Source organism: Solanum lycopersicum, chromosome 8 (assembly GCF_036512215.1).
Source record: "Solanum lycopersicum chromosome 8, SLM_r2.1".
NCBI lineage: Eukaryota > Viridiplantae > Streptophyta > Magnoliopsida > Solanales > Solanaceae > Solanum > Solanum lycopersicum.
Genome location: NC_090807.1, coordinates 946,424 through 1,229,212, shown reverse-complemented (window position 1 = coordinate 1,229,212; position 282,789 = coordinate 946,424). Strand labels below are relative to the sequence as shown.

The 282,789-nt window shown below is 32.5% G+C and overlaps 32 protein-coding genes, 2 long non-coding RNA genes and 4 other non-coding genes across 106 annotated transcripts; 12 read left to right on the top strand and 26 right to left on the bottom strand.

Annotated features, from left to right (window-relative positions):
• Positions 1-23,609: 23,609 nt before the first annotated feature.
• Positions 23,610-25,601, bottom strand: LOC101246846 (glycine-rich protein A3-like). 3 transcript variants are annotated; one of them, XM_010326356.4, is made up of 4 exons: positions 25,397-25,601; positions 24,559-24,824; positions 23,961-24,231; positions 23,610-23,707 (listed from the first exon to the last, which is right to left on the bottom strand). In XM_010326356.4, the coding sequence occupies exons 2-3, from the start codon at positions 24,809-24,811 to the stop codon at positions 23,993-23,995; spliced, it is 492 nt and encodes a 163-aa protein (XP_010324658.1). In that variant the 5' UTR covers positions 24,812-24,824; positions 25,397-25,601; the 3' UTR covers positions 23,610-23,707; positions 23,961-23,992. The 3 variants fall into 3 exon arrangements, with proteins under 3 accessions (XP_010324658.1, XP_019070756.1, XP_019070757.1); XM_019215211.3 differs by having other exon boundaries at positions 23,610-24,231; positions 25,397-25,600; XM_019215212.3 differs by lacking the exon at positions 25,397-25,601 and adding an exon at positions 25,302-25,388 and having other exon boundaries at positions 23,610-24,231.
• Positions 25,602-27,706: 2,105 nt separating this feature from the next.
• On the bottom strand, positions 27,707-30,464 carry LOC101249284 (upstream activation factor subunit UAF30). The gene is made up of 2 exons (XM_004244387.5): positions 29,946-30,464; positions 27,707-28,075 (listed from the first exon to the last, which is right to left on the bottom strand). The coding sequence occupies exons 1-2, from the start codon at positions 30,186-30,188 to the stop codon at positions 27,950-27,952; spliced, it is 369 nt and encodes a 122-aa protein (XP_004244435.1). The 5' UTR covers positions 30,189-30,464; the 3' UTR covers positions 27,707-27,949.
• A 494-nt stretch (positions 30,465-30,958) lies between these two features.
• ABCG21 (ABC transporter G family member 21) lies at positions 30,959-34,074 on the bottom strand. 5 transcript variants are annotated; one of them, XM_069287732.1, is made up of 6 exons: positions 33,752-34,060; positions 33,575-33,626; positions 32,578-33,370; positions 32,280-32,444; positions 31,946-32,181; positions 30,959-31,811 (listed from the first exon to the last, which is right to left on the bottom strand). In XM_069287732.1, the coding sequence occupies exons 3-6, from the start codon at positions 33,326-33,328 to the stop codon at positions 31,167-31,169; spliced, it is 1,797 nt and encodes a 598-aa protein (XP_069143833.1). In that variant the 5' UTR covers positions 33,329-33,370; positions 33,575-33,626; positions 33,752-34,060; the 3' UTR covers positions 30,959-31,166. The 5 variants fall into 5 exon arrangements, with proteins under 5 accessions (XP_069143833.1, XP_069143835.1, XP_010324495.1 ...); XM_069287734.1 differs by having other exon boundaries at positions 33,589-33,626; XM_010326193.4 differs by lacking the exon at positions 33,575-33,626 and having other exon boundaries at positions 33,752-34,074.
• A 7,773-nt stretch (positions 34,075-41,847) lies between these two features.
• On the bottom strand, positions 41,848-48,042 carry LOC101248696 (protein root UVB sensitive 1-like). The gene is made up of 7 exons (XM_004244385.5): positions 47,259-48,042; positions 45,681-45,956; positions 45,326-45,382; positions 44,945-45,143; positions 44,313-44,425; positions 43,458-43,634; positions 41,848-42,622 (listed from the first exon to the last, which is right to left on the bottom strand). The coding sequence occupies exons 1-7, from the start codon at positions 47,964-47,966 to the stop codon at positions 42,332-42,334; spliced, it is 1,821 nt and encodes a 606-aa protein (XP_004244433.1). The 5' UTR covers positions 47,967-48,042; the 3' UTR covers positions 41,848-42,331.
• A 694-nt stretch (positions 48,043-48,736) lies between these two features.
• LOC101248222 (transglutaminase-like and tetratricopeptide repeat-containing protein) lies at positions 48,737-57,241 on the bottom strand. 8 transcript variants are annotated; one of them, XR_011210951.1, is made up of 10 exons: positions 55,906-56,345; positions 54,638-54,818; positions 54,168-54,245; positions 53,481-53,844; positions 53,236-53,348; positions 52,935-53,099; positions 52,503-52,642; positions 51,667-52,414; positions 51,453-51,592; positions 48,737-48,971 (listed from the first exon to the last, which is right to left on the bottom strand). XR_011210951.1 is itself a non-coding variant. In XM_069287613.1 (10 exons), the coding sequence occupies exons 1-10, from the start codon at positions 55,965-55,967 to the stop codon at positions 48,961-48,963; spliced, it is 1,347 nt and encodes a 448-aa protein (XP_069143714.1). In that variant the 5' UTR covers positions 55,968-56,345; the 3' UTR covers positions 48,737-48,960. The 8 variants fall into 8 exon arrangements, 5 of the variants coding, with proteins under 5 accessions (XP_069143714.1, XP_069143713.1, XP_069143712.1 ...); XR_011210949.1 differs by having other exon boundaries at positions 54,638-54,976; positions 55,906-56,289; XM_069287613.1 differs by having other exon boundaries at positions 51,667-51,759.
• A 4,064-nt stretch (positions 57,242-61,305) lies between these two features.
• On the bottom strand, positions 61,306-64,167 carry LOC101247941 (ubiquinol oxidase 2, mitochondrial). Its single transcript, XM_004244382.5, has 4 exons — positions 63,322-64,167; positions 63,041-63,169; positions 61,859-62,347; positions 61,306-61,606 (listed from the first exon to the last, which is right to left on the bottom strand). Exons 1-4 carry the CDS (start codon positions 63,742-63,744, stop codon positions 61,547-61,549), a joined length of 1,101 nt encoding a protein of 366 aa, XP_004244430.1. The 5' UTR covers positions 63,745-64,167; the 3' UTR covers positions 61,306-61,546.
• A 5,293-nt stretch (positions 64,168-69,460) lies between these two features.
• Positions 69,461-74,861, top strand: LOC101247639 (probable polyamine transporter At1g31830). Of its 2 annotated transcripts, none has more exons than XM_004244381.5 (2): positions 69,461-69,897; positions 73,280-74,861. In XM_004244381.5, exons 1-2 carry the CDS (start codon positions 69,754-69,756, stop codon positions 74,726-74,728), a joined length of 1,593 nt encoding a protein of 530 aa, XP_004244429.1. In that variant the 5' UTR covers positions 69,461-69,753; the 3' UTR covers positions 74,729-74,861. The 2 variants fall into 2 exon arrangements, with proteins under 2 accessions (XP_004244429.1, XP_025888279.1); XM_026032494.2 differs by lacking the exon at positions 69,461-69,897 and adding an exon at positions 72,255-72,455.
• Positions 74,862-75,506: 645 nt separating this feature from the next.
• Positions 75,507-79,535, bottom strand: LOC104648595 (uncharacterized). Of its 6 annotated transcripts, none has more exons than XR_011210968.1 (7): positions 79,300-79,437; positions 79,156-79,231; positions 78,994-79,081; positions 78,734-78,801; positions 77,834-77,898; positions 77,547-77,577; positions 75,507-75,800 (listed from the first exon to the last, which is right to left on the bottom strand). It is a non-coding gene; the product is annotated as an uncharacterized lncRNA (long non-coding RNA). The 6 variants fall into 6 exon arrangements; XR_011210970.1 differs by having other exon boundaries at positions 75,691-75,800; positions 77,516-77,587; XR_011210966.1 differs by having other exon boundaries at positions 75,691-75,800; positions 77,516-77,577.
• Positions 76,044-76,279, bottom strand: MIR10537 (microRNA MIR10537). The gene has a single exon (NR_161774.1). It is a non-coding gene; the product is annotated as a microRNA MIR10537 (primary transcript).
• MIR9470 (microRNA MIR9470) lies at positions 78,195-78,681 on the bottom strand. Its single transcript, NR_130082.1, is given in 1 exon segment — positions 78,195-78,681. It is a non-coding gene; the product is annotated as a microRNA MIR9470 (primary transcript).
• A 2,180-nt stretch (positions 79,536-81,715) lies between the features above and the next one.
• Positions 81,716-86,052, top strand: LOC101246844 (uncharacterized). The gene is made up of 2 exons (XM_004244378.5): positions 81,716-82,012; positions 85,224-86,052. The coding sequence occupies exons 1-2, from the start codon at positions 81,870-81,872 to the stop codon at positions 85,831-85,833; spliced, it is 753 nt and encodes a 250-aa protein (XP_004244426.1). The 5' UTR covers positions 81,716-81,869; the 3' UTR covers positions 85,834-86,052.
• Positions 86,053-86,924: 872 nt separating this feature from the next.
• Positions 86,925-87,020, bottom strand: LOC112942094 (small nucleolar RNA SNORD96 family). The gene has a single exon (XR_003247972.1). It is a non-coding gene; the product is annotated as a small nucleolar RNA SNORD96 family (small nucleolar RNA).
• A 1,283-nt stretch (positions 87,021-88,303) lies between these two features.
• On the top strand, positions 88,304-97,959 carry LOC101246552 (TMV resistance protein N-like). Its single transcript, XM_010326190.4, has 5 exons — positions 88,304-89,163; positions 89,244-90,333; positions 90,695-90,967; positions 91,497-93,202; positions 93,511-97,959. Exons 1-4 carry the CDS (start codon positions 88,670-88,672, stop codon positions 93,147-93,149), a joined length of 3,510 nt encoding a protein of 1,169 aa, XP_010324492.1. The 5' UTR covers positions 88,304-88,669; the 3' UTR covers positions 93,150-93,202; positions 93,511-97,959.
• Positions 94,730-97,959, top strand: LOC101246269 (putative late blight resistance protein homolog R1A-3). The gene is made up of 2 exons (XM_010326189.4): positions 94,730-97,358; positions 97,439-97,959. Exon 1 carries the CDS (start codon positions 94,730-94,732, stop codon positions 97,355-97,357), a length of 2,628 nt encoding a protein of 875 aa, XP_010324491.1. The 3' UTR covers position 97,358; positions 97,439-97,959.
• A 7,240-nt stretch (positions 97,960-105,199) lies between these two features.
• On the top strand, positions 105,200-110,659 carry LOC101246361 (probable methyltransferase PMT20). Of its 6 annotated transcripts, XM_069287668.1 has the most exons (9): positions 105,280-105,554; positions 105,648-105,709; positions 107,199-107,491; positions 107,603-107,751; positions 107,835-108,030; positions 108,386-108,596; positions 108,773-109,448; positions 109,540-109,617; positions 110,004-110,659. In XM_069287668.1, exons 3-9 carry the CDS (start codon positions 107,225-107,227, stop codon positions 110,218-110,220), a joined length of 1,794 nt encoding a protein of 597 aa, XP_069143769.1. In that variant the 5' UTR covers positions 105,280-105,554; positions 105,648-105,709; positions 107,199-107,224; the 3' UTR covers positions 110,221-110,659. The 6 variants fall into 6 exon arrangements, with proteins under 6 accessions (XP_004244425.1, XP_069143769.1, XP_004244424.1 ...); XM_004244377.5 differs by having other exon boundaries at positions 105,200-105,709; XM_004244376.5 differs by lacking the exons at positions 105,280-105,554; positions 105,648-105,709 and adding an exon at positions 106,191-106,565.
• Positions 110,660-117,969: 7,310 nt separating this feature from the next.
• LOC101245779 (cyclin-dependent kinase F-4) lies at positions 117,970-124,144 on the top strand. Of its 2 annotated transcripts, none has more exons than XM_010326186.4 (18): positions 117,970-118,207; positions 119,443-119,822; positions 119,915-120,482; positions 120,562-120,640; positions 120,721-120,789; positions 120,871-120,960; positions 121,042-121,180; positions 121,508-121,610; positions 121,710-121,762; positions 121,871-121,937; positions 122,235-122,343; positions 122,533-122,598; positions 122,782-122,850; positions 122,946-123,009; positions 123,097-123,207; positions 123,384-123,415; positions 123,527-123,614; positions 123,722-124,144. In XM_010326186.4, the coding sequence occupies exons 3-18, from the start codon at positions 120,475-120,477 to the stop codon at positions 123,925-123,927; spliced, it is 1,353 nt and encodes a 450-aa protein (XP_010324488.1). In that variant the 5' UTR covers positions 117,970-118,207; positions 119,443-119,822; positions 119,915-120,474; the 3' UTR covers positions 123,928-124,144. The 2 variants fall into 2 exon arrangements, with proteins under 2 accessions (XP_010324488.1, XP_010324487.1); XM_010326185.4 differs by having other exon boundaries at positions 117,975-118,207; positions 123,381-123,415.
• A 476-nt stretch (positions 124,145-124,620) lies between these two features.
• On the bottom strand, positions 124,621-134,090 carry LOC101245972 (protein Brevis radix-like 1). Its single transcript, XM_010326183.4, has 6 exons — positions 133,580-134,090; positions 131,495-131,645; positions 127,492-127,886; positions 126,676-126,805; positions 125,862-126,175; positions 124,621-125,364 (listed from the first exon to the last, which is right to left on the bottom strand). The coding sequence occupies exons 2-6, from the start codon at positions 131,600-131,602 to the stop codon at positions 125,286-125,288; spliced, it is 1,026 nt and encodes a 341-aa protein (XP_010324485.1). The 5' UTR covers positions 131,603-131,645; positions 133,580-134,090; the 3' UTR covers positions 124,621-125,285.
• Positions 134,091-139,177: 5,087 nt separating this feature from the next.
• Positions 139,178-142,727, bottom strand: LOC101055533 (Hop-interacting protein THI119). Of its 3 annotated transcripts, XM_010326157.4 has the most exons (3): positions 142,384-142,727; positions 140,691-140,748; positions 139,178-140,460 (listed from the first exon to the last, which is right to left on the bottom strand). In XM_010326157.4, exon 3 carries the CDS (start codon positions 140,435-140,437, stop codon positions 139,454-139,456), a length of 984 nt encoding a protein of 327 aa, XP_010324459.1. In that variant the 5' UTR covers positions 140,438-140,460; positions 140,691-140,748; positions 142,384-142,727; the 3' UTR covers positions 139,178-139,453. The 3 variants fall into 3 exon arrangements, with proteins under 3 accessions (XP_010324459.1, XP_010324458.1, NP_001265998.1); XM_010326156.4 differs by lacking the exon at positions 140,691-140,748 and having other exon boundaries at positions 142,384-142,658; NM_001279069.1 differs by lacking the exons at positions 140,691-140,748; positions 142,384-142,727 and having other exon boundaries at positions 139,454-140,437.
• Positions 142,728-144,130: 1,403 nt separating this feature from the next.
• Positions 144,131-147,965, bottom strand: LOC101245185 (disease resistance protein RPM1-like). Its single transcript, XM_004244372.5, has 2 exons — positions 144,509-147,965; positions 144,131-144,404 (listed from the first exon to the last, which is right to left on the bottom strand). The coding sequence occupies exon 1, from the start codon at positions 147,307-147,309 to the stop codon at positions 144,526-144,528; it is 2,784 nt and encodes a 927-aa protein (XP_004244420.1). The 5' UTR covers positions 147,310-147,965; the 3' UTR covers positions 144,131-144,404; positions 144,509-144,525.
• Positions 147,966-151,562: 3,597 nt separating this feature from the next.
• On the bottom strand, positions 151,563-155,515 carry LOC101245679 (growth-regulating factor 4-like). 6 transcript variants are annotated; one of them, XM_010326181.4, is made up of 5 exons: positions 155,212-155,515; positions 154,733-155,046; positions 153,363-153,741; positions 151,982-152,419; positions 151,563-151,884 (listed from the first exon to the last, which is right to left on the bottom strand). In XM_010326181.4, exons 2-5 carry the CDS (start codon positions 154,971-154,973, stop codon positions 151,872-151,874), a joined length of 1,071 nt encoding a protein of 356 aa, XP_010324483.1. In that variant the 5' UTR covers positions 154,974-155,046; positions 155,212-155,515; the 3' UTR covers positions 151,563-151,871. The 6 variants fall into 6 exon arrangements, with proteins under 6 accessions (XP_010324483.1, XP_069143767.1, XP_019070922.1 ...); XM_069287666.1 differs by having other exon boundaries at positions 155,247-155,515; XM_019215377.3 differs by having other exon boundaries at positions 155,305-155,515.
• A 620-nt stretch (positions 155,516-156,135) lies between these two features.
• Positions 156,136-159,116, bottom strand: LOC101244602 (cell division cycle 20.2, cofactor of APC complex). Its single transcript, XM_004244370.5, has 5 exons — positions 158,843-159,116; positions 157,686-157,955; positions 157,263-157,538; positions 156,552-157,130; positions 156,136-156,452 (listed from the first exon to the last, which is right to left on the bottom strand). Exons 1-5 carry the CDS (start codon positions 158,921-158,923, stop codon positions 156,312-156,314), a joined length of 1,347 nt encoding a protein of 448 aa, XP_004244418.1. The 5' UTR covers positions 158,924-159,116; the 3' UTR covers positions 156,136-156,311.
• An 813-nt stretch (positions 159,117-159,929) lies between these two features.
• LOC101244305 (protein ENHANCED DISEASE RESISTANCE 2-like) lies at positions 159,930-167,381 on the top strand. 6 transcript variants are annotated; one of them, XM_019215098.3, is made up of 23 exons: positions 159,932-160,087; positions 160,556-160,767; positions 161,123-161,197; positions 161,321-161,374; positions 161,825-161,890; positions 161,978-162,072; positions 162,349-162,410; positions 162,480-162,575; positions 162,714-162,754; positions 162,991-163,091; positions 163,240-163,335; positions 163,753-163,817; positions 163,902-163,973; positions 164,053-164,208; positions 164,310-164,533; positions 164,614-164,653; positions 164,734-164,888; positions 165,105-165,206; positions 165,402-165,446; positions 165,827-165,967; positions 166,495-166,590; positions 166,841-166,942; positions 167,068-167,381. In XM_019215098.3, exons 2-23 carry the CDS (start codon positions 160,630-160,632, stop codon positions 167,167-167,169), a joined length of 2,124 nt encoding a protein of 707 aa, XP_019070643.1. In that variant the 5' UTR covers positions 159,932-160,087; positions 160,556-160,629; the 3' UTR covers positions 167,170-167,381. The 6 variants fall into 6 exon arrangements, with proteins under 6 accessions (XP_019070644.1, XP_019070643.1, XP_019070641.1 ...); XM_019215096.3 differs by having other exon boundaries at positions 162,343-162,410; XM_019215097.3 differs by having other exon boundaries at positions 159,933-160,087; positions 160,561-160,767; positions 162,343-162,410.
• Positions 167,382-167,502: 121 nt separating this feature from the next.
• Positions 167,503-179,628, bottom strand: CMT4 (DNA (cytosine-5)-methyltransferase). 2 transcript variants are annotated; one of them, XM_010326180.4, is made up of 21 exons: positions 178,595-179,628; positions 176,306-176,340; positions 176,087-176,189; positions 174,228-174,332; positions 174,000-174,119; positions 173,775-173,868; positions 172,804-172,994; positions 172,656-172,721; positions 172,332-172,580; positions 170,584-170,642; positions 170,235-170,301; positions 169,828-170,157; positions 169,638-169,706; positions 169,445-169,531; positions 169,254-169,341; positions 169,007-169,128; positions 168,828-168,929; positions 168,680-168,723; positions 168,512-168,581; positions 168,328-168,431; positions 167,503-167,880 (listed from the first exon to the last, which is right to left on the bottom strand). In XM_010326180.4, the coding sequence occupies exons 1-21, from the start codon at positions 179,546-179,548 to the stop codon at positions 167,712-167,714; spliced, it is 3,228 nt and encodes a 1,075-aa protein (XP_010324482.1). In that variant the 5' UTR covers positions 179,549-179,628; the 3' UTR covers positions 167,503-167,711. The 2 variants fall into 2 exon arrangements, with proteins under 2 accessions (XP_010324482.1, XP_069143812.1); XM_069287711.1 differs by lacking the exons at positions 167,503-167,880; positions 168,328-168,431; positions 168,512-168,581; positions 168,680-168,723; positions 168,828-168,929 and having other exon boundaries at positions 169,002-169,128; positions 169,440-169,531.
• A 2,015-nt stretch (positions 179,629-181,643) lies between these two features.
• LOC101245384 (pentatricopeptide repeat-containing protein At2g22410, mitochondrial-like) lies at positions 181,644-184,478 on the top strand. The gene is made up of 2 exons (XM_004244623.5): positions 181,644-184,091; positions 184,177-184,478. Exon 1 carries the CDS (start codon positions 181,987-181,989, stop codon positions 183,964-183,966), a length of 1,980 nt encoding a protein of 659 aa, XP_004244671.2. The 5' UTR covers positions 181,644-181,986; the 3' UTR covers positions 183,967-184,091; positions 184,177-184,478.
• A 564-nt stretch (positions 184,479-185,042) lies between these two features.
• Positions 185,043-186,177, bottom strand: LOC109120971 (uncharacterized). The gene is made up of 2 exons (XR_002028431.2): positions 185,931-186,177; positions 185,043-185,739 (listed from the first exon to the last, which is right to left on the bottom strand). It is a non-coding gene; the product is annotated as an uncharacterized lncRNA (long non-coding RNA).
• Positions 186,178-191,072: 4,895 nt separating this feature from the next.
• LOC101245080 (F-box/LRR-repeat protein 25-like) lies at positions 191,073-192,904 on the bottom strand. The gene is made up of 3 exons (XM_004244622.4): positions 191,969-192,904; positions 191,709-191,870; positions 191,073-191,523 (listed from the first exon to the last, which is right to left on the bottom strand). The coding sequence occupies exons 1-3, from the start codon at positions 192,857-192,859 to the stop codon at positions 191,284-191,286; spliced, it is 1,293 nt and encodes a 430-aa protein (XP_004244670.1). The 5' UTR covers positions 192,860-192,904; the 3' UTR covers positions 191,073-191,283.
• A 1,723-nt stretch (positions 192,905-194,627) lies between these two features.
• On the top strand, positions 194,628-197,255 carry LOC104648594 (F-box protein At5g03100-like). The gene is made up of 3 exons (XM_010326179.4): positions 194,628-195,614; positions 195,704-195,871; positions 196,799-197,255. Exons 1-3 carry the CDS (start codon positions 194,715-194,717, stop codon positions 197,078-197,080), a joined length of 1,350 nt encoding a protein of 449 aa, XP_010324481.3. The 5' UTR covers positions 194,628-194,714; the 3' UTR covers positions 197,081-197,255.
• LOC101268124 (F-box/LRR-repeat protein 25-like) lies at positions 195,866-208,539 on the bottom strand. Of its 25 annotated transcripts, XM_069288106.1 has the most exons (9): positions 207,555-208,539; positions 206,961-207,131; positions 205,726-206,036; positions 202,330-202,456; positions 199,653-199,977; positions 198,930-199,552; positions 197,265-198,122; positions 196,695-197,110; positions 195,866-196,533 (listed from the first exon to the last, which is right to left on the bottom strand). In XM_069288106.1, the coding sequence occupies exons 1-4, from the start codon at positions 208,482-208,484 to the stop codon at positions 202,435-202,437; spliced, it is 1,434 nt and encodes a 477-aa protein (XP_069144207.1). In that variant the 5' UTR covers positions 208,485-208,539; the 3' UTR covers positions 195,866-196,533; positions 196,695-197,110; positions 197,265-198,122; positions 198,930-199,552; positions 199,653-199,977; positions 202,330-202,434. The 25 variants fall into 25 exon arrangements, with proteins under 25 accessions (XP_069144207.1, XP_069144204.1, XP_069144206.1 ...); XM_069288103.1 differs by having other exon boundaries at positions 198,930-199,977; positions 207,555-208,538; XM_069288105.1 differs by having other exon boundaries at positions 196,695-198,122; positions 198,930-199,781; positions 199,906-199,977; positions 207,555-208,538.
• A 6,054-nt stretch (positions 208,540-214,593) lies between these two features.
• On the bottom strand, positions 214,594-215,202 carry LOC138337695 (uncharacterized). Its single transcript, XM_069287948.1, has one exon. It carries the CDS (start codon positions 215,200-215,202, stop codon positions 214,594-214,596), a length of 609 nt encoding a protein of 202 aa, XP_069144049.1.
• A 738-nt stretch (positions 215,203-215,940) lies between these two features.
• On the bottom strand, positions 215,941-218,679 carry LOC101244508 (F-box protein At5g03100-like). The gene is made up of 3 exons (XM_010326171.4): positions 217,562-218,679; positions 216,616-216,786; positions 215,941-216,432 (listed from the first exon to the last, which is right to left on the bottom strand). The coding sequence occupies exons 1-3, from the start codon at positions 218,489-218,491 to the stop codon at positions 216,214-216,216; spliced, it is 1,320 nt and encodes a 439-aa protein (XP_010324473.1). The 5' UTR covers positions 218,492-218,679; the 3' UTR covers positions 215,941-216,213.
• A 4,900-nt stretch (positions 218,680-223,579) lies between these two features.
• LOC101267828 (F-box protein At5g03100) lies at positions 223,580-227,539 on the bottom strand. The gene is made up of 3 exons (XM_004244366.5): positions 226,508-227,539; positions 224,319-224,489; positions 223,580-224,057 (listed from the first exon to the last, which is right to left on the bottom strand). The coding sequence occupies exons 1-3, from the start codon at positions 227,411-227,413 to the stop codon at positions 223,779-223,781; spliced, it is 1,356 nt and encodes a 451-aa protein (XP_004244414.1). The 5' UTR covers positions 227,414-227,539; the 3' UTR covers positions 223,580-223,778.
• Positions 227,540-228,989: 1,450 nt separating this feature from the next.
• On the bottom strand, positions 228,990-230,752 carry LOC101244209 (F-box/LRR-repeat protein 25-like). Its single transcript, XM_004244619.3, has 3 exons — positions 229,843-230,752; positions 229,569-229,739; positions 228,990-229,495 (listed from the first exon to the last, which is right to left on the bottom strand). Exons 1-3 carry the CDS (start codon positions 230,746-230,748, stop codon positions 229,274-229,276), a joined length of 1,299 nt encoding a protein of 432 aa, XP_004244667.2. The 5' UTR covers positions 230,749-230,752; the 3' UTR covers positions 228,990-229,273.
• A 438-nt stretch (positions 230,753-231,190) lies between these two features.
• LOC101267543 (extra-large guanine nucleotide-binding protein 3-like) lies at positions 231,191-239,193 on the bottom strand. Of its 2 annotated transcripts, none has more exons than XM_004244365.5 (9): positions 238,776-239,193; positions 237,010-238,305; positions 236,778-236,915; positions 235,546-235,650; positions 235,282-235,461; positions 233,754-233,904; positions 232,913-233,160; positions 232,134-232,306; positions 231,191-231,984 (listed from the first exon to the last, which is right to left on the bottom strand). In XM_004244365.5, exons 2-9 carry the CDS (start codon positions 237,961-237,963, stop codon positions 231,381-231,383), a joined length of 2,553 nt encoding a protein of 850 aa, XP_004244413.2. In that variant the 5' UTR covers positions 237,964-238,305; positions 238,776-239,193; the 3' UTR covers positions 231,191-231,380. The 2 variants fall into 2 exon arrangements, with proteins under 2 accessions (XP_004244413.2, XP_010324472.2); XM_010326170.4 differs by having other exon boundaries at positions 238,433-239,107.
• A 1,104-nt stretch (positions 239,194-240,297) lies between these two features.
• Positions 240,298-244,541, bottom strand: LOC101266958 (uncharacterized). Its single transcript, XM_004244364.5, has 2 exons — positions 241,315-244,541; positions 240,298-240,641 (listed from the first exon to the last, which is right to left on the bottom strand). Exon 1 carries the CDS (start codon positions 244,199-244,201, stop codon positions 241,382-241,384), a length of 2,820 nt encoding a protein of 939 aa, XP_004244412.3. The 5' UTR covers positions 244,202-244,541; the 3' UTR covers positions 240,298-240,641; positions 241,315-241,381.
• Positions 244,542-245,557: 1,016 nt separating this feature from the next.
• On the top strand, positions 245,558-257,211 carry LOC101266435 (bZIP transcription factor 16). Its single transcript, XM_004244362.4, has 13 exons — positions 245,558-245,984; positions 247,072-247,184; positions 247,441-247,497; positions 247,593-247,667; positions 248,883-248,972; positions 249,064-249,123; positions 249,223-249,392; positions 250,763-250,817; positions 253,229-253,265; positions 253,357-253,634; positions 254,390-254,467; positions 254,542-254,667; positions 256,775-257,211. Exons 2-13 carry the CDS (start codon positions 247,110-247,112, stop codon positions 256,865-256,867), a joined length of 1,194 nt encoding a protein of 397 aa, XP_004244410.2. The 5' UTR covers positions 245,558-245,984; positions 247,072-247,109; the 3' UTR covers positions 256,868-257,211.
• A 1,007-nt stretch (positions 257,212-258,218) lies between these two features.
• Positions 258,219-264,773, bottom strand: LOC101243911 (cellulose synthase-like protein D3). 2 transcript variants are annotated; one of them, XM_019215050.3, is made up of 4 exons: positions 264,486-264,773; positions 262,128-263,020; positions 260,359-261,166; positions 258,219-260,220 (listed from the first exon to the last, which is right to left on the bottom strand). In XM_019215050.3, the coding sequence occupies exons 2-4, from the start codon at positions 262,982-262,984 to the stop codon at positions 258,472-258,474; spliced, it is 3,414 nt and encodes a 1,137-aa protein (XP_019070595.1). In that variant the 5' UTR covers positions 262,985-263,020; positions 264,486-264,773; the 3' UTR covers positions 258,219-258,471. The 2 variants fall into 2 exon arrangements, with proteins under 2 accessions (XP_019070595.1, XP_004244666.1); XM_004244618.5 differs by lacking the exon at positions 264,486-264,773 and adding an exon at positions 263,652-263,869.
• A 1,520-nt stretch (positions 264,774-266,293) lies between these two features.
• On the top strand, positions 266,294-266,367 carry TRNAT-AGU (transfer RNA threonine (anticodon AGU)). Its single transcript has one exon. It is a non-coding gene; the product is annotated as a tRNA-Thr (tRNA).
• A 5,082-nt stretch (positions 266,368-271,449) lies between these two features.
• On the top strand, positions 271,450-281,019 carry LOC101265942 (inactive poly [ADP-ribose] polymerase RCD1). Of its 5 annotated transcripts, none has more exons than XM_019215236.3 (9): positions 271,590-271,962; positions 272,419-272,522; positions 275,017-275,113; positions 275,400-276,668; positions 277,643-277,884; positions 278,751-278,848; positions 279,833-279,994; positions 280,130-280,225; positions 280,634-281,019. In XM_019215236.3, the coding sequence occupies exons 4-9, from the start codon at positions 275,530-275,532 to the stop codon at positions 280,697-280,699; spliced, it is 1,803 nt and encodes a 600-aa protein (XP_019070781.2). In that variant the 5' UTR covers positions 271,590-271,962; positions 272,419-272,522; positions 275,017-275,113; positions 275,400-275,529; the 3' UTR covers positions 280,700-281,019. The 5 variants fall into 5 exon arrangements, with proteins under 5 accessions (XP_004244408.2, XP_010324471.2, XP_019070781.2 ...); XM_069287653.1 differs by having other exon boundaries at positions 271,712-271,962; positions 275,017-275,138; XM_004244360.5 differs by lacking the exon at positions 272,419-272,522 and having other exon boundaries at positions 271,450-271,962; positions 275,017-275,138.
• Positions 281,020-282,789: the final 1,770 nt, after the last annotated feature.

Below are 282,789 nucleotides of genomic sequence, written 5' to 3'. Positions count from 1 at the left end.
TTTTTGTTAGTATGTGTGGGTTCATTCATTCACTTCTATATTGCTTTTCAATTTTAATGAATTTTGCTGACCAAATCTTTTTTGGAGGTTATTTAATTAGTTGAGATATACATGGATCATTATCTTTTTGGTTGTTGAATGAAGTAAAGACCCCTATGATCATCAAAATAGTTAAAACCTCTTACAAGAATACAACTAGTACAACGATAAACACCAACAAACCTCAACTCTTGAAAAGTAAGACAAACTTTATTACCTAACCTTCTACTTTAATACATGACTTCCACGCTCTCTCATCTAATGTTATGTCCTTGTTGGATTCAAAAGAATTAGGACATCATCCAAAAACTTATAAAATCACATCTCATCTTAAATATACCGCATCAATTAATTCATTACTAAGGCAAATAAAAATGCTTTGCGAACTAAGCTCCGATGTAGCTCCATCTCAAATGCAGAGTGACTGAGAGAGATTAAAAGACAAGAAGAAAGAAGAACTAGAGTTGAGTTTTCTTTCTAAAGGTTATTTGCATTGTTTTGTCTTAGAAGTAGTGCTTAGGAACTAGCGTTCCAAGAGAGTCTCAACAGAATTGTAACAAGAAATAGGTTTGACTTCTTAGGAGTATAATATTCAGTTATAGTTAATCGATAGAGAGTAAAGGTACTAGAGTTAGTTTCTTGATTATTGAGTTGTAATCTTGAGTTGTCTTGAAGGTAATAAAATTGTTGTGTGATTTTTCCATTCCTTGAGAGAGGAAGGTTTTCATGACAAAATCTCTATTTTATTATGTTGCTCATTTATCTAGGCAAACTAACAAAAACTTGGTTCTTGTATAGGGGGTAAGGTTTCTTCGACCTCTAGCCTCTATGCATCTCTAGTGGACTTCCATCACCACTTCGTTATAGGTCTATCCAAGGTCAATGAACATTATATATCAGTCCCTTTTGATTCTTATACTCTAGATTGATCTATTTGCATGGTTGATAACTTCTATAGTTGATCGTTCTGACATTAATCTAAACTGATTCTAAAAAATGGATTGATTTTAAAAACTGAACAGACCTATTCTGAACCGTATCTCCACCACCTCTCAAACTTTTATTGAGTAACTTAGAAGCTTTTATACACATGTAATTGTTACTGTTTGAATATTACTCTTATTCTTGTACAACAAAATCATTATACTTAGCACTTATTCTTCAGGTACTTTTACCGTCTAAAAAATGACATCAAACAATCTAACAAACAACAAGTTATTTTATCTCACATGTAGTTTGGATCCCGACTACTTCTCAAATCCTCCATCGCCATAACTTCCCAAGCTCATGTACTGAGTTGTAGTTTACTATATTTATTGAGTCGTTTATTGGTCAAATCATTACTTAATACATCATCATTTACATATTCATGAACATTTCATTACTCCTCTCGTATTTTCACAAAAAAAAATAGATATAATATGATGACTTTTTTTTTGTTGTTGGGAAAATGCATAAGTAGCCCCAATTATGCCAGAAATTTCACATTAAGACACACTTATACTATACTAAAGTCCTATTATTCCCCCTCCTCCCGAACTTATTTTATAAATAATTTTATACTCTTTTTCAGCCTATGTGGCACTATCATCCGGGTCCAGTGTGTGTTATCATTTTTTTCAATGACAGTGCCATGTAGGACGAAAAGGGGTAGAAAATTATTCATAAAATAAGTTCGAGGGAGAGGGGTAATAAGACCTTACTATAGTATAAATGTGTCTCTAAAATTTTGGACATACGTTGGGAAGGGAGAGAGGGGTACTTATGCATTTTCTCCTGTTTTTACAAAATATAAACTTGTAACTCAATTTTTATATTCAAAAATTTTGAAATGGCGATTTGAAGTTCTCAAATCAAGCTTTTTGAAGAATTTAATTTTAAAACATCAAATAAAATCACATATCTAAACATTAATTTAATCTCATAAGTTCAAATCATGAAATAAAATCACATATTCAATTTTCTAACTTGAACTTTAAAAGAAGTCACTATATACCACTATTTCCACACGGCTAAAAGTGGAGTTTCTGGCCCTTAACACAAAAAAACAACAAAACCCCATAATTCATTTCCCAATATATCAGCAACTTGAGGGTCATAAGTGGTTCTAGGAAGTTAAAGAAAATAGGACCAATAAAAAAAATACACTAAAAGAACTCATAAAAGTTTTGATGTGAGAAAGATACGTATCACCAAACCAATTTGTTTTATTAATTATTTGTCATAAATACACACGTCTAGGACACATATTCGATTACATCAAATATATCAAATTCCACAATTTATATAAATTCTAACTAGCTTTGATCTAACACATTGATCTGTGAAATATTCAATTACCTTTAATTTGAATATCTAAATGAACATAATATGATGCGTTTCGAAATCAAACTCAAAAAATATTTAATCTGATACATTATTCATAGCCTAATTCGTTTAGAAATTTGGAGTAGCTAACTTTTGAAGTTAATTAGATTACGTATGGTTTGTTTGAAACTTTAATTTATTGTTAGTTTTGAATTTGACTTGGTCCTAGAGCTCTTTTTAGAACTTAAAAGAATTTGTCATATTGAAGTCAACAACAACAAATATTAATTAATATTCTATTGGAAAAAGTCAATGATAATAAAATCAAGGGGCCTACATAACCATATTGTTTAAAATTTGATTCATATAAATGTATAGATAGATTTATATGAAGTCAAACTATTGAAAAGTTACAAAGATGGTCCATGATACAATACATCTCAATCAAAATTAAAGTTCATAAATTGTTGTAAGAGTCAACTAACAACTTTCTAGTTTTCAATTGCGCCCCCACAAATCCTTTAGAAAGGTATTTGCATGCATCAAACAATTCAAATATTAGTAGTATTAATTAAATTATACAACCGTCAATTGATGAATAGTAATTCAATGCAAATTTTATTTGAATGTAAAAATCATTAGATCTATTGTTGGGGTTACATTTGCTATCAATAATTTGGTGCGATCCAAAATGTGATTAGATATGCTATGACGTAATTTCAGTTGATTAAGGATAAAATTGGAAAAAAGTAATTAAATTGAATATTATATAACACAACTTCAGCTAATTGTAGACATAATAATAAAAAAAAACGGACATGATATAACTTTAGCTGACTGAGGATAAAATTTTAAAAAAGATATTAGACATGACAAGAAATAATTATAAATTGATCGAAGACATGACTTTAAATAGAAAAATATATGTGAAGGTCGAACAACAAGATAAAATAAATTAGTAGGTCGCACTTTACGTAGAGATAGATAACTAGCCTCCTTCTACCCTCTTTTCCTATTTAGTACTTTCTTTGTCCATAATTAGTTGTCCACTTTTTTTTTAGTTGTCCTTAATTACTTGTTCATTTGACAAATCAAGAAAAAATAATTTTTTAGCCTATTATACCCTCAATTAATTACTTTAAAAATTGTAGAACTTCTTAAACATCTTAAGTTTTTAATTCATTCATTTCACAATTAATAGAGGGTAATATGACAAACTCACTACTTCAATAATTATGTTCTTAATAGATGTGTCTATTTAAAAGTAGATAAATAATTAGAGACAAAAGAAGTAATATTATTTAGTTATTTAGTAAAATTTTTATTTATGGAGGACCCCATTATTTTAGTTCAATAATATAAATTTGACAATAGCTATAATAATAAAATAAACTCCTTCAGTACAAAACCATATCCTTTTTATCACAAAAGTCATACTATAAATAATAATTAAAAAAATTGAAACAGTTAGCTTGCTACAACTTGAAAATATAAGTGCATGCATGTTAATTCTATAGTTAAACTTTATTTGTTTTATTCAATCACGCGTGAAGACCCTACACATAAAAGTAGCTTTTGTTTTTCAATATAATGCTAGATGTGAGAGGTCTTGTTTTTGAACATTTTCTCCTAGGGGTCATTTATAAAGTTCACCAATGAATTAATAGGTTTTTTTTAATAATTTATCGCTAATTTTTATTCTTATAAAATATCATAGAAGGCTAAAGATGTACACATAGATTATAATATCATACTTTCGAGTTCTAGGTCCCCCTCTGACTTAATACTTTAGTTTATAATATCATAGCAAGTTGGTTAGTTGTTAGCAACTAAAGTATATACTTTAATTAGATGTCTATTAATTCCAGCTTTATGCAATAGTAATTATTTTTTAAATTAGTAGCTAATAGAGTATAAGAGATGCAACAAGGATGAAAACAATGAACATATATTGTAGTACTAGTGAAGTAGAGTCTAGTGGAGCCAAATGTTTCAACCACCTTTTCATTAAATTATTGTAAAAAGCAATATATTTAGAGCGATTATTTTTTTTGTTTTTCTCGATGTTTAGTATTCATGTGAGAGTCTGATTATTTTGAATTTGCATCGCGTGAGGTTCCATTTAGAGGAAAGCGCTCCTTACCAAAAACTTTTTCATATTCAGATTCAAACCCAAGAGTTCTAATTAAGAAAATAATCTTATCTGATGCACTACTTCTATCTGTGTTAATTTATGTAGAGTGATGTTGAAAGGCACATTGCCAATTTGCAAAGTATACTATATAGTATTTTTTGGAACTAAATGGAGTGAATGGTTTTTTGTGATAGAAACAAACAAGATCCTTCCTATTCCATATTATTTAGTAAAATATTATTTCAAGATTCTTTCTTTTCAAACAACAAAAAGGCAATTCCTTTTATTGGAACAAGACACTTGGTCACTTTTATGTCTTATAAAACAAAATAAACAATATAATTGTCCTCATATGCAATTTCTATTTTTTTTTTTTTGATAGGGATGGCTTTATAGTATATTCAATCATATAGTATATGTATATTTTTTTGGACAAAATTTCAAAGCCCATAGCCCCATACCCCATAGTTATTAATGAACAACAAAGTTTCCTAGAAGATGAGGCACATAGATATAATATAATCATTGCTTTCTAATTAAAGAATGTCAATTTGATAGTGTACCAATTTGACTACATCTTTATGAGTCTTGCCTTTTTCTATGACCAAAAAAAGTTCTTTTTTCATTTTTGTAAATTCTAGTGCATTCTTGCCCGTCCCTTATAAATAAATATAGCATATAAATAATAAATCATAAAAGAGAACATACTCAAGTTTAATGCATATATATTATTACATTACACTTTTTAGTAGATTTGTGTTTCAAACTATTGTGACTAATGTTATCACATAATTGAACTAAGACATCATGCTTAGGTATAAAAATGACAATTAACGAAATTAGATCTTATTTTTTTGTCATTTTAGGTAAAAAAAAATGAGCTCATTGGTGATAATCGATTGAGGTGATGACCTTTAACATACCGGGGAAAATAATTATTGATTTTAGTGTATTTTCAATCATAGAAATATAATATTTGAATGCTTAGGAATTTGACCTAGCAAATAAATTCAAAATCAATACTTGATTATAGAATCGATATTATAAGCTTATGGGTTATCTTTATTTTGAGATTTGACTAGTTTAATTAGGATATGACTCTATATTGATTTGATCTAGGCTCGACTTAAAAATGTGATTTTTATCATGACTAGTATAATTGACATTGTTTAGTAATGATTTTAAATTGAGGTTGTTGGATATTGTTTTAGAGGAGATAACTCTGTTCTGAAAAGATTTCTTATCAGTTAAGTTTCGCTTTAGTTAGTGTGTAATGAGGATTGTCACCCTATAGTTGATTATTTTTAATTTGGTTTTGAGTCGAGCGATGGAGTTCACGATTCTGTCAAGCAGATGGAGTGCTCGTTATTGATAGAGTGCTTGTTATGATCACTTTTATCTTTATTGGGACCCTCCCATTGCTATATATACCGTAAGCCATGACAAATTCAGCTCGCAACCACAAGATCACGCACCCAAAGCCATCATGGGCTCAACATTTAGCCTCCATTAGAATTATGTTATGGGATTTTTAGCTTTTGTCAGATTTAGAGAAATAGTACAAGTCCTCTTTCTAGATTTCATCCCTCCGGCCATCTGATTTTTTCGTACTAAAAAATTTCCTCATACGTATGTTGTTATTATTGATGGTTTGTTGGGTTAGACTGATAAAAAGAAAGGACGGGGGGCAACCATGCATGGTACTTCTCGACCCTATCTTCGAGGAACAGTTGAACTAGCGGCTCATCAATCCTGCCGGATTGGACGAGCCAATAACTCAAAGTCGAGTAACAAAAGCCCAAGCTTATGGAATTTTTGATTTTGTAGCGGTTCAAGGAATATTACATGGATTTCGTGCAAATTTGTGATTTGACATTTTATCTTCGAATTAAATATTTTATTAAATATAAGTGATTCACCATCATTCAGTTATGATTACTCCAAACCAACCCATCATATAATGTATACGATTCAACATGCCAACTATTAAACAACTTATTAGAAATACAAGACAACCAAGCAGAAATGTCATCCATGAGGATCCAGTTGTGCTTCTGATTTCCATTCCAATCATCATATTGATGATGAACCTCTATGTGCTCTACCATAAAAAGTTGGTGTCCTATCAAGGTGAAGGTAACGTATCAGGTTGTGACGCTTGTTCAAGCAACAGACTGAACGCCTTTGAGTTATTAACTCGTCCAACTCGATAATATTCTTGAGTTGCTAGTCAACTATTCCTTGAAGACAGGGTCAAGAAATACCATGCATGATTGTCTCCCACCATTTCCTTCTATCATTCTCACTCAACAAGTCACTCTATCCTACCGTCAAAAAAAGTAAACATGTGAGACAAGAGCCTCATTTATTAGTTTAGTAAACTCTTGCACATTTCGAGTTTAGGAAGTTTGTTAATTTCAATGTAATGAAGACTTTAACCTTCATAAAACTTGCCTATATTTTTTTAGAAGCATGATTTGAAAAGTTGATAATATCTTTGAAACTACCTTATGATATATTTTATCATGACTATAACATGGTATTATTGAGTTATAAGAATATTATCTAATCCTGTTTTATGATACATTGAGCATACCAAGTTAGTAAGTTGATTACAAAAGCTTATATAAAATAATGAGGATAGAATTTTATGTGTAGTCAAATCCATTTTGCTTTAATAAGTTAAATGCAAAAGCTTATACAAACTTATTCAATTTGGTATTATAAAATGGGAGAACCTATGGATGAATGTGGCAAATCAAATTGTTTTGATGCATGTTGAGATGATTAATTAATTAATTAATTAATCAATTCAGATGTACTTAACCCTATTATTAAGAAAGATCAAGAATAGAATTCAATTCCATGTATATGCATATGTAGAATTAGGAATATGCCCCCTCAAAACTATGTATATTTTAATCAATGTGCTAGAAACAAAACCAGGGTTGTGTCCTTGTTTTCTTAGAAAACCATCCTAATATTAATTATTTGCAAGTTGATTAAAAGTTATGATGCAACATTTTTTTCCTTTCTTTTTGTTGTTTTTCATATAGTATATGGGTCCATAAAATAATTTTTGAACCAAATGAAAATAAAATAAAATAAAATAGGAGGATGATGGTCCTCTATGGTTTCCTCACTTTGCCACAACTTAGTCACCTCACACGCAACTACTTAACAATCATTCACCCCACCCCCCACCCCCCAAACCCCCATATACACCCCAAAAATAAAATAAAAGTGATTTTATTAAATATTCCACAATTAAAATTGTATTTTTTTTAAAGATGATAATTATATTAAGAGAATATGGATTTGAGGTGTAAATAAGGTTAATTTTGTGAAAAAAACTAAATTAATAATACCTTCTTGATCAGGTAAACATTTTTTGTTTTTGAACTAAATTTTTTTTTAAATCAAATAATATGAAGTGAAAGAAATATTTTAGTGAAGGTAATATTCAGAAATTTACACGAGTTTAGATAATTTTTAATGATTATTTAATATCCATCGATATAAATATCATATAACTTTGTCCCAATAGAGAAAGAACAAATAACCTACTATTTATTGATTTTATATTAGAATTTTATATTTTTAAACCATTGAAAATCAGACAATGAAAGATGGGATGTGATTTAAAAAATTCCATGCACCATGCACAATATATATATATATATATATAAAGAAAATAAATAAAAGCAAAAGGAACCAAATAAAACTTTATTTTATCCTAGAGGTCCCACATTGACATAATTAGTATATACTTTTTTGTACTATTTTTTTCTTCATACAACTTGTGAAGTGGAAACCACTAGTTATTAATATGATGTTTATCAAATCCAATTAAACAGAGTTATTTTTATATTCTTTCATAATTGAGTTTACTAAGAACTTGTCCATAAGTGACTCTCAAGAGTCCACTTCTCTATACTTTTGACTCTAGCTATTAGCATAATTAATTAATCATTCATATATATATATATATATATATATATATATATATATATATATATATATATATATATATATATTGGTGGTGGTTGGTTTGTTGGGGGGGGGGGGGGGGGGAGGGGTTAAGTAAGGAGTAGGAAGTTAGGGTCATATATTTATGGCCATCACTTTCAAAACAAGTCATTTTTATACTTTACAGATAAGGTGTGGCTGTTTTATAGTGTCTCATTGAACTCTACAATGTGTAATTTATCTAATTTATGTTAATCAATTAACAATAATTAAAAAAATATATATATAATTAAGGGAACCACAAATTACACAACAGGTTTAAATTGCACTAATCAAGCTAGCTAGCGGGTATATATAGTTGAGGAGTGTCGATCGATTATGTAGTTAGAATAAAAATATTTTTTTAGTGTGTGTATATTACATATTGACATTTCTAAGCTTCTACAAGAATTACTTCTTTATATTTCGACACATCTTACTTGATATTCTGGCTCTGCCACTGACACAAGCCTCGTACAACCAAAAGAGGATTCAAAAATCGAATTTAATGAGTTTATGTTGTAAAATTCTTAACATTTAACTTGTTGTAAAGTTAAATTATGCGTTCTGTAGCCAAAAGACTACATGTGCCTTTGTATACGACCACCTCAATCGAAAAATGCATTGTAGGTAATAATGAATTGAATAACTCCCTATTAAAAGATCTCATGTTTAATCAACTCGATCATCAAAAAATTAATTAATTAATATTCATGTTTAATCAACTCGATCACCACACAATTAGTTAATTAAAATTAATGTGACTTTTATGTATATAATATATCTTTCACTAATTTTCAGAGTCATACCTCAGCTGTCATGTTTGAGGTTGTTTATATTTTAAAATATATGATTAGTCAATCTAATTATTTAATTAGGCTGCTGAATTAATTCACTCGTGGACACGTGCTCGTGTTTCGAATACTCATGCATGTACGTAATACGTACATACGTATACGATTAATCAATTTATGCCAACTATCTTATTTGTAATTTAAGTAAACATTATAATATAATATCATACTTAATACAATATTGTGTGTTAGTAGTAATTTCCTTAACTAGATTTATATATTCTTGAAAAGTCAAAACAAAAAAAAAGGGTGGGGTGGGGGGGGGGGGAGGGGTAGCTTAAATATATTGATTAATAATGCATACTAAAGAACCTTAAGGTCAAACTTTTAATTTAATCAAAAAAGCCACTTATACACTTCTAGAACATAGTATAATAAAACAAAATAATAATAATTATATTATATTATTATTATTATGATTATTATTATTATATAAGTTGCCAATAAACAACAAATAAGTTAGTAAATTATTATTGGAGATGAGTCAAAGCCAACAAATGCCACCGTAGCTAACCATACTTATTAATTTAATTAATAATTAATATTCAATAATTTTCAATTTATCACTAAACATTAATTAATTCTAAACATGCTCAGTGTTCAATTTGACTCAATTAAAGTCAATTAGAGATCTAATGTGGCTATAGAGGAGTTGAGAAGTTAGAGTGTTTTTTTAATAATTAATTTGATGATTCAAATGTATTAAAATGTAGAAATTATTTATAAAATACTTGATTCATGAGGTTATTAATGCGATTGCTTAACAACTAAATTTATGTTACCTATTTGGTAGCCAATGAAGAGTTTAATGGGATCAGGTGCTTCTCCATGAGTATATGCATAAAATTTTTATGGGACTTTATAAAATATATTAATTTTAATAAAAATTATAAAACACGTTTAACTTCAATCGGGGTTCTACAATATTTGTTCAATTTCAGTAAAGATTTTTGGGGGTTACTTATAAAAGATAATATACTACTTTGAAGAGCATCTAGAAATTTTGAATTCATATATCAAATATATAAAATTAATGATAAATTTTTTGGATGAATATGATTTCTATATTTTTTGACTAGAGGTTTTCTCGGATACAAGTTCTAAAAATATAAAAAAACTTCTGATATAAATTATGAAATGAATATAATTTCTCTATTTTTTACTACATATTTCATATTTAAATCTTGAGCATGGAAAAAAATTATTAAAATATAATCTTCCTCAATTTTTACGTATCATAAATTTGACTTATTAACGCCCTAATATAAATACCAAACATTCATTAAAAAAACGTATTAAAAAATAAAAATAACGTCAGACATCAAACACAACATCAAAAAATAATTCATAAATTTACAACCCCCCACCCCCCAATTTTATTTTATTTTTAATTATACACAAGTATAAGAACTATTTTCCTACAATAATAAGACAGTAAGGCCATTTTTTCATTGTTCATAATTAAAATTGAAATCAGAAGTTTAAGCCTTCTTTGATATTGGCCCAAATTTGAATTTTTCAAAATCAACCTTGGCCCAACAAGCAATTGTAAAACAAAAACTTATTGTGATAAAAAAAAAAACAAAAAACAAAATTGATTATGTAAATATACTCATCATCGTCTAGTTTATCAATGTGATCAAAGTATATACTATATATACACTTTGAATGTATATGTATATAGCTTATATGTATATTTATTAGAAAGTATACATCATAAATACATTGTGCATACATTTTGTATATTAGAGGACCAAAAATATTGAGTTGTAATTTTTCCTAAAATACAAAGCGGATAAATTCGTTTTGTTCACAATCTAAATATTCTTTGGAAATGTAGAGGGTGTTACTAACCATAGCCATCATCTAATGCAGAAAAACTCTATTTTCCTATGCTCATAATTGTGTAAAAATTAAGATTTTTGTTAAAAAAAAAAGAAAGATATAAAAGTACTATTTATTTTGGAAAAAATTAGAAAATCAATTCTCCCTCGCAAGAATAAGGTTTTCCGAGTTAGCTTTTCATGGAGACTCGTCTAATCTCGATAAATTTTGTTCATTTCTTTTACTTTGTGTGGGGGTAATGAATAGAATGTCCATATCGATGAATGAAGGAAATCTTGAACTTATTTTATAAGATTTGAGCAACCTCACTTCTTTGAATTAGCTTTTAAAATGCGAATAATTAAGGCCCATAACTTGATTTTACATGGGGAACAAGTATACTATAAAATAAATTACTTCTTATATATAAAGATGTAATCAACAAAGAAATGTAATACATCTTTTGTTTTTTTACAACCAAGGATAGAGAAAATGAAAGTCACTAGGTGAAGGATTAGGCCCAAGAGCCAAGTAAATACCAGAATCCTTCATTAACCACGTGCAATAGATATTCTTGAAAAGCTTACGACCATAACAATAGGATCTTTTTTGATTAAAGACTTCAAAATGATTATGCTTTGAACCCCATACTAAGTTACAATGAAAAAGAGTGGTTCCAAAGATATTCATACGGAATGAGAAACTAAATTGGTCGCCTGGATTAAGTGTACGAACTCCGATATCATCATCTTTAGATTGACAGTGAACTTTGAGCAAATTTGAATCTTTTGGGAGGTCACTCCTAAAAGTAAGGATGACTTTTGGACTTAAAACGAAGGCATTCGTTATTTGCATCATGTTGATGAGTGATAAAATAAGTAACAAAAACTGAATTTTGGTGTAAGAATCATAAGCCATTTTGAGAAAGTATAATATTTCACAAGAGAACAAATATGACAATTTATAAGATGATAATTTTCTTTGCCATTGAATTCATTTTGGATCCTTTCGAAGGTTGAGTTAATTTGATCCTTCCAACCATACAGAAAGATAAGTATAATCTAATGCTATACTTTGACTAGCTAGTATATTTATTTTAAAGTATACGTTATCAATATATTGTGTATACATTTTGTATATTAGTGGATAAAAAATATTGAGTTGTAATTTTTCCTAAAAAAACAAAATAATATAGTGGATTGAAAAGTTTATAACCGATTAAAAAATTGAGAAATTAACATAAATAGTCACCATAAAAATAATATAGAAACATTATATATTGGTTTATCGGTTATTGATTTATAGCTTTGATAGTCAACCGTTAAGATTTGATACAAAAGAATAAGCATTGAAAATCACTTAGAAACAAGGTGACAAACCAAATAGACCATGCACATGAGTTAACAAGTTACATCTTTCTCAAAAGCAAATACTTTTACATTGTAGATAACAATGTGTTTGAGACAACCAAAAATAGTAGGAAATCAAACTCAAAGTCGAGAAATTTATATACAAAATGGTATAAATATAATTATTTAATTTACTATCGGGTTATCGGTTAACTTGCTAAGAAAAAAAACTTCAAACCGTTAAGAACTGATAACGCGATAACAAAAAAAAACCTTTATTAAAACCGCTAACTCAATAATTCAATACTATAAATCAATAACTTCTTAACCGATTTCGATTCGATTTTGAACAGTCCATATATGTGTATCATTTTATTGATGTATATTATACCTACTTAGTCTACATTATTTCTTCTTAATCATAGTGAAAAATTAAACTCTCTCTGCCTCTATCCTAATAGGGGTGGCTTGACAGTGTTAAAAAAAAAAGTCATGTGCCTTAGGTCCTCAAATTTAAGGGGCCTCATTTTTTTTTATAATAATAGGTCATAAATTATTATTTTTTTATCAAATATTGAATACTATTTATAGAAAAAGTAAACATTTCATGAAAAATAAAGGGATTATTAGAAGAAAATTGATATATTTTGAGTACTATATCTTATGAAAATTTATTTAAAATAAAAAATAGTTATATTATGAGGTGAAAACTAGAAGAAATAAATTATATAAAAGTTATTAACAATTTAAATTTAATATCCCATTTGATTTTTACTTAGACCACTAATACGCTTGAGCCAGTTCTGCCCAACAATTAGACTTAGTCGAAACTCATTGAATTATTCCATTATTTTTCTTCTCTAATTTAATTTGTGTGTAATTGTATACTCTTCAAAATCATTTTTTCCTTTCATGGAAATAACCGAGTTCTAATGTCGATTCCATTTTTTTAAAATATTGTAAAAGATATCCAAAAATTGTTTTTTTTTTTTTGGAATATTATTTTAGACAACAATAATTTTTAACTGTTTTTTAGTAGTGTTTTCAAAAATAAAATTGTTGACCAAACCACTTGATTAGCCACCTTGATATTAATTCTATCATTAATCTTTCAAAAATAAAATTGGTCTTTTCACCTATTAATATTTGCAATAAGGTGAAAAGACCAATTCATCAATCTCAAATTGATTACATTAAATAATAATATAAATTTTTCCTTCGAATACTAATATAAAATGAGGCACAAATATAACTAGTAATACAAGACTTATAGTTTATGAAGGTATTAAAATTTAAGACTTAAATTTATTAAATTTTTATCGTTTACAACCATGGATAGACAAATCTAAAGTTACTAGGTGAAGGATTTGGACTTTTAGTACGAGCAAAATATATACCAGAATCCTTCATCAACCAATAACAATAGATATCAGACTTGACAAACGTAAATCTACAAGGGCTTTTACCTTTATAGAAAACATCAAAATCATTATGTTTTGGACCCCATGTAAAGTTACAAACAAAATGAGTATTGCCCCAGAAATTCTGATGGAATGAGAAATCAAATCTTTCGTCCACTTTAAGTGTGTGAACTCCAAGATCGTCATCTTTAGATTTACAAGCAACATCGAGTAGAACAGTATTATCTGGTAGACCATTGATAAAAGTTTCAGTAATAATTGGATTGAAATCCACAGCATGTGTCATCATCACAATGTTGATGACAAATGAAATTAGTAATGAAAATTGAACTTTGGTATAAGGATAATAAACCATTTTGAGAATTAAAAAAAAAATCTGGTATTTTTTTTCACCTTATAAAGATGATATATATAGTTGGCATTGAAGTATGAAATTAATTTGGATAAGTGTTGTAATGCTAAACTATTAAGATATTAATTAATCAAATTTTTGTTATTAAATAAAATTGACTACTTTCTTGACCTTTTTGGGTTAATTTCATGATCATTTATAATTTTTTTGTTTTATTGCATCAAAGTCATGCATTATTTTCTTTGACACAAAAGTTAATTAATTTGTCTTTTAAGTGTCACAAAAAAATGGTTAAACTATTTTATATAGTAAAAACACATAATTTAATTTTGTCTAAGAATCACAAAAAGTCACTAAGCAAATTTATTTGAAACAAAAAAAGTCCGTCAACTTTTCATGAGTATCACAAATATAATGTCTTTTTTTGCTTTCTTATGATGATTTTCTGTAATATTTATGCAAAATTAATTCTCTTTCTTTTTTAATAATAGAAGTACGATACTATTTGTAACGGTTCAACCTGTCAATGATATTATCTGCTTCGGGCTTGGTGCTGCGCGATTTTAAAACATGTCACTAATTGATAAGCTCTATTTACTTATCTACCCAATATCTCTCCTATATTTTATCAATATGAATCTTCTAATCTTAAGCAGATCTTCGATCTTCATGGCAATTGACTTACCAAAAACATTATTTTCCCATACTTTAATATTGTAACTCCACTATTGCTAACAATATTTTTTTTCCTATTTTTTTTCATATTCATAAATCCAACAAAGGATTGGTGTTCAATTATTGCTAGAGTTGTAAGTCTCAAAAGTTTGACAATTAAATTCATGCAAATAAGCTTTATTATAAGTGAATGATTTGCTGTCTTGAGGTATTCTGGGATGAATTTGGTGTTTGGATTCAAGAAAAAGATGATATCAGATTTTTATATAATAGTATAGAAGATTCTAAATTATTGTATATGAGTGTATTAATATCTCTTGTAATTTTGTATAATACTTTATATTGAGCATATCATATTGTATATCTAATTTTAAAATATTTTCATAAAAATAACATATGAAATTTTGTGCGTTATTGAATATTGGATGTATATTATTATATATTAAATTAAGTTTTAAGTTAAAGATTGGTAAAGTTAGTCTTGGACTATATATTTGAAATGTAAGTCAGAAATTTATAATTTACTGATAATATTCCAAAAGAATCATAAACTTTTTCTTAAAAAACAACACTAAGCAAATCTTTGTGAAACAAAAAAAGTCAATCGAACTTTAGTAACCAAAAATATTTAGTGACTTCATGATACCTAGGAAAGTTGGCCATTCATGTATTCGACCCTTTTTTTAATATATCAGCGCTTATATTATTGTATATGTTTGAGAGATTTCTATAATTATAAACTTTTAAGAAATAAATTATAATCTTACCTTAAAAATATGTGATTTTGATAATTTGCGCAAATTTATCAATCTCACATTAATTAACTTTATCACAGACGAACATGTCTTTCTTGACAAGAGAAACATGTATAACAAAAATTACTTCTAATAATTTATAGAGACATTGAAATTGATTTGTAATAGATCTCCAATAAAATTGATTTGAGATACAAGAGGATGATCCATCTACCAAGTATAGGCAAATACAAAGTCTTTAGGTGAAGGATTCTTAACCTTTGCAAGATATATAGCATAATCCTCCACCAACCAAGTACAATAAAGATCTGTCAACTTAAAAAATTTATAGTAACAAAGACTTTTTTTTTTATAATAAACATCAAAAGTAGAAGAATTTCGACCCCACTTTACCATGCAATAAAAGTGAGTGGTGCTCATGAAATTCTCATGAAATGAGAAATCAAATTTGTCACCAGGTTTAAGTGTACGTACTCCAAGATCATCATCTCTAGATAAACAATGAACATTGAGCGGAGGAGTACTTCGAGTGATATTATTGACAAAAATTTCATTAATAACTGGATTGTAAAAAGAAGCATTTGCCATCATAGCAACATTGATGACAAAGAAAATAAGTGATGAAAGTTGAACTTTGGTGTTAGGGTAATTAGCCATTTTCAAAGTAAAAAATAAAGTTGGCTTCCTCACTTTATATAGATAGAGTAACTTCAATGCTCAAAAAAAATTACATTAAATCATATTTAGTTATTAAAGTTGACCACTTTCTTGACCCTTTTGTAATATTCATTCAAAGTTGAATATTGATAGCTGACTTATTAGCTAAAATCTATTTGAAATAATTTAAAATATATAGCTGACTTATTAGCTAAAATTTATTACAACCACAATTAACAAATATCAAAAAGGACTTTATCAACCTCGGAGTTGTTTGGTGTTAGGCATAGTACTTTGTTAGACATATTTCACTTTGCCCTTTATATTTACTAGGGCTTTTATTATTATTATTAATAATAGACAATGTTGATGACAAATGAGATTAGTAAGTAATAAGCCATTTTAAGAGTAAAAATAAAGTTGATTTCTTAGTTTAATTTATAAAGGAAAAAAAAAAGAATGAGTAATTTAATGCTAAACTAACAAGAATACATTAATTTGATTTTGTTATTAAGAGCAGACTACTTTCTTGACCATTTTGGGTTGATTTTATGGCATCAAAGTCCATAAAGAAATTTCTAACACAACAATTAATTTCACAGAGAAGTCATTAATTAAACTATTTTTATAGCAAAAATTAAATAAATAAATCTTGTCGAAAAATCATAAAAAATATTTTTGAAACAAATTAAATAAAGTCAAATCAACTTCACCTCATATTGTATTATGTAGAGAAATCCTTAATGTTTACAACCAAGTATAGACAAATCTGAATTCACTGGGTGAAGGATTTTTCATACTTGAAAAATATATAGCAGAAGAATTTACCAACCAATTAATATAAATATCAGTCTTAAAATACTTATGAAATCTACAAGGACTCCTACGTTTATAAAAGAACATCAAATTGAGTATACATTTGATCCCATGTAAGCCTACATAAAAATGATTAGTGCTCCAAAAATTCTTATGAAATGAGAAATTATATTCGTCACCTGGATTAAGAGTCTGTACTCCAAGATCGTCATCTCTAGAGTGACAATAAATATTGAATAGATGAGTATTTTGAAAAAAGATACTGATAATAAAACGTTTAGTAATAGATGGAGTTAAACTCGAAGCATTTGTCATCACCATGATGTTGATGACAAATGGAATAAAAAATGAAAATTGGACTTTGGTGTGAGGATAATAAGTCATTTTAAGAGTGAACATGAAGTTGATTTCTTCACTCTATGTAGTGTTGAAAAACATAATTGTTGACCAATAACTTGAAAACAATTAATGCCCTTTTTTTCCCTTTACATTTATTTTATTTTAAAAATTCTAAATTCACATTAATTAAATTATACATAACTGAATTAATTTACAAGGGCTCTTATTTTTAAAATAAACATTAAAAGTATTATCAACCAAACCCCATGAAAAAGCACAATAAAAATGAGTATCACCCCAAAATTAAACTCACATGAAATGAGAAATTATATATTTCATTCGTGTGAATGACCTGAACTCCTAAATCGTTATCAGTAGATTTACAATGAATGTTAACCGGCTTAGTATCTTCCCAAGGTTACTGATAAAAATTTCAGTAACTTTTGGTTCAAAACTTTTAGTAACATTTGATTCAAAACTAGAAGCATTTGTCATCATCATAGCATTGATGATAAATGAAATGAGCAATAAAAGTTGAACTTTGGTGTAAGGATAATAAGCCATTTCAAGAGAGAAAAAAATGAAATTGGTTTCTTTCACTTTATTATAAAGATAATATATGTAGAGAGAGAAATATTTTACTTTGAAGCATTGATTTAAATTTGGATTATTCAACTCTATTAATCTTAATCTAATTATTAAGAAAATGTCATTTTTGACTTATATTTTGACCGGTCAATTTCATAAATGATCGCTAATTTTTCAATTATCCAAAATAACTAAATTAATTTGTGATATAAAAATTACTCAATTTTGCTCAAATATTGTAAAAATTCTTTTACTATTTCAGTAATTAAATAAATCACTTAATTTTGCAATCAGAATGAGTATAGACCCCTATACCATATTATAACCATAAAATAAATTGTGGGGAGATAAATATCAATATCATTAATAAAGGATGATTTGGTAAAAGTCTTATATTATTAATTGTTTTTTAAGTGAGTGTATCTACTCAAAGTATGATAAGTAAAAGTATCTCAAGAAATAATAAATAATAGGAGTAATATAATTATATTATTTTTTATTTTATTAAATTTAATGCTTTAAAAAATGTGTTAATATTTTAATAGTAAAGATAAAATAAATATATAAAATGAATTATCATTTGATTTTTTAAATTAGACAATTATTTTTAATATAGTAAAGAAATACCAATAATTTGGTCAACTTTTTTTTTACTTTCTTTAACCATACCCCGTTGTATTTTGAAAATTTTAGATTCACAATAAATTATTGATATTTCTTGATTTATTATAAGACTTTTTTTATTAGCATTAATACTATGTTATTGTTTGCAGTTCTCTTCAAAATTATTATTATTATTATCATTATTATTATTATCATTATTATTATTATTATTATTATTATAAAAAATCAATCTCCAAAGGTTGATTTCTTTTATCTTTTTTGGACATAATCTTTTTCTTTACTATATATACATTCTTTTAGCAATATTTTTTATGTCACCGTGAAAATATATATACCTTAAAATACATTATTAAAGGGTAAAAAATCATTTCCAAAGTTTGATACCATAACAACAATTACAATCAAAGTTAAAATATATTTCAAAACCCTTTTCTTTTTCTGTCTTGTTAAATCTTTACTCATATCCGATATTTTGTTAAATACATACTATATTATTTGTTTATCACTCATCTATTAATTGAGAAGAGATCAATTAGCATTTTTGTGACTGCTATGATTTGAACTCATACTATCCACCTTGACATGATGCTTCTTTTGCAGCCATTGTCTGGAAAATATGGTGAGGAAACATAAAAGTATCAATTTCAGCCAAGAGATCCAGGGACAATAGTATAGTCGGTCCACAATATATCTAAAGAAGAGATAAATAATTATGAAATGATTAGTTTAGCAAAGTTGATTACACTATAACAAAAACAACTTTTAGCGTATACTGGTATTATTAAGTGCTATTAGAACCAATGACGCTAAAGGTTTTGGGGACATATACCAAGAGTGACAATTGCCGCTAAAAATAGTGTTAAGAGCAACTAAAAGAACAACTATATTGCTTTGCTATTTTGAGCCAATAATAATATTTATTTGTATTCTTGATTATGTTCATTTATAAATTAAAATTGAAAATCTTAAAAAATATATCCTCCAACATACATTATATTTAGAGAAATGTTGTAAAGGTGGTTGTTGATGATATAAACAAAGTGGAAAAAAGCTTGTGTATGTATGATTTTAATGCTTGTGCCAACTTTTAAATATTGCTATATATGATAAAGAAGTGATCAAGTCATCACTTACTTAATTCTAAGGTAAGTTAGAGTCATATTTATGAGCTATACAATGTAAGCGTAGTTCACAAAGCACTGCAAGTGTGGATATATTGAGACATGCAAATTACCATTTGTACATGAGTTTGGTCCTAACTCGAGTTCATGGCCAACAATGATTCACATCATATAGGTTTAGTGTTTACAAATTTATAGGGAGGAATCAAGGGTTGGCAATAGTCTTGCTCTTTACATATATACCTGGCTTTTGTTGGTGGCTGCACCCACACATCACGCGCTACGCTCTTACCGTTGGACCAAAGCCTTGTGGGATTTCTATTATGTATATTCCAATGGCTTGACCACTCTATTTGTTTTTCCCCTTCCTAATTGCTATGTAGGAGAATAGAGATGTAGTTTTGTAGGTTGCTTGTCCTTCTTGGGAGATACTTGTAAATTTATCCAATTTAATGAATATTTGGATTTCAAATCCATACTATGTTCCCGTTTATCTTTCTGATCAATTTTCCCTTTTGTATATGATTTATCTATGATGTTAATAAAGAATATATTGATTAAATGTCAGTTGATTACAGGAACAATGATATAAATTTTAATTAAGGTCATAAATATTGCCGCTAAAATTTATGAATATCGTCGCTAAAGGTCACTTTAATGGCAACAAAAACCGCTGCTAAAAGAAAGTATTAATATTGATAAAAGTGACTTTTACTGGCGACAAAAACAGAAGTTGTCGCTAACAGTTACTTTTAGCGGCGAAAAAAATTGCCGCTAAAGGTCATTAAAATCGTCGCTAAAAGTTTTGAATATCGTCGCTAAAGGTTATGAAGGTCGTCGCAAAAAGTTATTAATCGTCGCTAAAAGTAATGAAGGTCGTCGCTAAAAGTTATGAAGGTCGTCGCTAAAAGTTATGAATGTCGTCGCTAAAAGTTATGAAGGTCGTCGCTAAAAGCTATGAAGGTCGTCGCTACAAGTTATGAAGGTCGTCGCTAAAAGTTATGAAGATCGTCGCTAAAAGTGATAAATGTCGTCGCTAAAAGTGATAAATGTCGTCGGTAAAAGTTATGAAGGTCGTCGCTAAAAGTTATGAATGTCGCCGCTAAAAATGTCTTTAGCGACGACTAGTACCGTCGCTAAACATGAACGTCGTCGCTAAAAGGGCTTTTTGTCGCAACAGAACTGCTGCTAAAAAAAGAATGTCGTCGCTAAAACTGACTTTTAGTGGCGACTTATTCCGTCGCTAAAAGTTATGAATCTCGTCGCTAAAAGTTCCTTTAGTACTGACTTTTATGAGCATTACGAGCGACTAGAGTTGCCACTGAAACCTAATTTAGTGGTGACCTTTAAAGCCTTATGGTGACTATAACATACTATTCGTGGCAATTAAGTTTAGGCATTAGCAGAGACTATAACAATATTTTAGCGGCAAGTCTTATACTTATTCTTAGTTGCTAATGTTGCCTCTAAAATTTTTATTTAGTGGCTATTAATGTAGGTATTAGCAGCGTTTAATGTTGCTACTAAAACATTCTTTTAGTGGCCACTACTATACTTATTCACAACGACTAAAAGCTATGAAACTCGACGCTAAAATTTAGTTTTTGCGGCAACTAAAACCGCCAGTAAAAGCTAAGAATGTCGTCATGCATCTTTTAGTGGCGATTTTTACCGTCGCTAAAAGTTATGAATGTCGTTTTTTATGGCGTCTAAAACCACCGCTAAAAGTAATAAATATCGTCTCCAAAAGTAATGAATATGTTTTAATATTTGTTTTTTAGTTTTATATATATTTCGACAATTAAAATAAATGATCTAATTTTAATTTCTTTTAATATTTAGTCAGGTAACTAATGCTTACTAAACTTATTTTACCATGATTTAGTACTTTAAATTATAATTGATCAATTCCATTATGACTTATTAATTTGCAGCATTTATTTTATTTAATTTTTTTAATTTTCGATTATTATCATCAAAGGCATTACAGATCGGCGGCATCTCCAGAGCTCCGTAGAACTAACCGTGATGCACCCGCTTTGAAACGACGGGACCCTTTAGGTACAACTAATCGAATTCGCAAAGCGATATCTGAAAATCACGACAAAAAAAAATATTTTATTTAAAAACCTTAAATCTGCAAGGAGTACTCTTTTCTCTTAAAGAAAATATCAAAATCAGTATTCTTCCATACCCATGCAAATGCACAATAAAAAATGAGTAGTGCCCCAAATTTTTTTATGAAATGAGAAATCAAATTTTTCATTCACTTTAAGTGTGTGAATTCCAAAATTGTCATCTTCATATTGATAATAAAGTTTGAGTCAATCAAGATTAATTAAAATATCTTGAACGTGCTGATTTTTTTTCAATCAAGATTAATTAAAATATCTTCTAAATAGTTTCAAAATTTAGATTTATGCTCTCACGATTTAAAATATTACACTAAAAACAATTCACATTTACCTTCACTGGGAAGAATGTTGACCAACCACATTTTATATAATAAATGATGATTGCTTCATTTTAAATAAAGAGGTTTGACTCAATGAATAGTTTTAAAAATAAAACTCCTTTTAAATGATAAAAGTTAATTCTGGTAATTGACTCAATTTTTCAGAAGAATCCAGATACAAATACAAAGTCAAACAAATTTTAATATTGGTCGAATCAATTATTATATCAATATTTTATAAATAATACAATCAATTTCATTTGCATTATGCAACACCATGTCTCTCAAAATGGATTCTTACTCCTACTCAAAAATTCTACTTGTATTATTTTTTTTATCACTCATCAACATCAATGCTAAGCCACTAACAAATTCTCCCATTCGTTTAAATCCAACAATTTATCAACGTTTTACGAGTGATCTTCCTCAAAATACATCTTTACTCAACATTCATTGCAAATCTAAAAACGATGATCTTGGAATTCAAACACTTAAACCGGGTGATCTATATCATTTCAAATTCCATATGAATTTTTGGGGCACTACTCTTTTTTATTGTTACTTTTCATGGGGTTCAAAGCATAATATTTTTGATGTCTTTAAACAACGTGGTGGCATTTGCTCAGATCATGGTGAACTTCTCAAAGATTACTATTGCAATTGGATGATGAGGGATTCTGGTATTTTTTTGGCTTATGGTCCTAGTCCTACACATGACGAATACCAATTTGTCCGTCCTTGGTTATTGTAAAGAAAATATTTCTTTTTTAAGTACATCTTTTATATATGAAATATTTTTTTTAAATATACTTGTGCAACCCCTCCTAATCTCATCACCGAAAATTAAAAGAAATGACAAATTTTATAGAGATTAAATGAGTCTCCAAGAAAGAATAAGAAGATCTTGCATCGGATTAATAAACCGATACGATTTTAATTATCTCATAAAAAACATTTTTAGCTTCAGATGTATCAAATGCTTAATAAATATCTGATTAACTATGTGTAGATTGTGATTTGTGAATATGATATAGATGTTTATTTGAGATTAAATTAGCATCAATTACAAATTAAAGTTGAAACTTCAGATTGAAATTAGGCAAAAAGAAACATCTATATTTCATAGTATGCAAGTAAAATTATAACTTTTTGGATTTTACAGTAGCAAATAATTTAGAGAACAATAAAATATTTGCGTAGAAAGATCATTGGCCAATTAACTAGCACATATGATATAGAAAACAAATTATAGTAGAAATTTAACAGAGATTTAATAAGGTTGGACTAAGCATAATTCTAAACAGAAATCAATTTAATTTTTTCATGATGACAAAAAAAAGGGGGTACAAAATAATGAATCCCCTAACTATACATCAAGAAGTCACAAACCTACAAAAGAAAGGTTTTCACAATCAAATTCAACACATAATTAACAATTTTTTTCTACTAACAACATGTAAAATACAATATGCAATCTTACTATAAATTTCTATATGAGGTTGTTTTCATAGCTAGGCTGAGCTTAAATATGTAAGACCTTTTGGTCACACGCGTAAAACTATGGGGTTGTTTGGGTGTGAACAAGTTATTTCAGGATCAATTATCTCGAGATCATATGCGATAACTTATCTCTATCACTTACTTGCATGCCTATCATGAAGTTGAATTAGTTAGTTACTTCCACTTCTTGAATTTGCCTCCATGATTCTTGCCTTTTTTGTGTTTTCCTTTCCCCTTTCCTTGCTTAAACTTGCCATGCCCCTTGCCATGCTTTCCATGATCATAATGTCCATAATGAGCAGTACCTTGTGCAGGGTGATGACCTCCACCGTGTCCCATATGATGAGCACCATACGCGGCTGCTCCAGCCGTTGCTACGCCAGCAACTGCTAATCCCGCCATCATTCCATGTCCTACGTACATATACAGATTCAGAATTTAAACTTTGAGTGAAAAAGAAGCTAATAACACTATGCTAGTTGGATAAAAAAACAATTTTCTACCACACATATGGTCAAAAAGTGTTTTATACCACAATTTTCAAAATCTTTCCTTTTTTTCCCTTTGTACCAAATCAAAGATTCACTTAAATTGAGACGAAGGAAAGTAATTGTGAGCACGTGTTATCTTTATATTCCATCTTTTACATTTTATTTTTTGTCATTTTTTTGTCTTTTAAAAGTGTTTTGTTACAATAATTGTATATCAAGCCACATCTAAAAGTAATTAAGCAATGATACCTCCATGGTGTGGAGCGGGTTGACCAGGATAACCCGCCTGTGGATATCCTTGTGGAGGATATCCTGTAGGCGGATATCCTTGTGCTGGAGGATACCCTTGTTGAGGAGGGTAACCCCCTTGCTGAGGAGGGTATCCTTCGAGTGCTGGAGTATACTGTCCCGGAGGATATTGACCTCCGAGAGGAAATTGACCTCCCGGAGGATACTGTCCTCCAGGAGGATATTGTGCATGCTTATCCTTTCCACCTCCCATCCTTCTCAAATACCTAGAAATGATTTAAAAAGGCAAAAATGGAATTAAGTTTCAAAATCATAGAATTGATCAAGAACCACATGAAATCAAATTGTTACACTTGCAATACTAATAATAAGCAGGACAACAAATAAGTGGAAATTAAAAGATAGCATGAAGTAATGTATATATGTGACCTCTTTTCATGTGACAAAGTTCTACTTTAGCTAGAAATTGTTAGAACTAATATGTTACATATGTTTAAGCAAGTGAATTGGGAAAAAATTGAAACAAGACAAATGAATATTAATTACTCTTATTATGACAATATTCTAAAAGGTCAAATTCAGGACGAAAAGATCCCTCAATTCTCAGAGATTACATAATAAATTCCTAAATAAGAAAAGTTTCAAACATGATCAAAAACCAGAAATTGTACATAAAATCGAGAACATTATATTTCTTACTGTATAAAAAAAAATACCAACATTGAAAATTCATATACACTAACCACAACAACAACAAAATCAATGTAATTTCACCGACAAAGTCCGAGGAAAATTCAAATAAATTAAGAAAAGTTCATGAAATGGAGAGGTTCCTTACAGATTTCCTTATGAAGATACAAAGTAAATAAAAAGTATATATTAATTAATTGAATGAAGAATTTGACAAGAGTGTATATAGATGAGTATTTATAGGCCCTTTTTACTATTTTAAATACTGTCCAACTCCACGTGTTAATTACATTATATATGACGTGATTAATTAATTACTACTAATTGAGGTGTTCAATATTTTTCTCCTCTAGAATTTCTAGTTTTTCAAAAAATTTTTTTATAAATATTCAAAAGTGAAACTCAAAAGCTTAACATCGTACACAAGTATTTACGTGGTGGAGCAATTGATAACCATAGTAAATGCAAAAGAGTATTTATGGTCAACCTTTTTCCACGACAAATTGACTTATTTTCTTGTTTTCCTCACTAATTGTAATGTTAATTACATATCATAGGCTTTTGACTTATTCCCCAAATAAATCTTTTTTATTTTCAACCTTTGAGTTTTGAACACCTCTCCATAATTCAAGCCAAATATCTTAATTATATACTAAATAGAAATTAAACTTTTATAATTTTTTCTCTAATGATAGGTCATTAGAGATGCAGGATAATATTAAGTGCAAAACTGTATAAGCCTCATAACAACTTAAATTAAGTAATCTATACTACATTAAATTATATAATCTATAATTACATGATAGACTAAAATGTAAAATACCAAAAAGACCCGAGCCCATGAATGGTTCTGCTTCGTCTGTCATACAAGCTTGTTGTTGGTACTATATTTCAACAAACAAAAGGGAAACATTTATCTTAAGTTTACTATAATGATTTACATATTATAGGAACAAGTATTCAAATCTCTATTTTGTCGATTTTTGTGTATTATCATTCATGTATTTTTAGTGATTTGAAATTTCAATTTTCTTTTTTGTCGAAAATTTTCATAAATGTCTGTTAAGACCTTAGCAATGGATCCAGTTGGACACGACAGACAAACCGATCCATTTTCAAGTTCCAACGAGTCCTAGAGCAGGTAAACTGTCATTTTACCTATTTTCGTGTGTTATAGTCCATGAATTTTGGGCGATTCGAAATTCCGAATTTGTTTTGCCAAAATTTTTCATTGACGTCCGTTAAAACCTTAGCAATGGATTCAGTTGGTCGCGGCGAGAAAACCAACACATTTCAAGGTCGAACGAGCCCAGAGCAAGTAAACACCCATTTTGCCGATTTTCATGTGCTATAGTCTATTGATTTTTTACGATCCGTTTTTGTTTTGCTGATACTTTTCATGGACGCATGCTAAGACTTTAACAATGGAGTCAGTTGGTCCCGACGGGAGATCCAACCCATTTTCAATGTCAAAAACGAGCCCCAAAGAAGGTAAACATCCATTTTGCCAATTTTCGTATGCTATAGTCTATTGATTTTTGGCGATTCAAAAATTCAGATTTTCTTCGCCAAATTTTTTCATGGACGTTCCTTAAGACCTTAACAATAGAGCCAGTTAGTCCTGATGGCCAAACGAGCTCCAGAGCAGGTAAACATTCATTTTAACGATTTTCGTGTGCGTTCATGAATTTTTGGTGATCCAGAATTTCAATTTTTTCTTTTCTGAAATTTTTCATGGACGTCTATTAAAACCTTGACAAGGAGCCAACAGGTACCGACTTGCGAACCGGCCCATTTAAGATGTCAAACGAGCCCAGAGCACGTAACTTTCCATTTTGTCGATTTTTGTGTGCTATAGTCCATGAATTTTTGGTGATCCGAAATTTTAAATTTGTTTTTGTCAAAAATTTTCATGAAAGTCCATTAAAAACTTAGGAATAGAACCAGTTAATCTCGACGGGCAAACCGAGCCATTAACAAGGTCAAGAAAATCTCAGAATAGATAAACTCTCATTTTACCGATTTTATTTGCTAGTCCATAAAATTTTGATGATCCAGAATTCCAGATTTCTGGATCCAATATTTGTGTTTTCATATCGTATGTACACAGCGTTGGCCATCTGTATAAGGGTACGTAAAGTGCGAGAAGATAGCGATCTCTGGCTTCGCAACCTCGATTTTTCAACGGCCTAGGTTTTTTAGTTACACATGTGTATAAGTGTAATTATGCAATAAAATTACCTAATTAAGAACCTAAATACATGTCCTTCAATCTTATCTTCTACATCAACACTAACAATTCATCCTTCCTCTCCACTGGAGGGTTTTAGAAAATAACCAAATAGGCCAAGAAGTTCTACTGATAATGTATTTGATTTAACAGCAAAATAAATATAAAAAAAAAACTACTAATAATTAAGAAAACTATAACTATTACCACACATCAATCCTGAGAAAGTTAGAATCATGAACTGTGGATGTCACTTGATTAAATCCAGCTCAGTCGAAAGTGAAGAACAGGAAAAAGAAAATGTGGATAGTAGCAGGCATAAAACACTGCAAAAGCTTACCGATTTCAAATCTATGCACCACAACTCACTACCAGAGTGAAGGGTTACAAAAAGGAGAAGTTACTAACTACAATGTTCAGTAGTACCAAGAAAAGCCCCTAATGTTTTACAGGAACTGCAAATTGGGGAATTTAAGAAGCCTTTTGAAAATGATTGGAAAGCAGTTTTGCGATCTCTAGAAACCCAACTTTGTCCTTGCCAGCAAATATTGTCTTCAACATGTCATCGCAATTTATCTCCTTCTTGTTTGCAGGGTTCTGCAGATCATGAATTTTACTTGTCAAAGGAAACTAAAGGGGGTATATATTGAATGTGTATACAACCTACTTCACACATTTGTTCAACTGTGGATTAAACATGTAGCCAATCAGATTAGATACTATTAACTAAAGAGAACTTTTTTTCTCAAACATCAGAAGGATGTGGATTGTCCTCAACCTGATAAAAAACTAAAAAAACCAATAATTATGATAGTTTTAGAAATCAATGACAATCATCTTGTTACAACAACACTCAAAATAAATCTATGCCTCGAACAACTAATAGAACGAATGCTAAATGATTATAAAACATCATCTCAAAGGCCATAGTGTAATATTTTTCCTAAAACCCCAAGTGTTGGTGATTGTTGATCAGTCACATGCTAACTACATTATTGTATTTTGATGAAGCAATACCAAATTTCAATATCAACACGCAAACAAAACTCTGCCCTAAAAATTGTTGCTGTTCTTTGCATCTAATAGTATCTCAAACAAATGAACTACCATGAAAAGGCATCTTTTACGAGAAAAATAACATAGAAAAAAAGTAGCAGGGCAAGTTACCGATCTCCAAAAAAGAAAATAGTAGGAGGGGAAGCAAATGGGCAATATAGAGAATCATGCTTGGCTACATTGTATTCTGCTTTTCCATCAAATACACTTTAAGAAGTATCTCATCAATATATCCACAACGAAATTATGCTTTTTAAGTTTGAGTATTGCATAGGTTGTTAAACATGCTTAAACTGCTGGCTTGTTATATCAGCAATTATTTTCAGCTTGGCCTTACAGAGGATGCCCCAGCTGGTAATACAAAGTGTTGACATAGATTGAGAATAAAAGCTCATGTATTATTCAGCATATGGCAACCAAATCGAACATCACAGTATTCCAGGGCCTCAAAGGCTCAAACCATGAGCATCCTACCTCTTCAGATAAAGTGCCGCAAAGTAAATAACAGAGAGGGAAGAGAGAATTGATCATTGGATGTCACATGCCTATCAGTAGCCTAACTCGTTACAGAGATTGTAACAACCTCAATGCCAAAATGTCAAGAGCCCTTCAAATCCCCACCGTCTAGTAGTCTACTCTCACAGGGTCCTTTGTTCCATTATCAGCCGGTATACTACTAGATAGGAAAAAAACCAATATCTTTTAATCTGGTGCACATTCTCAAATCATTGGTAAGACTTCCTAATCTCGCCGAAACAACTAGACTTTCCAAGAATGTTAAAATTTCCATCTAATATGTGATTGAGCAGAAAGATTCAACTATCTTATAACGAACAAAGCTAAAAGGATCAGACAACACTGATTGTTAATTGCATCTGACATTCTATAGCAGTCATTACTATATTGTTAATTATTGATACATCTTCCAGAAGCACAAGGAAAAACAATCATCCCTGTGCAAACTGTTTCATTAAAAGAAAACGCAATATCTTCCCATACCATGCTAACTATACACGTCACTTTTAGCACTTCGAATGTAATACTGTCACCCCTACAAACCTCTGGATTTGGATTTCTGCTAGGATATGGTAAACCAGCTAAAATAAGTACTTCTATTTTATCATCTAATAGGCTAGTTACTATACATCTACACTAACATTTGCATTTTACGACATTGTAGTTGATATAGCTGATACAAACAAAAAAATCCTCATTTTAGCAAAGAGTCTATTTTCACAGCTCAAATCCTTCAAAATGTTTCCAAATTAGTAATTTCATAGTACTATAGTCTATATCTAACAACTTCAAACATACATTTCTTCAAAAAAGGCTACTGCATAGAGCAATACTATCAACATGTGAAGGTTTATTCTCTATCATAAGTAACATAAAGAGGAAATGGAAAGTAGACCTGAAGATTATTGGTTTTGATGTAATCCCAGATTTTCTTAACAGCATCAGTACGTGAGATTTCAGAAGTACCGACAAATTTTTGTAGAGCAGGTGAAATCGGTTGAGGTTTCAGTATGCCTTTAGAACGACCTTTTCCAGCCGCGGTTGTTGTGGTGGCCGGAGGTGTCTTTCCAGCGGAGTTCTTTGCAGCAGCCATTAGAGTTCGGCAATAGTTTCCGAAAACCCTAGAAGATGATGCCATGGTTTTCCTTGGATTCTGCAAAACCCTAGAAGCTAACAATGGAGAAATGGTGAACTCAAGGTTTTTGGTACGTAGGAATGGCAAATTCGTAGTTTAAAGTGGAAAATTTTGCTTTTTCGGGTTTTACTGTGTTTTTTGAAAAACGGCCTTCGGGTCGGGTCACTCAAAATTTAATTGGGCTCTTCCCCTTTTACTTGTTGATAAATTGACTCAAATGTACTTTATAATGATATCGTTGAAGACTCGAAATATATGGTATTTGTTATATTATTTTATGTGTTTAGTTTATATATATTGTGTATAGTATATATATTATAACGGTGATGGTCAAAAACATATTTGAATGTCCATTTTTTATACTTGAACTATTAGCTGTTCGTATTTTCTATCTAAATTCAAGGCCTACTCGAGTATAAAGCTACTAGAGCATTATTTTGGGCGCTAATTTTTTGGGATCTCTCATGGTTAAGTTTGAAATGAAAGTTTTGAGTAGAAATATAATAATTTTTTTTACCTTATTTAATGTAAGGATTGTTATAATTTATCATGAAATAGTCTGTATGCAACGACAATATCTTTATTGTAATTTAGTTTGTTTTTTCATTTATATCATGACGATTAACATGAACTTACATTATTATTCCTATATTTACATTATTCATTCTCCTTTTGACTATTCTTATCCTCTTATAGTTGAATATTCTAAACCCTCTCAAACGATCAAATATTCTATATCATACAAAATCTATTATTTAGCGTATACCCAAATATACTCAAAATAGTGGCAAAGATTTATTCTCAAAGCATTTCAATTTTCCCAAGTTAGTTGTAACTTGTATGCAAAAATATTGCCAATAGTGGTAATCATAGCACATCAAAAATATAAATTTAACATCCTTACTTCCTATGTTGCAGAAAATTGAACTCTTTCAGCTTTGCTCCTAAATTATGTAATCTCCCTCTTCGATTTTCGAATCATCATCGTACACGAGTGAGTGCTAGATAGGCCACAACTCTGTAGCCTACTAACATCACAGCCATGACCGAGACATCGATCCACATATTGTTTAAGCCAACTGATTCAATGGCAGGTAAGTTTGCAACTTGGCAATAGACTCCTTTTGAACATTCATAGTAGTCATTGTCATTGTATTGAACCCCTAGAAGCAACTTGTAGCTATAGTAACTATAACTCAAGTATTTTAACCAAACGATGAACGTGGGAATCTGTTGAATGTAGTATCCTCCAGCAATTAGGAATACTAATGTTGTTACTGATGCTAATGTAGTGGCTTGTTTAACATCCATGAGTAAGGCACCAAAAGCTAGCCCGAGGCTTTGTGAAACGAGGACGTTGTAGAGGACTACTAGGAGAGATAGGATGAAAGTAGTTGGATCAGGTTTGAGCCCTCCCATCCAGTAAAGGATGAACGTAAATGCTGTTGGTAATGCTAGTTCTAAAGGCAAATCTCCTACAGTTTTGGCTAGGAAGTATGACGAGAGACGATACATTCCTGATGATCTCTCTTTGATGAGCATTCTTCTTTCTTGTGGAAATGTGAAAACTGCATTATAGAGTGGATAGAACCCCCAAAATACCGCGAAAAAGAACAACATTGCAATCTGCAAAACAGTAAATCAAGTGTCATTGTTATTATTAGGACATCGTTAAATATAAACAAGGCCTGATTGTTGAAATGGCAAAAGATTAGCTCTGTTTACTTGACCAACCTAGTGTAAAGATTATAGGTAATTACATGTTTTCGTATGTGCAAATGACTTAAGGTGAACGGATAATATCTGACTCGATCTTCAATGTGGGATGTTGGAGTATGCCACCACAATAGTCCTGCAAGAAATGCTACACTTATAACTTGGAAGATCCTAAGCCTATTGAAGGTCTCGTGTCTTCGCTCCCTTAACCCTCTCATAAGTAGTACTTTGAATTGATGCATCCAACTCGTGCACCATTGCTCTAATTTCACGCCATTTCCTGCATCAATAGACACCACGATAGCTATTGTTAGGCACTGAATAAAGGCAATGAACGGTTTGTAGTTGCTTTTTTTTCATTGTAAATTGGAAACTTACTTGTAGAGACATCATTTGTGCAACTGTAGTTACCGCATACTTCAGTTTTCAACCTTGTAGAAATGTTCATTTCATACGCGGAGATGAGAGCTTCTCTCACCAACTTCTTTTCCTGTTCAGTACTGTCACCTTGATCGTTGCCATTCTTGGTATCAGATCCAATCCCTGAAAGATTTTAAGAAGTAAAAAATACCGTAATGAAAGGAACATAAGAGTTTGTCCAAATTGGATCATCCAGAATTTTGTTATGTGGAAACATGTTCATTTCAAGTGTGTTGAAGTGAAATGTCTTAATTACCATTCGCGAGATCGAGCAAGAGATCAGCTGGATTGATAGTGATAGATATGGAAAAACCAATAGAAGAGAAGTACTCCAAGGCAGTTGATGCAGGACCATAGTAGATAGGACATCCCTCAGAGAGCAAAACTACCTTATCAAACATATAATAAAGTCGATTAGACGGCTGATGGATCGTTGTGATCACAGTACGACCACCACTTGCTAGTCGTTTAACAGTGTTAAGGATCCGGAGTGCTGTTGTCGAATCAAGTCCTGAAGTTGGCTCGTCTAAAAGTAGCAAACTCGGGTTGATCAACATTTCTTGACCTATACTAACTCTTTTTTTCTCTCCACCTGATATCCCTCTAAACAATGGCCCCCCAATCATACTGTTTCTACACTTGTTTAATCCAAGTTCTGCAATAACATGCTCCACATGTCTCACTTTTTCGTCCCTTTCGAGGTTTTGTGGCAGCCTAAGCAGAGCTGTGAACAGAAGTGTTTCAATTACTGTAAGATGAGGATACAGGACATCATCTTGTGACACGAATCCTGTTCTACGTTTGATTGAACCCGAGAATGGCTGGCTGTTGTATGTAATCTTCCCAGATAATTTGCCCGAAAGGCGCCCTCCTAGTGCTGTTAGAAGGGTGGTTTTGCCACTACCTGATGGACCTAACATAGCTAGCATTTCTCCTGGATATACAGTGCCTGTCACTCCATTTAGTATAGTCTTTTCTTTTGTGTTTGATGATCCTCCACAACACATTCCTTTGTTTTCTTGACTAATCTTGTAAACAATCTCTTCAAACTGCACATTCAAAATGAAAACATAAGGAAACATTACATTCAACCTATGTTATTCGGACCTTTCAACAATCTAGCCAGACGCCAGTGTCAGGATTTTCACGTTTCAAAATATGTAAAAGTAAACTCTAGTATAGATAGATAAAAAGTAATTTAAACCATGTGTAAACACGGTAATTTTCCATCAAAGAGGGTGCCTTGAAACCACCTCTTCAGTCCTACCTAGCTCCACCCCTAGATCATGCACGGGGCCTACAACTCTTTTGGGAGGGTTCGAGCAACATAACATGAAACCATTAAAAAATTACGATAAGAGCAGAGTCAGAAAACTTCTACTATACTCAATTTATACAGTATAATTTTCCGACAAAGAATGTTCAGTTACCTTCAAAGTTATAGGATACATGGCCTTTTGTAAATAAGATTGTTGTGACTTGATCTGGACAGGTAAAGCCAGACATGACTTGTCATATTGTTTCGACGAATTAGGCGAATTCGTCGAAGCTTCCATCAAGTCTGTGCCACCATTTTCTGGTTTTGGTGTTACACCATGAAGATGCATATTGCCAATTATAGTTGAAACAACTTGAACTATATATGTTTGGTGTTTTTTTTAGTATTTGTGTTTTGGCTAGAAAAAAGATAGCTTAAGAAGAAGAAGTTAAAAGAGTTGGTTTTTTAACTTGAGTTTATTAAGTTGAATTGGACAAGCATATAAATATATAAAGAAAGATCTCTCTTGTTTGTGTTAAAATAAAGTAGACTATTTCACTTTCTTTTTCTTGTGGGCACTCACCTCTTTCTCTTAAAGTATTGTAACACAATCAAATATTACACTAGTCTTCTTCATGTTTACTTCGAATATTACACTAAATTTCTGGCATCATTGATTATGGCACTATTATAGTTTACCTTTAAAATAAACTTTGTCATTAGATATTTCTACCTGTGACATTTTTTATTTTGTTCAATTTTAATTTTCACTTGTCATTTTTATTGTAATAAAATTAAAAAAAAAATTATTTTCTTATCTATTATATTCTCAATTTATTTAGAATTTTAATATTTATGAAAAAAGTAAAACCTTTTTGACAAGTAAATTGATTTTGTAATTTTATTAATTAATAGAAGTAAAATATTAAATTTACTATGTTAATTATTTTTTTAATAAATATATAAATAAATAAGTAAATAGAAATCGAGGAAATAATTAACTATGATTATGAGTTCAACGTTGGATATAAGAAAATTAAAACCAAATTAATTGGTGGCAATTATTGTGGGGCTTTTTCTTTTTCCAATTTGCATTCATTTATACTTTATTGAGATATAGAACAATTATTCAAATTGAATATGTAATAAAATATTCGTATTACATATGACTTACAATTCAAACTTTGCAAAAAAGTTTATGTACTTGTTTTTAAACGTCTATTATTTAGATAATTGACTTAACTATATAAATTATATTATATTTATTAACCTTAATTGGGATAAGACATCATTTTTTATGATTTATTAAGGATAATCTTTATAATTGAAGTTGATCATGGCATATTTTAAATTTAACTTATCTACGTAATAAACATTTAAAAATATATGCAAATATTTTTCACTAAATTTTAAATCAAAAATATTTAATATGAATCTTTATCATAATTCAAAATAATAATAATAACAATAATAATAATAATAATATATTATTCATGCCACCCATGGGAAGCATTTTAAATTTATGCTTCTCACAAGTTGCTTCGCAATATATATGTAGCGAATAATAAGGTTCTTTTTCGACTATAAAGTAACGTAATGGGATGGACGTGATTTTTTTATTTATCAACATATATTTTTTATTTGAGCTCCGAAATTTTTTTTATTTAGCTTTTTCTTATTACTAAGGAAAATGTATTGTAGGAATCACGTCTACCTTGATATGCCTTGCATAACATTAAAAATTTAAATTAGTCAGACTATTAAATTTTGAATATCGCATGATAAATTTTAAAAAATAGAGAAATATATCTATTATATCGCAATTTATAGTAGGAGAAGTAAGTAATTTATTCTTTGTATATAATTAGGCAAAAGAATAAAAAAAAAGGTTCTTTTCCTTGTATTTGAAAATTGATTCTAATTCTAAATATATTCCCAAACCACCACCACCCTCCGTTAATATTCTTTAAACTTAAATATCAACATTTGTATCATCTTGTTGGTATACTTTTTTTTTTCTAATATTCATTAGAAAGTTGATGAAGTTAAATAGATTCTAAACAAATTGTTCTGATTCTTCTTATTATTTTTTTTAAAAAAATATATATATACTAATGATATATATAATTTGTTATTGTTATTGTTCTTTCATCGGATCTTTTATATAACTTTTTGATTACTATACTTAATTTACATATATATTTGTATTTTGATATATTTTACGCAAGACGATGGTCTGTTGAATTTCTACCACCAGAAGACAAGGATAGGAGTCAAGACTGTGATCTGCATACATTTTATTTATTATATCTCACTGATGAAATTACGATGGTTCTAATTTATCTCACTACTAGATAATTGCATTTTAGAATCTACTATTTTTCAACATAATGAATATTCTTAGATGCTTAAAAAATCCTATTATAATTCAAAATTCTGGATAAGTCGATTGACTTGTGTGAAAACAACCACAAGAACAAAAAAAAAAAAACCTTTACATTGTTTGGATATTTTTATCAAGCAATTTTGAAAAAATCATTTCTGAATTTGTTTTTCAATTAATGTATTTTTATATTTGGTTGGTCATTATTCTGAAAAATATCTTTGGTGAGAAAAATAATATAAATGGCTAAGTTATATACAAAAAAAATTAAATAATATTTTTCTTTACTCGTAAAAAAATATTTTCATTTTTTACCAAACACACCCTTCAATAATATTTCTTTTTTTTAAAAAAAAAAGAGCTCACCTCTTGGTTCTTTCCCTTTTTTATTTTTTAAGAAATGAATCATAAGTAATTATATTAAAAAACTAGTTCATGAGAAAGAAAATATTAACCATATAAAGAGGAGATCATTACTCATATTAAACATCAATGTATGACTACATCACACCCTCCTTCACAATCAAGACGAGACATTTGATATTCATGTTATTTCAATAAGATACTTTATTATCGAGTGAAATAAACTCTGTTACGATATTATATGAAAAATTAATCTTAAATATAGCTCAACATCAAAAATTAAATTATTGTATTCAAGATCATAAGACGGACCACTCATATACACTTTTTCTCTTCATTTTGTTATTATATATTCATTTAAATATATTTTTATAATCACTTAGACTAGATGAGAGAGGAAATGATTAAAAGAAGAACACATCAATCCAATTATTTGTGTCTATAAAAATATAATTTTCTGTATAGCACTTACCATGGGATATCTTTAATTGTGGAGCCATGCATTTCTTAGGTGTTTTAGTCTTTTGAAGAAGTGGATGGCTAGGGTTGTGGCATACCCCCACCCCAAAGTAAACATTTTTAATAGTTGAAAAAGTTTCTTCTTTTTAATTATCTAGAAAACTTTTACTTTGTTTATTTTAACGTTAATTACAAAAAAAAAATGATTGGATGATATGGTGGGATAACTAAATTATTAAAGGTAGATGATCATGTTTTGAAATTTATGAATATTTTTAATAATTTTATGTAAACTCAGAATATTACTAATTAAGTTCATAATCAATTGAATATAAATATATTATATATTTTTTAATATAAGTGCAAAGTATGAATAAAAATTATTGAATTTCTACGAATCATATATCTTTAAAGGGCTACATTTGTGTGTCCTTATTGAAATAATACTACTTTTTATATGTAACAACTCATTCTAAAGATTATTCATTTTGATCTTAGGTCCTTTACTACTATAAAAATATGTTACTAAATCTACAAATTATTAATTTCTTTGTACACACCATATAATTTTTGTGTTTTGCCGCTATTTCATGCACACTTGCAGCCGCAGATCGTCTTCTTCTCCTTTCTTTTGAAGTTTAATGTCGGAAATCGTATTTTCAGTCTTTTGTTGAATCTTTTTCACGGCTTGATAGATAATTTGATAAGCTAATAATTTTTTTTCGTGTTTCAGAGTACGATTAACCAACTTGTTAACTAATCGATTACGATAAATTGGATTGAATTTTGCTGGGTTTTTTTTCTGCAGTACCTCGATATGGAGTTTGTTATTAAAATATCACATCATTCTCAAATGACTCAAAATCAAAATTTAAAAATGTATTCTTTTTAATCAAGCAATGGTACTTTACTAGGTGCAAATTTAAATTAGTATATTCAAATTTAAATTAGTCAAATCTAATTTTTTTTTTTACACAAAGAAAATATAGAATACTTAAATAAAGAAAAAAACAAAGGAACTTTTTTGCACTTGCTTTTTTGACATAATTTTTACATATAATATATTCTCTCTTGCTTTACTTGGAAATCTTTTATCTATATATATAGCCCCATGTGGAAGATATTCTTTGCTCCCTACTCTTCCTAGCATCCATAAACACTAAATTAATTTGAGCTTTAGTAATAAATTTTTAAAAAAGTATATTAAATGTTAAATGTAATTAGCTGTTTTAAGTTTGAGTTTCACATTTAATTATCATCAACTAATTTTTTCATGTGCTTAAACTATGAAAAAGAAAAGAAATTCCACGTAAAGAAACGTATTGACAATATAATTAAAATAACAAAAATGTGTTTTATTAAACACAATTTAAATTTTTAGATGAAATAAATCCACACTTCAATATGATATAAGCAGATACAAATTAATTTTGAATTAGAATCGCATAATTTATCATTATCGAACAAAATAATAACAGGTTGACACGTGAAGAGATGTGTTTGACAATAGCATATTATATAACTTTCATTGGATGAGAATATTAACCAAAAGTTTGTTCATGTATTAGAGGAGTCAATAGAAGCATTTCCACAAATTCTTTTTTTTTCTCTCTAATTTAATTCTCAAAATACCTTTTACATAAATAAAATTCATAACTTATAAATTGGTGCTTCTTTTTTTTTTTTGGTAGAACATCGAAGACAATTTATTTATTGTACCAAAAGTACAACTTATCTCCATACTATTTATTTATTCATAAAACCAGTTTTAACACTTTATAATATCACCAGGTGTTTATTGGTTTGTATTATCATGAGTTCAATATTATGAAATTATTTGATGATAGGGTGTACATAGTCGATTTAAGATTAATTTATTTACATGATAAATATTTAACAATATATATTAAAAAAGATTCACAATTTTAATTAAAAGTGTGTGAAGAGAATATTTTCTTATTTGCTCAATTAAAATAAATATATATATCGGAATATTTATTATCTACTCAATTATTATATACTCTTTCATTTGAATTTATTCATTCTATTTTTATATTAATTTATGTGATAATATTAGTTGGATACGAAATTTAAATAAATAAAATTTATAGTTACCTCTCATCTCCTTTATACATACATACATACATACATATATATATAATCAAAAATTTCAAAAGTCTATAATATCCTTTTTATTTTAAATAATCTGATTTTTATTTTATTTTTTGATTAATTAAGTGTATAAGTTAAAAGGATAAATGTTAACAAAATAAAATAATATAGTATAAAATATATTATTTTATTGTTCTTTCCCAAATTTTCCGGGCAAAAAGATTTTTCCAAAGATATATATCCTAATTAGGTGGCACTTAGAGATATAGTGGCTTTCTTTGAATAGAGAATTAATTAATTAGGGGTCAACAATCAATTAAGGTTGTTAAAGTGGCAATGATTAAGACAAATTAGCTAAGGTTGGAAAAGCTAATATGCACAAAGTCTAAAAAGGGGCTTAATTACATCATTACTCAATATAAACCATTTTTTTTTTTGCTTTATACTAAAAAAAAAAGAATGTTATGTTCTTTTATCCATAATTAATTTAACGGTAAAGTTTTCAACTTTATCTTAAATATAATGAGATTTTCTATAATCATATGAATATTTTAAAAAAAAAAAAGAGATGAGAAGTATATATAGTGTTAATTTCTAAAAAAAAAAAAAGAAGAGAGATGGGTATTGCATTATATTATGCATATAATCGAAGTAATTATTCCAACAGAAATAAGGATCTATGTTAAAAAAAAATCACATTGATCATTCAAACATGTATCTAATATTATAACTTAGAGCTTATGTGACGCAAAACTAAATAGTTAATTGAGGTGGTAAATTTCAGATATCAATTTATATTCATTAATAAAAAGAAAGATAATTGAGGATTAAGGCGCAATCAAATTAAATTTAATTCTTGAGATCATATATTTATATTTAAAAAGTTACTCAATATATACAACTCTCTATCTCAAAATCCAATTTGTTGATTCAATTATTATAAAAAATTCATAAATTTAAAATTTTAAATACAAGTGCAGTGACATGGAGAAGAAATACATAGTGATATTTAGGTACATTTAAGACGTGAAAACAACAAAAACCCACAAAACCACGCATGAGCCCATATGCTTATAAATCATTGAACACTTGAAAATCCCACTTCAATTTTAGTAAAAAGAAAAATCATTATTTTGGTAGCCAAATATAATACATTATTACGTATAAAATGTTTATAATATATACTAAATATATATGTATGTATCGATTAATATTTTAGTGAAAATCATATTATATATGAATTATTATTTTGATAAATGACTATACAATGTAAAATTTTCGAATATATCCTTTAAGACTTAGCCTTAGTCTTGACCATCTATCATATTATTTTGGGCTATATTATTAAAACTTGATATGCACAATTAATTGATGATTTGAGGCTATTGTTTATAATATATTTCGTCCTAATTTATAGAAAGAATCGTAAAGCTATACATTCGGAATATAACTTGGTATTATCTTTATTCTATATATATTTTGTATAAACTTTGGCATTTGCACAATTAGACGCTGAATTTGCGAAAAAAGCTTTTATGGCCATAATATAAATGATGTCCCAACAATATGGTGAGCTAAAATTTTCTAAAAAAGAAATATCATCCACAATTTTTACTAAGAAAATGAGTGTGTTTGGATTTGATTGGAAATATGACAAGTTGGTGCTATTTCATTTTATATTTATTTTTTAAAAAAATTAATAAGTTTTGTTATTATTTGCATTTTTATCTGTTTTGCTCAATTTCATACAAAATTTTTGAACGGCTAAATTTTGTGATTCGTATTGTTCAATTGATCACAAATTTTGTTGAACAAACTAAAATTGATATTATCTTTATTGGATCTATATATAGTAAATTATTTACAAAATTTTCTTGTTGGGTGCCATTGTGTATAGCATTCTAATATTTTATCATCACTATTATTGAGAATTTATAGTGATCTGTTATTTTGTTTTTAGGTGTTACTATCAAAATAAGTTTTATCAAAAGCGTTTTACATTTATATTTATGGGAAATTATGTTTGAAAAAATGATATGCTACTTAGAAAAACTATTATATCGTCAAGTTTGAAATATAACATAAAGTGAATGCCTTAACTTTTTTTTATTTATTTAATTTAGATTACCAATAAAAAGTACAATAAACATATTGTTTAGAAAATTAAATGTAGATATACAATATGAAAAAATCTAATTAATTAGTAAATATTAAATAATTATAAAATAATCTTATGTCTTCATGAAAATTTGAGACAATTTTAGACATCGTTGTCTTTTTCCTTGCACATTATACATTAATCAAACATGTAGTATTTTAGCTTCCTCTCATTTGAATATTGTATCCGGTAAGTTATTTTTACTTTATCACTTTTAGTCAACTTTATAATTAAGGTTATATTCTTTTTACTTAGAACTGTACTTTCTATCATAAAAGATGATGATCTTTTAATTTCTTTTTTAATAAATACCAATAGATTCGAACGGAATAAAATATATCATTTGCAATAGTATTTTGGGAAAAATATGCGATGCACGTTCGCAGAACTAGTTGAAGAATCAACAAAAAACAATCGAACAAAGGTTAGTACAAATTAGAATAGTGTGAAGAGAAATTAACTTCAATTTTTTAAATGAAGATTAGAAGAATCATATTCGAATTTGGTAGGGTTAACTTTAAAATTGGTCACAAAATAACATCATCTGAGCTATACAATCACCAAACTGAGATACAGATCTTCACCATCTATCTCACCAAATTATAATCCAAATGCAAAAGTTCAATAACACTACAAGTCGTTAACACGAACATGCTCGTTCATTAGCACAAAAAATTGAAGGTAACAGTGCAAAAATGGCGACCAAACTCGACTACTTCATCCATCTCCCATTATGCTGAAGGGAAACAGAATATCCTACCAAATCTCACCCCCGACACCAACTTGATGGAGATTCTAGAGTGAAGTTTTTTGTTTTTGTTTTTTCGATAGAGTTGAGTGTTTGCTCTGGCCTCTAGATGTAAACTTACTTACAGGAAAATAGGTGTAAGAAGAAAACTAAATCATAAATGAATGAAGGAGGAGAAGCTCCACATGTTGCAGTGTAGACTCAAGATCAATGGAACTTCAAAGCTATTGTCAGGATAGCAAACAATGAGCAGCAATGAAATCAAGCATTCAGAAACAGATTTCGGATACTCACCCCATTCAAAACCAGCGTACTGCATCGTCCAATTATTGATCCAAGACACCATTTGAAGCTCATTGTACAGTCACTGAAATGGGTTTTACCAATTGTTTTAAAGCACTTCTGCCTGCAGATGCAAATCCAAAGGGAACCCATCATGATGGTTTGGCAGCTATACAGGGTATGAAGGGTTAGACTTAAGCTGGAAAATAAGAGCTTGTTCAGAGGAACTGTGTCTTGTGATATATGATCAACCTTCTGCAACAGAAGATTCAGCTGCATAATCCAAGCGAATCCGAACTGGCAAAGGCCTCGCGATGAGACTGTCAGTTACCCAACCTGCTACTTCACCATCAGTTTTGACATGGTTAAACTCTCTCTCAACATACTCCAAAGACATCTGCAGCCTTCCCCCAGGCCTGCAGTCATTAGCTACACTGCTTGACTTGATTCCTGCATTTGTCTCTAACCAATACAGGTAATTGACATGAAACAATGACTTCAACATATCTTGTGGTGATGAACTTTCTTTCAGTACAATCTGCTCCAACAAGTGCAGAGTAAATGTAAAAATGTTAGTTAAGCATAAGGTCGAACCACCACCCTCCATCCATTTCAATGAAGAAATGGAAAGCAGAAGTGAGATAAAGATGGGAATTGAATCAAGAAAATTTCCACGTAAAACAAGCCTACTAACGATCTACTCATGCTCAACTCCCTCTCACTCTCTGATATTTGTCACTCAATGGAGTATTCACTTTTCCTGCTAAGTGAATGATATTATATGAGTCACTAATTTTCCCTTGGATTGCTTTTAACTCAAACAGTGACCATCATAACTCAATAGCGGTGATTACAAGTTACAAAATGGATTCTGCAGAACCATCATATTTACTTCTCTTTTTTATATATTCAAAAAAAAATGTAGTTGGGTTGCATCTGAAGTCTAGTTCCACATAACATGAAATAAAACACTCTTTAAGAAACATGGGAAGGGCAATGTTACTTTTTCCACTCAAAGCCTAATACTTGTTATGACCTAGTTTAGCTTTGTTTGAATACCCAACATTCATAGTGAATGTCCCGGTGGGAGAGGGAAGGTGGGAGATTAATCTTTCTTTAGTTATAGTAACTACAATCACCCTCTGGAAAGGCCAAAATATGATCAACTGTTCCTGATAAAAAAAAAGGTTCCTTAAGAATATAAATCAGAAATTTGAGCTCTAACACTTTATTCACCAGTTTTTAGGAAGTTGACGCCTCTTGCAGAAGGTAGATCAAATAAAATCTTTAGCTGGAATTTACAGGTTAGTCTAAACAAGTGATGTCTCAACAATGAAGATAATGAGGGGGAGGAAAGAGACTGGATGACTTACACAAAATCTTCCTTCATGCTCAGTCAAAATATAACCTTCATTCTTGTACAGTTCAAACAGAGCAAGCACATCTTCTTGGCTTGTAGCAACATCAGAAAGTTTAGAACCCAGCTGCAACCGTCGCACAATCCCTGCAGCTGCTTGCTTAGCATGAACAGAAAGCACTTCTGTTTGTGTCTGAAAAGACCAATAATCAGAGAAGATGGTCTATTTTCATCGTTTGCAAGTCAAAACCAAATTATACCTTCAACTGGAAGATGGCATCAACAGAGAAAATTTTCTCCCATTCCCAACAAGGAACAAGGGTTATAGTAAGGGCCATCCCTAGTCACTGGTCATCCTTGGTACTCATTATCACTCAAGTTATGCCTATCTTGTAAGTTGTTAGTTATTATTATTTTTCTGTCCATTTGTATTTGAATGAGCATATTTTTTCTTAATTTCTTCAACTATTCTAAGATTTTTCAAATCTCATTTGATGTTCGTAGTTGCACATGAGAACACCTCATTTGTCCTCTATGACTTGATAAAACAGTTAAGCTGGGCAAAAGTTCTTTCTGAGATATCCATATATTATGTCATCAATTTATAGAATGATATAAGAGAATACCTAGCTCCCCTGCTGCCCCCCGCCTCCCCAACCCACACACACACAGACACAAAAGAAACACGTTTATTGCATAAACATCGAGCAGAAATCCCTGCAGTGTATTTCATATATTTGGAGGATAAATGAAAATTTGTTTACATAGTAAAACATCAACACAGATGCAAAAGAACTTTACAGGTTCTGAGGTTTGCATAGATATGAGGGAAGATGTCTTATGAAACTAGTAAATGTGGAAGCAAACTCACCTCATATGCTGCCTTCAGATTTAAAATAGCAGCTGGAAAAAGGGGCTCCTCATCATTGACCTCTTTAACAGAAGGAACTAGACCACTGAGCAGATATTCACTGAAGACTAGACCTATCAAAAAAGAGCCGCTAACATAAGATTAAACAAGGATAGATTACGTGACAAGTTTCAGCCACCTCTTATAACTTAGTAAGATTTCTATTAAATTAAAGCAACACTTCTCCAGCAGTTAATAAATAAAGTTAATATATAAAATCCTTATCCAAATTGTAATGATAATGTGATCTATGCTGCAAGTTACATGTCATATAAGTTGTCAATGCATATGCACATGTTCCACAATTAATCGCTATAACATCTTCTCCTTCACTTATGTTACATCATTCAGGACAGTAACTTAGAACTAGATCCGAGATGTACTTTCCAACAGTAAAAGTGATTGTGTAATTGGTCCTCTTGAACACTCATTCTATCAATGGAAGCGAGAAGAATAGGCCACTCTCATGTAAAAGAATCCACAAAACAGTTTAACACAAAATACAGAATACAAAGTAAACTTCCTTGTACTTTTCAAATTAATTGCTTGTATCTTATGATATAAGAAATAAAAATGCAAGAGAAGAGAAGTACTTGCGCGATAAGGATTTAAAGTCCTCAGTTGAATTGACTGATATGACTTCAGATTACAGAACATGTGGATCCAAGTTACCACTCCAAAAGAGGCAAGAGCAAGAGATGTAGAGGAGCGGGTGTAGTTAGCCAATGCAATGCCAAGCATGATTCCAATAGCTTTGCTCACCATTCCTTGAGCTTCACCCTTTGCAATCACCTGCTAATAGTTACTGATTCAGAATGGAATTCTTGTGGTAACTCCTCGGTCTCCACAAGGCATATGTGCACAAATATATGAGTGGTTCTTGTAGGTAATCAAGAGAGGCTGGAACATTAGAAGTTTCATGATCCCAACATATTTTGACAACCAAAGTAAGAATATAGAAGTAAAGAAATTACCTCAGCAAAATTCCTCTGAGCGGCAAAACCCGCATAGAAGCAGCTCCTTGTAGCAGCCTGTAAGACAAAGGATTTGTTTATCGTTGTTTACTGTATGAACCTTAATCTCTTTTTTTTTCTTTTTTTTCCTTCAGGGATGGGGGTGAGAAGATTGTGTTTGGGCATAACATCTAATTCTTCTCTGTAATGAAGATAAAAATTACATAAATTTAATGAAACACCAGAGAGAAACTTGCAGCACATGTTTGAGACACAATACCAGCAAAACATTGGATTTGCAGTAAGACATGCAGATCAGAACCTTTCCCTTTCTTTAATCATGATCAGATTCACACTTGGATTCAAAAAATATTACCTGGATTAAGGAAGCAGCTGATCTCCCTGCTCCAGCAACAGCTCCGATAGGAACAAACAGATGTGGGAATGCAGGGGTCAAAATCTCCAGGCCATAAGCAGCATTTTCCAAAAGATCGGCAAAAAGCCTCCAGCTCTTAGGATTGACATCAAAATGCCTGCCATAGTTCGACAAAAGAATCTTGCTTAGATAACCAATGCCATCCTTAAGCACCCAATTGATAGCAGCAGCAGTAGGAATAGCCCCTTTCCCTAATCCAACAGCATAAAGCAAGGCCTAGACATAACAAAGTATGAAAAATCAATCAGCATTGTTCACTCTTATGACTTTCTTCCTAAGATGATTCAAGACAACAAAGGTGAAAAAGGAAAATACAAAACAAAAGTATATATAATCTATTAAACTTTCAATGATCCACGAGCTCTGTTGCTAGCTGTTAATCGTTATGAATCTTGGTATCTTTTTTGAGTTATGAGGAATCCTGTTAATAGTGGTGGAAGAGAAAAGAATTGCAATGAGAACAAACTCTTTTCCTTTGACCTTTGATTTGCTTGGTTGACTTGAATCGCCCGACCAATAAGATTGAAATAGTGAAAACTGACAAATCACTTTTTTGTTGATAAGGTAAATATTTTATTTATAATTGTGGGAACCTTGTATACAACCAACCAATACACCAAAAAAGAGAACCTACACCATAATATGGTTCTCAACATATAGGAACCTCGAAAATACACCGAACGGAAAGCCGAGACAAAAAAATTGACAAGGCATTTGATTGGACAAAACATGTTACTTGTACACATGACATATTTTTATTTTGACAAGGTATGTCACGTCATTTGGCATGTGGAATCATTTTCTCTCCTTAAATTATTTGGCATTCTAGGCTTGAAAGGGTGCTTGTAACATTAAATTTACACTGGTTAAGAGTCTTGAGGAGACCACATTTTAGATGATCAATCAGAATTCTAGTTTATGTTCTAAAGTCCAATCGACCATTTGAGAGAATTCCTCTAAAATAGCCACAAACTCGCATATCAACCAATTAGCGGAGTATGAGTCGACAACTTGGTTAACATCCCACTATCTTCAACTTCAATTAGGAGCTACGTGTGTTTGAAAGACCGGTGCATACTCCCTGTAGTAAATCATTTCATAAAATTGCATGACTAAAATAAGCTTGGTTAATCGTTGGCTGAAGCTAATCAAGTGCCCATGAGTTTGATCTAGAACATGATGTATTTTTAATCCAAAGGTTTGAAGTTTGATTTTGATTTAATTCTTGATCTTTGAATGCTAGACACATGAATGCTTGCATGTAGAGAAATTCATTTATTTGACTAGGTATGTCACATCACTTAGCATGTGACATAATCCTATTTGACTCTTTCACTCGATTCAGTGTGTCGCTGACATGCTCTAGGATAAGATGACAGCTTAAACAAACAAAGTGATTCATCATTTTAAGTCCAAATCAACAGAATATCCCAACAAAATTAGACCTTTTTAATCAAATCCAAATTCATCAAACTCTTATTTGGGCTAATATATCTTTAATCAACACAAGAGTAGTACCTGAGTTGCAAGAACACCACTAATTTGTGCAGCAATACCTTGAACCCCTCTCCAAAGAGCATACTCCAAGTAATCACTTGTAACACTCTCCGGAAATCCCTCAGGAAGAAACAAAGTCGTTGTTAATTCCTTGCATTGCATCCACAAATTGGAAACAAAACTCCCCGATGTCGAATCAGGCCATAACTGTGACCACATTGTCTTAGTAAGAACAAATTCATCCTTTGAATAATCTGGCACAAGTTCAAACCGTTTTCCTCCTCTAATTTCATACACAATTTCTCCATTATTAGTTTTTGCTTGTACAAATGAAGCTAACAGTAAGCAGCAAGTAATTGAAGAAGAAGCTGATACAAGGAACAATAACAATGGTTTACACGATAATACGGAATCGATAAAAGTATCTTCATCTCTAAAAATAGGAAGGAGGAGAATCTTATCAAAATTGAAGAAATTGTTCCACCAATCGCCGCCGCCACTACCTCCGTTGTTTTTACCGTTTCCACCAGCACCGCCACCGCCGTTTCCGATGTAGTTATCTCGGCTGGATGAACGCCGAAGAAGAGACAGCCTTTGGAATTTAACCGGAGTGAAAGGAGGAGTGTAACCGGTGGCGGCGGAGAACACGGCGGTGGTCGGCGGAGGAAGGAGGGGAAACGGCGGTGAAGTCAAACGGGAAAGAGAGAGAGGGTGGCCGGCGTAGCGCATGACTAGTGAGGACTCTTCGAAGAAGTTGTTAGGTCGCGCTTTTTTTTAATTTATTATTACTATTATTAATTTTCCTCATTTATATTATCTTTTTTTCAATTTGATATTTATATTAAGGATTATTGAATCGAAATTGCGTATTGTAAGATTTATTTTTTAAAATAACGTTCAAAAAGTATTGCCCCTTTTTTAAATCATTTCAAATGTTCATGATTTAATATAAGTTGATTTTTCTCTAAAAAGATGATCAAATTAATTTATGGAATAATTAATTTTTTAAATATCAGAATCAAATAAAATCAATTAAGTTGATGTTTTTATTTCATTTTTTGTAATATATTCAATATATTACCGATTTTTTATTTAAATATATGATAGGAGTAATATAGTTTCAAACGCATAACATGCACTATATTCTCACATAACATTAATCAAAAATAATTAATATAAGAAAAAAGAGGAAATATATACGTAATCAAGTTAAAAAAGAGGAAATATATACGTAATCAAGTTATATATATATGACTTTCTCATAAAAAAAAAATTGTATGCATTTTTAAGCATTTTACCATTTCTAAGGAACATAAAAAAAATCTTACACTATGCAAAAATTAAAAATTTTTATATAATATATCAATATATTTTAACGATAATTGAACAGAACGGTGATAAATAACTAAATAATTAAAAGATTAAATTATTTTAAACATGAAGTAAATTTTTGAATTTCATCAAATAAAAACTATAAACCATATTAAACAATAAAGTGATTACTATAAAGACAAACACATTTATTTTTGGTTATAGGTTTTTAAATTTTGCCAAATTGTTACAATCCATACGATTAAATTTTCCAATATAATAGCAATTGTCTTTTGTCTTTGCTCCAAATTTTAAAAAAAAAATTGTACTCATCTATTATTGTTAGTAATAAAATAATAATATATACTCATTTTGTGATCTTCTCCAAAGCTATGAGAATTCTCTGATTTCCTCATAGAGTACCTACATTCAAAGATTTTTATTAGTAAACAACAATTATCATCGAAAACTCTTATTATATTATCGATAGAAAATTGATTATAACAAGTACTATTAAAATTAAATCTACGTCATTTGATAGTAATATCGAACTTGTTATAATTGTAACTGAGATAAATTGAAAGTGTATATATACTCGAGAAACTTGATAGGTAGTTATCTATTAAAAAGATAAACTAATGTAATTTAAAATTAAACTATTATTCAAATTAGTCTTCTTATATTAGTAAAAAATATGGGAAAGATATGAGTTCTTTCAATTCAACAACTAGGAAGTACTTAAATATATGATTTTATAATCATGTAAATATTTATAATTAATTTAAAAATTAAATTAAATATATATATTTTTTAAATTCTAGCTCCAATCAAATATCATCATCTAAATGACGCAGAAGAAGTATCATTTTATGGTAATAACACACAAAACAAAATATCGCTTGTGTTTATCAAGAAGGAAAATGATTTTCATGAAAAATATTATGATAAATTAGTAGAAAAAAAATATGGATCTAAATTTATTATCCACCATTATTCTCTAGTTGACATTGAGACTTCAAAAAAAATGTAGAGAGTTGGTAATTTTCGATTCTATTTTTAAAAAATAACTTAAATCACGAAGTTTTAAATTTTACTAGAAGAATTTTTAAACTATTATCCTGATGTTTTATTTGTGAAATCTAAAATATGATAACAATGAAGTTTCACCTTAATGAGTGCATGCATATTAATAATCTAGGAATCTTTTTCTCGTGTCGAGAATAGAACCAAATCAAGAAAATAAATCTCGTCTATTTCAATTAGGGTTTTGTTTATACGGTCTTTTGACCCCTTCTTGATCGTTTTTTTTTATTTGATAAATATAAACAGACGATTGCGATAGATCGATAATTTAATTAAAAAAATTAAAAGGTCCTTCATTGATTAATCCATCAAGATATGGAGTTAATTAACATGTTTAAAAATGTATCTCTAACATCCAACCAACTTGGTAAATTAACCTAGCTAAGTGACACCAAATTCTATTTGGCCTTTTTCTTTGATAAAAATTGAAAAGGTCTTCTAACTATTAAATTAAAACCATTATTGCTATCTAACTATTTATATTTGTATGTAGTTTGAAAATAAATTCTTGTAATCTAAAAGTTGTTAAAGGTATACGTATCTTCATTCAATTATTCATATTTCACAAGTAAAATTGAAAGAGAACAGCGTGTACGACTTTATCCATCTAGAATCTAGACTGTTACCGCTACACCCCTAACCTCAAAATAACCAAAGAAGAGGCATCTTCTTCCCTTTTTTTTCCCCTAATAGAATATAAAATTTAGCCTCCTAAGTTTGCATTCACTTCACTAACCACTAAATCACACCCTTTTCTCCGGGAGAGTGAAGGGGGTCAGAGGATCACAAGACTTGTAAATCTTTTATCTCTTACTAATAATATAAATAAATAAACCAAATTAAGTAAACAACTTCAATGTCCACATCAATAAAGTCAATATCAACCCAATTACCTAACCCATTAGTTCAAAGCATAATCAAAAGATTCAAGAATGATGACACACCATGGATTAGGACATTAGTAGAAGAAATTCTAAACAATTAAAATGATTCTATATGGTGGAAAATCACAATAATTGGTACCTATTATTAATTTTAAAAATTAATAATACATCATTATTGATCTGTTAAATTATTATCAGATTATTTTAATATATGATTCTTGGTAACAAACTTATCAACTTTTTTATAGCTTAGATAAGCAAAGCTACAATTAGCTTATGTGCTTACTTAAACAACAAATTATTTTTCTATCTATAATCCTCAAAATCAGCCATAAGCTTTGTTTAATTAGCTGCATTAAATAGTTAAATAGCTAATTAAATAACAATAAACATGTTATGATTTATCCTGAATTTTCTACCTTATATATTTGAATTTTACTATGATTATGTTTTACATTGAAAAGGAAAACTAACCGTTTTCTTGGAGGAAAAAGTTTGAACTTCTATAATTAAAGTTTATACGAGGATCTAACAACACAGATACAAAAAGTTCTGAAGAGGATCCGAGCAATATAGACCATGAGTCCTAGACTAAGCACTATACTCAGATTGAAGATACAGCAATAGTGTCAATAGTCCTCTTTTAGCATGAGAAATGACCAAATGAACAACAGTAGGCAGTGGCGGATCAAGAATTAGATACTACGAGTATTGAGTGGGTTCTAAAAGTGTATATCTAACACCACTTGTACTCGTTTTTTCGCTCATACATATAGCGTTGAGCTGCTCAAGTTATGTCATTCATCTGATTTTCGAAACAAGTAATATATTTACACAAGTCAAAAAAAGGAGGTTATTACAGCTAAAGCTGTGTAGTTATAACAAGCTAGAAAGGGCACAACTTTTGTACAAACAAGTCAAGTAACTCTTAACGGACCTTTACGTTCCAGATTCTTCCACGATGACTCGAGCTGCAGTAGGTGTAACTTCTCAACAAATGCCTCTAGAACTTGAGCCTCTTCTTCTGGTGCAAAGACCATGCAAATGCTAAGCTCCTGGACCGCCTCCTCGTATTCCCTGGATATTTGTTCATTTGTTCATAGTTTCACAGCAAAAACTAAGAAAAGAACAGAAAAAGTGTCACTGTTTACCTGCTATAGTACAACATCATGCCGTGGTCTCTCCTCAGAACCCAATTGTGTGGCTGCAGAATCAGCAATCTTTGCGAAGCCATAATAGCCAGCCTAGAAAGTCGGTACCATCCCAGACATATAGTCATTACAGGCGAGAAGTATATTGCACACAAAACTTCTACTGAAAAAAAGAAGTTCTTACTAGCCTAAAGGCGCCTAAACTAATAAAACGAACACCTGAGAAACATTGTCAAGCATGTTTCTACATTTCGGATAAAAAAGATAATGCATTTAATCAAATGTCAAGTCGAGGTAATCCCATGTTTGATGAAAACAAACTATTGAAACCGAGGATGCAGAAATGGACATGGATGTAACATTGATGAGAACTCGAAAGGTTTCATTCTTAACAATCATATCTAAAGATTAGTGCAAGTTAGACATATTAGGCAGACCAAAGAAATATCAACGGGTAGTGCAGTTTTGGAGAATCAGACACAGATGTGACAACATTTTTGGAGAGTTCGAGCAACACAGATATTAGGATAGACCACCGAGTTTAGATATGGAAAGCACTTTGTGAAACCAAATATTTGGGAACCTGATTATGCTTGACTAACTAAAAAACCAGATGGAGGAATTAAAACTCATGCAATATTGCAGCATAGGAAGTAATTAGAATCAATAAGAATAATAATGTATGTAGCCAAAATTATTCGCGGTTCTCCTTTTCTCATGGCAAATGGTGCATATTTGCATCTTGAACCTGTAGGGACAACACAAAGTGGCCTACTTAATCAGGAACGGGAACCAGCGGTTGTAACAAAGACACTATTAGAGTATATGATCTTTACCTCAAATCTTGAGGCCGCAGCAAAGGTACAGTTGAAGCATCGGTCTTCTTAAACTTCTCGTCAGACTTATCCACAGACCTAAGTGGAGAAGCCAGCATCAAACCATGAATTGCTCTTGACGCACGTTTCCAATGAATCCTCTGCGTAGGAACCTCCGATAAAGTCAGGAAAGGATAATACATATAATAGAAGGGGTTCTGTATATTTGTCCAATTCATCTCGTTCTTCTTTTCTTCATAGTAATAGTACGAGTACACTATTTCAGTAAACTTCACTTCATTTAGTTCAGTTTAGTTTAGGAAAAAGAACTATTTTGCCAAATCTACGAATGGCAATTAGCGACATTAATATTCATAAATAACACCATGAGATGTATAAATACAAGCTTAAAACGTCCAAAAAGACTCTACCTTTTAGAAGAACAAAACTCACCATGAGATTAGCCAAAGCGATTCCGATAATATCTCGGTTTGTTGCAATCTCAAGCTCTGACAGTGAATTGCTATTGATGTCCGAGGCCATTGATCTAGGGTCATCAACGCACTTCCCGTTAACAATACCAAACAAGCTGTGACCGGAAGTAACCTTGAATAGCTCCTACAACAGTTGCAAATGTAGACATACCAACTCAATGAGACTAGAGATCAACTTAAATTCTGAAGGATTATACCAGAAGTAGTATATGGACATGCCAACGAAAAGATCAAAACATCCATTTTCTCGATCAACATACCTCAGGGTTTCCTGTTTGGGGCCATATCAGGAATTCTTCTCCAATTCGAGATCCCACAATGGTTAGATTAAGTCTTCGACAAACTTCAATGTAAATGACGCTAAGCAAAATTGCTGTACATAAGTTAAACACATGTCAGATTACATTAATATAAATGAAGCAATCAGGAAAGAATTTTGAATTTCATGAGCCTTAAGAAATACGCAAAATAACGAGGATATTGGTGAGACAAATTTGAGATGTACCGCTACAATGTCCAGAGCTTAACACTGAATGCAGGTATGAACATTTTGAGTCCACTGTCACAGATGACCTTTTGAAACCCCTCGACTTAAAAAGAACAACGTTCACTGCATCCAAAACTTCAACCAAATGGCATCCTATATCTCTCGGAACTAGCTCTGCCTCAACTTCTCTTGCAATGGAATCTAACTCGGCCATCCATTCACTCATATTCTTTCCAGCCAGAGGCATGGCATCCACGCATTTCCAGTCTAGTGTATCAGATGGCAGTGAAGTAGATGTTCGTTCATTTTGGAGTGAATAAAAATCCAGTTCCCGGTTGAAATCCATAAATGCCTCATCTTCAGAAGCAACGTAGAGCAAAGCCTAACCCGGATAATAGAAAACGACAAAACAACCAATGAAGAAAGCAATTACTACAAGTAAAAGAACGAAAAACATGCACGTTACTCGCAAAATGATGGTTTAACTCGAATGCTGAACGCCTCCATTCATACACAAACATTTTTTTACTTATTTTTGCATTTATCTAAAGGAAAAACGACAAAGCCGGAAATTATCTATGGACAGAACATTCCAAAAACAAACAGCCACTTCATTTCTGTCCCTCGAAACCAAAAAAGTGGTTATATTCAAACCAACTGATCAACTGCATTGCACGAAAAGAGCTTAGCAAGACAAATTACTACCTTTGCCAGGGATATATCTTTGTCCTTGGACTGAAACGATATCTCCTGTGTAAACTTTTCCCTAGCATCTTTCAAAACCTGCCAAATCGCAAAATCTCAATCAATGATCAAAATTTAGACCGAGATACTTCAATAAAACAAAAATAGGCATATTATATACTCGCTCCATTTCATTCTTATATGGTCGTGTTTGACTGGGCACAACGCTTAAGCCCAGAAAGATCTTAAAATTTGTGCTCTTTAACATGTAATGACATTTATATGGCGAAAAGAACACATTGCTAAAAGTAAGGTGTCCAAATACAGAAAGGTGTCATTCATCTTTTAACAGGCTAAGACGGAAAGGGTGTCCCATAAAATAGAACAAAAGAAAGTATCTCTATTCACTGATTAAACAAGTGTGAAATCACCATCTTGACAGCAAGAATTGATCTATAAAGCAGCATATAACAAGAAATGTAGTCCCAAACCTCCTTATAGAATTTGGCTTGCGAGGACCATCGGGTTTCTGCTAGAGCAGCAGAGGAAGCCAAAGGCGAAATGCACATTCCCAATTTAGGTGCCTTTGTACTTGCAGAAGCAGCAGCCAATTTGTTCCATTTTCCTTTCTCGTTCCCAATCCAACATCCAACGCGACCATCAAAATTACACCTGATGATCCCACAGAATAAAGGGTTTGGGAATTTTCGCCTAGTACTAGCATAAATTCTTCTCCAATCCATAAATAACTTTACATAAACAAAGTACAATCAACAACAAAAAAGAAAAAAAACAGCCCATCAAACACCCTTCTAAAGCTCACATTTTTCCTGATAAATCAAAACAAGAATCAAAATTCAACAAACATCATTCTAAAGAAACCAAAAAGAAAAGCAATAAAACTCACATTTTTCTTGATAAATCAAAACAAGAATCAAATTTCAACAGATAACTTTCTAAAGAAACCAAAAATAGAAGAATAAAGCTCACATTTTTTCCTGATAAATCAAAATTCATCAAACACCCTTCTAAAGAAACCAAATTTACCAAACAGAAGAGAAAAAAAAGCTCACATTTTTCCTGATAAGTCAAAACAAGAATCAAAATTTAACAAAGACCCTTCTAAAGAAAGAAAAAAGAAAAGAAAAAAAAAGTTCACATTTTTCTTCATAAATCAAAACAAGAACCAAAATTCCGTAGACACCCTTCTAAAGAAACCAAATACAGAAGAAAAAAAAACTTGCATTTTTTCCTAGATAGATCAAAACAAGAATCAAAACTCATCAAATACCCTTCTAAAAGCTCACATTTTTCTTGAGAAATCAAAACATGAACCAGAATTCATCAAACACCCTTCTAAAGAAACCATAAACATAAGAAAAAAAGATTGCTTTATTTTTTTCCAGACAAATCAAATTTTATCAAACACCCTTCTAAAGAACACAAAAAAAGCTCACATTTTTCTTGATAAATCAAAACAAGAACCAAAGCTCATCAAACACCCTTCTAAAGAAACCATAAAGAAAACAAACAAAAAAAAGATTGCATTTTTTCCTGATCAATCAAATTTCATCAAACACCCTTCTAAACAAAACAAAAAATGTTCACATTTTTCTTGATAAATCAAAACAAGAAGCAAAATTCATCAAACAGAAACCATAAACAAAACAACAACAAAAAAAGATTGCTTTTTTTTTCCTGATAAATGAAAACAAGAACCAAAATCCATTAAAACCCAAATGCAACTCTTAAATTTTACCTGCTGCAAATGTCTAAAGAAACCATAGCTACTGAAGATGCTTTCACACCACTGATAACCATTCCTCTAGTCCAAGAAAACTAAAAGAGGGGAAAACAAACAAGAAGAAGAAAAGTTGAAATCTTTGATCAATTTAGTTGTTCCACTAGTTCAAGAATCAAAATTGGAGTTTTTATGTGTGTGTGTGTTTTTTTTTGTATGAGTCCATTTTGAGTAGTGAAATTGAACAAAGAAACTGACAAATTGAAGTAACTGAAATAATTATGACAAGTAAAAGAACAAATGTGGAAGCTGACAATACAACTAGGATTACACAGCATTCCAAGACCCATGGTATTGGAGGATACTTTTAAAATCTTCTCTTTTCACACTAATAGATTTCATGAGCCTGAAAAAACTATTATCACAAATAATTAGTACTTTTTTCTTGTTTTTTTTTTTTTATATAATAAATTGAATCTATAATCAAATGTTGTTTTATTTAGAAAAAAAAATCCATATGCAAACGGGTCTTTAATTAATCTTATCATCAATGGTCAATAATATTATCTTTTAGAGCTAAAGTAGACAAATTCTTTTTAAGAAAAAAAAATTAATTTGTGTGAAACATAAACATTAACATAGACAATAGAGGATCTTTAATAATTTATCTAAAAAATCAATAAGTGTTACATTCGATAAGATTTAAAATTCGTAAACTTTAAATTTTATTACATCTTCATCTACTTTATATTTGTGAAAAATGTGAATGTAAGTTATAATTCTGCTTATTAGGTTATCACATATGAAATTATATTTTTACTTGTTATCACATATTAAGTTATAATTCCTTTTATGTAGCTAATAAAGACGAATTACAATTCTATAAAGAAAAAGGTGATAAAATTTATTAATTTTAATTATATCTTAAAAATATTTTATATAAAACTTAGTAAGTTTATCTTTAATAGAACTTAAAATTTTAAATTCACCTCGATGGCCATAACAAATATACATACCGGGCTACAATAACAATAAGAACCAATCTAATGAAACTCTATAAAGTAAGGTCCTATTATCCCTAGATTATAATCGAAATTTCAAACACATTTTAGCTAAATTAAGGTCCTATTATCTCCTAAACTTATTTTTTTATAAATTTTTTTGTAATTTCGTACACCTTTTTAGCCTACATGGCATTCAAATATCTTCCACACGTCTCAATTGTGTGGAATCACGAAGTGTGCCACGTAAGACAAAAAAAATATAAAATTACAAAAGAAATAAGTTCAGAAAAATAATAAGACCTTAGTTTAATCTAAGAGAAGTAACACAGACCTTACGGCTAACTCTCAAAAATAAGAAAGACTAGTATTTATGAATATTTTGAGCCTTGTAGATTAGCATTATGAAGAAAACAAGGTAAGAGAAGTGAAGTGAGTGCTAAGGATAAGGTTGTTAATGTTTAGTTAAAAGAAAGAAAGAGTGTGAGACATAATTCATCACAAAAGCAACATCACTTCCCACCAAGAAAGGGTGGAGAACAAAATATTAGTATAATATATGGTTTCTTCTTTTTAGTGATATTATATTTGATAAGTGAAATCTTTGTAATGTAGTTGATTTATTATTTTGAACTTTTATTTTATCAATGAAAATTTATTGTTTTTCCTAGTATTTTTAGGGAAATTATCTTATTAGACCATAATATTTCCACTATATACTAAACATACCTATACATTTAAATAATTACGTATTTTATCATTACCTAAAAGTTTTCTATCATATATTAAAGAAAATATGCCTACCTTGATACATGTATTTTATCATATACATTAAAATAAGAAGAGAAGGGATGAGAAGAGGACAGAGGCGAGTGAGATGGGGAGGAGATAGTGATGTATTTGTCTGTATGTACCTGAATACTAGATAATAGTAGATTAGTGGTGAGTGAGATTTGTTTATATATCCCAAATACATGCGAATCTACTTGAATACGTTAAATCTAGAACAAAAAAATTATACCTAATTTTGACTTCATATATTCAAAAATACATATATTTGAATGTATCTAGACGCACCAAAATTCGATAACATTCGTGATATTATAAGTTAGAAAGTATCCAAATAATAAAATTTTAAACTAATAAGATTTCTGCAATTTTCTTTTTTCCCCCAATACACAGCCTTTATTTATTTTTTATAAAAAAAGGAAACATATTATTCAACACAAAACGGAACAAAAATATACTGTTGCTATCAATACTGTGGAATAATTCATAATTGGATCTAAGTTCGACAAATTACATTATCAATAACATCTCATTTCCCGTCTTAAATACTTTATTCATTTTCTTTTAATTGTCATGATATATAAATTACAAATTTTTATATATTAATATGAAATTCAACATAAACTTCTTGTATCATATTAAAAAAAAATGTGTCACATCAACTTAATTAATAAAGTAATTAGTGATATGATTAAGTGTTAAAAGTTGATGTAAGAACAAGTGTTATATTATGCATATATTGATTAATTTGGTGTTCATTGAGTGCGTATAAAAAAACAAAGTTAAAGTAGCTAGCTAGCAGAGTTCGACATATTTGTTTTTTTTTATTCAAATATAAATACTTAATTAGAATAAAAGTATAGAGATATTATAAATAATTAAAAATATAGCACTTGACTTTCTAAATAACAAAACAGTCATTTTCATTTGTTTAAAAAGAATATACAACTCCCAATTATTAGATTCAATAATTTAATGAATTATCATCACCACCCAAAATTTAAAATAATGTTTTAATTGACTCAGCATATCTACTTCAAGACATATCCACAAAATATAGCATACAAACAAGTTGTTTAAGAATTTTTAGGTTATATATTTATATATAAAAAAATTATTTTTTTCCTTTTTTATTTTATATATTTTAATTTCAATCCCTAATAGTTTTGAACATTTGACTTCTTAAGGGTTCTCTAAGTTAGTTTGACTTTTTTTTTTTTGGAACTTCTATTCTATTCAAAATTTTAATTAATAAAGACTCAATAATTGAGAAAACATATCCTAGCCTCAGTAGAATAAAATTGAAGACTCAATAATTGAGAAAACATGTTTTCACTCTATTGGATAGAATTATATGATTTTTATAAAAATAATATATATTTCGTAAAATTAATTAAGCGAAGTGGTGTATTAGGGTGGAAAAGCTGAGACGCTTAATATATCATATATATATATATATATATTATGTTATTTATTTATTTTACTTTATTATTTTAAAATTTTAAAATAGTAATTATTTTAAACTAAATAATATTTAAAATAAAACGATAATTAAAATGAAACGATGGAAGTAATTAACTGAAGTGAGGCTTGAAGCAAAGATTTCATCATCATTACAACTTAAAATGTAAAACAAATAAGACCAAAGAAAACTACTATACTATATTTTGTGAAAAAGAAAGATATGACTCATAATTAGAACCCTTAAAAGCAAATAAATATTTTTTGGTAAATCATATTTTTCATTAGAAGCAAAGTTATCCAACACTATTTTTTTATTTAAAGATGCATTAATGCCCTTTTGTTCTGAGCCATTTGAGTATTAAAAATCCAAAAAATAGATTTACAATAAAATTAACTTCATCACAACCTTTCTTAAACCCCAAAAATTGATGAGTTTAACTAATATCCATTAATCCTGATTTTAATATTTTTCACATCATTTATTAGCTCGTGAAGATATAGAGAATGTTTTTAAAAACTATCTGTACGTGTATATAACTTAAATTCTAAATTTGTTCTTTTTTTTTCTTTTTAGTTTGTATATATGGCCAAAGGGCCTTCTCCATTGATCCCTCTTCTCCTTGTACTAACTTTAGTGTTACTTCTTTATGGTCATAGTCTTGTAATAAACACTATTTCACTAGTAGAAGATTTAAATTTCACTTTTTTCATTTTAATCCCTCTTTTAGCTATCTTTTTACTTTACAATTCAACTCAATCAATCATACTACCTCTTTCTTTCATACTATTATCATATACATTTTCAAAAATCCTTATTGTCCCTCTTGTGTTGGTCATTATAATATATTTAACGAGTTTCTATTCATCTTTTTTTCAAGGGAATCGTTATAAACAGAGTCGTGTTTATGAATATGAAGATGAGTTTGGAGGATGGGGATGGTTGCTTCTTGTTTTAATCTTTTTTGTTTGTCAAGTTATGTCTTTCAAGGTAGAAGGAAATGCATGGGGGTTTGTAGTGGTAGTTGTGATTTTCTTCTTCTTATACAATTGTTTTAGTGACTAAATATTAAAGTCACTACATTTAATACAATATAAAAAAAATTTACACGATTTTTACTTGTTTTAATTTATCGTATGATAGATAATCTATTGTATTGTATAGGCTATTAATACATTTTATATATGCATGAATACTTGTAGTTATGACCATGTAAAACTTCATCATGATATTGCATATTGTATAGGCTATTAATACATTTTATATATGTATGAATACTTGTAGTTATGACCATGTAAAACTTCATCATGATATTGCATTAATCGAAGGGATTAAGTGAGTTATCCCGTTATAAAATTTGAATAAATTTATCATGTATTTAATTAAATATATTATTTAAGTTGGAAGTGAAAATAGTTAGAAAAATAAATAGATGTTGCATATAAAAGGAACAAAAATTAATGAAAAATTAAGTTAGCATTGGTCCAAATAAGGATCGATGAGTTAGCTTCGCTTAAAATGAAATCAATATTGTTTTGTCATTTAAAATATAATTCTATAAAAAAAATAAAATTTATGTAATAATTGTCAATTTAATAAAATAAAAAGTATTTTACTCCTTTTGTAGACATATTAAGAAGTTTCAGATACAATTTCTCAAATCCTTTGATTTATGGAAAAATTTTAATTATTTTTTTAGAATAGCATAAAAATGTATTGAAGTTATATTTTTCGAGTTTTTTTTCTTCTGTTAATTATAACTCCCTATGCTATTAGTCAATCATTTTTTTAAAACTAATTGTCTCGTTTATTAAATCAAGAAGCATTAATTAATTTTTTTCAATATTATTTTTATAATTAATTCTTTTTTGAAAATGTTCTCAAATAAAATATCTAAGAAATTTTTTTAAAGGATGATTAGTAAAAATAAAATGATCAAATAATATAAAATCGACATGATTAACATTTTTACATGAAATCTCGGGTGATCGGTGGACATCTAACATCTATATTAGTTCTTCATGAAAGTTTGTATCACTTTTTTAAAGTTTTTTTTTTTAATTTCAATTTCTCGAGTTTTGGTAGAAATATTTTAAAATTTTAAATTAAATTATGATAATTTAAGAAATATAACCCATTTTACATTGAATCATTGATCCTCTTATATAATAAACAACATCCTTACTTTATTAATATTTCAATAATTACACTGGTTAATATTTTATTTATTAATAATACTACATAAAAGACTAATAAGTTTTATTAAGTATAAAAGACAAAAGGAAAAAATAAAATCACACAAGATAGTGTACATCAATACTCAAAAATATTAGTAAATTGTGATCTTTTTCACTATTTTGTGTTCTTTAATTGTTTCAAAACATTTATTAGATCAAAATTGTTGTTATCAGTGATACCCAAGTGGAGCTGGACAGTCCTTCAGTTCTTGCCCATGGTAATAAATATCCTGCCATCAATTTTCACAAAAATTCACTTAATTCATCCCTAAAAAAAAACAATTTAATTTCTGCAAGAATTATACTATAATAAACAAATATTGTTAAGAATTTTTCTATGATACAACTATTGTATATCTTTAGGTTACTAGGTCCACTACGTTAGGCTCTTTTACCTATTTATTAAATTTGATCCAAGTCATTCTCAGAATACGTCTATCTTTTCAAGAATCAGATAAAATTATACACATGCTAATTCTTACCGATGCAAAGTGGTTAACATCGCGATGATGAGCCTCGTCCGCCCTAACCACCATGACAACATCTTTAAGAGTCGCGTCTTGCGTCAAACGCCAATAATCAATAGCGATAGCCGGAGCAGCTACGTTTTCAATATTTCCCTCATCTAATTCTTTAAGAAATTGTGTGTAGGAATGAATAGCTTCTTCTTCTAAGTAACCAACAATTCGATGTGCCAATTTTGGTGACAAAATATAAGTCATAAAATAGACATTGAAGAATATGCCTTGTACCATTAAGACAAGTCCACGTTCGTACCATTTTGGTTTTGATACTTCCATAAATGTCATTAAGTGCATTCTTTCATTTTCTGCTTCTTCTAATAGTGCTTTGATCCATCCACCACTGTGCTCGAATCGCCTTAAAGATTTACAGTGTAATAACATTCCTCCTACCATACCGGGGACTGCCGCCACGGTTTCCAACATCATTGCTCGACAACCGTACCTCTTCTGCATCACATTATAATTGTAAGTCGATCGAAATTTATTGATATGATATAATTTTTTATTTGTTCAAATTCGTGCTATTGACTTTTGGTGCCAATAGGGTCAGGCCGACTCAACCCATTGAAGTGCGGCTCTACTAATAGGTTAGGGGCTGGACTAGATAAAAGTTTAGTGGGCTGGGCTAGGGACGAAAAACTAGTGTCTGACCCGGCCCAAAACCCATTAAGAGATTAACAAGTTTATTTGTTGTTTTTTTTTTTTTTTCTTGTTCTTACTAAATTACTAAAATTAACATCGACATAAGTTACGTGAAACTATTTAATATTGGAATTTTAGTTAATTTTCATTAAATTTATAAATCGAAGGATTAAAGTCATACTATTTTTTTGGGAGGGTGTAAATTGTAAGTGATAAAAGATAGCTTTTTATCATAATTTGGTTAGGCAATCCACATAGATCTTGAAAAATACGCAAAATCACAAAAATAAAAATAACATAAATTAGACGAATTAGTATATTGTTATGATCGTTTAAAATTTGTCAAAGACAACCTCTTACACCAGATATATTATTATTATTATTGTTATAACTAATAATATTGAATTTTCATGTCATAAATGAAAGATTCTCAGAAAATACGTCAATTACTGCTTAGGATCGTTCTTTCTTATTATATGATAAAATAAAATAAAATACCTGAAAGAATAAGTCTGTGGGTACCCTAAGGGCCTTGACAGTCCAATAAGCCAATTTATCCAACAACGTTATAGGCTCATGGTGTTTTTTCATATCAATTGATAAATCTGCCTTGTATGTCTCCCATGGCTATATTCAAAATTTATAAAAGTAAATAAATAAAATAATCAATATATTAAGAGTATCAAATTTTAACATAATTAAATAACATTAAAAATCAAATATACATAGGTCAATTGTTCACATATTACATATATACAATAAAAATAATACTTACGTACCATAAAACAATTCCACTTCCATGGAGTACCATCTTCTTTTGTAACCTTAGGGGGTTGAATACCCCAATAGCTAACATTATTAATATTATTATTATTTCCACCACTAGTAAGAACGGTGACTTTGAATTCTGCGTCGCCGTTCTGATCAATTTTTTCTTGACTAGTTTGTTCATTTTTTTCCTTGTCGCTCAAGTTTATTATACTTGTGTTACACGAATTCGTAGTTGAAAAATACCTAACGCGTGTCATCATAATCTTTTCGAAACCCTTGATAGAATTTTCATGCAAGAAATTGAACGATGCACGAGTAATAACCCCGTTTTTGGCTTCATTTCCGGCCACCGGACGTATAGTTGAATAGTAACGTGGACCAATGTGAGACATCATAGAACGCGCCAACCTCAATGCGCCACGTATAATCATCTTTGTTATTTGAACTAATTTGAATTAAAGTGAAATTAATTGAAGAATTGCAAGAAGTTTGGATAGTAACTTAGAGGAAAAGGCAAAGTTTGAGACACTTGTTTATAAACAAAAAGGGTATAAGACACTTGTTTATATAGGGTTCGTAATTACTTCACGTGTTTCAATCTATTTGACCTATTTTTTTAGTTCTTTATAAAAAGAATGAATACTTTCTTTAGAAAGTAATTACTTGATTTTAATTTTTCAGATGACATAATACAACAAGAATAAATGATCAATTTTTTACATAACATATTTGTAATTATAAAATTAAAAATTATTTTGATACTATATTTTTAATTCAAAATCATAAAATTTAAATATATTTCAAACTTTATAAAATATTATTTGGTACTAAAATAAAACAAATAAATTAAAATAAAAAAATAATATTATTTATATTACAAAAATATTATAAGGTGCATTTAAGTTTCAAATTAAGGCGGTAGAAAACGATGTCTTATTTAATTGTGATTTCTAGACATAACTAGAGAAATCTTGACTAAACTTTTTTGCTCTTAGAATTAAATGGCAAAAATTAAAGTCAACTTTTTTTTTCTTCTTTTGTTTTTGTTTGGTAGGGGCAAGTAATTGAGAGTTTAATTATTTGTATTCTGGTTTGAATTTGATTATTTTAAAATTGTATTGCGTAAGAGTTTTATTTGAAAGAAATTTTTTATATATGATATTTCATATATAAAATTCAAATTTAAAATTTTTAATTAAAAAATTAAATTTCATCGATTACATCGTAATCATGGATAAAAAAGAACTTTTATTCTTACAAGTGTGGCAATAATTTAGCCACAAAGTAATAGTAGAGTCCACCACTAGAAACTTCCCCTCGATTGATCTACTTTCTAGAGTAACGAAAAATCAATATGGACATGATATCATTTATAGCTTTAAGTGAGTTGTTTATTATTTATACTACGTATTTAATTAATATGTAAAAACATAAATTTTTTGAAACATTTATATATTATAGCTTTAAGTGAGTTGTTTATTATTTATACTATGTATTTAATTAATATGTAAAAACATAAATTTTTTGAAACATTTATATATAATTTAGATGAAGATTATAAAAAGGAAAAAGGGAGTAGGTTTTGAGTGGTGAAAATAGGCTATATGCGAAAATAACGTAAAAATTAATTGTGCTGAAGAATGGGAGGATATAGTTAACGATAGAATGTCACTTGTCTAGAAAGTAATCATTTTTCTCATTTTTAAAAAACATATTTTTCAAAGGAACACAATTTCAACTAGCTTATCGAGACCATAACTTTGTAGATCGTTATGAATGACATAAATTATAGTAAAAGAATTTCTAGGTAGGAATGTATCATCTAGTATTCTTGTTCTCTCACCATATTAGTAGTTGTATTATTATTTTAATAATTTCTTGTTTTTCGACATCATTATTATTTGTTGTTTTTTACTTCAATTATAATATTATTTTGTTATATTATTATTCTAGTATTATCTATTTATTTTTTATATTTCCATTAATTCTTTTTTGAATTATCTTCTTTAAGGATCTATTTATTTCTTGTATCTTTATTAATTCTTCTTTGAATTATCTTCTTTAGCAGATCAAGGGTCAATCAAATATAACTTCTATCTCTAAAATAACAATAACGATAACAATAAAATCTTCGTATAGTTTACCCTTCTCAAACTAAACACACCTAATAAGTGTACTCTTAAAGGTTTTCTATGTCCTTACATACTTTAAAAATAGAGGCTAAAAAAATCAGCCTTAAACATGAATTAATTAAGGCCCAATTTTGTTTGGGTTAAATTATAAAGTTGGGCTTCACTTGATCTAGTAGTAGGCTAGCCATACATGATAAGCTTTTATATATGCTCGATCAGTCAAAATAATTATAATTAATAGTTAAAATATATAAAAATTATATATTAAGTGTGCATAATATTTATATTATAAATTAATTATATGTATATATCTTTTTTATATGTTATTTTAATGTATGACTATACGATACTTGCACTATATCAGGAGTTTTATACAAGCCTTTCAATTACCGCATTATAATTATAATCGCTAGTGAAATATACAAAAAATTATACATTCAATATAAATTTATACACAATTAAAAATTAAATCTAATCATAAAATTCAATTACTTTTTACTTTAGCTAATTGGTTGAGCATATACACATGGCTTTAATTTGTTCTTCATGCAATTTAGTCATCAGATTTAAGTTAGTAGTTTAAGCACAAAAATCATATGATATTCAAATTAAAATATTTAAGCATGTAGATTTGAATTTGCACATCCACTTTATCACTTAATCATGATTAACTAATGCATGTTTCATTTTATTAAATTACTTAATCACGATAAAATTAATTTTTTTTTAAAATATAACAGTTGTAGCTTTCACCTAATAAAAAAAAAAGAGGAACAAATAAGTGCTAAAACTAATAAGTAATAATAATAATGCATGATCCAGGAGGCTCTTTTCTTTTGTTCATTGTTCATATTAAAGTCTGACTAAATCTAAATTTTCGTTGAAAGTCCCATATTGATGGAAAAAGTGCTTCATAATAAAGTGACTCGCGAATCTGAAACCTTTAATTAAAGATAAAAGGACTATTTAGCACTCCAGATGAAGGCTCTTAGCACTCAACAATTGAATTTCCTTTTTTTACATCAATTAAATCTTCTTTAATTTCTTCTAATTCTTCTTATGTTGTCCTCTAACTTTTTGACAAAATTATGAAAGCTTTTTCTAATTATGTTTTGGCTTTATGGATATATGAAGTGCTAATAATCTTCAAAAAGCTTTATATAAAGTCACGCGTGGGATCAATGAATTAACACTAAAATAAAAGTTGTTGCCCTACCACCCCTACCCCCACCCCCACCCCCAACCCCCAAAAAAGAAAAAAAAATGGAAATTTGGAAAAGTGTTAATTTTTTTTGTTCACTAATATTTTGATGAGTGTCATTTCTCTAAAATATATACAATGTTTAGACATTAATACTAAAGTATCTTGGAATAAAATACAATGTGTAGGTTTGGTTGACTATTTCAAACGTTAATTCGTGATTCGAAGTTTATGAATTTTATAACTAAAAATTCTAAGTTAACATATAATAATAATAATTGGATTGACGGTTAAAAAATAGATATTCAGTGAATTCTTTGATTATATATATAATTTGGGTAAAGCAATTTTGAGTTCCTGTGAACATATAGATTAGATGGTAAATTTGCTTTGGTGGATATACATGTAAATTTAATTAAGTTTGTGTAATTTTTTAAGAAATATTTATGAAGTATTAATTAGTATGTTAGGGTGCACTAAACATTTATAAATTGATAATACTTAATATCAAATACAGAAATATTATTAATGGTCATGTTTCTAATTTATAAGACATATCTATTAGAAGTAATTTTGATTTATATATACAATACATTTCTTATCCACATAATTTTCGAACAAAGAACATTTAAGTCACATCAATAGTTATTCTTCAAAACTATTCCTACAAAATAAAAATATCTTTAAAGTACGTCGCATCGAAGCAAATTAGAAAAGGAAATGTAAAAATAAAAAAGTAACTAACACAGAAAAGAACTATAACAATAATAGATATATGATAATCGATAAATATATATATATATTGGACCTTGGAAAAAATGTGTTTAATAGCATGCATTTTTAGTGCATATGCAAAAGCAAAAAGTTGGTCAATATTATGCAATTTTTGTTTGACTAATCACAAAAATATAGAACAAAGTACTCTAGGTGCTTGCATTTCATATGGGTCATATCTATTTGTGTTCTTCAACATGTGCACAAATATTTAATTACAAATATTAATAATTCTTATTTTATAAGGGAAAAAAAACATGTAAATATAGGTATATATGACTAGACTTTTTGTGGTGGGTTTTGAATATTTAAAAGATTTAATTAATAATTAAAGGAAGAAAGTAGTAGCCATTCTCTTAACACATGTTTACAAAATGTATAGGTATTATTTTTTAATATGACTTTGGATCATTCAAATCATATAAGCTAATTTTTCGAGTTGAATTGAGCATAATATTTTTTGTTTATTTCATTATGATATTTATTTCTATTTCTGATCTTTTCAATATTAAGCTCATATTATAAGATATAAAATAAAAATATAATTTTAAATTAAATCAAATATACCTTTAATTATAGGCGAAATTTGAATTTTTAAATTACGATTTTAAATAAGAATAACAGAGTTGTAGATTTTAATATATGAATAAATTAATAAATTCCTTTTATGATTTCCAGATTACTTCAAAATAAAGCATCATTTCCCACTTATTAATTAATTAATTATTAATTAAATTAATTCCCAAAAACACACCCCACCCACCACCCCCACAATTAGAGAATATAATAGACAACCATACAGCTGAATCATATGATGGGATTGGTTCAATTTCAGTTCACATATAACATATATTATTTAAATTATTATAAAAATAAAAAGAGAAACATCAAATTAATTAATTTATTATTGAATTTTGGAATCCCCAATACATGAATAGATCTGAGTATGACCATTGTGCCTTTGACTTCTTGCCTCTATTTGGAACACAAGAAATCAAGAATGACACACCTTCCTAATTTTGTTAATATAATATAAAAATAATAATATTATAATTCTGGTATAAATAATTACTAGATTCCTTACTTCAAAACTGAAAGTTCAATCAAATATAGATAAAATAGTCATTTTTATAATTAGCTTAACATATACTAGTTAATTAACTAACATAGCTATAATTTAAATTAATTTTGATCCCCATCGTGGTTTTTAGTTGAATTATGTGTTCCTCTCTCCTCTTTTCCTCTCTCTCGCTTCTTTTCTCGACGTATACATATATACATACAAATTATTCATATATATATATATAAACAAATGCAATTGCCTCACTCTACTCTCTTCTCCCTCTCTCAATCTAGCTCGTATACAAATATATATATATATATATATATATATATATATATATATATATATATATATATACAATTATCTGATATATATACATATACATTTTGATAGATATACATATATAAATCGTCTTTCTCTTCTCTCTAACATGTAGCTACGAATCTTAACTAGCAAACTATAACTATGAAACCTAATTAAAAATATTTTAGTAGCTATTTGTGATAATTGCCCATAATTTTAGGTCAAAGCTTATATTATCTTAAAGAAATTTAATATGTATAAATTATTGATATAAAAATCAGTAATTAAAAAAAAATCAATTTATTAAATATATAAGCTTCAAATCCTATTTCCTCTTTACCTTTAATAACACTTTTTTAGTAATTCATAAGGACTAAATAACTAAATTCATAAGCTTTAAATACCGTTTCATCTTGTCTTTAACAACTTGAAATAATTAAAATTTTAAATTTATAAACTTTAAATTTTATTTTATATTTATTTTTTTTTAAATCTTATTTTATCTCTATTTTAAATAAACATATCGTTAATTAATAACTCAAAAAATTAATATATACTGAGGTCGTAAATTTCGAATTTTAATTCCACGGCTGTCTTTAATAATCATGTCTATTTAGCCACATCAATTTCATAATATATTTAACAGTGGACAAATTCCATCAATTAAAATCTTTAAACAACACTCACTTTCTTCCTAATCACTCACTCTATATAAGTCTCACCTTCTTACCATCACCCACAACTCTCTCCAATTTTCTTCTTTTAAGTCTTATTATTATTATTACTATTAGTATTGTTGTTGTTATTATTATTATTATTATTATTATTATTAATCCATCAAACATGAAAATATCACAAAATTCCCCACCTTTCTCTCTATTATAATTTTAATTTCCTTCAATTCTTAATTAAGAAATTAATATATATTTTCTCCTTCTCTTATTTTTTTGTGTTTTTTTTAAAAAATATGACAGTAAAATCAGAAACAAAATCCTCCATTGAAGTTCCTAATGCTCAACAACAAGTAGCAGTAGCTGAAAAAAAAACATCTGCTCTTTCTTCCCCTACAACAGCACAAAATGATAAATTTGTGCAGAATGGTGATGATCAGGTAATTAATTTTATATATATACTGATAGCGTAAAAAATAATTTTCTTTTTTCACTATCGATATTATTCAACATGTGCCAATAAATAACTGTCTTATTTTTCAAGTTACTAATCTCACTGACGGTTACGAATCGTTACCCTAAAAAATGCCTAATTCTTTACTTTTCTTTGTTCATTTTTTTCATGTGACGAGTGAGGTGGAGTCAGAATATAAGAGTTCAAAATTTGATTTTTTTTTTTATCAAAAGGTTATCTTAGTCCTTTTAGTTTACTTTTATATGTTTACGATATAAAAGAGAAGTATTTATTTTTACTAATTCAACTTAAAATTAAGACTTTGTATTCCTATAAACTTAGGTGAGATAAGTTGCATTCCTCTTTTATTTTGATATATTCCTATGCATGCTTCACATTTTTTTTTATTCAGTGATTCGATATTTATATTAAAATGTTTAAATAATTAAATTCATGTTTATATATATACTTATACTAATAACTAACGGTGGTATAGTATGTGTTTTTAGTTGTACTTTATATATATGAGATTTATTTATTTTAAATTTTGAGGTTAATTAAATGAAGACGTGTTGTTGATATCATAAAGATAAAAGAGTGATTCATTTGAGTAAATTTGACTGTCACTTTAGCTATTTTTATCTCTATTAAAAAATAATAAATACAACACATAACTTAAATAAAATTGATGATTTTATCCTAAATTTTACGCACTCTATTTTTAATGTAAGAATATACTTGAAAATAATTGTTCATTTTAACTTAGTCATGAATTTCAAAGATGATTATCAATTTGGAACAAATTTTTACAAAATTTAACCAATATGTAACGTATAATTAATGCGATAGCAAAATCATAATTATTAATAAAAATGTTTAGAGTTCGAATAAATCTGTTTACCCTGAATCAATATGTGAATAATCAATATATATATATATATATATATATATATATATATATATATATATATATATATATGCACAAATTAGACATTGTTTAGACACTTATTAAATATTTTATTTATTCATAAAGAGTTTTTCTAATTTAACTTAACATTATTATGTTGTTTTTTGTTGTATGTTTTTGTTGAATGTTATGGGATTTGGTGGGGTTTATATGTTGGTTGGAAAATAAAAAAGAGTATTTTCTGCACGCCACAATGAGTGCACTAATTTTAAATAATAGTAATTATTTTTGAATTTTGATGAAAAAAGAAAAGAAAAAAAAACACACATGCAAAGACATAAATTATTATAACAAATAATTGACGCATGCTTGACTTAGTTTAACTTTATATAATAATCATGACAACAAATATAACTACTCTCCGTATTTTAATAAAAAGATTCTTTTCCTAAAATAAATATGGCTTTAAATAGTATTACTTGTTTTAAACTACAATGTTATATTAAATAACCAGTTCTTCTTAACTATATGATCACTAATTAAAATATATCTAATTTATGGGCTACGAAAATAGTGTTTATTGTTGCTTTGTTACAAAATACTTTTGAAAAAGATTATTAAAATTGTTTTACTAAATTAAGCTACAAAAGCACTTGAGAATAATTATTAAACATGTTTCTTTTCTGAGTTACAATGTAAAAACTTGGTGTCTTATTGTCTTAATTATACATAAATAGCTTTAGGGAGATAATGATGAAATTTTATGATGTTGAGAACAATAGGGGCCTCTAATGTCTCTTTAAAGTAAGTTGGAGTGAAAAAATTTAAGTATCTAAATTGTGCTATAATATATATTAACATAATATATATAAAGAAACATCTAAATTTAATCTCATGCATATTTAACAAGTAAATACTTCGGTATAAAGAGTACACATTTAAATACTTCAATTTATCAGATACTTCAATTAATTAGTCTAGATTATAAACTAAACACTTTATAACTTGTTCCATTGTGTCTCGTGAACGCTCGATGCTGAGGTGTCTAGATGATCATGTTATAAGTTAGGGTGTTCAACTAACAGTCTAACACAGTGAAAGTGAGTTGAAGTCTAAATATGTTTTTATTTGTATTTTCAAAATTGAAGTGCTTACAAATCAATTAAATCAAATATATATGAATATTTGTTTATGTATTATGTCAAGTTAATGATAACCTAAGCTCGAAACTTACAAATAAAATATTTTTAATAATTCCATTTTTTTACCTCTACTTTTTCTCTAAATTTCAGAATCTCCAATAACTTCCCTTTTATCTCTACTTTATCATTTTTAAAATTAATTAATTAACTTAAAGTCCATAACTTTACACATATTTGATGATAAAATAAAATAGTATTTTCTTAATAAATAAATAAATAGATACTTTTTTCTTAAAAAGACAAAAAATTAAAAAAAAATGTAGTGGGGTGGCTGTGACTTGCGAGTGTACACAGCAGAACAACAACAGTGTTGCAGAACAAAATACTCATAGGATTTATCAAAAAAATTATGTTTCTCTCAAATTTCTGCAATTTTTTTTTTTTAATCTCAGCATAGAACAGATTCAAGAACTAAAGATGATGAGTTCAGTTTAGGTAATTATTAATTATTTTTTAAAAAAGAAAAAACTTCCACATGTATAACATAGTTTGAGTGGATATATATATGTTTTTTTCTTACTTCTTGTTCAAGAATCTGATGACCCACTAAACAATTTTGTTTTCTTTTTTTGTTTGTTTTGCTTTTGTTTGTGTATAAAGATTGCTCCTTTATTTGCTTTAGCTAGATGATTCTTGGGAAGAGGTGATTAGATGAGATCTGACATAACTATAGCTTATCGAGAACATAATCTTAGATAAAAGTAACAATCTTTATTTGTTTTAGCACGATAATCAACGTGACATGACACATTTATAGCTTAGTAAATATGTAACCTTAGATAGGAGGTTACGGATTAGGGTAGCAAGATAATCACTAGGATATAATACATCTGTAGCTTACCAAGAATATGACCTTAGTTAAGATCTTACGGAGTAAACGGATTATGATAGAAAGTTAATAAAGTACATTGAGTGTAATGTCACTTATCTTTTCATACTAGTAATTGTAGCATTACTCTTGTAGCTTATTGTTATTCGATTTCTGATAACATTTGTTATTTCTTGTACCCCGATTGTTGTCTTCTTTTGTTGTAGTTACTGTTCCTTTTGTGAATGTTTTGTCCTTCTTTCTTTAGTTCTTTTTTTTGGCCATGACTTCTTTCACTGTCTGAGGATCTATCGAAAACGGTCTCTCTATCTTTTAAGGTAGGGGCAAGATCTGCGCTTCTCACTTGTTGAATTAAACTGAGTATATATGTTGTTGTTGTTTACTTGATTTTAGTGAAATGGTAATGTTAAAGATTTGATTTATAATGCAGAAAGTAAGGGACTTACCTCAAAAAGAAGCTGCAATTCCAATGGGAGAGTGTAATAATGCAGAATACATAGAGATTAATGAAGTTGTTTCTTCTTCAAGAGCAAATAATGATAGGAAACTTTCACTATTGCCTTTGGTTTTTCTCATTTTCTATGAAGTATCAGGTGGACCATTTGGTGTTGAAGACACTGTACACGCAGCTGGTCCACTTCTTGCACTTGTTGGTTTCTTGGTTTTCCCAATTATATGGAGTGTACCTGAGGCACTTATAACAGCTGAATTAGGCACCATGTTCCCCGAAAATAGCGGATATGTTGTTTGGGTTTCATCTGCATTAGGTCCATACTGGGGCTTTCAACAAGGTTGGGTGAAATGGTTGAGTGGAGTGATCGATAACGCTCTTTACCCCGTCTTGTTTCTTGATTATCTGAAATCAGGAGTTCCTGCATTAGGTGGTGGACTTCCTCGCGTTCTCGCGGTCATAGGCATTACTTTGGTACTTACTTACATGAACTATAGAGGTTTAACTATTGTTGGATGGGTTGCTGTTCTGCTCGGGGTATTGTCGATTCTTCCTTTTGTTGTTATGGGGTTGATCTCGATTCCAAAACTAAAGCCCACGAGGTGGTTGGCGACGGATGTGCACAGTGTGGATTGGAATTTGTATCTGAATACTCTCTTTTGGAACCTGAATTATTGGGACTCTATAAGTACTCTAGTAGGAGAAGTGCGTAACCCGAAGAAAACTCTGCCTAAAGCTCTGTTTTATGCTGTGATTCTAGTCGTTTTATCCTACTTTTTCCCTCTGTTAGTTGGTACCGGAGCTGTTCCACTCGAGCGTGATCTGTGGACGGATGGCTATTTCTCAGATATCGCGAAAATACTTGGTGGAGTGTGGCTAAGATGGTGGATTCAAGGGGCTGCTGCATTGTCAAACATGGGGACATTTGTAGCGGAAATGAGCAGCGACTCATTTCAGCTACTCGGTATGGCTGAGAGAGGGATGCTACCCGAGTTCTTTGCCAAGAGATCACGTCATGGAACACCTCTAGTCGGGATCCTCCTCTCAGCTTCAGGTGTGCTTTTACTTTCATGGATGAGCTTTCAAGAGATTGTAGCTGCAGAAAACTTCTTGTATTGCTTTGGAATGATCTTGGAATTCATAGCATTCGTACGATTAAGGATAAAGTTCCCAAATGCATCGCGCCCTTTCAAGATACCTGGTGGAACAGTCGGAGCCATTGTACTGTGTATTCCTCCAACCATACTCGTTGGTATTGTTTTAGCGTTTTCAACGGTTAAAGTCATGATAATAAGCCTTGCTGCTATTGCAATCGGGTTGGTTATGCAGCCATGTCTTAAACACATTGAGAAGAAGAAATGGTTGAAGTTCTCCATTAGTCCTGACCTTCCTGATATTCATCGCGATAATGGAACATTAGTTCATTGATTTTGTTTAGACAAATAGACAATGATATGGTTTCTCTTTTTTATGATCCATGAAAAGCTATGAAAAGTTGATGTATGAAAATGTTCACACCTTCAATCATGATCTCTTTTTAATTTATTTTTTTTGACGACAATATGATGTTGGCAAGGTTTGAAATCCAGACTTTGGGTTAAAATATGAAGCCTAATCTAGTAGGCCAAATAGCTGGGTATCTCTTTTTTACTTTTATTTGTTATTTGCGTGGAATGTCACACGAACAGATTACTTCACCCAAATTCAATGCAAGAGGTTAGCCCACTATGCGGCAGTCAAGTCCCACACTTAACTCAGTCAGTTTGCAACCTATACTGCTCAACGTTTAATAATGTCTTTTCCTTTGTTTTCTGCCTTAAATTATTTTTCGAAGCTTAACATTGAAATGCACAAGATACATGGGCAAACCCAAACATTTATATTAATATACAAAACAATACAAAAGAAACTCACTCATTAGGATAACAAGTGTATCCCAACTTTGACTTTGACTTCAACATAAGGCACAATCACAATTCAATTGCTGCCTTTGATACTTTTAAAAATCCTTAGGTTTTTTCTAAAGTGTTTTAGTGAAATTCAAGACTTAATTCTTCACTCTTATCTCCAAAGCATCCAACACCAAGGCTGTCTATTGATAGACCATATGGTAGCCTTGTATTTTACATTGCATAGTGTAATGACACATGTTTAACACTTATCAAGCTATCCACCCACTATATTAAACTTCAGTTGACATTCTCAGTTGATAAAAAATATTCAAATTTCGAAATCTCAAATGCATACAATAGTTACAATGAATCTGAACGCAAGTGGTTACAAAAAGATAACAGTCATATGTGACTTTGGTTGACTGAATTTCGGTCCTTTGCTGCATTTTCTCTTCATATTTGGCTCCAATACATCTTCTACCCGAATCCATCCGTTCATTTTTCATGCCTACATATTGCTGAGTTGGTGTTGTATCTTCGAGATAGGAGTTGGCGGTATTATATTCCAGTTCCATAAGTTCCATCTCCATTCTTGAAACCCCAACTTCCTAAATAAAAGATGTATACATATAATAATACATGCAAAGAAAAAATAAATCAGAAAATTCAAACAATGACTAATTGACTATGCAGCTGATGTAGTAAACCGGGAATCAAAAGTTAACAGCAGTAACTAAATTCTCTTGCAAATCGGTCTCATTTTGGAAGAAAAACCAAGCAGAGTTTCAGGAAAAGTTGCAGGCAAGACAAAGGTCCGACCTGAGAATGCTAGTTGCGCGCACTTACAAAGGCGTTTGACAACGAACTTGGGGTAAATGGATGGCTTAAATCCATGATGATCAATCTTCGATAAGTTTGCATTCAAATCTTTCCACACTCCACCAAATCCTCTACATTGTTGTCTTTTTCAACCTTTCTGTTGATATCCGGTAATGGAAATGAAGCTTGTCCTGCAGAGAAGTATTTCCAGGGCCACGGCTAGGCTAACGAATTTCAGCCATCCACTTACCCTACGTACGTTGTAGAACATCCTTGTACGTGCAACTAACATTTCCAGGGCCGCCTTTTTCTGCCATGCAACCTTTTCCTGAAACTTGCTTGGTTGATTTACTTCTTCCATGTATAGAGGTGTAACATACTCAGAGTAACGAATTATGAAACGTTATTGACAATAACGTTTTATGTTTGTTTACTCTGTTAGATTTTTGTCTTTTTGTTGTTGAATTTTCTTGAATAAAATATTACCTAAAACTTTACTGAGAACTACGTTTATAATAGTTTAGTAAAATTACAAAAAAACATATTATCCTGGTAACTTAATTTTAATAATGGCCTGCTTTGCTCAAAAATACACACCAGCAAACTACAAGTCCGTAACTCAAGTATAAGTAAATATTCTAAGTTCACATGTATGCAGGAAAAATCAAATTCCTCCATTTTTTCCTCTTAACTACAAATACTGCGCCCCTAAAACATGTTGAACAACTTGAACTCAGTTCTCTTCCAAATCAATCCCGTTTCCTCAACAATGTTACACTACTATATTAGGAAGAAGAAAATCAACTCCGCAAGTTTCAGAAAAGAAAGGGGTTACATGTGAGGCGAAGCTGGCCCTGAGAATGCCAGTTGCACCAACAAAGGAAACACCTTTGTACGTGCAACTAGCATTTCCAGGACCACTTTTGCCTCATATGCAACCTTTTCTTAAAGGTGCTAGGATAATTTTCTTCTTTTCGGTATAGTAATATAATATTTTTTGGGCAAATGGAATTGATTTGGAAATTGGAATAGAACTCCTTTGAGTTGTTTAGCATGTTTTAGGTGCTGTATTTTTAGTTAAGAAGGAAAAAAAAAATGAAGGAATTTGATTTCTCTTACTTGTCAAAAGCAATCAATTATCTTTGTTTGGTCTCATGCAAAGATTGCCAAAAGTGGACAATGTGGTACTTCCTTAGGTTTTCTTCTCTTTTAGAAAGAAATATAGACTTCCATTTTCAATACTAAAAGAGGAATTCATAAATGAAATGACATTATAGTGGTGACTTGCACATAAAACATCCTATTGATGGAGTCAGCGTAGGGTAAAGTGACTGCATGCTTTACTACTACCTCGTGGAGATAGAAAGAATGTTTTCTGAAAGACTTGCAACGCAAATACAACAAATTTAAGTATACAAAAGAAGAAAATAGGAAGTAAACATAACAACCAATAAGTTAAGCAATAGAAAGCCTGCAAAAAAAGAAATATAAACAACAACAATACCAGATGATGTTGGTGACATTCCATTCCATACCTTATAATTTCCCATTCTCCTTCCCCTCCACCTATTAACACCTCAATAAAACAAGTACGCCATAAGATGGACTAAAATTGAGCCCAATCAGTTGAGAAATTTAAAAATAAAGGAACTATTTTTAGTGAATCGATTCTTTAAAAGGAATTAGAGAATACTGCAGAAAAAACATAACTCATCGTGGATTCAAAGTTTAGACATAGACTTTCACTTGGAATTACAAGACGTGATTATTTTCTGATTCAAATTTTTTTTTTTTTGACAAAGTAGAAGAAGTTCAAACTCACCGAATGTTGCAAAGAGTTCTAGAGAACAATAGGAAATTAATCCAATTTCTTCTACGCCATCTCACCTACTCGATAAAATATAATTAACAGAAACACATGCTATGATCAATCGGAAACATATATAAAATAATTTCACAAGAATAGTAGAAGAGGATAACATTATGGATGTGAAATCAATAGATTAAAATAAAAGGTTATGTATAATTGACTTTTCTTGTTTTATCAATAGAATTCATCCGTTAAAAACAACACTAAACCATTACCATGTAATACCAAAATGAATTCAATGAAGTGTATAATATATTACACAAAAAACATGCTGAATAACTTGACTCAATTGTCTACCAAATCAGTATCATTTTCAGCAAAAATGTTCCACTACATACAGGGAAGAAGAAAATCACCTAAGCAAGTTTCAGAAAAGGTTGCTTGCCAGACAAAGGTGATCCCGAAAATGCAAGTTGGTCCAACAGTATTGTCGTCTGACAAACATGGAGAAATGGTTTGCTAAAATCCATGAGCCAAACTGTAGCCCTCTCTTGAACTCCACTCACTGTGTGTCATTAAATAACTAGAGCCAGCTTGGTTTTTGTGTGCACGTGATTGGGAAAATAGAAAATTGAGTTGGACCTTATCACCACAATATTTGTATGCAACCATGCCAAAGGCGAGGGCTATAGTTTAGGCTCATGGATTTCAGCCCCCCAATTCGCCAATGTATGACGGAGGACAATCCTGTTGGTGCAGCTCGCATTTTCAAGGTTACCTTTGCCCACCTAGCAACTTTTCCTAAACTTTCTTGGGTGACTGTCTTTCTTTACCATTTAGTAGTGTGACATTTTGGGTGAGTCCTTCAGCATTTTTTTGAGGCGGTATGTATTAGAGCAAGCTCAAACTTACCAAAATGCCGCAGGGAATGTAAGAAACTAAATCAACTTCTTCTACCCCATTTCACCTTCTTCATGAAACTAAACACAAATAGTAAATTTCAAGTAGTGCATTCACCTCCTAAATGAAAATTTAATTAACACAAACACATACAGTTTGAACTGTAGCAAAGAAAAAAAATCATGAATTGAAAGTTTAGATATATAATTTTCCTTGTTTTTGTTCTATAAGTGGGAATTTTTTTTTATGAAACGCAGATAGATCAAACTCACCGGAACCTGCGGAGATTTCGAGCGAAAACTTATTAACTTAATCCAATTTCTTCTACCCCATTTCACACTGAAAAAAAATACATGAAAACTGCAACAAAAACAACATTCATGGTATATCCAAAGTTTCGATATCAAATCAAAGTGCAGGTAGATCAAACTCACCAAAATCCTGCGGAGATTTCGAGTTTTGAGTTTCTATATCAAATTTAAGTGCAAGTAGATCAAAACTACCAACAAACTGCGGAGAATTCGAGAGAAAATTAGTAAATTCACCCAATTTCTTCCACGCCCATTAAAAAAATATACCTGAAAACTGCAGAAAAACAACATTCATCATTGATTCAAAGTTTAGAAATCAAAATTTTTTAGATATCAATTTTTCCCTATTTGTGAATCTGAAAAACAATTGATGAAGAATTTGGGAAAACTAAGCGCTATTTATAGTGGGATTACCGCTTGGAGGAGAAACAAAAACCAGGAGCCAAAAATCCACGGTAATTTAATTGAAATATAAAAACAAAAACGGTTAAGTTCTTCAAATTAAAAAGGCGAGTAGGTTAAGAAAAAATAAATTAAAATATTATTGTTTTAAAAAAAAGTATAACGTATTACACGTGACTATCACGTTTCTAAAGCTCTTCCAAAATGCTCTAGAGAATTCACGAGAAAAAAATGTGTTTTTATTTATTTTTTTATTTTTCTTGAGTGTTTGACTAAATTTGAATAGTATATTGTATCTATTCTAAAAGGTGATGTTTCCAATTGGGTTATAAAAAAAAAATTATAGATTTAGAATGTGAATATACAATAAAATTACATATATAAAATATCTTTATCCTATGTTTATTGATGTAGAGAATATTTTTCAAATAAAAAGAGGGGGTTTCTTTTCAAGTTTTTGTGTTTGATCATAATTGATATAGGAAATTCATGCAACTCATATATAATATGACTAGTTCTCGAACACGTACGTTGTATGTGTATTCCATGTTATTTAATACAAAATATTTCAAATGATATAATTATTTTAGAATAATTGATGCATTATACAATATTTAAATGGTAAAATGATATTTTTGATAAAATATTCAACTAAGGTTGCAAGATCAATTGAATTTGTAGAATTTCTGATTCTAGTGATAAATTTTTTTTTCTTTTAATCATGTGGGATACACTATATTTATTGGTAAAAAAACATTACTACTTCAATTATATGATTTGTCAAGATTGTCAAATATCTAAAACTATAGTTTCATACAAAATGAAAGAAGTTAATTAAATAAAGCAATATATCAATAAGAAAAAAATGACCTATGAATAAAAGATTACACAAGAACTATAAGATGTGAAAATATAAAGTGTAATGGATTAATATTTTCTATTCAATTTATAAAGAGAGAAATTGTGTATATGAAAGGTTGTGAATTAATGTATTTAATTTTAGAAGCTAAAAAGTTTAGGAATTAAAGTCATTAAGAAGTGAAAAATAATAAATTGTAACATCTAACCATATATTCTCTTCATTTAAATATTGATATTGTATGAATCTCTCCACTCAAACATTTCTCTTCATATGCTCTAATGTTTAAGTTTTTTTAATCTAAAACGGTAATTGTTTTATGTGCTCAAAATTCAGCAATTAAGAAGAAAAATTGTTAATGCAACTCAATGATAATGGCAAAAGGAATACTCATAAATGCATTTCAAATTATTAAGGTAACATTTTAATTAGTGGTATATAAAAAGTTTTCTATTATGAAACTTAAATTACTATTTAATAATAATAATAATCAATAATAATAATATAATAGTATTATTGTAGTAACTCAACTATATAGGGTTATTTGATATTTCAACTACATTGCATGAGCAAAAATACATTATATACGTACTTTAAATGTCTTGTGTATACTTTCATTTTATAATTTTTTTCTTATGAACACTATTTATCTCTGTCAAAAGAATATTTGACACTCAACTATTTAAAAGTTAAATAATGTGTACCTAAGTTTGTTTTAATATTTATGAATTTAATGTGGAGCTTTGATATCACTATATATAGATGAGACAAATGAGTGGTAGAGTTATGTTGATAGAGTTTTACGAGAAACAAAGATTTAACTATCGATACGATAGTTTATTGTATCGGTCTTATTTGTGATGATTTGAAGCTTGCGAATGATTAATTTGAATGTGGAGCTAAAGACATTGTCGTTGGAGGTTCCAAGTATTGAAGAAGACAATGTTATTATCACAAGAAAGTGACTCTCTTCTTCAAACTTTAACGGCCATTTACATTATTTCACAGTTCAAGGACAAATTTAATTATTTTTCACTACACAAAATATTGATATATTAGAGAGCTTCCAATTAATAAATGAGAACATATTTGGACCAACCTTATAATATTTTGTAACGATGATTTTTTTTCAACACTCTTATACGTAAACAAAAACACCTATACCTTCTTGCAACTATTATACCTCAATCACTGTTTATTTTTATCTATCTACTTAAACCATCACATTCTCATAAGTTTTATAACCAAACAATTTCTCTATTTGTATTTGAACACATCTTGATATTAAATTGGCTTAAACAAACCTATTATTAAATGAAAATAAATGTTTAATCAATTCATTATGAAAGTGTATTGAAGTATATAATTTAAATAAAGAAAAATAATAATAAATTAATAACGTATGAAACTCGCGAAAAAAATAAATAAATATACTAGGCATGTATTTGAGGAGAAAAAAAAATAAATATAAATTGATTCCCTCTTCTCATTCAACAAAATCTTCCCTCTTTCTTAAATTGCTTCACTCCCCTTAAAAAAAACTTCATCTTTAGTTCCAAGCTCCAATTTCACAAAAATGGGGAACCCTAAGAGACAATCCAATGATAGGAACGAAGAACTGCACGCGGCGGCTCGATGTGGGGATCTTAACGCTGTTCAAACACTATGCAGCACCAATCCTTTAGCTGTCAACACTAGGGATAAACACTCTCGTACACCGTATGTTTTCGTTAATCTCCTTCTTCAAAAGTAAAACTTTTTATCGTTTATATGTTTGTTTTGATGAATTTAGACTTGAAAAGGAAATGGGGTTTCACAAAATGGGTAGTTGAAGGTGGGATCGTAGTAATAGGGTCTAATTCATTGCTAAAACAGCTAAATTCGGATTTTTGGGATTCGATGAAATGATTGAAGATGTAATTATGAAGATTTTGGTAGTGGGTATTTCTAGTTTGGGAATAAACGAGAAAATAAAAAGGAATTGAGAGTTAATTGGGGAATGTTCATTTGTGCCAACTGCACATTTGTACTATCATGGCGAAAGAGTAATGAGTCTGCATCTACTGGTTTAAAATCTAGGGTCCCCTCGGAGTAGTTAAGGTGATAAGCAAGGTGGGAATGGGGTTTCGCGTGGTATCTAAGGTGAGATGTATCTGAGAGCTAATTGGGGAATGTTGTTTTGTGGTAAGAGCACATTTGTACCATTGCTGCGAAAGAGTACTGAGTTTGCACTCACTGGATTGAAATCTAGGGTCCATTGTGGAGTAGCTAAGGTGATAAGCAAGGGCAGAACACTTGTCGTTTATAGAAAATCATATATTTTCGTTGGTGGGAACTATGAGGGTGTAATACATTGCTGAATATCTTAATTTGAATTGTAGTATCAAGAAAATGATTGAAGATGGAATTATGAATCTTTTTGATGGTGGGTATTTCTAGAATTTCACTTTAACGAACTTATCCAGAAAAAAAGGAATTGGGAAATGTTAAGGAGCTAATTGGCGAATGTTGTTTTGTGGCAACAACACATTTGTATCCATTGTGGCAAAAGAGTAGTGGGTCTGTATCCACTGATTTGAATCTAGGGTCCTTCTCTGAGTAGCTAAGGTGATAAGCAAAGGACAAAACACCATTTTGTCGTCACCGCAAGTGTATTATTAGCTAAATTTAGATAGAAGTTGAGAATATTTGGTTTCCTGAATAACTGTTACTTTGTATTTCCTATTAAGAAGATTGTAAATCCACCAGTTTTGATAGAAGTAACTAAGATTCGACATTAACTTTTTGAGGCATTTCTGATTTTATTTCTCACTGTAAATGCTGGTTTCCTTTTATACCTATGACTTAAGTTGTGATAAGAGACTTCTGATTGATTTTAGTTTTGCTACATTATTGACACAAAACCTTGTTTATGCCGGAAGTGTGAATGTTATTCTGAATGTATATATGCAAGTCTCAGAAAATATATAGATTTCTGCAGATGTTTTTCAAGTCAAACTTCTAAGCTGCTAGCTTTGGTATTCGAGATTATTCACATCCCTTTTTACCATATTTGAAGTCTCATCCATGTAACCTGTAGCTATGCTAAAAAACTGACTGTTAGTTTTAGGTCACATTATATGTCATTTTACAAACTTCTCAGTAAATCTGAAGGAACCAGGGAGGCCTTGATCTTTCACAATTTCTGTTCATATGTATCTGTGTCCTTTTTTTCTAACCGAGAAATCCATCTAAATCAGAACGTTGGGCCAACTGCAGCCCCCGAAACTCGAAGATGATGAGTCCACCCCTCTACCCTTATTCACTTAAAAATACCAGAGTTTGTTTGCTTCAGTTGTGGCAGGGCTTGATTCTGTGACCTAAGATACAAGTCTCCCAACCTTGGCCGATTGAGGGGTTACCCCCGGGGCAATATATTACATTTTATCCTCTTCTACCATACTTTTAGCTTTAAGAATTACTTCAAGGGCATGGCACCTGTCAAAGTGAGGCTTTCTTTACCCATTTGGATGCTCGTTCCAATAAATAATTTCTAAGTTTGGTCTTTGTAACTTCTTTCATTTATGGAGAGACATCAAAACCTAAGCTGCTAGAACTTTGACCATGTTTCCTGCCCCTTGAGAAGTGCTACAGACCAAAAAAGAATATGTAGAATTTTCATCTGTATTACTTTTGTTTTAAGTGCTAAAAAACTTGACGTGACAATCTGAAGGAATGATTGTATCGAGGTCTGCCCATGGAGATAACCTTATAGGATATTCATTGGTATATGAGAAAAAACTTCATTCAGTGGAGCTTACACTCGGTCTCCTTATGTACTTATGATTTTAGAAGTAGGGAAAGGAAGTGCCTAAGGTGAATATATTGTAGTAAAACTCAAACATATGTGAAGAGTTTGCCATGAGCATGACTGCATGACAAAGAAAGGCAAGTTGTTCTGTTAGCAATACTTAAAGGGGATCTGCACAAAGTTTTTCGAGCAAAGATTTGTCTTTTGTGATTATCACAAGCCTAAGGTTGTGTGATTATCTCTTCTACTTTCTTAGCACTTGCTTTATGAGTGGTTTTATGCCTTTACATGTAAATTAATGCTCCAAATATATTCTGTGGCTATTGTTATATTTTTACTGGCTTTGTAACATTCACTCCCCACATTAACATACTGTTAGGTCAGAAAGATCCGCTTTGAGTTACCAAGAATATTCATTATAGAAAAAATCTACTTATTGTTGCTGACTATGAACATATTTTCTCCCTAGGCATAAGTATTGCACTCAAAGAGTTCTGTTTGATGGCCTAACAAAGATGTTGAGATAATAGAAAAAGATAACAAGGGATATACATTGGAAAAAAATGATTCATAACACTACATTTACAAGTGGGTTAGGTACTTGATAGAACAGTTGAGCTGGATGCAAACTAGACATTATCATTAAACTAAAAGAAAGTGAAAATCTATGATACTGCCTTTTGTAGGTTCAATAAATTCCTTTGGCTATAACTGAGAAGAAAGGATGGAAACATATTGTTTTATGATATTGCTTTATCTCTGTAAGTTCCCTTTGTATCTGACTTGGTTCTCACCACTATCACCAACATTTCATTACCTGATATATCTCATCGGTAATTTCCTTTTTTTCTGAAGATATTTTATTTAACTACTTAATTGATGGCACTTTTGTGGTTTGGTTTTCAATTTCTTTGCTCTTGAGATTCTGACCCCTGCTGACTTCAATACTACCATAATGTGGCCAGTTTTGGATGTCCCTCTGTGCTTTATTTTGGTTATAACTGGTAGTGTCTTTCCTTTTTTTCCCAACTCTCAAGTGAACCGAGTCACTTTGATCCAGTAATTTCTCATATCACTTTGCTTTACTTTTTATTTGTAAATTGATTCGCCTTGTTTAATGCATTTTAAAACGGTCTTCAGGCTCCATCTAGCAGCATGGTCTGGCCATGCCCAGATTGTGGATTATCTCTGCAAAAACAAAGCTGATGTTGGGGCTGCTGCTATGGATGACATGGGTGCAATTCACTTTGCTGCTCAAAAAGGTCATTTAGAAGTTGTTAGGCTTCTTGTTAGTTCTGGAGTGTCTGTCAAATCATGCAACCGCAAGGGTATGACTGCCCTTCATTATGCTGCCCAAGGGTCTCACCTAGAACTCGTCAAATATTTGCTGAAGAAAGGTTCAAATGTTAACACTAAAAACAAGGCAGGGAAAACATCCCTTGATCTCGCAAGCAATGAAGAAGTCAGCTCCATTTTACGTCAACCTGAAACTGCATCCTCCAAAGAAGCTCTAAATGATGAAGAGAACAAGGTTGAATCAGAACCAAAGTCCTCTTCGCAGGAGGAGAAGTTAGAGAAAGCTGCTACAAGTGAGGAAGGGGAAATTGTGGCTGGGAAAGATGAATCGCTCAAGAGAAAGGGTGACGAAGATGAAACCAAGGATAAGTCAAAAGAAACAAAGAAGGCGAAAGTCGCTTTAAATCATCTTCTAACCTCAGATGACAACCAAGAAGATGAAGAGAACTTTTGAAAACCTAATCAAGTGTTAGTGACAGAGTAGTTCACCAAGAGAATCTTATAGATATGTGTTATTTTCATTTAAAAGAACAAACCATCGGCTTTATGCTATCGTGTAACTTGAGTTGGTGAGTGGAAACTTTCCTCCTGACTTGTCATCGATTTTCATTTATATACCCCTGAATTTGCAGTTCTTCCCCAGACCTGAGTGAACATGGGGTTGTTTTGTGCACCAGATTTCTTTTTACTATTGCTCAATTGAAGCCCAGAAACTGTTCATGTTACCCTCTAAAAGTAAGTTGTGTTTGCCAAGTGTGAAGGAAAGTTAAGTCAAACCACTAGTGCAAATCTAATATTTGTTGAAAATTTTAGCAGGTTTGCACGTATATATTATGTTTCACTTCAAAAGTACTGGGTTCAGATAGATATGTTGTTAAAGTGGGTGAGTTGATTCCATCGACTTAATTATGTATTTATAAGATACCCTTCTCTTTCAAGAGGATTCGCAACATGTCAAAACTCCAATAAAGTTCATCACTTTTCATTTGCATAAAATGAAATGACAATTCATTAGCTAGTATTTGTTTACTTCATCACTTGTTCAAATTGTCGTGTCCAAGAGAAGTTTGGGCCATTTTATAACAATTTTAGTTTTCCAGAGTTGCTTAAGGTTCACAAATTGAAGTTCTTTTTTTGTTTTTTACCAATGAACATTCATTAATGGCAGATCAAATTCCAGTTCATTTGCACATACATGTCGCTGAAGGTGAGAGTTATTATTGTTGTTTATGAATTTTTGATTATAAATTGTGTTCCCCTAAAGCAAACCACGTAACAAATACCCTGCATAACTCTAACGAAAAGAAAAATAAATTGTCTGCAAAAACAATATCAGTCACTAGGAGATAGCCTTCCTGATTGAAACTCAAGAAAAGACATGAACAAGGAACCCTAATGAATTTTCAATATAGCTTATGTATTTTTGTTAAGTACTGTTGTTAATTCATCTAAACAGCACTTGACCGTCCATAAGCACACATTAAATCACACAAGTAACAAATCAAAAAATAATATTAGTTTAGTTTACACTCTAATTTATCAAATTGGCCTCAGAATTGCAGAATTAACATCAAGGTACTAAAAAATACCATTCAGTCCCGAAAGATGGTGTTTTTTCATAATAGATCTCCTCATAGGCCAAAATTTGATCTTTAAGAAAAAAATGTACTTCTCATGGCAATTCCCAAATAGTAATAGCAGAGATTCTGCTCTACAAGGCTATAGGATATGAGAATACCATTTTCGGATAATAAAGCAAATATGATTCTGCTAAAAAATCAACAAAAATGGCTTTATTTCTGATGATTTCTTTCACATTTTGGATTATGCGGCTATCAAAATCAAACCCGCCCCAAATTCTAAAGTGAATCATCAGGTTATATTTTTCAAAAAATTCAATAAAAACTCGACTTCAAGAACAAAATATATATAATTATGCAGACACAACTCAACAAATTCATTAACTTCAAACAATCGGGAAAAATGGAAGAATAAGGTTCCAGCGATGGAAGAAGGGAAGGGACGATGTGAAGGTTTTATAGATGGGAAATTATAGGTCTGGATGGCGGCGTAATTTTGGGCTTTTTTTCAAATCATATTAGGTCAAATTTGAATGTGGGCCGATTTTTCGGTTTTAGAAGCCCTAAATGTTCACAACAGCAATAACCAAAGTGTATGTAAATACATTATATTATTAAGTTTGAAGTTAGAGCGGTTATTTCTGATAGATTAGATTGTTTTATTATAATATAAATAAAAGTATAAAAAAGTAAATGAAATATTGCTCAACTATCTAATTAACATCTTACATTAATTTTGGGACTCGTTTAGTATGAGAAATAAGAAAGAATTAATTTTAAATTATTTAGAACAAGTTTATTTCGATATATACTTATTTCAAAATTAATTATTCTAAAATCATAATATTATTCATATTTATATTGCAGATAAATAATAACTAATCTCAAATAACTTATTTCTGACCTAATGATATTTTACTACTAAAAAAGTATACTTAATTGGACTAGTTTGAGAACCCATCCAAAATATAAAACCATTTTCAGCCTCTTCTTCTTTCCCAAAGGCAAGCGTGACCATAGAGATTTACAACTTAATTATTATTCTTTTTGAAAAAAAAAAGTAATTTTAATTTGTTTTTATTTTTGTTTTTTTCATTCAGGTTGGATGCTTGAAAATTGCTACTATTTATATTTAATTGCGACCAATAATCAAGAACGAAAGACTATTTAACAGTTCCGCTCGTAATAAAGTAGCCCTTTTTTCACTACAGTTTCATCCACTTGTACATTTATCTGCCCATGTTGCTGTGGAGTTTAGATCCATTTAGGGGTGCACATCAGGTGGGTCTTTTATTTGACTTCAAAAACACATAAATTTTCTACAATGTTCTTTTAGTTATGAAAAAAGAGAATCACTTATAGTTTTGTATATTGATAAATAGTGACAGCTCAAATTGAAAAAGTAAACATATAATTCAGATAGAAAGCTCACATAAACTTGATATTTAGTTGGAGAAAAAAATATTAGGTGATTGTTCTCATCTTCTGGCGGCTGTTGTCGGAGAGAAGTGGTAGATATTCCACGTAATTAGTCGAGATGTACCAAAGTTAGTTGGTCCAATCATACACCGATGAAAATCTAGCAGTTAGTCTGTCCAATAGCAATAAATCCACCCCATCTGAATGATTAACTATTATCATAACCACTATTCTGTCCGAACCACACTGTTCATTCCTTTCTTCTCAAGTTTCAACTAGTTAACTGAATTAATGGCATCATTTAGTAATTCACAATACTGTTCTCCGCGGAAGTATGATGTCTTTCTAAGTTTCAGAGGTGAAGATACTCGTAGAACATTTACGAGTCACTTGTACGAAGGTTTGAAAAACAGGGGAATATTCACTTTTCAAGACGTGAAAAGGCTAGATCATGGCGATTCGATTCCAGAAGAACTCGTGAAAGCTATCAAAGAGTCTCAAGTTTCCCTCGTAGTTTTCTCGAAGAATTATGGTGCATCGAGGTGGTCCTTGAATGAACTAGTGGAGATCATGGAACGTAAGGATAAAAATGGACAAACTGTTATACCGGTTTTCTATGATGTGGATCCATCACATGTTCGAAACCAAACGGAGAGCTTTGGAGAAGCATTTTCCAAACACGAATCGAAGTATAAAGATGATGTCGAGGCAATGAAGAAAGTGAAAAGATGGAGGACTGCCTTAACTGTTGTGGCAAATCTAAAAGGATATGATATTCGTGACGGGTGAGTTAAACACACATATTTGCTTTTAATGGAAGAGTTTCCATCAATTTAAATCATAATCGATATTCTTATTTATGTAGGATTGAATCAGAGAAGATTCAACTGATCGTGGACTACATTTCTACCAAATTATGCAAGAGTGTGTATTCTTTATCTTCTTTGCAAGATGTTGTGGGAATAAATGCTCATTTAGAGAAACTAAAATCCCGGCTTCAGATAGAAATCAACGATGTTCGGATTATAGGGATTTGGGGAATAGGTGGAGTTGGTAAAACAACGCTAGCTAAAGCCATCTTTGATACCTTATCTTGTCAATTTAAAGCTGCTTGTTTTCTTGCAGATGTTAAAGAAAATGCAAAAAGGAATCAAATACATTCTTTACAAAATATCCTTCTATCTGAACTTTTAAGAAAAAAATATGATTACGTTAGTAATAAGTACGAAGGGAAGAGCATAATTCCGAGCAGACTTTGTTCAATGAAGGTTCTAATTGTGCTCGACGACATAGATCATAGTGATCATTTGGAGTATTTAGCAGGTGATCTTCGTTGGTTCGGTAATGGTAGCAGAGTTATTGTAACAACTAGAAATAGACATTTGATAGAGAAGGATGATGCGATATATGAAGTGCCTACATTACCTGATGATGAAGCTATGCAATTGTTCAATCAACATGCTTTCAAAAAAGAAGTTCCAGATGAGCGTTTTAAGAAGTTCTCGTTGGAGTTAGTAAATTATGCTAAAGGTCTTCCGTTAGCCCTCAAGGTGTGGGGTTTGTTGTTGCATAAGAAAGGCCTAACTCAGTGGGGAAGAACTGTAGACCAAATAAAGAATAACTCGATTTCAGAAATTGTCGAAAAACTCAAAATAAGTTATGATGGACTGGAACCCGAAGAGCAAAAGATGTTTCTAGATATAGCATGTTTCTTCCGAGGATATGAGAAAAAAGAAGTCATTCAAATCCTTCAAAGTTGTGATTTTGGTGTTGAATACGGATTGGATGTCCTAATCGACAAATCTCTTGTTTTCATCTCCAAAAATGATACGATTGAAATGCATGACTTGATTCAAGATATGGGTAGATATGTGGTGAAAATGCAAAAAGATTCGGGAGAACAGAGCAGACTATGGGCCGCTGAAGATTTCGAAGAAGTAATAGTCAACAATACAGTAAGTAGGCTAAACAATGCAATACTATTCAATTTCTGTTTTTCATATTCCTAAGACATATAGGGCAATCAACTCCAGTTATTTGTTCCTCTTGCTTCATATTCTTGCAAATACGCCATTTGAGTTGTTTACTTTAGTAGGAGAAGCAAAAGTAACATAAATTTCATAACGTGGCTAATTCGTCAAGTAGGCATTTTTAAATAACACTGCCTAGTTCTTTTATCTTATGTTATTAAGCCATGAATTAGTCTAGTAGCCGTTCAATATTGTTTAACCCAAGTTCATTCTTTGGACTAACTTCAAATTTGTACGATATTTGGACTCAAAGTTATGCTTCGTACACTAATGCTCCTTTTATCAGGGGACGAAAGCAGTGGAAGCAATCTGGCTACATTATATTCAAAATCTATGCTTAAGCAAAAAAGCCATGAAAAAGATGAAAAAGCTTAGAGTACTATACATCGGTCGTTTTCATACACATGATGATACAATTGAGTACCTGCCCAACAACTTGCGTTGGTTTGAGTGTATTTGGTATCCTTGGAAATCATTGCCAGAAAATTTTGAACCCAAAAGACTTGTTCATCTTGATCTCCAGTACAGTATGCTGCATTATTTATGGATTGGCACAAAGGTACAATTGCTGAATTCAGTTTTTTTTTGTGTGTGTGGTTAAATACATAGGTAGACGACACTCAATGTTGACAACAAGTGTTAATTAGACATCTTAACTATTCTAGTGACCATAAACACACCTTTGATTGATGTAACTTCGTAAGTTGTCTTTTGAATACCCCAACCTGAATTGGCAACGGCGTGAAATACAAGTGCTTCGTGTTGAGTGTCTTAATAACCAGCGAGAAGAGTAGGGGATACTTGAGACAATTGCAACATTCAAGTGTGCACCGAATAAAAACATGTCAAGTTTAAGGGGGTGTAGGTATTCTGCCTTTTTCTGAACATGTAATTCCATATAAATGTAAACTTAAACAATTTCTAATTTCACATGTTGACACTCATAATCTAAATGTTGTTAGTTTTAGTCTAAGGAGTAAATTTAACACAAAGGTCATTCTTTCTGTGTTTTGTATATAGCAGCATTTTTTAGTCTAAGGAGTAAATTTAACACAAAGGTCATTCTTTCTGTGTTTTGTATATAGCAGCATTTTCCGTCTCTACGAAGGATAAATCTCAACTTCTCTAGAAGCCTGATACGAACACCAGATTTCACGGGGATGCCAAATTTGGAGTATTTAAATCTGGAGGGATGTAGCAATCTCGAAGAGGTTCACCATTCCCTGGGATGTTCCAGGAAACTCATCGAGTTAAATTTGAGTTGGTGTGTAAGCCTTAAGAGGTTTCCATGTGTTAACGTGGAATCTCTTGAATCTCTAAATCTACAACATTGCTCTAGTTTAGAGAAATTTCCTGAAATCCTCGGAAGAATCAAGCCGTTGGAGTTAGATATTCAAATGAGAAAAAATGTGATAGGAGAACTACCATCATCTGTTTCTCAGCACCAAGCGCGTCTTACAGAACTAGATTTAAGCTTTTTGATCAACATTGTAGCTCTTCCAAGCAGCATTGGCATGTTGAAAGGTTTGGTAAAGCTACATGTGCGGTACTGCTCAAAACTTGAAATCTTGCCAGAAGAGATAGGTGATTTAGAAAACTTGGAGAAGCTTGATGCCAGCTATAGTAGGCTAATCTCGCAGCCTCCGGCTTCCATCATCCGCTTGAACAAGCTTAAATTCTTGAGTTTTGAGAAAGGAAATACAAAAGTAGGCCATAAGGATGGAGTGTGCTTTGTGTTTCCGCAGGTAAATGAAGGGTTATGCTCATTGGAATATCTGAATCTCAATTACTGCAATCTAGTTGATGGAGGACTTCCGGAAGACATCGGATCTTTATCCTCATTAAAAGAGTTGTATCTCTGGGGAAATAATTTTGAGCATTTGCCTCGAAGCATGTCCCAACTTGGCGCTCTTAAATTCTTGAATTTATCACACTGCAAGAAGCTTAAAGAGTTGCCAGGTTTCACGGGGATGCCAAACTTGGAGACTTTGAATCTGATAAAATGTATGAATCTTGAAGAGATTCATCATTCCCTGGGATTTCTCAAAAATCTCTGTAGATTAACATTGACTAACTGTATACAACTTAAGAGGTTTCCAGGTCTGTGCATCGATTCTCTGAAGTATCTGTGTCTACGGGATTGCTCTAGTTTAGAAGAATTTCCAGAAATCTTCGGAAGCATGAAACTGAAGTCGGACATTCACATGCTAGACAGTGTATTGAGGGACCTAAATTCAATGTATATTTCATTTCCACGTTCCTTGTCTCAGGATATCGTTTCGTTGCAGCAAGGCATCATCTCCGCTTCAGATTCCTTGTCACTAAGAGTGTTTACCGTTGTGCATTGTGGGAATAAGATCCCAAGTTGGTTCCACCATCGGGGAACAGGTAAAACTGTATCTGTCAACTTGCCTGAAAATTGGTATGTACGTGATGAGTTGCTGGGATTTGCTGTATGTTACTCTGGCAACCTAATTGACACCACAGCTCACTTGATTCCCATACGTGATGAGGGAATGCCGTGGATGACCCAAAAACTAGAATTATCCTCTCTTCCAAATTATGATACAGGATGTACTATTCATTTTTTCTTGGTACCTCTTGCTAGCTTATGGGATACATCTACCGCAAATGGTAATACACCAAACGACTATGGGCTTATTACGTTTTCTTTCTCCGGAGGAATGGAGGAGTATGGATTTCGTTCGTTGTATAAAGATGAATTCGAGGGAAAATACTGATGAGCATTGCATATTTGCATTGGGACAAGGACGAGCAGATATGATTTTATCAGGTATTTTAACTTTTCATAGACTGATAAATGGAGACAGTAACTTTTAATAAAGATTTTATTTTCCTTTTTTATATCCCGTTCAATCCACCTGCTTATGTGTTATTTCCAAACAAGTGAGATCAAATATGAAAATCACCAGCCTTATTAAGACACTCAAACTTGATCTCAGATGACAAGCAAGCACCCTAACTTTGAGTATACACATCTAGACACCTCAACTTATAAAAAATAGATTTCTTTTTAGCACATTCCAAGTTCGTTAAAGGCCTTCTTATTATATTCATTTGTTGAATCTTATTTTTGTGCAGATTGGTGACAGTTGACTACGGCTGCACTTAGACGAAGAAGTATGTAGATATGAGTTACAGTGAGTTTCCGACTCTAGGGGTAAGGCTGCATACACATAACCCTCCTCCCCATATTCCACTTGTGAGATCTCATTGCATATGTTGTTGTTCTTGTTATTGTAATTCTTGTTTCATGTCAACTGAGGTTGAGTTTATCATCAAAACTTTGCAAGAACAAAAACTAGAATATGTATAAACCACCCTGTAATGTTGTTCTGAGATTTTATATTCAAATTTGGTTTGTCTGAACTTTAAAGGGGTTATTCGAATATTATTGTACATATTGTTTATAGGATGTTATTTGTAAATATTATGTATCCCATTCAGCCCCATTGTTTCTCACAGCAAAATGCGTTCTCTTTCATATTTTGTTCAGCATAAGCATAGATTGTCTTGCATTAAGACTAAATCATTTCAAACTTTTTAGAGTACTGGACTTGGAGAAAGTTAGCTGCTACGATTTACCTAGTGAATTAGTACACCTATCTTCATAAAGGTATTTGGCTATGATGGTTTGTACTATTCCTAAAGATCTAAAATTTCCAAAATTTGGAATTAACAAACCTTTTGTTGTTTCCATCAACATTATCGAGGAAAAAACGCCACCATTACTTTATCAAATGGGATTCCTGCAGATATTATGATTTCACTGCTCATTTGTAAAACAACTAATCCCCAAATCATAAAATTGCTGTAAAAGTAGAATTGAGAGAGCAATTCTCTTAGGTGTAACTGTGATATTCTCCCTTTCTTTGTTAATAAAATATAAAAGCAGTTGTTCTCTAATGGACGTAGGGTCACATTGATCCTAACCACGTTAACTCTTTCTTTTTCTTTTACTTCTCCGCTAACTCCTCTTTTCTTTTGAGGCTGTGTAAGGGTGCGTAAACTTTTCGGAAGCTTACCAGGTCAAAGAAGACTCAGTAGCTTGAACAAGATAATTTTTTCCTTAAAAATAATCAAGTCAACTATTATAAATGGCTAGTTGATCTGTAATAGTTATATAATATGCTAGTTGACTTTCCAGCTTTATTAGAAAATGCAATTTGCAATATAGATATGTTTTAGAAAACTTCGAGCAATTACTAGTATTTTATACCCTGACCAGCTCAGTTGATAATGATATACTTGTAAATCGAATCTCTTCATTCACAAATCTTGTATAGAGTTAGAAACGGAGATGGCTGCTTACTCTGCTGTAACTTCTCTGATGGGAACAATGCACCTGATTTCGCAATCGGCCTTAGACTTTCATGAAAGTAACAAAGAATGTTCAAAATCACTCTACGAGAAGGTTGGTTCTCTGTTAGAGTTTCTTGACAATTCTGATAATGAACTGATGAAGGATCTGCAGAAAAAGGTGAAAGATGTAGTAAATGAAGTAGAAGATGAAGTCGAATCACAAATAGTGCGGATTATGGAGAAGGATGAACATATTCAAAGAGAGGCAAATGAGAGGCTTCGTGAGATCTTGGAACAAGCTATACAAGACATTTATTCTGTAAATCAAGAGCTCATCAAGCAGAGGAACAAGAATAACAATTCGCTATCTGGAAATCTTTCGATTGGTGGTTCTACTTCACCACGATCACGTGTTTCAACCCTTGAGAACGAAATGGTGGGACACATCAATGAACAAGCGAACATGCGGCGTCGGCTTATTACCGGGCACTCATCTCAACTGGAAGTCATCTCCATTGCTGGGATGGGAGGCATAGGCAAGTCAACTTTTGCCAAGAAGTTGTTTTCTGATCCCTCAGTTGTGGGATTCTTTGATGTTCGTGGATGGATTACTGTGTCCAAGGACTACAGCTCAAGAAAGATGCTCATATCCCTCCTTCAAGACGCAACTGGCGTGAAAGTAGAAATCAATCCCCAATATCAGGAGGTAGAAGTTATAAATGCAGAATTAGCAGATCGCTTGCAAAAAAGTTTCAAAGGTAAAAGGTATTTGATTGTTGTGGATGACATATGGAGCACGGAAGCCTGGGATGATATCAGTCAATGGTTTCCAGAAAACAACAATAGAAGCCGAATACTGTTGACTACTCGGAGCATGGAGGTTGCTCGACATGCTAGCTCTCCTAAAAATCCTTTTCAAATGCGTTTCCTAGATCCAGAAGAAAGTTGGAATTTGTTTTGCCAAAAGGCGTTCAGCAAAAAAGATTGTCCAGCTGAATTTGAGAGTGTTGGTAAGGTAGTTGTTGAAAATTGCAAAGGCTTGCCACTAATGATTTCTGTGGTTGCAGGGTCTCTTTCTAGCAAGAGGACGCTGAACGAGTGGAATGAAGTAGCTCAAAGTGTAAGCTCATTAGTAAACCTTGATGATTATCAACGTTGCTCAGGTGTGCTCGCTTTGAGCTACAATCATCTTCCTCCCGACTTGAAAGTTTGTTTTCTGTATTTCGGAGTTTTCAAAAAAGCTAGTGAAATTTCTGTGGAAAATTTGATCAGATTATGGATGGCAGAAGGACTCTTTAAGCTGAGGGGGATTAGGGATTTGGAAAAAGAGGCTTGTAGTCTACTACATGATCTTATTGATAGAAGTTTGATTGTTGTTTGCAAGCATAGTTTGGATGGCAAAATCAAGACATGTAGGATTCATGATCTTCTCCATGATTTATGCTTGAGAGAATCTGAAAGTGAGAGTCTTTTGTATGTTTCGAATCCCTCACTTTCAGCAACCAACATTCCTCAAGATCGCCGGTGGGTTTCATTTCCTCAAGAGCCAGCGCGAGATTTTTTTTCTCTTCCCTTCCTTACTTATGGTAAAATACGTTCTCTTCATTTTCTTGCGGTAAAACCGTACAATCTTGAATTTGAATTAGGATTAGACCGTTTCAAACTTATTAGAGTGTTGGACTTGCTGGGATCGGGCGTGTGGCATTTACCTAACGGATTATCAAACCTAGTTTCCTTAAGGTATTTGAGGGCTCATTGCAGTGGGTATCCACCAATTTATAAACTTCGGAATCTACAGTCTGTTAGTTTTCGTAAGGTTAATAAGTTTCAACCCATTGAGTTTCACTTACCAGATGGAACCTGGAAGATGTCTCAATTGAGGCATCTCGACTCTGCAAGTTTTTATTTGTGTTCTCCTCCAAAGGTAGATGGCAATAAGTACCGGGTTTTGGAAAACCTGCAAAGTGTTTACGGGTTGAGACCTGTTTGTTGCACAAAAGAAATGTTTGAAGGGATTAAAAAGGTGAAAAAATTGGGGATTTGTGGCCGGACTGGTCACTTTTATGATGCGCCCAAATGCCTAGATAATCTCATATATTTACCTGAGCTAGAGGTACTAAAAATCTTACTATACGACGCTTACGGAGTTGATTTCCTTCATAAGCATCCAGTTCCATGTGTGGGTTCTTTCCCACCGAATCTCAAGAAGCTGACACTTCAAGGAACTCATCTATTATGGTCGCAACTGACAATCATTAGCAAGTTGCCCAAACTCGAGGTGCTCCAATTGAAGGCATTACTGTTCTTTGGTGATGAGCTTGGAGAAACTGTCTGGGAAGTGTCAGATATGGGATTTCCTAAATTGAGATTTTTGCTCGTAGAGAATAAGGGTCTTAAGAACTGGAATGCCAGCGATGATTCTTTCCCATGCCTTGAGCGTGTAATTATCAAAAACTGCCGTTTCTTACAAGAGATTCCTAAAGGATTTTCAGATAGCATGACACTGAAGCGAATAGAGTTATGGGGATGTACTCCTTCCCTTGTGAATTTCGCTAAGGAGATCCAAGAAGAGCAAGAGATTTTGGGGAACAACATACTTCAAGTTTATGCCTATGACACAATTTGAGGTAAGTAAAATGACCATTTGATGAAATGTGTTACATCAGTAGATGAGAATTCTAAACTGTCTTTCGGTGTTATGGTATAGGTTACACTGCCCATATCGCCAATAGACATAAGAAAAGTTCAAGGCACAAATTGTCAGTATATTAAACCTAAAGGTAAATAACGAGGGAAGTGTAAAAAGCATTGCCAGCAATCTGAAGATCTCACAAGAAGCAATGTAATTATAACTTCTCATTCTTTGGAGTGAATGGCAGATAAATCTCGACAACTCTTTGTCAAAAATCCAGGGGATGAAGCCAACTTTTGTTGTAATTCACATTTTCTTGCCTCATTCAAGAGTAACTAAGCAGATGATGGAAATTCCTGTCCAAGAGAGACGCGAAATTTCAAGCTAAAGTGAATCAGTTGAGTTAGCTGTGATGTATTGTCTGTCAGATGTCTTAAGTTATTCTGCCAATAATTGTTCCTTGTTTGTACCTTTTTTTCTTTCTGTGTTTGATGATTTGATTGCTTGATTGTTCACAGAGTAATTTCTTGTTTTGATTGTGTTGATTTCGGATTAACTGTGTTAAATCCTTATATGAGAATTTAAAATTCACCTGATAGTTGTGATGTTATGTTTTGTGCTTAAATACTAATATATCGTTTAATGTAATGATATAAGGAAAGTTAACTGCCTTTCTAACTGCACAAAGGTTGGGGTAAGGTCTGCGTACACATTACCCACTTGGATTACTGTGTCCAAGGACTACAGCTTAAGAAAGATGCTCATATCCCTCCTTCAAGACACTATTGGCGTGAAAGTAGAAATCAATCAGGAGGAAGAAATTATAAATGCAGAATTAACGGATCGCTTGCAGAGAAGTCTCAAGAGAAGAAGGTATTTGATTGTTGTGGATGACATATGGAGCACGAAAGCCTGGGATGATATCAGTCAATGGTTTCCAGAAAAACAACAATAGAAGCCGAATACTGTTGACTATTCGGATCATGGAGGTTGCTCGTTATGCTAGCTATCCTAAGAATCCTTTTCAAATGCGTTTCCTAGATCCAAATGAAAGTTGGAATTTGTTTTGCCAAAAGGCGTTCAGCAGAACAGCTGAATTTGAGAGTGTTGGGATATGATTAGACAGAACATGGTACAGCTTCAGCTTATCGAGGACATGACCTTAAATAGGAGGGTGTGGGAGTCATGAATTAGGATAGAAGGTTAGTAGGTAGTGGAGTGTTCTCTTGCTTCGGAAGGGTTTGTCGTAGTATTTCTTTTATTCTTGTAATGTCTTGCTTTTGCTTTCTATCACTATCTGTTTTTGTTATGGTATTTCAATTATTGCATTATTTTGTTCTTGTTACTATTTTCTTCCGTATTAGTTGCTTCACTGTCTTTTTCCTATTTTATACGTACTTAAATTTGTTGTACTCGAGTCAAGAGTCTTTCAGAAACAGTCATTCTACCTCCACAAAATAGCAGTAATTTAATTGATTCATAAGCTCTTGTGAAAAAATGGTCAATCTCACCACCACCTCTATCACCTTCTACCATGACTGTGGTCAATTTTTACTACCAACTACTCCGTCGTCATAACTAGCATTGTTATCAACTACCATCACACATTGTTTAGTTACTATTATCAACGTTATGATCATTTACTAGTATCAACTTCACCAGTAGAATCACCATTATCAACTGCCACCATTACTTCAGTCTCTATAATAACATGCAACTATCTTAATCACATAATATCACTACCATCACCATTATCAGTCACTAACACTAGTCATTATCATCATCACCACTATAAACCGTTTCATTAGTATTTAAATTATGTATCTATTATATATATAAATAAATAAACATGTATAAATCATATAATCTAGAAATGACATCTTAATTGATATACATTTTAATTTGAAAAAATTACGCGGTTAAGCAAATTTATACTATTTAATTGCTCATTATATTTATAGTTTGTCATAACTACCACTCGCGACTAACATTATACCTTAATTACGTGGGTTGACTTCGAGTTTGTATAATTAGTCACGTTAGTATATTTATAATTCGGCAGAATATACAATTACATAAGTATAATGTACAACTATTTAGCCGATATACATGTACAATTCACCTCTCTCTCACTCTCCGCCTTGTATTGATCGCCTCTCTCCTACCTTTCCCAATCTCGCTAATCTCTCTCCTCCTTCTCCCAATCTCGTTTGTCATATATACAAATGCATATGTATAATACACAATTATTTAACTGATATACATATAAAATTCACCTCTCCCACTCTCTTTCCTCTCTCGCTTACCTCTCTCCTCCTCGCTTGCCTCTTTCCTCCCTCTCCCAATCTCACTCACCTCTCTCCTCCCTCTCTTGATCTCTCTTGCCATATATACAAATACATATGTATAATATACAATTGTCTAACTGATATACTTATGCAATTCACCTCTCTCTCACTCTTTGCCCTCTCTCGCTTGCTTCTCTCCTCCCTCTTCCATTCTTGCTCACCTCTCTCCTCCCTCTCCAATTTCGCTTGCCATATATATATATATATATATATATATATATATATATATATAATATACAATTATCTAACTGATGTACGTATACAGTTCACCTTTCTCTCTAACTCTTTGCCCTCTCTTGCTCGCCTCTCTCCTCTCTCTCCCAACCTCTCTCGCCTCCCTATGACATGTAGCTACAAAATATAATTATCAAACTATAGTGCTGAAAAATAATTAAACTATTTTTGAGTAGATATATGTGAAAATTTCTCTTTAATTTTGATAGCATTATTTTCAATAAAAATAAATAAGACCTTATACACGATTTAGAAAATAAATAAATTCAGTAAAGTAGTAGAGAAAGTCGGTGGCACGTATAATAACGTCATTTTGTACCATGCATCAAATGCATTTAATCAGCGATAGCTCTATTTTTTATTTATTTTTATTTTTTCGTTCACGTTCATTGAATTTAGTCAAGAGAAAGATATTTTTTTCATAGTGCCAATAACAAAATATATTGTTAATTAATATTTTTAAAAAAATTAAGAATTGGTCAAGTCAATAACTTTTTTACATTGACTTAATATAATACTTAAAAAATAATTAGAAATTGTATGTTGAGAATAATAAATTATCTCGAGATATATGGAACAGTATGTATGTTAGTTTTATAAACAAAATATAAGTTTATGAATTATAGACAAAGTTTTTAGTTTATGAATTATAGACTTCAGGGGTGGTTCTAAAATATTTACAAATTTAATCAGTAAAAAATTTATTTAATATTTATGACTTTATTATTAATAAAATTTTAATTACCTTATATGAATTATTTCTTTGTTTCACTATTTAAAAAATTGTAATTTTTCCATGCCACCTTCTGGAATTAAATATTCAAAAACATATTTATTATATCACAATAATATATATTAAACTGCTTTATTTTATTTTATTTTTTTATAAATATGTTTCCCTTGTGATCATGAGATTCCTTCAACAAATAGTAAAACGATTTATTACTTTATTATGTTCCTACTCATAATAATTACGTGTATTCAAAAAGCAAAAATTAATAATGAAAAATGCATTTATCCTCTACCTGCCTCTTTTATTACAATTGCTCCATCATCACTTTTTTTTATTGCTATCTTAATAAAAATAAAATATTTAAAATATCTTAAATTTGTTAGAAGTAAGTTAAATCTATATATGAATGGCACATCACGACCTACAGGCAACACCGGCGAGATCTGGAAAAGCAATCCGATTGGATGCCTGAGGATCCATAGTACCTGCAGCCTCCCGAACTTCATATTCATCATTTTCGAAAGTGAAGGGAAGGGATCTCTTTTCTGCAACGGAAAAAAATCTAACATAATTGAAATTTCTTCACTTTTAATTAAATATCTCATATTTGAGCTTATGAGAATGAAATAAATTTTATTATAAATGTTGCTCTCAAAAAATAACTTTTATAATACGTAATTTAAATTTAATCAAATCTCAATATATTTATTGGACGTCGAGCGAAAAGATTGTTGGAAAATGATAGGTCTCAATGTTTTCAATGAAAATGATGTATGATGTTGAATTGCATGTGAAATATCTTTGGTGCCTAACATGATTATGATTAGCATGGGAAATAAAATTATAAATAACTTTCTTTTTTCTTTTTTTTTTCTTTCTGAGTTGGATTGAAATCTATAAATATATTTCATCGATCTCAAAATATTTTATCGTGAATTTTAAAAAGCTAAAAAGTATTTAAAGAAAAAAGAGAGGGGGAATAAAAAAGAGTTTGAGATATTTATATTTGTATGATGTGGTCCTATGAAGGCAAATATGAGAATTATTTTAATTATTATCATCTACATACGTAGCCATGCAAGTAAAATGGAATGGTAAATATTTTTTATTATAAATTAAATATTTTAAATTTGAGTTAAGTGTATAAAGATTTTAATAATGAACATTTTATTTTAAGTGAAATTTTAAATAAAAATTAAAAAATTTAAATTAAACACAAATATCGAACACCGATAGAAAATAAAAAGAAAAATATAATCTTCCAATTTCTAAATACTAATTGTGGACATGATAACAAAATTAGGAAAGTCAAAATTAAAAACTACACGTATCTGCATAATTTACAACTTTTTAAATTTTTATTACTCTTATTGAAATTATTGAGAATAATAATTGTCAATCATTATTTTGACTATGAAAAATAATACTACGTACTGAACTATTTATTGACTATAGTATGGTCCAAAGTGGACAACTAGTTAAATTATTACTCTCCCTTTTATTCTCTAATCAATTTGATGAAGTAATACATTAGTGGCTCCAATCTTTAAAATATATATTTATTCGATATTTGATATCTATTTTTATGAATAAATATAATATAGTATTAAATATTTTGATTCGATAATTTTACTTTTCAATTTTTAAAACTTTATATCTCCTTCATATTAATTTTGATATTTTAAAAACATATTGTTAATTATAGTAATTTATTCTATTTTAGCTTAAACAATTATGATTTTGACTTTTCAATTCTCAATTATATCGTATTAATGTCTTACCCATAGAACAATATTCAAAAAAAGAAAAAATAACAACATTTAACATAAATATGACAGTTTAATCAAGATGGTATGGTCAAAATTTTTAACATTTAATAATTGAGTAGTAATTTATTTTATATTTTTGCTATTATTTTATGATAATATACATTATCCGATCACTCGAATAAAAATTATATTATTTCTGTAATCCTGCTTCAAATTAGTTTTGTTTTAAACCGAAATCTATATAAAATAATTATTTATCTCGCGAATATTAGATTACTCAAAGATTTTATACTAATATGATTCTTAAAATGAGAAATTCAGAATCTTGTAAATAAAATAAATTATCCCATATAAATTATTTTGGTGACAATATAATACTCTTATTTTGGAGCAGCAAAACATTAATATCATTTTCATTTTTTTAATTATTTTTTTAGACCTGGGGAATAAATTTTTTTTATAATGCATGGCAAGAAGACAATTACCAAAATTTTAGGAATCTATATAGAGATTTGGAAATTTTTCTCTGAAAAAAAATAAAAGTTAACTTTCCCTTTTGATGACAGTTGATATAAGTATTATTTTGTAAGTAGACAAAACAAAGTATAAAGTAAGAAACTTTGATGACACAAAAACAAATTTGGCAGTGCTAAATTTCCATATATGTGATTTTTTAATCCTTAAATAACACAAAACCAAATCTGGCAGTGCTCAAATTTCCATTTTTGTGATTTTTTAATTCTTTAATAATAGTTATTACTTCCTGTAAAGTTAAATTAGATTATATTAATTTGATATTTTAATAAAAATATTAAATATTCAACAAGAAAAATACATATAAATTACAATTTTTTATGTATGAATAAGTACATCGTAAAATATTAATTAAAATTCTAACAGTTTAACTTTGAATCTAATCCTTATGTGTTCTTTAAAACAAACAAAAAAATGTGCATTGAGATTTTAAATATATGAAATTTAAATACATAAATATGCTTAGTAGGTAAGATCATGAATAAAATAAAGAAAAAAACACACATAATATTTGCCAAACTACATGAAATGCACAACTCAAAAAAAGTCAAAAGTCATGTGCACATGTTTCATAATAAAATAATAAAAAGAACATAAAAGTTTAGAAAATTTCAAATGGACCATGAAATGAGAGTGAGAGAAAAAAAATCACACTAATTGTATACAAATAATTAAATTATAAATAGAGATGAAAAGAAATATATAAAAATTATAATGTTGACATGCTTTATATTTCACTTGGTGTGTGTTTTGTAAATACATAATTAATTTGAATTATGCAATACATTTTTTAATTCTTTTTTTCTTAAATGATACACTACTAAATTTGAGAATACTATTCCTTTTATTCGGTATTGTTTGTCATGTTACGTTTTTTAAAAGTCGATTTGATTAATCTTCAAAGTTAAGTTAGATCATATTAATTCGATATTGTAATAAAAGAATTAGATATTCTAAAACTATATGAAAAATACTATAAATTGCAATTTATTGCATATAAATATGATATCTTAAAGTGTTAGTCAAAATTTTTATAGTTTTGAGTCTAAAAATACAAATCATGACAAATAATACCGGACGAAAAGAATATTTTATAGTTTTGACTCTAAAAATACAAATTATGATAAATAATACCGGAAAAAAAAGTAATAAGTAAGAAAATTGATATTATTACATTTACAATTGAGTAGCATAATTGAATGTGTATTTATAAACTACAATTTAATGCTTAACATTATGTAAAAATATGTGTCATATGTTCATTAAATAGATAGGTGAAAACATTAAATGCTTATAAATTCTACTTATATGTAAATACAATATAACTATTGCAACCATATACTATCAATAACTCTCTCACTATAGTAAAAAGATGTTAGAATAATTTGCAATAATTGTTTAGATCAATAAATAAAGTTAGAATATATCTAGCAATAATCAATTAATAAAGATAGAAATAGCCATCTTTATTACATAAATTTTGGGTATCTAACTAGAGAAATTCAAGGGGTAATAATATTTTTTGACCAATTATTATGCTACCCAACCATAAATAGAGAGTCAAGAGCAGTAAGTTTTATAATATATTTAGTTTAATAAAAATATTTTTTTTTTATATATAAAACTTTTTAAACTTTTATCCTCCCCCCCCCCCCCCCCATATTTGTAGTGTATTTTAACCATTTTATCAACCAAAAAACAAACAAACTTAATGATATAGTCAATTTCAGTATGTTTATCCAAAATATACATTTTCTCTTTTTAATTTTCATATGCTTTTTTTTAAGTTAATTTAATTAATTTTTATAATTAAGTTAGATTATATTGATTCGATATTTTAAAGTAAAAATTTAAATATTTCAAAATATACAGAAAAAATTAAAAATTTTTATATATCAATATGATGAAAAATTTATCTTAAAATATTCGTAATAGTTATTATGATTTAACACTAAAAAATAAATCACGACAACTAAAAAGGAACAAACATAATAACCTTACCTCTGATCTAATAAAAGAATTATTTAAATCCCATAATATGTGGCTCTGATTTCTTTTCCCAATAATAAACACATGAATCCAAAATAAGAAAAAAAAAACCAATAAAATAAATCTCTCTTTTTTAAAAAAAAAATAAATGTAGAATTCATTTGCTTTTAACGGAAAGAAATTACTCTCTATCACAACAATAAAAACTTGCTTATATGGAATAATTAACAAAATAAAAATATGTATTCTCTACTCACACACAATATATATTTATATATACCATTAAACATCTATCATATACAAAAATTTATAATAAAAAAAATTTAAATTAAAATTATATTTCTACAAAAGACTATTTAAATCCCAGGGAGTAACAGTTATGGCAATAAATTCCAAACCCCCATAAAAGAGAAAAGAAGACAGCTATTCACAGGGGATAACAAAGCCAAGAATCTCAAAGAGGGAAGGATAAGAAGATGATATAAAAATAGTTTTTATTTTTTTTATTTTGTGATTTTCTTCAAGAAAATAAATAATAATAATTAATTTAAGGTTGTCTGTTTTCTTCTCCTCTGTTATGTAATGTAAGTGTGTATATATATCCATATATCTCTTCCTCTACTTTATATCTTTCTCCCTACATCTGGGGTTGGTTAAAAATTGAGTCTTGAAAACAGATTCTGGCCCAGAAAGTGAGGGGAAATTTGGGGTATTTCAAGATTTTTCTTGAAAATACAAGGTACTTTACTGTTATCCTTTTTTGGGTTCTGTTGTGTGTGTATATATTGTTTCATCAAGAAGCTGATTAATGGGCTTAACTCTGTTTATGTAGTAAGTACTTGGTTTATATCATTTTATCTGTAAGATCTTTTTCAGATCATTGCATTTTTTGAGTCATTTCTGTCACTTTCTCATTTATATCCACTGTTTGCCATCTTGGGTTTCTTTGATTTACTGTTTTGTTGCTGTTTTTCAGCGTTTGGGGTTTCTGAGTTTTGTTAATAAGATCTTGGGTTTCATTTATTTAATTAAATTAACATGTCTATATAGTGAAAGATTTGATCTTGGATAGAGTGTAATGTTCATAAAAATTGAATCTTTTTTGCTCATTTTCAAGCATTTCATGTTTGGGATTACTGTCGGCAAGTGTATTTTTGTGTGGAGTGGACTAACAAATGAAGTATTCTTAACTTATCTTTATTGAACTAAGCTTTTACACTGTTCTTTTTTCCTTTCTTGTATTCTTGGTTGTTAGGTGCAAAAATTCTTTGGTTTGGTTCTTTTTTTCATATTTCTTCCCTAAATTATTGACTTTAGTGGCTAATAGGGCCCTCATTGGGACAGCATAATTTGATAAAGTTTTGGGCCCTATATCATGTGGAAAATTTAAAGATAAAGTGAACATGTTATGTTACTTCTAACTTGACCCCTACTTTCAGTATCAGCAGCAGATCTAATCTAATGGTTTTTAAGAGTTTAATTAATAGCCTGTTTTTGAGATTAGATCTGTTAATTGTCCTCTTGTTTTTGTGTGGATACTAGGATTTTGTATCTAGTTTATTCAGATATCTAAGTATTGGAGTACTGCATTTTCAGTAAGTGGCTGTTGTTGTATACTTTTTGGAGCACTTCTTGTTAAGTCAAGCATTTATACTATCCTGCTTTGGCTTTTCCGATTACTCAATAGTTTCCACAAGCACAAATTCTGCTTCTTGTAGGACCAAAAATGCTTTCACAAAACAATCATCTTTTTCCAGTTTACTAGTTTTGTTTTGTAATGAGTAGTGTAGTGTTTTTTTACCTCTCGGATTATCTACTGATTTTGCTCTATCTCCCTTTCTTTTTGTGTTGAGATTAGGATATTGTTGTGATGTCACTCCTTTTTTTCGTTATCTTTCATTTATATTGGAATCATTGCGTTCATTAGATACTGATTCCTATCTTGAAAACGTGTTTTCTCCTCTTTGATTTGCTAGCTGCTTCCTTTTCTACTTTTCATTATAACAAGATGATGAGTATCATATTCTTATCAGAAAAGTAGTGATTGCCGATCGGTATCATATTTTCCCCTCTCATTTGCTTGATTGCTCTTTTCAACTTGATTGTTGTTCTTGATGATTCATTTTGCTAGAACAGTCACTTCAAGAAATTCCAAGTGAGAGTGTGCATGGAGATTTTACTAGTTGAAATGTTGGATTGATTTACCCAGTTGTTTTGCTCTTATGCAGGTAGCTGATAAGGAGGATCAGGAAAAATGAAGCACAAAGATGGAAAAACTCATCAATCGGATAAAAGTTCATGGAAAGTCACAGTTCCATTAACAGTTGTGGTGCTGTGTGGGCTTTTTTTCTACCTTGGAGGTATTTTTTGCTCTGAAAGGGAGAGATATGTAGCTGAGCCTGTTAACAAGGCTGTTGACACTCCCACGGGAACTGCTACTGTACCTGTCCAGATCAAAGCTGTTTCTTTTCCTGAATGTAGTGCTGAGTATCAGGACTATACTCCATGCACAGATCCAAAGGTATTATGATTTCTAGTCTTTTTATTCTTGAATTTTGTTCATTGAGATACTTATTTGTTATTATCATGTGATTCTGTCCGTTGTGTTAATAACCTTTTGTTGCTATCACAGAGATGGCACAAGTATGGTCGCCATCGTCTTGCTTTCTTGGAACGGCATTGCCCTCCTAGTTTTGAAAGACAGGAATGCTTGGTACCCCCACCAGATGGCTATAAATCGCCTATTAGATGGCCAAAGAGCAAAAATGAGTGTTGGTACAGGTAATATTCATGTTCTTGAACTTTGTTCGATTCACTTGTGGTCATTGAACCTTACTGAAGCTACTGGTCGGATCTGGCTGCAGGAATGTTCCATATGATTGGATTAACAAACAAAAGTCCAATCAACATTGGCTTAAAAAAGAAGGGGAGAAGTTTCTCTTTCCTGGTGGTGGTACAATGTTTCCTAATGGAGTTGGTGCCTATGTTGATTTGATGCAAGATTTGATTCCGCAAATGAAAGATGGGACAATCCGAACTGCCATTGATACTGGATGTGGGGTGAGTCTTTGTCGTGGAGCTTCTGTTTCTATTATGCTTACAAACATGAACCATTTCTCTAGCAATTTTAGTTAGTTTTTCTTCTTGAAGACTATTATTTACAGTCAAATGAAGATATCCCTATCCCTAGGCATCGTCCTTCAGTGTGTCTTTGGTTGCCTTTTGCTATTTCCGGCCTGAAATCATAACTGATTCTTTTGGTACATTATGTCTGATTGCAATATCGTGTCTCAACTAATTACTAGATAGGAAAACAAAATATACTAACATAGATGTTTCTCCTGGGAAAACTTATCTGTAGTATCTGATTCCGAATTCAGGTTAAGCCTAATGTTCCTCCTTCATCTTCCTCTAGGTAGCAAGCTGGGGAGGTGATTTACTGGATCGTGGAATTTTGACAGTCTCTCTTGCCCCAAGGGACAATCACCAGGCTCAGGTTCAGTTTGCTCTGGAACGTGGAATTCCTGCAATTCTGGGCATCATTTCTACTCAGCGTCTTCCTTTCCCTTCAAACTCCTTTGATATGGCTCATTGTTCAAGATGCCTAATTCCATGGACCGAGTTCGGTAGGTGATCTACTTATTTAGGTTGAAGGTGTATGGTGTCTTAATTTTACATTGCGTGGCTTTTCCAATTCGTAAATAGGGATGTATCCAAATTCACGCTCTGCGCCTAGTGCATAGACAAAACTAGCTAGATATTAGCAGTGATGGTTATACTAATTCAACCTCATTATTTTCAGGTGGAGTTTACCTTCTTGAGGTACATCGTATACTCCGACCTGGCGGTTTTTGGGTCCTCTCTGGTCCTCCAGTGAACTATCAACGTCGTTGGAGAGGATGGAATACCACTATTGAGGAGCAAAAATCAGATTACGATAAGTTACAAGAACTACTAACTTCAATGTGCTTCAAATTATTCAACAAGAAGGACGACATTGCTGTGTGGCGGAAGCTGTCTGACAATAGCTGCTATAAGAAGCTTGATAATCCTGACAACTATCCCTCAAAATGTGATGATGGTACTGAACCTGATTCAGCGTGGTACACCCCTCTTCGTCCTTGTGTAGTTGTTCCAAATCCAGCTGCTAAGAAAGTCAAGTTGGATGCCCTCCCCAAGTGGCCAGAAAGATTGCACACTGCTCCTGAACGCGTTTCTGATGTTCGTGGAGGTAGTGCTGGTTCCTTCAAGCATGATGATGGTAAATGGAAGGCTCGGGCAAAACACTACAAGAAGTTGCTCCCTGCACTTGGGACTGACAAGATCAGAAATGTAATGGACATGAACACCTTTTATGGAGGTTTCGCTGCTGCTGTGATCGATGATCCGTTGTGGGTCATGAATGTGGTTTCATCTTACGCACCGAATACACTTTCTGTGGTCTACGATAGGGGTCTTATTGGAACAATTCATGACTGGTAATTACAATTTACATGCAAAAAACTCCTAGACTACTACAATTGCTCTTTTTCATTATGCTTAGAAAAAAATTTGTTTGCTGTTCTATAGGTGTGAGGCTTTCTCAACATATCCTCGGACATACGATCTTCTGCATCTTGATGGCCTCTTCTCTGCCGAAAGTCATAGGTAAGTGCATTTGCATCTCATGTTCAAGCTGCTTCGTATCTTAGTTGCATTTTATCCTTTGTCATTTGCATCTCCCTCGAAAGTCATACCTTTAATTGCATCTTTTAGTGAGTCGTTTGACCATCTTCCAATCAAGGCGGAGCTAAAGTGTTGTCCAGGGGTTCAGCTGAACTCGACGTCTTTGGTTCAAACTTGAAACCCTGTATTTGACCACATTGAATATGTACACATTTAGAACCCATTAAAAACTTAAACAAATCAGAAGCCATAACCCATAAGCTTTTATATCCCAGCTTTGCTTCTGCTTCTAACTAATTGCCAAGCATCTATGTTTAATCTGGCAACCGTTTCCCTCCCTCCTGACATGAGTTACGTGTATCGTGCAGATGTGAAATGAAATATGTTCTTCTGGAAATGGATCGTATTTTACGGCCCAACGGTTATGCTATAATCCGAGAATCCAGCTATTTCGTAGACACTATTGCTACTATGGCTAAGGGGATGAGATGGAGCTGTCGTAAGGAAGAAACAGAATACGGCGTAGAGAAGGAGAAGATATTGATTTGCCAGAAGAAGTTATGGTATTCAAAGCAAAATTCATGAACAACTTTGAACATCATAGCATAAAACACAGTTGCTGATAATGGAGAGAAAAAGTTATATATTTAATATTGGCATCATAGGAGATAAGTAAGTCCATACAGCTTATATATTATATATATATCATTTTGTTCAACAAATCATTGGAGATTGAGATTTTGAATTGAAGAATCAATAGCCAAGAATTAACCATATTATGATGGCTTGTTCATGCAATACATTCTTTGTTAAGGCCCAAAGGTTTTTCTTTGTGGATCAGCTGGCCCTCGGAGATTTCTCGATTATAAAAAGACGGAGCGTTTTAATCTTTGGTTGTATTCTATTTTTATTTTATTTTTTTGGGAAAAAAAAACATTGCAGCTCCTTATGTACCTAGTTAGATTTGTTCATTTGGAAGACTTCTTGGATGTAATAATAACTAAGCTCTATTTTTATTGTCAAAGTGCTTCTATCTAGCTCATGAAAAGTAGTAGTATCTTACATGATGTTCCATTATTCTTTGAATGCTTTTTTTTTTTTCATGTGGTGCTTTTTCGGATATGCGAGATGTTTTGTGCACTAAATTGTTCACTTGCACTTGTAGTTTCCCAAATTAATGAATTCATTTATAGTTGCATCATTAAAATTATTTATGTGTCATGTCAATTTTGGATTGTTATTCTAGATTTTGAGGATAATTGGTTCAATGATAGGATGTTTAAAATCATATAATTGTTTACAAAAATAAGATCCACTACTTTATTTAGAAGAAAAAATATTTGAGATATCAAGAGGACTTCTGTTATTTTATTTTTTGCATGAATAACTTATTTAAATATTAATTACTAATCTTATCCCAAAAGTAGTAATTGATAAGAATACTTATATCTTATTTCAAAATTATCTATATTATTCTCTTTCACTCTTTTGTGCAATTGTTGAATTTGTTTGAACCTTGAGATGACAAGATTGATTATTATATACAAGAGGATTTAACATATTTGATGTTGACAAAATGAGACTTGCTTTAGTTGTTTGATGTTTGAGTAGTGTAAAAGTTAAGTAAGAATGTTAGTAGTATTTATCAATTAACAAAAATCAACTTTGAGATCATTTATTGGCCAAAAATGGAATCCACCAAACCCCTAAACAAGTCCCAAAGCTTCTTAGAATCTCAAACTAATTTGGATACAAGAAATAATTCAAATAGTCAATATCTTTATAATCGTGTAACATGTTATCTTAAATTAATAATAGTTTTTTATATATATATATATATATATAAAATATATACATAACTGTGTTATAGTGTATGATTTATGTATACCTAGCTATTTTGGTAAAGATCTCGTACAGATTCACATGTCAATTAGAAAGAAATTCTTCTTATAAGAAGTTTTTTTTAATTATCTTATGATTTGAACTCGAGACTCCTTCTATTTTATCATTTTGGTGGCATCCAAAAGAATAGAATGGTCCATTTATGCTACATCTACTAGATTAGATTCCAGAAATGTGCTTTCGTCTTTTCTTTTAACCTATTGTTTAGATTTTAGTGTTATCAAAAAAAATAATTCTACCTAATAAAAGGTTGTCTTCGTAGGGATGACAACAAGACGGGATTAAATCATGGATGATTAAAGAGAGGTTTTTGTCATCTTCACTCACCTTACCTTGGTACCATTGTCTCATTCTTGATTGGTAATTAGATCATTATTAAAGATCATAAATATCTATCTAAAGTAGAAATAATCTTGAATTTATATGCAAATTTGTTAAGTGATTTGTTATTAATATTATCTCTAACATGAACAAATTTGACCTATTTGAAGATGGATGACTAATTGTTAATACTACCTCAACTACTAATTTAAGACGAACATCTAAAATTATAAAATTATTTCATGTTTAGTTGTTTAAAAATTAAACTTATACTTTATTGGATTGAAGTTAAAATCTTGAATATGAAATTTGACATGAGTATGAAGTTGGACTCTTATGTCAAATATTAAACTTTCATTTCAAAAGAAACACTACAATGGATAATGTGTATATATATATATTAATGAAATTTCATGTACATATTGTTTTTTGCCCAACAAAATCTTATTAATTTTTTCTATCATGTAATATCTCATTCAAACCTGGCGATTATATAAACTTTAAGTTATATTTTATATATATATTTCCCTTTACATACATCTAATAAAACACAATTTTATATGAGTCGGAAATTCAAATAAGCCACAAAAATATAAAAATGATTAAAATAAGCCATTATTTTAGTTACTAATTAAAATAAGCTCAGTGGAAGAAAAAGTTCCACTTTATCTAATTTTTAAATATTTTTCGTTAGTGTCACAACATGTATTTTTAATATATAACGAAATTCTTTTTACACTTTATAAAATGGAACTTTTTCTTCCACTTTATTAAGTGAAAGAAAATCTTTCACTTTATAGAAAATTACTTTACCTTTTCACCTTCTTCTTCTCTCTTTCACTTCATGGCTCCTAAGCTTTTTTACACTTTGAAGATTAACATTGATGGTCCCAAACCGACAACTGAACCATCAATATTAATCTACAAAGTGTAAAAAAGCTTAGAAATCATGAAAGTGAAAGAGAGAAGGAGAAGGTGAAAAGGTAAAACATTTTTTTATAAAGTGGAAGAAAAAGTTCCATTTTATAAAATGGAAGAAAAAGTTTCAATTTATAAAGTGTAAGAAAAAACTTCGTAATACATTAAAAATACACGTTATAACACTAACGAAAAACGTTTGAAAAATTGGATAAAGTAAAACTTTTTTTTCCACTAAACTTATTTTAGTTAGTAACTAAAATAGTGACTTATTTGGATCACTTCTATATTTTTGTGGCTTATTTAAATTTCCGGCTCTTTTTATATTCTTTTAGATAATATTGGGAATTGTGTTACAAGAAATATATATGTAGTTAATTTGTTTGGCTGTTTTTTCTAACACGTTTGCACTAGTTGTACACCTCACCCACTCACCAATTTGCTAAAATGCCAACTACTATACACAATATTCCACCTGTTTCTGATACAAAAGTCCTCTATTCTAGATAACATATGGTATCAATAAATTTTTTATTTGGCGTTCGATATATTATTACGATGATATGACTAAATTGTAAAGCTCATATTTTTTTTAAAAAAATAATTTTAAATTTGAGATTTTTAATTAAGTATGAAAGATCCTAAATTATAGTAGCGCAATTCATGTCGATACATATGGTTTCTATTTTCCTATTTTTGTGACCTCTCTTTGATTTATATTATATGTGTCCGTTGATATATATAGACTATAATATATCAAAAATTTTTGTTAGGGGTCTCATCTTCAAATAGATTACGTAGTGTGCAAATTGAATCTAGTTAAATTTTCAATGCAAACATTGAACACTAAGAATATATATATATATATATATATATATATATATATATATATATTTCAATTTATGACAATTTAATGGAATTCTTGTAAAATGTGTTCGCTGAAAATTTATTTGATAAATCTCTATTGAAATTTACTGATTATCAATAATATTCCGTAAGATATGTTTATAAAAATATCATAATCTTTTAATAATAGAACAATAAAATAATGAGATAAATAAAATTCTTTTAAAATTCTTTTAAATTTGAGCCTTCGTAATGAAAAAGTTTATAATCAAAAGTGTTCTACTTAAATAAACACTATACTCTAAATCTATATTATCCAAAATTTGAAACAGTAAATTTAGAATATCAAATAATCAAATCAAAGCTATAGTTTAGTACTTCTATTTTTTTACAATAAATCTTATTAAATTGTATTAAGTGATTTGAATAGATTATTATACGGCTCACTAATTTTACTTTGAATGAGGGTAAAGACAATTTTTTTTAATTTCAATTTTCAAACAAAAAAATTGTTTTGAATAAGACAATTAACTCCAACAGAAACTTGGTATGCTCACATGGGTTTACACCTATTTTTATTGGGAAAAACTAAAAAGACAAAAAAAATGACAGATAAAAAAATATTTTAAAAAATAGTTTTTTTTCCCCTTCTGGACCATGTAAAATAGAGTATATATTTAGTGATATAAAATAGTGGAGTAAGTATTTTCTGATGTGTGATAAAATTAATGTAAAATAAGGATACATGTATATTATCAATAGAGAAATTAATTATTTTAATAATGTTTTAATAATGTTTACATTTAGACAAAAAGAATTACTACACTTTCAATAGTAAACTGATTTTTATATGGATAATAATATTATGCTCTGAATAAGACTAATTCTTAAGTAGAGATTATAATACCTAAACTATGAGTTTAATTTACCATACTATTATTTCACATTTATCCATATGAATGAATTAATACATAAAATTTGAGAGCTAGTCAAATAAAATGGCAAAAATAATAATAATTTTGTTTTGCATAAAACAATTAATTTGTCTATGTTGAATACTTCCTTCTTGTGCATTCAACTTTGTTAGTGTCAATCACTCCTTTCGTCAAAAAAACATTTTTTTTTAATATTATGATATGATCATTGAATATTAGATTCTTTCTTTAATATAAAATTGAATTTTTTTTATTTGATAAAGAAATCTGTCATTATATTATATATATATACAATAGTAACAATCTTATCGTAATTTCACAAGTATGTTATGAAAATAATAAAATATATATAATTTTAATTTTATTATTAAATAAAAAAATAATTTTTCGATTAATCATCGATAACTATATATTTACTTCTTTATCTAATAATAATAAAACAAATAAATTATTTTTGAGAAAACATTTTAAATTGTATCAAACGCGGCTAAAAAGTAAGACTTTAAAGATAAGATTGGTAAAGTAGAAAATGATATTAAGATCATTGTATTTAGACCTATAAGATGACACAACTTTATTTCATGATTTAATTACCACTTGCTTATAAAAAGGGCTAAGGCTTTAAATCGAATATTCTTTAATTTACAAAAGTAGTAACAAAAAATTCTTATGTGAAATGGCATATCACTTTTTGTGAAATATTCTAATCCAAAACAAAGATAATACACTAAGCATCTAATCATTTATTAAAGTAAAATTAGATCTTGTTTTAGCAATGTTACAACAAAACCAATAGAACATATCACTTAACATAATTAATTTTTTTTAAAAAAATTGTATTTCGATATCTACATCGAAATTTTGTTAACTAGAGATTTGTGATTAATAGACTCATTTCTGATAGCAACACTTCTAACAAGATTTTCTTTTTTAAAAAAAATCAAACTCAAAATGTCTAATTAAATACGAAGAAATTTATTATAATTTTATTTTCACTGTTCGCAAAAAAAAAGTTTATCTCAATTTATGTGATAAAAATTAAAATTATAGTATTAAAGAAACCTACGTCATAAATAAATATATTTATTCCTCAGTATATTGAGGAATTTTGGGATCATAGCACCGTCCAGTACGTCAATTTATGAAGAATTTGGGGTCCTAAAATAGTAGGCATATATTCTAATCGATACTGAATTTATTGAGATTTCTTTTTTAATTATAAAATGTGAATTTAAATTTTTAAAATCAAAATAAATTTGTTAAAATATGCCCTTTTAAAATGTAAATTATGTAATACACATTTAAATTTATTTGAATTTCAATATAAATATCATACCGACGCCGAAAAAGGGGAAAGGTATAGATCCCAATTAGGAAGATTTTTTATTAAATGAATATTGCAATAACATTCTGATGATTACCATTTGAAAGTTTCAACTTATAAAAAAAGAAAATTAAAAATTAAAAAAAGAGAGGATGTTATCACTTTTGAGTTATTAATTATTAATGAATTTAATTTTAATTTTCATGATATATAAATTAGTATATTTCCTCTTTAAATAATTAAAATATGTATTTATGATTTTTAGATAGAACTATGTTATATTTGATTATTTATAAGATCAGTTACTATCAAACAAAGTGACCATATAAATATAAATTTAACATAAAACTTAAGTTATGGAACAATTAATAAAGATGATTACTTTGTGAATGTTTCCAAATAAACATATTAAAATGAAAACTCAATTTATTGAAGATTTAATTTGCTTAGCACAATATCATAAAGACAAAAAAGTAATTCATCACTTATTTTATGGACCAAAATTTTATTTATTCTATTTTAAACTTAAAAAGGCCAAAATCAAGTATTTAAATATGTAAAATTAACCTATAATAAATTTTAAGAACTAACACTATGAAGTATGAAGTCACTCTAATACTATTAATGGAAGGCTATTATATAAAAGATATATTTTGATATTGAGATGTACCTAACTAAAAAATTGTCAAAATGGTCCAATTAATTAGTTAATAGTAATATGTATTTTTAATACATTTTAATTAATAATAAAAAAAAGATTATTATTTTTTTTAAAAACAATATTTAAAAAAACCATTTTTTTTGTATATTTAGCATTTCCCTTCGTATTAATAATAACCGATTGTTTGAATTTGAAAGAAGCAAATGAAAAAAGATATTAAACAAAAGTGATCAATACAAAAAGACTAAATATATTTTATTTTCAAATTTATTTATTTGATTTTAATTTGACATGTAATTTAATTAAAAAATAATTTTAAATTCTATGATTTTAAATCAAAGATATAAAACATATTAAAATATTTCTCAATTCAATAATTTTAATTATATTATATAAAAATATAAATTTAATAATAAAAAATTAAGCATTCTTGATAGAATGATCTAAAAAAAAAGTAAGACAACCATAATAAAAAAAAAAGTAATACAAACATAATCATAAACGCAAGAAGTATGAAAAAGTAAGTTAAAAAAGGGTAAATAACACAAAAACACTAATTCATTATGTCATTAATTAGGATTGTGGATCGATAATTTTTCTTACAAAAACACAACTAATTTATAACTATTAGATTAACAATTTTAAAATATTTATAACATATTTTATTGAGTTATTGATTTTATAATTTTGGTTGATAGATAAATTTATATTTTAATAAAGTTATATTAAAAGTATTATTTTACTTTTAATTATATAACAATGATTTTAATATTTTATCAATTCTATTTTTTAAATTTTAAAATTATTTTCGAAGGTATAACACAAACTATCGTTTCAGCCTCTGAATTGCAATACGTTCTCTCTTATCGATATAAACTAGTATTACATTCTCTCTTCTCATTTTAGATTTGATTATAAAAAACACAAACAATTAATTGATATTATTTCCACTATTTATTGTATGCCTCTTTATAAAGAAATTAATCAATTTCATCTTAAAATAAAATTGATCAATGTAGAATGTATACTCCATCTTTATTCTTGTAAATATTTTTTTATATATTAAATAAAAAATTTAAAATCGTTAATAATTAAAAATCGACAAATAAAAATAAATCACAAGTAACTTATTAATTTAATTATTGGTGTATATACATTAATAAACTAAAAATCAATAAATTAAATAAAAAATACATAAAATCCAATTAAATCAAATCGAACCGAACCAAACACTATTCTGTCTTCCTTAAAAGGTAAATAACCAATAAAATAAAATGTTACGCACGGTTATAATAATTTAAAAAGTAAATAACCAATAAAATAAAATGTTTACACACGGTTATAATAATTAGGTTTGGTTTTATTTTATTTTATTTCCACTTTTTTTTGTATTTTTAATTTTTAACCTTTTCTTGCCCACAAAGCGAAGATTGGCATCATCATCACCATCAAAATAAATACTCAATGCCCTCTTAAAACTTCCATTTTGCAGACAGGCGAAAAATATATATATATATATATATATATATATATATATCACAGAGTGAAAAAAATTATTCAATTTCGAAATAAATAATCAGTTTGTTAGGGTTTGGTATAGTTAAGCTCTGGATTCTCCTTTTCTCTCTTCCGTGGCTTCCCTAGGTTATGCCGTTTCACCCACAGGTAAATTTTTTCTATAAATTTTTTGTGATTTTTTAGGTGTTTTTGTAAGAGTTTGTGGTTGGATCTGAATGTATTTGTTTGCTATGGATCTGTGTGTTTGAGGTTGAATTATGAGAGCGAGGTGTTGCTAATTGCAATTTGTTGAATTATTGAGTGTTTTGAATTTGATGTGTTATATGATTTTTTTTTCTGGAAATGTTATGTGTTTATGTGAAATTTATTTGAAGATTTGCGTGATTGAGTTTTATTATGTGTTTGTGTGAGGTTTGTTCAGTTATGGAGCTGATTGTGTAAAATAAGATTGATTTAATCGATTTTGATTAAGTGATTCCGGTTCCTTTGTATTGAGGCTTTGTTTTTTGTCGCTGTAATTGGTTAAGTTTCGTCTGAATGGAGTTTGTAGGTTGTAATGGTGATTTAGAGATTAGAGAATTTTTGTTTTTACTCGAATTGTTGAGTATTGGAATGAGATGTGAGCTTAGATAGAGCTGAATAAATGGTGAGGATTTGTGCAACTAGTTTTGATTTAGGCTCGGTTGATTGGTTTGGTGAGTCGTGCTGAAAATTGTGGATTTTTGGCCTTTTGAGGGTAAAAATTAAGTTGTTAGAAGTTAGAAAATTGATTGTTCTTCTAGGTGTTCAAAGTAGTTGCTTTGGTGTTTTAAGATATTTAATTTTGGTGATGTAACTGTTTACTGGATAAATAAATGGCTGTGAGGTACACCTTACTACACAGTTTTATGTGTGTGCGCTTTTTATGACTATTTTGTAATGGATCTAGTGTGCATAGCTGTCGAAGTGATTCTTTTGTCGATCTGACTGCTGATTAGATAGTCACTGCAGTGAGATGCACCATAATGTAGGCTTTTACATGTATGAACTTGTAATGCAATTCAATGATTTGATTATGTATGCATGTTGTGAGTATTCGTTGGTATTATTCAGCTTTGAGATGCTAAAGTTGATGAAATTTTCATGAGATTCACAATATAGTATTCATATTTTAAATATTTGTTACTGCCTTGTGTATGTTTGACGGCATTTATAAGTGTCTTAAATATGATCATGGGGATAACAGGTTTGTATGCCTGCATTCCTGTTTAGTGTGCATTTTGTTAAGTAAATTTGACGAGGTCCCTTTTAAGTGCTGGCAAGTTCTTTGCATTTTTTAGTTAGTTAAATGATGTTCCACCATCATCTTTCTGAAGTTTTTCCCCTTGGTTATGCTTTTCCAGGATTCGGTAGAGTTCAATTCCAGGGTATTAATATTACTTAGGACATGGAGCAATTGTACCTCTGCTCAGATCGCATCGAGTGCCGAGCCTTTTCATTTCAGGAAGTCCTTGATTGGCGGTTCCTCATCCCTGGAGATTTCCTTCTTGTTTCTTTTGTCAATTGCACTTAGTGAACAGCCTCTATTGAATTATCAGTGCAGGAGGCCAAATGCGAATTCTGTATGAGCTAGGTGTTGGATGTTTTCAATTCCACAAATAAGCTGCACTCCTTGTTATGATGTCAGTTGTTACTGTACTGTTAAGTACCTCGGCAAGTCTACTGTTGCTAGTTCATCACCAGTACAACACCCAACCTGGATCCTTCGAGGCCTACCTCTGAGGTACTAATATGGGCTTTTTGTTTGCTTATACAGCCATCTATGTTTGTAATAGTGTCACCCTAATTCTTGCCGTCTCTTCTGCCCAAATGCAGGGTGAGCTAAATTCAGCAGATGTTTCCTTGCATCGTTGAGTGTTAGATTGCATTTGTACACACTTTTGTCATAGTTTCTCTAGGAATCTTCATCAGGATTCTGTTAACTGGAGTATTGGTATCAGATTAGTGCATATTTGAAGCAAGGAGCTATTGACTTTTGAGAAACACTTCCAACTAGATCTTGAGTTGATAATTCATCGTGTTGAATTGGGCTTGTTTCGGGTCTTGTTTAGTTGTGAAGTGAGATCAAAATGCTCTTCAGCATCTATGTTTCCTTGCTTTCTCTGCCTTGTTATGATGGTGGTATTATAGATGCGGTATATTTGATGAATAAGGCTGTGAAGTCCATCCATCTTATCCCTACTGGTTTTGCCTTCGTCTGTGCTATAGCAGAAAACTAACGGTTGATTTTGCTGAATCAGCCAGGGTACTAATTCCTATTTAGTAAATTCTCTTTTCCAGCCGACTAGTGAAGAGGAACAACTCCACGTTGTTTTATTGTCTCTAGATCTCCTATAAACAGGTGTCCTTTGTGCTTTACTGAAACATCAGCAAAGATGGAAAGGTGTGATGGATTCGTGTTTTCCTTACGTTAGCATTATTTGTTCTCAGTTTATGCTCAAATTGTTCCATTTATGGTACAGGTACAAGGTAATTAAGGAAGTTGGTAATGGTACATTTGGTAGTGTGTGGCGAGCTTTAAATAAACAGTCTGGTGAAGTGGTAGGTTTAGTCGTCTTAGCAAACAAGAGATATTTGCTGCATTTGGAAGTTCTTCTGAAACTATTGCTCATGTACTGCAGGTTGCAATTAAGAAAATGAAGAAGAAGTATTATTCATGGGAAGAATGCATCAACTTGAGAGAAGTCAAGGTAAAATAATATTCTGTCTTAATATGAATTCCCTTGCATTTCCCTCTTCAGGAACTTAACTGATGGCCAATTATTTTGCAGTCATTGAGGAAAATGAGTCATCCAAATATCGTTAAGCTCAAGGAAGTGATTAGGGAGAATGACATATTATACTTTGTGTTCGAATACATGGTACATGGTGCTTCTTGACAATCTACATTTTCTATGTATTAGTTACATTTACTGATCTATTTCTTTGTGGATTATTGTCAGGAGTGCAACTTATATCACCTTATGAAAGATAGGCCTAAGCTTTTCTTAGAATCAGAAGTGAGAAATTGGTGCTTCCAAATATTTCAAGGTCTTGCAAACATGCATCAACGTGGATATTTCCATCGTGACCTTAAGCCAGGTGATCATTGTTGATTTCCTTTGTCTTAGTTTGATCTCAGCTTCTATGAGAATCTCGTCATTCATGAAATTAAAGAGTTAAAAGTAAACTGGATATTGGATATAATTTCTATTTTGATGGTGAAAAGACTAAAGCTGGATATGCTTTCTCCCTTTTGCATTTCCCCTGCAGGATTGAATTTCCAACTCTTCTCTTCTTATTTTGGATCTGACTTTAAGTGCATGACTTCCATATTATGGCACATTTCATTGGACTTTTTTTTTTCAAGACTTTATTTCTAGATGGTGATCTGACAAGTATTTACATGTACTTCTGATTGCTGTACAGAGAACTTGCTGGTTTCAAAAGATACAATAAAAATTGCTGATTTCGGTCTTGCTCGGGAGATCAATTCTAAGCCCCCATATACAGAATATGTCTCAACACGCTGGTCAGTGCATCCCTGTGCTGTTTTTATCTTATTGGGGCATTTACTGGGGTGTATTCTTATTTTCCTTTTTTTTTAAATGGCTATCATGTGGAAGTACAGGTATCGTGCCCCTGAAGTTCTTCTACAATCACCAATATATGGTCCTGCTGTCGGTGAGTGTTGAACTATATATATCTAGATGTACATATTTTTGTCGTTCTCCTTGTTGGGCAATCTATTGCTTTCCTTCTGTTTATATTGATTGCCTCTCTTATATACAGATATGTGGGCAATGGGTGCAATAATGGCTGAGCTATTAACTCTCCGTCCTCTATTCCCTGGTTCAAGGTCTGCAACTGTGCATTCATTTGTGATTCTTTTTCCTTTGTTAATGCATTTTCTTCTATATTTTTTGGACTACAGGTGAATTTTAGTTTAATTTATGCACTGGTATTTTTATATAGATTGGTTGTGGCAGAGGTGGGATGGTTCTGGGTTGTAATGTTCCTTTCCTGTATCAGTGCTGTGTTGCTGTTAACTTCTATAGATGTTTACTTTCATAATGGGTTGTTGGGGTCTAGGGTAATCCTTTTCTTTCCATTTGTTTTTCTTTTTGCTGATAATTGTCTCTCTTTTTCGGTGCAGTGAAGCAGATGAGATTTACAAAATATGCAGTGTTATAGGTACTCCATCAAAGAGTGAATGGGCTCATGGGCACGAACTTGCTGGTGCTATCAATTATCAGTTTCCACAGGTCCAATATGTTCTCCTTGACACGTTCTCTCCCCATCATGCAGTTTTGATTTTTTAATCCTAGGAGTTCTCTTTCTCCCCTTTTCCATTTATATTTCGACATATGTAGAAATTATAATGTCTATTGGTGATACCTCTTAGTATTTGGTTAAATTTGTTTGACATTTTCCTTTATGGCTTGGTGTGACAGATGCCTGGTGTAAATCTGTCTGTATTACTCCCATCTGCCAGTGAGGATGCAATTAATCTAATCACTGTAAGGACTTGATGATGCAATTATGTCTATCTTCTGAATATGTGTTTGATACATCTTTGCTGAATGAAGGAAAACCCTTCTTTTTTGTGTACATTCCTCTTCATGATGTTTTGCAATATGGAAAGTGAAGAGATGAATGGAGCTCATGTTACTTGGTTTTTCATTTTTTCTTTTTTCCTGCAGTCACTTTGTTCGTGGGATCCTTGCAAGAGGCCAACTGCGGTTGAAGTACTTCAGCACCGTTTCTTTCAGGTGGCAAACTTGTTCCTCTTGATTCATGTATTCTCAGTATCAATTTTCTCTCTTGTTTAGATATAATTGAACTGATATCGTTTATGATATTGCAGAGTTGCTTTTATGTACCTCCATCATTACGCTCTAAGACTGCTGTCTCTAAGACGCCTCCATCTGGTTTGTTTTTATAGTTATTGAAGCTCTCTTTGAAAGTAATTAGATTTTATGTATATGAAGTACTTATGAAATCTTTGGTGGTTGCAGCTGGAATGAAGGGTTCCTCAGAGCAAAAAACCAACAGGTGGTCTTCCAGTACTTTAACCAACCCAAAGGCTAGTAGCAGCTTTTCTCCCGTCAAGTCTCAATTTAGCCCAGGTAATATATAAATATTGTAGGAGCTATTACTCTTCCTAAAGATCTTTTAAAAACACCATCTTCTGTTTCAATTCCAGACATGAAAACACCACTGTTCCATTTTCGTTTTGCACAAATGGTTTATTTTCTTTGTTTAATGCATACATTGTTTTTTCTATATGATCTCTTTGCAGCAGGTGTCCAGAGGAAGTTGCAAATGAATTATCAGGTAAGTTGGCCTTGAGGAACTTTTAATTATATCAGTTTATATATATCAGTATCATAGGTATATGCTGTGTTATATCAGTGTCTAATTATTGCCCAAATTGTTGTCATCCAGGATGCAACTAGGAATGATAAACCCCTGAAAGGGTCTTCTATTAAACAACAACCAGCAAAATATCGTCCTCCTGCAAGGAATATCCCCTGTGCGTTTGAACTCTTGAGCTTTTTACTTTTCAACTAGTAGCGTGACTTTATGTACTTCCATATTACTTGTTGTATTGGTTCCTAATTGTACTGTCTTGTGTGTCAGTGGTTGGTTCCACGGTGAAAACTCGTGTCTCTGATGCTGCTGAGAAGCTTGGCAACATGAGCATTGGCTCTGGTAGAGCATCTATAAAGCAGCCATTCCCTCAACCCATGAAGGCTGGAGGGTTACATGGGCAGCATGACTTGTTCTTGGGACGATCTCAAGATATTCTGCCTGGAAGAAGCTTTTCAAGGAAAGTCGCTGGGTAAATAGATGTCGTATGTCTTATATGGAGTGTGTGTTGGCTTGTTATGTTTTTCTACTAATATTGTTGTGTGCCTGTTTGGTGAGTAACGGTTGTGTACGTTGTCAGTCTGTTTCCTTTTGGTTACACAGTACTTGCTAAGTAAATGTTGTGGTTGTGTTTAAAATAGCCCGACTAGTATTTGCTATATAAATAAATGGCGTGATGGTGTTTTTGGAGTAGTCTTTTTCTATGCGTGTTTGTATTTGGTAGAGACCATATTCGTGCCGTGATGTGATAATCGGCATATGCACTGTTAACTGTGTTGTGTTATGGTTGCTCAGACAGATTCTTATTTTGAAAACTGCCTTGCATTAAAGGCCAAGGTCTTCCCAGCCATGTAAATATGTATATAGCGATGATGAAAAGATATTGGGTATAAATATTTTAAAAAGGACTTCTGTTCGTTTGTTCACTACTTAATTGAAATAATCACTTGATATGTCATTAACAATGGACTCACAAATTTAATATCAAACAGCGGTTGTTGTAACATATATTCTGAAAATTTTATGGACTAATACCTCACGAAAAATTGAGATAATCACTTGATATGTCATTAACAATAGACTACAAATTTAATATCAAACAGCGGTTGTTGTAACATATATTCTGAAAATTTTATGGACTAATACCTCACGAAAAATTAAGATAATACTAAATCGAAAATAATGGTATTATAATCAACAGAAATTGAGTTCAAATAGAGTTGATTATACATATTTCGAGAAATTAACGGACTAGTTCTAAAAACATCATCAGTTTTTGATTCCGTTTCCTTTAATAGAAAGTTTGTGTTACAAACATCCAAGTAAAAACTAGGAGATCCACCAAGCCATTCAACCAAAAAAACTGAAGGCAAAATAAAGCCCAAAAAATAAAAAGAATTTGTCAAAAACAAAAAAAAATCAGGTATAATCAGAGATCAAAAAAATGCCATGACAAAAAAAGTGACTAGGAGCTTTCTTCTATAGAATGAAGCAATCCAACTGCAAGATAAAAACTATATACTTCAATATGAGTCTGGTGTAATCTCTACCAATGCCAAGAATAGTGCTTGACGATATCGTGCAAGGTGAGTTTTAAGTTAATCACTCAGAAGAACCAAGGCTCGAGAGGTAGATGTCCGTACACTGATAAGGGATGTATGACTTCTCGAGAAGAGAGGAGCCGTGGTGGTCCAAACTGGACCTCCTCGATCACAAAAGTGAATCGATAGTTGAATCTACATTGGATCTCAAGTGTTGCATTTCCCAGGGAATACCTTGATAATATTCTTAGGATATTGGCAGCAACTTAGTAATGAGAAAAAATAAACATGCTTTAAAGGTATTGATCTTGTATTCTATCCCTGTTTTGTTCCCACCACTGCTTCGCGTTCACCTCCCCAAATTTTTCGCGGCTGCATAGACGAAAAAGAAGTTAGAAGAAGCTATTTTAAGTGAGTATATTGATATTTAAGGTTCTAAGTTCCAACAATGTTTGAAGCCTCTAATGTGAACTCCAAAAACTTGTTCAATTATCGTTCAAACTTCTTGATTACAGTTGTTAACTAAAGGACTAGTGTCAACTGAGTGTCTAAACCAGCTTTTTAACGCCCCACCTCTTGTCCAACTGAACGAATAAAGCATGCTAGAACAAGGGAGCTTGAAAACAGCAACAATAACAACCATCCTTTAAACCCAAACAAGTTAGGGTCGGTTACATGAATCATTGTTCATGTTGAGCCTTATAAACCCATGTTAGTCCTCTGCATTTTTTCCACGGTCACAACACTATTCTATGGTTATCAAGAAAATGTCCTACACAATTTTACGGATAAACAAATCTCTAACAAGACTAAGTCTATAGTAATCGCACTAACTAGGGAGCTAGAAAAGAGTTAGAAGTATGAAATACCTGAATCTTACACGCCGTAGCTCTCTAGTGCCATCAGCTAGTTGTCTGATGGTTATATATACTCCTGGCTCATCTTCTGCTATCCATTCTGACTCTCCATCACCAGCAATGCTCATGGATACTGAAGCGTCATCTCTTGAGTCAGTTGTCATCCTTGATGGATCCATAGATGACATCTCACCCTTCGGAAAGCCGGAGGCATAAGAACTGGGTCCTCCATAGTTATATTGGCTGCTACTTGATGGTCTATAATTTCTCTGAGTCCACTCTTTGCTTTCCCTAGGTGATCCAAGCCTTGAATAATTAGAATCTCTCTGCAGATGACAAAAACAACAACATGAAACTCAAAATTTTAGTGAAAGCTAATGCTTGGTCGTTGGTACATTTGAGGTTCTTTTTCAGAGCTATTAAAAAAAATTGGCATGTGATTCATTTAGGCATAATACATAAACAGACACTAGTGCTAGCCATTTACTTTTGAACGAAGACTAGAAAATCAAGATTCAATGTGAAAAGGGCAATCGAAACAGAAAAAAGATGCTCCCAACTTGGGGAATTCTTGTTGCAGAATCTGATGCAACGATGAATAGAACTTATCGACTAGAAGACATTGGAACATTTGAACTAGAAAACCAGAATCTGCAGCAGAATCTTGAAATAGTTCATGAATACCAGTACAGCTAATATTTTCAGAAGTTTAATAGGTGATGTATATCAAAGCAACATCAAGATGATGATGAATATCAAAGCAGCAGCAAGTTGAAGAATGAGTTTTACACATATAAAATACGAATAAATGGAGCAGCATTCTTACTCCAAGCTCAGACCGCCCAGGAGTGTCCATAGCTTGCTGATTGAATTTCTGGACATTGTAGAGCTCCATAATTCTGTCAAAATTCTCACCCCACCATCTTTGAGCTTGCCATTTATCGAACATATCCCGACTTCAAGTTAAGATGTGAAACTAATGTCAGTACACTTAGGATAGTTTTACAGAGACAGTTGGAAAGTTACATGCCATGTGCACATTCAATCAGCTAAGCTAGTACTCAGATGTTACCTTATTCATAAATAAGAGAAAAGAACCATAATAGTAAACATGCAAGAATTTAGCAGAACAAAAGAAAATCATCCTATGGTACATTATCTTTAGTCTGCTTCGACATAATGTCGATATGTAACATAAGCTATGGAATTTCATGCAAATTGAATAACTTCACTAGAATTAGCAAAATCGTGTGATCTCCAAATTTGGCTCTTGCACATCCATATCAGATATGTGTACTCACTAAAACTTTGGACAAACTTATGGAGTTAAATGCGTTGGTAGAGGAATCTTTACATCAAAACTTCATAAAGAACAAGAATGAATAGAAGTATAAACTTATATACATATATCTAATGAATATTGTACCAAATGATGCATGAAGATGCAAGAACTGGTGTGTATTGATTCTACATTGACAAAAGATTCAAAAATTCATTGATAAATGGAAGGGACTGGAGGTGGTCATGCTTCTATATTTTGAAGGGTGTGAAAGATGAAAGTTCTAAAGAAAGTGTAATTATAAAAGACAAAACATCGAATATTTCCCATAATCTTCAAGACAGAAAGGTTCTTGATACATACCTAAAGCGGATTCGTTTGAGATCATTTCCACCAGTTGGAAGTGAGACAAAAGTAATCTGAACACCAGGCTCCACCTGAGCTATCCACTCTTTTGGCCCCTCCTCATCTGGCAGCACCATATCACCTGTCTGAGAGTAGACGGATTCTCTCTTTTCATCATCACCACCACCACCACCACCATATCCTCCGAAAAATCTTGGATCTGCTCGAGGTGTTCGATGATTACGGGTAAAATCCCAAGCTGGAGTAGAACTTGAACTTCCAGGTTGATATGGAACTTCCTCTGAAATTGTTTCAAAATCAGGATATGCTCTGCCCCCTCCTCTCCTGTAACCACTTGTTGGTGTGCTAGACTTGCTGCTTTTACCAGAGACCTTTAATGCAATATCTTTTATCTGCAAATTTGTACATCCATAAGTTTTACAAAGAAGTACCAACTAAGAAAGATGAATGCTTTGTTTGAAGGTCAACATAAATATTTTAGCTTAATAGTAGTACATATCCAAGATTATAAGAGCAGACTTCAGTAGCTAAATTTGGTATGGGCAAGCACAAGCTGAAACTCGAATTTGGACTATAAGTTAACATACTTATGTGTTCTAACAATTGAATTACATATTAAAATATTGTTGTTTGTGGTTGTCATTACATTTTAACCGTAGCATTTGAATCAAACCTCTACACACCTCGACTATTTCACCTTGTTACCTTCCACTAGCATTGTTATCGAGTAACTCTTCCTACCAAAACTTAGATACATGAAAGAAAATCACCAATTGTTTTCTTGTATTTTTTGGTATTTGAATCCTGGTTTCAGTTGGTCAAGGCTGTGCCCGCAGAAGCAGTAACATTATTGCTTAAAAGTAAGCCATTTTCACAAGACAAAAAAACTACTCCCTTCGTCACAATTTATGTGACAGTATTCGGCTGGTCACAAAATTTAAGAAAGAAATACTTTCCATATCTAAAACAAGTCATACATCAACTATTTAAGGATAAAACAGTAAGGTTAACATTTTAAATTATTTCTAAACAAAGAAGTATGCCATTCTTTTTTCAACGACTAAATAGTAAAGTATGACACATAAACAAAAGCACTACACCAAAAATCATCACGGTAGTTAATTAACGGCAATACCTTAACATTGACGCTAAATATGTTTTTCTAGTAACAATTAACACTTTTTATAAATGTCCCTAAAACCTATAACAACATTGGATCTAATGGATTAACTAACGTCGCTAAAAACTTTAACACTCTTTGTTAATGTACATATTTATTTCTACTAAAAGTTGTTTTTTGTTGTAGTGAAGGAGTAGGTGATTTTCCCCATCTTTTAAAACTTTCTTAATTAAGTTATATGCCAAATAGTTGAGTATGCAAAAATTGGCCCGAACACCACAGCTAAAGAAAGAAGTGAAACCAGATTGGTCCAAAAGCAATGAAATTATTGATTGGTTGTCCTAACAACTATATAAAGTCACCTACTTTCACAAGTTAACTCCACTGGATGTTAAATCAATTTAATAATTGAAAGTATGCAAGATTGAGTAAGCAGAAGGCTGGAGAACAGTGAATCATGGGACAAATATTCAACAGTGGGTCAGGTAAAAGAAACAAAGACATGTCTTTTCCAGACATGCATATTGTCTTTTTCCACAGAATCTCTTCTACTTTGGATTTTGTGGTTTTCTTGACTTGACCAAAAAAAAAATGTTAAAGAATAACTCAATCAACTATGTCATGATGGGCTAGATCAGACATGACATAAAAAAAATGATTGTGATCTTTACTAAAATCTATGTTGTGTTGGAAAAGAATAGAGGTAGGTTTATATAGTGTTGTTCAGTGTACTAATCTGGAGAAAATGACAAAAAGGCTCCAATATATCTGAGAGTAAGTTCAAAATAGTTCCTTAAGGTATACATCCAACAGTTTTTTGTCCTTTAAGATTGTCGAAAGTTATTCTCCGCCAAATAACAAATTACATCTATTATGAATCGTTTGGTGTGAGATATAAAGTATAATAATTTAATCCTATTAAGCTCTAGAAAATTTGTTATTATAACTCTAGTTCCGTCCTTAAGGGGATTTAGTGATGAATGAAAACTATGAGAGACTAAATAAAAGTGCACATTACTTCTTTCCATATGTTTAATCGCAGTAAACAGAGTTATTCGATGATCGATAAAATATGATGAGCATTGTATGAAATATGTGCAAACAGACTCGGATACTATTCACGTTAAAAAAAAAAATAGTGTAGCATGTGATGCTTTTAATCTATTATTGATTTAGACGTTTACACAAGTGGCAATATGATTTGTCTACATCATCTCGAAAACACAATCACCACGTAATATTTAATTGTTAAAAAAGCTTCCTTCTAGTCTAGTTAAATCAACTTAACAGTTATATTGTGGCTGAAACTTAAAGAGAAATTGACATAGGTATACATTTTTGATACAAAATAATACATGCAGCTACTTTTTATATCTATAGTAAATATAATTATTTTAATGACTAAATGTATAACTTGCCTATTAAGTAATAGAGACAACAACAGCTTACTTAAACATAACAAAATATAAGCCATTTTTACTCTTATCTCATAAAAATGAAAATATTATTTTCAAAAAATCTTTGACTATTTATATCAAAATAGGAAATCATGGAGGGAAAGACTTATAATTGAATGATGATGGAAAAAAGAAGAAGAAAAGATAAAGTTGGAACATTATGGGACCAATTTAAAAAATTAAACACATGATCCAAGAAATAGCATGATTATGATCTCAAAAAAAAATAAATAATTAAAATGACCCTAGTGGTAGGGTAAAATAAGTCCATTAAACATTTTTAATAGAAACTTATATAAATATATTATAATAAAAAAATATTTATTCATAGCAATAATATTTTTTTCACTTGATCACTTTTAATTAATTTATAATATAAGTTTAATGTATACTACAAGAACAATTTATTATTCACATATAATACAATTTTTAATGATGAATCACACATTTTAATACACTTGTAATACAATGTAACAAATTTTTACCAAATAAACATGATATATTTCAAAAAACAATTATAATTCATATATATTGCATACATAATTCACTTTTAATACATATTACAAATTTAACAAAATATTACTATAAATGATAATAAACAAAAAGTATCGCTAAAATTAATAATTATGTTTAAAATATATTAATTTATATAATTTTTCCATTTTTAATTGTATATCATAGTGCCCACAATGAAAGCCTTTATTGATCTTTGGGCCTCTCTTGGATCAAACACATACAATGGTCCTCCCACACTTACCCAAGCAGCCCAAAAGTTTTTATTCCATTTTATGCTCAATTCCAAAAATAGCCTACATTCAATTGTGATATGGACCCCACCAATTTATATTTTACGTCGGTTTCAAAAAGAATATTATTTTTGATATTTTAAAAATAATTTTATTTTTTTCTTAATGAGTTTTCTAAACCATATAAATATATAAAAGACTTGTTTTTATGCCATATGTTTCAACTTTTGTTTCTTAATTTTTATGTTCAATCAAATAGTGCTACATATTAGAAAAGAGAAAGTATATAGTTAACTTAGCATTTGCCTTTTCGTAATAATGGTATTCAGGGCAATTTACGTACATTTCAAATAATTTTATAGCTACCTTATCTCATCAGTATAAGAACGAAACAACTATATCCATCAAAGATAAAATGTGTGTTTTGTTTCTCACAAAACTTTAAACATGACACTTCATAATTTCGATTCATTTCATCGACCAAAAAGGTCATACCTCATCGATTAAATATGTTCAAACAATCGAGTGATACAATGATATGGTTAGATTATAATTTTACTTTTATTAAGATCATTTATTTGACTAATTAATTTAATCGCGGGAATTCAAAATAATCAAACTAATAAATTGAAAATAAATAGGAAAGAATAGAATAAGGGTAGGTGTAGGATAAGAACCTGGGCAGTCAAGCTTTTTACTGATTCTTTAGTATTAGGGGTCCCACGTGGACCCTCTTCTCCTCCATCATCATCTATTTTTTGCTTACAAGTTATACACGTCAGCATTTCTCTTTAATTTTTTTTAAAAAAGCCTTTTTTTTCTTGATATCTGCAAAAATTAATTAACCATTAATATGGGTAATAGATCGATCGAGAAGAAATTTCATTAATAAATTAAATGATAGATAAAAGATCAGATAATAATAATAATATATTCAATATAATTTAAGAATAAAAAAGAAACAATAGCAACATATATACACTATTATAACCAAGCAATACATTAATTTATCTAGATTTTTATACTTATTTAATCATTAAGGTTTATTTCTTAAGAGAAGATTATTAACTATTACAAAATGTGTCACCCTTTTATTTATCTTTTAAAATTTTAATAGTGACATTTTAAATGTGAAATGATATGACACCTCTTGTAATAAAAGGCTTTAAATGTGTACTATATATTTTCCCAAAAAAATAAATAAAGACAATATTTAATTCAAGAGGAAGTCACCATCCACAAAATCAATATAAGGGGAAATAAAGGGAAAAATTAACACTATTCTAATCAACTCATATCACTTTTTAAGAGTTTTGTCTTTTTGTCTCAAACAAAATACATTTAAATAATTAAATAAATAAAAAAAGACAAAGAATTCCTTTTTTTTTTTTGTCATTGTTGCATATGCTAATTCTTGTTAATATATCACCATAAATTTAAGTTATATACATCACTAAATAAATATCTATATTATTATATAATTTAAATTATAATTTCGACAACAATTTCGATATATCTTTAAAAATATTTCCTTTTTTTAAAAATAACAACAATCATAAAATAAAATATTTCCACACAAAGAAAAAAGTGTGAAAATACAATGCTAGTGCAATAATATAGCCTTTATTTTGTACTCTACTAGTAAAGCAATTTTTTTAACAAGGAATCACTTATCTTTTAAATATGCATAAAGTAAATTTCGTTTTGATATAATAATATACTGATCATACGAGGTAAATTATACTAAACAAATTTTATATGATGAGCTCGATTGAGAAAAAAAAGTTGAAAATGGGCTCGGAATTCGAGGAAGTAAAATTAATAAAAGGGAAAAAAAAAGAAGAATTGGAATTTTTGGGAGAAGAGAATGAAATAGTAGTCACTTGTTGAATTGCAATCCCAAAGTGATTTCCTCTATGCTTTCTTTAAAGCATATAGACACCCAATAAAAAAAAAAGAGCAAAGAATAAAATAAAATTAAAACATGTCCTTTGAATATTACTCCATAAAATAGTTTAACATATTTAATTAAACTATTTTTAAAGTAATTAATATCATAAAAATTTAAATATTCAAAATGATATAAGAATAATATCATAAACTGTAATTCTTCTCATGTCAATACAGTTAAAAAGTTCATTTAATTTGAATTAAGAAAATAAAAAATATCCCTTAGATTAACACACACAAACCATTATTTTGCAAATCAATAATCTGTTGTATGTCTTTTTTTCCTTTATCAATAACAATTTTTACTTCTAAACTATCATATTTTCACGTCGAAAATAATTGTACCTCAAAAAAGTGACATATACATTTATTAAATATTTAAGCATTAGTGACGGCCTACTAAAATCAAAAGAAAAAAGCAAATAAAGTGAGTGTATAGTAGCAGTACTTGCAGAAGTAGCATAGTAGGGAGTTGGAAAAACTATTGACCAATCGCTATTGTTATCAATTGGCAATGTCAAAAAATCTTATTATTTTATTCTTCAATTTTATTTTTTATTTTTATTTATAAAAGAAATTGTTATGAATATCGATAATTTGTCAAAAATAATTTTTATACATACATTTAATATTTCGTTCAGAAGATTATAAGGCGAAGAATCGAAACATAACAAGATTTTTCCAGAATTAAAACAAAAACAACAAACATGATTAATTTTTTTAAAAAAAGGGGCTTGAAACCCAGAGAAAAAAGTTGAAATTAATCGAACAATTTTCAAATGAATCACAAAATTCAATCACAAAATTCATACCTGAAATAGTCACGAAAAGCTCAAATTCATCAAAAATCTACTCGAAATCAGTTGAATTTAGCATCTGCATCGAAATCGCTAATTTTTTTTTCTGTCTTCGTCAAAAATGGGAACTCAAAACCCTAGGTAAAATCAAATCAATGAGCTGTAACAAAAAAATCTCTTCCAACGAATCTTCAGCTAAAAACGGAATATTCGCCGGGCGCCGGCGCAACTCACCGCCGGCGAATTTTCAAAGAGATTCTACAGAGCGTTTCAAATCGGGAAAGAAAATCAGATTCTCTTCTCCCGATTTTACGTTTATAGTGACCGAATCAGAATCTACAGATACTATATATATATATATATTATAAAATACACACAGTGAGTGTGTTTGTGTGTAAATTTGGGAAGAAAACAAATATAGAATGGAGACAAAGTAGAGAAGAAGACGGGATAATGTTTGAGGTATTTATAGAATCAACACAAGTGACGCTGTCGTTTTTTGTGGTGTCGTTATCTAACGGAAAATGTGTATTTTTGTACTCCATATATTGGATATAGGTAGTCGACGTGGCGTCGATTCACCTTGAAAGTTCTATGTTGAGAGCAAAACGTTTTCTAATAAAAGTAATTTTGTGCGTAGGAGGGTAATAATTCAGAACTTTTGATTAGAAATAAATGACTACTTATTATTTCATAACAGTTTTTGGTGATTACGGATTTTTTATGAATTTTTTTTCCTTTGATTGTATCTATTGTTAATTTTTAGTCTACTAAAAAATAGTTTCTCAATCTCATAAAAATAACAGTAAAATTTAAACGCATATGATATTTTCCAAACTATATTTATATGATTATACACAATATGTTATGAGCAGGCTCGAGGTCATGCTTTGTTGTGTTGTATGTTGTGGTTAAGAGGTTGGACGTTCTAAAATATTTTATTTTAATGAATTAAAAATATTAATTAACAAGTATTAAATTATCATATTTCAGAATACAAATACTATACGGCTTTATCATACCATTTCGCATATATGTGGTCATGGTTGGGGTGGACCAAATGGGCCCACATGTCTAGTTGGTAAAATAATGTTAAAACATGGGAACACGTGTCAATACATGAATGGTTGAAGACCATGAGGGTGGATATTTCTCTTTTTGTCAACCATTAAGGGGATCTAATAATTTTTTTTCTTAATTTTTTTTTTCTCACCTTATAATTTTTTGGATTTTTTATATTAAACGCATAGAAGATAAATGTTTTTTTTTTAAATTAGTGTGGTGTTTTCTTCAAAATTTAATTTTGAAATTTCTGATAATTAAAAGCTATAAAGTATTTATCTTATTGCGATCTTGGATAAATTTGAAAAATTGTTTCTATTATTATCAAAATAATTGATGATTTATAATCAAAATCAATATTCCGTTCACTTATATTAGAAGATATGTAATTGTGGTTTATATATATTCCAAAATATTAAAAAAAATCATGTTTCCTTTTTTTTCTTTCTAGGGATCATTTCACATTTGGTTAGAAATTCAAAAAAATTAATAATAGAAGTATCTTTTTTCGACAAAATTTATTGAATAAATGAGAAACTATTTGATTAAAATTTTTTAAAAGAATGTATCCTTAATTAAGGGCGAAAATACAATATTGAATATGAATTTAGTAAATTTATCAAATTTGAAAACTCAAAATTTTATTTCCTTGTTAATTACAAATGTTATTTGTGCATTTTCTTTTTATTAATGATGATTTTCAGAATTCAAGATATTGGGGTCCAAAAGATCTTATCAGAAGTTTTAATCCCCATGTGTTAATTTTCCCATATGTGTCAGTGCATTCACAATACATAATTTCAATTTTATTATGAAAATTATGAAATTTGAAAAAAAAAAATTAAAATATTATTTAAAAAAACTAAAAGTTTATATATCTTTCTAGTTTGGAAATAATTTCGAATTACAAAACATGATTTTCAAAATTCAATTTCCATAAAAGTAAATATACTCCTATGACCAAACAATCATTTATTCATGCAAGTATTAACATCAAATCAAATATTTAAGCTAACATTTATTCGAGACTTGATAATGTTAATAAAATTTTATCAGGATAAGAAATAATTCACCTAAACCTTTTTTTTTTTTAAAAAAATGGGAACACATATCACTTAATTATGCTAATGAAAATAAAACTTTTTATGCATAATACATATATCACTTAATCATAATTAAGTAATATTTATGTAAAATATATGTTTCATAATTATTTGTTTTTCTATAATATTGAATACGAATAAATTATATCTTTCTTGTGGCAACAAATGTGATTATACTTTTAAGCTTTATTGTCTCTAAAGAGAGGGTTCATACAAGATCTTCTTAGGCATGAAGAAAAGCATAGTCAAAAGTTCACAAAGTATAAATCTTTCAAACATCCTTAACTCTTTGTCTGGCTAAAATTACCCATTTTAGTTCAAATCCAACAATTATTTGAATGAGAAAGAGATGAAAAAAAACTTTGTACTAATTTTTCAAATTCACAATATCTTTATCAAACGATTCTTTGACCAACGCGAGTTATGGTGGAATTGTTGAAATCCCTTCTTATTTCGATGGAAGTCTTGAATTTAACCTTTTAGGAAACACCGCTTCCAAAAGCATTATGCTAATCCAAATTTAGTCGTACTCAAATATAAATATCATGTATTAAGTAGAAAATTCAAAGAATCTCTCTTTTATCAACATGAATTATAGTGGGATAGTTAAGGTTCCTCCATCATTAATCAAAAGTATCGGAGTTCAAGTCACAGAGTTAATTTGAATTTAGTCGAACTCTAATACATATAAAACTTCTTGGTCTTATGTAGATTTTTGGCAAAGTGTGACCAATAATGTGTGGCAAAGACAAAACAATATATTAGTAAATGGGACCTTATAATCTTAGCCATATATTATATGCTTTTGCAGCAAATGCCAATAAATGCCTTTAATTCAAAGTTTCAAACTTTGAGTTTTGGCTAATTATTGAACACACAAATCAAGTATTAGTAATTAACACAATCATTAAGTCATGATGTGAACTTTTCTAATCAAAGAATGTTTCAATCAATCATTTAGAGTTCCCATTTTTAGTTCATTCCATATATTCTCTAGTTTAATCATGAAAAATGAACAAGAAACAAAGAAGGGAGAATCACCAAGTGATTTAGAAGAAGCCTTTTCCCTAAATTGTAAAAAAGTACATAAAGTTTTAACACAAGTGGAGAATAGACAGATTAGACTATCTTCTAACGTTAGGAATGTGCAACAAAAATGAAAAACAATATATGCAAAGTTTGAAAAAGTGACTTATATTTGAAAAGCCAATGCATTGATCATCAAACTGTAAAGTATATAATAAGATATCCCTTTTAATTGATCTCTCACAATTCTCACATCCTTTCCCCATTTCCAAGGTTTCTTTCATTTACACTTTGATTATATTCTTAGCTTCTTTTTCTGGTTTTCTTTCTGTTTTTTTATGAAAGAAAAATATGTTAAAAGAAGAGACCAGGTGCCATTAATTAATTCTTTTTTTCTCTTTTGTTACTTTGGTTCTTTTAGCAACTAACTAGTTTTTAAGATCTTGCTTGTTAAGATTGTTCCAACTTTAACACTCTTTTCTTTCACTTTGTTTGGACCAATAAGCTTTTTAGTGTCTAATGTTCTTTAGGTTAATTGGGTTTTTTTATCAAACTATACTTCTCTTCAAATTGGTGTAAGGCCTAGGCCTAGGCCTATCAACTTTTAATGAAGAAAAATGCTATGGCTGTGGTATCGAAACCAGTTGCACGTGCTACCTTCCACTAACACAGATGAGCATTTTCATTCACTTCATTAACGACTAAGCTACACCATTTTAGTGGTACTAAGTAGTAGAGCTTCACCCTATCTATACCTGCAATTGAGGCGGAACGAGGATGTGAAGTTATGAACACGCTATTGAACCAATAGATTTAGTTATTGGTAACATTAGTATAAATCCTCTCTAATTTTCGTTCTACTTTCTACATGTAAAAAGGTAGCAATATAAACGACCCACAGTTGTATATGATGGGGGGTTTAAATTAGGTATGTTATACATTTTTATATGAATTTCCTAATATCAATATAAGGTTTACGAATAACTTCATATTTAAGTTCCAAACTGGTTGAACCGTTAAAGGATATAGCATTGGAAACAACCTCTTAACACCGCAAAGGTAAATGTAAGGTTGTACATTTTCTAAACCCCGCTTGTGAGATTACATTTGAGTATATTATTGTGTTTGTTGAAGGGTGTCCAGATGCTTAAAAAGAAAGATCTCTGATTCTATACCAGGCAAAAGGAAAGTAATGTACTTCCAACTTTTGTTGAATTACTTATTCCTATTAAAAGAAGAGTTTATACTACTTTGGGTTTCGACAAAGGAGATTACAAGTCTTGAAAGAATTTCACTTATTAACTCATATGACCAAGTGCTTGAAGCTCTTGAACTAGATTCTGCAGGGGCGGAACCAGAAATTCTGACAAAAGGGATTCGCGAAAATCCAGCAATGTCAAATGTGATATTTGAGGAGCTTCAAAACATTTAAACTTTGTTTTTTCCTACTTCCGCGGTATAACCTTCTAATAAAAAGGATTACATTGAATCTTCAGCCTTATATGTGGCTCTGCCTACTTGTTATGATTTACAAACTCGGGATCTCAACCTACTATTCAAAGTAATCTTGGAACACTCTTTACTGATACACTAGGTTCCTCTGATGTCATGAAGATTCAACAATCTATACAGGCACCAAAAAAATCAACAATATAATTTTTCAAACGAAGAGGTTCATTTCGATCCCCTCCTTAATAGATGGCTCAAAGCCCACACGTCATCTATTTCCACCAAGTACATGCGACCTCCCACCATCACAGTTACCGAGTAATCCTGCTCACCAAGGTTCAACCAAATGACAAGAAATCACCTAGTATTTTTATTGTTGTTGGAATTTAAACACAAGTCTCTAAAGTTTGTACCACTTCATAGACCACTAGGCTGTTGGGTTTGATAAATCTAATACATCTCATTCACTAGATATCATTGTTCTTCTTGGAGTTTCTATCGCCTCCAGACAGCACACAGATCCACAACTGGAGAAGTGCTACAAGAAGGAAAGGGAAGAAGACTTGTGGTGTTGGGTGACTAGAAGTGCTAATGCTACTCTTCCTTTGCAACAACCAGATTTGCAAATCAAGCAGTTTCTGGCTTTTTAGTTTGTTAAGGTAACTGTTCTACTGCTAGTGTGTTCCAGTAACCTTTGCCAGCTTCACCCAATGGTCTATCTTTCTTTTGACATGGTTTTCAGGCGACTAACAATATTGAGTAAAACCAGAAATCAGAGTACACCACATTCGGAATACAATTTCTGGAAATGTGAGAAAAAAAAATAACAAAGGGTCTAGCACAATCAAATATCAAAGGCTACTGTAACATATTTCTTGAAATTTTTAACACATGATGTTGATAAATATGGTAAATATAGGGCTCATATATCACTTCAACTATTACCACCCTATGAAGTTGCACAAGTTGCGGATTGTAACTAATAATCCCACAAAACCTTCAAAAGGATAACATGATGCAAGTTCAACAAGGATAGCAATATCCTGAATAACTGATGCAGTACTGCAACATCAGTTGAACAATACTCAGGACCATGAAGGGAAAATTACAAGCAGACGAGTATTTGTTGAGGCAAAAGATGAATAGACAATGAAAAATACACACAGTTCCTAGATAAGCAAGTTCCATAGAAAGAAATGGACCTGCAATCCAGATAGTAGATGATAAATCTCCTTTCAGGGGTACATTACTACTCTTCATCATCATGACGTTTCCTGCTCCTCTTCTCAGAACGTTTTTTGTCCCTGCCTACTCGTGCATCATCAGAGTTGCTGGCGTCAGAATCAGATGCTGAGGCTGCTGCTCTCCTGCTCCTACGCTTGTGCCTTGGAGGCGATTCATCACTTGATTCAGCAGAACTGTCCGCATGTCTATGACTTCTCCTCCTCCTCTTCTCCTTCCTACTTTTTCTCCTCCTCCGACGATCCTCCTCCTCATCTGATGATTCATCCCGTTTTCTCCTCTTTTCCCTCCTCCTCTTCCTACGCTCCTTATCTTCATCATCATCCTCCGAATCACTGTGTCCCCTCTTCTTCCCACTCCTCCTTCTCTTTGATCTACCCCTCTTTTTCCTTTTTCCAGAGTCTGACTCGTCATCAGAATCAGAATCTTTCTTTTTGTGCTTCTTAGATGATGACTTTAACTTTCTACTCACCTTCTTACCATACTTCTCAGCAATTGCCCTCTCCATTTCAGAATCATAATCAGAATCAGAACTCTCACTCTCCTCCTCTTCTTCACTGCTATCCTCGTTTTCTGCTTTCCCCTTCATCTTAGAACCATGCCCCTTAATCTTCTCCAATCCAGACAACACGGCAGCTTCTATTGCCTCTGCGTCCTTATCCTTGTTATCATCCTTAACACTCACGAAATTCCTACATTGGAAAGTGAGGTGGCCAACCCGCCCACACCTCTTGCATGCTCCACGGGTCTCATCAGCATTTGATCCAGTGATTCGAGCAAGTGCAAGCAAACCCTGAAAGCTTGCATAAGCATTTTCGGGATCTGCAGCCGACGATGGCTTCTGGTTAGACGATTTCTTGTCTTCATCCTTGCTAGGAGCATATGGGTCATAACCAATAGCACTTTGCCAGATGCCGTGCGTCTGTAGGGCTGCACTACTGTGTACCCTATTGTTCGCAGGCATGCGAACTCTACCTGCGGTGGCCGGCATGTTGACTGTTTTTCACCTGCAAGCTGTATGCACCAAAAAATTAATTTTTAAGCATTACCATTAAAATATAACTAGTTTCCACAGTCACAAAGAGCCAAAACCAGAAGTGGAATGCTGTATACACTTAATCAACATGTAAGCATCAAATTTCCAAATCCTGGCAGTTTTTTCAAGCTCCAAATTCGGTGCTAAAATCAGAAGAGAAAAAGCTGTATTCACTAAAAATCTAACATGTAGCACCAGATTTCCATACCTTAACAGCCTTACAAAGTTCCAAATTCAGAGCTAAAAATCATAACAGTCCATTTATACTGAAAATCACAACATAAGCATCATCAACACTCCTAACCCTAGCTTTTCGAAATTCAAAATGCAGATCTTAAAATCAGAACAGTAATAGGATGTGTACACCAAAATCATTAGTTAAGCATAAAAAAGTTGAAGCCTAGCTTTTAAACAATTCCCAATTTGAACTAGAAAATCAGATCAAATTCAGATAAGTTTCAAAATTAGGCCGACAACAACAATTCAATTCCACAAAGATATAACAACCCAAAATAGTTGATTTCTAAGGTAGAGGAAGATAAAACAACAGACAAATAGTGAGAGCCTACCAAAAGACCAACGAAAAACTTAAAGCCCCTTGCAACAAGATAATTAACAAAGAACTCAACCTTGAACCTAACTCAACCCAAAAAGCTAGCCCAAGAGATGAGAATTTCCCAAGCCATACAAGGAGACCAAGAGCCTGTTTGGACGGACTTATGGCTTTTGACGTATAAGCCATACGTTAGGAATTCTCACTTATGGCTTTTGGCTTATTTTTGTCTTTTTTACTTAAAAACAAGTTCTTAAGCTACTTCAACTTAAAATAAGCCAATCCAAACAGTATCCGAGATGTGGGAGACTCAACAATAATTGATATAAAGACTAATTAAAAAAAAAATCAACAGATAGTAAAAGTTCCAAAAAGACAAAAGAAATACATAAATTTAGAGCCCCTCCAATGAGATAATTGGTGTAAGCGATCTCAAATAGTTCCTACAGTTAATAAAGATGTCTATACAAATTCACCAGTCTCAACCTACTTCGGTTTGGCTACACGAATCATCAAATATCAATTCCATTCCGTCTGCCCGTTTATTCTAATACTCGATAATTTTTCTTAAAACAAGCTATAGATGATTGCACAATCAATTCAAATGAATTTAAAAAAGAATAAATCCTAAAATCGTGTTTTTTCTGCTATATCTCTAGGGGTTTTCAGATATAAGCTGTTAGTAAAAGTGCAGACCATCAACAACAACTAGCATTGTTTCACCTCAATCTCAAACCAGTTGGGTTTGGCTATACGAAACCCTCAGTACTTAGTAATTTGTCTTAAAACAAGCTAGCAGTGATTGCACCATCGACAAAAAAATCTTTTTTTTTTTCTTAAAAGAAGACATAATTAGGGCATACGTTTCTCTAGTTTTTTCAGCAATAAACTGATGGTAGAAATGCACAACACACCACAATCATCACTAACATTTAACTTCTATCTAAGACTAGTTTGGTTCGGCTATATGTATCCTGAATACAAAGTAATTGGTAGGTGATTGTACAATCAATTTAAATAAATTAAACCATAAAATAATGCCTTCTACTGCCTTCTACTCTTTTTCAGATAAGATCTGTTAATAGAAGTGCAGATTACACCACAAGCAATAACAATTTCTCCTCAAATCTCAAACAAGTAGGGTTAATAAACGTATAGATTACACAATTTCACATCAATCTCATATTACTTCAGTTTGGCTATACTTATCATTGATTATCAATTCCATTCCATCTGCCCGTTAAAACAATGTATTGGTGATTGCATAATCAATCATAAAAATCGCGTTTTCAGCTATTTCTCTGTAATTTTTCAAATACAAAGTGAAATTTTGGGATCTGAAACTTACCTTTCCGGCGATCAGTTTTTTCTCCGGTGATGATCGGAAAACTACGTCCGGTGATTTTGAGTCGGAGCTCCCGATTTCGAATTGCAAATAGTGAAAGAAGGGAAATTAATGAAATCTAATCCCCAAATAAATAGATTTTACGAGTCGAAACGATGCCGTTTATTATGAGTCGGTGAGTCACCTCTCCCTTTTCCCTTTTTTTTTCGCTGATATTTCAAATTTGAATATTCATTTACGTCGAAATAGTTGAATCTATAGCAATTTGTAAGTTTACCAACGAAGAAAATGATTTATTTGATATTAATAGTTGGTCGTGAATTAAGATTGTTCAAAATTAATAATTCGAATTGAATTGAAAAAATGTTATGATTTATTGTTAGTGAGTTTTTCATTTAGCAATTTCAGTAATGATTTTAATTTTTTTTTATTATTTGATGTCGATTCTTAATGTTTTAATTGATAATCTGTAGTAAATTAAATAATTATATTTATGCCAATTGGATATAAGTCTTTGAGTTCAGTTCATACTTCTATTTCAGTTTGTCTCAAACTTTTGCTTATTTTACAATTTGACAGTAGAGTAAGATTATTCAAAACGATAACCCTAACAGAAAAAAAATTATTGATTTATCGGTAATAGGTTATTTATTTAGCTATTTCAGTAACGATTTTAATTTCTCTTATTATCTGATATCGGTTCTTAATGGTGGATTTTTTTCTTAATGGTTTAACTGATAATTCGATAGTAAATTAAATAATTATATTTATACCATTTGGATATAAAGTCTTTGACTTTTGAGTTTCGTTTATACTTTTATCTTAGGTTGTCCTAAGCTTTCGGTTATTTTACAATGTGATAGTATTTGCTTTTGACCAAAATAAGATGTATTCTGGAAACTCATGAGTCATCTGCATGGTTCATTTAATTTGTCACCTTATTTTAAGTGATTTTTTTTATGTTAAATCTTAATGGTTAAACCGCTAATCGAACAAAATAAGATTCGATAAACTAATATCACGAGATGAACATTCACCTCACTAAATGTAGTCTTAGTCGCACATTCAGCATAGTGTTCAAATTATATGCCTTCAAGAACCAATAGCCTATTGGATTTTTCATTCGATGTTCATATTTATATTAGACCCAACTTAATTCAAATTCGCGTGAGTTCCATTTGAGCGGCGCTCATAATAAGATTTTTTTCCCATTCCTAAGGACTGAACCTGATAAGGTATGTGAAAATAATAGAAAATAGTAATTTCTTATGATTTTGCACCTTGAATGCTGGTTCACATGGATGAAAACCTTTCTTTAACATATAAATTATCATTAAGCAACATTAATCCTGTTTGATAAACTTGTAATTGACAGAAACATCTAAAAGAGAAAAAAAAACTTAAAACTTTGAGAATTTGGTTTAAGCTTCAACAATTAATGATTTAACTACATTTTATTGTAAAGTTCTCTATGTAACAAAATACTTTGAGATTTTCGCATACACGCTACGCTAGAGCCTATTGTAGAGGCCAGAGACGGATCCAACATTTAAATTCTTTGAGTTCAATCTTTAATATTTAGCAATGAACTCATTATATATTGTTAATGTTACGGGCTCATATTTATTTATTGAATTATTACACGTAAGTTTATGTTTGCATCGTAAGTGCTGGTTTAGATGAAGTGACTACCGATACATTAGATCCGCCCCTGATAGGCTTGTTGAAAGATGGCAGCACAGTTGCAGGCTTGCAGCAACAAATGATTTATAATGTTTCAGCAACAAATTGTTCTTATTACAACTCACACTTGTATTTACATAATATGAAATGCAAATAATAAAACGACAATGATGATTCATATGGCCGATCCAAACAATCACCATTACTCATCACCTAAATCACACACTAGGAAAACAAATCAATTTGAATAATTATTGGTAGAGGCACTTCAAAAACCAGTGGAAGGACGACGCGTTCACCATCAGAGATGTAGGAGATTTATTGCAACGTTCCACGCCAATCTGTATTTGAATGAGAGTGCAGTCAGAGCTAATATGTCTGAAGTAATAAGGCTACAATCAATTTCACAGAATGCTTATAAGAATTGAAGAAGAAAATGAAGTACCTGTTGGACACAATGTGTTAGGATAGGCTTTCATATAAATGAACACCATCAACTTCATAGTAATGTTTGATGGATGGGATCCGTCTAACGTTTGAACGACTGCTACTTCCTTTACCACGAACATTCTGAACGAGTTCTAATGAGGCTTCTTTCAGATTCATCTGTTCCAAATTGGCTAGATATTCAAGTCCTTGAGGAACCTCCTTAAGTTTAGGACAATCGTGTATATGCAGACGAACGAGTTTTGGCATAACTCCTTCCAGGAATACCATTTCATCCAACTCTGGCAAACATGAAATGTGTAGGTCCTCGAGCTTTTGGAATCCTGATTCAAAGTGCAGCTGTTTCTGGCTGGCGTAGGCATTAACCAGCACAAGATGCTCCAAACACGGAAGCTGACTGATGCAGGGGATAGGATCCTGATCTTCTGGGAAGTGGCTCCAATGCAAATGCAAATGCATAACATTGAGCATCGAAGGAAACCAATGAGGAACTTTGCACATTCTTCCAACTAAAGTAAGCTTCCGGAAAATGGATGGAGTCCCCGAGAGATCGTCTAATTTAAGAATTGTATTTGCATCCACTGTCATCACAAGTAGATGGTGAAGGAATTTAAGTTTGTTGATGGACAAACATAAATTCTTCATATGTTCTTCTTTGACATTTGTGAGCTCAATCCTTCTAAGCTTAGTCATTTTCACTATCTTACGTGCTATATCCGCGTTTGCCTGTATGCAATTAAGAACTTGTAAGTTCTTCATCTTCCACAGCTTGCCCGGAACTTGCACCCCTCTAACATATGCAAAATGTTCCGATCCTATCTCTTTGCCATAGGCCAGAAGATGTCGCAGATTATGCAGCTCGGTGATTCCATTTGGTAGTACACTCACTTCTGTTCGCCTAATATCTAACGTCTGTAGGTTTCTCAGTCGATTCACAGATGTTGGAAGCTCTTTTATTCCTGTACCACCCAGACTTAAGTACCTTAAATTGAACAAGTTACCTAGTTCATCAGGCAACGAATCAACTTTGGCATCGTTCAACTCCAACACCCTCAGTAGTCTAAACCTAAATAATAGACCATCCAACAAAAACTTGGATTCCACTTTGTCATTGAACATAGAGAAAGATCGAACGTGTGTCAAATCACCTTTTATCTTATCCGTTCCATCAACATTGTGCACAGACAATCTACGTGCTCTTATCTCATCTTTCTCCAGTATTTCTTCACTACATATAGACAAGAAATTCTCCTTCTCTGAGATCGAACGAGCTAGCTCCCACATCAGATCGTGCAACTTGCAAGTCTTCGGCCTTATAAAACTCTGATGCTTTACAACCTGGAGTAAGTTCCTAGAAATCAGTTCCTTGAGATAGATTTTCCCGACTTCTTCTGGATTCAGGTTGTTCTTTTCTTCCAGAAAACCTTCAGCCATCCACATTCTAATGAGTCTACCTGCTCCTATCAATTTTCCCATCGGAAAACGACAACAATACAAAAAACAGTTCTTAAGATAGTAAGGCAAATCATCGAAACTCAACAACATAACAGTTTTAACCTCATCCAGTAACTTATTGTTGCTGATATGCCAACTTAAGCTGTCGTAAATTTCCCTCCATTTCATTTCCGACCTATCTTTAGACCCCATTAGTCCTCCAAGAGCAACAATTGCTAATGGTAGACCTTCACATGTTTTCGCCAATGCCCTGCCTATTTCCTCCAGTTCAGGAGGACACTTGCAATCAGGCTGACTCGAAAATGCCTTGTTGCAAAATAGCTTCCACGCGTACTCATCGGCTAAAGGTTTGGAACGAAAAACATTCTTGGCACCAGGACCATAAGGGTAAGCTGCAATGTCTTCATTTCGTGTTGTTATGATGACTCTGCTCCGGTTTTTATCATCAGGAAGAGCAACAGTTATTTGTCTCCAAAAATTATTGTTCCATACATCATCAAATACAACAATATACCTCTTGTTGTGCAAGAACTTCACAAGAGTCTCCACCAACTGCCTGTAGTCCATTGACTTCAAGTTTTTCGGGATCAGATCTTCCTTTTCGACGAAAAATTCTGAAATCAGCTTTTTGAGCATGTCCTCAATCGTGTGGTTTTGTGAGACGGAAACCCAAGCACAACAGTCAAAGTTCTTCCTCACAGTCAGGCTAGTATAGACTTTCGCAACTAAAGTTGTCTTACCTGAACCACCCATGCCCGCGACAGAAATGACAACACGGTGAGCCTCCTCTCTCTCCAAACTTGACAGCAACGAGTCTTTCACTTTATCGATCCCTATAACTTCATCATTCTGAATGAAGAGTGAAGATTCTCCAATATTTTGCACACAACTACAACAACTTAGTGAATTTGATCCAGCGTTCGAGGATGCTTCCATGTGACTTAGATCATACCTCTTGCTTCGTTTTGCAATGTCTATAATCTCAGATCTGATTCTCTTCAACTCCAGGGCAGTTTTATACCTCAACCACAGTAACTTTGGAATGTAAAATACACCAGCTAGACGCCCTCTAAAACCGCTTCTTTTCATGCTATCCACATGATACAAGAACTCATCAATTATATCTTCAGCTTCAAACGCTACGTTCCTCACTTGTACCACCCAAATACATACCCCTTCATTCTGGTTTTTACACTTCTCTGCATCTTTTATAAATGAACCTATGCTCTCTAGCTCAAGTTTCACCTTTGAGATTTCGTGACGAACTCCTCCAATCACATATCCTGGATTGTCAAGCACAAACTCTATGCTCATTAGCAAGATTTTCACAGCAGATTCAGCCATTTTTTTTCTCAAAAATTGTTGATCTCACAAGATAACTATTTGCTAATGATGTATAAAGCTAACTATCAAAACCAATAGTATAAACTCCCTTCAACGCACAAGCATGCACTTAAACTTGTATAAAGTTGATCAAATAAATACACATGTCATTTTTTGTCCTAGGTGGTGTCTTACATATATCGTGTCACGTAGAACTCATATGTCTACTTGATCAAATTTATACAAATTTAAATGTCTACTTGTGCCAAACCTAAAATTGAAAAACATAAATGTGAAATGGGTCGGTACATCTAATATTATGCCTAAAAAATAAATATTCAAACAGTAAAGTATGTCCACAAATTAAAACTACCTTTTTTTAAAAAAAAAAACTATCCTTTTCAAGTAGCTTTTTGTGTTTTTGAGAAATTCAAACAATATAATTTTATGTGGCTTTATGAGTCAAATAAACATCCATTATTTTTTTGGAAATGGACCCTTCTTGCTCTCAAAGGACTAAGAAACACCAAATAGGGAAGTTGTTTGATAAAAGAGTAAATCATGACAAAGAATTGGGATTATAGAAACCTAATTTTACTACTAATACATTCTAATTTGTAACATAATTAACAACCCCTGTGCCTTGGTAGAGTAGTGAGACCGGAGATGTGTGGATTAGATACACGTGATAATTTCAAACAATTAAAAGTATGATATTTCAGTGAAGAAGGATATAGAAATAAATGCATTATTTATCGAATTCTGAATAGATAAAATTTACAAATTAAATAGTCACTTTTCAGTCCACTAACTCAAAAATAGCTATTATCACAAAGTTTCAAATTTAATAAATAAAGCGAATATTCAAGAATCAAATAAATACAGAAACATCGTTTTACATATGCTATATTTTTTTTAAAAAAAAATCAGATAGTTATTGGAGGGGTGATTCCAATGATGTCATAAAACTCGAACATAATTTAGATACGTAATTGATAATTATTATCGTCTCTTTTTAAAATTTAGAAGACAATAATTTACTAATTTCCATATGACTTTGATAGCTTATCAAGATGTTTGATATCAAAACATAAATTTTTAGAATTGAGTATAATAATTAATAAATATGTGTATTATATGTGTATATATTCAATATAATTGGAGATATTAATTTTGCAAAAATATAAATAATAAAATTTAAAATATGTACTCAAAAATAATAATTAATATCATAAGCATAAATTAATGAGCGTAAAAAAATATATCATGATATGTAAAAATAGAATGAAATATAAAGAAAAAAAATTAAATTCACTGAATGCACAATGTCCCCTTAAAAAAACTATTCCCCTCCAATACCAGAGGTTACATCCTCTCTGGATGAAACGATTCGATTCATCAACTTATTGATACAAAAATAGTATCAGTGAGTTACTCAACAGGAGCAAAGTACACAAATATTTCATTTTGCGGAAGAGAAGAAGAAGATCATAATTTTTGTTGTTTTAAAATGAGAGAAAATCCCTGTATTTATAGACAACAAAGGGTCGTGTGAACAAATGTTTACTACGCCCTATCAGAAATGTTACAACTGTTTGAAAAATATTGCAACCCTTCGAAATGTTCACAACCTTTCATAAAATTTACAACTTTTCATAAAGTCGCAACGCTTCATTAAAGACACAATTTTTTATAAAAATCACAGTTTCTAATAAAAATCGTAACTCTTCATTAAAGTCATAATTTTTCATAAAAGTCACAACTTTTTTTATAAAAATCTCATCTTTTCATAAAAAAAAAAGGAATAATTTTGAAAATAACCATATAAGGCGACCTAGAATTCTATATATAATAGAAATATACGATAGCTCAGTCATTGTCTAAGCCATAAAAATCCCACCACTATAAAAAGTATCATGGGTTCCAGCAAACTTGCAAATGAAAGTGAAATTATTCTACTCACATCATATTTTAAAAAAGTAGAAGGCAAATATTACTTGGATTCCTAAGTAAAGTCTTTGAAAAAGAACTTATGAACATGATTGACAAAAGATGACAAAGTTTGGTACAATTATTGAAAATACGATCCACAATGCATTCATCTCTCTTTCTTCTTTTATGGAAAAATGATTATGCATAAAATTTGAGAAAGGATCAAACGTATTACAAAAATATATCGTATTACATTTATCTTGTATTATTGAAATAATACAAGGTAACTTTATCTTGTATTATATCAATAGGTTTGTTTTTGTAACTTAAGCTAGTGATTTCCTCATTACATGACATTAATTTCACTTCTTATGTAAAAACTCGTTTTCTATCATTTTTGTAACAAAAATTTTTGAAAGTGTTAAGAGCTAGTTATGTATGCTCTCTATCCTTTCTCAATTTAATTTACAGAATCTCAGATACATTAAAAAATCTGTGGACATATAGCTCATGAGTTGCGAATGGTACAATTACATAATTAGAGGAATGTGTCTGTGAGGGCAATGTGATGATTTCGAGAGGAGAGAAGGATGTATTCAAGAGGCGGTAGAATACACTAGAAGTCATTTTTATAATTTTTAATAATAGTAAGATATTTTAGAGATTACGATATGAATAATGTATTTATATAATATTTATGCTTTTTTGGGGGGTCCCACTGTCAACACCATTTCTGACAAAATGGCACTACTAATATGATAAACATTTTTTCCTATTTAATATCTCCATCCACATGGAGTAATATAGTATTCCACATTAGCCAAAAAAAGAATAATTTGAGTAATTTAAATATGTTAATAAATAAAGTACTAGTATTTAAGGGTGGTCAATGACTTGGAAAAACAATAATGGGGGATTAGATAAAAAGGAAAAATGTTGATGGGTGATTTTATTTTATCTGTCTATATTTTTGATGTGCATAGTTATCTAAATTTGTGGTAATAACAAATATCTATTAAATAATTAAGATACACATAAGCTGTTTTAGATGCTATTGATGTAAAAATTTATAAATATTGGTGTACAATCAAAATTATATAACATATTGATATTAGCTAGAGATTATACATAATCCAATTGATTTGTTCAAAGGAAAAAATTTTCAAAATAAAAAAATATTGAACCAAATTTAGCACTTTATTTGCAACAAAAATTATTAATTTTGATGATTTTTAAGACCTGGCTTTCCAAGTCTTCTTATATATCAGTCAAAAAGAATGAGAAAATTAGTCAATGTTGTATTGACCAACATGTTGTCTCCAATTAAACCCATCAAAATGAAATGTTCACAATTCTCAAAAATAAAAATGTATGGGGAATTTATTTATTTTTATTCATAAGCTATCGAACTAAAAATGTAAAAAAAAAAAATATGTGCTTAACCTTGTTTTTCAGTGTTTGGTATGGAGAAAATTTATTACTACAGACAATATTAATTTATCATAATTAAGTGATAAATGATCGAAAATATTGAGTTTGAATGAATATGGTATTGCCATGCATGCTATATTCACCTTTGGTTAAAATAAAGCATATTGAATTCAAATGAATATAATACCGATATTCCATATCCACCTTTAGTTAAAATAAGGCAAAAGTCGGTCATGACCAAGAAACCACCTTTAGTTAAAATAAGGCAAAAGTCGGTCATGACCAAGAAACCACAGGTTTCGCTTGATGGGCCGGGAATGCCTGACTTATCCGGTAAACTACTAGGGGCTCATATAGGCGATGTTGGATTAATCTTATTATGGGTCGGAGTAATGAATTTGAAGTGGCCAATTTTGTTACTTTCGTCATCCCAATAGAAAGTTCGAACTAACATTCCTATTTTACAATTGTAGTGTCTTAATCAATTTGTATGCATCTTGCTCGCTACCTCTGACAAATACAAGTACTAAAATAACTATGTCATATATACTTGAAATCAAGCCATGATTTTACATTAATTGAAAAGTTAAACCAACCTATTAAATACACATCTTGATTAATTTTATGGTATATCCACTATCTCCTATCAATATAAGTATCGAGTAACTCTACATATCAAAACCTATATAATATATATATATATATATATATGAAATCAACCAAAGTTTTTACATTCTATTGAAATGCAATAGGTTGCTCGATCTCTTTAAAAATGTTGATGGTATTTTTTTCGGAGGATACAACAGAGACCCCAACAACATATCATTTTTAACCACATATTCAAGGAGACGATTTCCAGCATAAAATTGGTTTGTCTCCCACAGTAGGAGCACACAAAATTAATCATCTCATCCAGCAACTTGAATAAATACATTATTTTTTTATGGCAAGCTTGTGCACAATACTTGTCTTGTAAGCCATATAATTTTTGCTTAAGAAGAGTATTGAAAATGAAATACAACTACAAACACAATGCAAGGACTAAATGCACCAGTAATATTAGAAGTACATGTAAGCTCATACAAGTAGCGGTTACAACTTGTTGAGTCGATCCACTTACATGTCTTGCTTTTACTGCTATGCCGGGAGTTCAGCACTAGGACAACCATTCCTCTGCATAGCACCAGACTGCGCTAAGAGTTGAGGCAGTCGCAGTTTCCTCAAGCATCTGCACTGGCGAAAAAAACAAAGTGTAACGTTAAGCTTGCTAGGAACACTTACTTGCAACTATAATGGGACAGAGAGTTTGATAAAGATGCTGAAATTTCACCATTTAGGGGAAGAAGCACTCCTTGAAGAGAATCCAGAAGAAATATTTGGAATGGATATGGAGAGCTGAGTGGTGGAGAAATTATTTTTGCCCGATCCCTCGTCGAGATTGGACCATGATTCTTTCGATGTAGGCCACTCGTCAAAGAATGAACGCATTGGATGCTGTGGCTCCTGCTTTACTGTACTAGGTGAATCTATGTCACTGCTGAAGAAGCAATGTTGGGGTTGCTGTTTTGATTCAATCACAGGCTCAAACGGATTAGGTAAACTACCCAACAGCTGGGAATCATTTTTCAGATTGGCCTTTGAATGATCTTGTGATGGCATCAAACGCCACATGTTGTCTGTGTTAGAACCCGTACCTCCTAGTCCTCTCACACTCGTGGAAGCTACTGGCATGAAATTGTGGTCATCAACATCAGGAGCCATTCCGTACCTGTGTAGCATTTCATGAAACTGGATTTTATGCCATTTACACCAAATGCAAGACCAACAATACACCATATCAGACATATTCACTGAGCAGTAACAAGAAAACATACATGGAACTTCCAACAGTACTTAATACCCTATGTGAAGAGCGAACATCATCTTAAGAGAAGGGCTTAAAAGAACAAGATATACTTTCATTAAATTAATGAGATTTTATTGACAACCACCATTTTTTAAAGGATTCTAACTGTGCTATAGTTTATGAGCTCAAATAAATGAAGTAGATGATAAGATAAGATCTGAGATAACATCATAATTAGTGATATCCCCTATTAGCAACTCATGATTACTAGTCTTTTCACTGTTCTATGCAAGATAATTTGGACCTAAAACAGTTTTACAAAGGGAAGATGGTAACTGAATATAGGAGAGAAGAATATCTCCCCTACTTGACAGTTAAGTTTGAAACAATTGGGCAAAAAAAGAAGGATTGACAGTCACACTATCTTTCATCAGCAATAAAAAACACAGAATATAGGAGCAGAAGACTTTGTCACTTGAAAACAGTATTAAACAGTTATGTGGCAAAACACCAAGATTTTATGCAAAGCGGCACAAGAATTTAGATGAAGTGACAAAAATGACATGCCAACTACTTGAGAGCTCTTTTATAGAGTCACATAATCAAGGTGCAGTACCAGTAAAGGGCAGACCAATGCACGAAGTATCCCACAACCCACGTTTACGCAAGGTCCGGGAAAACGGCTGCACCACAATGGGATGTAGTGCAGGTTGCGTATCCTAACGCAAGCACCACTGTTTGAACCCGTGACCTATAGGTCACATAAAGATAACTTTACCGTAGTTCCGAGGCTCCAAGTTGCACAGACAGTGAGAAAAAATCTATTTAAGGAGAACATGAACCATAGAGGAGAAAGAGGATGTACCTATACTCCTTATTAGTTATCCCATAGGAGGCGGGCTCCATCTGCAGTTTCGTGGTGGTGCTTCCGTAACTTATTCCATCTGAATTAGCGACAGAGTATAATGGCATATTTTGGAAGCTTCCACTGCTATTGCTTTGGAAACTTCCACTTCTATTGCTGCTCCCAGTAGCAGTGTGTGATTTACTTGTCGACAAGGACTGGGAAGTAGTTTGAGATTCCACAGGCTTTCTTGAACGGTTGCGGCCACGATGCATGTGTCGTTCACAATATTTGGAGTCAGGATGTGCATCTTTGGAGCACCTCCACTTCTTTCCATCTGTCCTTCTACATCTTCCTGGCTCGGGGTCAAACTTCTTCCCATAATAGGAACAATAACCCACTGCACATGTAAAATACATTACCACATTTACATTACAAGCCCATCATCACCAACTAAAAAAAGAAAGAACTTTATCATGAAAAATGCAATTTTTTTTTTGAATCAAGAACGGCCAGAATTTATTGGTATTGCATCCAGTATCATGGAATTTCGATAGCTATACTGCCATCAAATTCTATGAGACTGGAATTTCTGTAACAGACGTTGACATTTAAGCACAACCTTAATAAAGTACTACATGATGAAGTCATTGAAATTTAATACAGATGTAAAACTATGAGAAACCCACGAGGGACGCACGGTTAAAACTAGATGGATAATAGACTAAAATTAACAAACCATAAGAAAAAAGAACAATGTTTTCATGTAACCGAGAAATCCCCGAGGGCAGTAACAGACAGTTCGAAACTAGGTGGATAGCCTCCTCTATCCCTATCCTTCTCCACTTAAATCCTAAGCCTTTGTACATAAGGTTCGATCCTATGATGAGCAACGAAGTCACACATCATGCATTTGCACTCTTACCTCTAGAAAGCTGCGCTAGAAGGAAGAATGCTTCTACCTCTAATAGAAATACTTTTAAAAGTAATAGTATTCCTCCATCCAAGATTTTAGGATCAAAACAAAGGGATGGCAGTTCATTATTTTTTCTTCATCTTTAAAGGTAATACTCCCTCTGTTTCCTTTTGTTTGTCTTTCCATTTTAGTCCGTTTAATAAAGAACGTATCTTTCCCCTTTTGGCAACTCTTTAGTTTCAACTTTCCATCTAAAACATTAAAAATCATTTTGGTACATATTATGTACATCTTTAATGCAATACCACAAGTCCTAGATCTACATGCTCCAATTTCACCATCAAATTACAGTAAGCTTCACGTTGACAAAACACCATAAAATGCTCTATAACTACAACACAACAATCTAATTAACAAACAAACAAACAAATCCAAAAAAAAAAAAATTGAACAGAAAAAGAAAGAAGAAACTTACAGCTAGGATGACTGAAGAACCTAGCTGAGATAGCATCAAAACTCCTGCGAATAGGTACTACTAGGTCCGGTGGCACAGGCAACCCAGCTACTAAATACTTATAAATCATAGCTTGATGCTCCAATTCCTGCCACTGCACCGCCGTAAACGGTGGCCGGAATCCATAATCATTATACCCCACCTCCCCTCCACCTCCCACCAACCCCACCCCCACCACTGATGTCGTTGAGGTCCCACTCATCTCCTCCAAGAACCAAAAAAAGACTTCACCTTTTTGCTTATTTTACACACCCTTTTCCCTTTTCTTCCAAAAGCTGCACCCAAAAATGAAAACAAACATCAGTTAATATACAAACATATTGTAAATGCTCAAACAGAAAGAACAAAAAATAATCAAGAAAATCCTTTTTTTTTTCGTGTTTCTTGAGTGTGGGAGTGGGGTGGTGAGGGGGTTGGGGAGTAGAGGTTGTTGGGGTTACCCAAAAGGGGGACAGATCTAGGGTTTTGGATAAACCTGCAAGAAGAACAGAGAGAAAAAAAAAGTGAAGAGAGAAAGAATAGTGTACTAGTACTTGTTAATGAGTTTTTTTCTTTTTTTTTGGATTAAGTAGTGATTAAGAACTAATCAAATGGAGATTTGAAGGTTAACATTGTGTATTAACAATGGAAGGATGAGGAGTTTAAGTTAATGAAAGACTGTTTTTATGAGTGTTGAGGTTAAGGGAAGCATTGGGACATGGGAATAAGGATGTAGGGGTTGATATTTGAGGGGACCTTGGGGTATGGGGGGCCATTTCTTTGTTTTTGTTGTGGTCCAATTGATGCAAACATATCTTCTCCTTTTTATTATCTTTTAAAAAAAAGAATAATTAAAATGTTCATATGATTGTATTTTATTTTTTAAAGGGTAGGGATAAAGTTTATGAAATAATAAGACATATAGTCAATGAGGAAGAAGAGAGAAAATTTATATATGTCCATTTTATATAGTGGCCGAAAAAAAGCAATTAAAAAAAAATGAAGACATTCATTCATCCAATATTATGGAGAATTCTACTTGAAATATCCTAAAGTTTCTTTCATTATTTTCTCTTCTTCAAAGCGTTAATTATATTTATATTCTAAAGGTGAAAAAAATTGAAGAATACAAAATATAATAATCAACTATGAAGTTATATTTAAAAACTAAAATAAATAGAGATATTAAATAAAAATTTACTTATAATTTCGTATGTTGATAATTTTCATCTTGATAACAATTTATATGTTTCTCGATTAAAAAAGATGATTATGCATGAAGTAATAAAGAACACAAATAAATAAATTGAATAAAGAATACAAATAAATGAATTAGAAAGGATTCTTACTAATAAAAATACAAACAAATGAATTAGTAAGGATTCTTCCAAATAAATAGGACAAATAAATAAATTAGTAAGAATTCTTGAGAATAAAGAATACAAATAAATGAAATGAATTAGTAAGGATTCTTACTAATAAAGAATACAAATAAATGAATCAGTAAGGATCCTACAAATTGAAATGAAAATTATACAAATAATACATTATGATATGATGTTTATCTAATCTGAGCCAAGTCAAAAAATGGTTCTAGCTTTCTCTTTAGCACAGGCTTTGTCTCTGTAGGATTCCCAAAAACATTCCATAATCTTAGTGTCTCATCAGCTGCTGCAGTCGCCACGGTATAGCCATCCGGGCTCTGAAATATGTCAAGACGAAAAGTCAGTAAACTGTGAAAGCACCGCGAAATATGAGCATAAACGAACACAATGTGATATTTTTGGTCAACCAATCATACCTGAGCCATATGAAGAACTCTTGATGTGTGACCGAGAAGTTCAGAAATTTTCGTCATAGAAGGATATTTCCAAACAGCAAGCTGGTTGTCAATAAAGCCATGAGAACTCAAAAGCTCGCGGTCATGTCTGTTCCAAAGCAAGGAACAGACTTGTGAACCTGTATTGACAGAATTCAAGCATGCCCCTGTATTGGTGTTCCAAAACTTTATGCATTGATCTCCAATGCCACCGCCTGAGGCGACCATATTACTCTGGAAAGGACACCAGGAAAGAGCTTTTACAGCAGAAGTGTGATCTGTCATACGGTGAACCCATTGGTGTGTTGAGTTAGCAGACCCCATCGATATGCTCCATATATGGACCAAATTGTCGTTCCCTCCACTAGCCAATTGCTGGCCTGAAGCAGACCACTTCAATCCACATATCTCCTGATTGTGTCCTCTATATGTTCCAACTATGTGAGATCTTATACGCACGTCATTGTTGATGATCATACCGTCCATGCCCCCAGTTGTCAGTATGTGTCCATTCCAATCGAGTGAGCCAACCCTTAATCTGTGTCCTTGTAAAGTCCTCAGCTGTGTATAAAGGCAAGATGTTAGACTTCTGATAAAGTAAATTAAAGATAAATTCTCTGGATATTTTGATTTCTACGTAATTTGTTGTATAATAATTAGATTATAAGAAGGAAGACGAAAGAAACTACTCACCAATCGGCTAGATCCCTGCAAGGTGTTCCACAGCTGAACGTGTGAATTATTCAAGCCCACTGCAAGGCTTCTTCCATCTGGTGACCAGCTGACAGCAGTCACCGGCCCAAAATCATCATCAACCGTGAGAAGCTCAGTAACAGACCCATCAGAAGCATCCCATAGATATACAGAATTTCCTAAGGCAATGGCAATTACGTTATTGCTTCCCCAGTCTAACAAATTGAGATAAAAGTCATCTAGGATGTCAGGAGCATCCAGGGTCCTCTCCGAAGACTGTTAACAAGAAAGGAGTTCTCCAAGTTAGGAACAAACCCCAAGATGAAACATTTATGTACACTAATACAATAAGTATGGTTAGCATGGGCAGATGCAAAAAAAAAAAAAAAAAAGAAGTAAAATGGGGAAGAAAGAAAAACTCACTTGGGGAATGTATCTCCTCTTTTTAACGGTTTTTGGCTGTTGTATAGATGATGGAGATTCAGAAACTCTCTCAGCCGAATGTGGAGGCTTATTCTTAAAAGCAAGGATCCTCGTTCTGTTCATGTTGAAAATTTCTGCTAACTGCTTCGAGTAAGCTTCTTTAGATGGAGAATTTACTCCATAGTGTTCCTTTTTAACCTTCCCACCACTGAGCATGTAATGTGCATAGTCAAAATCCATCGCAGAACGATTGGGTATAAACCTGTCCAGCTGCATTTTCACAAACATATCATTTAAAATCCAACCTTACAACAAATCTCATATAATGAATATCAAAACACCACTCAACACTGACACTCTAAAACAACGAAAACAATCATTAGAAATACAACCAAAACCAGGATGACATGATGCAAAGAGCTGACATCCTTACATGTTAAAACACCTAGTCCAAAATATTCTCTAGACTGATTAATGAAAGCTCAAAAAAGTAAAATCGGCAGCCTTTTACCTATCTTCCCTGTTCCAGTTTCCTAAGTTTGATTGACACATCACCAATAAATTTTCAACAGCTTATTCACCTAGCCTCTTTCTCTTAATAACAACAACAACATACCCGGTGCAACCTCTTTCTCCTAAATAATGAAGTAAAACCATCATCAAAATTCGATACCCGAAAGTACAAGTCATCAGCTAACCACATCCACCACACCATTTAGCATACTTAACTGATAAAACTGGAAAAATATATAGCGAAAGCCGATCAAACAACATTATATTCATAATTAAGATTGCATAGTGGAAAACCCCAATTTGCAAAATTTAAACGACAATTCAAAACCCACAAAAACAAAAATTCAAAAGGAGACACTAATATACATCAAATTCAAGATCCCAGAATCTACGTATCAATCAATCATCATTTACACCTCAATTCGTCTCTATGAAAACCTCATTTTTCAAAATCTAAACAAAACGCAAAACCCACCAAAACCCACATACAAAATCAATAAACGAGACACTAATTTATCACAATTCATAATTTTATCAATTAATCACACCTCAATTTGGCTCGACTACAAGAATCCTCTAAAACCCAGTCCAAGAAATTACTACACAGAATGAATAAAAACAGTAAATGAAATTTAAAAACGTACATTCTCTCGAGTTCTTTTCTTGTGAGACATCTGATTAACGAGAGGAGGTCGAAACTTATTGTATCTGCTCCCTGCATCCATAGATACAGAAAAAAGAGAATTACTCTATCAAATACAAAACGGCAAAATTGCGAAACAACAGAGATAAACCAATGAACAGTGTTAATAATAGCAGCGTCGTCTTTAGCAGATCAATATGAGAATTTCTTGATAAAGAGCGTCAATGGCGTATTGAATTTCTTCAGCGTTAATGGGGAGTTCTTTTGTTTTCTACAAGTGTTAAAACTGTAACGGCTATATATACTTACATTTCGGAGTCGGGTTATTAGACCGGGTTCTAGTTCGGGTCAGTTTTTTGTGATCCGGATCTATTGGTGGGAAAGAGATGTTATTCGAATTTTTTTAACTCGGATTTTTTTTCACAAAGTGAGTACTTATTTTCTAGTGTTTGATAAGTATACGGGAAAATTATTTCAAGAATGTTTATATGTAGCTAGTAAAAAAGCGTTGAGAGTGGGGTTCGATGGTGGTGGGGAGTGGGGCGATTGTCAAGAGGCGTGAAGGGTGGAAATGAAACAATGAACTTGAAATATCACTTATAAAATATTATCCGAGTTTGATATTTATATTATAGTCCGACTAAATTTAAGTTCGCACCAAGCTAGGGGCTCTTGAGCCTAAAGGCTGAGATATTTGATTAAGGATGAATACGTATTTATCACTCCACCACAACTTTTTTGGTGAGTGTCAACCACACCCTATACCGATCGAGTGTAATAATTTTAATTTTTAACCAATCAAACATGAAAAAAAATTGAAATGCATATTAGAAGTTCATAACCAACCAATTTTATCTTAATGTTAATTAAGATAAAATTATTTATTATTCATGCCCTCCTCTAAAAGTTCATAACAAATTAAAGGACACATATTATATTTATCCTTATTTAAAAAAATAAAAATACAAACAAACTTGTTATTGAATCTAGTGGCCATAGTGTCTCTCATATTATTCACCAACCATTTTCCCGGTAATTTAATGGCACAAATGTTTCTACTTCACACCTCTTCCTTTCTCTATACCTATACATACATATTTATTATATTTCACACATGCATGCATGTGGTTACGTTACGTTGGTTATGTTATTCGAAGCTCGTATCGAGGACATGTATAGAAGATTATTCGAGTTTGAATTACTCATGAAAATATAATTAAAATGGTTGCATAGTAATGTTATTCGAGTAAGTATTTGATTTCACTCTGAGTTTTTTTTTTTGGACGATCTACTGAAATGATTACGTATATGAAGGGAGACAAATATGAGAGATTTTGAAGAAGCTTAAGAAATTGAATTTGAATTATTCATGAAAATATAATGAATATGGTTGCATAGTAATGTTATTCGAGTAAGTATTTGATTTCACTCTGTTTTTTTTTTTGGACGATCTTCTGAAATGATTATGTATGGAGAGAGAAATATGAGAGATTTTGAAACGAACAAGCTTAATTTTCTTATCTATTGAAGAATTACTAGCCTAAAATTATAACTTCTCGTAGATCCTCTGCTTTTTTTTGGATACAAAAATTATACTTTACTTCATATTAGAAAACTTGTGTGTTTGAATTAGATATAGTATACCCCTACTGTTATATTAGTGATACATATGAATCACTTTCATAACGATAATTGTATGTTTGTAATGGTGCAGTATAGTTAGTGAATTTTGAGGATCAAAAGAGCATATTATTAGAGACGTAAGAAGGAAAAAGGGTTAAAAAAACCATGTCGAAGGTGGTGCACGAGGGATGGATGGTGAGGTATGGGAGGAGGAAGATAGGAAAATCATTCCTTCATATGCGTTATTTCGTTCTGGAGACTAAGTTGTTGGCCTACTTCAAGACGAAACCTCAGGGAAATGTGGTGAGTTCAATTTACAATGTATTTCAATTGTTTTGTTTGTTTGTCTAATTTATATGTACAACGTGATATTGATAGTTAAGCCGTGCTTAAAATGTTTTACCTTTCGAAAAAATACCAGTATTTGAAGCTAATGTGTTCAGGATTCTAGTTTTGTTAAGTTAGTTGGTTCTAAATGATTAGTTTCGTACATATCCAATGAATTTCATCAGACAAATGCAGAATTTGGACTAAAACTGTTAAGTTCAACCAAACACATAACTTAAACACTAGCTCCGCGTGCATTCAAGGGCACGTATGATGGAAAATGATACTAAATTTAAAGGTTTTTAACTTATGATGTTACAATAATTGCTAGTCTCCAATCAAGACTCTTGAAATTGATGGTAATTTTCGAGTGGAAGATCGAGGCTTGAAGACTCATCATGGACAGGTGAGTTGTTCTTATTGTTGATATTTGATATCTTGTGTAAATCTATAAGCTTGATGAACTTTCAATTAACATATTTCTTTCTGTTGAGAAACTGATATGTTATGCACTCTTTACAATCTGCAGATGGTTTACGTCCTATCGGTCTATAACATGAAAGAGAAGCATGATCAAATCACGGTACACGATCTTCTTTATTCCTTCTTACTGTTGTCTTGCCCCAAATATGTGATTCACAAGTAAACAGACGCTCAAACTTGGACTCAGATGGCAAGCAAACACTCTAACTTTGAGACGACACCTCAACGTGGTCTTAATTCACAACTAAACACTCCAACTTGTCCTTACTGTGTCTCGTGAACACCCAAACACTGAAGTGAAACATAAGTTTTGGAGGTGTCTAGATTAGAGTGTTCATCTGACACAATGGAGACGAGTTGAGATGTCTAGACGTGCACTCTCAAAGTTAGAGTGCTTACTTGTCAGCTGAGGCCAAAGCCATGTTAGTTTTGAGACTTTTGTCTATAGAAGGACATGTAAAACAAATTTGTCCCGAGGCTTCCCCATCAAATCGATATAATTTTTCATGTCAATGAAAAATTATTAATGTTAATAAGAATGTTCTTCCAGATGGCAGCTTTCAACATTCAGGAAGCACTAATTTGGAAAGAAAAAATTGAATCCGTGATTGATCAGGTTTTTCTCCTTAGTTCTTGGTAATCTCTTCTTCCCTCATCGTACGTAGATTCTGATGGTGATAGTAACCTGTTGATACCTATGCAGCATCAAGAGTCAGTAGGTGGTAGTCGTGCCAAATTAAACGATTTCAAATCTGGGACGGAGAGTACTGGGAGGACGACTTCAGATCAGGAAAGCCCGTAAGCACTTGTTCTCTGTTTAGCTCTGTATAATTCCCTTTTTGATACATGATCTTTTAACTCTTGACTTGCAATTCTTAGACTAGTGATGAGCGGAAAACACACTATAGATTAAACGTTTTTCTAGTCAAAGATAGTATAGTTTAGTTATCATCTCCAAAAAGCTACTTAGTTACCTATACGTGGGCTTCTAACTCCGCCCCTGACCATAAGTTGTAGCTATTACTTATATAGTCTAAACTTCATAATACAAGTCACCCTATTTTGTAGGTTCAGTGCTGCTGAGGATGAAGATGAATCTCAACAAAACATGCTGCGAGGAACAACAATTGCAAATGGTTTGCTAATTTCCCTTGTGCTTATTTGATTTCTATACATGTTTTTAAGTTTCCTTATTTCTTCTTCAGCGATAGCTCCTCCGGAGTCTGTGGTGGATTGGACAAAGGAATCAGAGTCAGATTTGGCAAACCCCAAGTATAGGCGCTTACTTTACTGTCAAAATGGTCAGTCTAATTCTCAATTTTTTTTTTCGTTTCCTCACTGATAGCAATTGGTTGGATTTTAAGCTGTAGAATATGCGATAAGGGACATTTTCCTGGACTAGTATTGATGATATTTCTCCACTTAACGGATGGCTGCAGGGCTTCGCTTTTTCGAGGAGCTACTCAATGTTGATTTACTAGTATGAACTCATTCCTATGCTCTTTGCTGCTATGTTGCTTGTACTCCCCAAGAGTGTTGCTGCATCCATACCAGATCCTTCAAAAATACATAGCATTTTTAAGATCCTACACTTACCCTGCAGTAACATTGAAGAGTCCGAGCAACATAATTTTTTTGCTATAAGCTTAGAGTAATTTAGTGAAGTAGGTTGCTTCAGGGTATTTTGAGTGACCAAATTTCTCGTTGTTCCTGCAGCCAAAGGGCTGTAGTAGAGCTATGAAGGCGGTTGGCGTAGTGGGGGCTACTTGTGAAGAAATATTTGAGCTTGTAATGAGCATGGACGCAACACGTTTTGAGTAAGTTTTGTCCACTTGACCTTGTATATACAGTGTGATTTCCGTGACCCTTAGTACTCCCCTCTAGATCCGCATCTGACAATAGGCTTTACTTTTCCATCGCAATGCCTTGATTGCACGAGAAAAAAATTCTTTTTTGATGTAACAGATGGGATTGTAGCTTCCAGTATGGTAGTTTGGTTGAGGAGGTAGATGGACACACAGCAATACTTTATCACAGACTTCGACTCGACTGGTTTCCGACGTAATATTTTTTCCCTGTCAAAACAATCTTTGCTGTGAATGCATATCTGTTGAACTATTTTGTAGTTATCATATGATTTTTGTTTTAGTTGGTTAAATAGTTCCATTAGTAAAATTGGTTGAGTCACAGTAGCAAAGGCTGGATTTTCACCGAGGGGCTATGTTGCTCGGACTCTTCAAAAATGTCAACATGTACGTGTCAGATTCTCTACACAGGTGTGAAATTGAAAGGTGAAGAGTCTGTACAACTTAGCCAAGGAGTGATTCAACATCTAGTATATACATACATATGAAAGAATTTTGAACATATAGATACAATGAGATTTTCCAGAGACGTATATATCGACATAAAGTGAATGGTGGTCAGTTGAACATCCTATATAATTTTAGTGACAAATCTTTGGTGTACGCTGTGCAGTTTTATTTGGCCTCGTGATCTTTGTTATGTACGATACTGGCGTAGAAATGATGATGGAAGTTACGGTAAGTATAACCATAGATTCCTGTTTATTCTTGTCGAAACAATCGTTTCTCTTTGTCTAATTAAAATTCATACTCTGGTTGCAGTTGTGTTATTTCGTTCTAGAGAGCATAAGAATTGTAATCCTCTACCTGGATATGTTCGAGCTCATATCGAGAGTAACTTATGTTTTCCTTTATAGCTTTTACTGAATTCATTTACATTTGCACTCTACTAATCGATCTTTTACGTGTACAGGTGGTGGATTCAATATTTCACCCCTCAAACCGCGTAATGGGAGGCCAAGAACTCAAGTACAGCAACTTATGCAGATAGATCTGAAAGGGTGGGGTGTAGGTTTCATCACGTCATTTCAACAACATTGTCTGTTTCAGATGTTGAATAGTGTTGCTGGTATGCTTCTTGTTATGTTACATTCCTCATATACACTCGTCGAGCTTGTTCTATCCATTGTTTCTCAATGTGGAACTCATGTTTACAAAATCCTATGTTAGGACTTCGCGAATACTTTTCTCAAACTGATGAGAGGGCAGCTGCTCCGAGAATTCCAGTTATGGTTAATATGAATCCGCCATCTATCTCCTCTAAAAAAAGCCAGAAACTGTCTCATCATCGTACTCCGTCTTTAGACCAAATACGTGCTGCAAACAGAAATGCAGTATCGATGTTGGACGAGTACTCTGATGAGGATGAAGATTTTCAGGGAACTGATCAAGAGGTATGAACTATATACATACTTTTTCGTATTATTTTTTCATCATCTCTTTCTGAGTATGACTCTTGAACTCCTCCTTGTAGGTATCATCACCAGGTCTTGAAAACGATACGATTAAAACTGGTAGGTGTTGGACCATAGTTTTATTTGTTATTGGTGTTTCACGATTTTTTTTACTGAAAATGATTTTGATACTTGTGAAGCTCTTGAAGAAGAACCTATGGAGCATATTGATATGTCAACTTTTTCGGGTAATCTACGACATGATGACAGTGATAATGGCCGTGACTGCTGGACAATATCTGATGGAAAAAACTTCAGAGTTCGTGGCAAGAACTTTTGCACGGACAAAACAAAGGTCCTTATCGCTTTGTTTCTTCAATATGTCCTTGGTTTTAGAGTTATGTTTCTCGGACTCTACAAAAATGTCATCAGGTGCATGTAAAGTAGTGCATTTTAAGTGGATGGTCTGACATGAGTGCGGAAACATTTTTGGAGAGTCCAAGTGACATTGATCTTAGGTGGATGGCCTATGTCATGTAGTCTGATATCACTTTGTAAATTGTATATGAAGGTTCCAGCTGGTCAATCTCTCATGGATCTTGTCGCGGTCGACTGGTTCAAAGATACTAAACGAATGGACCATGTCGCTAGGCGTCCTGGTTGTGCAGCACAGGTAAAATAATACATTCGAGTAGTTTAAAGGGAATGTCAAACCATATAAGATATTACTCCCTCCATGTCGTTTTATGTGACCTCTTTGACTCTGCACAAAATTTGAGAATCAAAGAAAGACTTTTGAAACATTTGGTCTTGTTTCTAGCTTGTCTTATTTAGTAATGCTTATATTTTCACTTATCTTTTTTTTTAGGTTGCTTCAGAAAAAGGACTCTTTACTTTGGTTATAAATTTGCAAGTAAGTTTATTCCTTTACTGCTTTGTTTTTTGAGTGAAGGGTCCAAATACACACTTGAAGTTTTCCGATTTTTCGAGCTTCCTATCTGATCTGAACTATCATGTGTTCACTTCTCCTCCCTAAACTATCAACAAATGTTTATCAAGACTCACCTTAACTATCTGTTGTCACTTACCCCACCTGAACGATAGTGATATTCTAGGCAGGAAAAGAGAACAACTTAAAGTTGAGGTGTGTCGATAAACATTTGGTGATAGTTTAGGTAAGAAATTTGCGCACCAGATAGTTTAGCTGTGTTTTGACCCTTCACCTCACCTTTGCATTTTCGGATTCAAAATGTTTCAAGTCATTAAGTGGAGAACATTTCTGTCTTTCTGTAGGTACCTGGATCAACACATTACAGCATGATTTTCTATTTCGTCATGAAAAAGTTGATACCTGGTTCTCTCTTGCAACGGTTTGTTGATGGAGATGACGAGTTTCGGAATAGTAGAATGAAGCTAATCCCATCAGTACCAAAGGTATCTTTTTCTGTCTTTAAACGGTACATAATATAGACACCTAAACTTGGCCTCAAGTAGCAACTAAAACATTCCAACAGTGATGTTGATGTGACACATAAATTTTGGATGTGTAGACGATGATTTTGTAAGTTGGAGTGTTCAAACTGACACAGTAGAGACGAGTTGAGGTGTCTAAAGGTGTATCCTCAAAGTTGGAGTGCTTAGTTATCAGTTGAGGCGTATTATGCCTTCTTTAAACTATCTCGAAGAATGCTTTCTGTTTTGCAGAATGTTAATTGGACAACAGTTGTGTATACATGGACAAACAGAAAATGAACATCACATCATCATCCAAATCCCCCTTCGCTGGAGAATTACATTGTACATAAAAAATCAGAACTATTTTTTATTTATATATAGTAGATATTGAATCCCCTTGAATTCTTCGAGTAACCATCTGCTATGTAGTCATCGGTCTTCCTTCGATAACTCTCTGCCTGTTTTCATTTGTGTAAAATCTTTACCATTGTACATGTATCATGCAGGGTTCATGGATTGTGCGTCAGAGTGTTGGAAGTTCCCCGTGTTTACTGGGAAAGGCAGTCGATTGCAATTACATTCGCGGTCCCAAGTATTTAGAGGTGAAAAACTCGTGTATCCTTTTTCCTTCCAAGAATAGCAGATACAGACACAATACATATAACAAGTCCTAAACCTCAATCCCGAGCAAGTTGGAGTCAGCTATATGAATCATCATTGTCCATGTCGCTCCATATAAGACCGTCTTAGTTCACCATCATAAAAGAAAAACTAACACACACTTGGTAGTTCTGTACATAGAGATACAATGCCATACACATATCTGATTCTTGTATTGTTTGCATTCTGTAGATTGATGTTGATGTTGGCTCTTCCACTGTTGCAAATGGAGTTATGGGGCTTGTCATTGGCGTAATCACAACACTAGTCGTTGACATGGCTTTCCTTGTACAGGTACATGGATAGACTATCCATAAGATTACTATGAATAGTTACATGTAGTTATCTTTTAGTCGACAATATAGTACATTGTTTTTATATGTCACAATGAATGATTCATTTTGGAAACTTTTTGTTAGGGAAACACCCCTGATGAGTTACCAGAGCCACTTATAGGCGCTGCACGCGTCTGTCATATAGAACTATCATCTGCTGTTGTACCAAAGCTTGAACCTGAGTAGGTCATATTATGACTGTTGTCAATTTTGCAGAAGGTGGTTTTTTGAAGATATGTAATGTACTTTTTGTTCATTCTTCGGTCTCTTTTTGAGTATTTCTTTAGCTCTGAGAAAAGTTAAAAAAGGAGCAAAATTTTGTATAGTGGTTGTAAAGACTTGATGATTTTGTATTTCTATGGTTGAAAACTTATGCTAGTAGTTCTGAGTTTCAAATATTTTCGTCTGGACATGCAGTCTCAAAGTTAAAGAGTGTTTATTTGTCAGTTGAGGTAAAGTTTGAGTGCATATCTACGTATAAAGCCAAACAACTATAAACCAAACACCAAAAATAAGCTGTTTCAGAAAGGAGAATTTATAAATATAAGAAAACAGGTTCACATTAAAGGAATGCTAGTTCATTGATCAATAAATTAATCAACTTGGCTGCCCCAGTCTAGTATCTGTTCTGTTAAATAGAAGTTCATACTAGAAAAATGGAGTAATCTGCTAAGTATCAGCAGTAGCTCCGAAATCGCCAATTGAGGAAAAAAATGATGAATATGAGCTTATGTTTGCAAGACAACAATGTCATCAATTGGAGGTGTTAAGAATGAGAAATTTGATGGCAATTTAATAAGAGGCTCATTTCCAGCTAGCCTCTGATAGGCAAGTCCAAGCGCGTACCCAAGTGCGCGACCAACAGGAACTGCTACAGCATTCCCAACTTGGCAATATCTACACCAGAGTGAACAACACAATGAAAATCAATTTATAAAGCGGTAGAAAATGCAAAACATATTTTGAGTAGTTTTGACTCGATGATAATGTAAATGGCATCAAATCATCGCGTGTTAGGAGGAATTAATTGCTAGTTCTTTACAACTTCCGAAATGTAAATGTACATGTAAGAGGAAGACAATTCAAGTTTAATGCATTTACTGCGAGGGTATATATGTATCACTTCTTTAACGAGGGGTAAATCACAAAGTTGAGGAGTATATATGTCTCGTCCCTTTTCCCTATAATGAAAGATCATAAAAATGTTTTTTTTTTCATATTCCTCTCTACATAGAGATGAAGGCTGCATTTACGTCTGTTTTTCTTATCCTGGTCTTTAAGATCTTTGATTAGTTATCGAAATCGACAAGCTACTAGAACTATTTTCATCAGAAAACAAGATACCTTTCCTTGAGAGTACCAGTAAACCTATAGAAATCTGGAAAACCTTGCAATCTTGCATACTCTCGTATGGTCAGTACTCGATCTTGCTCTGGGTGTAAGATAGCCTGAAAAATATTAAAAATCTCAGAAAATGCTACAGTTTTATATTTGCATATTCGATGGTAAGAATAACACAACAAAGTACCTGGGCGCGATGATTAGGAAACGTCACTAATGTTGCTACTGTTTCATCCCACCACAACCTTGCAAATGGCCTAAAATTTAAAAAGTATTTAATTGTCTATTGGATGTTATCAATTCAACGGAGAAAGACGAAGAGAATATGACAAGCTTATAAGAAAACATGCATAACCTCTTAGACTTTCCATGCTCAAAGTTAAAGGCACAGTCAGGAACCTATATTGCAGAAGAATGATTCCGATTAGCAAGAATCGTACATTATTTGTCTAGGTGTCATAGACAAGTACTTTTTAACAGAACAGCCGAAACAAATTGCCTACCATGGGCTTTCCGTTTGGTAGAACCTTTGGATCTTTAGTATCACGACGAGCCACATTATCCCCTCCTACAATTACACCAGGGAGGTCCCTGAAATTTGCTCCCTGCAGTGGAAATACATTACAAAGGGGGCAAACATCTGAAAAAGATTCAATTTTCAGCAATGTTACAACCGTCAAACCTTTCTACGTGGGACTAGACAAACTCGCAAGTAATCGTCCTCGTTTAGTTGGCAAGGCCGATGATCAGACAAAACAGGTTCTTTTGTTTCCTTGACTCCAGTTGATGTACAACTCAGTATCTCTGAAGGAATCATTTCCACATATAAAAATACATTCAGTTCATAGAATCTTTAGCATAAACATACATGTATTTAGCCGTAGTCCAACAAAAATAGCCATTTGAGCAAGTGTGCAGAAAGAAATTACCATGTTTAGATAATCTTATGTATTTCTGGAACTCTGTTTCAGGGGGCATCTCATATGGCCTTTCTTCACGAGTTTCATGCCATGTGACCTATAAGAAAGTACATAAATTATTCCATTAGAAAGATAAAATTCTTAATAAACGCACAACATATACCAAAATTAAGGACTTCTAATGAAAACAACAACCATACAGCTGGCATATCAGATATCGCATCACGAAGAACAAGAGCTTCCTCAAGGTCACGTGGTTGTCCTTCCTCATAAGCAACAGTATTACGCTGCAAGAAGGAAAACAACTGTTACAAATGCAGACCAGCAGTATAAAAAGCCTATAACTAAGAGAAAATAGAAAGAATGCCACGGCAGAGTAAATGTCCAAGGTACCTCAAATTCAGGTGAGGGCCAATATTTAACAATCACGTCATGCGAAGGAAGTGGAAATGGGGGCAACCTCTGAACAAGAGAGGGAACGACTGAGATTAATTATCACAAAGATATAATCACCAAGTATGAACTGGTATGGAAAAAAAAATCGTTCCTATTGAGTAAGTCTGATGATAACCGGCATACTCACCTCACTTGGAAGTGCACCCCAAAAGAAAACTCGCAATCGGAATTGTGGAAGACCATAACAACCAGCTGCCATAGTTCCAAGTCTTGCTTGGTATCTCATATGTACCAAACGGCTTAAAGCATATCTTCCAAGAGATGCTTTATCGAACCTCAATATGTCAGCAACATTTTCCATCAACACATATTTAGGCCGTAGGAATTCCACAACATCCATAAATATAATAATTTGACGATTTTTTTCATCAGACAATGGGTCATCAGTATTTCTGTGGCGATTATATCCACTGATGCCCTGGCAAGGAGGACCCCCACATATCATATCAACGTCACCCTACAAACATAATTAGTCAGGACCGGAAATCAAACAGGGATGATGACTCCAATGTCATTTAGTGATAGATAACTTACTGGTAGAGGCAGAATTTTCAACTGTTGCCCCCTTCGAACAAAATCTTTTATACTGTCTCCGCAATTTCTGATACAAAATAATTATTGCACATATAATTGAGGATGTGATGAAATGCATAACAAAATGTTAAGATCTTCTGAATTTTCTCAATCTCAGAAAAACTCAGAATTGCACTTCCTGCTTGCGTTAATTTGTCGAAAACCAAATATGATAAAGGAGAGTGTTAAGAACTTTGATATTCAGGAAGAGAAATAGTGCTTCTACTTTTAGCTAATCAAACTTTTTGAGCAACCAAAACTGAAAGATACTATTAAACGATGGAAGGAACAGCATTTAGCAAGTACTTACTTCAAGTTCTCAATTGGCTCCCAAGTATCTTCACTCGGACCATAACCTTTCCATCGCACCTATAAGAGCACTCGCAAGAAGAAACATCATGCTCAATATCAAAGTTAAGATCAAGAATCGAGTTTGTAGAATAAAACCATCAAAGCATAAACAATACAGAAAATCAAGAATTAAACCTCACTCCTCCGACCGTTACATCTTATTTCTGATGGAATTACCTCATCACATTAACATACTTCCACTATTTGGCTGTTTGGATAAATCAATTCAGTTCATTGATGATAAACCAAGGTGGTGCCAAATTTGTGTTAGTGAATGAGTGGCTCAACCACGTGTAACAACTATGTCATCCCAAAGATATTGATGTCCTCTTTTTACACCAAAAATAAATTAAATGAAAAAAAGGACTTCTTAATACATCTTATCTCCTTTTCTTCACTATGGAAAAGTTTGTTGTTCCTTTCACTCCTATATTCGCCTAAAGAAAAAGCAGATAGTATTATTTTCAACTGCCCTCTTCTCCTAGTTAATTCGTCTCAGTGTCCAACTAAAACGAGGAGATAGCTAGATTCCAATGCTGAGATGTGTACCTGCAATGCGAAGTATATGATCTGCATCTTGAGCTCTAGCCCTTGCATAAGCAACACCAGCTTTACTGCAGCTCTCTTCCTTAGTTTGTCTGTCGTTAGGAACTTAAGATGGAAACCTTCACCATGCACCAGGTAAAATTTTTTGGTATTTTGGTATCCCATACTCTTCTCTATATCTTCTTCCTAGCTAACTTCTCCAATATTTTTATGTAAAATCCAAAGCTGTGGCAAAAATGGGGGAAGCTTTCTAACCTTTTCGATCAACTTGCCTCTTCAATTCTCAGTACACATTTCAAGATTCTCTAGATAAGTTTCATCAATACGTGATCCACACTACTTGAGTAAATCCCCGAATCACATTCCTAGGACTTAAGAGTCCATGTGCCATTTTTATAAGTCCTCCAAAACAAATTAGAAGTTTACACCTTGTAGTGTGACAGAATTTGAGTCCACATCAGCTTCTCAACATTTTTGAAGTTTCCTTTGGCGAGTTTACATAAGAAGAGTGAAATTCTTTCTTTTGGATTTTTTTTGTTTGAGAAGGAAAGAAAGTGAATTTTAGGTGAGATTAGATAGATTGGCTCCTTGGATATGATGGATTGTTATGTTCTTCTAGCACGATATGTTGTAGATAGCCGAGAGAGTAGCATTTAATGTGCAATTTCTACATCACTTGTCTTTCCAGAAAACGATTCTATTTCCATCCGTAACTTCTAAAATGACATTGCCACTACCCTCTTCATATTCCTTTAACATATTTCTCCTAGGTCAAGATCTATAAGGTAATGTGATACTTCCGGATCTTCATCACCAACCTGTATACCATACTTGTTTCCAACCACTGTAGAAAATTAATTTTCTACCACTAATACACATTCTTACTAGATACACCTATTAATAGATGTGATTCTTTTTTGAAAATACAAATACATAAAAGAATGCAGTGCATTTATTGCACCACTTGATACCAGTTTGTTAGGTCAATACTGAATGTTGACGCACAAAACTTAAAAGAGTTCAATTTATTTCAAAATATAATCTTTATTCATCAATTTAGGTCAATTTTTCTTTAAGTAACTCGTGATTTTTAATTCTGGGATGTAACTATAAGTGCATTAAACTAGGACAACCAACATAATATGAAAGAAAAGCTTCTACCTTAAAATGAAGTCCAGATTTTCCGTCATTGTTGGGATCCCCGTAACATATGTCAACGAATCTTAATACCTCATATTCTCCAGAAGATGCATTGGAACCAGACTGAGAATCATCATTGTTTTCGCCTTCATCTCTGTCGTCTAGCTCAATATTAGAGCTTGTTTTGATATCACTACAGCCGTACGACTTAATTAGCTTCTCCCATCTTTTCAGTAGCTCTAGAAAATTCTCAACACCTTCATTCCTAACCTAAGAAGAATGTTAACTATGATTAAATATTACATACCGATATATATCATGTCTGCCACAAAAATAAAAGCTTACATGTGTCTGAGGATGATTCAGTTTCAGGCTATCACAGGCAGCTTTATTAAAATCAACTGCCCATTTCTATAAGAAGAAGAAACAAATGAAATTTCAGACACGTCACTTAAGAAGATAACAGACATGAATAGGATGTTTATAAATTTACCGTCACAAGATTAAGACCAGAGAGTTTTGTGCCAAGGCACAATCCCATTGACATGCCGCCACAACCAGCATATAGATCCAATAATGACAACTCCACTTTCATAGGTTCACAACTTGGTGATACCTCCAGAGGATATGTAGTGATAGGCTTATATGACACATCAACTAGCGAAGGGGAGACAGAGCTTTTGACTGAATAGGCCAAAAAAGATAAAAGTGAAGTATTAACAAATATCGGTACAGAAAATGTAGAATCAAATTAGGTATCATTACAAGCTTCAAGCAACAAACTGCTACAAGAAGTTCATTTATGATAACAAGTGGAAAATTGGATGTTTGAATATTTTTATTTCATGTACAAGTAAGCTACAAAAGGTAACTTTTTTTGGAAATTATTAACATGGTAAGATCCAAAAGGTAACTTCACATGACACTTTGAAATGCTCCTTTTGCACTAGAATAGCAACGTCAGTATCTCCTTCAATTGTGCTGAACCTACCCAATTTCACGAGCCATCACGTGGCATTAACTAATGCCATCCATTCTATGGATCAACTATAGCCGATAATTTTATGTTGTCTAAAAATAAGACCAAATACACACAACGTGTCAGTCTGACTTCTTGTGACTGAATATGCTCTTTGTAAATCTAAGATAAGATTCTCACTTTCTCATAGAATTTGTTCTTACTCACTTATGCAGCTCACATCTCATCCTTAACAAATAAAGTTAAAAGTATATATAGATCCATGTGAATAGAAATTTCTTATGGAAATTAAGGTTTAAAAGCAAAATAATGGATAGAACAGTCATGTTCCTAAACAACTGCAAAAAAAAGTTTTGAGCATCGTATGCCGCCTATTTTAATAAATATTTACTACAAAAGTTATATGTCATCAGGTGTTTTCTCCAGAAAAAACGTTGTTTGAACACACAGACCATTTCAAGATTATCTGTAACAATATAACTTACCATTATGCAACGTACGGAATGTGGAATAATCAACACAGTATTCCATGTCGTAATAAAAGTGAGCAGGTGGAACATCCTTTTTATTCAAATCATGCTTCAGCAGTAACAAAATTGCACAAGAAACCGTAAGAGCACAGTAGTCAATATAGTGAACAATGGAACAAACGAGAGTAATCACAAGCAATTTTAACAACATTTCAAAAAGAATATCAAGATGGAGCATACCCTGGTTGGTAATTCTACCACGTTAACTTTGGAAACTATGCAGTCTAGTAAATTATCATTCTCCAAAGTAGAATAGAATACGCGCTTTGGGTCATGGAAAGAAGCCGCACCTTGCAACACCTGAAAATGTTTTGTAGATAGAATGTCCAAACGAATAAATTAGAAAAGAAGGGGCTTCAAAGTACACAATACAAAGTGAAAAGAAAGTACTCTAGCAATAGTACAAACCGTATCTTCAGCTCTGAAGAACCATTGTACCCTAAAATAATCTTCCCCCTCTGTCGTCTTGAAAAACTCCAAGATCCTGCCAATATGTTTTTTCTTGCCTTCACCCTAAAGGAATTGCCCAACATTTTTCAAGACATAGCCAGATGAGTGATTCATAAAGGTCACATAGCTGGCAATGAAATTTCAACATTTTGCATCAGTTATGAAAATACTTTTTTTCTAGAAAACTTTAAAACCTGACCCTAATTGCCCTGTGAGACGTGTTGGAGATCCACATTTAAAAAATGATTTGAGTTCACACATTAGGTTGTTTGATAAAATTTTACATTACTGAGCATAATAATACCGAGTTATATCTGGCTCATATCTCACTTTTCATTCTAACTATGTTGTATGATCCTGTTGGTTGTTCGAAGCTAAAAGACGGCCGGACAAACAGCTATTTTGCATAGGGGAATTAAGACAGGCAAGGTGCTTTTACTTAACTCATGAAGGTTCATTTCTAGATAGCAAGGATAAGGAAGCAAAGGTAGAGTCCTTTAATACTATGTCTGTCATTATGTGCGACCATCTCCACAACAGAAAGTAAAAGAAAGGAAAGAACAACACATTTATACAAATAAGTCTTTATTATTATATTAGCATAAGTAGTCAACATTTTCAACTAGGGTTTTGGCATACATGCAAACATAATAAAGAAAACCAAACAAAGATAGTTAGCATATATATGAGACTATCTTTAGAAGGTATCAAAGTAAATCTCCACTAACAAAGATAAAAAACACCAAAAAATGAAAACACATTACAAAGCATCTGCAGACACTTATTTAAACCTAAGACTCCAAAGAGTCAACTGACTCTTAATAATATCTGCCACAGATGCAGGAGACTATACTTACAATAAAATCCCCTCGTTTCAGGAATGGTCCATTAGATTTTAGTTCATTGAGAACCTCGACTGAAGGAGAGCGAGTGATAGACTTGGCAGCCCAACATTCATTCTCATATAATATTGGGCTTACAACTATTCTATAGAAGTTACCTTTTCACGTGGTAGGCATCCTCCTATCACATAATACCTGGTAGCACTTCTCTATTTCGAGACTACTATTTTGATTATCTCTGTAATAACTCAATTTATTACTTCATTCTCTTAGAATAACAAGTGCAGATACTACATATGTTGTCTTATTCTGCTCATCCAAAAACCTTGCTCTCAATAGAGTTTCTCCCGTGTTCAAGCTTTTGGTTTACAGCATGGTTTATTTTGTCAATTAGCATAGTCGAAAAATGCCTACTCCATGGGACCTCATCTCGTATTTGTGTAGGTTAGCTCATCCATAATAAGGGTGAATAAGTATGGGCTCAATGTTTATCCCTAACCTAAACCCACTATTATGAGAAACTTTGTTATGTCACTCACTACTAATGATGGCTCCTTCGTCTTTTATGATATTTATAATAATTTAACATGCATTCCACTTTTCTTCAACACCTTCCAAATGATTTTTCTTGGTACTGTTATCACATGTTTTCTCTAGGTCAATAAACACCATGTGTGGTCTTTATTCCTTCTTAGTAGAATCTATTAAAAAATCTACTGGCCATAAATCAAAACTGATACTGAATCATCCTAGCAGTGTCCCTACGCTTACATTTAATCACTTTTTAACATAGTATCATCACATGACGTACGTTTAACTTTTAGATGTTCCAACAATTTCAGTTTCAACCAATTTCATGTTAGCCACCTTGATCTAAAATATAAGTTGTTGATTAATGCATAAACCAAATTATAATTGTTGAGACTAATTTCTTATAAAAGGAAGAAGAAGCTATATAGAGAGATAATAACTTACCTTTACAAATGCACAATCTCCAATATTGAAAATGAAACCAGCAACCTTAGCTTGAGCATAATGGCATTCCACATTTAATATGATTTCATCTTCTTCGCCGGAACTACAATAAAAGGCAAGCATAAACTTAAAGAGTGACGACATGCAAGAGTTTAAGAAGTTTAGAATAGGGGAACATTTTTACCACCAAAAATGACAATTTCAGATAGTATCACTCACTTTAATTTCCACCCTTGGCGCTGCGTTTTTCGATTCTGCAATTGCCAATATACATTTAAACTTAGAATGAGCAAAATTAATGACATGTTGCTCAAATATTTAAAATAATCCAGCATCACCACTTATAAGAGCACAATGTAATCAATTAAAATGGCCAACAAATAATAGTGTTAGCTTATAGGAGCTGATAAAAGGTTATTATCAGATTTTTTGGCTTATGATATCCTAAAGTCAACTACTTTTCTGTATAATCTTATACATTGCAATGAAATTTACATGCACGCATTCCTATAAAGAACCAGGAATAAAGGTTAGATATTCAGAATAGAATCCAGCTAAAAATATTTAGTTTACACTTATCATTTTCAAAATAAATAAAAAACTAGCTTATATGAGACGGATAGAAGGTTCCACTTCACTTCTTTGGCTTATGAAATCCCAACGGCAAGTTCTTATTCATTATATATAATTTTATACTTTCCAGTGAATCTTCTATGCACATTTTCCTATAAAGATAGATATCTAGGGTGTTATGTATACAAATAGAAGGATGTCTACCTGTAACGATCCGACATTTCTTTTTTCAGAAGAAAAGTTACTTCATTAATTATAGCTCACTAATTTTAACAGGTTTCATATCAAACAGGATAATTACTGAACATTTTCTCATAGTATGTATGTATATTTAATTATTCTTGAAAATACTATTTATATCATATAATGTATAAGTAAGTGAAGTACTTAAGTGGTTAGTTCGCCTAATTTACACTTTTACATGTCAGTAGGGTGATCAAGTAATTTATAAGAGTGAAGAAGTGTGGTAGTCCCATTTATTCATAGCCTACATATGAGGATATGAAATATATTTAAGTAAAAGAGTTCCTAGCTCTTTGGAAATTAAACTTTTTGCTCGAAGGGAAAGACTGGAACTTTAGATGAGCCAACAGTGAAGCTCTCGTCAATTTAAGCTTCAGGTAAAAATTTACTTAGTCAAGAGCTGTATTGGACTCAATAACAATGTAGAGTCCAAATGGAATATATGTGAGCTTAAAGAGAATCAACATATTAGTAATGATGGTCACGTCCATTTTCCAGCCAAGTAACTGCTTTAGTGGTCCTTTGAAAATGTTTTTTGTATTAAGAAGTGATAAGGTTTTAATGAATCGGTAAATGGAGGTTTCACTCATCATTTGACATCAAGATTGAAATTTGATTATAGATTTGGACTCTATGGCTTATGGACAGCACGTCCATGTAATCAAGTTCGGATTTTGGACAGTTGACCCGAGGGGCCGATTTGAGTTGATCAAGAGACGTTGACCCCGAGGTGTCATAAATTATGGACTAGTCTCCCTAGACTAATTTGAATCTGTTATTTATATTATTGAATAGATTGAGGCTACTGGAGGTCGTTTGAAGAGAAGTTGCCATTTCAAGAGAGGTTTGTGTACCGGTTATAAGACAATTGAAGTCTTGAACTCTTAGATTACTTGTTTTTCATTAAAAGGATATGATTTTTATTGTATATACGCATTTAAGCCATTTAGTTTGTCTGAATTCGCGAGCATGATCTAAAATGGATAAACTTTCAACTGTCTAAAGTAATTGCCATTTGAGTCCTTTGGTTTAATTTCGCTTGAATAGATACTTGCTATAGACATTTCTTCCACTTTATCATATCTTCAAAGAAGCATACTCTGTTAGGTCCCATTGGGTTTGGTCGGAGGTAGACGCTAGATTTATAACCGACTCGGGTAGGATTGTGGGTAAATAATACCCACTCAGGATGACAGGGTAAGACATGGACATATACATACAGGGACGGATCCGCGGTTATATTTGCTTTTAGGGGTCGTCAGAATGCACATTTATGTAAAAAAAAATCCACTCAATATGTATTTTCTAAAATCTAGAACTTGTAAACTCGAAATCCTAGCTTCGTCTATGATACTGGTGCAAGTCATCCACCAAACAGGCCTGAGTTCGATTTTCACTGTTCCCTTTCTCCTCTCCCCTCCCATTCCCGTCCCGTTCCTCACTTCCTCTTCTCAATGAGATGATCAATAGTTGCTTATAGATATAAACGGAGCAGTCCGCACTGGTTGGCTGCTCGAAGGATTACCTCAAATTGCATCCACATTTTCAAAGGCACCATTTTTATTTAGATTGGAGGCAGGGGAAGGGGATTACAAGGTGAGAAATCGAAACTTTTACCGACTGAACTACTAAGATTTCCCGTTTTAGTAAATTAAATGAAAAAAACAACAACTATGAAATCAAAGTACCAACCTTCAATTCGTATCGCCATTGCCATTGCTGTTGAGCTTCCTCTGTATCTATCGGCTCACCGATAAAACATGCATTACTCTTCTGCTTCCTCACACTTTTCTCTGCTGAACTTTTTATCCGTTTCGTTTCCGATCCTTTACTCTCATTATAATTAACACTCCCTTGTGCTTTTCTCGATCTTAAATTCTTCTCTCCCGCTGAATTGCTCTCAGCCGTTATTTTTACCGATGTTCCCGGCGATTCAGCAAAAACTGGATCTTTCCTCCGGGATCCTCGTGAATTGTTCCCTACATTTACTGAATCACTCCCCCTGGCAGCGCGTTTCCTCGACGCGCTGCTGTTCGCCGGCGTCGTCGTCATCAGAGCCAGCAGTTCCCTCTTCGTGCCGGTTCTTCCGCCGGCGGAGAGTGCACCGCACGCGCTCATCTCCGGCAGTGCTAGTTGAACTCCATTTGAGGAATCGGAATTGAACCTCGGAGATTTTCGGGTTTCTTCATCCATTTTACAACTTGCCGGTTTCCGCTTCCTCGATAGTTCCACTTGTTTTATTCCACCCTCCGATTTCCTTGAATTTACTTTTTTGCCCTTCTCCTTCGCCGTCGTTGTCCTAGCTGACAGTGATACCAATCTCGGCGACCTCCTCGTAACTTCCGCCGGAGTTTTTTTTCCGGCCAATGTAGGTGGTGATGGAAGAAGAAAAACAGTTTTTTCAGGGGAAATGGTGTCCCGATTTTTCGTCATGAATTCAGTAGCACTAGTACTGAATTTGTTGGTAGTGAATCTAGAAGATCTTCTCCTGACTGATGATGGATAAAACACTATCAATGGAACTGGTTCTTCATTTTGAGGGTAAAACAGAGCTAATTCTGATGAAGATGAAATGGGTTTGTCTTTTTGGGGAGATGGAGTAAGATTTGTTGAAAATCTTGAAGAATCATTTTGCTTTTTCGCCATTTTTATTTGGAAATTGCCAAGAATAGGTGGTGTCTTTACAGAAGAAAACAGGGGAAGAGGATTGGTCAAAATAGTATAATCTAAATATGGAATTTTAGTTAATACAAGGTTATATTTGTAAATATGTCAGCCTTTTAAGGTAAAAAAATAATTTGTTTTATCATAATTCAATTTCTATATTTGATATATATATAATCAAAAAAATAATACTGTAGTTGATATACCTAATTAAAAGTTAATATAATAAATGAAATTTTTAAAATTAGGTTTTGTATTAAAAATTTAATTTAATTCGATTTTTGATGATTTATACTCTGAATTAGTTAGGAATAACTCTTTTTGGCATATCTATAATCTTATCATTCAAATTGCATTATGTTATATGTCTTTGTTATTCATATTTTCTGCTTGTCTTTGAAAAGAACAATGTTTTAAAAATATTATATGAAGTTTGTTAGTATTATTCAACTTTATCAAATATATTTGATCTTAGTAATATATTTTGATATAATCGTCATAATATATTCTATAATTATTTTCCAATGCTTAAATGTAAATATTTTTTTGTAAATGTATTACTATATTATTTGTTATTTAAGAAAAGCAGTTAAATTTACTTAAATATAAAAAAAATTAAAAAAATAAAATTTTATTGATGGGAAATCGTGCAAGTGGAAAAGTGGGAAAGGACAGTTAATCTCACGTGTAATGTTAAATTTGTGGTAAAATTTAATTTTAAGTCTTTGCTCTGACTGAAACTGGATAATCAAATCTAGTCTACTTTTGCTTTCAAAAAATTTCGAAAATCAAATTTATGGCTCCAAATAATTTTTTATTTTTTAAAAATGTGGGACCAAAAAGATAGAGTACTTTTTAAAAAAAGAAATTAGTTTTATTTGTTTAATTATTTTAAAATAGATTTTGTTTTATTTATCACTTTTAACTTTTTTTCCATATTTATCTTACATTAATTGTTATTCCCTAATCAAACATTAATTAATAGGAAAGTATGGTAAAGAAAAAGTCATGTAAATTTTGTTTTCCTTATTTATAAGTAAAAATGTGACGAGTAAAGTAATTCTAGGTTAACTTTTGGATTTTTTTCTTTTTATGTAAGTCAAGTTTAATTTATTTGTATTTTGTGTTTTTAAATTAAAGATAAATGTATTAAAATTATTATTTTATTTGTAATTTTAAACATGGCAAAAAGAAAGACTCGTTTGAGTATGCTATATAAAATCATGATTTATAATTAAATTGATATAAAGTCAAAGTTTTGTTTGCAATTTATATATTTCAGGTTAGCTTTTATTCCTTTCATAAATAAGAAAACTATTAAAATGTCTTTTAATGCATACACAATCTTATCAAACTTACAAATCATAGTTCATTAATAAGATATCGAAATATCCTAAGATATCGCATTGATAGACCGCATATTTCCATGTTGCTTTTATTTATAAATATTTGTTATTACAAACTTTTAAATATATACAATTTCATAAAGTTTTATTAATCAATATTAGCAATAACTAGTTATTTTGATATAATTATTTTACACCATGCGAACTATCTCTTCATTCCAAACAAAATTTTTTAAAAGAAATATAAACTTATAAGTCAAGTTTATCTCTCTCTATTTATTTATATATATATATATATATATATATATATATATATATATTATAAAAGAATCCCTAATCACTCTTTTTGAGAATTTGATTCTATAAAGCATTATCTTAAATAGCACATTTGTTTTACAATATTCATTGCAAACATAGAGTTACTATAAGACAAATTTGAGATTTAAACTCATGATCTTATATTGCACATTCTTTTGTTGATTTAAAATTATGATTGGATATTACATATTGAAAAGCATTTCTCTAATCATTGTTGGACACTTCTTTAACTAAAGCAACATGTGCTTTAGGAGTTACATTGATTTGCCTTCTGGCTTGGCTGGATGAAATGAGACTGAGGAATAGCTATGCATTACTCCTCTTTTCGTTCCAAGTTCAAAAATATGACCATACAATTAATTGATCGATCCGCCTTTTTTATTACTTTTGTATCCTCTTGTTCTTCATATAAAATTCAATACTTCTATGGTTAAATCTCAATTTGTGGAAAGCCTCGTTGGTAGATGAATGTTTGTTGTTAGTCTCAATTCTTCGATTTTCGAATTGAAATAAGGAATTTCATGTTCATGTCGATGTATCATTCTGTTCCATTCTGTTAACGCAAAAATGATCGCTTGATCACTCCATCTACTTTTAAAGTACGCAACTTTTTAAAGTAAGAAAAATACACAAGCATTTTTCTAACAAAATAAAAGCAAGACAAACAAATTGAAATCTGATCGTACATGTATAAATGATTCAATAAAATTCTTTAGTACAAATGAGTAAACCAAATTCCCTCTTTTGCTTCTTGTTATGAAAGTCCCTCAGTTTCCATATTTCTTCAAGTTCCAATCTTTCCCTCATTTTCACAAGCTATTGTTTTCCTCACAACGAAAATGGAATTCCAACCACAACCCAAATCTTGTAATCACCCACCCAACTCTTATCCTCATAGAATCTTGCAATTCAATTTCACACATAAAGCAAATTCAAGCCAATATGATACAAACTGGCATGATTTCACACATTTTTCCTATTAGTAGACTTATATCCTTTTGTGCTTTGGATGTTAATGGTGATATAAACTATGCAAATGCTTTGTTTTCAGAAATTAGTGAACCCAATGTGTATATTTGGAATACTATGATAAGGGGTTTTGTTAAAAAACAGTTCTTGGAAATGAGTTTTTGTTTGTTTAGGAGAATGGTAAGGGAAAAGGTTGAAATGGATAAGAGAAGTTATGTTTTTGTGTTGAAAGGGTGTGGGGTTTTGAAGGGGGTGGGGGTGCATTGTAGGATTTGGAAAGTTGGGTTTTTGGGTGACTTGATTGTGAGGAATGGTTTGGTTCATTTTTATGGTGGAAGTGGGAAAATTGTTGATGCACAGAAGGTGTTTGATGAAAGTCCTGTTAGGGATGTAGTTACTTGGACTAGCCTGATTGATGGGTATGTGAAAATGAAAATGGTTGATGAGGCATTGAGGTTGTTTGATTTGATGTGTTCAAGTGGTGTTGAGTTTAACGACGTTACGTTGATAACTGTGTTTTCTGCGTGTTCGTTGAAGGGGGATATGAATCTGGGGAAATTGGTTCATGAACTTGTGGAGAACAGAGGTGTGGAATGCAGTCTTAATTTGATGAATGCCATATTGGATATGTATGTGAAATGTGGTTGTTTGCCTATGGCTAAAGAGATGTTCGATAAGATGGAGATAAAAGATGTGTTCTCATGGACAAGTATGATCCATGGCTATGCAAGAAATGGGGAGGTAGACTTGGCAAAGAAGTGTTTTAGTGTGATGCCTGAACGAAATGTAGTTTCTTGGAATGCGATGATTGCTTGCTACTCACAAAATAATAGACCTTGGGAGGCCCTTGAACTCTTTCATGAAATGGAGAAACGAGGTTTGGTTCCCATGGAAAGCACTTTGGTCTCTGTGCTCTCTGCTTGTGCTCAATCTGGTTCTTTGGATTTTGGTCGACGAATTCATGATTACTATATTAAGCAAAAACAGGTTAAATTCAGTGTGATCCTGGCAAATGCATTAATAGACATGTACGGAAAATGTGGAAATATGGATGCAGCTGGAGAGCTCTTCCACGAAATGCCAGAAAGAGATTTGGTCTCCTGGAATTCAGTAATAGTAGGATGTGCTTCCCATGGTCTCGCCCAGAAGGCTGTCACTCTTTTTGAACAAATGAAATGCTCAGGACTCAAGCCTGATAGCATCACGTTTGTGGGTGTTCTATCAGCATGCGCCCATGGTGGATTGGTCAATCAAGGTTGGGAGTACTTTAGGTGCATGGAATTAAATGGCTTGATTCCCGGAGTGGAACACTATGCTTGCATGGCTGATTTACTTGGCAGATCAGGGCATCTGAAAGAAGCTTTTGAGTTCACAAAGCAAATGCCGGTGGAACCTGATAAAGCTGTTTGGGGTGCTCTGCTTAACGGTTGTCGGATGCATGGAAATGTTGAGCTGGCCAAGGTCGCTGCTGAGAAACTTATAGAACTAGATCCTCAAGATAGCGGTATTTATGTGCTTCTTGCAAGCTTATGTGCTAATGAGAGGAAATGGGCTGATGTTAGAATGGTTAGAAGTTTGATGAGAGCTAAAGGTGTAAAGAAGAATCCAGGACATAGTTTGATAGAGGTTGATGGTAACTTCTACGAATTTGTGGCTGCTGACGACTCACACCATGAATCTCAGGCAATACATAAAATACTTGATGAGATTATATTGCTCTCTAAGTTAGAAGAATATGTTTCTGATGCACAGCCAGAACAAACATGACAAATACACTGTGAGGAGCCAGTAAGTCTTGAAAGGCATGGAAGCACTTCCAATCCCTCCGGCCACTGATTACTAACTCGTGATTGATCCATTTAACAATGAAGCTAGTAAATGTGAACACGTCGGTGAGTTTCCTGATAGAGCTTGCTGCAAGTTTGAAGGTGAAATCAGCTTGCAACTCTTTGAATAATCGGGATGTTGTATGAACAGGATGAAGCACCTTCTCGAAGCATTGGACCAAAGATTGCTAGGACTAGAAGAGGATAAGTTTAACACTATCTACCAACAATATTCAGGTATTGAACACCTTGTTTTAGTTCTAGTAAATGCTGATACACGTAAAATTTGTTTTCTGATCTCGATGAAATGAGGCTTCCTATATTTGAGTCGTTGGGAGGAATCAGAACATGGATAGGGCAAGCTTGGAAACTTCCATAAGTGTTGCACTGTGAAATATGCTCATAACTTAAATTCAATATTGTGTATCTTGATGAGTACATTTTTAGACAAAACTATTACCATACAGAACATAGCTCGCTTACCAAGTCGCCCATTTGATGAGCACACTTTAAGATACAAAATGACTATTACCATATAGATCATAGCTCGCCTACCAAGTCCCCCATTTGAGCAGTTGCCAGGAAAGAAATGAGGAGGAAACAAAGTTGTCCACGAAGCTTTTGAATGTCCCTAGAAGGGCCTTCCATAGCTTTCACCTATTTACCTAAAATCTCAGCGCTATTACATGTTATACTAAACACTAGTTAGCTTTTTCTAACAGAGAATTATGATATCAATCAAGTTAGAATCAACTATCTGAATCTTCAGTATTGTTATATATGTATATATTGTTATGTTTAGTTGACATAATACCCTTTGATGACTCCTTCTCTAGTAAGAGACTCATAATTCGGATTATATTCTTGAAGAACCCACTCTTTGTCCCTGGGCTCATCAAACTTCCATTGACAAGGCACCGAATGGATTACATTGTCATAGTCGGATTTAATTAACAAATAATAACATGAATGAGTTTTTTCCTGAGACGAAAATGATATTTTATAAATGAGCCAAACTTTAACAAATGACATAAATAAATATTTTCCCTCAGAACTGATCAATAGCATATTTAAGCTTTTCCTCTGAATCGAATAATATGCATGTAGTCAACAAGAAAGAAATGAGGAAGCTATCCATGAAGCTTTTGAGTGTCCCTGCCCCCCCAGAAAAAGAGGATCTCCACAAATTCATCCATTTGTAATATCAGTTAGTTAACATAATATCCTTTGATGACGCCTCCTCTAGTAAGTGACTCATAATTTGGATTGTATTCATGAGCAACCCACTTTTGGTCTTTGGGACTATAGCGATAGGTGAAGTTCTCATCAAATCTCCATTCACAAGGCGTTGAACGGCTAACACACCCATAATCATATTTAAATGCAACAAATGTACCCATGTTTGTTGAGCAATTGTACATTGTTGAAGAGGAGAAGAAATTTTTGACTTTGACAGTGATATTGAAACTGCTCATGGTACTTAGGTGCTTAACATTGCCATCGTCTTCAAAGGAGAAGCAACGAACGCTAAGATAATTTGTATGATTATTGGTTATGACAACAATCTTTTTGTGTGGTAATCCTACCGCAACGTTTAAGTGAATTATATTGATCATCAACATGAAAAATATTGTTGTTGAGGTGAAAGTTGCAACAATTTTTTTAGCTTCTTCCATTATTTATATATTTTCCTTTCCTTTTTTCTGTTTTCTTCCTGAAATTTTCAAAATGTTGAAAAAGATTAGAAGAAATTAAACCATCATGAATGAACATTTAAATTGTATGTTGAAAGTCTTTATCTATTAAAGATTCAAATATAATATCGGTACATCTTATTTCATATATATCAATCGAATGAAAAAAAAACAATAAATTAAGAAAGTCTCGTTAAAAGAGAAAATGTACCTTCAAAGACGATTTTCTTGATGACTAAAACCAAAGTTTTTGACAATGTTTTTCTATGAAAAGATTTTGGAAAGGAGCTTGAAAATGGATTTTTTCAAGCAAAGATTATCAAAGATGATTTCTTTTCTTCTTTCTGATTTTTTTAAATGATTAAACCTTTCTTGCTATATATTCATAGGTTAAAAATGAAATGAGAGGGATAGAGTTCTTCTAGGAGGTCTTAAATCCCTTAATACTATTTCTAAGTATTTACTATTTTGAACCTTCAAAAAAAAATTAGAAAAAATTATCAATTTAGATGATAATGACAAAAACAATCCCTTGAGTTAAAGGGTCCCTTAAGTATGTATTAAATAGTTTTGATCCCTTAAAGTTATAAAAAGCTCACACTTTTAGCCTCCATAAAATGTTTAACAATTTATATTTGTTGATTTGATAGAAATAGTTAAAAGTAAAAAAGATTTAACCATAAATACCAACAAATCTCATCAAATACTAAAAAGCATAATACATAAACATATATTCAAATTTAGCCTTAACTAGCAAGTAAGTCTTCGAGTGTTAAAGAGTCCAACAAAGACTTCCATAAAAGGTCCCATTCACTTTGATTGACAAGTTTTTTACTGACTGCTACATCGTACTTTTTCTACTTTTGAAGAATACGGGAAAACAAGCTCACATAATATTCAAGTGGAAGTCACAAACTCCCCTTTTTTCGAAGGCATAATACATTAATATGCCTTTTAACTTGTCTTCAAATCACATTTATGTCCTTCAAATTTGGTTGTGCATAAGTAGACATTTAATTATTTTTTATATAAAATTGAACAATAGATACACACGTCTTACATGACAATTTTGGTAATACGTGGTGTCCTACCTGCTCAAATTTTATACAAATTGAAGTGTGTATTTGTAACACCCAAAATTAAAGGATATAAATATAAAACGAAACCAAGTTAAATAACACATTTATATATTATGTAATCAAAATTATCACCAAGCATAAACTCAACCTCAAGGCAACTAGCTTTTTTAGGTTGCTTTTTCTTAATTGGATTACAATGGCCACTCTAAAGATTTGTATGTACCTATTAATTATTTTTTTTTATATCATTTTTCCTACACAGTCTGTATGTCACATTAATAATCTAAGATGTATTTCTTTCAAGAAAACAATATATATCACTGGGATTTCAGATATAGTTCGAAAGAATACTTATATCATATCCTTAAAAGAAAATCCAAATAAAGTAAAATACTAAAATTGAATAAATATATCACAAATTTAAATTCACAACTAACAATTTAAATTTAGTTCCCTTTATGCGTATTCTAAGAGCTACTCAAACATTATAAAAATTCGTTTAGTTAACATAATATCCTTTGATGACTCCACCCCTAGTAAGAGACTCGTAATTTGGATTATACTCATGAGCAATCCATTTTTCCTCTTTTGGACTATGACGATACGTGAAGTTCTCATCAAACCTCCATTCACAAGGTCTTGAATGGCTAACACATTCATAGTGAGAATTAAACGCCACAAATGTTCCCATGTTTGTGGAGCAATTGAACATTGTTGAAGTTGGGAAGAATTTTTTGATTTTTACGGTGATGTTGAAGGTGCCCATCGTATTTAGATGTTTAACATCACCATCGTCATCGAAGGAGAAACAACGAATACTAAGGTAATTCGTATGGTTGTTTGTTATGACAACAATTTTTTCGTTAGGTAATCCTGTAACATTTGAGACATTTATATTGATCATGAACAAAAATAATATTGTTGTCGAGGTGATAGTTGCAACAATTTTAGTTTCTTGCATGGTTATATCAAAAAAAGATTTGAAAGAATTAAAGAATCACCCATTAAAAAAGAAAACTTGGTTTCTTCTTCTTGATTTGTTGAATTATTCAGCCTTTATTATATTATTTATTTATAGAGAAACTAAACAAGAGAAAAGAAGTACTCTTAAATTTTTTATACTATATTTAAACTTTTACTATTTTTAAACCTTCCCATAAATAAAAGAATATTTCAATTCAGATGAAAAAAATGACAAAAAATAATCTCTTATATTTATGGTTCAAAATGGTCCATTAAGATTGTAATAAACAATTTAGATCTCTTTAAGTTTGTTTTTATAAGCATAAATACCAACAATGTTTTATAAAATCATAAAGTACACATTAAAAAAAATATGGCGCTAGATAATAACAAAATGGAAAAAGGAATAACAAAAATAACACCTTATAAATTGCTTAGACTTGAATTATTATTATTATTTTTAGCAGAAACTACAAAAATTACACCTTTGAATTTTGGATAATTCGAATTTTTCACCGTTAAATTTAATAGAGAAAGTTAAATAAATATTTGGTGGAGGGTAAAAGTTGTATTTTTTTTTTATTAGTGAAATAATAAAAATTGTTAAATGAATACTTATGGAACTATTTGATTTAATCCTCAAACAAAAGAGACTATTTTTTTTTTATCATTTTCTACAATTTTGATACACAAACTTATGATTCTTTTTTTTTTTTGGTCATATGAATATTAAATACAAAATACCATAGTCTTTAGAGATTTAGAAGGGTACATAACAAATTTACGTACCAAATAATAAAAAAGAGATATCTTGAAGATGAATAAATTATAAATAATTTATTGGGATCAAAATTGTAAGATACAAAGATATATGCAAACAAACAAAAAAAAATCTGAACGATGATAAATAATATAACAAGAAAAAATCGCTAAATAAAATATAATAAATTAATATAATTTAGTCAATTAACCTACCTATAAAAAATTCAATAACAAAAAGTGACTATGAATAAATTCAATTAAGGTTTTATCAACCTCAAAACTATTAGAATAAATTTCACCATTAATTAGATATATTTAATTACGTAACGTCCTATTAAAACTAGACACTTGTATTTATTAATTACTTTTAAATTATTTTCGTACTTTTTAATTGCTTGTACATTCTCTATATCACGTCAATATTTATGATGTATTTATTCGATTATAAAATAATTTATATGAATAATAGAACCGAAATTAAATTCTAATGAATGTGTCAGATATAGTTTTGTACGAACATAATATTGAAGGAGAAAAGGATATTGTATTATTTCGTATCTAAATCTTCATATTATTTGAAATATATTATTACTCTAGTAAGAGATGCATAATTTAAATGGATTTTCATATATGTAACTTAATATCGTTAAATATACACATAATATATAATATAAATTCAATAAATACATGTTGTAACACAACTATTTGCGTACCAAATCACCCATTTGAGTATAGTTTCCAATGAAATGAAGAGGAAGCAAAATTAAACTATCTATGAAGTTATTGAAATATTTGTATAAGCACACCTCAACTAATTTTCACCTATTTTTCTAAATCGTATTTTATACTAAATTTTTATAATCAAACATTTTGATAATTCTTCTAAGTTGGAGTAAGCTATCTGAATCTTCGATAATTTCATTTAGTTAACGTAATATCCTTTGATGACTCCACCCCTAGTAAGAGACTCGTAATTTGGATTGTACTCATGAGCAATCCATTTTTCCTCCTTTGGACTATGACGATACGTGAAGTTCTCATCAAATCTCCATTCACAAGGTCTTGAATGGCTAACACATTCATAGTGAGAATTAAACGCCACAAATGTTCCCATGTTTGTGGAGCAATTGAACATTGTTGAAGTTGGGAAGAATTTTTTGATTTTGACGGTGATGTTGAAGGTTCCCATGGTATTTAGGTGTTTAACATCACCATCGTCATCGAAGGAGAAGCAACGAATACTAAGGTAATTCGTATGGTTGTTGGTTATGACAACAATTTTCTTGTCTGGCAATCCTGCTGCAACATCTGAGACGTTTATATTAATCATAAACAAGAATAATATTGTTGTCGCAACAATTTTAGCTCCTTGCATGATTATTTTATATTCCTTTCAAAAAATAAATTCTTCTTTTATTTCTTGAAATGATTAAAATCGAGATTTTATTAATATTTTTTCTACGAAAAGAGTTTCGAAAAGAAATCTTGAGAATTGAAAAAGAAAGAGAAAGAGAGATTTTCTCAATAAAAATAATTCTTGATTTGTTGAATTATTAAACCTTTCTTGTTATATACTTATTTTAAAATTAAACAGGTGGGGTAGAGTTTTTGAAGGAGGTCTTAAATTTTTTATACTATTTTTAAACTTTTACTATTTTTGAACTTTTCAATAAATAAGAGAATATCTTAATTCTGACGAAAATGATAAGAAAGAAATATAATTAATTATGTTTGAGGAAAGGTTCAAAATAGTCCCTTAAAAACACAATATGCATTTAAGCACAAATACCTTATCAAATTCTAAATATACAACACAAAATATTGCATTAGCCGCTAATAAGATGACAAAACTTACACCTTAAAACGTTATATCAAAATTAAAAAATAAAACAAAAAATAGTAGAAAGTTCAAAAATTGCACCTATCAATGTGAATTTTGGATAATTGTTATATGCTCCCTCTAAAAGCATTAGATTATGTGATTTGCCTCTTTGGAGAAAGATTCTACAATGAATTTAGTTACTCTATAACATAACAAATGACAAAACTGAAATAAAAAGATGGTTGTAAACACAAACAAAACATTGAAGTATATCGTTAAAGATCAAAATGGCAACAATACCAACAGTATCGAACTTCATATCTCTAGATTCTACTTAACTAACCTCCATGGATTCTAGGCTCCAAGATCTTCTCCGCACGTTTCAGTTGTATTTTCTCATATTTGAAACTTGTTTCTAGCTGATAGACAAGGTTACGCACAGTTAAGGAGTTGTAATAGTTCATGTGTAAGTATAACAATGTGTTGTTCAGAATGTTTGATAATGCATCTTGAACTTCTTCACGAGGCATGAAGAATTGCTTGTTACCAACCATATATACGGTTTAAAATTGTAAGTAATTCATGTACTGACCACGATTTGAGACTGTCAGTCAATCTAATGCCTTGGGAATGGAGGTTTTATAAGAACTTCATGTAATCGCTATATTTTGGTCTTTGCACAATTAATGAATCTTGAAGTACTATTTTGGAAAAATGATTCTCAAACTTTCAGTATAAAAGCATGATCAAGATACAGTAATATGAACTGAAATCACAAGGTCATTTGGTACAACGATTAATAACAACCTTTCTTAGAGAATGAACACATTGTTTACTTGGACTAGAGATAACTCCTTGGATACATACAAGTGCACCTTGTCTATCAAACATAAAGTCACAGATGTTGTGATTAACAGTGGCCAAAAGACAACTAAAGCTCATGGAGAGGATCTTGGAAAGCGCAGAAGCTCCCGTACCATTGTTACATCCAGAGACTCATCAATGAAAACTTTTTCTAGCACACTTGCATGCTTGAGCAAATATTTAACAAACGGCAGCATGGACTCAGAAAGGTCAAGGATCTTGATGGTCTTCAGATGTAGAAATGAGCCACTAAAATTATGTGTCTCAAACCTCTTCATCTGCTCATCCTTATTTGGGTAACATAACAGCTGGGCCTGTAGGAAAGAAATGGAGTTGATTGTGGATAAAATAAAAAGGCGAAGAACTTTCAAATTCAAGGAACATCTCAGTGCTTTGCTTCAAAGCATCTGATCATTCATCCCCTCGCACGAATACTTGTTAAACATCTTTTTCCAACAACTACCAAAAAGTTTACTAACATGAAGTAAAGGGAACTTACTCTTGATTCTTTGTAACCATCAATGACTAAAGTCTCAAGATGCGATGAACTCTGTAGAAAACTGCAAATTCCAGGGAAATCCAATTGCCTCAAGGTTGTGCTAAGTTGTAAGAATTTCCAGGTTGATGGTGGAGGCTGCCACCCTTCCAATTCCAGTATGGACTGTTACATAGAGTAGGTCAAAACAAGGAAATAATGCACCAGGGACCTAATTCAATAATAATATTCTGAATTTTGGATAGTGAAGAGTATGAATAAACCTGGATGCACAAGGGACCTAATTCGACCTTCTCGACATGGGCAATGCTGCGAAAAAGTTCCTTCAAACAAGTAGACTCCTTCCTCTTCCTCTGCAATGGATCCTCCTCTTCAAAATTAAAATTAAAATCAAGGACTGCAGTGACAAGGGAATCCACATTTCTCAAGCGTATCACTTCGCACCACCCCGAAATTTTCAATTTTTGAATATATGGGGCAAGTATATCAAGCCATGGATCACATTCAGTAATTTCTGAGTTGTCTATAATCAATTTTCTCAACTTCACGTTGCTGATTTCCAGAGGATGAAGTCCACAACAACCGTAGAATTTCAAGCACTCCAAGTTAGGGCAACCAGATAATATCTTTTGCATTACACCATCCGTCAAATCCATGCCAGTAAACGAAAGAGAAACGATACCTCTCCAATTCACGTTAGCTAAAGGATTCACTGTACAGAACCGTAAATCCAAATTCCTCAAGGACGTATTCTCATATGCAAACTGAGGAAACTCATATCCAGATTCACAATTAAGTTCAAAATCTTCAACGTTTGCTAGTTTAGTTGCGAAAAATACCCATAAATCGATATCTCTAACAAACTCCTCCGGCCTATCATAATGCATATTCAACTTGAATTTCCTGATTTTCTTGAAAAACCTGAAAAAATGAAGATTTCTATGCGTGGAATTTACCAAATCTTGCATTACGGAATCGTAGAGATTGTCACGTAAATTGAAATTGAGTGATACTGGAACAGACATCCAAAGAAACTGCCATCGCTTAGATAATAAGCTGGTTCTCACAATTCTTATACTCCCTTCACGCAACATAGAGAGAATGTGAATTAGAATTGAGTCAGGCAAATCACTGAGTCGGTCTTCTTTCGCCATTGGAGATTGGAGAAGAAGGTATTTGGGGGTTAGGGCCTGATTGAGAGAAATATGAAAATGGCGGGTCGAATTTAAATTGGGTTTCATATATATACTCTGTTACGAAGGGCATTTTGGTCATTTTATATGTGATTTCTCTATTTTAGTTTATTCATCTTAGCATTTTTATATACTAGTTCTCGATCACGTGCAACGCACGTGTATTTCACGCTAAGTATTTGAATATATATATAATGTAACATGACAAGCTATTAGAATCAATGTATTTCATGCATTGTTACACCGCATTAGACACTAATAATAAACCTCTAAAGTATATAATCTCATATATAATATTTTTTTCTATAGTAATACATATAATCATATATTAAACTGTAACATAAATTAAAGATTAACAACGTAACATAAAGACAAACTAATTTTAACTAATTAATTGACATCACCAGGGAGGTAAACTACCACGAAATGATTTTTTGACATTGTTACCTCAAATTTACAATCGGCTATATGAATCTCTACCTTTCAATTATATGATATAATTTGAATAGTAATATACTTATCTAAATTATTGTGCAAATCAATTGAAACTGCATCTTATATTTATTTTAAAGATGTTGTGTATTATATAAAACTAAACAGAGTACATGAAAATTTTTCTAACAAATGAAAATTAAAAAAAAATTAACAAATTCAAAATTAATGGGATAAATGCATTTAATTTCAGAATAAAAAATAAATTACACTAAGGGCTTGACAGATTCATGAACTTCACATCAACGTTTCACAATTTTAAGAAGTTGAAACGAAACCAAAATATTGAATAAAGGACAATTTTGAGAAAGATGAAAAAGCTACACTTAACCTCTGTTACTTTCTTATAGATAACCTTTAGCTACTATTGTTTGTAATAATCGCAACATACTTAATCTCTGTTACTTCATGTTTTAAACTGGATTGAGCTGATAAACAAGGCTTCGGTTGCACTTCGCAACATACCTACTTTGATTTGTTGTATTCGAGTTAAGGTTCTTTAAAAACCAATTTTTCTATCTTTACAAAGTAGAGATAAATTTTGTGTGCACTCTACCATCTCCACATCCCATATGCTGTATATGTTGTTGTTGTTTATTTCACACACATGATCAAATTACAAGGTACTTTAAAGCTTCATTGGTTTAGATCAATCCTTTTGAAAAGTTTTTGGACTCAACGAAAAGAGCTCTAAGCCTTCGTTAACAAACTCTTTCATATAGTTGGAGACAATATTGAAGTGTCTCCACCTATATACCCATTTTTACACGAAGAACGAAACTTTACGATAGCTTTTTCGTAGACGTTCTCGGAACACAATAAAACTATAAAATTAAGCTTGATTCGATGAAAGTATTGTCACGATGAATGAATTCGCCTAAATAATCCATGTTATTTAAACGTAGTTGATTGAATCAAAACATAGCTCAACTTCGCATTCACAAAACAACATAGCGTATTTACATTGAGTATTGAAGTCGTAGGCATTTCATAATCAAATTCACAAGCAAAAATGAGATAAAAAGAATTTATAATATTTTATACGTCATTTATACGTTATTTCCCATTTCAAGAGGAAAAATCAAAATTTTGATTATGTTTATCTACCGTGGTTTATATATTTTTTTTTTGTAATTTTCAAATAAATATTAAAAAACTAAGATAAATAAACTAAAATGGAGAAATGTCAAAAAATGACCAAAATGCCCTTACAACATAGTATATATATATGAAACCCAATTTAAATTTGACCCGCCATTTAGTGAGATCTCTTCATTTCTCTCAATCAGCCCTAACCCCCAAATTACTTCTTCTCCAATCTCCAATGGCGAAAGAAAACCGATTCAGTGATTTGCCCGACTCAGTTCTGATTCACATTCTCTCTATGATGTGTAAAAACAGTGAAGATAGTAAAGAAGTTGTGAGAACTAGTGTATTGTCTAAGCAATGGCAGTTTCTTTGGAAGTCTGTTCCAGTACCTCTCGATTTCTACTTGGAGGAAAATCTCTTAGATGATGATATGCAAGAAATGGTAAATTTTACGCATAGAGAGCTTCATTATTTTAGGTCTTTCGACAAAATTCGAAAATTGGAGTTGATTTTTGATTTTTATAAACCGGAGGATTTTGTTGAAGATATCGATTTATGGATATATTTTGCAACTGAACTTGGAAAAGTCGAAGATTTAATACTTGAATGTGAATGTGGATATGAGTTTCCTCAGTTTGCGTATAAGAATGCGACGTTGAGGAATTTGGATTTACGGTTCTGTACAGTAAACCCTTTAGCTAATGTGAATTGGAGTGGTATCGTTTCTCTTTCATTTAGTAACATGTGCTTGAAGGATGGTGTAATGAAAAAGATATTATCTGGTTGCCCTAACTTGGAGTGCTTGAAACTCTACGATTTTCATGGACTTCATCGTCTGAGAATCTGCAATGTGAAGTTGAGAAAATTGGTCATAAAGGATTTCACATATGATGATGAATGTGGCCAATGGCTTGTAATAATAGCCCCACATATTAAAGATTTGGAAATTCTGGGGTTGTGCCGTGGGATACGCTTGAGAAATGTGGATTCGCTTGTCACTGCAGTCCTTGATTTTGTTCTTAATTTTGAAGAGGACAAATCGAAGAGGAAGAGCAGGGAGTCTACTTGTTTGAAGTATATTTTTCACAGTGTTGCCCATATCAAGAAGCTTGAATTAGGTTGCTGGTGCAGCGAGGTATATTTTATACTCTTCACTTACCGAAATTCAGATTTGTTAAGTTGCATTATCTCTTGTTTTGACATTTCGCTATGTGGTTTTTTAAGTATCTGTCCATACTGGAATTGGATGGGTGGCAGCCTCAACCATCAACCTGGAAATTCTTACAACTTAGCACAACCTTGAGGCAATTAGATTTCCCTGGAATTAGCAGTTATCTACAGAGTTCATCGCATCTGGAGACTTTAGTCATTGATGGGGACAATGAATCAAGAGTAAGTTCCCTTTACTTTTGTGTATTTCATGTTATCAAATATAAAACAATTGTTAGTGGAAGAAGATATCCAGTACACTAGGAAAGGGATCACTAAACTTAATGAAAAGTCACCTTTGTGAAATACTTCAGGGGGGATTAACTGATGAGAAGTTCTGTAAGTACTTGATGGGAGAGGAATGGAAGTAGTCGTCTTGCTTCTTTTCTTTCGATCCACTTATGTCTCTACTTCGCTTGATTTTCATGCTAGTGGATGCCATGCTTTGTTTTTGGCCTTATTAGCTTGATTTCATAAGTGAGTATTTTATATTGAATAGATAGGAAGACGTTTGACCTGAGCTAGGGAGGAATTTGGGTCGCGTTTCTTTAGGACTTTAGTCTGTAACAAGGCTAGAAGACCTCCGGCTGGATTTGAAATGGATCCGTTTATGATGCAGAGAAAAATGTGCATTGGGCAATAGCATAGCTATTATTGATCTGACCCTTTCAATAACTTAAAGCTCACTCTTCCTTCAAGATATGAAACGAGTAGTCGAAAACAGCTGTCCCTGTTGTATTAATAGCTTCAGTCATAATTTTTTCTTCAGAATCTGTTTTTCTTGTATCAGAAGTTCATGATTTTTGCTAAATCTGTTGCAGCTGTGTGCTTGTTATTCCTTTTTCCTGTAAGACATTCAAAAAAACTTATTATTCTCTTCATGAAACAGTAGCTTGTATTGCTTTGGTTCATGTTGTCACTATCAAACTTTATGAGTAAACACTTTGTAGTTGTTGGAAAAACATTTTGGAATGAATGATCAGATGCGTTGAACATTGTAACATACATTTGCCAAGCACTGAGATGTTCCACCTTTTTATTTTATCCACAATCAACAACTCCTTGGCTTCCTGCTTCTTCTATCTAAGATAGCAGATCTCTTTCCTACAGGCCCAGCTGTTACGTTACACGAGTGAGGATGAACAGATCAAGAGGTTTGAGAGACATGATTTTAGTGGCTCATTTCGACATCTGAGGACCATCGAGATCCTGGACTTTTCTGGGTCCATGCTGCCGTTTGTTGAATATTTGCTCAAGCATGCAAGTGTGCTAGAAAAATTTGTCATTGTTCCCAGAAGCAAAAGCAGTGATGCGTATGTCGAAATAGTAGAGGAGTTCCTGCACTTTCCAAGATCCTCTTCATCTGTGACTTTATGTTTGAAACTGGATTGAGCTGATAGACAAGACTTGGATTGCACTTGCCTGTATCCAAGGAGGTATTAGTAGTAAACGACAATGTGTTCATTCTCTTAACCATCTTGTTCTTAATGTTTTGTGATTTCAATACATATTGTTGAATCCTGACCATGCTTTTATACTGAAAATCACATTGATACTCTCATCCAAACATACTTACCTTCCGAGTTCTGCTGGAATATGTCATGAGCACTGTTTCTTGCTTTGATTATATTAGGTTTTCTGTCTGTTAACCAAAGAAGCATTAAACTGTCATGTATAGGAACTGAAGGTCATCACCGTATGTCTTTCAAGAAATTTGTAACCAAAAGAAGAGAACTCCCTTGTAGGAATAAAAGATCAACCAAATGTAGGTAGACAAGGACGCTTTCCAGAATCTAAACTACGCTTTCAAATTACATTTCCAGAATCTGAACTACACTTTCCAAGAGCTGATCTAAACAGGGTTGGCAGTTGAAGACAAGGACGACGTAGACCAGGTGGCATATAGTGAGGAACTCTTCTGGTGATATCATTATTTGGCATATGTAGCCCCACTAGGTCATGGTGATATCATTATGTGGCATAGTACGTCTCTTCCTTTTTCTCGTTCCACTTCACAACCAAACAAACATACTTGAACACCTCATCAGCTGTCACTCTGTCTATTGCCCGAGCTTGCCACACAAATAGCATAGAGGTCTTTAAACTTCATTGCGAATGGTTACTATGGTCCCACACTAGACAGAAATTGCTGACTCACTCATAAGAGTCCAATGATACACGAGCAACCGTCTCCTCAAACAGATCAGACTTGTTCAAGATTAAAACAAATAGAGTCAATGGAAAAAGGGGTGTCTGACCATTGTTTCAAAGAGTTGTTTGATATGTGTCCTCTTGTTCTGAAGTAGTGGCCCTCTGTCCTCCGGAGCAAGCCATGTCTGATCATAGTCACTCAGGGAGCCACACAAGATGCTACAATACAAACATCTCAACCGATTTGCATCCACCACTAATTCCATTGGCATTTAGCTAGTACCTGTCAGGAAGGACACAGAAACATACCTAACTAAATGATGGGATTTGAAGATAATGATAAACTTATCGCACATACAATTTTCAAGAGGATGGCTCCATCAATGTAGTTACAGTTGTGGGTCCTATACCAGGAATTTTTCCACATGCGGTCATTCTATTATCATATTTATTCCAATAGATGTTGTATCAAACATTAACTGTATTTATCTTTACGGGGAAGGACCTCTTCCATGGATCAATGGTCCCTTTCTGGATCGTTTTAAGTACCAAACTAGCATAATGTTTTCTGCTTTTTAACAAGTTAAACAAGATTTTAGGAATACAACTGCACCTGCTCAGCAGAGCTGTGGAATAGAAGAAAATGAGTAAATTATGGAAAGCAAGGAAGTTCAGACTAGCACTAAAAATGACTTGAGGAAATTCAATATTAACTAATGCATTTCATTTCATGAGTTACTTGACAAAAATCTTCTGACTTTTTCTCTATTTTAGCACTTACGGGAACAATGAGCAGGGGAAGAAATCCACAAAAGTTGGAAGTTTTTGTTGAATAGCACATCAAACATTCATTTTGGTTACACATTCAAGGCCTATCTCTTACACTTTTGTCAAAGATTAACCCTTTCCTATCTTAATTCTTACTTGAGGATTGAAGTTCAATTCTTACTTTTATTTGAAGAGGTAACCAGGATTGCAACTTTTTATCATATTCTAACAATTATACCAAAATGATTGTTTACATTAAATAAATTGATAATTTTCCTGCAGTACTTATGATCAGAAATTTGTTGATATAAAAGAAACTTACTCTTGGTTTCCGTTCAATCACCGTCTCAAGATCTATAGAAAGCTGTCAATCCAGGGACGCCCAACAGTACTGTGGCTGTATTAAGTAGTAAAACTTTCCAGCTAGATGGTGGAGACCACCACCCTTTCAACACTAGTATAGACAGGCACTTATAAACCAATTATGTGAAAACAAAGAAATGCAACATACTTAACAAATGCCATGAAAATTGTGAATACTTTGTAAAAGTAACTTGGACTAAAAGACCACGTTTTTCCACATAAAAGTGTCCTAGGTTGGTTTAAAAATTCAAAGATGACGTTTTCTTTGAATGAGGAAAAAGCAGAACTTCATTCAACAACATTCAGAGGATGCAAAATGCAGTATATAAACAGAGAGCTATTATCCAACAATGAACTTTAAGAACTTTGGAAAACTACATAATTATAAATCAACTCAAATTTTTAATGTTGTTCTGTCCATTTGAAAACTCTTTATTCTCATAGCTCATCCTCGAAGATTCAGTTCAATCTTCTGTTCAACGAGATAACTCCATTAACCTACCACAAGGGTTCAGTTGACAATGTCATAAAACCAGATTCCGCAACAATGAATGTTTATATGCAAACTGAGGAAACTCGTACCTGTAGTCATTTATGCAGAAAAGTGCAAGTGTAAAATCTTTACAGTAGCAAGTTGAGTAGAAAACTGTTTCCATAAATCAACAAATAACACTTCTCATACCTGAAATTCTGGATTTTCTGGTGATCAACAGCACCATTTTGATTTTCATTACTGGGGAAGGTGAAATCGAGTGATAGTAGAATAAACATCCAAAGAAACCACTAGCGCTTAGACGTTTACGAGAATATTCTGCAACTAAACCAGCTAATGTTGAACGGATGTGTAACTAGACCAATTGAAAGAGAAACTAGACTACTCCATAATTTTGAAGAGTAAAATCTTCAACATTAGTAAGTTTAGTAGCAAAATGCACCCATTTGTCAACATCTTCACTCATTTGCATCCATCATCAATTCCATTGGCATTTCCTCTGATCAGCTAGTACCTGTCAGGGAGGCCATAAAAACATGTACCTAAATGATGGCAAGTGAAGAAAATCATAACCTATTGCACATATGATTTTCAAGATGCTGGCTCCGGCAATGTAGCTAGTCTGTTTCACCTTAGACGTGTACATAGGTAACATGTGTTCTGTATTTAATTTTATTAATATAACTGGCCGAGCACCAAGACAATGTTGGTGGCCCCAGAAGAAAATGATTGTCAAAAAGAGTAAGAATTAAGCAGATATGATCCTCAATGAGATAAGCCTCTAATGTGCAAGTAAGAAGAGTATCTCCATATAGGAGGATTCCTATTTGCAGTATGAAACATAACTAGCTTAAGTACTCGTACAGACTTGCTCAACAGTTATATACAAAGCACCTAATATAATCATTTCTTCCTCTGCTTTCAACTCTTATTTCTCACAAGGCTATCACACGCTTCTTCTTTTTTCCCATTCTTTTCTTTTTTGGAACAAGTATGGTATCTCCTATCCTGGACAAACGATAAAGTGTGATTTGACGAGAGTATTACTAGGGTAGGTGAATCCGCCTGAATAGTATATCTGATTTAAATATAGTTGATTGAATCAAAATAAACCTCAACTTCGCATACATTTAAACGCCTTAGCATACATATATTGAGTTTGAAGGTTCTGGCAATGGACATTGATTTGGTCAATCAAAGGCCAAGAGGCTGCACCGGGCATTCAATGAGCTTGACCTGACCAAGGTAGCTCTAGCTATATTATTTTATATAATAGTATTTAACACGATATTGAATATAAAAAAAGAAATATATTTGACAATGCCATAATGCAAATATGTATAACATGTCAAAAAGCGCTCCTAAAATCTTACGGTCATAAGAGAGTGTCATCAACTTTAAAATAGAATGTAAGAACTAAATAAAATTTCCAATATAAAAGAAGTGTAATTAAATAGTTTCCTCAATAGAAAAAGTGTCTCATCTTTTTAAATCACCCAAAAAGAAAAAAAGTATCAAATAAAATGAAACAGAGGGAGCATATTTGACTGATACCGTAACAAAGTTAACAATCCTAACACAAAAATATATCATAGCTTAGGATCATATCACACCAAATTTAGAGGCTACATGCCACAAATTAATCAACCCCAGAACTCAAATATCGCAAAAGCCAAAGCACATTATGAGAAGAACCCAAAAGCCCCAAAAGAAAATGACGGCAAAATAAAAAATTGTTCTCCAGGATTTTAAACCTTAAACTTCGATAGTAAGGAAACATGACCAGGACAGCAATATGAACATAACTCGCACAACATAAGCAATCCTTCTTAATAATGATCAGAGAAATACAATGCTGCTCAGAATTGAAGAACTGCTAACTACCCAAACAAGGGAAATAAATTAAGAGAACATAAAAATTCCTTTAGAAGTCCTGCACAAAACAGAATAATAAGCACAAGCTGCTGCAGATTTAGAAAAGAGAAACCATCAACCTCAACACTAAAAAGTAAATTCTGAAACGCTCGCAAGGCGCTTTAAAATGAAATTACAGCATTAGAATTACATATTACTTGGAGCAATTTCTTGTGAACATATAGAGAATTCCCACATCAATGGACAAGCACTAATGTAAAATGGTCCAAACCTAATCTAGGATGAGTAAAACTAGACGCAGCTGGCAGTTGCAGACTAGGAAAAAAAGAGACCAGTAAGGAACAAATAATATCGTATTGATGAAAGCCTCCATGCTCGCGTTCTAAGAGGAAATCTTTTGACTATCTTCCTTCATCAAAGCCAGAAGCAAAGGGAAAAACTCCACAGCTAGTAACTAAAGGGTTGAAGGGAATACCTAAAGATCCAACAAACAAAGTAAAGAGTCTTTATACAAATAGGAGTGATAGTACAGTATAGTTCGATACATACGAACATTTGTATGTGGCTGGTCATTAGATGTCACCAATTCAAATAGATGTACGATATGTGAGATAGAATGCCAGCCTTCGTAAGAAACGAAATGCGGGTGGAACCCGACTCTCTTTATATGATGTGGATGTTGTGAAGCAAGTCACAGAACATTCTTGGCACTATGAACCTATTATTGAAGAAATTAAAGAGTTGATTCATAACTCTATTCTTAGGGCATTGGAACAGTAAGAGGTAATGCAGTCAAATCCCCTCTTTGTAACCTTTTAGCATTATCTGTGAAATATGCCACTAAGGTGATGATTAATTGAGTTTTACAGTTTCTTTCCTAGTTTACTTGAGATAAAAAATATATGCTGATATATCGTCTTCTTCTTCAACTAATAGTTGTTTGACATTGATAACATAAAGTAACAAAAATGAAGGTACAAAAGAAACTTACCATTGGTCTGTGATAGCACTGGTCAACCACGAATGTCTCGAGATCCGATGAACTTGGGAAAATCACTTATTTAGTCTTCCATTGTTGTGATTTTGCTATGCATTTTCACTTTTGACAAAGCTGAGCTCTGATGTATATAAAATGAATTAATTTTAATCTTATGATTAATTATAAATCTATAACTAAGAATTATGAAATCGATATATCAACAGACAAACCAACTTTTGCTATAGTTTTCTACTTGGGTCTTTCTCAAAAAAAAATAAAATAAATTGATGACAAGGGAACCCCACAGCCGCCACCCTTTGGGTGCACACAGGGTGAGACCCCGCTGCTATGCAATAGCTCGCCAACCACATAGGAGAGGTAACCCACACTAGGCAAGACCGGTGCAATGAGCTCGACCCAGAAAGCGAAACCCCCCCCCCCCCCTTGAGACCTCAAACATGGAAGTCCCAAGCCCAAACCACTGGGCCATCTTGAAGGGTCTAGTCTTTCTCAATTTTTATTTTTTATGTCAAGAATATTAAATTGTATAGAATTAATTGGCTATAATTCACAAAGAACATTCCAAATCTACAACCTGGAATAGCCTAAGGTGCTGGATAAGGCTGCAGGTCTTAAGTTAGGATCCTTCGTGATCTAATTTTTACAATTGAGGTTATAGATCCATGTATGATTACAGGTGCATGGATTCACTTAAAAATAATTAAAACATCTACAAATAGAGTTATAAAGCCTATATTATGAGAAATTATTTTGGAGAACTTGAGGAGAATTTTGGAAGGAGAATAAGTGAAAAGGAGTGACATAGAAACTTTTGAGAATTGGTAAACATTGTATTCTTCAGCAATAAGAATTGGTAAACTTTTACATAAAAGGTATCCCATTTTCTTCAATCTTACTTAGCTTTTGTATTGATTACAAAAATCATTAAAACAGTCCAAACTTTCCCCGTTGATTTTGGTCAAAGTACCCAAAATCGGTTGACTGAATCAGACACGGATCCCACAACCAATTCGTGACGACATAGGTGCAATACCAAAAGTGAAGAGTCTGAGCAACTTAGGGAATATCTATGCTTTCACTTAGTCTTTCACAAAACCGTTATCTTGTTATAGAGTCCAACTAAGGAAGGATCTATAGAAGATGATTCATAATAAGACTTCCTGATAGTACAGATTTTGATGCAAAAAATGTACATATCTGAAACAAATAGTGTTCATCCTATTTAGCTAGCTTAATAAATGAAACCCTAAAGGTCATATGTGAAATAGAATGATTTAATTAAGTTTTATAATTAACTGTAAGTACAATTTTCTCTAACATTCTTATTTAGCAAAATTCTCTATTATTGAATGCACTTACAACGAAAGGTAAAAGAAAATGGATAAAATATTATTTGTTGAAGTTTCGTGCCTTTATAGTTTATATAGTTTAGTTTAGATAGATTGTGCATTTAGAAATTGGAGTTCATTTTCTTTCATTTTTCAGTAATTTGGTTTTAACTTGCCATATTTCTCATTTTACTTCCATTCAGCATGATTTCTATTATGGTGCACCGAAGGGTGTGGCCTACTGGTCAAGAAAGTGGTTGAAAACCCTGAGGTCTCAGATTCAAAACTCAGTGGAGATAAAAAAACACTAGATGATTCTTTCCATCTGTCCTAGGCTCAGAGTTACGTGGTACCTATTGTAGGTGTAAAGCGGGAGGTGGGAGGTATTCCGTAGAATTAGTCAATGTGCGAAAGCCCACCCGGACACCACGGTCATCAAAAAAATTTGATTTGTATTATGGTAAAAGCTATAAATTAGATTAGTTTTGAGTGCACAAAGAACAAGTGCGGCTTGTGGATTTAGCTCTTAGTGAGAGACTTCCATTTAAATAGGCTGGAGAAAACTCATAACTTAAGAAGGTTCTAAGCTATTTGAAACAATGAGGGATAGCTAGTAGTAGAAATTCAGAGAGAAGGATAGACAGGAAGACTCTTTAATACCTTCTAACGTCCTTGTTATTTGACGAGGATGAGGTACAAAGTAATATAAGAGTAGTTCGGTCATTGATACCTATCTATTTGAATAGGTTCACTTACAATGCATATTTACAAGCTCATAAAGGGTATTGTTTACATACACCGAGAGACATATTATGATCACAAACCCCTCCATGCAGTGGAGAAACTAGGTGAAGGGAAGGTAAAAAACTATACTCATAAGTAGGATAAAGTTGAACATGAACATGTTCTACCCTCAACCTCCATCCGTCATTAGTAATCTCAATTCGCTTTTCCTATTCACTAGTACACTGCGCGCTACAACTAGCAGCCCCTTTACTAGGTTGGGAAAAAGTTGTTGAACTCCCTGACATAAGGAAAAATTCTAGTGTACTGGTAAAGGGGGTCAAAAACTACTTCAAGTCACAGGTTCAAATCCAAACTATCAACTTTTGGTATTTGTTTGAATCCCATATATAAGTTTCTAGTGGAAGGCTTTTAATGCAAACTAAATCGAAAGCTAATGAAAGACCATACAACGTGGCTCTCCTCAATTCATTTTGAAATAACTTCACTCCGGGTTACCGCATAATCCATTTCAAGCATCATAAAGGTAACACTATTAAATAATCCAGAGGAAGCAGAGCAACCACTCCAAGTCTGTTTTCTCCATTTAATTTCTTTATCCCCTTTATCAAAATGGTAAAAAAGTATTACGTATTATAGCACTGATTTAGTGCGAATATGAGAAGCACATAATGTAGGTATGTTTTTCTATCAAAAGTGTATTTTCAAAGTTCATATAAGCTTGTGAGATACTGGTCAGTAACAAATCGGGGAGGAAGATCAGAATTAGAAATTGATGGAAAAGCAAGGATATGGGCTCTTGTAAGTAGGAAACAAGAAAACATCAATTCTAGTTCTATTTGACTATAGCAAAGAGAAAGAAAGGAACTGAAAGTCACTTGACGGTAAGAAGAAGGCAGAGTTTGTATTCTCAAATAATATCAGAGGGATTTGCACACAATCCTATGAATTTACTCTTTCTAACTAATTGCAGTGCAGGATCTCACATGTTTGTGTGAATAACATAAGCTAACAGAAACAAAACATTTGACACATAATAAATCTAGAAATACTATTTTTGCAAAATGACCAGGATTCAGCAATATGAGTATATATCACAAAGCATTTGGAACAAGAGTTCACACATGAACATGATGATCCGATAATAAACACAATGTTAAGTACTTAGACATGAAGAAATACTAAAAACTCCTTGGATACTGATTACTGACAAGTAGAAGCCTAACCTTGTCTATAGCTGCAAACCAATTTCAAACATAAAAGTAACAACTGTTAAGCATGTTGTGATTAAAGCAAAAGTCGAGGTGGCAAAGACCTTTGATTGGTGAAGGTAACTGAAGCATGCGAAGAGGATCTTGGAAAGCTCAAGAGCTTTTGTTCAATTCTAATCTGATCAAGACACACAGCAATCTCGTTGCATCTGGCAGCTATTTCGAACTTTTCTAGCACGATTGCATTCTCAAGCAAATATTTAACCAATGGAAGAACAAACTTATTTACACTTAATGGTCCAACCAAATTAATGAACTTGATAGTCTTCAGATGTAGCAATGGGCAGTTAAATTTATGTGTCTCAAATGTCCAATTTTGCCTTTCGTTATCCTTAAAAGAATAAGCATATAAGTACTGCACGAAAGAATTCGCAAACATTAACCAGTTATTCTCCTCAGATGGACGTAAAAGCCAATGAACTGATAGTTAGATAAAATAAAATGGTGATGAATTACTTTTTAGATTCAAGGAACAAGTCAAGTGCTTAGCAAAAGTTACAAAGTGGTATAAGCAAACAACAAAAGAAAAATGTTTCAACGCTTCTTGAAGCTGGTCCTTTATCTCTTTGCGTGAAGGTGAGTACTATTCCGTGTTAAACTTCTTTTTCACAAAAAAAAGGTCATTATAGAAGCGGATTACTCATAGAAATCAATTATGATAGTGGCAAATATCTGTTAGAGTAACTCGAGGAATATCTTGAGGAATATCAGAGTTTTGGGAAGCGAGAAGCGGAAAAGAGCGATGAGGGCTCACTTCACAGAAGCGTGAAGCGAGGCGCAAAGATACTCCTCAGATCTTTCTGTGAGCTCACATGCTACTTGAAAATACTCCTCAGTTTTTATCGTTTTTAGTTCTTAAAGGAACAATGAACTGGGAGCAAGCATCCACAAGTTAGAAGCTATTGTTGTAAAGTTCATCAAGTAATTTGACTAGTTATGTTTCATAGTGTATATAGTCGCCCACCTCCTATACAGAAACCCACTTTTTGCTTACACATTAGAGGCTTATCTCACACGCTTTTCTCATAGATTGAACATTCTCAATCTTCTCTTTACTTGAGGATTGAGCCAGTTTATTTGTTACCTTCTCTAAAGAGGTGGGCCAAAGAAATTTACAAGCAAGGCGGTTTAAATTTTAGGAAAATATATGATCTTTTTCTTCACTTAAGATCAAAATATGTTGATATATATCATCGTCTTCTTCCGTTAATAGTTGTTTCTTATTCCATTTCAAGAAAAATAAAATAATTTTTTGATTGAAGGCGTAAAGAAAACTTACTCCTCGATCTTGATGGTGCCAGTCAATGATCAATGTCTCAATATTTGATGAATTCTGTATAACGCTGCAAATTCCTGGTAGGTCCAACTCTTCATTGTTTGTGTGAAGTTTTAAGAATCTTGAGCTCGATGGTTGATACTGGAAGCCTTCCAATGCCAGTTTGGACATGCACTTGTAAACCAAATAGATAACCGGATTATGTCAAAACAAAGAAATGTGACATACTTAACAAATGACATGTGAATTGTTAAACAGTGTTGAAGGTTGGTTTGGAGATCCAAAAATGGATATTAAACACTTTGAAAACCCCATTCACATGACTAAAAAATTATGATCAATGTAAATGAATTCAAATTTTACATGTTGTTATGTCCATTGCAAACTATTTATTCTAAATGTTGGTCATCAGAATTTTTGCCCAAAAGGTCCTATCTCAATCACTGCCTAACTAGATTGGCATAAGAATGTAATCATTTACTAGGTACATACCAAATTGGTTATTGTAATAAACAAATGAATACAATAGCAAATAAGTAATTCCAAATCGAGAAAAAATATATCATGAATGCTATATAACGAAAAGTATAAATAAACCTCAATGCACCAGTGACTCAATTCCAGATTCTTGACATGGGCAACGCTGTGAAGAAGTTCCTTCAGACAACTAATCTCACGCTGGTCCAATATTTCTACCTCTCCAAAATCAAACATAAAATCTATACGAAAGAATGCAGTGACAAGTGAAGCCACATTTTCCAAGCGTATCCCACTGGAATACCCCAAAAGTACCAAACTTTGAATATGCGGAGCTAATATTTCAAGCCAAACATCACCGTCACTAGTTTCATAGCTGTTTAGGGTCAACTTTTTCAACTTCACATTGCTGATTTCAAGACGATCAAAGCCCCAAACGAAGTCCAATAGCAAGCACTCTAAGTTAGGACAACCCGACAATATTTTTCTCATGACACCCTCAGTCAGTTTCACATATCCAACTGATAGAGATACTAGATTTCTCCAGTTCACATTAACGGAAGGTTCCAATTTCATCTTACAGTACTGAAAATTCAAATTCCTCACCAACGGACTCTCAAACGCAAACTGAGGTAACTTGTATCCAGAAAAACACTCAAAAGTAAGATCCTCAACATTAGCTTTCTTCATCGCAAAATAAACCCACAAATCGATATCTTTATCGAACCTATCCGGAGCAGAAAAATTGACAGCCATCTTAAATTTTCTGATTTTCTGACCAGACCCCCAATACAGAAGCTCCCTATGGATGGAATTCACGAAATCGAAAATCTCCAATTCCCCCAACTCAGGGCGACCAAAATAAGCATTCTCAGGGTGGCTAAAATCCAGGGATATTGGAACAGACCTCCAAAGATACCTCCATCGCTTAGCTAACACACTACTTCTCACTATTTCTTTACCGTCCGGCAACATAGAAAGAATGTGAACTAGAATTGCCTCAGGAAAATCACTGAGTCCATCTTCAATCGCCATGATTCTTTTCACCATTGATGAAATGAAGAACTAATTTGGGGGTTAGGTATTTGGGGTCATGAGGGAAGTGAATGAACTGAAGAAGTTAACTGGCTTTTATAGGAAAGTAGGTGGCTCTGATCGGGTCGGGTTTGCGCGTAAAATTTAATTCGGGATAATTACGTAACGTAGATCATTAAATGGATTACACGTGTATTTTTTGACTAACCGAGTTTGTTAGTAAAAAAAATTGATTACGTATGTGTATAATCTGATTATTTGAGTTTGTTAGTAAAGAGATTTATCCTTTTGTTAAATCTCATTGATTCGTTAGCAAAGAAATTAATCTCTTTTAGTCGCTAGCAAAAAGAAGATTAATCTCTTTGAGTCGTTAGCAAAGAGATTAATCGCTTTGAATTGTTAGTAAAGAGATTAATCTCTTTGAGTCGTTTGCAAAGAGATCTATATAACATAAAAAAAATTTATTTATATAATCTGTTAGGGAAGAGATTGATAATATGTGTATTTGAATTGTTGGTGAAGAGATTGATGATATATGTGTTTAATTTGTAGTGAAGAGATTGATAATGCATATATTGTTTAATTATTGAGTTTATAACCCCGTGTATTTTTTGATTATTTAAGTTGTTAGTGAAGAGATTGATAACATCTATATTTTCTTATTATTTGACTTGTTAGTAAATTTATAACACGTCTACTTTTTGATCATTTAATTTGTTAGTACATATGTATTTTGTTATTATTTGACTTGTTAGTGAAGAGCTTGGTAGCAATTGTATTTTTCTTATTAGTTGAGTTGTTAGTGAAGAAATCTAATAGGTTGTTAGTAAAGATATTAACAACATGTGTATTTTATGATTAGTTGAGTTATTAGTGAAGAAATCGATAACATGTTTATTTGCTGATTATTTGAGTTGCTAGCCAAAAGATTGATAACATGTTTATTTTCTAATTATTTGATTTGTGAAAAAAGATCGATAACATGTGTAATATTATTGTTTGAGTTACTAGTGAAGAGAATGATAAGACACATACATTTTGATTATTTGAGTTGTTAGTGAAGAGATTGACAACACATATATTTAAAAAATTAATTATTTGAATTGTTGGGGAAAAGATTGATAATACGTGTATATTTTAAATATTTAAGTTGTTAGTGAAGAGATTGATAATACGTGTATATTTTAAATATTTAAGTTGTTAGTGAAGAGATTGATAACATGTGTATTTTTCTGATTATTTGACTTGTTAGTAATTAAAGAGATTAAAAACATGTGTGTGTTTTTATTACTTGATGTATTAGTGAAGAGTTTGACAATACATACATTCTTTGATTATTTGAGTTGTTAGTGAAAAGATTAATAACACATATATCTAATTATTATTATTTGAATTGTTGATGAAAAGTTACACGATTTTTTACATTGTATCACGACACATGCACGAAGAAACTGGCGTGCATGATTAAAAATGTGGGATAAATAAGTTTTGAGTCTAATAATAAAGAATTATCTTTTTTAAAAGAATTTGATTTTCTTGTAATTGTTTGGATTTGAATTAATTTTTTACATAATATTATGAAATATTATTCTCCAATACTAATAATTAAACTCACAGAATTTCAACGAATTCAATAAATAATAGTAGACCACACTATCATTTACTTCATTTGTTTTTAAAACAATGCACACAAGAGAGAAAGCAGAATATTAATCTCAACAAATATTTTCAATACTAAATAATGAAGTGACAAAATTTCAACGAACTCAATAAATGATATCAAATTACGCTGTCATTAACTTTTTTTCGATTTTATTTTGAAAATAATGTACATAAGAGAGAATGAAGCAACATCACTCCCAATAACTATTAATTATGGGAAGACGGAGACAGAATGTTCTCATTTTGCGTTCACACTTGAAAATTCTCAATAAATGTTATTACGTTAATTTTATTAACTCTCATTTACCACATGGATCAAAACAACACTTCTACTTAGTTCAAGGTCAAAATGTTGGTCAAGTATTAAAAAACATTATTCTTCGATATTGATAATTAGACTCACAAAATCTCAACAAATTTAATAAATAATAGTAGACCACATGTCATTTACTTTATTTTGTTTTAAAAACAATGCACACAAAGAGAAAACGAAAGAAATATATTAATTTAACAAATATTTTCAATATTGATAACTAAATGGACGGAATTTCAACGACCTCAATAAATAATAACTATAATATCATTTACTTCGTTTTGCTTTAAAAACAATGCTCACAAGAAAAAAAGAAGAAACATTAATATCAATAAATATTTTCAATACTGATAATTGAACGGACAGTATTTCAACGAACTCAATAAATGATATCAAATTACATTGTCATTAACTTTTAACTGTTTTATTTTGAAAATGGTGCACACAAGATAGAACGAAGCAACATCAATCTCACTAACTATTAACTGTGGAGGATGGATATGTGCTCTCATTTTACGTTCACACTAAAAAAAATTCAATAAATATTATTAAGTAAATTTTATTAACTCCCATTTACCACATGAATCAAAACAACAATTTTAGTTAATTAAAGATTAAAATGTGGTCAAACTACTACTCCTTCCGTCCATAATTGTTTCTCAAGGTAATGTCATGCACACTCATCAAGAAAAATTTAATATAATATGTAATTTGACTATGTAACCTTACTATATCAAGAATATCAAAAGTCTACATAACTTTTCAATTGAACTGCACCATCATTAGGGCAGAATTGGAAAAAAGTGACTAATTATTTCTTAATTGTTTAAATCGACAATTAATCTTGGACATCTATTTTTAATAAACAACTGTGGACGGAAAAAGTAATAAACTAAAAATATTTATTTTAAAATTGAGGTGTTTAAATCAAACTTGTAAGAAAAACAAAAGTATTGTGCATAATAACAAAACACTTTTAAGAGATAAAAATGGTAGATTTTCCTAAAGAAGTTGATTTTGTTAGTTTGGCTAAAAATCATAATTTTCCCTCGTAAATCTGTAACCTTATTATTTTTTAATTTACTAGAATAAAACTTAGATGTTGCACAATTAGAATTAGGACAAGTAAAGGAGGTTACAAATAAAAAAGTGATTACCAAAAGCACAATAACAAACTATGAAAAATTGATATTCAATTTTTTCTTATCGTTATAATAAAATTACGTTGTTATAAAGAGATACGATATACAAGAATACAATAAACATACTGAAATAGAGGGGAAAAATATGCTTTCGCGTGCTTAAAAGATTTTATACCCCTACTGGACAAGAGCGTCGATCGTTACATTTTTTTTATTAATATAAATCAACCTTATCTTCTGTACAATATGCAAAGCATATAAGTTCGCAAAAATAATAAAACCTAGTAATATCAATTTAGAGATCCTAATAGAGAAAATTACGCAACAAAGCAAATTTATATTATTTAATTATACATTATAGTTGTACTTTGCTATAATTACTACTCGCAACTAACATTATACATTAATTACGCGGACTTACTTTGAATTTTTATAATTAATCATGTTTGTATATGTATAATTCACTAGAATCTACAAATACATATGTATAATATACAATTATTTAAATATATATATATATAATTCACCTATCTCTTCCTCTCCAATCTCGCTCGTCTCTCTCCTCCCTCTCCCAATCTCGCTTTCCTTGTATATAAATGTATATGTATAATATACAATTATATACATATAAAATTCATCTCTCTCCTACCTCTCTTGCTCGCCTCTCTCCTACCTCTCTCAATCTCGCTCGCCTCTCTCCTCCATCTCCCAGTCTTGCTCGCCTCTCTCACTCTCGCTCGCCTCTCTCCTCCATCTCCCAGTCTTGCTCGCGTCTCTCACTCTCGCTTGTTATATATACAAATACATATGTATAATATACGATTATCTAATCGATATACATATATAATTCACTTTTCTCCCACTCTTTTTCCCCCTCTCTCGCTTCTCTCCTCCCCTTCCCAGTCTCGCTTGACTCTCTCCTCCATATAACGTGTAGCTACGAATTGTAATTATTAAACTATAGCTATGAAGAGTAATTAGGCTATTTTTAATCGGCTATATGTGAAAGTTTTCTATTATAATATACTCTAGTTTCACATTACAATCTAAGAGCTAATGTGTACACCATCAACACACTCTTCATGTCCATAAGAAATGATGCTACACCAAACCATTGAAGTAATCAGCAACAACGCTTTCCCACTTACTGCGTGTGCTAACATAGCAATCACGGGGGAATTGGAAATCAAGGAATGACATATAAAATGAAACGGATGGAGTATTATATCCCATTTGCCACATCGATGTTTAGTTAATTAAAGATCAAAATGTTGGTCAAGCTACTAAGAAGTTATCTGTTACATCTGAATGGAAACAAGGCTCAATGAATCTTAACTCAACTCAACTAATGCATCATAGGTCTGAAGTTGCTTCTCAATGCACATATGGCCAAACAAGTTACATGAACAAGTTGGGTTTAGTAGCCTTGTGTATATGCTTGTGGCCTTGAGCCAAATGTTATCAATAAGAGAACACAAACTTATTTTCACTTAGTAGTCCCCAAAGGTCATCGATCTTGATATTCTTCAGATGTGGAAATGAGCCGTTAAAATTATGTGTCTCAAACCTCATGGTTTGTTTATCCTTATTTGTGTACCTTGACTGCAGGTCCTGTAGAAAAGAATTTGCTATGTTAACCAGTAAGAAAACAAAGAGTTGACCGCGAATAAAATAAGAAGGTGATGAATTTTCATGTTCAACGAACATCTCAAGTTCTTAAGCAAATGTTACATACAATGTAGTACATGCTAATAACAACAAAAATGTTTCAAATCTGATCACTTACACCCTCGAATGAAGTGAGAACAATCCCTTGTTAAGCATTTTTTTCCAACTGCTACAAAAAGTTCAGTCATAAATCAATTTTGATAGCGACAACAGGAAGTTTCAGTCAAGGTAACTCAAGTTGAAACATTTTCGTGACAAAATTAAATTGAGAGAACAAGAGAGTTCCTTTAAACATCTTACACAAAAACAGAATAATAAGTAGCACGTTGCAGCAGCAGATTTAACAACGAGAAACCATCAACTTTCCAGACTAAAAAGCAGATTCTGATAACCAAACAAAACAACACTGAAATGAAATTTGCAAAAGTTGAACAACACATTCCCTGCAGCAATATCTGTAAACACATTGTGAATGCTGTCACGGGAGTTACAAAAACTTTTTGGCACTATTTACCTATTATTGAAGATACAAAGAAATTGATTTTTAAGTGATAATAATTTTACAGAGAAGTCTGTGCGGCTGATTCTTTAGCTGGGATACAAACACTTATTGGACGGAAAATGTTTAGGCTTTAACTCAGTACCGAGAGAAGCTAGAGGGAACTTAATAATTGACAAGTGGAACCTCCCTTGTTTCAGAATTCAAGAAAAAGCCCAAAGCTTAGTCTTGGTGAATCCCCAAACCAGTCAATGACCAATGTCTCAAGACCCAATGAGCTCCGTAGAAAGCTGCAAATGCCAGGGAAGTCCAACTGATCTTCAGCTACATTAAGTTGTAAAAATTTCCGTTTTGAGGGTGGAGACCGCCACCCTTTTAACTCCAGAATGGACAGGCACGTATAAATCAAAGAGATAAACCAGAATATGTCAAAACAAGGAAACATGACATACTTGATAAATGAGATGCAAATTGTTGAATAATTCTTTAAAAAAGTAGCTTGGACTATAACACTGTGATTTTCCACATCAAAGTATTTGTTGTTGTATTGAAAATCCGAAGATGAACCTTTAAACACATGGAAAACCCCATCAAATTTAAAACATTGTTCTATCAATTGCAAACTCCTTTTCTTTAGTATTTAGCAACTTAGTTAGCAAATTATCCCAAGTAGTGGCACTATTAATGTTACTAAGATAACATTCAATAGCAAATAAAAAATAGATTCTGAATTTCGGATTGTGAAGAGTATGAATAAACCTCGATGTACCAGCTACTCAGTTCAAGATTCTCGAGATGGGCAACGCCATGAAGAAGTTCCTTTAAACAGATAAACTCCTTCTACAAGTTGCTTTCCTTGTCCTCAAAATCAAAATTTAAACGAAGGACTGCATAAACAAGTGAAGCTACATTTCTCTGCTTAATGCGTATCTCACTGCACATTCCTATAATTTCCAAATGCTTAAGATGTGGGGCTATTATTTCGAGCCAAATATCATGATTCTTCTCGTAGTACTCTTCTATAATCAATATTCTCAGCTTCACAGATCTAATTTCCAGACGCTGTATGCCTGAAACTTTTCTTAGTTCCAAACACTCCAAGTTGGGGCAACTAGATAATATCTTTTCCGTAACACCATCAGTCGGTTGAGCATTCCCAATCGAAAGAGAAACTAAATTACTCCAATAAACACTACCACAAGGATTCAATTGACAGTAACTTGTAAATACTTCAACATTAGCAACTTTAGTAGCAAAATGTACCCATAAATAAACATCTTTAGTATAAATCTCATCGTACCTAAGGTGTGTGATCACACGGAATCTCTTGATTTTCTCGCAAGATTTCCAATAATAAACTTCTCCGTTGATAAAAGCCAGGTAAGCAAGAATGTCAATTTGATTTTCACTATAGGGGAAAGTGAAACCGAGTGATAGTGGAACAGACATCCAAAGAAATCGCCATCATGTAGAGAGTACACTGGTTCGCACAACTTGTTTTTCGTCCCATAACTTAGAGAGGATGTGGAGAAGAATCGGCTCCGGCAGATCACTCAACCAGCCTCCTCCTCCGGCCGCCACCATGATTTTCTTCGCGGTTTCCATGGAGTGTGCAGTTTTGGTAAAGTTGGCGCCAAAGGGGAAACTACAGAAAATAATTTAGGTAAGAAATGTGCTTAAATTATTCATATAGTTAATACTTTACTCCAAAAGTGTCGATTTCGTTAATAGTTTGGTTATTTCGGCCACCTTGATCCAAGTAAGCTAAGCGTTGATAGTTCAGTCCATATCTAGCGCGGGCGATAGAACATGAGATGATCTTTCCCTAGTACAAGAGGATCGGGAAGGTCCCACCTCTAGTTTACCAGCTATCGTGCCCACGGTAAAAGCTGGGTATCCAAGTGCGGAGCAAATAGCTACCTAAAGCATCTAAGTAGTTTGCCCCCTCTAAGATGAGTGTTTTCCCATTCCAACTTTCCCAGAGCTTCTGGTAGCATAACCAAGACAACGACGGGTTCTCTGCTCCTGCGAGAATGGAGCAACAAAAGTTTTTTGGGAATTCACGAGAAGATTACAACGAGACGACTATAGTTTTCTACTGGTGAAAGAAGCATAGAGATCTTCACTCTAATATGCTTGGTTTTGCTAGTGAATGATACACAAACGATCTGAATAACAGAGACAAAGTGCAGCCTAAATCAACTCCTTTTAGATGAATGTAACATATACATATCAGAGAAAAAATACATTGTGCTTTAGACATGAACAGCTACAAAAGACTACTTGGATATTGATGAGTAGAATCCAAACCTCATCTATCAACTACAAATCAGTTTCAAACCGAAAGTATGAGAATGTATGTATGTCATGATCACTACATTAAGAGAGTGCTGTAAATCTTATCAAACAAGGAAAGACAACTGAAGCATGCAGAGAGGATCTTGGAAAACTTGAGACACATCAGTTCCCTCTGAATTTGCAAGCAATGTCAAATTTCTTTATTGCTGTAGCATTCTTCCGCAAACATTTGAGCAATGGTATTACAAACATATATTTACTTTGTTCTCCATAAAAGTTGATGAACTTGATGGTCTTTAGGTGTGGCAATGAACATTTACAACTATATATTTCAAATCTCCTCTGTCGTTCATCCTGATTTGTGTACTTCGACAGCAATTTCTGCAGGAAAAATTCGATATATTAACCAGTTATTCTCCTTTAAGTAGAAAGCAAAGGAATTTATCATTGTCTATGAAACATACCTAAAGATCAGAAATATATTGAGATATATCATCTTTCACTAATAGTTACTTTATATTAATTACATTAAGTTACAAATATAAAGGTCTAAAAGAAACTTACTCTTGATTTGCCATCGCAACAGTCAATGACCCATGTCTCAAGACCTGATGAACTCAATAGAAAGCTGCTAATTCCAAGAGAGTCCAACTGTTCTAAGGCCGCGTTAAGTTTTAAGTATTTCCAGCTTGATGGTGGAACAGGCCAACCTTTCAACTCCAGTATGGACAGGCACTTACCAACCAAATAGATAAACCAGAATACGTCAAAAACAAGAAAATGCGACATACTTAGTTAGTAACATTGAAAATTACTGAATAATTCGTAAAAACAGCTTCAACTATAGGACTGTGTTTTGCCACAAGCCACATCGATGTGCTCAAAGTTGGCTTGGAAACCTACGGATTAATTTTTATACACTTGAAGCGCAAAGGTAGGGGTAAGGTTTGTGTATGACACACCCCCTCCGTAAACCACAAGTAATGGGATTACACTAAGTATGTTAATGCTTGGAGAAACACATTCGCATGACTTTGTTTGATAAAAGAGGTGTTGGGGCCAGCTTGCGGGCACCCCCCCAAATTAATTCCTCGGGATACTCGCCCCTTCCTAGCCACAACGAATACTTGGTAACTTTGTCAACCAAGGCTACAACAGAGGGGGAAAATCACTTAAATTTTTTTCCCTGTTGGGAATTGAACTTCACGCTGCTCAATCTATTTCATTGACCTCTAGTCCGCACCCACTCTCATGACTTAATCATAGTTAACCAATCCAAATTTTAAATGTTATCCATCGTAATAATAAACTCTTTATTTTCAATCACAGGCTACTGTCCAACAAAATTGGCCATGAGAATGTTATTATTCAGTACTTACAAACATAGTTATAATATTATTCTAATTAGTGATATTGTTAATGTTACTAAACTGGCGAATTCAATAACAAATAATAAGTCGCAAAATGAAAAAACGCAATCTGAATTGAATAGCCAAGAGTAAGAATAAACCTTGATGCACCAGGGACCGAGTTCAAGATCCTTGACATGGGCAACGTGGCGAAGAAGTTCCTGCAAATATCTACACTCCTTCTCTGAGCTATCTTCAACGCCAGAAAAATCAACAGTTAAAGAAAGGACTGCAGTGACAAGTGAAGTCACATTTCTCAGCTGAAAGTGCATCTCATTGCAACATGATCCCCAAAGTTCCAAATGTCGAATATATGGGGCATCAATTTCGATGGAATAGAATTCATCATAATGTTCGTTATCATATTTAAGTCTTTCGTATATCGTTACAATCAATTTCCTCAGCTTCACAGAGCTGATTTTCAGATGACGAATACCAAGAACTTTATCTAATTCCAAGCACTCCAAATTAGGGGAACCTGATAATATTTTCTCCATTACATCCTCTTTAATTTCAGCATCCCCAATTGAAAGAGAAACCAAATTACTCCACTTCACATTACCAAAAGGTTTCAACTCGCAATTCTGTAACACCAAATTCCTCAAAACCGTATTCGTATACGCGAATTCAGGAAAATCATACACAGCCTCTGGAAAGCCCGTGTCACAAAATCTCAACGTGAAATCTTCAACCTTAGCAATATAAGTAGCAAAGTACAACCAGAAATAAAGATCAGAATCCAAAATCGACCCATCGTATGTAGGAGGACAAACACTAAATGATTTAATTTTGTAGCAAGACCTCCAATAATGAATCTCTCTGTTAACAGTACATGCGAAACCAGGAAGATCTTCATCATCTGTTGAGTCGAAATTGAGTGATGCTGGAACGGATTTCCAGTGAGATCGCCATTGCGATGATAATACGCTGGTTTGAACAACTTGTTTACAGTTTGGTAGCATAGAAAGGATGTGAAGTTGAATCGGCTCCGACAGATCACTCAGACGGTCTCCTTCTCCGGCTGCCGCCATGATTTTCCGTTGCAGTTTCGGTTATGGCGATTTGATAACCGCAAAATTGAAATGAGCAATGACGATTTACACTATGCTATATTATTTACAACTAGAATTAGAATTTGTAGTCCTGATCTATACTTGCTTGTTAGATGGCCATTAGAGTTAACTAAAAGCGAAACTGATTTGCTGTCTAGAAGTTCTAGAAGGACGACGTGTATTCTGAAAATTAATTTATAATTAGTGTTAACAAGATGCAAAACTGATTTGCTGTCTAGAAATTCTAGAAGGACGACATATATTCTGAAAAATAATTTATAATTAGAGTTAACAAAATACAAAATTGATTTGCTGTCTAAAAATTCTAGAAGGACGACATGTATTATGAAAATTAATTTATAAATAGAGTTAACAAAATGCGAAACTGATTTGCTGCCTAGAAGTTCTAGAAGGACGACATGTATTCTGAAAATTAATTTATAATTAGAGTTAACAAAATGCGAAACTGATTTGCTGTCAAGAAGTTCTAAAATGACGACATGTATTCTGAAAATTAATTTATAATTAGAGTTAACAAAATGCAAAACGGATTTGTTGTTTAGATGTTCTAGAAGGACGACATGTATTCTGAAAATTAATTTATAATTAGAGTTAACAAAATGCAAAATGGATTTGCTGTTTAGATGTTCTACAAGGACAACATGTATTCTGAAAATTAATTTATAATTAGAGTCAAAACTGATTTGCTGTCTAGAAGTTCTAGAAGGACAACATGTATTCTAAAAATTAATTTATAATTAGAGTTAACAAAATGCAAAACTGATTTGCTGTCTAGAAGTTCTAGAAGGACAACATGTATTCTAAAAATTAATTTATAATTAGAGTTAACAAAATGCGAAACTGATTTGCTGTCTAGAAGTTCTAGAATGACAACATGTATTCTAAAAATTAATTTATAATTAGAGTTAACAAAATGCAAAACTGATTTGCTGTCTAGAAGTTCTAGAAGGACGACATGTATTCTGAAAATTAATTTGTAATTAGAGTTAATAAAATGCAAAACTGATTTGCTGTTTAGATGTTCTAGAAGGACGACATGTATTCCGAAAATTAATTTATAATTAGAGTTAACAAAATGCAAAACTGATTTGCTGTCTAGAAGTTCTAGAAGGACGACATGTATTCTGAAAATTAATTTATAATTAGTGTTAACAAGATGCAAAACTGATTTGCTGTCTAGAAATTCTAGAAGGACGACATATATTCTGAAAAATAATTTATAATTAGAGTTAACAAAATACAAAATTGATTTGCTGTCTAGAAATTCTAGAAGGACGACATGTATTATGAAAATTAATTTATAAATAGAGTTAACAAAATGCGAAACTGATTTGCTGCCTAGAAGTTCTAGAAGGACGACATGTATTCTGAAAATTAATTTATAATTAGAGTTAACAAAATGCGAAACTGATTTGCTGTCAAGAAGTTCTAAAATGACGACATGTATTCTGAAAATTAATTTATAATTAGAGTTAACAAAATGCAAAACGGATTTGTTGTTTAGATGTTCTAGAAGGACGACATGTATTCTGAAAATTAATTTATAATTAGAGTTAACAAAATGCAAAATGGATTTGCTGTTTAGATGTTCTAGAAGGACAACATGTATTCTGAAAATTAATTTATAATTAGAGTCAAAACTGATTTGCTGTCTAGAAGTTCTAGAAGGACAACATGTATTCTAAAAATTAATTTATAATTAGAGTTAACAAAATGCGAAACTGATTTGCTGTCTAGAAGTTCTAGAATGACAACATGTATTCTAAAAATTAATTTATAATTAGAGTTAACAAAATGCAAAACTGATTTGCTGTCTAGAAGTTCTAGAAGGACGACATGTATTCTGAAAATTAATTTGTAATTAGAGTTAATAAAATGCAAAACTGATTTGCTGTTTAGATGTTCTAGAAGGACGACATGTATTCCGAAAATTAATTTATAATTAGAGTTAACAAAATGCAAAACTGATTTGCTGTCTAGAAGTTCTAGAAGGACGACATGTATTCTGAAAATTAATTTATAATTAGTGTTAACAAGATGCAAAACTGATTTGCTGTCTAGAAATTCTAGAAGGACGACATATATTCTGAAAAATAATTTATAATTAGAGTTAACAAAATACAAAATTGATTTGCTGTCTAGAAATTCTAGAAGGACGACATGTATTATGAAAATTAATTTATAAATAGAGTTAACAAAATGCGAAACTGATTTGCTGCCTAGAAGTTCTAGAAGGACGACATGTATTCTGAAAATTAATTTATAATTAGAGTTAACAAAATGCGAAACTGATTTGCTGTCAAGAAGTTCTAAAATGACGACATGTATTCTGAAAATTAATTTATAATTAGAGTTAACAAAATGCAAAACGGATTTGTTGTTTAGATGTTCTAGAAGGACGACATGTATTCTGAAAATTAATTTATAATTAGAGTTAACAAAATGCAAAATGGATTTGCTGTTTAGATGTTCTAGAAGGACAACATGTATTCTGAAAATTAATTTATAATTAGAGTCAAAACTGATTTGCTGTCTAGAAGTTCTAGAAGGACAACATGTATTCTAAAAATTAATTTATAATTAGAGTTAACAAAATGCGAAACTGATTTGCTGTCTAGAAGTTCTAGAATGACAACATGTATTCTAAAAATTAATTTATAATTAGAGTTAACAAAATGCAAAACTGATTTGCTGTCTAGAAGTTCTAGAAGGACGACATGTATTCTGAAAATTAATTTGTAATTAGAGTTAATAAAATGCAAAACTGATTTGCTGTTTAGATGTTCTAGAAGGACGACATGTATTCCGAAAATTAATTTATAATTAGAGTTAACAAAATGCAAAACTGATTTGCTGTCTAGAAGTTCTAGAAGGACGACATGTATTCTGAAAATTAATTTATAATTAGTGTTAACAAGATGCAAAACTGATTTGCTGTCTAGAAATTCTAGAAGGACGACATATATTCTGAAAAATAATTTATAATTAGAGTTAACAAAATACAAAATTGATTTGCTGTCTAGAAATTCTAGAAGGACGACATGTATTATGAAAATTAATTTATAAATAGAGTTAACAAAATGCGAAACTGATTTGCTGCCTAGAAGTTCTAGAAGGACGACATGTATTCTGAAAATTAATTTATAATTAGAGTTAACAAAATGCGAAACTGATTTGCTGTCAAGAAGTTCTAAAATGACGACATGTATTCTGAAAATTAATTTATAATTAGAGTTAACAAAATGCAAAACGGATTTGTTGTTTAGATGTTCTAGAAGGACGACATGTATTCCGAAAATTAATTTATAATTAGAGTTAACAAAATGCAAAACTGATTTGTTGTTTAGATGTTCTAGAAGGACGACATGTATTCTAAAAATTAATTTATAATTAGAGTTAACAAAATGCGAAACTGATTTGCTGTCTAGAAGTTCTAGAATGACGACAGGTATTCTGAAAATTAATTTATAATTAGAGTTAACAAAATGCAAAACTGATTTGCCGTCTAGAAGTTCTAGAAGGACGACATGTATTCTAAAAATTAATTTATAATTAGAGTTAACAAAATGCAAAACTGATTTGTTGTTTAGATGTTCTAGAAGGACGACATGTATTCTAAAAATTAATTTATAATTAGAGTTAACAAAATGCAAAACTGATTTGCCGTCTAGAAGTTCTAGAAGGACGACATGTATTCTAAAAATTAATTTATAATTAGAGTTAACAAAATGCAAAACTGATTTGTTGTTTAGATGTTCTAGAAGGACGACATGTATTCTGAAAATTAATTTATAAGCATCTTGAAGTGTATATTTTGTGATTGCGCTTCCCTTTTTTTTTGGTAATTAGCTGATGAAATGTATGCCGCCTGAAAATTCACCTCTCATAGTTTATTATAAAAAATCAATGTGTTAATTGATATTCGTGTAGTCGTTACTATTCTACTTTAATCATTCACTAGTAAAATTATCCGGAAATTTAATATTACAGAATTTATAAAATAATATTTAAAATTTATCGGTTATTATAACTAAAACACTATATTATCTTATATATAAAATTATGTAGTAACAAACATTAATAATGTAATGAAAAATTACATCTTATTATTTATCCTTAATAACATAAGCATAAATTAATGACGGTAAAAACACATATCAGCATCTGTAACATAAATAATGGTGTGAGTGAGCCACTGAGCAAAGTACACAAATATTTACTTGTGAAGAAGAAGAGGTTCAAAATTTTCATTGTTCTAAAATGAGAAGGAAATCTCTCTATTTATAGAAACAAAAAGTAGTGTAAACAAATATATTTTGTGCTTTATCAGAATTATTTATTTAGAAAAATTGCATTTGGAAAGGACATAATCTTTCATAAAAATCATAATTTTTTTTATAAAATTTGCAACTCTTCATTAAAGTCACAACTTTTTTTAAAGTTGCAATTCATAATTAAAATCGCAACTTTTCATAAAAACCACAACATTTCATAAATGTCACAATCTTTTATGAAAGGAGAAGACTAGTTTTGGAAATAAATAAATAAAAGGGAATTTTGATTTGTGGTGGCGCCACATAAGCAGACCTAAGGTTCGCTTTTATATAAATATATGATATGACTTCCAACTTTGACATAAGTAAACACTTAAACTTTGAATTAAAATTACGAGGTTAAGCAAACTTATCATAAATTACTCATCATAGTTATAGTTTGCTATAATTACTCACTTCGAAGTTGTATAAGTAGTTACGATTGTATATTTTGTATAATATACAATTATCTTACCAATATACATATACAATTCACCTTTCTCCCACTCTGTGCCCTCTCTAGCTCGCCTCTCTCCTCCCTATAATATGTATACGAATTGTAATTATCAAACTATAACTATAAAGAGTAATTAGACTATTTTTGAATGATTATATGTGAAAGTTCTTCAATAAATAGACGCATCCGTCCTATGTATCTTGAAGTACTATTTTGGAGAAATGATTCTCAAAGCTTAAATTTTCAGTATAAAAGTATGATCAAGATACAGTACTATGAACTGAAATCGCAAAACATTTAGAATGACCATTAGAGAATGAACACACGGACAAGTGCAATACAAGCCTCGTCTATCGTCTCAAATCAGTTTCAAACATAAAGTAATGACCCTCGTCTATCGTCTCAAATCAGTTTCAAACATAAAGTAATGGATGGTTATGTCGCGATAAATACAAACAATAGGGGTCCAAGGTTATCAATAAGAAAATGAAACGGAAGCTTGCGGAGAGGATTTTGGAAAGGTCAGGAGCTGTTGTTCTATTTCGACATAATCTGTAAACACGTCACCCTCTTTGCGTCTGGCAGCAATGATGAACTTTTCTAGCACTGTTGCATGCTTGAGCAAGTATTTCACCAATGGCATCACAGATCTAGAAAAGTTAAGGATCTTGATGGTCTTCAGATAAGGAAATGAATAATGTGTCTCAAACCTCCTCGTCTGTTCATCCTTATTTGTGTACTTTAACAGCACGTCCTGTAGGAAAGAATCCGCTATATTACTCATCCTTAGATAGAAGAAGGGAACTCAAGGAACATCGAACTCAGTACTTAGCAAATGTTACAATGTCGTACATGCAAACATATAAAGATGTTCAAAGCATCTCATCATTTGTTAAACGTCTGTTTCCAACAACTACGAAAAGTTTACTCAAGTGGAACTGTTTTATGAAGGAAACTAAATACTTTGATATTTGATAACATGAAGTAACAAAAATAAAGTCCAAAGGGAACTTACACTTGATTGGTATTTGTACCCGTCAATGACCAAAGTCTCAAGATCCGATGAATTCTGCAGAAAACTGCTAATTCCAGGGAAAGTCAATTGGTCCAACTCTGAGCTAAGTTGTAAGAATTTCCAGGTTGATGGTGGAGGCTGCCACCCTTCCAATTCCAGTATGGACAGATACTTATAAACCAAATAGAAAAACCAGAACATGTCAAAACAAGGAAATGTTGCATACTTAAATTGTTAAACAATGTTCAAAGATTGGTTTGGAGATCCAAAAACGGACTTATAAAAACCATTCACATAATCAATAAAATTTTACAAACCATTTATTCCTTCAAACAGGTAGACTCCTTACTCGGCAATGGTTCTTCGTCTTCAATATAACAATCAAAATCAAAATTAAGGACTGCAGTGACAAGAGAAGCTACATTTCTCAAGTATATTTCACGGCACGACCCCAGAATTTTCAAATTTTGAATATATGAGGCTAATATTTCAAGCGATAGATCACATTCAGTAATTTCTGAGTTGTCTAAGATCAATTTTCTCGACCAAGAAATGAATTTTTCTTTTAATAAAACCGTAACACTTTTTCGATTCGATTCATTGGTCGATTCGAATTTTGCACAACCCTAATTGCAAAAGCTCAATTAGGGTAAAAGGCAATTAGGTGGGTCGTCGGGTTATCAAATTTGGGTGGATCAAATTTAAGTCAGGCAACCTGGATTATGTAAAGGACTAGTTTCAAATATATATAGTAAAGTAATTAGTTTACGACAAACATAATCATATTTAATGAACATAAAAATGGTCAAAAGTCTTAGTAAGTTCATACCAGTGTTGTGGACGGCGAGAGGCGACAAAAGGCGACAAGGGCCTGTCTCGCCACGTGGCGAGGCGCTTGGCTTTTTGAATAAAGGCACCAATTAATACCAAAAATTTAAAATATTTAATTGCATATTTTATCCAAAATCTTAATAGCAATAACACATATTAGCAAATATTCAGCGATGGAGAAGCCGACAACGATGGAGAAGCCGAGAAGAGAACTGGAGAAGAGAGCGAGGGAGAAGAGACAGCGATGGAGAAGCCGAGAAGAGAGTCAATCGAGAGAGAGAGTAGCAATGGAGAAAGCAGAAATTTCAAAAGTATAAAAAAAAACCCTAATTTTGACTAATATTGTTAAGTTAAATATTTTTAATTAAAAAGGCGGCGCCTTTTCTGTCGCCATTGTGTCGCCACACCTTGCCATACCTCGCCATTTTGATCTCGCCTCGCCTCACTAGAAAATGGCGAGGACCCATCGCCTCGCCTCGCCTCTCGCCAAAGGCGAGGGGCGCTCGCCTTTTGTAACACTGGTTCATACTGACTATCTATTTTAAGTCTATACCAGTGTTGTGGACGGCGAGAGGCGACAAAAGGCGACAAGGGTCTGCCTTGCCACGCGGCGAGGCGCTTGCCTTTTTGAATAAATGCACCAATTAATACCAAAAATTTAAAATATTTAATTGCATATTTTATCCAAAATCTTAATAGCAATAACACATATTAGCAAATATTCAGCGATGGAGAAGCCGACAACGATGGAGAAGCCGAGAAGAGAACTGGAGAAGAGAGCGAGGGAGAAGAGACAGCGTTGGAGAAGCCGAGAAGAGAGTCAATCGAGAGAGAGAGTAGCGATGGAGAAAGCAGAAATTTCAAAAGTATAAAAAAAAACCCTAATTTTGACTAATATTGTTAAGTTAAATATTTTTAATTAAAAAAGGCGGCGCCTTTTCTGTCGCCACACCTCGCCATTTTGATCTCGCCTCACCTCACTAGAGAATGGCGAGGACCCATCGCCTCGCCTTTCGCCAAAGGCGAGGGGGCGCTCGCCTTTTGTAACACTGGTCTATACCTTGTCACAAGCAATATAAACATACATTGAGTCGCAGAGTATACATTATCACATATCTATACACTATAGTTAATGCAAGGTTATTGTCAAAGTAATTATTTCTTTCCTTCTGTAATACCCCATCATACACGATAATGTTAGCTTCCTTCACAAAATAAGTTTTTACAAACATAGTTATAATATTATTCCTAATTAGTGATATTGTTAATCTTACTAAACTGATGAATTCAATAACAAATAATAAGTCGCAAAATGAAGAAACACAATCTGAATTGGATAGCCAAGAGTAAGAATAAACCTCGATGCACCAGGGACCGAGTTCAAGATTCTTGACATGGGCAACGTGGCGAAGAAGTTCCTGCAAATATCTACACACCTTCTCCGAGCTATCTTCAACGCCAGAAAAATCAACATTCAAAGAAAGGACTGCAGTGACAAGTGAAGACACATTTCTCAGCTGAAAGTGCATCTCATTGTAGCACGATCCCTTAAGTTCCAATTGTCGAATATATGGGGCATCAATTTCGATACAATAGAATTCATCAAGTCGTTCATACATGGTTACAATCAATTTCCTCAGCTTCACAGAGCTGATTTTCAGAAGACGAATACCAACAACTTTATCTAATTCCAAGCACTCCAAATTAGGGCTACCTGATAATATTTTCTCCAATGCGTCCTCTTTAATTTCAGCATCCCCAATTGACAGAGAAACCAAATTACTCCACTTCACATCACCAAAAGGTTTCAACTCGCAATTCTGTAACACCAAATTCCTCAAAACCGTATTCGTATACGCGAATTCAGGAAAATCATACACAATCTCTGGAAAGGCCTTAACACAAAATTTCAACGAGAACTCTTCAACCTTAGCAATATAAGTAGAAAAGTGCAACCAGAAATAAAGATCAGAATCCATAACATGCCCACTGTATGTAGAAGGACAAATACTAAATGATTTAATTTTGTCGCAAGACTCCCAATAAAAAAGCTCTCTATAAACAGAACGTACAAAACCGGAAACATCTTCATCGTCTGTTGATTCGAATTTGAGTGATGCTGGAACGGATTTCCAGTGAGATACCCATTGCGATGATAATACGCTGGTTTGAACAACTTGTTTACTTGGTAGCTTAGAGAGGATGTGAATTCGAATCGACTCCGGTAGATTACTCAGCCGGTCTCCTTCTCTGGCCGCCGCCATGATTTGCCGATGCAGCTTTGGTAATGTCTATTTGATCACCGCAAAATTGAAATTGAGTAATGGGCTGTTTACATTATAGTATATTATTTTAAAAATAACCTCTTCCACACTAAAATTTTACTATTTAATATAAGCATCCTGTCTTACCTAATATTTTATATGTCAATTTTATGTCTTATATGATATTTTTGGTGTATTATGTCACGTAAATTTTGTGTGTCGTTTGATGGTCAAATACATAAACAGATTCCTAAACTTGTTGTATGTTTTTCCCAGGTACCTCAACTATGTTATTTTCCTCAATTATGTCTGATATACCCCTCAACTTTCTCATTTGGAGCTGATATACCCCTCGTTATGAAAGTGGCTCATATATATCTTTACCGTTATACAAATGGTTCACATACACACCTGCCGTTACAAAATGAGCTCACATATACCCTTCATTTAACGGAAGTGAAAAAATTAGTTTTAAATTTATATTTTTTACTTTTATCTTTTTTAAAAATAAATTATTTAGGGGTATATATGATTCTTTTATCAAAGTTCAAGGTATATTTCAATTTTTTCATACATAAATTATTTTTTTGACTTATTTTATTATAATTATTTGAGTTTCTTATTCTTATTCTTTTTTCTTTCATTCCTTAGTGTAAAGAATAAATATTTAAAACTTTTTTTTATGTCTATATTGTAATTTAATTTTTGTATTCGAAGAAAAAATTGGTCATCTACAATAAATTTTACGAGAATATTAGTGAAACTTTAATAAATTTGATCATCAAAAATAATAATTCTAAATTATTTATTAAAATAAAAAAAATAAAAAAAAATATGTTTGACGAGGATTAATTCTACTCATATGGGATTATATTTTTTAGAAAAAAATAATAAAAATTAGATTAAAAATATTATTATTTTCACTTTCCATTAGGAAAAGGGTATATGTGAGTCATTTGTTTATAAATATGGGTATATATGAGCCACTTTCATAACAAGGGATATATCAGCTCCAAATGACAAAATTGAGGGGTATATCAGACTCTTTTCCCTTGAATCATTGAACTATCCATAATTTTTTTCAGTTTAAACAAACACTGTTGACTGATGTGGAACCAGATTTGTGAGGGATATTGATAGAGGATATATATGTTGTTCCAGAACTCATTAATTTAATTGATAGTGAAAATGTTTGAAAATAATTGTGTTTTACTTAAGTCATTTAAACACATTAGAAAACAAATGAGACTAACACGGTTTGTCTTCATTCCTTCAATCAAAATCATTACAATTCGAACATAATTAAAGGCATTTACAATAGAAAACCCGATCAAAATCAACCAACATCATGGGTGGTTCAATGATTCAATAGGAAAATGACGTAGTTCAGGTACCCCAACAAGTTTAGGTATCTATTTATGAGTTCGACCTTGTTTAATTTATACAAATTTAAGTGTTTATTCATGTACAAAGACATAATGGTTAGTCCAGAGTCATATATATTTATGTATTAAATAAGAATCAAAAAAACCTTCAAATATATTTCAATTGAATGAAGTTGATAGAGATAATTAGGTAGGCATGAAAAGCTATCTTTCTGCAAAATCACTTAGAGCAAGCTTTTTATTACATGAAAAAAATAAATACATTGTTCTTTTAGACATGAAACAACTACTTGGATACTGATTAATTAGTAGAATCCAAATCTTTCAATCAACTATAAATACGAAAGTAAAAGGTTGTTATGTATGTCGCGATCACTACAAAAGAGAGTGGTGTAAGATTTATCAGCAAGGAAACGCGCGTGGGGATGATCTTGAAAAGCTTAGCATCTCCTGATCAACATGATTCCGAGATACATTACTTCCCTCTGTTTCTCCTACTAGAAATGACAAACTCTTTTAGTGCTGTTGCATTCTTCTGCAACCATTTCACCAATGGTTGAACAACATTATTTTCCATTGGTTTTTCACAACAGTTAATGAACTTGATGGTCTTTAGATGTGGCAATGAGCAGTTAAAATAACGCGTCCATAGTTTCCTCCATCGTTCATCCTCATTTGTGCACTTTGACAGCAGTTTCTGCGCCAACATATTAACCAGGTAGAAATCAAAGGAGTTGAAATCAGAAATATATAGACTATAAAAAACTTACTCTTGGTTTGCGATTAAACCAGTCAATGATCAACGTCTCAAGATTTGATGAACTCGATAGAAAGTTGCAAATTCCAGGGTAGTCCAACTTTTCTAAGGCTGCGTTAAGTTTTAAGAATTTCCAGTTTGATGGTGGAATAGGCAACCCTTTCAACTCCAGTATAGACAGGCACTTACAAACCAAACAGATACGTCAAAACAATGAAATGCAACATACATAGTAAACGAATACTGATGAAATAAATAACAAAATCAGAGTAAGAGTAAGAATAAACCTCGATGCAACAGGGACTCAATTCAAGATTTTCGACATGGGCAACGTGGTGAAGAAGTTCCCGCAGATATTTGCATTCCTTCTCTGCTTTTTTAGGAATATACACATTTATAGAAAGCACTGCAGTAACAAGCGAACCCACATCTCTCAGCTGAAAGTGTTTCTCCTTGCAGCATAATCCCCAAAGTTCTAAATGTCGAATATACGGGGCATGAATTTCAAGGCAATGACAGTCATCACTGTCATGTTTTAGAATCATTTTTCTCAGATTCACAGAGCTGATTTCCAGACGACGAATACTAACAACATTATCTAATTCCAAGCACTCCAAATTAGGAGAACCTAACAATACTTTTTCCATTACATCCTCTGTTATATCGATATCCCCAATCGAAAGAGAAATCAAATTACTCCAATTCACATTACCATAAGGTTTCACCTGGCAATATCCTAACGCCAATTTCCTCAAAACAGTATTCGTATACCCGAATTCAGGAAACTTATAGGCCAAATCTGGATAAGTAATAACATAAAACTTCAACCAAAACTCTTCAACCTTACCAATATTAGTAGCAAAGTACACCCAAAAATCAATATCACGATCAATATTAACGTAACTATGAATAAAAACACTAAATGATTTAATTTTCTCGCAAAATCTCCAATAATGAAGCTCTCTGTTAACAGAAGCTACGTAAGCGAGAATATGCTTCTCTCTGTAAGCTTTAGGATCATCTGAAAAATCAAACTCAATTGATACTGGAACTGATTTCCAAAGAAATCGCCATTGCGATGATAATACACTGGTTTGAACTACTTGTTTACTATTTGGTAACAATGAGAGGATGTAGAGGAGAATCGACTCCGGCAGATTACTCAGCCTGTCTCCTCCTTCGGCCGCCATCATGACTTTCTTCTGTCTTTCCATGAAATGAATAAAATACTTGGCTTCAACGAACATCTATTACGTCTCAATATATATTACTCAAAACAATTACAAATTCAATGCTCTTAATTTTTAAGTTCTTTGAATTTAAAATTCAGTTGATATTATATGTAACTCTTCATCTTCATATGTTTATCAAGTTCTTTGTATTTAAAACAATGAATGTTATGCATTATGATTCATGATATTCAAATTTATTACTGTAACATTTTTTGTGGCATGTGGAAAGATTTATTCCAAGTTGGTTCTTTGAACCGTCTCAATTCGTCGATTTTTTGACTGGCTAAAATTATAGAAGATCATTTGATACGAGGGATAAGGATAATACTCACGATCTTATCTCATCTCACGTACCAAACGACTCATCTTAAGAAAACATTTCTGAGGCTATAAATAGAAAAAATTTATGCAAAGGAATTAATCACTAAGCTTCTATTGTTACTAAAAGCCACTTACAAGTTACAACAAAGGATGATACAAGTATTGGATACCCTAAAACTTACAATGCCAATAAGAAACTCACACTATTAATGTACACTGAAACAGCTAGAAATTTGAAACTTATTTGACATCATTTTTGATATGTGTAAAAGCTAATTCATTCCTTGTTGGATAAATTGTGAAGAGCTAACATCAGTTGTACTGTAAAATGAGTCCTCTGCTCCACCATAATAGGTATCTTCCTTCTCCTCGTTCCACTTCACGACTTCTCTTATATACTTAAACGCCTCATCAACTGTAACTCGGTCTCTTGCCCGAGCTTGCCATACAAATAGTTTTTTACCAGTGATAGAAGTATAAAGGTCTTTAAACTTCATTGCGATATAATAGTATGCTTGGTTTGCCAGTGATAGGTTATTATGGTGAGTCCATACTGGACTGAAATCACTGAACCACTCGCAAGAGTCCAATGGTACACCGATGATCTTCTCCTCGAATAGATCATACTTGTTCAAGATTAAAACGAATGGGGTTTCTTTGAAACAGGGATGTCTTACCATTGTTTCAAAGAGTTCTTTGATATGCATCATCTTGTTCTGAAGTAGTGTACCGCTACCACAGTCCTCCTGAGTAAGCCACATCTGATCATAGTCACTCAGGGCTGCACAAAATACTACAACACGAACATCTTCAAACATCTCTACCCATTTGCATCCTTCATTCATTCCGTTGGCATTTATTCTAATTAGTTGGTACCTATCAGGAAATACGATGAGTCTATGTCGAATAACCATCAAGCTAGAGTACATCAAGAGAATTTTCAACATCTAAAACTAAAAAGATAATTATCACTTAATGGTTAACGCCATAAAATGTAATTGACCTACTAGGAGGAGAATGGTTACCTAGTCAGAGGTGGTGCTGGAGCATCCAGATTGTCTCCATAGGTTTCAGACATTGGACTACGATCATCCAAGGAGAACTCCATAAAAGCCAACCCATTGCCTTGGGTAACTCCTTCAGCATACAGTATATCTCGCTCTGAAGGTTCATACTCATTGCTTGATACCTCAACAGCCTACAAGACGGGAAAAAACAAATTTAGCATCCTTTATCCAACTTCTGTAGTGGTTGGCATTAATCAAATTAAGAATCTATTTAAAAGTAGGTATACTCCAGAAAAGTAAAATGTGTCTTACATCCACCTGTATTAACTTGTCAGCAGGAAAGGATTTAGATTCTATATTACTCAATCAAAAGAAATAACAGTGTATAGCTGAACCATGAGAACACTACAGATCTTTAGGGAGAATGTTACCAGGAGAGCAGAGCCAAATGCATATAGATGACATAAGGTCAACAGCTCAGAGCAACTAGATAACCAAAACAACTCATTACCCATATACAATTAAGATAGAGCAAAAATGAGTTATGTACCTACATTTCTCGAGAGACTTCTGACAATTTAATTCAATAAGACTACTCCTCAACAACAGCATACCCAGTGCCCACAAATAGGGTCTGGGAAAGGTCGAGTGTAGCAGACCTCACCCTTACCTCGGAGAGGTAGAGAGGCTGTTTCGAAAGAGCCCCGGCTCAAGTGCAGCAAATCCAAGTATTTACGAAAAGAGGGAACAGAACATTGGGGAAAACAAATAAGACTACTCTTATGCTCCAAAAGTACCTTGCTCAAGAAGTAATCTGCTACATCTGGAAGGAAATGAAGCTCTTTTCTTCTCTTGTATGTTTCCTGTATAGCAGGATCCTTCCATACCTCTTCAACCAGAGGAGCATATTCACGTGTTGCTGCAGGGAAAAATGCATCTAAATCTCCCGTGGCAATAATGTCCAGTAGCCAATCAGAGAAATGCTTCAACCTCGGGTTCAAGGAATAGATGCACTGGTTAGTTTCGGCAGATCCCACGTCTCCACCTATAAAGTTGAACTTAGTTACTAAATGCAGCCAGCAGTTTCCTTAACCACGACGTTGTGAATCATCAATGAGATTTAAAACAATGTAGTCGATACAATTCCAAATAGTGAAGGTTATTAATGTACCAACGAGGATATCTGTGACCTTAATCAAGTTGCAATATCTTTCTAGCAAGTGACATGCAGCATATACACTCCATATAATAAGACTGTAGGAGACTTCAAGTCTTTGAAATCGGTCAACGATGAAACAAGTAAATGACTGAAAATTAACAATGAAATAACTCCCTTGAGGATTCCTCTCTGTAACTTCATTTTACCACTCTAGATTGGAATTTTACCCTTTACTAACATCAAGAATTGAAAAGACAAAAATATTTGTTTATTTCTTCTTCCTCCGCAATTTGTTAAGTAGGACAGAGATTCCACTTCAGACAAAACTATCACTAGTGGAATAAAGCCCTCGGCACAGAGGCAAAGAGGGCCAAAGCTCCAAGTCCAACGATATGACCACTAATCTACCCGACTGGCACAAGTACTTTTGTAAACAGAGGACTTTTTATCACTAATTTTAGAGATGTATTTAAAAAAACCTTCATCCTCTATTCTCGACAAAGCCTCCTCTTCAAAGCGTTCCCTTCCATCAAGAAGAATGCTCAGATATTTGTACATGTTGCTTTGAATCATCAGCTTTATATCTTGAACTTCTTCATTAGTGAACTTGTTCCCATACAACAATTTTGCCTGCTCAAAAAGTTGTTGAAAATGCGTATAATAACCGAAAGCAAGGAAGTACAATAAATCATTTAATGACTAAGAAAAGTCAATTTCCTTTGTTGATAACTGAGAAATCTCCTAGAACAAGTCGCGCAATTCGAAAACTGTGTATAATGCATTTGTCCCTGTACCCTTCTCCACTTGAGGGAAGTCCATATTAACCATTGCATTTCATTTCACCCGCTAAAAAGTAATATGCAACAAGGCAGAGCAAGAAACATGACAGAGTCAAGAAAGAGAAGAGAACTGAAATCCATACAAACAAGCACATAGCCAAATACCAGGAACTCATTTCGCCTCAAGCTTTCTTCTTTGTTCTATCCCAAAACTTTTTTCAAGTGTGTTCAATTTATCATAACATTCTAATTCGTAATATACCATAAGATTCCTGGATTTCAATTCAATTCGGGTTGCCTGTGGAGGCACTTCCTTCAAGCTTCCCAACGGTAAGTTCCCAGAGAACTGTTGTCTCTATTATAGACAAAAGGAACATAGAATTGAGAAAGAACTGAGGAAGTTGTCAAACATGAATATACCGGCTCATACTGCTCATCACAATTTCAGATGAATCTTCTTTTATGGCCGATAAAATTTGATCAGTTAATGAAACAAGGGGAATAAAATTTTCTAGTACACAACAACCCCTAACTAGTTTGGTTAAGAGAGAGAGGAGTTTTAAACTCAATCAGTAAAAATATACAGAATAGAGTTTAAACCACACTGCATATTTCCCCCTTTTAGACTACCGGAAGTGGACCATCTAAACCTTTGTGCTGAATCGTCTCCTACAAAAAGGCAAGCAAAAGGTTCTGTTTTGGAAGATATCCCAGCCAGTATCGCACACTAAATGAGTGATTTCACTCTTTCATCCAACCCTCAGCTTCTTACCTTTAATGATACTCCTTCAGTCCCATTTTATATAACGATATTTGAGGGGACATGAAGTTGAAGGTATTAATTTGACATATATATTATATAGTTGTATTGGATTAAACATTTAAATAATGGCTGAAAAGCTAGTTCGATCGAGAACATTGCTTCAATGTCTAAAGTATGAATCATTAAGTGAATTGAATTCTTAAAAGTTGTATAGAATATTATTATAGTAATAGTCAATATATTGGGCCATTCAAAGATGGAAAAAGTCATATTAGTAGGGTTGCAGGGAGAAAAAAAGCTCTATAATATTTCATCTATGCATGGCTTATAACAAAGTTTATCAGAAAATTCCATATATAGAAGCTGGACTTCAGATTAGAAAAAGAACACTAAATGAAGAAAAAGACGTCTTCTCTGTAAAGCGGTATGCTATTAATAACTTAGACAAATCCAATACGGCAATACCTGCTTGAAAATAGTGCTTGTTCCGGAACTTTCAAGTCCAAGTAAAAGTAGCTTCTGAACCCTTTTTTGCTCTATATAATTTGTAACAGTAGTATAATTGCTAGGTTCATCCCTCTGTCCATGGGGCTGACCAGTAGGTATGGGGAGCGAGAACAGGGAGCAGATAAACCGTGTAAGTGCCTGTATAACAAACAAATATAGATATTTAAGAACCAACAAGTACTTACAGAGTAGGATAAACCTAAATCAACTTCTTTTGGCTACCTTTTCCCAAATGTTACCCCGAATATTATTTTGACCTTCTTCCTCATAGCGACCATCATCATATACCCAAAAATGAGTGTCACGGGGACATTGCACATTTGCAAGCTGAAATAAAAGATTAAGAATGATTCACTGAAGAAAAACTGTTTAGGACATGATAACAGTTCCATTTTGATAAGATCCATTTTCCCAGAGCCTTAACTTAATGTGACATAGACATGAGCACACTTTGTCAAATAAACATCTCATATCAGCATCACTGGACATTTTTTCATTTTCTGGCTCCGATTTTGTGTAACCTCAATCATGAATATGTTAGAACTTGAAAAAAGAAAGATATATCTCATTCAGATTTCACACTGAGCTTTTGATATATGTGTCCCGGTACTAATCCAAGGAAGGGGGATATTCAATAAGAAAACAGAATGAAAAAAATTGTTTTGGCCATACCCATCCAATCAATAATTGTTTATGAATGACACGTTATTCACTCATTTTGGGTCATTATCATTATGCTTTTCCATGTAGACATTTTTTTACAGTTTCATTTCCCTGTTGAACTTCTGTTTGCTGATAAATTAGGTGAAGTCACAAACATTATATATCCTTCAAAGATTCAGGACAGCAAAAACATGGGTAATAAGAGACATTCCTCGTCGAATAATGCAATCTACTATTTATGAAAAGAATAACTGCAGCCTACTAGAACAAGTACATGTTCCTGACCAACAGGCAGCCGGTTTCTCTAAGTAAGGATAGCAAAATTACAATTAATTATGAGCGGGGACCTACTTTATAGTTTTACAGTTGTAGAAGACCACAACAGATATAAACATAAGGGACATTTGCTTGCCAAATCTCTATTAGAACAGTAATCTCAGAGCTATAAATGTTTGCTTGGAAGTAGATTTTATTTAACTTCATAGTGTACCAGTTAAATGATTGCAGCCGCAATAGGGTCAGAAAAATCAATACTGTAGGCAAAATTTGGTGAAAGAAATCCCTAAAGGAAACAGCAAGACAATAAGTGACAGAATTGACCAATTAAAAGAGGAGAAATCATTCACCACCTTAAACAGGAAAATTTCAAGTGAAAAGACATAAACTGTGGCTAGTAAATAGAAGTAATCATTAGCTTGGTATTTAATAGTGTATAGTAAATTAGAAATTACTCTGCGGCAAGTTATTGCCTCCAAAATATGAATGGGAACTTTGTCGTACAAACAACATACCTTCAACACCTTGAGTTCCAGCTTAGTTATCTCTCGGCCATTAATATAGACCTGCGTGGTTCCATTGCTTGCATGCGGACTAAGTTTCCCAGTAAAATTCAGGTTTGAACTCACAATTCTGTCAGGTTTTTCTCCTTCCTGTTAAGTTAAGAAGCCAAAGCTGCATCAACTTTCTTCCTTCCTGATAGGGATTACAATGAATGATTTGTTTAACTTCATTAAATAAAATTACCTTTCCCCAAAGTCCAGATTCCTTATCATACCAATAACTTCCAGGCTTTAACTTCTGAGGCGGTAAAGGGCACCCAAAGAGTTCTTCCATCTCATCAGGCTTCAAAGGAAATCCATTAATAATCAACTGCTCCGGTCGGAGCTGATTAGCAGCACATTCTTTTTCTGCTTTCATTATTTGCTTGACTTCCAAGGGACTAAGCAAACGTGATAATACTCTAGAATGTTTGCCAAGCTTGAACCTCTTTGACTCATCAATTGGCTCACTGATGCAACCTACACATTTGCGCCCCTCAGGCATTGAACCCATTGCTCTGAGCACACAATTGATGCAATACTTTGCATCACAAACCAAGCATGACTCTTTATTTTCCCACTTCCCTTTCCCACACCTACAACAGAATCTTGATTTCTTTTTCTTCTTTTTTTCCTTGGAAACTCCAACATATTCCGGAAAGACTCGGTTTTCAACGTCCGCCATTTTTCTTTCAGATCTATTAACAGTATTGAAAGTGACCACATGGGCCCTTCTCCCCTCATTGTGCTTTGCAGCATTCTCAGAGGGATTATGCTCGGACCCAGGGGAAGCCGAGGGGGAACCTGAAGAAGAATCAGGGCTCTGCAGTACAGACACCTGGGACTCTGAACTACCAGAAATCCTTGGACTTTGACTTGGTTGCTGTGACACGTGCAATGGGATTGGCTCTATAACAGGTGCAACATCCCGGCCTGCAGATCTTCTAGATTCTGAAAGAGGTTCTGCTGCTGATGCTGTGGGAATTGCACCAGATTTCACATCAACGGGTTTTACTCTAGGAAGTTCATATGATATAGGAGGACCAGTATACTCTGATGCTATTGAGTAGTTCATTGCATCCTCCTCAGGGAAGGGAACTCCTGGAGGAAGCATCCTCCTCACCATCTCCCTCCAATTCTCTCCACTGTCCTTTTCCATCTTATTTAAGAGCGAAAATCGCCAATCTGCTAGCGTAGTATTACCAATTGCAGCCTCAATTTCTCTCACATCTATCACTTTTTAATACAGCTGATTCCACCATTATCTAGAAAACAGAAACATCTAAGTGAAACGCGGCAAATAACAATGTTATAATTACTTCCCAAGGGACTACTGCTTAGCATTCAACTCAGGCTGATATTACATGGTCAAAATTCTCTCAAACACCTTCAATCTGGAAAAGCTTCGATCTCACCATTTGTTTGAAAGTTCAACACTTTGAAATCTGACAACCAAGCAATCCAAGCACAAAACTTTACTACTCAAACAACCAGACAAGACCTGCAAACACATTTTATTAGAACAAAAACAAAAATCAAAACTTTTCAGAACCAAGAATGTGCATAGTGGTCAATGAAGTGAGTTGAGAAACCAGGAAGTCTCAGGTTCAGACAAATACAGTGATTACCTGTGGGAGCTGACATGTATCCTATTGAACTAGTATATTCCCAAGACAAATCAAAGTTCTCACGAAAATTAAAACCAAAGTTCATATCTTCATGGGAATCGAACAATTTTGAATATTGAAGTACTGAAAGTTTCAGAATCAAACTTAACCAATGGTAATCCACAGTTCCCAACCCTAAACTACATTGCAACAGTTTCAAACCCAAAGGATACAGAAATACATATACACAAACCAATTGGAAAAAGAAGTATGCAAAAATATCAAGAGAAGAGGTGAAATGAAGAAAGTTTTCACCTTTAAGTTAAAAAGAGAAGAAAACTGAAAAGGGGTTGAGTAACTTTACCTGTGAAAGTGACTAGCAAGCTGAAAACTTGAATCTTGATTATAGATGATTAAAAATTGCTTTCACTTTTTATTGAGCTCCACAAAGACTGAAAAACTCAAAAGGGGTTAATTCTTAAAGCCTAATCTTTTGGGGGAATCAACCCTTTTGAACAAAAAGAAAGGAACTTGCAAATAGAAAGAGAGAAAAAGACTACTGATATGCTGAATACAACCAAGACAGAGAAGTTGGGGTGGGTAGGGTGGGTGGCAAGGGGGTAGTGGGGTGGGTGGGTAAGTAGGGGGTAAAGTGGGGTCCATATGAAAGAGTGCACGGTTAAAGAAGATGGTGATGATGAAGAAGATGGACAAAGGGGCAGGTGGGAGAGTGTCAGTGCAGGAACCGTGAATACACGCTCTTCTGGGAGCGAGTGGGAGTTGGTGACCAGAAATCAGAAATTATATTTAATGCATAAATATTTTTTAAAATACATTATCTGATTTTATTGTCTTCTTTGTTTCAATTTTATATTTTAAAAAAAGTGTTGTTGTTTCAATATGAATTCTTTATAATTGTGGAGTAATTGTTTTACTTATTTAATTTTTTTTATTGCTTTATTTAGGTCAAAAAGTTTTTTCTTTTTAATATAAGAAAAAAATGGTATATTCTTTTTAAAAATGCTTATAAAAATACATTGAACTTTAATTTTTAAATGTTACCATTAATTTATAAAATACTTTATGTCACATTTAACTAAGTGTAAAATATTTTATGCTGTTTTTTAAAAACTTATTTTTTAGAAGGGGTTTAAAAAAAACTAATTCAATTCATCAAAACAACTAATATCTGCAATTATTAAATATTAGAAGTACTAATATAGAGATCACTTATGGTTTTGTCTTAACTTAAATATTGTATTAATTTCCAATTTGATCTCATAACTAATAACGACAAAGTATCAATGGATTAACAATATTTTCCCTATTAGATGAGACAAAGCCTACTATTTAGGCAGTTGCAAGATCTCAATGATCATTAATAATCCATGTGGTCTTTTGTACTTCTTTATTATTGTGTGTTCAAAAAAAAAATTCAATTCCAAAATAATTGTCATGTTTGAAATCTTGAAGATAAATTTGATTACTTTTCAAATCTAAATTAAATTAGATTAGTCTTGCATTTTAATATTTAATAATTATACGAAAAATTTTAAAAAATCGTAATTCTTTTAATATCAATATGATGAATCGTTTAATGCAGCTAGTTCAAATGCGCAACCACACTGTTGTAATACAGAAGATGCAACATATACTTAATGGGATCAACTGAAGTCAGTACCTTTGACACAAACATAGCTATGTCTGTGTCTCAACTAGTAAACATATCAACAAGCATCCATTTTTGACACATAATTACAGAAAGTACAATGCGTTGAGTGCTAAGAACCAGAAATGTTGAACCGGTCAATTTAAACCTTGAATCCGCTTCTAGTTGTGTAACGATTCCATCTAGGGAAGAGAAACTCTACCTTGCTTTTGCAACATAGGGGACAATTTATTGTATATATTATATTCAACCTTGAATCTGCAGACATGTATAATTGCAAGTACTAAACGTTACAAATGCTCCTGTATAAGAATCACCTTTTAACTATCAAAAATAAAGATGCTACTGCATAACAATTAACATTCAGGTAGGGGAAATGAACACTCTCTACAAATTAAAAGGTGAAGAAATCAGGTCTTCCAAGAAATTGTCCTCACTACCTGGGATCGATCTGCCACTTGCTCCTCCTGCTGGTCTAGAGACACTGGTGATTTCTTCGATGTGCTGCATCTTACACTTCTCAGACTACTTTGACACACTTCACTCGGACATTGTTGCCAACTACAATTAACATCAAAGGGAGTTAAATATGAAGGTGGAAAGAGTGTCTTGAATATCAAGAGGACTCCGGCAAAATAATGTTTTTACAAGGAATACACTCCTTTGCAAATGTACTACTAAAAAAGAACCTTTCTTGTATAATTTAATGTGCTTGGTTTGGACTAAGTGTGCCCGTAGGGAGAGAGAGACAGGTACGCCCCTTACCCCAAAAAACGATAATTATGATTATTTAGGGATAACAGCCTAGAGCTAATTATCTTCTGAGGGTTCATAGCCTCATTGTGTTTCAGACATATCCAAAGTGCTCTAAATAGAAGAGCTACTCAAAGAAGGAGGGGACTCCAATTCAATTATTAAGCATAGATAGCAATCTATAACCAGGAAAAGGCATGAAATCAAGAACAATGATAATCATAAAAAGCAATGAGCTCCATAATTTCCTCAGTAATTTAATTATAACAATCTCTTTTATCAACCGCTAGACAAGGTAGTGCATATGTGGAAGTGTGATAAAGACCAAAAATAGCCACGTTGATCGGATGTTTTGGCCATCATTGATTGTTCTAAAACAAGGATGGCAAAGAAACCAGATTCAATTTGGTAAGTGGGCAAAGTACTTTCTGACAACAGATAAATTTAAACGAACATCATGCTCAATGCAAACCATATTTACCTAAATGGGTGCTCAATAGGTAATAGCTCAGTTCAAGAAGTCCATTTCCATCTGATTCACATACTCTTTAACTCCTTCCGTTGATAGCTAGCAACTCACGAGGCAATGAAGCGTGATCGAGTTCCCAACAGTTCTTGGAGATGTTTGAGGCTTCTTCATCAGATAGCTTCCTTGCAGGAATCTGATGCGAAAACAACCTAAGCTCATCCTTTCCTAACAACTTAACAGCATGAGCCCCTACCTCTCTCCTCTTGAAAATAGTCCTGAAACCATCAACTCTTTCAAGATATCCGATACTCACACCATGTAAGTCAGTGTAACTACTCAAAGATATAACAATATCATAACATTGGTTATCCTCCATTAGAGAACTGCTGCCAGCACCTAATGCATTCTCTTTATACAATGCCCATATTGAACCTTTCAAGGGGTAAATCCTATACAACTCTCTTGCTGCTCTTTCACTATCAACAACATGTGAAAACTTCTTCAATGATTTTAGCAAAGCCTGCCGAGAAACTTTAAACTTCCCACAAGAAATATGAAAACCTTTTTTCCCCCAATGCAGTAGTGCCTCATCACTATTATTTTGAAATTCCAACCAGTTCAATCTCACCTCAAAGGGATGAGCAGAAATAACATCATCAATCAAAGCATAATCCCTTGGCATTCCATCATCATCATAAACAGCCCATACATGTCCTTTCTTGAAACTCCTCTCTACTCTATCCTTGTCAAAATTATAAAGATCAAAACTTTCCTCTGCCTTATCCAAATCATCTAGCCTAGACCCTTTATCCTTCTTGCTACTTTTTGACAAAGTACCCTTTTTGATCCTTGAATTCCTTCTTCTCTCTCCATCTTCTAAACCATCTGCCTTTAGCACCTTGCGTCTTATCCTCTTCTCTCTCACTCTTGCGATCGGTGACTCCATCTCCACTTCGTCTTCCTCTTCTATTAAGCTCAAAGATCTCTCCTTTCTTTCCTCACTTTCCTTTTCCATTAAATTTAACCTCACTGTCTTCTCATTATCTGCCATTATCTCCGAATCATCCTGCCTTGACCCTTTACCACACCTCTTGCTACTTAAATCCCCTCTTCTTCCTCCATCCTGCAAACCATCTTCCTTTAACGCCGCACACCTCATCCTTTTCTCTCTCACCCTTGCCATCAGTGTCTCCATCTCCACTTCATCTTCATCTTCATCTTCATCTTCATCTTCATCTTCATCTTTATCTTCTTCATCTTCACCTTCATCATTTTCATCTTCACCTTCACCTTCACCTTCGTCTTCATCTTCATCTTCTGTCAAACTCGAAGTCAGTTCCTTTCTTTTTTCTCTATCCTTATCCTTTAAAGCAAGTGTTGTCCCCTTCTCATTCTCCACCATTCTTGCTGAATCATCCTGCCTCAACCCTTTACCACCCTTGTTGCTACTTAAATTATACCTTCTTCTTCCTCCATTCTCCAAACTATCCCCCTTTAATGCCTCACGCCTCATCCTTTTGTCTCTCACCCTCGCAATCAGCGTCTCCATCTCCAGTTCATCTTCATCTTCCTCTTCTGTCAAACTCGAATTCATTTCCTTTCTTTTTTCTCTATCCTTTTCTGTTAAACTAAGAGCTGTTGCCTTCTTGTTCTCTTCCTTCCCATTCTCTGCCATTATCTCCGATTCATCCTGCCTTAACCTTTTACCACCCCTGTTGCTACTTAAATCCATTCTTCTTCCTCCATCTTCTGTACCATCTCCCTTTAATGTCGCACGCTTCATCCTTTTCTCTCTCACCCTTGCAATCAGCATCTCCATCTCCACATCATCTTCCTTTTCTATCAAATCCATCTCCTTACTTTTCTCACTTATTTCCCCCTTATCTTTTACTGGGATCTTTTCCTTATTCACCTTCTTCTTCACTAACAACTGCATTTCAGCTAATGTCATTGTATCTTCCCCTTCACCTACACTTCTCACCTTACCATTAGTCTTTGATTTCAATTCCTTAATCAAACCATCGTCGCTCTCAACATCTCCTTCCATATCCACCTCAGTTCCAACACCAGTTGCATCATCATTTCTTGTCATTTTTCCATTTGGCCTCTTATTAACCTCCGCAACACTCGCCACATTCCTCTTCCTCCCTAACTCACTACTTCTTGAAGAACCAAAGCTCACACTTTTCCTAGCCTTAGTCCTGGCACTCCCTCTTGTTTCCATCGAACCTTTACATCCCTCTTCATTGTCACCATTTTCTGAAACTTCAGTTGCCTCAAAAGTTTCTTTACAACTTGGGCACATCAAATTATGCCCTAAATACTTCTTTTCAAACTGATGCAACAATCGACAAGTCGAACACGCGGTCCAAAATGTCGTCGTTTCACCCTCCTCAGCCAAAACAGCTGACTGCATAGCAACTCTAAGCTTCACATCATATTCCTTCCTCCTAATCTTATCTGACAAGACCCTAAACGCTTCGCCAACAAGCTTAAAAGCCTCTTCAGATGCCGCAAAAGGATTCTTATCAGGGTGAAGAGTTAACGCCAGCTTCCTGTACTGCTTTTTGATAGTATTGATGTGTGAGAATCGCTCTATTTGCAGGATTCTATAGTAGTCAGGCAGAGTTGAAGTTGTGGTAGTTGCTGCATCTCCGGCGGTGGGAGCAGCTGGGGTTTCCGCCGGAACGGTGCCTGTATGGAGGATTTTAAAAGCGGTGAGCATTTCAGAAACGCCGTCTACGTCGGGGTGGAGACTGTGGGCTCGCTTGGCGTACTTGAGAGCTGATTTGAGATTGCCGGAGTTGTATTTCTGCTCGGCTAGAACTTTGAGTCGTAAAGCTTCCGGCTGGTCCCCGGATTCGGCTTTGGCTAGTGATTTCTCTTCGTCGGCGGCCATTTTTTCGTCGGCGGAGCAATTGGTGGTGATCGGAGACCGGAGAGGGAAGAAAATGAGAGAAGATAGAAAGCAAAGTTATTATATTCCCACCCCCCATAAATTGGATTAAATGAAATTTGGTCCCTAAAGTCTTGAAATATGCTTATTAAGTGTCATTAGTTTTTCTGTGCATATTTTTTCTCCTCTAGTCCAGCTCAATTAAAAAGCTACTGCTTAATTAGATTAGTCGATGGATCGGTCGATTTGCTTTAAGTGTGCACGTGTAATTTCTTTAGATCATCAAATATCTTTAGAAGTGATGATGAATTTATTGAATTTTTAATATAATGTGAACTTTTCTGTTGTTTCACTCGTTGATTATTAAAAGGTTAAAATTTCATTAAATTTTTATAATTTCTTAGCGATCTTACAAATTAGAGTTCATAGAAGGAAAAATGTACATTTTTCCTATTGAAACGTACACAGCTACATCGTTGCTATACAAAGAAAAAAAATATAATTTCATTTTTTTTGAATGATAACGATTTTTACTTATATCGAATCATATAATTCTTATTATAATTATGTGATAAACTGAGATATGATAGCGAATTTTAGTTGTTGTCAAAGTATTCATTAGTTTAATATGAACATACAAGAAAAAGCAAACACTAATTCGAATAACTTAAATAATTGAAACCTAACAAAGGAAGAATGAAAATCAACGGCACTGTAATTTTTTATTCAACTATCAACATTGAATCTGTAAGTCAACGATTATATGCAATAATAAAAGAAACAATTTCTTAAAAAGTTGAGTTGAAAATTAATTCAAATTCCAAAGACAGATAAATATACTACACAAAAATATAACTATCAATTAAAATCATGTGATAAAAATAGATAATGAAAGTAAGAGTGTGGTGAATAGACTTTGAAACTCGGTCATACAAAATCTGATATTTACCGAGTTACAAATTAGTATGGAATGCACGATGTGTACAATAACAATAACAATAATAACATATTCGTTAAAATTTCATAAAATGAAGAATTTTACAAAAAATAAACTGCACAATAACATCATCTCTATCTCTTGAAAGTAGATATGTTGTTTTCAAAAAATTATTGACTCAAATAAAATTAATTGAAATAATAACGAAAAGAAAAATGACAATAAAGATAAAACAAGACAACTAATAAAAAATAATGTCGAACATATATACACACAGTCATAGATATAAATATAAAAAAAAATCTTGTTCTAAAATAGATCATATAACACGCCATTTAAAATTAATCGAAATTGTAATACATGCACCAAATACTAAATAAAAATATATGATAAATATATTCAAATTAGTCTTTCAACATTTTACTAACCACCATCCCAACAATGCTAATTGTGTTGTTAAAAAAATTAGTCCACCTATTCTTTTATAAAACAAATCTGAACCGTTGAAATTAGTCTACGAAAACAATCAGCAAAAACACAAAGCAAATCGAAAATATTCACAATTTCTTCTTCTCTTTCTCTTCTTGCAAATCATCGAAGAGCAACATCGACAATTTCACAAACAAATCCCTGTTTTAATTTATTTTTTTCAATTTTTGGGGATATTTCTTGTCGTTTTTATACCTAATTTATCGTGAAAAATTCAATCTTTGATTGTTTTTTGCTAATTTTGAGGTATACCAGATAGCTGGGTACTAAATTTTAAGCTGTGGTTGACTGTAATTGTAGTTTTATAGCAGTTGAGCCGACCCAGTTCTTCAGATTCACTAGTCTGTATAATTTTTCATGGTACGCTGAATCCTGTCATTATTTTAATATCTGTTGCGTTTTTAGCTTATTTTTGTTGTTGAATTTGTTAATGGGTGTTTTGGGTCGATTCTTTTTGTTGTTTACGGAATTCTGTAGCTAAATTCACTAATTATTTTAGATTTAATGGCGAAGAACGTACTTAAAGTATCACTTTTTTGGAGTTTCATGCATTTTACTATCAGGCTGCGAGTTGTCTACATGAATTATCACCAACTACTTATCAAAAACACATTTTTCCTACTTGAATATCACCACTGTGTTTGTAGGTAGGAAATGAGAACAAATGATAGTTGAGATGTGTTTTGATAAGTAGTTAGTAATAATTCAAGTAGGAAACTAGCACACCGGATGGTTCAGATATGAACTCGATATCTATTGAAGTTGTTATTATGGGTATTTTGGGTCGCTTTTTGTTCTTGTTCGCATAATTTTGCATGTGGATTCATTATCAAAAGGACTATATTTACATTGGTTTTGTATAATTTTCTTGGTTACTAAATTCACCATTAGTTTAATTTCTGTGTGTTTTAGCTTTTTTTTTTTGTTGAATTTGTTACCGGGTATTTTGGGTCGCTTTGTCTTGTTTGTATAATATTGTATGTGGATTCATCAGAAGCATTATATTTATGTTGGTTGTCAACTTACTGCAACCTTCTTGCTTTGCCTATGTGAAATCAAATCAACATTGATGGAGCACTTTCCAGTATTCAAAATGGATACCAATGGGTCATAGGATTGGGATTGAGGTGTAGTTGTGATTGATTGATTGTAAATTCTGTATGTGGGATGTGGACTTGAACTTTATGCTTTTTTTATTCAATTTTCATTTGAAAATTGGGAGATAGTAATAAGCTAATAGGCGTTTTGTTTGCATGGAGTATTGGCGTTGGTGAATGCTGCTGATTAAGTCCAATTATCTCGCGTTGTTTGGCAACTTTATAGAGCCGTTATCTGTGGTGCTATTGGTCTATTTCGTTACTTTTTATAATTTCATGTGTAGAATTTTTGTTAATTAGAAAGTGATTGAAACCGATTCTTGATTTATATGGGTGTATGTGCATGACAGAATGGTTTGAGGAACTTTTGAAGTAGTACAGTTGAGCCATGGGTAGCAGTGAGATGGATAAATCCTCAAAAGAGGCGAAGGAAGCAAAAGAGTCAAAGCCCCCCAATTCACAGGTAACTGTTGTAAGTTGTTGGTGCTTAGAGAGAATACTGTGTTGAATGGGTAGCTCGTTAATTTGATAGATGTCTGTGGGTGACTCAGGTTGAGATATATAAACGATTTCCACAGACTTTTGACATTGACTTGGTGTTCAGTTAAGAGACTTTGTATCAAAAACAGAAATCATTTTCTTAAAAAAACAAGTATTTTTATGTGAGTAGATTGAGTCTTACCACCAACTAATATGTTTTTCTTCTTGATACTATCTAGGAGCAAACTTCTACTACTACAGCTGGCCCAGTTAATCAAGATTGGTCTGGCTTTCAGGTTTGGTTTCTCTGTAGCATAGATACTCAGCCTTTTGTCTCGTTTACTGATTTTTCCTTGTTGGTAATCAAAGGACGTTGATGATCATTATGCAGGCATATTCTCCTATGCCTCCTCACGGGTTTATGGCGTCAAGTCCTCAAGCACACCCTTATATGTGGGGAGTTCAGGTATGCAAGTTTCACTATGGGGTGGCTCTGATTCACGTGATGTTTGAGTTTCCCTTAAAAATCAGATCTATTAGCTTAATATAAGGCTAATATGATCATGGCTTCTTATTGAAAAGTGTGTAACCAAAGATATCACACTTACTTGGTGCACTTAGAGTTGTCTAAGATATAACTTTTTATACTTATGAGCTTGAGCTATAGCAATTTCTTGAAAGATGTTTGTCTTTTAACAAGTTCCATACTTAAGCATCTCTATTTGTTAGCTCATCCTTAGGTCTATTTGATAAGCCTACTTTTCTACTACTGAAATTCATACCATGCATTGAAGTTGTAAAGTAGGTTCTTTTGGTAAGAATTAAGATGTTTCTTGCTTCAATTAGATACCCCCTGATCCACCAGAGTTGAAATAAGGTAAAATGCTTCTTGCTTCAATTATATACCCCCTGATCCACCAGAGTTGAAGTAAGAAAGAGATTATTTAAGTTCATTATATTTCAGTGATTAGTTTATAATGATCTCTGATGATATGGTAATTTGTTGAGTTGCTCGGACTCTCTAGAAATGTTGTTGCACCCATCTCGGATCCTTCAAACATGCACTACTTTTGAAGGATCCGGCACACACCCAAAAACATTTTTGAAGAGTCCGAGCAACATAGGTAATTTGTTCTTGGGGTTTCATCTTGCCCGTTAGTGATAAGAGTAAAGATTAATTTGATTTTCGTACAGTGTCCTGGCCCCAAATTATCAAGAAAACAAGGAGACTTGGTATAGTCTCGCTCAAATGGTTCTTTGTGTAGTCTCCACTGTTTCTAAAATGTTAATGTGGTTAACTAACAGAAGAAAACAAATTTGTTCCAGACTGCAATATTGCATTACTAAGAACAAAAGCAATTGAGGCTTTCATTTCAAGTCCTCGTGAAGTTTCTCAATTTTCCTTCTGAAATCTAGATGAATAAGTTTAGCATATTTCTGTACGATAAGTTGCTGATTTATTTTAACTTCATCTTCATGATTTGTTTAAGTGTACAGATAATTCTGATATGGATAATAGTACCAAAATATTGTTTTTGTGTTTAAGAATTATTTCTAATTAGTAATCTTTTTTTGTGGTTTATATTGCCTTGGTCTAGTTTTTGGTTCTACTTTTACTTGCTTCTACTCTGACAAGTTGCTGTCATCTATCTTTAACGATTTCTGCTGGCTATTATTTCAGCAATTTATGCCACCCTATGGTACTCCACCACATCCATATGTTGCAATGTATCCCCATGGTGGTATATATGCTCATCCATCTATTGCTCCGGTATAATCTTGTGGCCTGAATCCTCTGTCTTACTCTATGCATCTAATTTTTAGTTTGCTAACCAGAAATGGAAATTTTCCTAATTGATCAGGGATCTTACCCCTTCAGTCCTTTTGCAATGCCTTCTCCAAATGGCGTCGCTGAAGCTTCAGTGCGTATCTATGCTGAATGTGCTAAACAACGTTGTTAATGTAATCTATGGTTTAAGTTTCCTGTTCTTATACTGCTTGGTTCATTTTTTCTTGTGCAGGTTAACAACTCTGGTAATGTTGAAGTGGATGGTAAGTCATCTGAGGGAAAGGAAAAATTGCCGATTAAGAGATCTAGGGGAAGCTTGGGTAGTTTGAATATGATCACTGGGAAGAATAACGGAGCTGGTAAGACATCTGGAGCATCTGCAAATGGAGTCTATTCTAAAAGGTATTGTGCTCTCTCAACTGAATGTTTCATGTGATCATAAAGAAAGATGTGGGTGTGACTGGTTTGTAATTGGAGGAAGAACTCCAGAACATGAAGCTAAGCTGCTTGGACTCGGGTGCGGGGTTACGATACAGGTGTGGATCTAAATTTTAAGATTTGGGGATATGAATCCAGGTATTGATATGAGTGCGGGGATTCAACTAAAAATAATTAGCTCAACTTCTTGCTGTGGCTTCTACAAATAGAATAATGTTAACCAAGCCAAATGAGACTTCTTTGTTTTGTGTGGCCAGCTCAGTTTGCATTTCCTATTGAGTGGATTCTAGTCCTTTGATGACTGTAACTTTGCAAGTCATGCTCCTTTTTTCCTAGTTTAGCTTACTGATGGTACTTCATGACTGCCTTAAGATTTGTTTGGGATAAACAGTGTTATTAAACAAGTTGTTAGATAAGAGTATGGTTCTGTTTGGGTTGAAGAGATCTTCTCCTCATGCACTGTTTTCTGGTACATACTGTTTTGATACAACAACAGCATACCTAGTGTAGTCTCACAAAGTGAGGTCTAGGGAAGGTCGAGTGTGCACAAGCCTTACCCTACCTTAGGGGTATTGAGGTTGTTTCCTATCGAAACTCGGCTCAAGAAAAATCAGTCCAGGAAAAAGAAGTACAAGAACAACAAATAGTGACAAAAACAAAAAAAAAACAATACAAAAAACTACAACAAAAAATACCTACCTGAGCAATACTACGACAACTAATGTGAACGGACTGCAAGACAACATACTGCTACCTACTAATCTTCTACCTTAATCCATGTCCTTCGACGCCCTTCCATCTATGGTCAAGACACAAATACTGTTTTGATTAGTCTTTTATTATTGGAGATGATTATATGTGAGTGCACAAATGGCTGTGCAAAAACCATTTATACAGAAGAGGAAACTGACAAATTGCTGTCCTCTACAACTCGCAAAGATTCAATCTCTAGGATAGATTCTTTAGGCAATGGAATTCTTCTTTATACCAAAAATGAAATAACAATAAGGGTGTTCATCTTAAACTTCTCAACTGGATTATGACTATCCTTGTCTTCAGAGCATCTCAGATTCTTTTCCTTCCTAATGGTCCACCAATATGTTTTAAGCTTTTTCTGGGCAAGATATTTGCTGTCCAGGAATATATGCTTATTGGTTGGGTTGAGTACAATAATATTTCACAATATCAGATATTTAATTATGTTGTTACTAATAATTATATTTTCTATTCACGTGAGAATGCCTTTCTGCATAAATTTTTTAAAGTTGTCAAGCTTAAATACCACCTGTATCAGTTCATGAGGCTTAAGACCTTTGCCAATGTTGGACTTGCAGTGCCGAGAGTGGAAGTGAAGGGTCAAGTGAAGGAAGTGACGCTCATTCTCAAAATGTGGGTATTGTATGATATGTTTGGTTTATTTCAATAATTCTACGATAGGGAGTAGTTCTTATTTCCTGTTTATGGAAAGTATAATATTTGTAAATTAATTTCCATCGTAAATAATTGGCTTCAGGCTTGTATGTGCTTTATACAAGTTTCAATGAAGTCCTAGTTATGTGCATGTGTGTATATGTATACATATTTAGTCTCTACGTCGCGTGCCTCACATGTGTTGCCCTAGAATTATTATAAATTTAATCTAAAACAAATAAGCTTTTAACAGAATACATAGTTTAAAATATTTATTTATTTAACTTACAAATAAATATCAAAATCACACCCAAGGGTATGACGTAGTGGTCAATGAAGTGGTTAAGGACCATGAGGTCTCGGGTTGAAATCCCATGTCCTAGCCTTGGTGGACAAAGTTACCTAGGTAGGTAGGACAGAGTTACCTAGTACCTGTAGGAGGCGGGCGGTATCCTTTTGATACCAAAGCCAAACACAACATACTTTTGGTGTTCTCTTCCAAAGCATTAAGTTATTTATCGTTCAGTTAGAGGAGAAAATAGAGTAAAAATAAACTCATCATCATGTTTTATAGGACAATTGTGGAAGGAATCTAATTTCATTAGTAAATTGAAATTTAATGAAATACATAATAGATGTCAAAAGGAAAAAAGATGCAATAAACACACATGTAATATGACTGATGTAAATAGTGACCTGTTTTGGTTGAAAACCAACGAAGGCTTCCCCATGCATATGAAGCTAAGTTGGAGCTAAGATTTCTGTACAAGAAGTGTTAGAAGACGAAACAAGCTGGAAGTGTTAGAAGACGAAACAAGCTGATAGAGATATCATAAAGTTTATGATACACTTTATGATACGATATGGTAAAAGCACTACTCAAATAGATGTCCAAGTGCATAATCCTAATCAATGTCAACACAAAAAAGAAAAAAACAATATAATGTTTTCAATATTTGAACTGCTCCTATTAATTAAAATGCACTAAATATCCAAGGAAAGAAATCCAAAACTGTAGTAAATGGTGTGTTGTATGAATCCCTCTTGCGTCTCCGGTTGAAGGGCATAGTCGGTTCAGATATATCATATATATCTAAAGTTGAATGTTTCACACTATAGAAGGTAGTGAAAAATAAGTAAGGGAAATAACTTAGGTTTTTGAGTTAATTGAAACTCAAAGTTGATTGAGACATATAATTGAACTCATCAAAATATGTGAGCACGAGAAGGATACAATCTTATAATAAGCACCAAAATTTTCACAGAGAGAAATGAAAGAAGCTAAATTTTCAGCTATAATCTAATTAACTATGGTTATCTTCTCAAAGTTGGAATCATATTAGATTAGTGAGACGAAGATCGAAGTACCAATCTATTAATAAGAGCGACAAATATCTCTTAAGAAGGTGGTAATTGTCTTGATTGTTTTCGAAAAGAATTAGAACTTATGAGTGAGGAAAAATTCTAATATCTCTGTATTTATAATGATATGGATCTTTCTTTTATTGTATTAGTATTTTAGTTCTTTTATCAGCCCGTTATTTGTTTTGTTAGATAATTTTGAAAAATAAAAGAAAGCTAAAGTGAACTTTGAAAACACACACTCCTGAAAATCCAAAATCCCAGCCAACCCCTATCACTTCTCCCCAACCACAGTCCACAGCCCAAGAATGCCTAAGTTTAGTAATAGTTGTTGTACTTTAGTTTCAAAGGGTATAAAATACCAATATGAGTGGACTGGGAAGAGAAGGTAGGAGAGAGGAACTTAATTAAAGCTGTAATCTGTGCCTGATTGCAATTAATTTCAATGAAGATAAAATACCAGGGTATTAGCTGAGCTATTCTATTTTTCAGGGGGAGAATGTATCCTCAGTCAATTTAATTAGTGTGTGGTTGATGACGGATTCTAATTCCAATGGAAAGAAAACAGGATTGAAAAGAAAAATACCTCTCTATGTATACTACATCAGTGTTACCAAAGGCGCACTTTAAGCGCGCTTAAGCCCTGAAGCGAGGCTCAAAACGTGTTGAGCGCTTCGTCTTGCTTTATGTGTGCTTCAGTGTCGTCATCAAGGTTCTAAGACAAGTTTTTCCTTGCCAATGAGCCTTTTATGAAGAAGTGAAACTAAATAATTGATATTTCACTTAACCATAGATTTTTTCAATTTTTTTGGTCATATATTTTTCATTCATTCATGTTTATAATTATTAGCCTTGGACTAAACATTTATATTTGTATTATTTTCTCCCTTTGCACCTTTTTCATTAAAACCCACTCTTTATTTGAGCTTTGCGCTTAAAGCCCCCATCGACCTTAGAGCTTTTTTGTGCTTTTTGCCTTTGGTAACACTGTACTACATCTGATTATTTGTCGTCTTGATTTTGTTTAGGAGTCACCAATGAATTCAGGAGGCAGGCAGGATTCAGGTCTGGTGATGTGAATTTGCTTTCAATATCTGGTTACTATTTTGGCAATGAATATAGTTGACGGAAAAGTACTATGTTGTCTTTGCTACAGCTGACACATCTCAAAATGGCAATGCTGCACATGGTTCCCAGAATGGAGGGACTGGTACTCCTCATTCGATGATTAACCAAACTATGGCTATCGTGTCAGCTGCTGGTGCTGGAGGTATTCCTGGTCCAACTACCAACTTGAATATTGGTATGGATTACTGGGGTGCTGCCACTTCATCGTCTATTCCTGCAATGCATGGAAAGGTACCTGTTTCAGTTGCTGGAGGGTTGGTTACTGCTGGATCACGAGATAGCGTCCAATCACAGATGTGGATTCAGGTATCCTTTTGGTGTCTCCATTTGTTAAGAAATTTTTATTCATTATTGTGATTTAGCACTTAGTGTATCAGATTCTGGACATTGAATTGTGACAACAAGTATCTTGTAGCTGAATTGACATATGTAAATATTCTATGATGTACAGCCAAATAAAACACATGTAAAGAGCATGCGTTCTGGTTACATGAGAGAAGAATGGACTTAATGTTCAATATAGGCATCAAGGCAAACTTCTGTGATCATTTTGTTTGCACTGTATTTATTTTGTTATTATTTATGCCTTAATGTTAATACAGACATATTTGCCTGGGATTGTTTGTACTGAGTTAGGATACAGAGTTGGAAGAGATAACCAGGGCCAAGATTTCCATGAATTCTATTACGTATTTCGCTTCCCTCATTATATGCTGAACAAAAACAAGTCTTAGTACTATCTACTAAATAATTACATGTTTCCACCCAAGATCCCAGCATCAAAATTCCATTTTTTGTCTAAGTTGCAGAGTAAATAGGCTTCTAATGAGGTGTAACCTTTGCTGTACACATAGTGCTGAGCACCTACCAGTTTTGTATATTTTGAAAGGGGGGCTGCACATATTAGCAGATCATCTGATTTTTCTGATGTCATTTCTGTCAAACTAATGTTTTTCTTCCTTTCCAAATGAGGATGTATCTCTTTTAACTTTGTGTTTCTTCTCTTTCTGGATGTTTTAGTGCATTGTCATTGATGATCTTTTCTTTTCAATCGAGTTCAGGATGAAAGGGAGCTTAAGAGGCAGAAAAGAAAGCAGTCTAACAGGGAATCTGCTCGTCGATCTAGGTTAAGAAAGCAGGTATAAATTATCCTTCAGTGGTTTCCTTTGTTAATGTTGATCAACCCTGACTCCACTTTGTCTTTGGGAACCAGGCAGAGTGTGATGAACTTGCACAGCGTGCTGAAGTTTTGAAGGAAGAAAATGCCTCTCTTAGAGCTGAAGTGAATCGCATCAGGAGTGAGTACGGGCATCTTCTTGCTCAGAATGCATCTCTTAAGGTATTATCCTCTACCCTTAAAAAGGATAATTTTAAAGACCTCCCTCAAGGTTTGACTGCATAAACTAGCCTTCCTTGTAGTTTACAATATTTTGTTTTCCTTCCTTGTGCTAAACTAAAATTACAAAGGTTGTTTGTTCCTGTTGCTATTGGTTTTGTGTTTTTCCTTGAAATCATGGGATATTCGAGTGGATGTTGATGATTCCTTGACTGACTACATGACATTGTATGTCATGCTTATGAGGCCTCAATGGTTACAATCAAACCATCTTCCAGTTCAATTGATCCTGCATGAATGTGTTGTTGCTGTCGGTTGTCCCTTTCCCTATACATCTCTTCCATAAACAACATCAGGTATATCACAGAAATAAAAATATAAGAAATGATTGAAATCCGTTTGTGCATAAAACTTCCATCATGTATTTGACTCTGAGGGATATTAGTTTTGATACTTCTATGATAGCTGCCCATCATGATTTTGATCACTCATCTCCCATTTCCAGTCCTTCTCTGTTTAAAATACCACAATAGTTGCCTTTACGTTTTCTTTTTATATATATAAGAACTCAGGATTCTTTTGTTGAACTCAAGATTCTTTTGTTGAACTCATGCCAAACAGGACTCATACATGATTTGTATTAGCTTTTAGGCGTTTTAAGGCAGAGATATACAGAACGGTAGTCTCAAATTGGTTTGTTCCAACCTGAAGTAATAATATGTAGTGCAATCTCAAAATAGAATATCAGACAATATGAATTATAGCATTTTGTATAAGCAGAGTATCAATGTCTTCATTAGTTTGTCCATCACCTAGTTGCTCTACATCTTCATTCAGTTCATTGGAGCACCTCCGTCTTGATCATGATTCTGTTGATTACCTCGTACATGTTGATCAGCATTTTGCTCATTAGCGCCTCCATCTTGATTAACATTTTGCTCATTAGCGCCCACTTCTTGTTCTTTAGGAACCTGTTCATTAGCGTCTCCATCTTGATCAGCATTTTGCTCATCAGTGGCTAAATCTTGATCAGCTGGGTCTCCATCTTGATCAGTAGCGTCTTGATCAGCTATGTCTCCATCTTGATCAGTAGAGTCTCCATCTTGATCAGTAGCGTCTTGATCAGCTATGTCTCCATCTTGATCAGTAGAGTCCCCATGTTGATCAGCATTTCCCTCATTAGCTTGGAAAATTTGTTCCTCAATTGAACGAAGCAACGGTATATGATTCGAAAAAGTAAGCTTGTCCAGTCTCATACAGAATTGTCCTTCTCTAACATACATGTCCGGTTCTTGGACTGTAATAAATTTCCACCCTATCATCTTTCCACATTGGCGACAGTAAGTGTTGGCTACGATAATTCCACTCTCTGAAAGACGATAACTCATGTTGTCTGGTACATGAACATTAAACACCCTACTAAAGATCCCTATTACTCCTGATTGAGACATTGGAATATATTCGTTGAAGGATGCAACTTGCGTTCTGCACCAATGAGTATGACAGTGGATGGTATCATTAGAAGGGATCGCATCAGTGTTGTATTCAAGTGAATAGTATCCATTCATTGTTGAATGAAGCAGCAGCAACTCAGAGATAACCTTTACGTTATTTATTCTAAACGAATTTAAGAAAAGAAGAAAAAGATGTTCAAAAATTAATTGAAGGGAAGGTTTATTTAAAAAAGGCAAACTGGTCAAGCACAATACTTTTACATTTATTATGGACAAGTTAAGAATTATTACAAGGAAATTGAAACAAGGGAGCAAAATGTAATATTGTAAACTAAAAAGGAGCTTAGTATTACGAAACCAAACCTGGGGAGTCTCTGAAATTCTTTAAGAAGTTGTGTGTCTTATCACCCTTTAATTGTTGAAGTTTGTTTTTCCTATTTCCAACTTCTATTCTTTCTGTCTTGTTTTTTTTATAAAATAGCATTACGAGTATAGAAAAGAATGAGGATTTATAATATGTCAGACGGAGATGAGCTTAAATGGAGCGACTTGGCCAGTAAAGATTCATTTAGCCAACACCAACTTGTTTGATATTGAGGCCTAGTTGTTATAGGATTCTTTTCTAATACTATGAGTCGTCGGATTTGATTTTGCAGGAGAGGCTTGGGGAAGATGATCCAAGAACTGGTCGAGAGGACCATCTTCCAGGCAAAAATGCCCAACATTCTTCACAAACCGAGTCCCAGTAGGGTCGTCAATGAAGCACGAGCTGCATAAATGTGGATTGATGATTAGGAGTTTAACCTAACAAACTTTGTATAAGAAAAGGTTTAATTTGCATATTAAGGTAGTTTATAATTCGCGAAAAGCTCACCTTTTTTTAGTATCAGGATCTGTAATATGCCTAACGTAGTCCATCGTTTCTCTGTCTGGCCAATCTTTTATGGTCGAGAAACCTGGATGATATGTAGAGAATGTGATCGTCGCATTATTTTGTATCCAGCAGGGAGGTGTTCTAAAAAAATTTCTCAGATCTGTATTTTTACTAATATTGAGTAAGGTGACAGGAGTGAAGAAAGTTTATTTTGCTACATTTCATAGATGTTTATTGTGGATTTTGGTTGAATTTGAATTCATTCTGTCATTAGGTACAGCAATATTAACAAGTATTGATACAATGTATTTAGCATGATGCTTGAAACTTAAGGCGAATATAAGTAGATATAAATTTGTATAAAATTAACCAAGTACATGTGTTCTACGGACACAAAATTGTCATTAGAACGAATGATTAAAAGAATTAATATCATAATTAATAGACTTATATGGCAGTTTTCAAGTGCTATTAATTTGGTCAAAAAATTTTAATTACGTATTTCATTAGTTTAAGTTGGCAACATTCAAATGATTTTGACTAAAATAGTTCATTGTCTTAAATGACAACATTTTCCACTCAACAATTTTGTATTTGGCAACATATTTGCAATTTATTCTAGCTGTTTGGTCAAATGTTGTTTAATGACATTTATTACTCCCTCCCAATTTATATAATACTTTTCGTTTTTTGAGAGTCAAATAATTTAAATTTGATGATTTACGCATGAAATCTTTAATTTTTAAAGATAAATTTATATATTTATAAACTACGAAACAAGCACTATAAGTCAGGATAATTGACAATTCAAATGTTTGAAAGATCTATGAAAAAATTACAGTCAATGATAGACTTGTTTGAATCTTGAAATTTGAAAAGTACCACATACAATAGAACGGAAGGATGCGGAGCCACCTTACAGTTAGGGGGGTCCATCCAAACCCCGTTTGACGAAAAATTATATTGTCTAATACATGATTAAAATAGTTTTTTAGGTATATATGTCGAACCCCCTTCGGCTACTTCATGTGTCTATTCTTTTTAAGATTTTGAACCCCTAATTGAAAATTCTAGCTCCGCCACAGTACCATTTAAAAATGTGAATGAGATGTGATGCTCACGTTTGTTTACTTTGACCCTCTCCCTGTATTTCGATAGCAAGCATTTCACATTTGACGTTTGATTCTTAAAACTTGAAATAAACAAAAATAAAAGTATACAAAGGATAATTAAAAAGAATCAATTTCACTACTGTAATTTTTGAGGTTGTGATTACACAACAATCAATTCCCTTTGTCCACTTTTCTCCACACATCATCAAAGAATAGAAATCAAGAAAAGATAACTAAAAGAATAATTTTGAGTTGATTGTGGAATAAGTCTGAGTAAACAATATTCTATACTCGATCCCATAGATACATATAGAATTCTGCAGAAAACCGTATTCGATGAAAGCTGTATGACAGTATAGAAAAGTTGTTAAGGGAACTGAAATGAACCTCCAATTTCAGTGTTACCTGCAGGGGGGTTAATTGCAACCCAAAGGAGGGAAATGGTAATGGCAATGAGCCCAGACCACACGAACACGATGGTTGGTGTTCTTCCTCTTCGTCCCATAAGTCCTTTCGCGAAAGGATATAGATGAGCCAACACCCAGAAGCTGAAGAAAACGCCTCCTAACAGACGGCTCCATTGTGGTATTGTGCTGTATATAGTCCTGCTGAAGCCAACTGCTATCGCGACTAAGTTAACCATCATGATTGTTATAGGAGGAATCATCAACGATGTCCATTTGATGACGTAGAGATCAGCAAATTCATCGTCATTTTCATCACCGGATGATTTTGATGTCAGAGTGAATGAAATCTCAATGCCAGCAACCACTTTTAGTAGACCTTGAAACACAGCTGCAAGATGTGCACTCGTGCCTCCGATTAACCAAAACTGCTCATTACGCCACCAATCTTCCAAAGCAATGCCAGACCACTTGATCTCGAGCAAAGCTAGAATGCAGAGAGTTAATGAGATGACAAGGAGGTATACGAGAAATGTGACGTTGAGGCTCTGAACAATGAATTGACCGGAGAAAAGTGAGAGTGCTGGGAGGAAGCAGTAGACAATCAGGAATATTGAAGTGAACGGGTAGATGCCAACGTTGAGGTAAGCAATCCGTTGTAAAATTTTCATCTTTGGACTAGCAAGAAAGGCGTTATTGCGTGAGAAGAAGATCTCAACGGAACCAGTAGCCCATCGTAGGACTTGGTGAAGCCTGTCAGTGAGATTGATTGGTGCAGTGCCACGGAATGCATCTCTTTTTGTCACACAGTATATCGATTTCCAACCTCTATTATGCATCCTGTATCCTGTTACCACATCTTCAGTAACAGATCCGTAAATCCATCCAACTCGATTGCCCCATTCAGTTTTGTCTTCGTACCAACACGAAATGACACTGACTGCTTCAGCAACAGTGGAAGCATCAAGAAGTTCTCTTGGAATAGTTAGTGCACCGGGAGGTCGTCCATACTTTACAGAAGGGTGATCAGCGAGCGGTCTACCTTGGAATTCAGCCACCGGGATTGAATCAATGAGGACACTAGAGTTTCCAAATCTTTTAGGAAACAAAGCAAGATCCATATCTTCATCATCAATGTCTCCCATTCTAAGTCCCCTTGTTTCGTCAGCAACAATGGCCTTACTCTTATCCCTCCCAAAACAACAACTGCAGCAATCAGGGTGGCGGTCCTTTGCTCGTGGGGGATCAAAACCATACAGAGCAGTCCGCCGGAAGAGGCAACCGGTGCCAACATAAAAAGGACCTTGAAGTCCGTCCAGTGCACGCATATTCACATCAAAGAAAACAGTATTGTGATTTGCATAACGATCATTGGGATCAATCCCCTCAAACCGCTGAGGGAACTGTACATAACAAAGACGATCCCCACCCCGGTCCATCATAAAACACATGCCCTCCCTTATTGCCTCTGAGTTGTAGATGTAGTGATCACAGTCAAGGTTTAGAATGAAAGGGCCATTGGACATGACAGCTGATGCTCGAACCAACGCATTCATAGCTCCAGCCTTCTTGTTGTGATCATAGCCAGGACGCTTCTCACGAGAAACATACACCAGCATGGGGAGCCGAATATCAACTTCCGTAAAATCAATCATACTGCTATCAGCTGTCGCACCATGCAAAGCTTCATCACTTGGAGGTTTTAACATCACCTACAGTTCATAAGGAAACCAAAATGTAAAAGCAATCTAATAATTAAAATAGAGGGAGTATATAAAAAAAATCTAAACTAAAAATCCTAGCTCCGCCTGTGGATGCAGTTAAATGCTACGAACAAGCATGATCGATACCTGTATGATTCCTGCATGATCACCCCGAGAGTGCTCGGGAGAAGCTACCATCCAAGTTCCGGGCCAGTGAGTTCCATCAGCCATCCAAGTGGCCTTAGTTATCTTGATAGGTTCCAAAGGTTCATCTCCAGCTCTCTCTCTCTGAAGCTTCAAAGCCTTAATTTCCTCTCTAGCATTGTAGGCATCAGAACGCCGGCGAATAGAATCAGTAAGGCCATTGGTTCGAACCTTAAATTCATCATATTCGCGCTTCACACGTCTACGATCCTTGACGAAATCTTGACGTACTTTGTTCTTGTAAGGATCTTTCTTCAAGCTGAAGTAACTATCCGGGTTCCTCGGTTCAATATCATGTTTACGACAAAATGGAACCCAAATGTTGGCAAAACTTGCAGCTTCTGCCATTGCTTCAAAAGTCAAAAGAGCACCTCCATCATCAGATACATAGCAAGAAAGTTTTTCAACAGGGTAATCAGCAGCAAGAATAGATAGTATTGTGTTTGCTGTAACGAGTGGTGGCTCTTTCTCTGGATCTGCTGTAGAAACAAATATATCCATTCCTGGAAGATCAGATTTTCCAGTGGGATTGGTTGAGGTCGGAGTTTCAAACTTTTCTTTTAAGACAGTAAGATCGGTAGCACGATTGACTGGACATAACTTTGGAAGCTGATCAAGCAGCCATGAAATTGCAAACCAAATCTCACAGACTATGGACATATACCACAGCCATATAGCATCATTGTTGGGGTGGCTAATCCTCCATTGAAGAAATAATCCAAGTACAACGACACGAACTAAAATCAAAAGCCTGTAAAATGAAAGATATGTCATGACAGTTTCTCAAACATCTTGAAAATAACAAACAAAAAAAATGATACTACTATTAATGTGTATTTTGAGATATAAGCACCATGGACAGATTGAACATCGAACTCGTTCAGTCCTACAATTTCGGTCAACGATCTCCGACCTGATAACAGACCATTAAGCATTGGACAATCAACCTAGAGCATAGGAGTATTCGAATGTAGACGGCTAAGGCAGAATAGCTGGATCTTGTCTGCCAAACATGCTAATGGGGGAAGCTGGGGAAGCAAAGGGGTTAACCCAAGCCCCGTTCGCCAGGAAATCACACTGTATGTACAAGGTCAACTATTTTTTGTATATATACTAGCTGTTAAATCTGCTTTCTTTCTTCGTGTGATACTTCTTTATATTTTGAATTCTCCTAGTGAAAATTCTGACTCCACTCTCCACGGTTGCACGCTAAGCCTTATAAAACTAAATTTTGCAACACACTAAAAATGGCATTGATGCATAATGTCATTAGATGGTGATATCAAATTTGGACTACGAAAAACACATTAAGCATAATTTGCCAAGGTAAAAGATATGTCCCCTATAAGTTATTCTAGAATGATCAAAGTATAATAGAAGAATTTGCAGTAAGGATATATTATATGATTGTTTTTACATTTGTTTTTCGTGAAAGGAAATATTGGTACTCAAAACTGATTTAGCTTCACTCACTGAGTGAATGGTGAAACATTAGGGGCAGAGACAAACAAATAAGACGGTTAAGGCACTATGCAATCAGACTTAATGTTATTCGTCCAATATAGTCAGTCAAACCCCTCTCTTTCCATTTAAAAAAATGGCATTTATAGTGAAATGTTGTTATAGAGAGGTCTGATTGTACCCGTGCTTAAATTAAATGCACCAGAGAAGACAAAAAATAGTCGTTGATACTACTTGGAACAAGAAATTACCGGTATGGGCTGAGTACTGCAGCAGGTATCTGCAGCTTACGCGTAAGTGGCCTCCAAGGCTTGTTGAGAAGTTCAGAATGCTCACCGATGTTATCATCTTCGTCATTTCCAAATACTTCATCCTTTGGCCATATAGCATTCCCATATCCATATGTTCCTTTAGTCTCAAATAACCATCTATTATGATCAAAATCTCCTGTTTGACTCCTCATCAACCCTGACTCGCTCCTTATTAAGGCCGACTTATTAGCTGATCGCATCAACGACAACATCCTTTCATTTTTAGACATCCCAACATTTGAATGCAATGACAAAGGTTGTCTGGAGGGATCCACATCATTCTCAGCTAAATCAGTGTTCTTGTATGGCTCTTTACAACCGGGACACATCCCATCTCCGATTTTGACTGCATCAATATAGCAATCCCGACAAATTTTGAAATCACATTCGCATGGAAGGATATCATCACCCCTACCATCACTCATGACCTTTCCATCACAACCTTGTATAGCACAAGAAGACCCTTTAGTACCAGCCATCTGAGGATGATTGGCTTCCGAATCAATCACCTTATCCATCAAATGTGCACGAGTAGCACTGTTATATCCACCACTAAACAAGGAATTCGACACATATTGTTCTTCAACCCTCTGTGAAATGGAAGGATCAAAAGGTTGATTATCAGGTGTCGGAGGCATATGCACCGTGTAGTTCGCAAACTCTAAAGCACTGATCTCACTATCCAGGGAGTCCCTAGACAAGTTAACATAGCGACCAGAAGAAGTCCTCCTTGCAAAGGTCACGCCCGGAGGCTTACCTTGTTGCGGGTCTGAAGGTTTGAAGGATCTTCCAGCCATTTAGCTAAATATTGAGCAACAAGATCTCACCAGAACCTGAAAATGCAAAAGGACAATGAAAAAAACAAAAACTTTATCTAGATGGAAAGTATACACAATTAATGCAACATCTGAAAGGCTCATGTCTCAAGATCTCAGCTAGCTATAAGTATGCATAACTAACACTTCCATTTGAAACAACAAAGAAGAAGAGTTGGAAACAACCAAAATATCATTTGCAGGTCATTAGAACAGTGAAAAGTAAAATTGCAGGGAAGCCTTAGCATAACTAGTAAAGTTGTTGCCATGGGACCTAGAAGTCCTAGTTCGAGCAGGGTAAGGCCGCGTACAATAGACCATTGTGGTTCGACAGCGCTCATAGAGGGAGCTTAGTGCACTGGCCTCCCCACAGCGAAAAGTAAAATTATGACACAACCCTCTTCCACTTCCTTAATTTCCCAAGGCATACTACCTTTTCAATTCATTAAAGATTGCACCTTTTATCCATTTATATTGCTCGGACTCTCGAAAAATGTTGTTATGTACGTGACGGATCTTCCAAAAAATGCACTACTTTTGGTGACTCCGACACGTATCCGTCAGTATTTTTAAAGAGTTCGAACAGCATACATCCAAAACACAAAACGGAAAGTATAAAGTACAACCAGAATCACACAGGGAAAAGTACCTATTAGCCTTGATGAGGTACACAGCAAGAACAAAGGATCAAGAGTTTCTTACACCATATCCAAGAAAGGACAGAGGTTTTTCCAAAGGAAGATAGCAGTTCAAATAGACATTCAAATGGTTCTTCCAATACAAATCAATTGATAATACATCTAAACTATATTTTGACATGCATAAGTGAAGAGATATGGACCTCCACTCCTTGTCCAAAAACTATATAAACAATTCCAACAAAATCTTACAATATACTTATAATACTAAATAATCTACCTAACAAAAGGCCTGTAAGAAACATTCAAGGCAACTACTAATTAAAAAAATTCAAGATTCTCAACAACATGCAGCAGCACAAAGATACATGTATACAAACATTACAAATTACAACAACAAGAAATCCACTTTAATTCCACGAGTAGAGTCCGGGGAAGGTTGACATAGCGGAATTACAAAAAATAGTAACAGAACAGAAACTAAAACAAAACAATATAATATTAAGAAAAGTTTTCATGGGGTCCCATCAAAATGTTACAACAAAATTAACAACTAACACCCTTAAACCATTTTCCTCTCTCATTTTCTCTTTCAATGTTTCTTCTCAAGTCTCAAACATTGACAAAAATTGAGTCTTTTTTAAGACTTGGTAATTGGTATTATCAATAGACAAAAAAAAATAAGTTCTTTATTTAACAGTTAACCAACCATAGATTGAAAAAAAAAACAAAACCCCAAATGAGAAAGATTCAAACTTTACAAAGTAAATATTTAAAGACACAATTTTTGACATAGTATATCAGTAAGAAGAAAAAAAAAAGTGCTTTATTTAATAGTTACCAACCTCAAAATTGAAAATAAGAACCCCATATGAGAAAGATTCAAACTTTATCAATAAAAATATTTGAAGACTCGATTTTTGACCAAATAGCAGCAAGTTATGCTTATGACACCCAAAAAAGAACACAGTATATAAGGTAACAGAGTGAATAAATGAGTCTATTTTTTTTAGGACATGAAAGAAACATTTTCCTTTTTTGGTTGCTTAAGAATTTCAAGAAAATAGGAAATGGTATATTTTTTTAACTTACTGTCCATGTATTTATTATTAAGATTTTATTAGCCAATTTATGAAGAAAATGTGAATTTTAATGGCTATTAAAGATGTTCATATGAAGCTTTTACTTTCTTGCTGAATTTGGGGGAGGAAGAAAGAACACCATTTTTTTTTTTGGGGGGGGGGGGGGGTAAGGGGGTACAGAGGGAAAATAGAGGAAGTTTTGGGGTTCTAAAAGTAATTAATGAGAATTTAGGGGGGTCATAAGATATTTTCACAATCTTTACAACTGGTTCATGGAGATGTGGAGAACAATTAGCAAATTGAAAATAAAATAATAATTAAAAAAATTAATTTAAAATGTTTAAGTTATTAAAAAATAAATAAATAAAAACTAAGTTCTCATTTATATAATTACAACAAGTATATTATAACTTTGTTAGTATTTTATTAAATATGTGTCTTAAAAATTACGTTAATGCATCATGACATATCGATATTAAACTTATTTGATTCAGTATTCATAATACGAGACACAAATTTATCAATTAATATTTTAATAAATGTTATAGTCTCAACTAATTATTTTTAAGATGAAATGAGTTTAATACTACAAATTTTTAATTGCATTTATCAAAATTTTAAATTTTAAATTTCAAATCTGTACCTAAACATATATAGTTATTGCAAAAGCCCAAACTCATGCATAATTCATGAATGCACCAATTGAAGTAATTTAAGGAGTCAATATGTACATCCAATCCATTAATGCGTTTAATTATTTATTTTTTATTTGATATTTATATTAAAATTCGATCAAATTTAAATAATGTGTTACAAAAATTATAATTAATACTCAAACTTAAAAATTTATAATTAAGAAGAAAAGATTTTAACTATCTAATCCAAAGGGTTGGTCAATCCATAAATGTCAATGAATTGAGCAACAAAATAATATTATCAATAGTCCCACACGTAAAAACAACCCTTTATGACAATAACTTTGTGAATTCAATTGTTAAAATTATATACTTTGACTTTGAAATCAATGTGGAAACTCATAGACTTTTAATTTTGGATCTGAATCGATAAAAAATTTATTAGGTTATTGGTTTAGCAGTTATGATTTTTTTTGTTGTCGAGTCATCGATTTTTCACGGTTTGAAGTTTTTTAGCGGATTAACGAATAACCTGATAGTAAATTAAATAATTATAGTTATATCATTTTGTATATAAAGTACTCGACTTAGAGTTTGATTTCCTACTTTTATTTTTTGTTATCGCAAACACTTGGTTATTCTAAAATGTAAAAGTTATTACTTTTGAGCAAGATGAAACTTATGAACTCTGTGCATGCTGGTTTGTCACCTTGTTTCTAAGTAATTTTTTTTTGTCAAATCTTAACGAGTAAACCGATAACGATCGAAAATCGATACACCAATAATCGATAAGCTAATATCTTAATGGTTCTATAACGGTTTAGCATATTTAAAAATCAATAACCAATAAACCAACCCGATAAACGTCAAAATCGAACCGACCGATATGCATCCAACACTAAGACAAATTTATCTAATTGAAAAATCAGCATCAAAGCTCTTGTAGCTCAGTTGGTTAGAGCACCCGTTTAGTAAGCGGGAGGTCTTGAGTTCGACTCTCAACAAGAGCAAAAAATTAAATTATGAGTATTTGATATAAATACTTGTTTTTAAAAAGTAATAAATTAATTTTAACTTTACAAAAATCTAATCAAATAAACTATTAAAATTTGTTTTATAATCTCTTTCAAAATTATTATATAAATAAGATTAAAAAAGAAACAATTTCATGATCTTATTTTTTTTAATGTCATTACAATTAGCGTTTAATATTGTCTTGATCTCATTTAATATTTAAGTTAATTCTCTTTATATAAACAATAAAATTCTAACTTTCTAGTGAATCAAAAAAAATATTTTAAATTAGTATTATTTGTAATTGACCTCATAGCTTCTTTTCAATCATTTATAGTGCTCAATATTTATATATTATTCCCAAAAATAAAAATATACTAAAACCCATATTGGTGGGGCCCTCTGGAACTATGAAAAGGTCAAAATAGTAATTGGCATGTTGCCGCGGGTGTAAGCCACGTGTCCGTATCTCTTGATTCTTTTTCATTCGTGCGTTGCATGTCTTTAAAGGTTTTGTTCTTAATGGTCCAAGGTCATATTCGTATTTAACGTTTAATTAAAAATTTCAAATTTAAATTTTTTTAAATAAAAGAAAAATTGTATATTTTAAAAATGTCATTTTAGTTAAAGTATTCATATATATCAAGGACAATAGTAAAAATGGAAAAACATAAATCTCTTTATAGAGAACTTCTAAAATTATGATAAAATAATTATTTAACAATAAAAGTATATTAAAAGTCATAATAATAAAAATCGATAAGTATCTCAAAATTATAACTTTTTTTGATTTAAGAATAACCCGCAGCCGTTACAATTTAATTCGCAATCTTTGCCTTTTGAATGAGCACTTTGTGCGTACTGAGTAAACCCTTACTGTGTAATAGCTTGCAAACCACATAAAAAATGTGATTAGCACCAGACAAATCCTATGCGACAAGCTCGACTCAGAGGGCATTGGAGAGAATCGATCTGGGGTTATAATTATAACTTTCTCTCTAATTAAATACTTTGGATTTGAAAAAAATTTCAGCTTCAATTGTGGGGTGATGACACATAATTAAATTGTATAATGTGTGAGTTCATATTTAATTAGATTTTAATATGAATATCGAATATTAATGAAGAAAAACATAAGAAGTCTAAGCAATATAGGTTTGAAATCATGATCTCCATAGCATCTTAATCATTGTTTGTTAATAGTTATTATTCCTAGAATCTCTACGTATCAATAAATTTTGTATTTGTTGATGACCATATACTTGAAATATATATCAATTGTTAGAAAACATAATATTTGTAGAGTAATCCGTAGACTTTGATAATCTAATCATTGTTCTTAAACAAAAAAAAAACTAAGCTTCCTTCTCACGTTCTTAAAAAAATTAAGCTTCCTTGGGTTTCAATAATTAACTCGAAATTTGCAACTATGTTTCTAAAAGGGGTTTATATTTTAAAAGAATGAACACTCTCGCAATAACTAATAACTAATTGCATGAATCAATTCTGAAGTTTGAATTTCATAAAACGCTTGTGGATTATGAAACTCCAACAAATAAATTTATCTGTCAACATTTTCGAGTTATGTGACAACTGACAAGAGAATTGAGTCAATTTGCACTCCCCTTGAGCACTAGACCTATGCCATTGATTATTCTTCAACCATTTCGTTGGATTTCTGTATCGATACAATTAGACCAAGCAATTCTGTTCACTAAATCTTAAATAAATAGAAAGAATTTTCTTTGTAGAGATTTAACCTCAATTATCTCATGATTTCTCCCACTTTATTTGTGAGTTCACACTAACAAATGATCACATTCATAAATGATAGATCAAGAAAGGCAGATGGAAAAAAATTGACAAAATTTGTATATAATAGTAAACTAATATCCTAAGTTAAATGAAATAGCTAGGGTTTGATTTAATTGTGCTCCGTAGCAATAACCTAAGTTAAATGAAATAGCTAGGGTTTGATTTAATTGTGCTCCATAGCAAACATTAGCTAAAATTTGCCAGCGTCTCTCTCCCAAAAATCTCGCTCGCCACTCTCCATTCTCGCTCGCCTCTCTCGCTTTATACACAGAAGTATATAATTCTGTTTCTGTTTTGTATAAAGCGAGAGAAAATTATATATACACATGCAAAATTGTATATCTTCGTGTTATAAACTTAATTATACAATTTACAAATATTTTACTTCAAATATTGCAGAGAAAAAGGCCAACGAATTATACAATTGCGAATTATACAATTGCAGTGAAATACAATTTTCTCTAGCTTTATACAACAGAAGTGTATATATTGTGTTTCTGTTTTTGTATAAAGCGAGAAAAACATATATCTTCTTGCTATAAACTTATAATTATGCAATATACATACATTTTAATTCGATTCAATTGTATGCAAAAATAAATTATACAATTGCAGCGAAATAGGCCAGCAAATTATACAATTTAAGCCAGCGAATTATACAATTTAGGCCAGCGAATTATACAATTGTATATGTATAGCAAATTATACAGTTTTATATTTGCTATGGAGCGCAATTATGCAAAGTTTGTTATAACATACAAATATGAATTTTTTGTTTGCTATATGTGAAAGTTGCCCAAAAAAATTCACATTGCTAAAGTGCTAATGAAACCTCATGCATTACCTCAATATCTTTGCAAAAACAACATAGTCGATATAATCCCATCCCATCAAGTAAGGTTTGAAGAGAGGTAAATATATGTGAACTTATATCTCGTGAAAATAAAAAGGTTATATCCAAACGGATGAAATATAAGACGTTGTGAATAAATGAGATGATGTTGCCATAAGTAACAATTCGAAAAGAACAAAGCAACATAGCCAGTACTTATATAAGGAAAAAACATCAAAATAAAAGGGCACCTTTCACGCAAAATGCTGAATAATCTTTTCATGCCAGTACTATAACAGTATTGAAAACATCTCTCATGCAATTGGTGTGTTAGTTTTTCAAAGCCCATTTTCCCTTTTCCAATTTTTTTAAAAAAAGGAAGTATCATTATTAGGAAAAATTACGTGATTAAACAAATTTATATTACTTAATTACTCATCATAGTTATAGTTTGCTATAATTACTACTCACGACTAACATTATACATTAATTATGTGGACTGACTTCGAGTTTGTATAATTAGTACATTCGTATATGTATAATTCGCCAAAATATACATATGTATAATATACTATTATCTAATCAATGTACATATATAATTCATCTCTCTCCCACTCTCTGCCCTCTCTTGCTCGCCTCTCTCCTCACTCTCCTAATCTCACTCGCATCTGCTCTCTCTCTCATTATACTTGTTTTTTATACAAATGCATATGTATAATATACAATTATCTAACCAATATACATATAAATTCACCTCTCTCCAACTATGTCCTCTCTCGCTTGCCTCGCTCGCCTCTCTTCTCTCTCTCCCAATCTCACTTGTCATATATACAAATACATATGTATAATTATATACAATTATCTAACCAATATACATATACAATTCACTTCTCTCTCGCTTTTTGCTCTCTCTTCTCTCTTCTCTCTCCTCTCTCATGTCTCTTCCAGTCTCGCTCGCCTCTCCACTCCTTATAACATGTAGCTACGAATTGTAATTATTAAACTATAACTATAAAAAGTAATTAGGTTGTTTCTAATGGCTACATGTGAAAGTTTCCCTTATTGTTATTATTTATGTAATATCATATGGACGTTAAGAGTTAAAATTTGTATACCTTCCAAAGATGCTATACATAAATATGCTATTATTTGAATTTGTTCATAATTAACACCTGCCTCCCTTGATTTTAGATGTATATAAAAAAATTTATATATACTTGTATGATATGAATTTTTTTATACACACACACACACACACATATATATATATATATATATATATTCATGTATGCATAACTTACATTAAGATATAATAACCAATTTAAACTAAATTAGGATACATATATATATGGAGTAAATGATAAAAAACATTCCTCAATTATATCTCAAGCTTAAATTACATCCTTATATTATATAATGAACAAAAAAACACTCCTAAACTATCCTAAAAAATACAACTTACATCCCTCTATTAGAATATGTCCAGAAACTAACGATTTCAACTAAAAATTGCGACATCTCTTCTCCATCTCGAGCATGAATGAATTCATGTATTGCACCAAATTCTACAAGTCACATAATTTTGTTACTTGCTCAACACCAATTTTCACTTTTATGTTCTTTACTTCTTTCCAAATAACTTTACCCTCATCCCAACAGAACTTCATCATTGAGGAAACATGAAATTGTAATTATTGAGCATAAAGAGCTCACATTTTATTCAATTAACACTGATTTTATATTAAATAGTGAGGTCACATGTCATTCAAATAGCAAGTATGGACGTGATTGGTGATTCAATGTTCAAATTTTGAGATAATAATATTTTTTTAATAATGCCCATAAGGATGTCGAGTTGGTTGAGCAAGATGATCCCGAATTTATTGGTACAAAATTTTCTATATGTTTGCTCGATTAAGCTCGTTATATAAGACTTGCTTAGTATAGTTACATTTCTAGTGTAATTCGCGAGCTATTACATTTAAGCGAGAGTAGTATATATACATGAATCGTGATGAATAATACTTGTGAGCTTCCTTGTCAACGACAAAAAACATATTTATTTCACACATTACAATTATATCGTTCTATTCCATCTTATATAAAAGTTGATCCATCTTACATCTTTTTTTTTGATCGTAAATTGTCGATTAAATAACGTAATTTTGTAAGACCCATCGAATTCAACACACGCGTTGGTTCATGAATGACGTAAAATATAGATATAACAGTTTTTTTTTATTGAGGATGTTAATTTCTCATCAAACTTTAATAGAGTAATGTAAATCGTAATTTTTTAGGATAATTTAAGGAATAAAAGTTTAAGGTATTAAGTTGAAATGTTTTTAACTATTTACTTCATATACATGAAATACCTAATATAAAAAGTTGGTATTAATATAAATATATAAAAATAAATCATTCTCGATATTTTAACTATATCATAAATCGAGATTAAAGAAGGAATAATAATAATTGATGAATACGCATCGGTCTTATCCTTTTGAACACAAAACGTGGGACCCATATTGAAATCATTTTTAGCAACACGCACATTCATCGAGTCGGTGAATGTAACCGCCAAACTCCGGGTTCGGGCTGTTATTCGGGCTTAAAACGGCCCGATTAATAGCACCCGACTTATTACCGACATTACCCTTCTTTAAAATGCAAAATAACAAGAATAATAAAGTCGGTGTCGATCCATTGGATAGCTTGGAGGGCATATTCGTCCACCTAAATATCTTTGATCTCTGCGCATACAAGGAGGAGAAGACTTGCTAAATTTTTTTGGGCCGACTTAGGGTTTGACATCCACCACCACCGCTCGTTGCTTGCTGGAGAAGGAGGAGGAGGTTGAAAAATTCATCATCTGTCGACTTCTTATCATCGATCCTTGTAGTAATCGATCGTTGATCTGTGTAACAATTTCAGTTTTTTTAATGTAAGTAATCTATTGGCTAATTTCATATACACGAATATATGTGTTGAGATTATCATGTATATTGCTTAATTATATGTGTATGTGTGGATTTTAGTGTATAGGATGTTATTTTTTGTTTTAGGTGAAAGTTATCTTATTTTTTTTATGTAAGGTGTAGTTATGTTAGTCAACACTTGGATTTTGTTGATAAAACTAGCGATTGATGTTTCTGAAATTGGAATATCTAACTGGCGTTGGAAATAGGAGAATTTTAATCTATATGATGTATTTTTTGGGAAAATATAGCATGTCTTATTGTGATGTAAGTGGAAGCTTTGTTATTTTGTTCATGTAGCTTTAATTGTGTTGTTGAACACTTGGAATTTGTAGGAAATAACTGATTCTTTTAGTGAATACTAAAAATATATTATGTTATATCGTAGTAAAGGTGAAAGCTATCTTATTTTTTTCATGTAGCTGTAATTGTGCACGTGGAATTTGTCGTAAAAACTGGTGAATGATGATTCACACTCCTGAAATTGGAACAATGTCCTATCGGTGTTGGAAATAAGAAAATTTTTGTAAGTTGCTCAATTCTTAATGGTGAGAAAAAATACTAGGCTATTCTTTCCACGCGTCCTAGCCTTAGTGGAAATAGAGATATCTAGTACCTGTTGCTCGAAGGAGGTGGTGGGTATCTCGTGGAATGTGTTGTGGTGCGCGAAAGTTGGCTTAGGGGTGTTAGTTCATTTATGTTTATATTGTTAATTAGGAGATCAATTGAGAGCTGCTCTTTTATGTACGTTATTGAGCGTGTCATGTAGTTGTAATTATGTTATTGAACACAGAATTTATCGAAAAAACTAGTGAATGATGATTCATGTTGCCAAAATTGGTTATGTTCTCTCCTAACTGGCATTGAAGAAGTACCAGGGTACTTGCAAATTGCTGAATTTTCTTAAAAGTTCTGTAACTTGCGATTTTTTTCAATATGTTATCTGGAATTAAAAATCAGTTTTTACTTATTCGTGCAGTGAGTTTTATGTCATTGGTGGTGTTAGTTCCTTTTGCTTTTATTGTTGATTAGGAGATCAATTGAGCTCCTGGATGGGAAATTTGAGCTGTTGTGAATAGTTCATCACTAGTAATTTTATCTCATTTCCTCTTTACGTTTTTCCCCCACCTATTATATGTGTACGCACCATCAGGTTATGTCCTTTCCCTGTCTACTTGATTTGTTTTCTTCACACTAAGGTCTGATTTTTGTGTTCTACCACTTGGCCAGCTCGAATTCTATCAATAAATAGATTGTGATTTTCTTGATGTGTTTGCGTAGGAGTAGGGGCATTGCTGTATTAATATCTTCAAATTGTTGGAAGGTCTGGGGTTTATTTATTTTTTTCCTCTGTTGAATGTTTCGGTGTGTCAATTTTACACTTTGGGCTATTTTGTTGATTATATTTGATGCGTATACCTACTGTTATCTTATTACCTAAGTTTGATTTCTTTTATCACATGCCAGACTCCATGTCAATGGCATTTAGCACGGAGATGAATCCTGTGTGCGCTAAAACAGTAGTTCTTACTTCATTTTCCGAATGAACTGAGATATTAGGAATTGCATGTGTCGAAGTGGTTTTAAAAAAATTAATGGCGTGTAGTGCATGTAAGCGGGGATAGGGTGGGCATACAAGCAAACAGATCGATCGAACAGTTCCAGTTTTGGTTATCAAAAAAAGAAATTTTCAGTTTTGTCCCCCCTTTAAAATCGGGTGTGGAAGTTTCCTTTCACCCGGCTCAAGTTGGTACATGTCTTTCCATTTTTTTGGGCCAGTTAACAGTTCGTATTTTTTCATTTAGTCGTTTTGGTTCTGGTCCGGTTTTAATGATTTACCGACAAACCAAAGTTTTGGGCTCGTTAACATCTTACTTAGTTGCACTTAGCTTTGCCTTATAACCCAAAACTGAATCTCATTCTGAAGAAGCCCAAACCTCCATAGCCCAAGTCAAACTGTTGCTGTTGTTGCTAGTTTCAAAAAAAAAAAAGTAGGTCAAAACTTTTGCTATTGCTGGTCGCCTGGTCTGTGCCTTACCATTCGGCTATCATTGTGACCCACTATCTTAATGTTGTCTCTCAATCTCTTCCCCGTTACTAAGGTTATATCATATGTGTATTTTAATTTCTTGTTCTTTGTGTTTGCTGCGGTGATAAAATTTACCGAGCATACACTGAAATTTGTGTTTTATTTCAGCGAAATTGCAGTGTATGCTGATAGATTAAAATTTTAACTCTTAAATCATTCAAAAAGAATAATCAGTGGTCACTTTCTTTATTTTGAAACTTCAAACAGCTATCAGGTCATGAATTCATAAGAAAACAGACTACATAGTCTTTCACCTTTTAGTTTCGTGGGGCTTTGTTGCCTCAAAATTCTTAGTTTTCTTCGTCATGATTTCCCTAGAGTCTAAAGTGAATGTATTTTGTATTTGCCTTGAAGTTATGTGTCATTGCTATGCAATTTCTATGAAGAGAAAGAGAGAAGAAAGAAGTTTCTATTTATTACCTGAGATCTATTAGACTTGTAGTAAATCCTTTTCTCATAGAAGTATTTTCTGGACCTTTTTTTGTGGCCTTCCGAAAAGAAGGTCAATTTGACAGGCCCAAAAACTGCTTTGTCAAAAAAAAAGGGACAGCCCAAAACTGTAGAACTGGTACTTTCAGTTCGGTTTTGGTGACCATAATTGTGAAAAACCAAAAACGTTCTTCTGCAAAACTGAACTGAACCAACTGACACCTACTCTTGAGTTGAGATATCTTATTGTTAAGTTGAACGCTCTCTTTCTTTTACTCGTGAAACCGTAAAGCTTAGAGACCGGTTGTTTCGTTCATGAAGTTGTAAATTGTATTATTATCCTGTGGAACTTGTCAAACAAAATGATTCACGCTCTACAAGTTGGTATGTTCTCTCCCAATTGCTGTAAAAAAGGGTATTTCTAAATTGCTGATTTTGTGTGTTATGTATCAACGTTTTGTACATTATCTGGAAATAATATCTGTTTTTTCTTATTGTGCAGTGAGTTTATATTGTTAATAAGGGCACTAGTTTGTCTAGCTCTTATTGCTGATTAAGTGATCAATTGAGAACTGCTCTTGGATGCATTTTTGTGCGTGGTATGTTATGAGAAGTTCATCACTGGTAATCTTACCCAACTATAGCTTGTAATATTTCACATGCTGTTTGTTGGTTGGTAATATGTTATTTGTAGTTTTCAGATCTCCTTGTATCAATTTCAGAAAGCTAATTTGTCCACATCCAGTTTGACTAGAAAATTTGTCATGTTGATCTTTTGAAAAGCAAAGACATGTAGATGGAGGGACTATGTTTCAATTAGTTATGAATTATGTTGGATGCAATCTTATGTACCATATATTGGTGTTATTGTTTTGATTTTGTCAGGTTTATCAACTTCTGTCAATGGCATGGATGTGGTCTCTCTGAGGCGAAACTGAGGCCGGTTTGTATATAGCTGTTATCTTTGAACCTTTGGCTTTAAACCAGTGGATAGGGATTGATCCTGTAGGTAAACATGGAAACAAAATTCGAAAAGGTATTGGATAGAAGCCGGAACATTGTTGTTGACTTGAAGAGAAAGCGGGAAGCTCGATGCGAGACCCATCTCTCTGGGGCTACACACGTGATATTGCCAGTGCGACCCTTGCTGAACTCATCAATCCGCCCGCTTGGAAAGCGGACGAAGCTGAATGGATCAAGAAGCAGGTGCGGTGGCTACAAATTTCACCAAAAAGAATCTCTACTTAGATACTATCTTAATTTTAGGAGAAGTGGGCTTCCACAACGTCTGATGTACTATCAGAACAGTCAATGGACTGATTTCCCTGAGAACATTGTGTCAATGGCTAAGCAAGATCTCCGGACAAAGAGATCTGCGAGGGAGGTGGTATTCAATGGTAATAACTATGTGCTAGATTTCTTCCATATGATGCTGTTGGACCTGAAGTCAGGTATGCAGCAGCCTATTGCATGGATTGATGAAGCAGGCAAGTGCTTTTTCCCAGAAGTCTTTGCTTATTGTGATGAACTGCATGAGCCATGTCACTGTGAAGACAATGACTGCGTAGACGTGGATTCTGAGACGGAGGGATCCAATGATCTGGAGTTGCGACTGGAGATTGAAGTTAATGGGGCGGATATATCAAGTTCGGAGGAATCTAGTGGAGAGTCCAATGCTAATTTTGAGCAAGTGAACTTTTGTCATGAACCTGCAGCGAAAAATCGCATTGCAGAAGTTGGTGATGATCATGTCAGGATATCAGATACAAAAGCCAAGGACGATTCTGTGGAAAATTATCAAATGGTGGAAAATGCTGTCGGCAGGTACGACTCTAAGTGGAAACATATGGACCCCAAAGCTGTGAGTGAGATGTTCCTCAAGGGTATCAGTTCATCTGCAAGTGCAAACATAATTGACTTGCAACGTATCTCAAGTTCTTTCATGGAAGTTCGAAAGGAACTCTTTCAAAAGCAGGTGGAAATTTTGAGGAAGCATCGTGGGGATGCCACTGTTAGTTATGCTTGGCTTCCTTCTTCTAAAGGAATGATTACGAGTATTATGAAGTATGGGCTTGCTAATTATTATCCATCCAGAACCAACTCCAGTTACGGCATTGGTGTTCATCTTTTCCCTGCTAATTGCAGTGAGATCAGGTAGTGTTGTTTCCACCTTTTGATTTTCAGTCAAACTGAATTTTTGTGCAATATGGACAAAGTTGGAGGAGGACATTACAGGTGCATTTTGGAAACAAGTTCTTTTGGTTGGTAGAACGTGTAATGATACGTAACCTATGTTTTTCTGAAAATAGTGGGGTAGTGACAACGCAACATTCATAAACCTCGGGGTGGGGTGGGGGTGTCCGAAACTTCCGTGTAGTTTTGCTGATAAGTCGGGGCTGAATGCTTGTTGTGTTGTATGCCTCTGCCTACATGCTATGCTGATCCAAATTTTGGGAAGTAGGATCGGTCTTAAGCTTATTGATTTCATCTTATGTTTAGGCAACTTATAATTTCCATAGTATTTGTCATCAATAACAGTGGAATATCAATCAAGTTTGTCAGTTACTGGTTTCTGTGTTTTTTCCTTTTTTTTTTTTTTTGTGTATAGTACCTGTCCATTTTCCTGAATGGTTATTTGTTTGAATTTTCACAGAAGATCCTTCTTGTTGATATTCAGGTTTTTAATACTAGACTAGATCGGTTTTGATCCAGCCAGCGTTAATGATCTCCCACGTTATTCTATCCGTTTAATTGATTCCTTGGTGCTTGCCAGATTACATACCTGGCTTGTAAAAGATGCAAATAATGATCTGTGTTATGTGCTGATATAATTGTGTTCAAGTAATTTCATAGGGTTTTAGAGGAATTTCATGTACACAGTCGGTGTTCCATGCTAGCCTTTTGTGTCATTGTTGTCTTGAGATTCCACTTGTTATGGTTGTCTTGCTGATGTTGGATAAGATGTTCTTCGATCCTAAAAGGAGTTCATTTTATTTGGTTGCTTCTCCTTTTTTGCTTTGAATTTTAGGCCCTCTGCGGCTGACCTGTGCCATAATCGCATTTTTTTGTCGATTTGTTTGTTCTCATAATGAAGTTTATTGATGTTGGTGCTTTCATCTTCTTTACAGTGCAAAATGTTCTGATGTTGACGAAAATGGTGTACAATACATGGTTTTATGCCGTGTAATAATGGGAAACATGGAAGTGGTTTGTCCTGGATCAAAGCAGTTCCATCCCAGTAGTGAGGATTTCGATAATGGTGTCGATAGCGTTGAAAATCCGAAGTGTTATGTAGTCTGGACTATGAATATGAGTACACACATATTTCCAGAATACGTCGTCAGTTTCAAGTTCTCTTCTGATTCTGAAGGTGACTATTTAAGTCCTTCTATGGTTACTGTATTCAATAGTCAACAGAAAGTTGTTCCCCTTAGTTAAACTTGAGTTAGATGTTCATGAACCGTCTCTTAAATAATCCTACAATGTAAATGCTGCCATAGGAACATTTTTTTTTCATTTTTGCAGAGAAGGAAGCAAAAAATAATCCCAACTTTATTTGAATGTTCAAACCCCTTCCAACTTTTAAATCATCATGTCCATGCCCATTTCGTAAAATTAGTAGATATGGACAATAAACAATAAATATAGTTTTTCTAATTATTTAGCTGATTAGTGCTATGGGATTTGTATTTGTTGTTCTGTGTCATGTTTATCCTGTTTAGACACTTGAACCTTACCGCCATGGTATTTTTTCTTTCATCTACTACTTTTTCTTCATGTTGTGCTGAATTTTGTGTCAAGATTGATTCTTAATGTGTTAATCTCTATTGTTGGGAGGTGGGTGATTTGAAACTGAGGTTATGCAAAATAATCTGAATGTTTTTAAAATTTTGGGAGGGATTGCAAATTCGATCAATAAAGAAGAGAATTTGATTTTGAGAGTTTGAAGGTGATCATGTCTGTGGCCTCTGCTCAACTTATCAGTTGTGGGGTCTTCTATTTCAGGGTCCTGATTCAACTTAGACCTTCCTACATGTTGGATGCATATATCCAGTTTTTTTTTGTCCTGCCATCCTTCAATGTACTTTTCATCTTCTTCTGCATGGTGTTGTACGAATAAATCACGGGCCAATGTGTTTCGGATTTTAAATTTGAGAAACACTTGGTATATTTTGTCTTGAAGTCTTGCAAAATAAGAAAGCAGTTGAATTGTCTTCACCATGTTTATCTTTACAGGATATCTCGTCGGAAACAGGAGCCCAAATGTCTCTGCTGTCACTAGTTGTCAGGGCCCTGCGGATAAGGTACCGGCGGATACACTTCCTGCTGTCTTGGTGAGTCTATTGACATTTATAGATTTGTCGACTTGGGCGGATTTTGTTTTTTGGTTTTCATTTAACAATAGATGGGAGGATTGGAGGATGTTTTTTGGATATGAAACAGGTGTCAAGGATCTTTTTGGATACGAAACAAGTGTGAAATTGTTTAGCAGATAATGCAGTAGAACTAGGTTTCTTTGAACACTTTTTGATGGTGTCCAGCATGTCCTTAATACTGAGGAATACACATTTACCAGTTCTTTAAAAAAATAACTTTTTTTTTATCAACGTTGAGAGGAGTCGAGCTACAGAGAGGGTCTTCCAAGACCACGCCATGAATTTCTCGGCAAGTGTTGAGGCCTCAAATTCTCATCCTACAGCGGACACAATGTTGCAAATATTAGTACCTCAAATCATCTCTCTAAACAACACTGAGGTTTCTATTTCTTAATCGCATGATAGTTCCCTCTAGGGAACACAGTTAATGCCTATGGCCTGAAGGATGTATTCTGCTCATGCAATTGCAGAATAAATGCTGCCGCTGAGCATCTGCATTAGCTGCTGGAATGATTGTTAGTTTAGTAAACATGCATATAAACCTTTTCTTTTTAGCTGACAATATAGTCAAACATGCCTTCTGCAGGGTGTAGTACATTTCTTTAGATCTTGAACTCGGTTTCATAAGTAGATGATACTTAAGTCGTTAGTTTCTACACGCAGCTTCCCAAAGCTCAGACAGTTATGTAGTTAGCAATATAGGTTTATTATAGTGTGAGTTCTTGGGCCATATCCTTTTTTGTGTTTTTTCCCTTTCAAATTTTGGACTACCCAGCCTCATCCAGCGAGCCTGACTTTTGAACCGAACTGTGGAGAGGGAGTGGATGCCGTGCTAGTTTGACAAATCTGCATCTTCAGCAACAGTCATTTACTCATTCTAGTGCTCCTCATTAATTTGGTGGAGGTCCTTTCAGCTAACAATTACTCTATGGTCCTCTATAGGGAAGTGACTGCTATCAGAATTCACTAGGCTTGGCCTCAAAAAAGGCTTCAAGGACTCCGAAGTCCCCTTGGATGCCGTTCCCCATGTTGTTTGCAGCAATTTCGAGGAAAGTGCGTCAAGAGGATATGAACCTTGTTTGTAGCAATTATGAGTTATTCAAGGTATATACAATTGCATCTGTTGAAGGCAGCCATGTTTTTCTAGAAAAAGTCAAATTCTTGTTGGAGAGCTTGAATCGTTACTTTGATAATTTCCTCTCTTGTGTTCATGACTTGGTGTATTCTGGCATTTGGCAGGGCAAGAAAATAAACAGGGATGAATTTGTCAGGAAGTTGAGGTTGATCGTAGGGGACACTTTGTTAAGGTCCACTATAACTAGTCTTCAGTGCCAGGTACGCCCTTTGCTTTTTTCCAAGGAAACAGGTGCTACCGAGCTAGTTTGTCAATGCTTCAATCATAATATCATATATCCATATGTCCAAAAGTTTTTTTCTCTATGTTGATTTCCAATTTGTGTGATTTTCAAGTGTCCCATATTGGTTGTGGGTATGGAATGCTTTCTCCTTAGCTAACATGTGAAGTGCGTAACAGTGGTGCCATATTTCAGTTCTACTCTGTGCATTGAAAGTTGAAAAGTTAAATGTTTCATCTTTGTTCTCATTGATTAGGAATTTAGAATTTACTTGATGAGCTGGACATGTTACTTGGTGGAGTTCTCTGTTTCGTTGTTCGTACGTTTCACTTGTGAGAGGGACTACACGGGATATGTTTTGAAAATTTTCTTTGGTGCTCTTTGTCAGGTACCACCTAAATCAATGGAAATGGTCTCTGTAAAGCAAGAACAGGAGAGCATCTGTCTGGAGTGACGGCGTCTGTTTTATTTGTTGCTTTTATGAATAACTGTTTTTGCTTAGCTATAGGAACTAAATAGTTGGACGTATCTATTACTTTTTACTTGAATATGTGGTAGCTTGATACTCTGGAGAAATATGATGAGGGCTTAGTTTTCACCCGTCCAGGACTTCTGGGGATTTGTTTGCCGAAGTAAGTGCCTACGGAGTTGGAGCTTTCAGGTATATCTAGCGAGTAGCTCCGATTATTAAGTTTCGTTACATGTATTTCATCCCGAATTTGTTTGTTGGTACTCTATAAACTGTTAAACAATGTATGGGCAATCTTGTGTACACATTGTGTTTCTGATGCCATTAGTTTCTTACGCTGCTGTGGATGCATACATGTCCATCGTCTTACTTTGGTTTTGTGGATGGACTTAGTTTGTTAAGAATGATGTCTGATCAAAGGGCGTGCCAACATTATGTATAATTTAATATAAGCACATGTACAAATCCTCAATAACGGAGAATTTAGTCATTCACCATTTCTCACCACCTTCCTTTCTTTATCACTCTCATCAATCGCGTTCCGTTACGACATAAAGGGGTGTTTGGACTTGTACAACGTTGATCAGGAATTGTAACACCAGCTTCTTTCCTGTTCTTTGTTTTTATGTCGTCGTGCTAACCCATTTCGTCTCCTAATTTGTTCCACCTTCTACCTTGCATAACATTATACATAAATTGCCTCATAGGTTTTGTTGGTATTAATTACGTATGACTACAATCAAATACCGCATAAATTAATACATGAATAATTTTTATACAACATTTAAATTCTTACCAATCAAACATGATATGAATTACGTTAACTTTTATATCTAACACAACTTTAATCAAACATAGTAAAATTAATGTAACTTTTAATACATGTATAAGATGTTTCTTATATAATAATCAAACGGCTCCTAAATGATCTTATATAGTATCTAGAAATATATGCATAGCATTACACTAACAAAACACAATAGAGTTTATACAGTACCAAATAAAGTATTAATAATCTTAGAGCTAATGCATGCACCAATTTTACAAATACACTTTGTCGAATGATATCGAGTTGCATTTTTGGTTAGACAAAAAACACATATTTTTTGGGGAAGAAATGTATTTCCTTTACCCAAAGAAGAGACTTTTTGAAACGTACCAAGCTCCAAGACAAATATCCAACCTTGAAGCAACTTTGAAAACAGTGGTTTTTTTTTTCTTTAGCCAATATTTTTTTTTCTTTTTCAAGGATAAATACATTTTTAAGTGGGCAATGATAATAAAGAATATATGTAGGGCATTTTCTATGAGGTTCACTTCTTAAAGTCTTTAGAAAGATTCAATATGTCTACAATTTATTGGGGCTTTTTGCTAGTCTTATTATAAAAAGGATTCTATACCTAAACCAAAGTCAAATAGAAGGACCAAATAAAGAAAGGGTGGAAATTTACCACTTAAAGTAATGTATTGTTGGTATGATTAAGGAAAATGTTCGAACTTATTTATTTAGATGGCAATAGAAAGCATCTTGTGATCACATAAAATCCAGAAAAGAGTAACAATGATACAGACAGTCTAACCTTGTAATACAAACATTAATAATTAGTTTCGTGGTTCATACATGTAAACCTATAGCACGTATGAATTGAAGACAACTTCTCTATTTGTATGGTCAAGTCTTTCTTTGAGGATATTTCATTTTTGCTTGTTAGGAAAGGATCACTTTGCATCATTCATTCTTGGAAAGTGTTTCAAATCCTCAAGTAGAATAGGGGAATATTATGAGAAGGATTTATGTTATTTATTTTTTACAATTTTGATAAGGACTTTTCATTGTCACCACAAAGGCATTCGAATAATAGAATATAATGCAAAGAAATGGACTTTTATATATCTTATCTAATTGTTACCCTTTTCCATGAAATAGGGAAAGAATTGATTTTTTTACTCGATGTTTGATATTCATTTTGAATCCTGATTAATTTAAAATTATAAAAGTTTCACCTTTTTGGGGCAGATGATAAATTACTATGCAGCAAAGACCATTCTCGAAGTTAAAAATGGATTGATTCTTA

Excerpts from the sequence above, each read along its gene's own strand:
- LOC101246846 (XM_010326356.4), bottom strand. The coding sequence starts at position 24,811 with ATGGGAGGTGGAAAGGATAAGCATGCACAATATCCTCCTGGAGGACAG. Across the intron at positions 24,232-24,558 it reads ACCCGCTCCACACCATGGAG|GACATGGAATGATGGCGGGA; the intron begins GTATCATTGCTT and ends ATATGTACGTAG.
- LOC101249284 (XM_004244387.5), bottom strand. The coding sequence starts at position 30,188 with ATGGCATCATCTTCTAGGGTTTTCGGAAACTATTGCCGAACTCTAATG. Across the intron at positions 28,076-29,945 it reads TCAAAACCAATAATCTTCAG|AACCCTGCAAACAAGAAGGA; the intron begins GTCTACTTTCCA and ends CATGATCTGCAG.
- ABCG21 (XM_010326193.4), bottom strand. The coding sequence starts at position 33,928 with ATGCATCTTCATGGTGTAACACCAAAACCAGAAAATGGTGGCACAGAC. Across the intron at positions 32,445-32,577 it reads CTTGCTCGATCTCGCGAATG|GGATTGGATCTGATACCAAG; the intron begins GTAATTAAGACA and ends AAAATCTTTCAG. Across the intron at positions 32,182-32,279 it reads CACAAATGATGTCTCTACAA|GAAATGGCGTGAAATTAGAG; the intron begins GTAAGTTTCCAA and ends CTATTGATGCAG.
- LOC101248696 (XM_004244385.5), bottom strand. The coding sequence starts at position 47,966 with ATGCGCTACGCCGGCCACCCTCTCTCTCTTTCCCGTTTGACTTCACCG. Across the intron at positions 45,957-47,258 it reads GTGGTGTTCTTGCAACTCAG|GCCTTGCTTTATGCTGTTGG; the intron begins GTACTACTCTTG and ends TGTTATGTCTAG. Across the intron at positions 43,635-44,312 it reads ATCTGAAGGCAGCATATGAG|ACACAAACAGAAGTGCTTTC; the intron begins GTGAGTTTGCTT and ends TGGTCTTTTCAG.
- LOC101248222 (NM_001321649.1), bottom strand. The coding sequence starts at position 54,889 with ATGGATTGGAGAAGAATTTATGCTAGTACTAGGCGAAAATTCCCAAAC. Across the intron at positions 54,246-54,637 it reads AAGCCAAATTCTATAAGGAG|GTTTTGAAAGATGCTAGGGA; the intron begins GTTTGGGACTAC and ends GCGATTTGGCAG. Across the intron at positions 53,100-53,235 it reads CCCAAACAGGAAACCCTGAG|GAGCTATTCAAGGTTACTTC; the intron begins GTATGTTGATCG and ends CAACTGTTGTAG.
- LOC101247941 (XM_004244382.5), bottom strand. The coding sequence starts at position 63,744 with ATGATTATACGTGGCGCATTGAGGTTGGCGCGTTCTATGATGTCTCAC. Across the intron at positions 63,170-63,321 it reads GGAAGTGGAATTGTTTTATG|CCATGGGAGACATACAAGGC; the intron begins GTACGTAAGTAT and ends TTTTGAATATAG. Across the intron at positions 62,348-63,040 it reads CCACAGACTTATTCTTTCAG|AAGAGGTACGGTTGTCGAGC; the intron begins GTATTTTATTTT and ends AATGTGATGCAG.
- LOC101247639 (XM_004244381.5), top strand. The coding sequence starts at position 69,754 with ATGACAGTAAAATCAGAAACAAAATCCTCCATTGAAGTTCCTAATGCT. Across the intron at positions 69,898-73,279 it reads TGCAGAATGGTGATGATCAG|AAAGTAAGGGACTTACCTCA; the intron begins GTAATTAATTTT and ends TTTATAATGCAG.
- LOC101246844 (XM_004244378.5), top strand. The coding sequence starts at position 81,870 with ATGGGGAACCCTAAGAGACAATCCAATGATAGGAACGAAGAACTGCAC. Across the intron at positions 82,013-85,223 it reads GATAAACACTCTCGTACACC|GCTCCATCTAGCAGCATGGT; the intron begins GTATGTTTTCGT and ends AACGGTCTTCAG.
- LOC101246552 (XM_010326190.4), top strand. The coding sequence starts at position 88,670 with ATGGCATCATTTAGTAATTCACAATACTGTTCTCCGCGGAAGTATGAT. Across the intron at positions 89,164-89,243 it reads GGATATGATATTCGTGACGG|GATTGAATCAGAGAAGATTC; the intron begins GTGAGTTAAACA and ends TTATTTATGTAG. Across the intron at positions 90,334-90,694 it reads AAGTAATAGTCAACAATACA|GGGACGAAAGCAGTGGAAGC; the intron begins GTAAGTAGGCTA and ends TCCTTTTATCAG.
- LOC101246269 (XM_010326189.4), top strand. The coding sequence starts at position 94,730 with ATGGCTGCTTACTCTGCTGTAACTTCTCTGATGGGAACAATGCACCTG.
- LOC101246361 (XM_004244377.5), top strand. The coding sequence starts at position 107,225 with ATGAAGCACAAAGATGGAAAAACTCATCAATCGGATAAAAGTTCATGG. Across the intron at positions 107,492-107,602 it reads CTCCATGCACAGATCCAAAG|AGATGGCACAAGTATGGTCG; the intron begins GTATTATGATTT and ends TTGCTATCACAG. Across the intron at positions 108,597-108,772 it reads AATTCCATGGACCGAGTTCG|GTGGAGTTTACCTTCTTGAG; the intron begins GTAGGTGATCTA and ends CATTATTTTCAG.
- LOC101245779 (XM_010326185.4), top strand. Across the intron at positions 120,641-120,720 it reads ATAAACAGTCTGGTGAAGTG|GTTGCAATTAAGAAAATGAA; the intron begins GTAGGTTTAGTC and ends CATGTACTGCAG. Across the intron at positions 121,763-121,870 it reads AATATATGGTCCTGCTGTCG|ATATGTGGGCAATGGGTGCA; the intron begins GTGAGTGTTGAA and ends TCTTATATACAG.
- LOC101245972 (XM_010326183.4), bottom strand. The coding sequence starts at position 131,602 with ATGCTGACGTGTATAACTTGTAAGCAAAAAATAGATGATGATGGAGGA. Across the intron at positions 127,887-131,494 it reads TAAAAAGCTTGACTGCCCAG|ATAAAAGATATTGCATTAAA; the intron begins GTTCTTATCCTA and ends ACAAATTTGCAG. Across the intron at positions 126,176-126,675 it reads CTGGGCGGTCTGAGCTTGGA|AGAGATTCTAATTATTCAAG; the intron begins GTAAGAATGCTG and ends TGTCATCTGCAG.
- LOC101055533 (XM_010326157.4), bottom strand. The coding sequence starts at position 140,437 with ATGCCGGCCACCGCAGGTAGAGTTCGCATGCCTGCGAACAATAGGGTA.
- LOC101245185 (XM_004244372.5), bottom strand. The coding sequence starts at position 147,309 with ATGGCTGAATCTGCTGTGAAAATCTTGCTAATGAGCATAGAGTTTGTG.
- LOC101245679 (XM_010326181.4), bottom strand. The coding sequence starts at position 154,973 with ATGAGTGGGACCTCAACGACATCAGTGGTGGGGGTGGGGTTGGTGGGA. Across the intron at positions 153,742-154,732 it reads GTTCTTCAGTCATCCTAGCT|TGGGTTATTGTTCCTATTAT; the intron begins GTAAGTTTCTTC and ends TTACATGTGCAG. Across the intron at positions 152,420-153,362 it reads ATAACTAATAAGGAGTATAG|GTACGGAATGGCTCCTGATG; the intron begins GTACATCCTCTT and ends AATGCTACACAG.
- LOC101244602 (XM_004244370.5), bottom strand. The coding sequence starts at position 158,923 with ATGGATGCAGGGAGCAGATACAATAAGTTTCGACCTCCTCTCGTTAAT. Across the intron at positions 157,956-158,842 it reads AGAAAAGAACTCGAGAGAAT|CTGGACAGGTTTATACCCAA; the intron begins GTACGTTTTTAA and ends GTGAAAATGCAG. Across the intron at positions 157,131-157,262 it reads TGCAGGGATCTAGCCGATTG|CTGAGGACTTTACAAGGACA; the intron begins GTGAGTAGTTTC and ends CTTTATACACAG.
- LOC101244305 (XM_019215096.3), top strand. The coding sequence starts at position 160,630 with ATGTCGAAGGTGGTGCACGAGGGATGGATGGTGAGGTATGGGAGGAGG. Across the intron at positions 162,755-162,990 it reads TACTCAATGTTGATTTACTA|CCAAAGGGCTGTAGTAGAGC; the intron begins GTATGAACTCAT and ends TTGTTCCTGCAG. Across the intron at positions 163,818-163,901 it reads AAATGATGATGGAAGTTACG|TTGTGTTATTTCGTTCTAGA; the intron begins GTAAGTATAACC and ends CTCTGGTTGCAG.
- CMT4 (XM_010326180.4), bottom strand. The coding sequence starts at position 179,548 with ATGGCGAAAAAGCAAAATGATTCTTCAAGATTTTCAACAAATCTTACT. Across the intron at positions 174,120-174,227 it reads TCTTCAGAGCTGAAGATACG|GTGTTGCAAGGTGCGGCTTC; the intron begins GTTTGTACTATT and ends AAACATTTTCAG. Across the intron at positions 169,532-169,637 it reads GGCCCTCACCTGAATTTGAG|CGTAATACTGTTGCTTATGA; the intron begins GTACCTTGGACA and ends TCCTTCTTGCAG.
- LOC101245384 (XM_004244623.5), top strand. The coding sequence starts at position 181,987 with ATGAAAGTCCCTCAGTTTCCATATTTCTTCAAGTTCCAATCTTTCCCT.
- LOC101245080 (XM_004244622.4), bottom strand. The coding sequence starts at position 192,859 with ATGGCGAAAGAAGACCGACTCAGTGATTTGCCTGACTCAATTCTAATT. Across the intron at positions 191,871-191,968 it reads TAGGTCCCTTGTGCATCCAG|TCCATACTGGAATTGGAAGG; the intron begins GTTTATTCATAC and ends TCTATGTAACAG. Across the intron at positions 191,524-191,708 it reads ATGGTTACAAAGAATCAAGA|GCCCAGCTGTTATGTTACCC; the intron begins GTAAGTTCCCTT and ends TCTTTCCTACAG.
- LOC104648594 (XM_010326179.4), top strand. The coding sequence starts at position 194,715 with ATGGCGAAAGAAAACCGATTCAGTGATTTGCCCGACTCAGTTCTGATT. Across the intron at positions 195,615-195,703 it reads TAGGTTGCTGGTGCAGCGAG|TATCTGTCCATACTGGAATT; the intron begins GTATATTTTATA and ends TGGTTTTTTAAG. Across the intron at positions 195,872-196,798 it reads ATGGGGACAATGAATCAAGA|GCCCAGCTGTTACGTTACAC; the intron begins GTAAGTTCCCTT and ends TCTTTCCTACAG.
- LOC101268124 (XM_019215335.3), bottom strand. The coding sequence starts at position 208,484 with ATGGTGAAAAGAATCATGGCGATTGAAGATGGACTCAGTGATTTTCCT. Across the intron at positions 206,037-206,960 it reads GGCACCATCAAGATCGAGGA|TACTTATATGCTTATTCTTT; the intron begins GTAAGTTTTCTT and ends TCTTTCGTGCAG. Across the intron at positions 202,457-205,725 it reads GTTACCTTCACCAATCAAAG|AGCTCAGCTTTGTCAAAAGT; the intron begins GTCTTTGCCACC and ends TATATACATCAG.
- LOC138337695 (XM_069287948.1), bottom strand. The coding sequence starts at position 215,202 with ATGTCTGTTCCACTATCACTCGGTTTCACTTTCCCCTATAGTGAAAAT.
- LOC101244508 (XM_010326171.4), bottom strand. The coding sequence starts at position 218,491 with ATGGCGGCAGCCGGAGAAGGAGACCGTCTGAGTGATCTGTCGGAGCCG. Across the intron at positions 216,787-217,561 it reads TCGGTCCCTGGTGCATCAAG|TGCCTGTCCATACTGGAGTT; the intron begins GTTTATTCTTAC and ends TTGGTTGGTAAG. Across the intron at positions 216,433-216,615 it reads GTTGCGATGGCAAATCAAGA|AAATTGCTGTCGAAGTACAC; the intron begins GTAAGTTTCTTT and ends TTTTTCCTGCAG.
- LOC101267828 (XM_004244366.5), bottom strand. The coding sequence starts at position 227,413 with ATGGCGGCGGCCAGAGAAGGAGACCGGCTGAGTAATCTACCGGAGTCG. Across the intron at positions 224,490-226,507 it reads TCGGTCCCTGGTGCATCGAG|TATCTGTCCATACTGGAATT; the intron begins GTTTATTCTTAC and ends TTGGTTTATAAG. Across the intron at positions 224,058-224,318 it reads GGTACAAATACCAATCAAGT|GACGTGCTGTTAAAGTACAC; the intron begins GTAAGTTCCCTT and ends TCTTTCCTACAG.
- LOC101244209 (XM_004244619.3), bottom strand. The coding sequence starts at position 230,748 with ATGATGGCGGCCGAAGGAGGAGACAGGCTGAGTAATCTGCCGGAGTCG. Across the intron at positions 229,740-229,842 it reads TGAGTCCCTGTTGCATCGAG|TGCCTGTCTATACTGGAGTT; the intron begins GTTTATTCTTAC and ends TTGGTTTGTAAG. Across the intron at positions 229,496-229,568 it reads GGTTTAATCGCAAACCAAGA|AAACTGCTGTCAAAGTGCAC; the intron begins GTAAGTTTTTTA and ends ATGTTGGCGCAG.
- LOC101267543 (XM_004244365.5), bottom strand. The coding sequence starts at position 237,963 with ATGGAAAAGGACAGTGGAGAGAATTGGAGGGAGATGGTGAGGAGGATG. Across the intron at positions 233,905-235,281 it reads CAAGCACTATTTTCAAGCAG|GCAAAATTGTTGTATGGGAA; the intron begins GTATTGCCGTAT and ends CTTTTTGAGCAG. Across the intron at positions 232,307-232,912 it reads CAGATTACTTCTTGAGCAAG|GCTGTTGAGGTATCAAGCAA; the intron begins GTACTTTTGGAG and ends CCCGTCTTGTAG.
- LOC101266958 (XM_004244364.5), bottom strand. The coding sequence starts at position 244,201 with ATGGCCGCCGACGAAGAGAAATCACTAGCCAAAGCCGAATCCGGGGAC.
- LOC101266435 (XM_004244362.4), top strand. The coding sequence starts at position 247,110 with ATGGGTAGCAGTGAGATGGATAAATCCTCAAAAGAGGCGAAGGAAGCA. Across the intron at positions 247,185-247,440 it reads CAAAGCCCCCCAATTCACAG|GAGCAAACTTCTACTACTAC; the intron begins GTAACTGTTGTA and ends GATACTATCTAG. Across the intron at positions 247,668-248,882 it reads CTTATATGTGGGGAGTTCAG|CAATTTATGCCACCCTATGG; the intron begins GTATGCAAGTTT and ends CTATTATTTCAG.
- LOC101243911 (XM_019215050.3), bottom strand. The coding sequence starts at position 262,984 with ATGGCTGGAAGATCCTTCAAACCTTCAGACCCGCAACAAGGTAAGCCT. Across the intron at positions 261,167-262,127 it reads GCAGTACTCAGCCCATACCG|GCTTTTGATTTTAGTTCGTG; the intron begins GTAATTTCTTGT and ends TTCATTTTACAG. Across the intron at positions 260,221-260,358 it reads ATCATGCAGGAATCATACAG|GTGATGTTAAAACCTCCAAG; the intron begins GTATCGATCATG and ends TATGAACTGTAG.
- LOC101265942 (XM_004244360.5), top strand. The coding sequence starts at position 275,530 with ATGGAAACAAAATTCGAAAAGGTATTGGATAGAAGCCGGAACATTGTT. Across the intron at positions 276,669-277,642 it reads GCTAATTGCAGTGAGATCAG|TGCAAAATGTTCTGATGTTG; the intron begins GTAGTGTTGTTT and ends TCTTCTTTACAG. Across the intron at positions 280,226-280,633 it reads TAACTAGTCTTCAGTGCCAG|GTACCACCTAAATCAATGGA; the intron begins GTACGCCCTTTG and ends GCTCTTTGTCAG.